The sequence below is a fragment of the Aphis gossypii genome, chromosome 2, assembly GCF_020184175.1.
Source record: "Aphis gossypii isolate Hap1 chromosome 2, ASM2018417v2, whole genome shotgun sequence".
Classification (NCBI taxonomy): domain Eukaryota; kingdom Metazoa; phylum Arthropoda; class Insecta; order Hemiptera; family Aphididae; genus Aphis; species Aphis gossypii.
In genome coordinates, this window is record NC_065531.1 from 20,328,536 (window position 1) to 20,571,326 (window position 242,791).

Consider the following 242,791-nt stretch of genomic DNA (forward strand, 5'->3'; position numbering starts at 1 on the left):
CATATAACCGGATGCTGCATACTACACAGTACCTATGTATAGTTTACGATCAGGCCAATCGGGACAGGTAATTATATACCCTTTTACTTATATTTAATACCTTTACAATAAAAAATCGCAGCATCTGCTGCTTGTATTATACCTACTTCTAAGTACACAATACGTACAAAATAATAACTAATAATATTAGTGAAAACTATATAATATGTACCTTTGTCGTATACTATAATGTGAGTCGAGAGTTTGAGTGTATAAAGTGTATTTAGATAAAATTGTATGTCGCGTGATTTAGTGATTGCGATTTCAATAATCAATATGAGCTTCTCATGTTGGGTATATATAATTGTTTTATTTAGGAGTAGATAACTACATTCCAAACGAGTACAATTATAACATGTTCGAACTAGCTTATATATTTATAGCAGATTTGGTCTCTAACAAGTGCCACTTTTATTGTTGATTATAATATAATATTTTATTTATTGCGTACAATATCATGTAGTTATTATATGTAAAGTACATATGTGTAATACGTATAATCATGCGTTTAGTATATTACTCTATATGGTTTAGTACGTTCAGTTTAAATATTTAAGTTGTCTTTGCAGTTTGACTTGTTCATAACTCTCTATTGAGTTCGCAGCGGAAGTGCATAACTGCATAAGGTTATATAGGTACAGCAACAATAATAGACAAATGTGTTTAATTTATGGCAGATATGATAATTGAACTAATATTAAATATAGGTAATTAGAGTTCTTAAATAAATTTAATGCATAAGACCTATATTTATATATTTTTAATAATATTATAATGTTATAGATAGCATTTCGTCCATAATTTACAGTACCTATACCTATATAGTAACCTATTATAAAAACGAATAACAAAAATTATTGACTTACTATTATTTTTTATTTTTATAAAACATCCTTGTCTTACACTAATTAGAAAAATTGACACTCAAATATAATATATAAATCAAGCTCAAATGATCTATTGATTCTAAGGTAAAAGTGTGAAACCACTGAAACCCGAGCTCATATGGGCTGAAAAGGTGAGTTCAGATGGCCTATGGTAGTTAGTTATAAAAGGTACCAACACTTAAACAGCCGACGCCCATGTACCTATACATTACATGTTCGTCAATAATAAGTCTCTAGATTCACTTACAAAATAATATAGACATCGATTGTTCTAAAAACAGTATTATACCCACATAACATTATATTTTAATACATAAAATACTGCTGCACAGTACACATACGTTGTATATTGACTATTGTGAATCAAGGATTTAAAAACTAATCTTTCGAACCTAACCTCTACGTCCCACCACCATCACCAAGAATATTGTTTTCCGGCACACCACTGGTTATTACGATATTGCAGTGGATTGGTTACCATGCCGGAATTGAATCTTAAATTACTATATAAACACCTATAATTTCGATGTACTTTGATGATTAATCAAGTAATTTTATTATTTTATATCAAATATTATCCAAACTCTAATATCTACTAAAATTGAAACTTTATTTTTCTCGTTTATTTTTATAATAATTAATAATTATTCGTGAAATTGCCAACGTTTGTATAGTGAGTGAGACCAATTGGATTATAGAATACGACAGAATCACTCAATAACGGTTAAGCACTTAAGCTATTAGCGAAAAAGAAATAGGGACCGCGATAGGTATAATAAAAAAAAAACTTAAAATTGAACAAATTATTTTCAAATTATTATGTTATTATAGTTGCTGTAGTTAAAATATACGATTTATATTATTTTATTACCCCTAAGTATGTATTTTGAACTTATAAGTATCTATAAATATTGTATACAACTAAAACCCGAATAAAAATTATTAAAAAAATATAAGTTATTATTCCTTGTTTGTATGGGTGCATTTTTTTGAATACTTTTCTAGAGACATTGCAGTTAAGTTTTCCTTTACCACTGCGAATATTTACTACACGCACAAATGATGAATACATTATATATTTATACAAAATGATTTATACTCGTGACGGTTTTCGATCTTCTACTACTGCAGGAGCAGAATATGTGTAAAGCTGCAGTTTAGCACAATTAATATAGTGTGTAAATACTAAATTTTTTGCGAATACTTATATAATATGTTTTCAAATATTATATAGCTTATATTATAGTTAAAAAATTATAGGTATGTTTTTATACTTAAATATTTAATATGTTTACAACGTACGTGGTGGTTAACTGTGTGTTGTTAAATAATTTATACAGTATATAAGGGCTTAAATAAGTAAAGAAAAATACCGCATAAATATAATAACACATAATATATTGTGCATATATAATAAATATTTAACAATTTGTTGTTGTATGGTTTGCGAAATTACTTAATACTTCTATCTATAGTAGGTATCTACCCTTAATACACATTAAATATTTGTCGTCATCTGACGCACTAACGTGCTTTTAATTGTATGTATTCACAACGTCATAACATAGCTGGTAAACAAGTAAAAAAATTAAATATCATTTATAATATACACATAATATCAAAATAATTGCAGATTTGATTATACTTAGGCTTGACATCTGACAAGGTCAATGAAAAATCAGCTACCGTTGGTATAGGTAGATGATATACGCGTTTAATAATAATCAAGGAACTCAGATGTATGTATATTATTGCCTTATATAGGTATAGATACCTACCGGCATAATAGTATCGTCGTTAAACGAGTATTAGGTGGCCTAAAAAAATAATTTAGAAACGTACTCGCGTCACAGTTTTTACGGTAGTCGAAAACAATGACTATGCGCTCAGATCGTTTCATTAGGTAAACAAAATGTCGTGTCGTATAGTTTATGTATGATGTATGACATTATTTAATATCGTTCGATATGACGTGCCCGTTGTGCGCGATGATTTAGGACGAAGAAATTAAATTAATCGCTCCGTTATGTATAGGATTTTAATCGTACATTTTTTATGCATATTTTTTTATTTTGAGTGAAAAATCTCTCCCCCCATCAAAAAAATAAAAAAAAATAATAAAACATACATTTAATAAACGTTTACGTACGATTCGATATTTTTAGGGAAAAAATGACACCACATTAAACGGTTTTGCGACGGCACCTTTTCGGGCGACGATGATGTGTCAATGTAAATAATGTACACGCCATATAATAATAATACACATTAAGCATAGGTGCCATACTTAAACTTATAAGTACGGCAAATACCGTATACCTATACTTAACTCTTGACCGTAATCACATACGTAATACGTCATGTTTTAAATATAAAACGGTAGCTTCAACAGACGTGACCGTACAAATAAGAACGGACAGAGAAAAAAAACCAATCGAATCATAATATTATGCAACACTTTAATAATATAACTAAAAAATATATATGAAAGGCTGGCAGGTGTCGCGATAATTATTGCTATACGACCGCGTCCATATTTCACGCGTTATCGAAATGGTATATAATAACGATTATGATAATAATATATTATAGTCCATTCGCTGCGCAGATGGAATCGTGTTTACCCACTTCGCAATTTATTTTTATTATTTTATCGATCTCGTGCCCGACGTAACACATTACACACATTTACATACAATGATTCTGACTGTATAGGTGTGCAAACATATACATAATATATACCTAATAAAAATAAAAAATAAACGATTAAGTTTATATTTTTTTAGTTTTTAGATTTTTTACACGCCGACCATGCGTAGATGAACGATTGACAAAGCAAAACTCACAAAAAATTAATTTGTCCTCAAAAAGTATAATAATAATTTCATTACGAGTACCTACATACATATTATGTAATATAAGTACAAATGTACAATATATAATGGATTTTTTAGTCGTACAATTTTATTTTTACGAGTTCATCTATTAGGTGCGTATAATAGAACTCAGAATATTGACAGTGTGAATATTATTTTTTACCTCCTGCCGAGGTATCCAAGTCGTATATTATACAGAAGGTATATACCTGCAAACGTGGTATAACACAATGACACACTCTCTGTACATACACAACACACACAATATAATACAACATATTATACCGAATTACTGACTATATGTACTGCAGGTGTATAATCGGACAAGTGAAGTTTTGGCGAATAAGTGGTATATACATATTGTTATTTTTATATTTCCATAGTATGTTATACGCATTATACTATGTATGGTAATTCTTTTTTTAACAACAATCATTCTCTTGGTATATAGGTATTATTTTTTAAATATTTATTCTTATCGTGTATACTTAATAAAGTGTTATGTAAATACATTTTACAGTCCATGAATTGGTTGAAAAAAAATAGAAATACGTGGTGCAATATTAAAAAACACAAAAAAATACACGGGACTCAAATATGCTAAAATGAAATACTTAAAAACAATTTATAGTCAAATATTCATAGATTATTTTGGGCCTACTATGGGTTAAATATGAATTAAATATTCATTGGATTTTGGCAAAAAATATAGAAATATCTAATTATATTATGAAAACAATAGAACCAAAAATATAGAATAATATACAAATGGTTATTGTGTGATTTACCAAAAACCTAATATTGTTATTACATTATATAGGTACTATATTTTCATATTATTTTTTTTTCGTATTTTAAGTTGATTATTCATATACCTATGTTTTTTATTATTTTGAATCGTTTTTATACTATACCTACCTACGCGTTTTTTTTATCATGCACTAGTACTAAATAATATTACTTAATTGTACTTGTTTATTAGTTATACATATATAATACGGTTATACTAGTTTAATGTAGTCCATACACGATGACTACGTATCATAATAATATATACGATTATTATGTGTTCCTGTACGCCTGCCCGTGCACGAAATAAACTCCAACCCGGTCGAGCTGATGACGACGCATCAGTGATTTTTCTCGTTTATAGGAATTTTTTAGGTAGACATTAATATTTTTAGCAATGCAGGCGGAACATTTTCCGAGCTCACACGTTTTATATGCCCACGTGTGTACACATAACTACGTGGCGTTCCATCGGTAGTACATTCGTCGCAGCTTCCGGGGATCGGCCGGGACGGAAAACAAATGAAATCGTAAATCGACCGCGCCATGCGACAAATACAGCATGAACACGACCGCATACCTAAATAGCACATCATATTATATTTTATAATGATATGTATTTGTGTGAATTTAACGGCGGAGCACAGGTGACTGAAGCCATATCCGTGGAAAGCAACACATATTTCGACGATTTAGCGCGCATGCGTGTCATCTCGTACGCGTTTGTCATATTATACGTATAATACGAGTGGCTAAAATAAGTTATAAAAAAAAAAAAAAACAGCTATCGCGATGTAGATATAATAATGCGACAATACTTGGAAAGCCGTGGTACGTGGGAGGAGCTTAAACGCAAACAAGTCGTTCGCCGGTGTTGCAGATGTCGACGAGTATATATAATGTATCTGCCAATAAGTTTTTTATATTTCGTTCAAAAACAATATTCCAAAGACAGATATACTATACGTCGTACTCGTGTAGGTATAATAAGATTTTTGCAATGCGCGAGTTTATACACGATTATACGCGAGCACGCTTTTTATCATTCGCCATGAATGCGGACGAATAATATTTTCTGTCTGTCGAAGATTTCAAAAAATAATAAATTCTATAAAACGCATAGGAAGCGCGTTCGATTAGGTACAACTGCACTGGATAGCGTGTCGCGCTGCTTATGGCATACGCCGCTGCACACGATATACGTCACGAATTTGATATAATATACTTGTCAGCGTTCGTATAATAATATTATTATATGGATATTAACACCGTGCTCCTGTGTCGTGTGTTTGGCTTTTCGTCGTCAAGGTTTTATTTTTCGTTGTAGAAAAACCACAATGGCTGCGGGCACGGAAAGGCGATAAAAAAAAAAAAAACCACCTACACACCAAAACACCCGCACGTATAAATGTACCTATATACATTTATTCATTATATAGTTCATATTATATATACAATAAAAGGGCAAGCATAATATATTGAAAGCACATAAGTAAGACGTAGTATCGCATACCACACATAACATATATATATATATATGTGTGTGTGTTCCTGCTGATGTGTAGAGGAAAGAGAAAAATAAATCCAATAATATTATGAGACAACAAAAAAATTATAATTTATTTCGTATAATTATCAATACGCATATAATATATATAATATATATATAGGTAATAAAAAATACAGTACTTATATATATAATATATTATAAATATCATATATTATTCTATATATATATATAATATGTAGAAACGTTGAACATTTTTTTATTTATTATCTATACACGGTTCTTACGCATATAAACAACCATATTTACAATATAATAATATTATGTATACCATTTTGTTGTACGCTGAGTAAATCGATAACGGCGATTATATATATTATTTTATTATTAATACATATATATAAGTACAAAAGCGGCTGCGATTCAACGGCACACTCGATAGTCGGCCATGTATTTATAGGTAAACCGCGGTGTATTTAATAATAATAATAAAAAAAAAAAAAGAAATTTGTTTTAATCGTTTAAAGATATATATAGGTATACACGATATATAAGATTTCTTTTTTACTTCGTTACCCTATATGCACTTGAAGCGGACAAAATACTTCGTCGGGTTTAACACTAATAAAAACGTTAATAATAATAATAATACGATTTTTTTTTTGGTTTTTTTTTTAAAGTTTTTTACAGTAAAACATTGAACTATGTACACAGATATAATATATTATATGTACACATAATATAGTAATGAATTATATATGATGATAATATATATTATGTACAAAAAGTGGCGACACGCAGTTATATATATTATATTTAGAAATCATATAAAATACGTTAAAAAAACACGCCGCGAGTGTTAAAAGAGTGGAAAATAAAACGTTTGTAATTTGTATATAATAATATATCGTTTCTATATAGGGATAGTACATATATATATATATATATATGAAAAAGATTTACCGGGCACAATCTTATCGCATTTTCCGTTATCATACCTACACGGTGTCAGTACGTGTAGAACGCGCTTCCGAGGGCCGCGTAATGCGTTACCAGGTTGCTACCGTGCTGGTGGTGCAGTTGATGGTGCTGCTGCAGGTACTGATGATGATGCTGATCTTGTTGCTGCTGATAGTGCAGATTATGATGATGTTGATTGTGCTGCTGTTGCATTTGGTCGTGCTGGAGTCCGTTTTTGTATTGCTGCTGGAGACTAGAAAACTGCAACTGTGATGGGCCGGTCGTAGCACCACCGCCGGTGCCGCGGTCGCCGCCGCCACCGAACGCTACTGCAGTCGGCGGGGGCGGCAGCTGCACCGGCGGGGGCGACGCTCATTCCAGTTTTTCCTGATACATTTTCGGCTCTTTGCCGACGGCCCCGGCGTTCGTCCAGCCGCAGAAACTCTTCTGTTCCTTGTTGTTGTTGTGCTGCTGCTGCTGCTGCTGTTGCACGGACAGGAACGGCGACGGTCCGATGGCGTGCGACGACGGCGGCGACAGTGGAACCACGGAACCCACGGAACTGACTACCGGGCTCCACCGGACCAGACCGGCCGGTCCGCCCAGCGGCAACGGCGGTTTCACGTCCACCATGTCGGCCATGTGCAACGGTTGCACGTGCTGCTGCTGCTGGTGTTGTTGCTGTTGCTGTTGCTGCTGCTGCTGCTGCTGCTGCTGCTGTTGCTGTTGCTGTTGTTGCTGCTGCTGTTGCTGCTGGTGGTGTTGGTTTTGCGGAGACGTGCCGTCGGCCGCGCTCTGGCTGTTCTCCGAGTCGGAACACGAGTCGCTGCTGCCCTTCTTGCTGCCGCCGTTGCCGTTGTGCGTCTTGACGTGCTTGGCCAGGTGGTCGGACCGCATGAACCGCTTGTTGCACACGGGACACGCGAAACGCTTCTCGCCGGTGTGTGTGCGCAAGTGCCGCTGCAGCTCGTCGGACCGGGTGAACCGCTTGCCGCAGAACAGCCAGTTGCACACGAAAGGCCGCTCGCCCGTGTGCCACCGGAGGTGAGCCTTCAGGTGGGACGTCTTGCCGTACACCTTGCCGCAGCCGGGTATGTGGCAGCTGTGCACGTTCTTCTTGAGGTGGCCGCCGGCCGGTCCCAGGCGCTCGGCCTCCTGGCAGTTGGGACAGTCGCACGTGGCCCGTCCCGTGTACCGGCGCTGCGTGCGCGGCGACGGCGTCTGCGGAGCCGCGCTGTACGCAGCCGACACGGCGGCCGCGGCGGCCGCGGCTGCGGCTGCGGCGGACGCCGAACCCGGCGACGTGGCCGACGACGAGGACGAGGACGACGTGACGACGGACGGGTGGTGGTGGTGGTGGTGGCCCAGGCCGAACGAGCCCTGCGCGCCCGGCAGTATGGACTTGTACGTGTCCTGCAAGAAGTGTTGGTTGGAGAACAGGTGGTGAGCGGCCGCCGTGTTGGACGCGGCCAGCGAGTGGCTGAGCGACGAGTAATCCGACTGGGCCGCGTAATTGGCCATCTGTGCGTGCATGCCTGCGTGAAAACCAAAAAACAAAAAAAAATGCCAAAATATAATCAAAACTCGTCGACACGATAAAATAACATATACAGTATAGACTACACGATAATAATAATATACACACTGCGACTTCAAAGTTATACCTACGCGAGTATGTTATGATATTATTATTATTGTCGTCATCAAATATAATATTGCATATCTTGGGTTGGTAAATAAGTCACGTTTCTAAACGTTCGGAGAAAAAAAATTACAAACGATTCGTGGTATCTCGCATACCGCGCGCAGGCATACGCGTATAAATAAGTCGCGTTTTAAACGTCCGGAATAAAAAATTACGATATTCAAATTATACCGTAATATACGTTGCAGTGTATATACGCGAGCGATTATGAAATGTGAAAGGAATCATTTAAACGTCGAAGTATCGTATATTATATTATATAGTATATACGCATTGCTGTGTATAATATACGTATACATAGTAGCGGATCACGATTCGCGCGCGTTTATAATCGACCTCGCGCGTGTTTGTGTGTGTGTGTGTGTATATATAATGTGTACGCGCCGTATTTCAAAAACAAATTACCTGTATACCTACGATTATTTTAATTTTGATTTTTAATTTTAATTTTTTAATCGCGGCCGTATTTTTATATTAATTATTTATCATTATTTTTTTTTTTTGTATCTTACGCGCGCGTTGCAATATATTATATACGACGACCGTTCGTACGTTATCATTATAATGCTATACATCGCGCAACGTCGTCGTCTACATAGATCGATATTATAATGATATTATATCGTTTAATAAAATATGATATTTACCTCCACTCATGTCCAGCCATCCGCTGCCGTGCACGTCCCACCAAGCGGGATTCACGGACTCCGTCTTGATGGCGGGCGCGTGGTGTCCGGCGGTCCCCATCGAATTGAACGGCCACTCGTACGGGTGGCGGCCGTACAGGGCGCTGTGGTTATCCACCTTGCCCAGCAGTGGGCTCTGGTGATGATGGTGGTGGCCGTTGTTGTCCGCGGCCAGCGTCTGATGGCCGCCGCCACCGCCGCCAAAGTATATGTTGCCGTGATGTGGCGGCGGAGGGGGCGGGTAACCCGCGCCCGCCGGCACCGGCGTGGACGGGGCCGACGACGTGGACGTGACCACGGGCCTGGGCGACTCGGCCGCGCTCGACGACGTCCGCTGTTGCTGCTGGCACTGTTGTTGCTGTTGCTGCTGCTGTTGTTGCTGTTGCTGCTGCTGTTGCTGTTGCAGCGGTGAACCGGACATGTCGTTGGACTGCTGTTGCGGGCTCTTCTTCCACGGGTAAAACCCTTTGCCCACGGCCGCGTCAGCCAGCGGCGGCGGAGATTTACTCTGCAACTTGTTGCACTGAGCCGCCAACATGGCCAGCGGTGTGTTCCTCAGACCGGGATGTTCCTGAAACAAATCCGTACGAGTTTCCGGTTAGTACACATCCGTACACGCGCGAGCGGAAACTATAATAATATAGACGGACACCGTATGGGCGACGTAATAATATATATATATGTATAAAAAGATTCGGTACCACAACTGTAATTAGACGAGACCTGCAGCGGTACACGTTTATTAATAATATATTTTATAATTGTGTTGACCGAAAACGGCGTTTTAAACTATTGATTTATACTTTCGACTTGTGCTAATCTACACGCGTTGATAAGTGTTAAATATTATATAGGTATGTGTATAACGATATAGCGTTAACGAAGCGCGTCGTCGACGGGTGACTAACGACGTTTCGTGCCAAATTTGTGAAACGGTCTCAGTACGATTTGTCGAACTGTGCATCGCAGTTGAGTTGCTATATTATAATGTTTTGTGCGGCGTGATGGTCGTTATGGCGGTAAACGGTTAAATAATATCATTAGATTCTCGAAAAAAAAATGTACAATAAAATAAATACAAGTACCCGAAACGATATATCGGTCGAAAAATAATCTCGTTAACGAGTCGTAGTCGCGATTCGAATATAATATGATAATATATCATATTATTTTCTATACAGTGGTACCTACTATATTATAATATCATACGGGCTCGTAAAATATATTATAATAATGCTGTAAGTCGAAATTCGTAAACGCGGTTCAGCAGTAGTTCGAAATTAATTACAATAAAACTATATTATAATATACGGTGCACGTGGCGTGCGAAGCAGAGTTCGTACTACCCATGTATCATAATAATATTATTCGAAACCAGTTTGTCCGACGAAACGAGATTTACATAGTTCAACTATTGCGCGCATTATTATCGTACGACCGGCTGCTGCGTAGTCTCCACAGTACCACATAATGTAAGTATACTACACATATAAATATAATCGAACCCTATCAGAGCAATCGGGAAAATAATATAATATCGTGCAAAATAAATGTCTATATATTTTTAAGTCATTTTTATATACTCGGCAAACATTTCGCGCGTTTCAAATATTAGATAATATATTAAATGAGAATGGAATGTTATTAGTTATTACTATCTATAATCACTAATTTTTAACAACGTACTAAATTTCGACTCGTTTAAAATCATATGTTATATATTATTTTATGCTGTACGCATATATAGTTGACCTATATATATATATAATATATGTATATGTATTTACTAATTTATTTCTATTTTTTCAACCGATGGGTACAAAACCCAGAAAATGTACGAGTGTACACGTTCGATGTACCGCGACGTTTAAGCGAATCTAAATGCAACTTGAGTCTTCTGACTTCACATCCGCAAATGACGGATCTCGTTTTTCGAACACTCGCGCGCGCTTATGATTAACATCGTACGCAAGTCGACCACCCCACACACTTCCTCATTTCAATTTCTATTTAACAGAACAGTTATGATGTTACATTATTACACACAACACATATATACGAATACGTATAATATGCACAATGCAGAGCGCGAATGCGCCCAACGGCTGTCTACGCGGTAACGTGTTTGGAAGTGTATGTGGACTACCTACATATATAATGTATATAATATGATGTTTACGTATTTATATTTTAGAAAAACCGTTTTAAATAAATTAGGTTTTTAAATTATTACAAAAAAAACAACATCTGAATCTGATCTCGATATTAGACAGCCAATGGCTAGGTAATAGTACCGACGACGTCTACAAACACATTTTAACCAGCACCGTCTTCGTTCTATGTGTGCCTATACTATAAATACGAGTATAAAACATAATATAAAAACATATCGAACGCACGACAGAAGAGTACCGTCGGGTACCTATTATTATTTTTGTGTATCGAGTCATTATCATTTTTTTTCCATAATAAGGTTCTGGAGAAATAATAAGTACTACCGTCTGACAAAACAAAAAAATACATTATATATATGTATCATATGTTTATATACCCATACGAGTTTTACCTTCTATAGATACATACCTACTGTACGTCTGTACATAAACATAACTGAAATAATGGACAAGACGACTGCTGCAGGATCAAATCTGAGCGGACATGCGGTGTAGACAATTATATTATAATACGCAGAGAAAGAGTCTTGCACCGAATATAATAAAGATGGTGAAATATCGATAATCGATTTGAATTCCTAAGTGTAGCAAATGGTCCTAATATCATCATGACGTATAAATGTATAATACAGCAAATATATAGGTTAAGTCAAAAATGTTATGATTTGATATTATGTTGGATTCGTTGACGGGCTATAATGATATATTACAAGAATATTATATAAGTACCTTAAAATCTAAAGGTAGCAAAGAATAAAATCATATACAATGAAATATAATAATAAAAAGCACCCATTGTAATTTTTAAAAATGACAAATGAATCAATTTTTTTTTAACAATTGTCTTAAATGTCAAAAATGTTTAACGATTTCAAAAATCTGTTCAATGGTTTTTAACGTATAGAAGATACGAGTATTATATTAAGACTACAGTTTTCGTCACGATCATTCATACATAAGTATTCTGAAATTATTATATTATATGTATGGGCAATTGACAATGTATGTATATAATAACATAGTTTCAATAGAATTTAACTATATATATAGGCTCTTATACACCATTGACATGCTTTTTTCTTCTGCAACATTGTATTTTATATTTTTATGCACACGATAATCACAACATATATTAATTAACTATCAGCAAATAAATATTATGTATAACATATAATATTATTGGGTAAAAAGATTGAAAAAAGACTTAAAAGATTACACAAATAAGCCAAAACCAGTTTTGAATATATAATATTATGGTAGGTATGTCATAACATGAGGTAACACTTAAAATTTTGTTAAATCAATATAAGTAGTTATACAGATAGATACCTATATATTTACCATTTACATATAATATACGTTGAAATTAACTAAATATTCTACGGATAATTATCGGTATAGAAAAAATAATTTATCGTTAATATCTGAAGGATAATAACATCGGCCGGAATAAACAAAAAATGTGTATATTAATTTAAATAATCTAATTAACATGCAATTAAATAAAAACGTTACGCAGTTCTACGGCACATATATTATAAAAATGAATAAAATATGTAAACAACATTAAATTACAATAATATTAATGATATTATTATTACATATTTATTCTGATTTGCTAGAATATCGAAAAAAAAATATGATTTTCAATGACAGTCATTATCGACGGACGTTGTCCAACCGTCACTTGTGAATTGTGATCGTTACAGACAAAGTGCTGTCATATTAGAACCCCAATAATACATTATACACTTCTACGCCGACGAATAAAAATAACCACTCAAGCGAATTTGACAACCCATTCATTCGTCCGGCGCCCTTATATGATTATATATTATATTATTGATCATCACGACTGTCATGCGAAACTCGTACGATTTCATAAACCACATATTTTTACCCTGCAGTGCATATTATAAGTACACAGAAATAACGTCTGCACATTACCGTAATCGTCGTTTTACGAAATTCGTAATTATTTTTGATGCATTGTCATCGTGAAGCAATGCTTGCTGTCTTTAATATGTGGCTACACTCACACACACAAACGTTTAAGTTGTATGAACGCACTGGTTTAGCCGGAAGACACTATACAGAAATATATTTATCGTCGTCATCTTTATGCTATTTATCGACTGGATCGCCAGGACAAGATTATAATATATAGGCAAAATCGATCAAAAATGATCATCGGGAAATCAGCAGGGTCAAAATGAATTTAACGAAGACGAAGAAAAAAGAAACGGCCGCGTAACCCAACACCGGATATTCGCGTTATTGTCACCACGGAAACGTAAACATTTCAATAAAATTCGGAACGAACAGCCGTCAACCGTCCAATAATAATGTCACATTGTCCGAGAGGTAAAATCCTGTACGTACGCACCTGTCGCGCTCTCAAAAATTATACAATGATGTTTTTCTTAATCGAATATATGCGATTCTCGACAAATTTGTTCCACGCGTTGTATTCAACTGGACTGTACGAGGTAAAAACGTATGTACAGGGTGTACACATGGATTTGATGCATTCGAGTCCAATTTCTATCAATACGATTGTCAAATGATTGTGATAAATTCTGTATCCAACGTATAAATAGTATAAATTATAAAAGCACATTATTGGTATACATAACCAAACCATAACCATTCATTTATATTTGATGTATAAAAGGGTTATTGAGTGTGTTTCAAAATGTATGCTGGTTTCAGGGCAATAACCGCCAGTGGTTAATTTCAGTTGTATATATTATATAGGTAGGTACATGAGTATGCGCAAGCATAGTATAATATATTAATATAATACAAAATTGTTTCACGTAAGCAACAATTGTATAGTATATATACTATAAATACACGCGGCTAATTACAATATTACATATTTACGTATTTTTAATAAGAATGTTTTTATACTAACCGCACAAAATTACTCGCACGTCATACGATGTACATGCAGCCCACGCAACTTATATGATAATTTTAGAATGTAACAAATTTACAGAAAAAAAAGAAACTAAAAAATGAACTCTAAGAATTGGTAAAAAAAATTCAATACAATCAACTCTCGTTTCCGTTCAAGAAATATAACATACATGTAGTATTTACATATATATGAATGTATATGTGTGCATGTGTACATATATAAATAGACTACAGTAGAGTAAAATATATACGAACAGGAACCCGTTAGTTCCTGAGGCCCATAGGTGCTAGAAGAAGAAGGCACACCTTGTTTATATTCTTTTAACTAACAAAAAGATCACGAGATAAGCCGCGCCATTAGTCAACGTTATATCTGACGACGTCATAAAATTAATTATATACACACTTTTTTTACTCTTTTTTTCTTTTTATCAATGTGTGCTCGTTTTAATGACGATGAGTGTGCGGTTTGTGGCGGCAAGCAAAAGTGTATAAAGAGTGAATAATGAAAATGATAAAAAAAAAAATGAAATTCAATGAGACGATTTTTTTTTATATTTACTATTGTGAATGTAACGAACGATATATATATAATATATATGTACCTATACCAACCGATAAAAAGTCAATCAGCACAAAATGTTTTTAATTGCCATATTATATAAGTCTTATCATAATATTATACAATATAATGATATTCCTCCCCAAAAATGGTCGTAAAAATTTCAAATTTTTAGGGATCGAATAATGCATGGCGTGTTTGAGATACATATATAATGGAAAACAAGAGAAATATTATAGGGACCTACACGCCTAACCGCTATAGTGAGAAGGGTTTTAATTATTATATGTATAAGAGTAATTATATTTAGTTTGTTTTTATTAATATTCTGTCACTATTTTACTAACCAGTGACTGTAACACGCAGTTCAAGGCAGAGTATTATTATGCACGATGATATAATAAGAATATATATATTATGTACTGCAATTATATTATTTAATGTACATTTTTAATCTTTACCGTGATGTTAACGAAACGAATATAAATAATAAATAATGTACATTGTACATAGAAGAATTTAAAAACAAATTAAATTTTTGCAAAATAAATAAACCTATACCTATACAACGAAAAAAATGGCATTGTGCGTATATTTTTAATCTAATCTACGACCAATCGTTTATATTATAATATTTCCTATATACGTCACCCATAACTTTTTATACCAACAAAATAACAATGTATGTTAGTATATATATATATTATATATGTTCACTGTTATAGTACTTTGTAGACGTGAAGGAGGAGATTCTATCGTCATTTTTTTTAAAGTTATTATTTACTTGTAGAATGGCTTCTTCCATTCTGTTATAACATCACCAGATTAGGTGGCGCCACATGTCATATAGGGTTCAAAGATTCGACACCGACAGTCCGTGATGAAGCGGTTTTTATAATTTTCTTTTTCTGTCTCTATACATCATATTATACATATTACATATATATATATATATATATGTATAATACTGTAATGCGCACAGAGTGTTTTACTACTCTCATTATACATGCCTGAGGCTTTTAGTGATGGGTATACGCGTTTAAAATCCATTTTCTACCGGCAGCCTAATCGAAAAACGGCGGCTAAATTAAAAACAAAAAAATCTACGAGGAAAGGCGGGCAACTCACCATTATCTCTTGTTCGGTGGGCCATCCTTCGTTGCAAGATTTGCCGGTTAAGGCGCTTTGGAAGTCGGGAACCTGTTAACAAACATTAAATAATAAAACGATTAGCGAAATACATAATATGAATGGGTAAAAATGATGGTACTACATAAACATAATATGGATAATATGGACATATAATCATTGTAATGTAGATATCTATATATTATTATATTATTAAAAAGTATTTGCGCATAATATGTCGACACGGCGGGAGTCTTAAAAAAATATATTATTGTGTCAATTAAACGATAACTTGACTGTGTTTTTGTATCGTGTGACAATTCGTGGTGAAACGTATTCATGTACATGTTTTGATATATACCTATAAATATTAAACTTAACATTTCACTATGATACGTAACAAAAATTTATTATTTCGTAACACATCATAATAAATAGTGTAAAATATTATTCAATCATTATTACCAGGAATATGAGTACCTATACATTTTTTTAAATTTTACTAAACTTTAATCCTGGCGTTTCAGTTATAATTATATTACACGCGTATGAGTATGTTATACAAAATTCAACGAGAGGTGACATTGGCGACAGCTAGGCATCTTTCGGAAACGCGACAACGACGATAAGTGCGGCGGTCGTGCCGTTAAACGAAGGTCGTTCCGAAAAAAACGGGTTCATTAATACATCCTCCGGGCGTAATATACATATTTTACACATGAATAATTTGACGGCACACCATCAAAGTTAACGCATATAAATATAAATGTACTCAATAATGGGGGCTCACAACTACTACTATCTCGACGATACCGCCTTTAGCTAAAAAACATGTGTTTCGGACAAAACGCATGTCATAAATCCTTTTGGTTCAGAATTAGTCGCTATCTCTTTCCGCCGAAGACGTATAGCGGTTAGGTTAGGTATGCATATAAATATAAATAATATTAATAAAAATGATATATATTACGCGTGGTGTGTGAGATCTGTAATATCGTAGGTCGATATTATACATAGAGTTTGTATCGATTGGTGTGTCGGCTACTTATTTTCTTTGGCCGGGCTACCGATTTACGCGGAGTCAAAAAAAATAATTTTTTTCCAAATTCTATTTTCAATCACTATCGCTTAAAATCTACCGCTCACGGGCTCAGACATGTACAACGCGTATAAATGTATATTTATTGAATCGAAACGTCTACTTAAAATGATCTGGGTTCTTGTGCACAGCTTGAGAATGTCAGATTTTTGTTGAATGCGTAGGTATATACGCTCTACAAGAGACCGGCACTATAATAACAACTGACCATCAAAAATAACAATTGCCAATTGAACATTTTCAACAATATAAAATATATTATATGTATATATAGTAATACAACGTTATATAACACATCATAATATGAATCATCCGCTACACCTCGTGAATAATATTATTATACCAGAACAGATGTACATATATAATAATATATTATATATATGTAATAATAATGCTCACGCGAGAATTGATGGCAAGGAGTGCAGAGAACTGGTATGGATAAGGATATTTATTTTTTAATTAGTTCTTCAACGTAGAAAAATAAAACAACGGTCGCTTAAGGATATATGCGGCCGCCGTGGAAACAATATTACAGTAGCATTTTATATATATTTTAATGGGTTGTAACAAGTGCAAATATTCATTGTGTACATATATTATATATATTATTATACAATATACATTTATATTAATATTTATCATTCACACACAATCGCTTGAAGCAATTTTTTAGTTTTTTCTAATTATATTTTGAGTTATTAATATTGGTTTCAATTCTAACGTGATGCACTTCTATATAGGTACATATAGTTATGACCAGCAGCATAAAAACATAAACGAAAAAAACTATATAAATGAGAAAACAGAAGCGACTGACGAAACATCCGTACAAGTCATTTGGTCATATATTATAAATAGGGTTAAACTTAAATATCGAGTTTTAATAAGAAAACGTGGTTAATTATGTCCTCGGGGCCGATTCAGTTGTTGTTTAAATATATATATATAACACTATATTATGAATGAAGTCCTACCGCACATACGCATCATCGAAATGATTAAGGTATATATTCTTCAATCGATTTATTAAAAAAAATTAATCCCCAGGCGATTTCCCACGGTATATAGCCAACAGACATACAAATAACACATGCAGAACGCGTGTAAATAGTCGATAGTCGTAACAACAAATAACAAAATACAAAACAAAATATTACGTATATCAATTGATCGACAGATTTAAAAACCAACAATAGCTGAATAGCACACATTATGTATATTACTGTAGCAAAAATGTACCTAAAAATAAAATATTTAAATAACAGTGCACGCGAGAACTGCAGCGCATGAAACATAACCTGCACAGTCAAGTATTAGACCTATTAAATGTGTTGGTATATAAGGTACCCGAGGTTTTATCTGAAATTTCGGAATTTACGAAATCACTTCAAAGAAAAGCAAGATGACCTTAATTCTATCAAATCTCCTTCGAATCTTTTTGCGGTTACATATTATTGTATTATTATTTCTTCTTCTTCTTTTTTTTTTTTTTTTTTTTTTGTTCAAAAGAGACGATTCCGCGTGCACTGCACCGTCACATTCAAGTGTCAAACGATTTGACGGGCGAAACGTCAACAGAATGAAAAGGGGCAGATTTCTTCTCTATACAAAGTGAATTAAAATCGCGTGCAGCCACCACCGTTTCCCGTGTTCCAGTCTTTATTGACCGCAATTTATTTTGATAGCGGTTCAAAACCCGTCTCTGTGAACGCGCACGTTCCATCAACAATGAGGCATGTAGAAAAAAATAAAAATATATGTATAATGTGTATATAATATTGTATAAGTAAGTGTGTTAAATAAAATAAAATGAAGAAGAAAGAAAGAAAAATCAAAGGTCTGAACAATAGGCAGGCGCGGGAATTAGCAGCCCCTCGAGGTTTGAAATCGTGTCGGCGTAATCAGCCCGCAATGGATAATAATATTATTGTGTCCGGAGGCCGCAACGATTTCTGACGGTTTACTTTTTTATATTATAGTATAATAATATTATATTATATATTAAATCAACGGCGCCGTCGATTGCGCGTAGAGATATAATACATATAAGAGTTCGATTATTTTTATATAATATACAAATAATAAAAATAAAAATAATGATAGATATTGTTTTATGATTTTTCTTCAAAATTTATTGTTGTATAGTTACCTATAAACAATTTAGTTATTAAATAAATAGAAAACAAAAAAATTACACCTATATATAATATTGTATAGTATTAACAACTAATAACTAGTTTCTCATATGAACAATTAACAATTTACATATTATAAGCTTATCTATATATTTGATAATTTATTGGAGCAAACAGAGTTCTTCGAATGCTATTTACTAAAAAAAAAAAAACCCCCATCTAATTACATTATACTATAATCATATTAAATCGTGTATAATACACAAATTATACTTCTCAATTATATTTGCTATGATTTTATCAACATTATACATAAGAAAATTAATTTTAAACTTAAATTTGTTATATACCTATATTATATTTAAAACTATTTTACAAAAAAAGTATGTAAGACTCTTTTTTGTTCGATACGATGAGAATGATTTGATTTTTTTCAAAAAATAATTATTAATTTAATATAATTTGGCATGATGGATGAAAAATATTTTATACAAGTATGCTGTAATATAGCTTAAAAAAAATAGAAACATGACCTTAAAATCATAAATATTATGTCCTATAAAAACTCAAAAAAATGACAAAATATGCAAATGCAATATGAACGCATGCAATGTCCTTGCTCTACTAATTATTTTTTAAATAATACAATTTGTAATTAAGCTTTTTGAAAATTATAAATAAATTTAAGTTTTATGAATAAAAGAATCAAATTATACTTTATAGGTAAGCTAATAGACTCATTAAATAAATAGTGCCTATTAATATATATATTATACGTTAATATTCACTTGTATAACTACTTATTAAATTATAGTAATATCTAATCAATTTTTAATGATTTTAGTATTTCGTGACATAAAAATGTATAATTGATCCGATTTATAATTCATATTCAATATCAAATTTACTATAAGTATTAAACATGCATTATTATTGTATGAACCTATTACTTAAAAAAATATTAATTATATTATTGTAATAAATTATTAAACTTTTTATAAATTCATATTAATATACCTATGCCCTATATGTATATTTTTCAAATGCATATTTTGTCAAATGTCAACAGTTCTTCAAACGTCTAGCATAGTATAATCTATATGTATCTATTGTAAACTATATTGTCATCACTCATCAATAACCTCGAATAAATAAAAATTTTACTATAGGTAATATGAATGTCGAATGATCTGATCTTAAAGTTATTTATGAATATTATTCGCTACACTGAGTAATACTTTAATAAGTTAACTTACAGTAACAATGACATGAGGTAATGTGTGAATACATTATTAATAATGTTAATCTAAATTGTTGGCTCATATGTATAATAGTCATTAGGCGCGTCAAGGATATAAAACGTAAATATATTTAAATTAAAAAAAAACATACACATATATTAATATTCTACTTGTAATGTGCTTATAATCATATAGTAGATATACGCAAGTTTTGTTTAATACTCACATAGTCAACGTTTGTATGTTATACTATAATACGTAGGTGTATATGTCGAACGTTGATATACTAATATAATAGTAGAAAATAATTCAACTGCATATGCAGTCATTCGTATTTATCCACTGCAATTGTAGTAAAGTAACAAACATCTTATCTATGCATGAAGGTTGTTTAACCACCGTAATAAACAATTTATACTTAATATACTTTATAATATATATATAGAACCCTCAATTTAAACCTGCAAACGTATATCAAATGAACTGAACGAATGATATATAAGTTTCGTATTATAATAAATAGTCCGTATAGATATACCTTATACCTATACTAACGTGCGGGCTTAAGAGTTAGTTATAAATTATATAAAAAATAGGTGTACTTAAAGTCTTATCTACTCGTATAGATATATCAAACTGTTTAAGTACCTACAGTGAAGAATATTATTGTGGCAAATTGAAAGTATTACCTATATAGGTACAATACATACAGTTTTATACGTCATGTTTTATATTTATACATAAGTGAAATATATTAAAGCGGCCTACAGGTATATAAAACCCAAACAATATGGTATTGTAGTTGCATTCAAAACTATATAAAATAATATATAGGTAAGGTATCTGCTATAACTACATGTTTATAATATAAACTTCACATAATATTTTAAATCATTCTAACTGATGACATTTTATTATAATATATTATACAACATGTATATTTATATTTACGGAAGTGCATTATATATATATTATATAATATATATGTACCTCATATACCTTTAGCCATTCTTTCCCGTTATAATGTACCTACCAGCTATATATTATATAGTCCATACCCACAAAAACAGGGTTAATGCGGTATAGGTTAAGATTTTTCTGGGTAAAAAAAATAATAATAATAATATAAAGGCCATAATACCAGTCAACGGTCGACACCCACTGCTTCCGAAAAACCCGTTACCTGCGTCTATATACTATTTATATGTATCTTTTTGCCGTTATATAACAACAGTATACCTTCATGTATATATATATTATATATAATGCATTATGTTTTTAAAACTTTTTTTCCATTCAATTTCACTGAAAATTTATGGTTGGTCGGTCTGACTACAGTAGCGATATTTTTTTCCGTCCTTTCCACACAAAAACCGTTTCTCGGACCCTTTCCCACGATGACACGTTGACCAGCGGCCGTACCGACGAAGAGTCCATATGTATATACACATATAAAAGGACAATCGCATACGCAGTGAATCTCGAAGAGGGTTAAGACCCGACGGCCGACACCCGCCGAGACAGAATATAGTATCAGCGGGATGCAATATCCTAAACACGTATATAAATACGCATGCTTGTGCGGTATGCACACAGGATTTTGTAGGTCTTTTGTAAAACCCCTTTTTGCGGTTTTGTACACTAGACTATATTCTTGCGTATACGTGTCACCACTAAATATTTATGTGGCCGCAATACTATACATAATATATATTTATATACGTAGCCATATGTGGGGTAAGTACCAATATGTTGTATCGAGTAAAATGGGAATAATGAAACACCAAGAAACCGAAAAATCATGATTTATAGCATTCCAGTTCTTTTCTGACGTAATATCTATAATATTGTAAAATCGAATATAATATGTAATAGGACTACAAGTATTAACAGAGTATTTCAAATATGAGGATTTTTTGAGACGATATATAGATAGGTACATGCATATTTCAATTTCTTAGCATATAGTTAACCCCTTTCCCATAAATTAATATAATATTATGCGATAGATATAAATTATATAAATATATAATATAGTTATATATTTAATATATTAATAAAAGTTGTATAGTGCAATGCACTTTAACAGATGTTTATTTCGGCAAATACTAAAAGTTATTTAATGAAACTATATAATATACCTACTATAATTTATTCTATAATATAAATGCATTAAATAAATAAGTATTATAAATTTATTGTTCAATGTAATTCTTCACTTTCTCTATAAAATATTACGTATTTACATCTATATATATTATACCTATATTAAAATATTCTCAGAAGTGAAAATGACACAGCATATATGCTACAGTAGTGTAAGGTTTTCATGTGCAAAAATCCTCGTTTATTTTATTATATATCAGACTACCCTTAAATATATAGTTGGGGTGAGAAAATCTATATATACGCATGTATATAATTGGAACCAATAAATAACATAAGACCCGATCCAAGATTTAAATGTGACAAAAACTCCAATTTCTCTCTCTTTTTCTGGTAATATAGTATATTGCGTATTTTTATACATACAATATATATAAATATAATAGAAATGAGAAGGCGGCTTCTTTGCAGACGACAATAATAATCATAATAATAATACGCACCGCGATTTTTTGGTTCCAGAAAATACAATAATTTTTAGAGACTCGTTTTACGATTCGCACCCCCGTCGAGTAGCCCTTTGAACCCGCGCCGACCCGGAATACATTACATGAATATATATAAAAACACATTATAAACGTCATATTTTCTGACACATATTTTACGAATCACCTATTGTTTTTCACTGGTGTATCGGTCGTGTTATAATACATTTACTTATTATTTTTTCAGAACATGCATATATATTATATATATAAATAATAATGTATACAATCGGGTTTAACTTATAATTATCGAATCAGAAAACCCCTATACAATCTCAAGTAAAAATTAAACCAGCATATTTATTATTATGTCTTATGGTGGTTTTAGTGCAGATATTATAAACTATAAACTAAACTATATTAAAAGGTACAATGTAATAGGTACATTGTGTACCGTGTGCACTTATAAATTATATACATAATGAAACTCCAGTATCATAATTCCTTATTAAGAATTTAAAATAAAATAAATAAACTTAAAAGTTTTAAAATGAGTTATCATTCTCTCGTTTAAATGGTATTCAATTAATTTAAAACGTATATATAAGTAGGTAATTATATTAAGTATTTATATATGTATCAATAAATTGTATATAAATAAATTTATGATTAGATAGGTACGTTATACAATTAAATTTATAGATAATACCTATATAATATTATATATACCCAAAAACTTAAACAAAACCGTTAGATTAACAATTCTGTGGTTTTCTTTTTTAATATTCATAAAGGTTTATGCATTATACATACCTACAACCCAGGTATAGCGTGTATACCTATATACAATAACTACTTATACATATATATTGGGGATACTAGATGCACATAAGAGTCATTTTAAATACGTGTTTGCATTTTTAAAGTATCTATTAATATATTGATGTTAAATTATAAAAAAAAAATTCATCTAAATTTGATACCCATCATACAGCATAGGTATTATATATATATAAGGTATCTATTATAAATTAAAATATATACATATGTTACTTGGAAAATATAGCTGCAGTATGGTCATTATAAGTAATTAATACCTATATATATATATAATATATATACCTAGTTTATATATCTATTATATAGGTATAAGTGCCTATTATACACTTAATAATAAACGTAGGTATTTATATATTTTAAGCCACATATTATTATATACTGCAAATTATATACCTATATCAAGTCGAGCTAGTAAAACTAGAATTTTAATAATGTATACTCTGCGTGTACCTATGTGTACCTACATGTGATGCATAATATACGATGTATATATATTTAAAATCGAAAAACATTATGATATTATTTATCACTTACAGAAAGTTTAGTGTAGGCATAATTATATTATAAATTCGTCGTGAACTTACCACAGACGTGTTATAGAGTGGTCCACCGGGTACGCGTGATATTGGATAGTCTGCCAACATGATGTTATTTTCGCGTGTGTTCCGTACTGTTTATAGGTATAATAATATACCTATGTTGTATAGAAAAAAATACGTCGTCACTCGCGATCGTCGTATAGATGCAAGTGGCGTAAGTGTGAGCGAGAGTGTACGCCGCGGCGGTCGACGTCCCGTCAGTAGAATAATATTAGTTTTGTGATGGCGATCATCACTCGGTATCAATAAAAAAATATAGTTTCAATGCGACGTTTAAAATAGGCGATACTCTACGACTTGTGTCATAATAATATCAATTATACGTATCAAATATGATGTATATATTACGCATGTATGTGTACAAGTATAAAACGGATGACTATTATTCGCTTAGCGGACAACGAAAATCGTGCATTTTTCAAACCGGCGCGTGTGACAAACGAAACCGAATGAAAAACATTATATAGAGTCAAAAAAAAAAACTGATAAGAAAAAAAACAACTGTGTGTGAATCGAATCGAAAACGACAATAATAACGCGTACAACGTTGCGCAAGACCGCGATGATTATACCGTAACGGGCAATGTGTGTAGACTGTTCGGGACCGCGATCGGAGCGACTGTACGCGGACGGAGGACCGTAGTCGGCGGCGGCGGCGTCTCGCTACAAGTGGGCGGAGCTTGACGGGGTCCCGGCGGCCAATGGACGGACACGCCCACGTTTGGCGTGCGTCGTCGTCGCGTTTCCCCGCCGCCCGACCGACCGACCGCGAGTAAACCGCAATTAAATAGGGGCGCCCGGGACACGCCCCACCGCGGCGGTGCTCCTTTGCCCCCACCGACGCCGCCGACGACACCGCCACCACCGGCGACGGCGTTGACGACGACGACGCTGGACCCGCCGCCGCCGCCGACACTATAGTATATAATATAATACGAGGAGGCGCGCGGCACCGAAAGTGGCGCCGCGCCGGTGTCGCCCGGTCGACGATCGATATTTTACATTTTACCGCGCTGGGCGGCGACGCTGTATTTTCATAACATTATAAGACATTACATTATATACCGCGGTATACGCGAACTCATTATATATAAGTGTAGGTAGATCGGTAGGTATATTATAATATGTGGATAAGTACTTTCATGGAAAAAATCTACCAAACGCTCGTAAACTTATACGTAGTAGTCATATATATATCGCGTTAATACTTCTAATATAATATCCTGGATATATTATAAAGTTATAGCCTTTTGGCTTTTGCAGGGTTCGCTTTTGACGGATGCCATCGCTTGTCAGTCGTTCAGGCAATCAGGCGGATCTGATGACGTGGTATATACTCGCATTATACATATATACGCGCGTCGTAGGTATATAAAAATATAAATAATATTTTTTACCTTTATATTTATCGTTTATATATCGACTGCTCACTGCCGATTTAACTCGGTTCCCATATCCTATCGGACGTTATTTGTTTCTAAATATTTTAATATAGGAACTTTTATTATATATAGGTAACCTCATTGCAGCTATTTATGCTAAAATTAAACTTACAAGCTGATCGTCATATACCTATTGGCGCAATTTCACACGACGAGCAAACTTAAATGTATATAGAAATAATAAATAAATATATTATCGACCGAACTCAAACGCGGGTTTTTTTCATAATTCTATATATTTAGGTATATCAATATAAATTGTTTGAAACAAATCATATAATATTATAGTTTAAATGTTTTATATATATATATATAACATGCTTAAATAAAATATATATATAGATTTTTTCAATGTACATTATACATATATACCTATATTGAAAATCCTACTGCAGATGTTTCCATCCCTGGAAATTACCCGATCAGCACCCTTAGTAGGTGGTCTGCACAATTGTTATAACCGATGTACGATATAATATCATATAATATTCTGGCCAGCAGTGTAGGTATTTATATCGTATATGCCAATATGCCATACGATCTTAATGTATAAATTCCGCTTTATATATAAACCACGCAATTTTGCAGCACGTGCTGTGAAACACGTGTATTATTATATTGCGTAATATGCACGCGCATTAGCGTGAACATTGTCGCTAATATACTCGTTTATATTATAATACATACATTATACATATTATAATACATTTAGTATATAATATACATTTATATACCTATAATATAAAAATAAGATACGATAAAAAGTTTAATAAAATTGTCTTTTTGTATTATTACTAATAATATAATAATTTTGATTTAAGTATTAATATAATAATTACTATAATATAAGTATATAATTACATATTATTATGTGTTCATCAGTTGATTTTTATAAAAGTGTGCAAAATGATTTAAATTATATACAGTGGTAATAGTACGCAGTATACCTACCTCTATATATAGGTATATATTGTAAACAAAAAATATATTTTTTAAGCAATATAAAAAACTGTCCGTGTCAAAGTGCAACGCAATATACAGATACAATCTATAGATACATCTATATAAAATAATTTATAAATATAATGTACTATTTTTGTAGTATTATGTTAATATGTATACAATAAGGGTAAGTTTATAAGCGTATATCATATGATTATACTTATATAAGTGAGCTAAATATAGTAAATATTATATTATATAATACATATGAGCATTGAGCATGTGTTGTATATATTCAATATACATATTATAATTTACGTATAATTTTTATGTAATATTATATAAAGACCTTTATCGTATACATATTATTGTGTTTTTCAGCAAATACAAACATATTATACGTACATGTATAGTAGCGCACCTATTATAGCAGAAAATCGCACTCACAAGTATAATTGAATATTCATGATTCATAAATTTATTTAATGTGATGCTCTGCTATAATTCACTTGCAATAGTCTTTATACAATATATAGTTGAAAACCATCATAGATTAAACTGCAGTACCTACCACAAACAATGCAATTTATACAAACCACAAACTATTAAATAGGTACATATACCTAAATATGTCTGATGAATTTTCGCATTAAATTAATTTAAAGTTATAGAAACGCTCATGCAAAGCATATATTATTTTCTTTGGGCGTAAACACAACACCATTAATCATTTGTAGTATTAACTATCTCAAAAATCTAAATGTTTAGTGTTTAATTATTATATCTATTATTATTTTTAGTTTACCAACCATATCATTAGTCATTACTCATTAGTCGTTAGAATATGAGAAATTTAAACGAATAATTAATGCTAATTTATTGGTTATATACTATACACCAGCTAATACTAATAGATAAGTACAACTTAGGTATATATACTATGTATAGTATAAATACTACCATACCTTATTTATAATGCCCAAATATATAAGTATAGATATATTTAGAAACTAATATGTCCCATTCTAAGTTTTTTATTCAAGTATACAAAGTATTTACAAATTGCTTGCATAGGTACAGTCCAAGTAAAGTATTATTATTCAAAGTTAGATTGACTTATTAAATTAAAATATATTGTTTTCTTGAGGTAATACTTTAATATACCTAAATAACTGAAATAGCTTATATTTAGCTTATAGTTATATATTTATAAGCTTCTATTTATTTATTTAACTGTTATGTATTTAAATATAGGTATAACTGTATAAGTATTAATAATATATAAGATGTTTTTTTCAAGTGTTTGTATCATGTTAGTTAAAAGTTTAACTTCAAAATTTAATCATTATAGGTACAGTGAATTTTTAAAATTTTTAAACGAATATTAGTCGTTGCGTGCCTGCAGACGTACCTATATACCGTTTTGTTTACTCTTATATGTATGTGACGTTAGAGTTATGTACGCTCTATGTGTTATTGTTATGGATAAGCTTGGCAAACTACTGAGGAAATCTCGATAAGCCGCTTATATGAGTATTTGGTCAATATTTTATTTTTTTTATAGCTATGATAAATTAGTAGAAACTTTAATAAAAAATATAATTGAATCGAATTACCTATATTTTTCCAAACAATAGTTGTAGCTGTAATCAAAAGTAAAAGATCTTAAAACTCGGTAGGCCAATATTACTTTGCTTTTCCGGCTCTGCAATTCATTTAGCCTGCTGCAGGAAGTATAAACATATACAATAAAAATGCATACTTATACTTCAATACTTGTACTACATAATGTTTTTTTATATTTTATTTCTACAACAATTATACTAATAATTAAGTATAAAACAATTCACTCATGAACTTTGTATTTGAATGGAACATTTGTTAAAAATATAGGTAGGTACATATTATATAATATATAATATACATAAATATACAATACCCGGGTATGTACGTAAAATTAAGGTGAATTTGTAAATATAGTTTCACATCCATTATTTACACCATTTATAATAGATAGGTATATAAGCTATTTCATCACAGGTATAACAAAAAATGTTGTTATGATACTGCAGATATAATGTAATGTAATTATTAAACAACACCTTCAATATAGTCAAAAATAATTAAAGGAGAAAAAACAATTACCGTTTTGTAAAAAATACATTTAGAAAATTAGTTTTTTAGTTTACCTATACTTCGTGAGAAAAGTCATATACATGTAATAAATTGCTTACAAATTACAATAATCACCTATACTGATATAAATTCGTATACATCCTATTTTTTATAGGTTCCTACCTATACATAGCTAATACGGAAATAGTGCAGTGCAATACATGATGAAAGTTAAAGTGCACATACGAGGAATTTATGTGTTTACGATAAACAATAGAAATAAGATTCGCTAGTTAAAATATGTGTTTTATTTCTTATAGACATTATATTTTATTTATTGAAGATGCACACCAAACGTAGAAAACTATATTTATATTATTCGAATAAAATATATATATATATATTATACACAATATACATAGATACAGCTATATAGTATGGTTGAAGATAAAAACCAAAAACTAGAAAAAGCTAATGATATAATGATGATGATATTATAACAAAAAAAAAAAAAAATGAAGACTCTATAATTGAGTATTTAATGACGAGACCGTGTGTTTAACGAGTTTTTGGCCAATTGAATTTTACAATGTATATAGTAGCTGGTACCTTTATGTATTATACATGTGACTGTGTATGTGTGTAGAACAGTGTGAGAGCGACGGACCAAATTTCTATTGCAATTTCCGCTACCCCTATATTTAAGGTACATTAAACCGGTTGGGTTTGTTCTTCTGTATAGTATTTCTGTTGTAATGGGTTCGATGCGCGTATAGATCAACCGGCACGTAGCACGCCGGACTCTGCAGTTTCTTATACACACGTACACATAAAGTGAATGAGAGGATGATAAACAGACGGACAGGCAGCCGGACGGAATGAACGCGAGAGAGGAGAGAGAATAATATGTATTAGATATAGATGGAAAAGAAAAAAAATACCGCCATCAAGGAGGAAATCATTTGTCCTCAGCAGCAGCGGTCGTGTCTGCATCAGAACCGATTTTTCAGCGATCTTTCGTCGTCGTCGGCTTAATGATACGACCCAAAGGCGCCACCGTCATAGCATTATATATATATGTTCGATGCACTCACACACACACACACAGATACAGACACAAGCTCGTTAACCAAACATTAGGCGCTTTCTGGTACCTCCCCTGTTATCTCCACCACTACACCCCACCACACGGCACCACCCACATTGTGTTTGTATATGCTATATATGTACACGGTACGCGCACACAAATGTACATGCGTGGCGTATATCAACACTTATACATACACTCTGCGCAGCATATTTAATTTTCGTGTTTTCATAATGTAAGTATAAATATAGATATATATTATATGCCGCGTGCCGACTAAATTAATTTCGTGTAATCAATTTCCCAGATCACGTACCGATATATATATATATGTGTACATACGCGATACGCAAGTCGCATATTTATATATAGGTACTGTATAGTGGTAACACACGCGCATTAGGTATAACGACGGAGACGTTTTAAATACATACATACATATATGTATAGGAAAAGCATGACTTGTTTGGACAAGTCAGAGAGTAAAATGAATAAACATGGGTAAAAAATATAAATAATATGGATAGGTAGGTACTGATAAATACACAACACCACAATAGTAATATATATATATATATATATATGTTCGATGCACTCACACACACACACACAGATACAGACACAAGCTCGTTAACCAAACATTAGGCGCTTTCTGGTACCTCCCCTGTTATCTCCACCACTACACCCCCCACACGGCACCACCCACATTGTGTTTGTATATGCTATATATGTACACGGTACGAGCACACAAATGTACATGCGTGGCGTATATCAACACTTATACATACACTCTGCGCAGCATATTTAATTTTCGTGTTTTCATAATGTAAGTATAAATATAGATATATATTATATGCCGCGTGCCGACTAAATTAATTTCGTGTAATCAATTTCCCAGATCACGTACCGATATATATATATATATGTGTACATACGCAAGTCGCATATTTATATATAGGTACTGTATAGTGGTAACACACGCGCATTAGGTATAACGACGGAGACGTTTTAAATACATACATACATATATGTATAGGAAAAGCATGACTTGTTTGGACAAGTCAGAGAGTAAAATGAATAAACATGGGTAAAAAATATAAATAATATGGATAGGTAGGTACTGATAAATACACAACACCACAATAGTAATATATAATATATATATATATACAATGTATATTATACATCTAGTGGTTTTCTACTTTTGGCCATTCGTGCACGTCCTGCAGCGGCTGGCTGGTGGGTGCTAAATACGAGACGTGGAAAAATCGACCGTCGTTAACAAACTAAATATATTAAAAACACCGATGTATATATATATATTATGTATAACATCGTAAACTAGCACGTCGCGTTTCAACCGGCCATTTCATTTGTTTTAAAAATGACGCCACTATACTTGTATTATATATAGGTACCTATTATTATATACGTATAATGTATACGTATATTTTAAATAGTGTACACAATTCACAAACTAGGTACAGTTAGATAATTATGTATTAATATATACCATAGGTATATATATGATCGACAAAGTCTGCTGATGTACCTATACCTAAAGCGTACAACACGTATATGATTCGACTTCTATACCCAAAAATAAAATTTTAATTTATAACCGCTCTATGCAACTAAATTCTACGTATACTATATACTATACCTAAATAAATTAAAAGTAGTTTGAAGCTTGGTAATCGGATAAAAATGTGTACATATAAGGACACATTATTAGAAGATTCGGCGAAATGTTGAATGTGGACACGTTATAATATATATAAACTATAACTAATAATATTATATTTTACCTCATAATTCCTATATTCTGTATAGTATAAATATGTATATTTATTTATTAAGTATACAACTATATAATATAAATACTATATCGAAATATAATTTGAAAATATATTTTAATAAATGTGATAGTACCATATAGAACAGCAATTAAAAACTTTAGATTTTAATCTTGAAAGATAAATTTTAATATGTTCTATATGTATGCATACCTACACAATAGTCCATCTTAGGTATATACAGTGTATCTAGTTTATATGTAATAAAGTTTTGTACATCTGATAAACAAGACTACCCACTTATTATTTCGTTGATAATATCACACGCTAGATGAAAAACGACAATTGAGATACTTATTATATCATGTATGAAAATATTTTCTTGGAGTATAAGAAGTTAAGGAGTAAAAACTTAAGAGTTTACTAATAATTATTTAAATTTCAAATTTATTTGTAGATACCATATCAAAAATAAAAAAGTTTTCTATGAAAAAAATCAAAATCAAAAATCTTTAATTTTCAAAAACAATTACCGATTCTGTCCCAATTATATTAATACCAAACGTTTTACGGGTTCAGTGGTTCTACTCGATAGGTATTTATTATAAAATATCGTACTTGCATTATGGCACCGACTATACCATCGCGATGATCACCACTGTACGGCCCATAAAGTATAGACTGTATACAGCCTACTATTTATACAGGTATAATATAGGTTTAGCAAGTACCTAGGTTAATATGTATATACACATACATAGTATAGGTACCTATGTGTATTGTAATTTATAATATTATTTTTGTTTCTATTATATTACTACTATTATCATCATTATTACAGTCGCGTAGACAATGGGCAATTTTTGACTGCTACAGGATTGCGGTAACGGATTGCTACCGGAGGTGACACGTGCGAGCGCGTTTAACTTGGCGAGGCGCGTAGAAATATCCGATTATTAGGGAAACGCGCGGACGGTTGCCGACGGGGCGCGACGATTTACCTATCCACATATTATATTTTGTGTTTATATATATATAACACACAAGCGGTCCGCGGCGATGTATGTGGGGCGGAGTACTTTTAAGCACCGAGTGTATATTTAAATGGGTGTGCGCTAACGCTTGTAAATATATACACATATACACGGTTATCGGATGTGTTCATATTATATAATAATATAGTATATATGTATATTATACGAGTGTGTATACGGAGCTAAAATAATAATACCGAGGAAGAGCGCATTGGACTCATTTGACAAGGTGCCCGATGTATAATATTAATACAACAATATGTGTATATTAAATATAATATTATATTATTGACTAATTGAAGGCATTTTAAACGCCACAGCACACACTCACACCTCCTGTGTATTATAATAACTAACCATTATTACATCATAATACACACGCTGCCGCACTAATGATAGACGAGTTTTATCTATACACGAGTATGTATAGGCTGGAATTAGGAGTTTTTTTTTTTTTGCCAAAAACAAAAAAAAAGTCCCGGGGCGTGAATCACGAGAGTTAATCTAATGACCGAACAAATTAGTATATGTGTGTGGTTTTTTATACATATATAATATTATATATACAACAATCGATAACAAATTATTTGTAGTAGGTATAAACTATATAGCCATTAATGCCATTATACATTTTAATCTTATATTATTCCTATACGACATTGCAGTATATGTACTTATAAAACGTTTTTACATTATCTATTATAATATAGTTTATAGGATTGTAATTACATTGTAGAAGTATACTATAGATAGTTACACTTAAATATATTTAAAATATAATATTATAGTATATACCTAATTGCGGCGGTATTCTGCAGTTTCAGCATGTGTAATAAAAATTTATAGCAGTGTTTATAAAGTTTATGGATATACCTACAACCAGCAGTTAATTAAAAAAATAACTAATTATGAGACGAACATGCTTTAATAGGTATATAGGTAAATATAATTATTATATCTGCATTACATATTTAGATGGATACATTAGTATGTTATTAAAAAAAAGGGAGATGTACCTACCTATTTTGACATTTTGTAGGTCACTGTAAAGCATGTGTTAAATTTGAATTTAATGATGAATTATTATTGTATACGAGAAATGATGGTCCGTCGACCTATATTTCAAAGCATATTTTTTTATATTATATTTATATTGTTATTGGTAATTTATTTTTCTATTACCTATTAATAATAGTTCAGTTAACTTGTTTTTTCTAAAAATAAATTGCATACGTTTTTTAATAAAAATGTTAATATAATTTCATACATTATATATTACAATCTATTATCTTGCTAAATAGTTGATATTATAACCTGTAGATCAATATAATGTATCGGCGTACCGTAGAACGGTGTGTATAAATTCGTAATATCAATAGCATAAAATTAATATTAATATTTTTTAAATTGAGTTATTTATAACAAATAATGATATAATATGCAACAGCAAAATGTTTCAAATTCATATCAATAACAATACTCATATTTTTTGAATTATATGATGAAATAACTAAAATTGATTTTTTATATTTAAATGTCTAATTTTGTCAACATTTAAACTTCAAGCGCTTATAAAAAAAGGCCTTTATTAAGTAGTTTCAAAATTTTTAATCTTGTTTTAAATTTATACACTTTTTTACTCGCAAACAAACATTTTATCAAACACGAATAAAAAAAAAAAATAAATATTTTCAAAACACCATAACCTCCATATCATCTAAACCCATTATCATGGACCTATATTATCCTTAATACATAAAATCAAAAACTATTCGTTCGAATTTAGATTGTTATACGTGCCAACATTTTCAAATAAATTATATACATTAAATAATTTACGGTTTAAAAAGAAAGGGAAAATATTCTCATTTTAAAAACAGATGTTTGTATTTCCATTTGACACTCCGTAAGTACCTATAATACAAAAAAATCTGAAGAACTTGAAAATATGGTTTTAAATAAGAAAACAATTGGTTATACCTTTAGAGATTCAAATTCGGAATTTTGTCACACGGGACACTAGTATATATACCTAATATCATCACTTCCCATTTTTGGAAGATTATCCATGCTGTTAAGATTGGACGCATAGGTGACGTTATCTTATATGTAATATATTTATTATATTCACTAGATTCTTATATGGATAAATAATTATTTTTATACTATACTATATACCTAAATTAAAACTAATTGTATTTGCACAATTATATGAAAGTTTGTAAAATTCCAATGAAACCTTGATAATCTTTGGTATGCCCATTATATGTAGTATATCTATAAATTCTACTTTGCAGATAGCCGAAAATACTCACAAGTCTGAAAAACTGTAACCCAAAGCTAATGCAACTCGAATTAACGATGCATTGAACCTCCCATCATAATCTATTTTTTTTCTAATTACAATTAACCATTTGTAGCATATGTTTATTATGTAGTGTACAATGTACATAATTTATATTATGTGTAATGTTTATGCGTATGGGTGTGTGTTAATATCCCGCAGTAAAAATTCGTCGAGTCGACTGCAGCAAAAATCAACATCATACACATGCTGCGGTTGATAGGGTGCATCAAACGTGATCTGAAACGTTTCACCCACGTTAGATGAAGCCCAAATATATTATATGATGACAATTTGTAGTAATAGTATATATACATACTTCCAAAACGGAAATGAACAAAGTAACCGTCATTATCATATTATACTGAGCTACATATAGTAAAGTATTTATATCATATATTTTATTAAGTATTTAAAATGTCTAACCGGATGAAGGGCTCGAAATATAATCAAAGAATTTAATATTTGTCATCGTCTTGTCAAAACATTTATAAATAATTAGGTATATTTACCTATTTATACTCCAGTGTCAAGTAGTTAATAAACTTATTAAAATAAATTATAGGGTATTTTATAGGGTTTTTAGGAAATAACTAATTTATGCGATTTAATAAAATATACATTTTCAAGGGAATAAAAATATATGTGTAGGTATAGCTAATATTTTAATAGATATATAAATATTAAATATATCATATTAAATAATATCTCTTTTTATCATTAAGTTTAAATATTAATTGAACTTTTAAAATAAAAGTAGTTGAATTTATATTTTATTTATACTTTTATAATGGCGTGTTCAATGTAGACAGTAAAGCAAAAAAAGCTAGTGTATAAATAAACTTTCAACATAACGTACCGAATAATTTATATTTTATAATTTAAAACTCTATATTACATAACATTATTATAAATCGTATTTTTAACTTGATAAAAATAAAATTACTTACAAGTTGTTTCAAAAACAGCATTTTAACTTCTATTTTGTTGCTCATTTAAAAAATACAATATTACTAAAAACTTAATAATAACAGTTTCGTGAAAATATCATAAATCAAAATGCATAATAAACTTTAATTTGTATTTATTTAAAGTTAGGTAAAAATAAGATAATTTGTATCGCTATTATTTTTTAATGAATTAAAAATATTTTAAAACAAAAATTTAATCTTTTACAAGGATAATGAACATAATATTATACAAATCACAAAATTATCTGAGAAAAAACCATAAAATATTTTTATATCATTACTTTAAAAATACAATTATTACATTGTTTAAGATACCTATACATGATATAATAACCTTCAGTTTTCGATTAGAGTAATTTTAAAATGCTCTTATATCTATATATACAACTTATTGTGGTTTAGGAAAATTATAGACTTATACAAGTTACAAAAGATTATAAAATATTGCCATCATCCTAAACCTAATTAAATAGATGAGCGTTTATATATGTTTGCACAACTACAGAATTGTGCTTAAATAGTATAGGTACATAGACATTTTTTATATAAAAAAAAAAAAAACTAAAATATACCTATAAGGAAACTGAAGTATTAACTTTATTGAGGATACGTTTATACATTACATTATGTTATAGAATTTTGATAAATGTATCTAGTTAATCAAATTATATGGTTTTGCAAATAGATTTCGTTTAATAATTCATTTATTTACATTCATTATGTATATAAAAAAAGCTTTGACGTAATGTACTATCTGGTGCACGCGTGTTGATTTATATTCTATCAAAACTTAAGAGGATACGAGAGAATTTAGGGAGCTCAATGGTTGTGTGTAAGGGTGGAGGAGAGGGGGTTAATGAGCTAACGTCATAAATTTCATCGGTGCATAAACAAGGCCGCGACTGATTTCAGTTTTATGAGCCCATAAATATAATTTAGTATGCTCGTTTAGTTCACGCATATACTGCACGCGGCGCGATGTAGGTATAATAATATGCACGTATATATATGGCCTGAGAACGTTCAACTTTAATATTTCAATCGATCATTTGCAAATATAGAGTAATAACTATTATACACACACACACATATATATATATATATAATTATTTATGTGCACATGGACGATTTTTAGATAAAAAAAATTTGATATTATAAATTATTACGAAAAAAAAGATTATAAATTTATAGTTTATATTATGTACCTATCCTAGTAAATATCGTATAATAACATGGCGCCACAATGTACTTATACTATAATACGGTAAGTAAGGCAAGTGTAGGAGTATTATTTTTTTTTAATAAATACGTTATATAGATATATTATATACACGATCGATTTTTGCACTGATTCTTGCCCGTGAGCCAAACGCAGAACATTGTTCACAAATCACAATAACAGGTTGTATTATTTTATACATTAAAGTATTGTACACATTATACGTTTATCTACATAGTATAAAGTACGTCCGTCGTTTAATCGTTGTATTGTTTAAGCACTTGTTGAAAAACGATTCAGTAACAAAATTATTTTCCAAAAAAATTAACGAAAAATTAATTAAAATATAAACAAATATGAAATAGTATTATAATATGTATGTATATTAATATTATTGGAATAAAAAAAGTTATCAATAAAATAAATATTTATAAAATACTTAAGGTATATTATACCTACATAGATTTAGAAATCTGCACGTTTAGTGTTTATTATAAAAAAATATTCTATACATAATAATATGTAGATAAGTATGACTAATATATATACTGCAATAGAGATACACACACATAAGTTACATATATACATACTAATATTATGATATAATGATCGTTATAATAGATATATGTATACCGAATACAGTAATAATAGACGAACAAATATTCGATTAAAAATTCAATTAATGTTAATATTATGTTATAATAGTTGTTGAAAATAAAATAAAAAAGATTTAATGAGTTATTAAATTTGCAAATATTTTACTTTTTATTTAATATCTCTAAAGTCTATACAAATAACCTATAATAACCAATAATAGTAATAATAGCTAAAAAAAAACGAGTTTTTTTTCAATTATATTGCTGATTTTTAAATTATCTTTTTAATTCTGAATTTTGTTTTAATTATTAAAAAGTTTATAATATGAGTTTAAAAATATCTATAGTTATTTAATAATTTTTTAGAGATTTATCTTAAATTAATATTTAAATATAATTTATTATTGGTACCTATTCAATATGACTATAGGGAATCTTAGGAGTTTAATACAACAACAAATCTGACTAAATTCATGAAAATAAATACATTTCGATGATTTAAAAGTTATTACTATAAGACTTACACATCAATATTTTTAGTTTTGTAAACTATGGGTTTAATAACAGTATCACAAAATATTCCACACAATAAAAAAAAAATTATTTTGATGCATCTATAATTTATGAAAAATGTAATATTCTTTTAACAAATTTAAGATTTTTATTTAATATTTTACTTAAATATTAAAATATATACCTAATAGTTAGTTTACCAGCTATTTACCTGTATATAATATATATTAGCAGTTCAAATTTAGTGAGTTAATTTATACACAAGTTAACAAGCAATTTTCACTTCTATATAATATCATATACATACCTATGTATTGCATACACTTAACAACAGTTAGCAAGGATCATTTGAATCAAATATATAATATATATACATTTAATGTAGCTATTATTAGTACTTGATTTAAGAGAAATTTATCAACTTTCTATACATTTATTTTTTCTTTATACATATCACAATGAATTAACTTTTTCAAATTTAAATATTAAGATAAATAACCATAATATGCAAAAAATGATTGTTTATAAAATATAGATACTAAATAATTATTTAGAGTACCTAAGATTTTAAATTACCATTTAGGACAAACATATGTCCTATAGTATAGTATATAAGTACTATTTATAATATTTAAAAACCTATATTAATGTGTATGGTTGTACACATGCAGATGCACAATTACCTACAGAATACAATTATTACTGATTATGTAAATATTATGATAAGTCTTACTTTTTCACAGTACAATGCGTTGCAATTTTCGGCTTGAAAATGGTAACTGCTATACGGATACGACATGTCAAGTGTGGTCATTTCGATAATTGGTTATACGCACTATAGTAATTTAATATATGTGTATGTGTGTATTATATAATACTAAAACTAAAACTATAATATGATATGAATATTTGGAGGAAAAAAACAATCACGTAACACCCGCGAACTTGTAGACTTGTCGAGATATCGTTTAAGACTGGTGCAGTATAACTAAAGAAAATCTGGCTTATGAAAAAAAAAATGTATCTATACCCGTGTTAAAAAAAAAATATAAAATAAAGACGGTTTAAACGAGTCTTGCCGTTTCATTGGCTCAACAATAATTAGTCGTTTACTACACCCACACTATATAACCACCACTTTGATTAGTCCCACAAACCGGCGTTCTACGCACCTTTAAAAAAAAATTATTAATTAATTTTTGAAAAACAAAAGCGAAATCATCTCGATACCGCACTTACAAGGTTTATAACAATTAAACCTACCGCATGATTTTAAGCTGTTATACCGTAGAATAAATAGCTTGCTGTATAGCTTTATTAAAATATATTAGGTATTTATATATGCAATGAATACTATTTTATGTAATTTATTGCACATAGTCTTTGGTCAAAAAAATATTAAAATTAAAATCAACACATATACTATACAAGTAAATGCATAACGAGTATATATATATATATATATTATAAATTGTAAAAATAATATAATATTAGTATACAAATATAAAAAATAATAATTAACACAGTTCGCTATATATATCCATTATAGCTATTTTAAATTTAATAACTATATATTTACATAACATATACTATATTATATTAAAACAATATTCAAAAATATTTTTGTCAACTACATATTTAAATGTTTGATTCGAGCACAACATTTAAAATTAGAAATGTCTAATTCATATATATAGGTACCAGAAATAGCGAACCTATACACAATAACACCAACAACTATTCTAAATAGATCATTAGTCGTAAAAAAAGTCATCAAAAATTACTGAAATCATTTAAAAAATAAAATATCATATTTATTATGTGCCAACAAGTCTTAATTGAATATCTATACACTACGGAACAATTAAAAATTTCTCGTTCAAAATACATATAAATATATATTATATATACCTACATAAAAAATATTTTCAAAATTAAATTTTTAAAATTAGAATAACTCATTTTTTATAAATTTAGAATTTGTTTACCTATGTGCTATTTATACTTTTAGTATAATGTAATACATTTAAATTATTTTATCCAAAAGTTTTAACACCTACCTAGCTCTAAATTGTTTTTCAGCGGTCTATCGTAATTTTTAAACACTAATTATGTCGAGTTGAATAAAAGATTTATTAATTTAATGATTCACTTATTTTGAATGGATCAATCATGATGAGCCACTAAATCATATAGTCATATAGAAACAGAGGTCATTAAATGTAAAATTATCTTACAGTTGCAACTTGCAAGTGAATTTCACTCCGCGAATAATTATTCTGTATTTCTGTGTCGTTGATGATACGGTAGATGATAGATCGAACGCATATCGTTATAATATATTAATATTATTGCATACATTATGATCTTTAGGATCAATGCATAATTTATTGTATAATATAATACACGTATAACCGAGTAACATGTCGTCGATTCATTGAAACTGTTCGACGAGTGAATTTCCATGAGAAAAAAAATCGATAAGAAGAAAAAAATACAAAAGTCTACAAAACGATTTTGACCGAAAAACAAATTTCAATGTTTAGTGGATGGTTAAAAGATTTAAGGTTACGACTGTAAGTTGTTATATTTCCGATTAATTCCTTATAGGTATAATGTATATACATTTATTATAGGTATAACTGATAATTCATAAATCATAACTATCATGACAAAGTGCCTCCACTGCTACAGGTAGAACTCTATTCACTTTAATTTTTTATATCATAATTATTTTGATTATTAAGATAATTATCCAGATACTGTTACAGATGACTTAAGTACAAAATTGTCTTTGAAAAAAAAGATTAAAATATGCATGTCATATAATAGACTTTCTTTCCAATATTGTATTAATTGCTTTACTAGGACGATTACGTCTTAAAACTTTTGCAATACAACTCTATATTTTAAATTATGAATAGTGAGATTTGATAATATTTGCGTAATTTTTATCATTTTCTTGTATTATTATTATAAAATATATAGCTGCGTTATTTTTTAAGTACTAATAATTTATTTATATTCTATTATTTTTTAGGTAATTGAAAATATTTTAAAAATATTAAGAAAAAACATATTTTACTAGTCGTCCGCACGTTTAATATTGACTTTTCATTAAAAAAAAAAAGTAATGGAAATTATTAAGTGATTGCAAAAAGCAGTGGCGTTAAGGGGGTGGCATAGGCCAACGCCCGAAACACAGGTCGGCATCATGGGCGTGTATATTTATAGAGAACACACAATAGACAAATTGTATCGTCACAGGTAGGTATATAGCTAGAAATCATATATATTATATCTAATTTCTTTCATAAAATCAAAAAGGATTGTTTTTTTTTGTATATGTATACATGAAAAAAAATAAAATGTGTTAAAATTGTGTAGTGCTACTATATATTTTATAGTCGATAAAAAAACACAACTAAATTAGATGGCGCAAAAATCGTTTATAGGCGCCAGAGGCGGTATCCTCCGTGTGCCGTTCTAATCTCACGGATATTGGATTTATTGGTCCGCAGTTACGCATTAAATATATAGGTGTATAGATAAACCTACGCATTACTCACCGGGAACATCAAAATCACTATTTTTGTCCCAAACAATCAAAATCATTTTAATTTAAATCGAAAAATTCAAGTATCTAGCATAACAGTTGATTAACTTTTAAAATGTATACACTATAAGTGTACATTTAAATGCCTAATTAAATTATTTGAATTAATTGAAATTATAATAACTATTACAATAGTATAAAATAAACACAAACATATATATAGTGTCTTTAAACATACAATGATACGTAATACTTGGAATAATGAACGCATGATCATAATGACATCTTATGACTAACACAGATTATAGAATAATATTTTGTTACAAGCCCTGCTGTGGATATCATAAGAGAGAGAATATATTATTATTATTATTAAAAATATTATCCTCGATGTTTTGAAGATCGTTATTATTAAAGTGCCTATAAGAGATAATGTTTTTGATATTTATAACAAAAAATTGTTTTTTTTTAATTTATATCCTCGTGTACGTACATTGTAAATATTGTAAAGTTGACCTTAATCCCTTTTTGTCGGTAAAATGTGTCGCTGGAACCCGATTTTTTTATCGTACAACACTTTAAAAGGGTTTCGTTAACATAATTTTTAAGCTATTAAAAGGGAGTGATAATGACCGTCATTTAACACTACCCGCGTATACGTCGACGATATCCAATTTTTTTGTTCGTTAAAGTGTGATTTATTTATATTAATTATTATTACGCATTTTTGTATGGTTATGCGATACGATACGGTACTGCAGGCACAACACTTACGTTATATGTACCTACTACTGCTTCACAAAAATGATCTTCATCATTAGCAATACCTTATTGGCATGAAAATCCTAAGTTATTCCTCACCAATATATTATAGTGTGCGTACTTTTTTTCCATAACAATAACTGAATGTTTTAACACTGCTGCGCGCAAGTATCATTAATATATTACAAATTTCACGTAGGTAGGATAATGCGTATCCATTATAATGCCTACGTGAAATGAAAAAAAAACACGATGGTAATAATATTATCGTTTAACGTACGACGATGCAGGAACACGACTACGATAAATCGTCGCGTGAAGGGATCGGCGAGGGGAGAGGACTGCGAAGGAAACGGTAAATATTATTATAACGCCGTTTATGTATAGGTGAAATCAAATAAAAAAAAAAATCGTTCGATTAAATTTCCCACGAGCGCGTTTCCTATTAATATAATAAAATATTATAAAATATGACGTACATAACACACACTCGTCGCACGACGTTTCCGCGGCGGGGGCGGTTGTCGATTCGTGCTGTATATAGTGCGATGAAATTAACTTTGCGAACTCGTTACATATACTGCCGCGGCGGCGTAACAATAACCGCGATGATAACTACGATATATAACGTGCGCGATGACCCGCGCACACACCGCGCGTAATATCGCGTAGTAGTTAAATAATTTCGCGCTCGATCCCTTGTAATATTATTATTGTGATAATATTGTATTGTCGCGCCGGGACCGTCGAGATCATATCGCCGAAACACCCTGCGCCCGGAGCGGGCGGAATAAATTATCGCCGGTGCCCCGGACAGATCGAGCGCGAACGGCGCGCGTGCACGTCGCCGCAGCACGGGGCGCGAAGCGAGCGGCCGCGGGCCACGCCGTCTTGAGAGCGCGTCGTGAAATATTCGTAAATTATTATTATTATTTTATAGTGACGACGGTCGCGTGCACAGTTCTATAAAACAGCAATATCACAATAAATATCATCCTTGCCGTCGAGGTTACCACGTGTGCGCGTTGCTACTCTGCTTCTGTCGTCGTCGTGGTCGTACGCACGCGAACGAGTGTGCGTAAGGAGAGATGCGTTTGAATAATTACCGAGCGGTCTTTCTGTCCGTTCCACTGGCCACCGCCGCCGTTAAATTGGCCGAACGCGCGCCCGCTAAATAATACGATAATATTATTATTATTATTATATTATATTCTCTGTGTGTGTTTGTTTGTCTATACCGTTCGTTTGTCGTCCGCACTTGTTAACGGACAATAATATAATTATTTCGCGTCTGTAATGTTTGGTCGTTTGTCATACATTATATTGTGCCGCGCCGCGCGTTATTGCCGATGACATATCATGTCATTATATTATTCCCCTGCTGCACGCGCCGTGGCCCTATGACCGCGTATATAGTCGACGACACGACCGCTGCAGCCATACTATACGTATATAATATTGAATATTCGATATAATGACCGTACCGCGTTCGCGGTTATTACCGCGGTGGTCGTGACGCGCCCCGTGTACATATAACGGAATACCGCGGTGGGCGTTCTATATATATATAATATTATTATAAGTATACGTTTTTAAAGCCACGTCAAGTCGATTTTTCCGATTTTTTTTTATATTGCGAGACGGCGAAAACGAGATGTGCATAATCATAATGTACGAGACGCGCTTTATCGTTTCTATAAACGAGTATATAGATAATTTTGTGTTGATTGATTGTGCGTTATACATACAAGTACCTACTTATATATTATGTAATGTCGTATTATACACATGTAGTGTACTATTTAATTAATATTCCGCACGACATGCTAATACTACGGGCTTGTCGAGCAGGTACCTGCCTACATACATGAGTGTGTGTGTATACATAACCATTTTGATAATCCGCGTAACTTTAGTAGTGCTTTTATTGAATATGCTCGCGTACGAGTATACTGCACTTACACGCAATTAAACAAGAATCGTTTTTTAATCGCAACGTGACACGAAGCGTGATATTTGTACTGCAGTATAATAGGTATGCACAGTATTAAATAATTATGTGTATCGTAAAAACTTTTACGTTTTAAACGCACCACAACTGCAGCTGTAATACCGCCGACCGCCGTATAGTATCGTATATTAGGTAGGTACCTGCTGATTATACTGACGCATAATACGCTATTTGTCTATATTCCTACATATACTCGAGTATAATATACTTTAGCAGTATAGCATATTATGATATTATAGATGTTTTTAAGTACCAAACTGATCTGATTTTTAGTTTATCTATACTTTATTAGCTACTGAGCTATGGTATATATATATATATACATACGATGATAATCACGCTATACCCATGGACGTTTTAAGTAATTATTATATCGTTGGATAAATATCCTATAGTGTGAGAATTGGTTCAATGAAAAATAAATGTATAAAATATAATATGCTATAGAGATCAACGATATAGTAGGTGTATATTGTTATTATATGATGCCATGATGGTGCCTATAATACGTCATTTAACCGTCAAATCACGAACAAAATAATAATTATAAAACATGTGTAAGACCTCTAGTCCTCTACTTCATTTCATACATCAGGTATTGTTTTGTTTTAAGTATATTATAATTTATAATTTAAGTATTTAATTATCTAAAAATAATGATCTTTGGTTTATTACTACAATTTAAATTGCATTAATACTGATTTTAATAATACATATTTTATAGCAATATTTGTTTTAATATAATTTTAGTATCACATTGTTATACGATGGAAAACTCTAATATAAACAATAATAGTATCAGATGGCTGCAACCACACACCTGGTTTTTAAGAGTTTAAAATATAACAGAAAAATACATAATCTGTATAAAAGAAGTGAAATCAATAAATCATTCAATCAATAAATCATCAACTTAAATAACAATATAATATTATACACGTATACTTATAGCCTATAGTTGAATTACAGGTCATTTGAGGTACCTAAAGACCTTATACTTCAGTAAAAATCTCTACATTGTTTTCATTTTTCTCTTGTATAATTGTTTTTTTTATAACAGCACTGACATAATATACTTGTTAGGATTTTTAAATGAAGTGTTTGATAAATACCATAATACATCTCACTTCACGTTTACGGAGAAACTAAAATCTATACTATTTATATACAATTTGTCGAATAAAAAGCTTATAGATACTTCCAAATTATTGTTTCAAAAGCCCTGCGGGTAAATAATAATTAGTAAACTGCAATTAGAGTGAATTGTAGTTTATAAGTTCATATTTCTTTTTACTTTTTACTAAACAAAAATAATTTAAAATAATATTATAGAAGTTATTGTTACTGATTCCCTAGAAAAAACACTACAACAACCAGCAGGTGTACACGACCCTTATAAATCAATTATATTTACACCAAATTACCATAGACAGGGATCTATCTTTTTTCAGTTTTTAAATTTATGGATCAAGAATTTTATAATTTACTTTATACCTGACGTGTCTTGTGCAATACACGTCTACACAGAGGCGCATGTACCTATTATGTTAGACCCTTCCGGGAGGGTTAGCCGGAAATGAGAATTATGATTTTAATTTTTTTCATACAATACATATACGCACCGCGAGTTTGAACATAACTTTTTTTCATTATCCATTTTTAAACTTATTTCTGAGTTTTATATTGATTTTGTTTTATTTTAAGAACACTAAAACATAAAAAATTACTCTTTTTACGACTGCTTTGAAAATTATATAATATATTCAAAGGTTGTACAATACGAATATAATACACACGCGACGATTGATTCAAGTAATTTTCACACTAAATAATACAAAAACCCATGAAATATTCACCGCGCGTGACCTCAGGGTTAAGACCGTGCGTTATTGATTGGCCGCGGGAACACACTCACACAAGCACGCGTTATATACATCACACGGGAGTACACGACACACACAAAATACATGCACGAGTGCAGTGTGCATATTATTATAATATACCCAATATCTACAGTAATACTGTTTAGATTATGACACGTTATAAGGCCCAAAGCTGTTCCTGTACACGTATAATCTCTTGCTCGTCCGTATACTTTACCTATAGGTACGTCTTACTTATGGAATTATATAGAGAGACACAACACATACACACATACCTATTTCATACCTATTTATATAATATGTTTGTATACAAGCACACATGCACACACTCGAGCACGTACTTGTGCAGTGTATACAGCCACACATAATGCTGCAGGTACCTGGTACCTAGGTGTATAAAAAAAGTGCATGAAAAAAAATCACAAATAATATTATTTTATACTGTATGCAGCCTGCTGCAATGTTTGTGCAGTAATTTACGACTTGTAACAAAACGTTTTGTATAATATTACGCGCACTGCATTATACGTATATAAGTACACATAATATTATATACGCGAATGTCTTATTGCGTTGTGAAGCGTATAGGTAACCTACCTACCTACCTATATCACATTTTATACTCATGTATGTACGTGTGATGTATATATATATATATAACAACCAGCTGTATGAAATATGAGACGTGCCACACAGCCTCATCGCGAGTACAACGTAGGTAGGTACCGATAGGTGTACATAATAATAATAATATGTAGTGCGAGTGAGAAAGAGTTGGACGAAGATTCTCCGTGAGATAACCCGGGCGAGTGGACCCTCGTGCGTATGCGTTTGTGTGCGTATGCGTTTGTGTGCGTATGCGTTTGTGTGTGTGCGTGTGCGTGCGCGCGTATATATACAATCCGTCCGGATGGACGGGACGAAAATTTACAGGCTATAATTACAGGGGAAGCGACCGTATTTAATTATAGGCTTAGGGGGATTATCCTCTGCGACCAGACTACGGCGGCGGCGGCGGCGGCGGCGGTCGAATTTTAACCGAACCGCCGCCGCCGCCAATATGATTCATTGCCGCTGCCGCAGCGCGTTAAAAAACTGACAAAGCGGAAAAAGCGCGCATCGAATCGTATTTATATATATATATTATGAATACCGGTACACATGTATCGAGGTATACGCGCGTGTGTATGTGTATCTATATTTATTTAATTTTTATTTTTTTACAACTGTTTGTAATAAATTATAATTCACTTGTGTATATCTTTTTTATATAACGAAATAATCATATTGTCTTATAATATAAAAACGATTAAAAAAGAAGGTGGGACGAACGAGTTATTACGTATTATTATTGTGCTGATGCGATAATATACGTTTGAAAAACAAGTGCTTTATCTTGCAGTGATATATATATATATATAGATACGTAACTGTTGTAGCCCTGTTTCATCGACTGTAGGAAAGTCGTTAACGTTGAATCTTTCGACTTTGTGCAATTTAAATAGTCATCACCTCTAAAAAAAATTGACCTATTTCGTATGTAGTTTACATTTTTTTGGTAGGATCAATTACGAGTGTATACCATTATATTACCATACTGTCGCTTTAGGATTGGTCGTTATAATCGTTGTATTAACATAGGTATTATTAGTTATTTTCTAAATTCTAACTTTCCACTCTCCCATTAGATACCCACTCATTAGCTTCTTTTAAATGTATTATATAGTTAATACTATATTATATAAAATTAGGTATAGATATGTGAAATGCAGTTATACTCTCACTAAAAATACATACAACTTTAAACGTCTATTCAAAACCGTTTTAAGCTTTCTTTTGAATTCATTTTAATTATTGACTTCGAATTGAATTTTACCACAGTTCTGTGTAGTTAAGTTAAGTTATTTAATCTATTATCATAGATTATAAAATAGTCCATTCTATAATCAATGTTATTATTATATAAAAATTCACATTTTTATCCTTATATTTTATTCATACGCTTTGACCCCTAATTTACCTCTACCGAATTATTTATTATTAGATAATATTTTTTACTATATATTATGTTATCTATTTCAAAACAATTGAGTATAATTTCTATGTATATAGATATACATACATTTATGATATTGCCATCATTAAGTATCCATATATATTATGTACTATAGATAGGTACTCCATACGACCATACCCAATACCCATGTGTACAAATATAGAATCAACATTACATTATTTTAATTTTTTAATACATATTATATCATCTAAATATTCAATATTCAACATGGGTAATGCGCTTGGTATATATTTCCGATTCTCTAATTTAACAGATTTAATAAGCGTGTTTATTTTAATATATTAATATATAGAGAAATTCTGCATATAATATATCTTTTTATATTTGTATAGTAAAAACATAAACATAAGCGTTTAAGACTAATAACACGCAAAATCCTGCACTACATTTTACGAGTACAATAGATATCAAATATTACTATAATACGTACTAACTATTTTTTACTTGGGGAATTCAATTTTTATCACAAAAAAATTAATAAAAATACTTTGACCACAACATATAAATTCAACATGATATATATATAGATTTCCTAAAATAATTTCAAATGTTTTATATAATAATATTATTTCTTTTTTTTTTTTTGGCTTCGTCCCGAACCGTCTTTGGAGCTCTGAGGAAAAAGCAAGCTGTCTTCGTGAATCATTAATTAATGTCACGAGGGCCCGACGGCGACGGCAGCGGCCAATGGTCGGAAGTCGTGTTGCCACGGGAGACGCGAGTGGGCGTTAACCGCGTGCCCTCGAGGAAAACTCTGCTGCGGTGGCGATGCGGCAGCGGTGGCAGAAAGGGTAGGGAAATGGTGAAAAACTATTTTCCCGTGGCAACAATCCGCAGAACAAGGGCAATAAAATATTTTACACGAACTCGAAATAGTTCTGTGCGATACGAGAAACCGAAAACGCGCAAACAATACATATAATAATATTATGTATATGTGGGTACTTCACCAAACGAAATATGTACACCTATATTTATATCAAAACTTATGTTTCTGATAATATCATAACAATGTTGTATAAACATATAATCCGTAGTCTATCATATTATAATATATTTTACATTAAAATATTAAATATCATATTAACGTATAGATATAATCATTTCAATGCTAACAATATGTCCACTAAATTACCACCATTATAATATGATGCGATCAACAAAATTTTAATTAATAAAGTTGACTCAAACTGCGCATCATAATAATTAATAATATAGTTTATGTACACCTACTACGTATTATATTTTATTATCAGAACAATGATAAAATAATAATACTATTGTGAACTGTTGCAATATTTTGTAAAATACCGTTGGTCGAGAATGTTTCCATTTTCCCAAAAATAATATATAAAATACATAATACGTATTTATTTACCTAGATAATAATTCCATTTATACGTATATAATATAATATACTATACGGGATCTAATTTTGATAGAAGGTAACCGTAATAACTAATAAGGATTAAACTTATTAAAAAATTAATTTTCAATACATTATTCTTATGAGGTAGGTATACATAAATATCGTCTAATTACAGGGTCTACAGAGTTTCGGGAAATTCTGTATTATCTATATACTCGATCTAAGATCATCAAATTAACCCACATAAGGTGTATTGTATATTGTACACCATATAGGTATATATATATAGGAAAAAATAAATATTAATACGATCAAAGTGTGATCTAAAATAATTTCCTTTATAATCTAATACAAGTAGGTTGTATATATAGACTATAATGTACCTATCTGTAGTCTATACTAATATAAAATAAAATAATTCCCAAATACTTACATAACACGATAATTTTATTTTCACCGACTATATAATACTATGTACCTAATACCTATACATCTCCTATAGTATAGTCACAGAATAATATATTTTGAATGATTGTATAAAGATACAATATTACATTATGCCTTATGGTTGTTGTTTATCGTAGTCGAATACTATAGGATATGGAAAAAGCCCAATCTTTCTTGCCGGTCACGTAACATGTTCTCATCCACATCGTGATAGACATTAGTCGGCTCGGGTTAATTTTTTTCGTTCGCTACTCGGACCACCGTTATGAAAAATACAATCCGGTTTAGAATACAATTTGGTGGTTAATCGGTTTACAAAATGAAAATTCAGTTTTAATTAATCTTTGGAAGAGGATCGAAGATTTTTATTTTCCTATTTAGGTACATCGGAAATTGGTTATTGAAAAGGTCCTCGCACCTGTCGTACCTACTATTGTTATTACCCGTGAACGAGTTGATGAACTGTCTCATAACTGGAGAGTTAGTAAAATATTAAGTGGCTAATGTTTTTTTATGAAAATATTTGAATAATATTCATAAGAAATTACAAATTATCTTTAAAATTATATTACATTAACTATACGTCGAACAGAGTAATTATTATAATTATTTTATCCATTAATATTTTTTTTTTTTAAAGCAAACTAATTATAAGTATTTTCTCACTAAATTATTTAATTTTAATTGATTCAGACATAATTTAAATTTAAAATACGTAAATAAATACACGTAAACATAATTATGTAAATATCATGAGTATATATTATCTATGCTACTTTTGAATTATATGCTTATATTTTATTCTTAAAAGAATAAATATATATTTTAAAATTGTCTTAAAAAATAATTATCTGCTTACATGTTATTATGAAACTATTTAACATTAAAATAGATGAAAATTATTAATAATCTATTAGATATTTAATGATTTTAGCTGTTTATTATAAAGTATAAATAGGTTAGGTACTTAAGTATTAATTTATATCTTGTATTTCTCATTATTTATTCGTATTACATACTAGCAATACTTTTACTTAGCGTTAGACACTTGCAAGGCTATGAATAATTTTTATTTTTAGTGGCGTTTTCATCCAATCCCTAATTTGGACAACCAACGATTTTTAAAGCCGTATATGAACTTTCAATTGTTCTCTCTGTCACCGTGCGGTGTAACTTTCTTCTCCATCACACACACACACACCACACACACACACACACACACACACACACACATATTCACTATTCATAAACAAATGTCATTCACACACACGCACACTCGCACACACTCTGAGTTTTTATTTATACGCTTAAAATATTGTAATAATATTACGATACGATATGTGTGTACTGAAAAGTTGACGTATTATACCTCCCTTATTATTTGTAGAGCGTGGCATTTTCTTCAAGAGCGCCGCCGCGATCACCGTCCCTCCGCGTCGTCCACCCTCTAATCATGGGTCTTATATATTATACCAAACGTCGGCAGGGTCTGCTAGAAGTGCCGTTTCCGCCCATTATCAATCGCTGGCTCGTCTGAAATCGGCGGCACCGCTTATTTTTCACAAAAACCCCCGACCGGCGTTACGCTCGCGCACGATGGGCGTGCCGCACTAACGATAAATCAACCTGAGCCACCACCGCCGCTGCTACCACCGACGCCGCCAGAAAGTCACTTTCTACTATACATAAACTACCCCGACTCCACTCAGACTTCGTGCACAAATTCACATACATATACTATATATATTATATGGTATACAGTTCTATGTGTATGTGTGTGCGTGCGTGTGTAAAACGCCATGAATAACAAATTTCTATATCATACATGACCCTCGGCGCATGATGATAGCCCTATGAATTTTTATGTTACACGCGCACCACCACACTATATTATATATATTTATATATATAAAATATGTGTTCTCTAGTGAAAAACTATTTTTATACCGTCCGTATATTATGTATGTATAGGTATAATATGTTGTATAAAGTCCGTCGATAAATCTCAAAGTACGAATGAAAAATAATAAATAAAATTTTCCATCTCACAGATTTTTATATAAAATACCCTACTGCAAGCATATAATATATTATAGTACAAACATAATATTTCTATGATGTATTTCTGCTAAAACAGCGAAATGCCCCGGCTATAGGTCAAATTCCTCAATTTTCTTTATGCGTATAACATTTAAATCATCTTGTTTGTTTCGGGGTATACTTCCGATGTATAATCGTATAATAATATAAATATTATATAAAATATTATGTATACTACTAGTTTTTCATTATTTTTAGCACGCTTGGCATCAACTATTAGAATAATAAAAAAATGGTATTCATACTACCTATATAGTTACAATGAAATATATGGGACACACATTTATTACTTGAAATTAAAACAATAATACAACAATTTTTAAATAATTCATATAGTTTAAAGCATCGTTAGGTTAAGGTAATAAATATATCTAGTAAATAAAAATGTAGGTACATTTTTTACATTGTTGACATTTGGAATAACAAGATATTTTATTATTATACTTTAAAAACAGACAATAAATATTTGAAAATTAAAAGTATATAACTTTATCATAGCATTATAACCAAAAATTCTACAATATTGAATGTTAATTCTACTTAAAAGTTTATAATGAAAATAGCAATTTATCTTTATGCCTTTTACTGGTATTTAGCTCTAATTCTGGTAATATATTGATAAGTCATGATGTATTACATTAAGATTGTAATATCAAACATGACTTTGTATGTAATCATAGTGTATAATTGTACGATACACAATCATTTATGATTTTGCTTTCTTTTGAATTTATAATAACTATTATTATTACATAGTCTACACATAATGTATAAATTGATAATTAATGTATACAGATAAATATCATAATATTATAATCACTAATCGGCTATTTAAATTATAAGCGAACTAAACTTGTAACTTTTCATTCAAAAAATGCGCACACTTATAATCTATGTTTATATTTTCAAAATAATCGTTACAGCACGCATGTACCTACATCTTTAAAGTTTTACTACAAATTTTACACGCATAATTATAACATGTTAGAAGTAACTATTTTTTTTTTTAATGAAATAATCACGTTATCGTCATATCACTTATGTTTTACAGAAGATTTAAAAAACAACTTTGCAATTATTTCTAATCAACTTTAAACTATTCGTCGAAAGCAGAAAAAAACAAGATATTATCGTATGACTGACGATTAAATATAATTTTGTTTGTGGTTCTTTAAAAATAAACGTTCTGTTTTGAAAACACGATACAACCATACATAAAAACGTACACTATAATAATTTGTTCATTTCAGATTAAATCAATATTGTTTCCAAATTATAATTCGACACCGCACATTGGCCATTGAGATATTCAAGCCGCCCCCATAACACTATTAAAATTAAAAATCCAAGTTTAATATCGATAGAATACTACCTATATATGTATATATATATATATAAGAGGTCAATGGTTAATTGCTTACGCGTATTAATTACATTTCAAATGACAGGTGCAACAGTGGTATATAAAAAAAAAATCTAAGAAAAACGACGACGAACGTGAATTGTTTATTCATAAAAAAAAAAGTTTAAAAAAACTATACAGTCGCCTTTCGTGAGAATATCGGTTTGATGATGTCCAATCGTTATTATTATATTATTATATTTTTTTTTTCACTGGATTCGAAAACGATTATTTATTAGTTTTGATTATATCTGCGGTCCGGTTTAACTGCCGGTTTAACTATATATATATAGTTATATATCATGTATCGTATATGAACGTACATGCGGAACAATGTATATTGTACCTACGTCGTGTAAAAAAAAAAATAAAAACACAAACCGACTGTATACAACTTGTGAGTATATATTCTCGATACAATAACATATAAAATCGTGTATATACGTGTGTGTAATAACACAAACGCCGTGTACAAAATATATACGGAATATATATATCGGGGGGCTCATATTATTATTATTATTATTAAATCGTGGGGATGCGATGTGTGACGAGTGGCGACGACGTATAGTGGCGAAAACAGAATGTATATATAGTATTACGAGGATTCGTCGTCGGGTTGACGTTTAAATTGCAGGTTTCGATTAAATTACTACACACAATATGCTAAACTACGCCGCCTGCTCGCGGAGTAGTGCGAGCTCTGTTTAGTAATAACAATAATAATAATATATATTTATATAAAATACGTGCTCGCGCGAGTGTGTGTGTGCGCGTACCTACGTCGTATACGCGGTGGCTGGCGTGGCAGATTCTATATATCCTCTTCGGCGGCGGCGAAGACGACCTGTACCCCCCTACCGCCGCCGCGCCGGGGCCGGAGAGCAGCAGTCGAAAAAACACACACACCGCTAAAAAAAAAAAAAAAAACCACCGGCCCCGCGCGAAAGTAGTAATTTATCGGTGGAGTTAATTTTAATTGTATACCAGCTGGCGTTCGAAATTACAATGTATATATAATATTATTATATTATAATGTATCGCTGGCTCGCGCGCTCGGCCTGTGTGTTTCGAGCCCGTCAGGCATTGTAATCTTTTCGGTGTAGCCACTGTGCGCGCGGCGAGTCGCCTTATACATTCGTGGATTTATGGCTGCTGCTAAACGCTCGCGCGCGCCCGCTCACACGATCGGCCGCCCGCGATAACCCGGTATAATTTCTGATTGATGGGCGTCGATTACCGGATTACCGGACTGTCATCGAGCGGCGTGTCGGAAACGCAGAGCGTATATAATAATAATCGACCGATACGCCGCACACGCGGTATACATATTTTTATAGCGGTCGTATACGCGTTTATTACAATACGTTAATCCGTATAAATCCATATTATATTATTCGCGGAGTTATAGTAAAACGCGATGTACCTGTGTGATACTTATTATTTCATTATAATCTAATTCGAGTAGGCAGGTAAATGTCATCGCGGCCGGCGTAGGCGAGTAGCCAGGATTTTTTATTTTTTTATTTTTTTTTTTTAGGTGGGCAGGAGGTGTTTCGATTTCGTATTTAATCATCATCACTTGGCCGCCGAGGGAGTGGTTCACACACTCTGTGCGTCTTTTCATACAAGTAGGTACCTATACCTATAATAGTAATCGATCTTTATGATAATACTTTCTGTATAAAAACGGCTGACGCGGGGTGTAACAACGCCAAAAACACTCCCTTACAGGTTACGCTACGCCACTATGTATTCTCGTCACAGTCGACGTGAGTATTGATGACTGTACAATGTACATATTATATGAGTATAATCGCATCGTCCTGAAATGATTATTAGTGAAATCGTGATGCTTTCTCATCGATCACAATGTGTCTTGTTGATATAGTTATGAAATCCTTCCGGATTACGAAATACAAAGTAAACTTCACACATCATTTTGTTTATACGTTCTATGATTCGTGTTATATATTGATTATAAGTTATATATGTTTTGAATGACAAGAATATATAATTTTTACATTTCTATAATAACAAGTAAACAATTATTTGCAATTAAGTATTTATCGTTATTTATAATTACATAACGGTCAAGGGGCCAAAACCAAAACGTTTTAAACAAATTGATCATTTACGTATATAATAACTTTTTTTCCTCATGGTCGTCAAACTATTATTAAATCTTCTTGAGTTTCAGTAAAGGTTAAATTTCAAAAATTAGCCAAATTTCACAATTAGTCAGATACATGTCAAAGTAGGTTCACTTGTTGAGTTTGCCATTATACAGGTCACAAATTTCAAATGTTTTCGACCATCCACTATCCTGCAATACTACCTTACTAACAACTATATTATATTATATAATATGGAAAAATATTTATGCCACTCAAAGTATTGTTTCATATTATTTACTTTAATAATATAGAATATAATATATATATATATATTCTGTAGTTGAATATAGGAGATTCTTTTTGTGGATCAGCAAACCTGCAGGTCAAAAGATTTTTTTAACATAAAAAAAATGGACCATAATAATCTTTAAAATATATAAATAATGTTGTGTCCGCTGACTTATACGTCTTCTATTCGTTGTAGTTATTATTGTAAATTGTAAAACAATGCAGTTATTTTAAAATATATGTGTAGTGTATGGCACATAATTTTAAGTTGAATTATTCCGAATGAAAGATATACCTAAATATAAGGTATACATATATATTGTGACGTATACGTAAGAATATACGTGAACAGTATATTATACAAACACGCAGGACTCATATAATAATCGTTAATCATTTTTGCATCATTAATCCGTTTCGCCATCATCGAATAACGTAGGTTGTTGTTATATAATATATATATATTAACTACTTTTAAACCTCCCCGTGCAACAGAAATACGTCACGCTGGGGGGAGGAGGAGCTGGAAAAAAACGCTTTAAGCGAGTCTTGACAAATTATTATCATCCACTCAACTACCGGAGTTTTGGATTAATGATTTTACGAGCGCGAGACGAAGTAAAAATATTGTTTTGTTTGGGTTCATGCGCCAGACAGGTATGAAGCTAATCGATGTTTAACGAGTTCATCAAGGGATTCGACATTAGGTAACACAGTATAAAAATTTTTTTAGTACCGTATAAATTGTGTTGATGCACAATAATTAGGTCAGGTAAAAATGCCCATTCTATTTATCATTTTTTTTCCCCCCAAATCGTGGTTCTAACGACCCTATAGTAAAAGTTATACAATTATAAACGCTTTTTATACTATATGTATATAATGCGAACCCTTATTATACTTTGTGCAGCTTACAAAAAGAAAATATTTACTCTTAAGAAACTTTGAATTACATTTCATAAATTTATGAAATAAATTACAAAAGTAACTTCAGTTTTTAGTTCTATTTAATAAATGCATTTTTGTGGGACTATATTATAATGACTTAATAAATATTTAAATAAATTATAAGTAATAAGAGGTAAATTAATGGGAAACAAGCAGTAGTTAAATTAATAAACGCTTTGGTACAAATATAAAACATTTTTCTGATTATATATTCTATTCATAAACGCTGGTTAATATACAATATAATTAAATTTTAAATTTTAAAGAATTCAATTTTTTTTTCTGTTATTTTCTCAATAACTAATAAATAATAATGAATTATTTATCAAGGTATAAAACATAAATTTCAAAATAATTATATATTTTTTATAAGTGGATATAAAATTAAATTTCATATTATTTTTGTGAATAACTCTAAAAACCACTCTATTATATCTAGAGAATAGTAAATAGAAGTTGTTGCTATAATTTTTTTTTCTGATCATATGTTTTTATTACAAGGACATATTTATTATTTTTTCCATTAATTTTTAAGTAAAGTTGCAGTGCTATATTTGATAAAACTTGATACATACAAAATTTAACAGCTACCTACAGAGTTTGTGTATGCATAAACGACCCGGCTACAATATAGACTTTATATTTTACCCTTTCAAGTGCATAACCTATAATTATCATTATCACATGGACATGTATTTAAAAAGAAAATACTTTATTTACAACAACAAAAAACACTTGTTTATTTTGAAATCGTTAAAGAAATAAAAATTAAAAAATTAAATAACTGTATAATAATTATCGAATTTATCAATAAAAAATCTACGATTAAAAAAAAAACTTAATATAAAACAACTATATTTAATTTAATTCTATTTATTTACCTATTACCTATCTACCTATTTCACTTTCAGTTTTATAAATAAATTTTATAAATTACCTAGAAATATAGACATCGTTTTTACCAGAACCTCAGTTTAATACAGCTAGTTATAGGATTACATAGTAGAAAACGCAAAAGAAAATTCGAATGGTCTAAATTCTTTTTGAAACTCTTAATGATCTGTTTTTGTTTTTTTATAAACATGCACAATTAAGATGACGGAAAAATAATTCACTTTCTTAGAATTTGAATAATTTCAATAGTTACGTTAAAAACTATTTAGGTTTCTCAACCCTTTGATATTTCATATGAACTAAAATAATAACAATCATTTTATATTGAGTAATATTACATCATAGGAAGTAATTTAGTATCATAATATACATTAACAAAATGTTATTCACGGATATTATCAATCATAGTTATATAGTATTAAAAAAGAATAGCATCATACTCAATATCAAAAAGGTAAACAAATGGATACCAAACTACTGTTAATCATGTGTTAAGTGGAACTCGTAATTGAGTAAATCATTTTCTTAAATTTGAATTCAATATACACCTAATTATATGACGAAAAACGATTCTGAACGAAGACTATTTAAATTTTGGTAACCATGATGATGACAAAACGATTATTTTAGTAATAATATTGGATTCAAGTAAAAATATATTTTTCCTTAGTTGTTAAGTAAAAACTGAAACACTAATTATCGTGTACATAGACACAAAAACAGTTTTGGTTAAATTGCTTTTGACAACTATTAAAATTACGTTACTCGTAATATTAAATATTTAATTAAATCACATTTGCGTTACCCAATGTTGTTTTTATCAAATTATATTATTTTTCATTCAAAAAGTAAGGCGTTACAATTAACGTTAATTAAAAAAAAAGAATGTAAATAATTTAAAATAATAATATTTAATTGTTATTTTAGACTTTAGGATTACTCACTAGTCATAATTAATTTGAATTCAAATTAATTATTGAATCTAAACTCTTTTTTTTCACAAATAACATTAATTCTTAAGCTCTTTAAAAGTATTGTTAATTATTAACTAAAAGTCTGAAACTTTCAGATTTGTTAGTAAATTAAATTAATTTTCAATTTTTTTCGAATATTCTGCCTTTAGGTTTTGACGTTTTATCATTCATTACTTATTTTAATAACGTCAAAAATAATGCGTTATACCATATAAACTACGCTTAAAAAATAAAAAGTAATTTCGTTACACTAATTTGTAATTTGTATTACGTTACTACCCAACACTGCATAAAACATACATCATTGAAAAATCAATACATATTCATCTCTCCACTCTGAGTCTAATAAAAAATAAAACAAATAAATATTATTTATTACTTTTTGTAATTTATGTCCATTTTTAATGACTGATTTTAGGTATCTACGTCCATAATTATTGAATTGGATGTGCGTAAAATACGATTTATTTATTTTCCATAACATTTATTAGAAAAAAGACAAAGCAATCAATCAAAATTATGTTTGATATCAAATCAATGAAATAAAATAATAATAAACGGGCAAATAGCCGTACTTCAAAACAGATGACATCAATCAACATTAACCCATTGCATTCTAACCCTTCGATTTACCATTATGTTTTTTACCTTAGGCCATCAGTCACCAAACACTCGTAAATGACAACACCTTTTTAAACTCCAGTATTATTGTGTATGCTTATTTTTTTAAGGGGATAATTTATTATAACACTATAATAGCTTTATAGCATTATCAAAAAAAAAATTATATTTTATACTGAATTTTTTAACAATATAGCGTATCGACGCAATTTAAAACCTTCAAGCAAATTTTCCATTTTTTTTCATTATTATAAAATATAGATAGATAGATTCTTGAAATAATGGTTTAATTTCTTCGAGCGACGCATTGTTTATCCATGATACTCCGATTCTGATAAACATAATATATAATATACATATATATTATATGATTGGTACACTGTCCGACTACAAACATATTCTTCACTATCAAAAGAGTTGAAAGCGGTTTTTTATTCCCAGAAACTCCACCCACTTGTATTATATTCGATACGACACCAGAATCAACGTAAAACCTTTATTAAGATCGTATCCAACAAACATTATTGTATTAGTTGGTCGTTGTTCAATTTACGTTTCTTTTAATTAAATGTTTTTTCTCGTTTATTACTATTACTATATTATTATTATTATTATTATTATCCAATTAAGATCTCACAACTCGTTTATGTATTCGTAAGGTATAAGACTATAAAGTATACATAAACATTGTTCATAATATTATACATACGGCATGAAAGCTTATTAGTGTGATAAATCTTTGGATACATTATATTTAAAATTATACGTATATAATATATATCTATACATAGTACAATGTATAATAGTGACATAAAATGTAATTATGTCTGAAATTTATTTATCTAATATATAAGAATATGTTATATAACTTTTGATAGGAACTGTAAAAATAAGTATTTCTTAAAAAAAAATAAAAAGATTTACTATATATACTATATAGCTGCATAACTAACATATATAAAACACCATTTCAACCACTAGCTATATGGTTTTAAAATATATTTCAAAAACTCTGTGACCATTATAAAGTCTGTGATAAAATATTTTTATATATATACATATTTATAACGTATATGATCAAATACAAAAAAATAAGTCTCCTCTCTCTTCTCACGGCCAAAGATTGGGTGAACATTTTCTGTGGCCGCATACAACCTATAATTATCTGACGGAGCACGTCTACATGAAGAAAACTATATATAATATATTAATATATATACGTATATATATGTAATATGTATGTATGTATGTATGTATAATGTATAATGTATATATAATACATGTACCTTTATGTATATATATATTTTCTGGGTCTTAATTCATAGTGAAACAATTAGCAGTACGGGTTTAATCTTAAAATAATAATAAAAATAATAATCGTATATAAGTCTCGAAACCTTTGTGAACTATTATTATAACACGCTAAGAATTAAATTTTAAGACTCATAAATTATTACACCATCTAGTTCTTAATAATTAATTCTGGAGACAGTAATAAAAAAAGGGATAACATTTAAAAACTATATTGAAACCATACATCAATTATTAATATATTGACAGTATTGTAAGACAAACATATATAATATCTTAAAATCAACTCAATAAATAATAATTAAAATTCAGAAGAAAAAAATAAACAGACAAGGTTAGACATTTAAGACAATAGCTCATAAAAGATCATCACGTTGGCAGCTATTTTTTTCCTTGACAAATTTTGTTGTCTGATATTTTTGATTTACAATATAGGTTTTCACAAAAACGCTATTTACCCATCGCCTAAAGCCTGGAATTATAATAATAAAACATATTGCCGGTGAATAATAAAATAAAACCATGTTTAGATTCTTGTCTGTAGTAATATTTGCTTCGGGTGAATCACCCAGATTGTTAACTCTTTCAGCGCGAAGTTTAAACTAAATTTACTAAAAACATTCTGGTCAATAACATTCTTCCACTTCCATTTTTCGAAGAAGAAAAATAGTAATCTTAAATGGTTATTCCAAATAATTGTCCAATTTAAAAAAGTATAACAGAGAAATAATACAATAAATTATAACTAATAATTGATTATTATTCTAGGTCGATGAACTTGTAATATTTGTTTTTGTTTTTTTTATTTAACACAATCACAAAAACAGCAGCATAAGAAACAAACACGTTTTATACGATGGCAAAAATAGATCCATGTAATTTAATTTTGAATATGAATAAATATTTTTCAGGGTTATTATGCATTAAAGGCATATTTCTCCTTTTTTAAAATTTTTTGTTGCATATTTCAAGAATATCAGTTATAAAGCTGATATTTTCTTAACCAATACTTTTTTTATTTTACCAATTAATGTTTAAACACAGTATTTTTTGCTATAATAATACAAATAATCTAAACAGTTATTAATTATAGTTCTGTATTTTTGTTATATTTAGGTTTGTTTTAACATCCTATGATTTCTATGAAGCTATTCCATAGTAGTTATGTATGCTATTATAATTTGACTGGATTTAATTAATTAGCGCATATTATAATAAATTCATAAAAATTGTTTAAAATTAATTTTAAGTGCATATTTTTAAGTTTTGCAGTACTACAATGCAGTATTGTGATTTTTTTTAAATCTAAGATCGTATGCCCTATTATTGAGTGCAGCCTCGTTCTGCCCTATCTAAGTCATATTATATTAACATGTATTTATATTATTATTTCATAGATAGGTACCTAATACATAGTCATAATATTGTAACTACATATAAAATATACATTGATTTAGACATGGATCGTGTGTACTGTATACCACTTGACAGCCGTCAAAAAGAAGAATATAATAGTTTAAGCTCCATTTTATAGATCACACAAAAAATATTCAGAGGGACTAAAGAAAAATGGAGCTAGAGTTGATGGGAACTGGTTATCCTCGACCCCTTCAAGGTCAACGGATGTAAAAAGAGAAGAAAATATTTTTGAAAACAAACATGCAACACGAAGGTAATTACGATATCTTGTTTCAATTATTTTTTTTTTAACAGATTAGATTAATTTGTATTTTTTTATTCATTTTTTGTACAAACCATTAAATGTTAAGAAAGACCTTGTATAAGTTATTTAAAAAGATTGATATTATTAAAAAAATTTAGATATCGTGTAAGCCAAAGTGAAGGATAATTGCTGTCATTTATGTTTGTATACTCTTTTTTACAATTTTTGTTTACTATAGCACCTGTAATATTTTGAAGCTACTTAAAACCAAACTCTGTATTATATACATATTATTATTAAACACGTGATACGCGTACATCACACGCAAATGCTACTGTGTCTTGCAGACGTCGTGTTATGTAGTGCCTCTTGTAAATGTTTTTTTTTATTATTATTATTAATCTTAAATTATCTATCTATTATTACAATCAGAACTGCGCGTAATAATATTATGTTATTCTTGTAACATAATCTATTTGTTTATTTGTGAAATACAATAGTTGAATAGTTATACGGCGTATAACGATGTAAAAAATCTCCAAAGTCCGGAACACATTTTATGTCGGGAAAAAGTCGTAATGTGTTCGCTTAAATTACTACAGAAAAAAGTCCCTCACCCCAACGAGTATTAAGTAAATATAATAACACTAAAATGCGTTCTGGTTTATTTCACACCGTTTAACATGGCGGAAGAGCATTTTCGAGGGTTCATACAAAATCTTTAAAAATATATATATGGGCATAAAAAAATGTGACTTCTTCTGTTTAATGCATTTACAGTTTCATAAAATGTAATGTTGAAGTAATAAAAAGTCTGTCTATACATAATACATAAAGCTTCATATCAACGCCCAAAAATATATTATTATGGCATGTTTATATTATGATGTATAATAATATCAAATATAAGCATGTATATTGTATAAATACATGGAAAATGTAAGCTTTTTAATTTAAAAATTTAAATTTTTATATTGATGAAATTAAAAATGTTTAGTTTTTCATTTCATTACTTATAAAATCTAAACACGTGAAAATCAGCAATCGGATACTATGGTTTTTATTACATTCTCTTGTACCTACTTCTTCATCCAAGGTCGAAATTAAAAGGATTATTATTACAATTATTTCTGTTACATGAATTCATTAAGTTTTTATGTTCATAACCATTATGTTGCACTTTTATAATTGCATATTTGGTTATGTTCCAGCATTACGGTAAAATTGTATATTACATTAGGTATGTGTAATTCATTTTCATACAATTATTTGCATACGACAATATACCGTTAAGGCGTTAACATCCACTAAAACAAATATTTTAGTTAATTACATTTCATATTCACAGCGTACACAAAATTACAAATTAATCAAGAGGTAATAGAACTACTATATAATATAGTATATACATACTTTATCACATGCATTCTTAAAATATGGTTTAAAAGTATTGCCTTATTAAATTCGATTAATGAAGCTATAATATATATTATATATTATAACGATGGAAAAAAAATTATTCTAAACGAAAATCATCTGAAATTAAACTTGAAACCGTTGGATGATTAGATCGACTCACGTATATTAAAATATACAAATTGATCTTTTTTTTCGAAAAAGGAAATAATTTTCGTTGCATAATGGTTCTAGTTATTAAGTATAAGCAATTGAGGGAACATGCGCGCGGTTATGCGGTCTAGACAATTTAATATGGCCGTCGCCGTATCATGAACACTAACCGTGATGTTCGTGTAATAATAATTAAAGACGGTAGATTAGACTTTTTAAACGAGAAAAAAATCGATTTGCTGTTAATTTAAATTTGTAATGAAATATTTCATACGCACGCGCGTGTGTGCGTACATCGCGCGTAGTATAATATAGTATGGTCATATAATACGCGCATTGCTATAACGGACGCGTGTGTATACTTTTATATCGGTATCATTATTTTTTTTTTTTCAAATTAAATTCGACGTATTTTATTGAACACAAAATTCAAACATTATTTACAACATGTATATTATGAAATATATATATGCATAAAAGAATAATTATACCGCGACTTTAGGCATTAACATGTAATATTATATTATATATATATTACCTATACCTAACACCTAAATATATTATAAGCTAGAGAATAAGAAATACAAAATTAATAATGAGACACAAAATAAAAAATTATTTATAATACAAAAATATACGTGAACATATATTATCAGCATAAAATGTGCACTAAAGGTATATTATATATTATTAGGTATACAATAATACGAGGACGCACGATCAATACACTTGATTTTGCAGTGCTCCTCGTATTGTGTATAAGTGTATATATATACGTATATGCAGTACTCGGCGAGCGCGGGGGAATTCGGTTGGTCCGGTCGCAATGTGTGTGTGTGCAGTGCAGGAGGACAACGGTTGTCCTGGTAGGTTTGTTATGTGTGCACTGCAAGAGGGCGTGGGTGGTGTGGAGAAACAGAGTGGGTTAAAATGTTGTGAGTTTCAATGGTCCATTAGGGGGATATAAAGTTTTGTGTATGTGTGTTTGTGTGCGTGTGTACGGGAAAAACGGTTGACCTCCGGATGTTATTATCAGCAAAAGCTCTCTTGGGAAAAGTGCCGAGTCTTTCCTGCGTTACAGAAACGCCGGTCGCCGTTTAATACATCCGGCACTCCTTATTTTTCTTATTTATTTTTATTTTTTTTTCTGTTTCCTTTGTCCGGCTACTGTAAGGGTCAGAATAAGTCCCTTTAATTTTTGCGAACGTTGTAAATTGTGTAAATCAAATAATATCAAATACTCTCCCGTGTATAAACGGATATCAATATATTATACAATAGCACGTTCTGTTTTAAACAAGTCTTGAATACTTAGGGTAATATTTAGTAGATACTTAGGAATTATACTTCTATAATTGACTCTATTTATAGTTAAAAATGTACTTTCTTCTTTTAATCTAAGCCCAGTTGTTACCTAGAGCAAAAAAAATGTTTATTTATTTATAAATCAATTATAAATGTTAAAATGTACCTGTATACCTATGTCTAACCGCATTTATATTTAATTAATTTTTTTATTTTAAATCTAGAAATCTAAATTAATTTTATTGTATTAAAGAATAAAATTAAATATTAACTGAAGTTTACCGAATTCTCGATTTACAGTCTTAGGTACAAACAATTCTCGTCAATTCCTCATCTCGTGAGTGTTCACTTTACTATAAACATTAAATGTGTACCTATATTAATAAAATATATTCACATATATTACCGTACACATTATACATGAATTGTATTTTAAATAACCAATCCATTTTTTAATTTTTAACTCAATTATATTGCTTATCAGCATTGTAACAAGACCTTGAGATATTAATATGAAATTGCAAGCCACAACTTTATAGATAATGCATTTATTATACTGTAAATACCAGGTAAATTAATTGTCTCATAAACTCCTATACTGACTCACTGTAGTTTAAAAAAAACCCTATCTAATATGAATCAGTTACAATTCTAGGATATAGTTTTTTATAATACCTACCTGCAGCTGGTATGATGAACAAGAATAAATTATAATGAACTTTTAAAATATAATTATCTTATAGAATTTAATATAATATAATCATAATTCAACATAGAACATATACCTACCTAATTGGATTTAATTTATTTCATAGGGAAGTAGAGTATTAAAAAATAAAATAAATTACAATTATATAGTGATTTTCGACACAACAATAATAATTATTGCATTGCTTTATTTACACTCTAATATCGCGTTATTACTTCTTATAATGAATGCAATTATAAAATACGGATGGACAAGAACCTTCGCTGATAAGTTGATACTAATATTTCAATTAATTTTAAATAAAAATATTCCATATTTAAATAATTATTTATTTAAATATGATCGATATTATTCAACTATAGTCTCATTAGACATTAATAGAAAATCAAATTAACTCTATAAAGACTTCGTATAATACTATTTGCACCAAAACCGAATGGCGAATACCAATCATATATGTTCTACACGTGTATACAATATAGAAATATAGATATACACTACTACTGCAGGTATTATAGGTAGCAGTGATTCAGTACCTGTATAATTTACCAAATTTTTTTGAGTAAAATTATAATAGGTATAACTTTAAACTACTGAAATTTTTCAATATATTTCTTCAATAAAATAATATATGTAAAAATTATAGCAAAAAGCTAAAAAATATGTTTTAATGAGAAAATTAGTTTATTATCGAAATATTTTTATTGAATAATTATTTTATAACTATACATTTTTGTAATGTTATTCTCACATTATTATTTTGTAATTTTTCTACCCTTGTTGTATTATACACTTAACATTTATTTAGTAATTGATTTTGTTTTAATATAATTCCAATATTTCAGAACAATGCTTAACTATCATCATCAAAAACACCATTTTTTTTTTAAAGATAAATTAGATATTTTATATATATATATATATAATATATGTTGTAAATAATTAAAAGTAATAAATTTGGTACGTATCGAAATGCATTTTTTCTTGACTTCTGCACGAATCCAAATTTAAAACTATTTAGTTCTTATACAATCTTATACTGTATTCTTACTACGGTGCCCTTTGTAGCAAAAACACCGCTTTTATGGTATTACGAACCATATAAATCTTTTCGCTGCCAAATTTATGGCTTCAAGTGGAAACGCGATTCAGTTTCATTGTCTACCTTTCTAATTTGAAATAGTATTGAAAAGAACTGGCGGTATAATACTCCACATAATATTGTTTTCTTACTTTATTACGTTGTGTACATAAATCTTTAATCTCCATTACAAAGATAAAAAATGTGTAAACGATAAATGTCTAGAAACTCTAATATTATATTTTTGTAGTGACTTATGTACACGCTATAAAATAAAATATTTTTTTATTCTCTCCACTTTATATATTATTAAATGAACGAAGATACTAGTTTCCATAATAATATAATACTATCATGATAATTATACAATATACATTTAAACATTTTTTAAACATTAATTCGCGTTTTGATAAGATTTTAATAAACTCTTATCGCGTATTACCTCAAGGTTATTTTGTTTTTAATAATCTTGTCTTGGTTATCTTTATATCTATATACATTTGTAATTTATTAATTTATATACAATCAAAATGAATCCTGAATATACGTTATTTTTATTTATCGTACCTAACTTTAAACTTACCGTTTCAATTAGCTCAGACAGTGTGAAAATTAAACATACTTAATTTAATTATTAAATTTTTTTACCTAAGTATTAATATACATACTAATACATACTAATATACTTATATACATACCACTTGCTTTATGTTATAGTAAGTATACAACTTTTTTTAATTAATGTTAAATTTAAATACCTACTTACTATATTGTCTATTTTATTGATCAATTATGAAATATTGAAATATATAATACTCAAAGCGTAGGTATTTATCCTAAAAAGTAACTGTATGGAACAATATATGTATACCTGTTTTAAAACTGAATATAATATATAATTTATAAATGTTTTCAATATTTAATTGCCAGAAATTTGTATAAACTCGAATTGACAATAAACTCGTTATATTATAATTATAGACTATAGTTTGAATTGCATACGCATATTATAGTGATTTTATTATATGCCTAATATTCATACCTGCGTATTTTTAATGTGGACCAGACTATTTTATTGTTTCCTTTGTATATATAATGTATATTATGTAATTTACGGAATCATCTGTATTATCAACGAGATCCCGAATAAATATTAGATAATATGAGATAATATGATTTGATGATGAAACTATAAGTAGAAGACCCTTTGAACCAAATAGTCAATAAATAATATGATTATATATAATTAGAATTATTTATAGTAAAATTAGTCTATTCACTGGCGATATTACTTTAAAATGTAAATAATATTTTTGCACATGGAAAATTGAAATTAATTTATACAATAAATTATACCTACTGCAGTTAGACATATTTTTATGTTGTGTGGATTGGCATTCTCAAAACCAGACTAAAGTTTTTTTTTTTCATGACTTTACACCTGTTACAATACGTTATTACGTTTATTTGACAAGCCGCTCACACAAATTAGACCGGCCTTCTGTAGCGGCAGAGGCGATCTTTTTTTCATTTTTAATTTCGTTGGTTACCTGTGCGTTTACCCATCCAGCGGCGCCAGTCGGCGCCCCTTTTAAAACTAATAAAACAAAACAGAATAAAAAAAAAATAACGTAATAAAAATATAAAAGACATTTCGCGGTCGATGTTATACACACGTGTGTGCGAGTCGGCCGAACGCCTTTATGTGTATTTCACCGACCCGACTGCCCCTTTCAAAACGCTAAACAATATAGCGTTATTTATATGACGGTTTTCCGGGGTAGAATACTCTTACTCTTTAATTGAAACATATTTTAATTAAACTGCCTTTTTGTCGGAAAAATAAACTGTTTTTTTTTCGCTTTACTACGTCTTATATTAATTATTATTATTATACCTACTTTTAATTGGATACTGCACGGCGAGTGTTTGTAAATCGTACTCGGGTTATACCGCGCGATAATATACAAATGGATATAAATTATCATTATATTATTGTAAATTATTTATCAGTTTATAAAAATGAAAACGTTTTTATATTTAATAATATGCAATAAATCTATCACAGTTATTTGTCGTACCTATTCAATATTCGATTATTATAGGTTCTGCGGCGATCTGTCTACTGCAGGCATATTGCAGGTAAATCGCAGACGTTTATAACGTGTCGCGTTCACGTGATATATTACATGCATAATAATACGTGCGTGGTGTATATAATATAATATATAGGTAGAAATTACCATTTACAATATATTATCTTCGTTAAAGTCGCCGCGGTGTCGTGAAATAAAATAATTAATAAACATATTGTATTTTAGTCATTTGAAAAAAAAACTACAACCTTGGCGCACTCGATTGTTGTAAATTAATATATTGCTCAAAACACTAGCGCAGACCCACGTAGATGACGCATATTATAATGTACACAATGTATACAATTTAATATCGTGTATCGCATACAAACATGATATTATATTATTGTTCATTTGTTTCGACGAATAAGAACAACATTATAAACGTTATGACGTATAATAATATTATGTGCTTTCATTTACGTACGGTTATCACGTGATATATGACATATACTTAATACAATCGTGTACATAAATATTATAATAATATAAGCCCGGCTATACAGTCTGTATATCGAAGCTTTGGCGACGACGTGCGAGAAAATCGTCCATTGTATTCATAATTCAGCCTCATTATTTTCGAGATTTTCTCTACGCACACACACACACACACACACACACTCACACGAATAATATTTAACGGACGCATAAGACTTATGTATTTGTGTGTGTTAGTAAATTTATAATATACACTATAGGTACGTGTACGCGACGATATTTTATGTACACTCGGGTCCCTGTGCGATAATTATAGTCGTGACAAAAATACAAACCAATTTCTATTGTTCTTATGTGAAATTAGGATAATTTTATGATAAAAACGTCGGGGCTGGCTCACGACCGCCATATAGTTTGTGTGAACAGACTTATATAGGTATAAATGTATAGGTATACCGCATATACGATGCCCAAACGGTAAGGGTTCCCCTCTCATGCCTATATCGTAATATTATTATTAGGTATATACGACGGTACAACATATTATAATATTGATGTATATGTATCTTATACTATATATACTCGTGTATATAGATACCTACGGTTTAAAACCATGGGAATGGATGAGGTTAGTCATATTATCTTATTGCCGATAAATCAGTGATACATAGAAATAGAATAATAAAAAAAAAAAAAAAATGTGTATAGGTACCTTATATTATATTGTATATTATTGAACCGATCCATCGGCTGAGGCCAATCGTGACCCGCGACGGGACGTGTTCTACGCGCGATCACGTCCGCCGGTGTTGTTTGAGTAAAAAATACATTATATTATTATATTATATGTGCACATATATATATATATTATAATACATGTTATACCGTTCGTTTTACAGTATCTATACGTGTATGTACGTCGGATACTTCCAGGTAAACACATATATGCGGCGTATACCATATTGGGTATGTATATATATACTTATAAATACTCGAGCGGCGGGAAATGTTGAATAATTATTTTTATGCGTAATTTTAGTCTAGAATGAAAATCATTAACACTTAACATATTATAAAAATTTTCATTATTATTTTTGTTGTTGATGAATAGTTACGTACATTTTTACACGTTGTAGTAGTAATACACTACCTATAATATAATATATAACATATAAGTATGTAACAGTAAATAACTGCGTGCAGCAGACGAATGAGAAGCACTGTTGTATATGTAAGATAAAACGCTCAGCCGAATTTCCGGAAAATATTTTAATAACATAAATACGAAATTGTTTTCGCGGCGGTGTGATGTTATTATTTTCTAGTGGAAAAAAAACTCAAAATATAGCGATTTAAGCGTAGATTCCCACTGCTGTTGCGGTCGACATTTCGCCAGGTCAACATACCCGCACACGATGGTGTGTGGCTTTTGTGTGTGGCTCGAGTTTACGAGTTTGGTCGTATACATACACTGTATATATAAGTAGGCACAATAGGTGTGTATACATTTTCATGTATATATATATACCGACTTATATATGTATACATTATGCGGCGTCAACACGAGAACCAGCCATTTGTTTGTGGTGATGTCGGACAGCTCCGATTATTCCGTCAAGGAGATCACGCAATGCGGTTGCGACCTGATATATATAATACGCACAGACTGTTGCTCGTCGAAAACATTTATACACGGGTACGTAATTATGTATAGGTACCTACGTATATCATAGTGCTGAAGAATCACGTGGCTTAAAAAAGATACCCGATTCCGCTATAATATAAATACGTGTGTATTTATTATGCCTCTAAAGATTTCAATATGGATCTATATATTATACCTATAGGTAATACTAGTATTACAAGGTAAATTATGGTAAAGCCATTTTTTCTTTTAATAAAGAATAATTTATTCAAATTTAGATTTTTGGATTTTTTTAAGTAGATATACCTACCTGATGTATAAAGACCGTATTTTCATTGACTTATTTTTTTAAATATAAAAATCGACGTTTTTCTTGTTAATAATTGTTATTTTTAAAATAATCATATAGGTACTTAACAATTTAAATTTTACAGGTAAAAAGGATAATTTATTATTCTCATTTTAAAAACAGAAGTTATATTATTACAGCAACTAAACATACTCCTAAAATTGAATCAAAAAATCCAAGTACATACTTGTAAATATGATTTTTTAAAGACTTAAAGTACACACAAAAATTTAAAAATCCACTAGCAAAAGAAATAATGCAGATTAACATATTATTGGTGAATTTCTCTGTATAGGTAATATACATCTTACCTATATATAATCAAATAAGTGACGCAACTTTGATGTATAATATTAACAAACTATAATAGCTGCAGCAGTATGTGTATATTTGATACCTATATATTTTTCACACGTTATATATATATATATATACCTAATGTTACTGTATTATATAGGTAGGTACTTAGTATTAACTTAACACATCAAAATAAAATTGTTGCCATTTTTTTTCTTTTTAGTTTTAGTGCCACTTAAGTCACAGCGTGTGTCATAACCATTATCGTATATACATTAAACGTATATTGTGTAATAGCAATATACTAGATAGTAAATAGTTTTATTTTATTATATTCAACTATTGTAGATTAGTATAAATATATATGATATTATATAAATGCACATGATTTATAAATTTTGGCAGACATTTACGATTTTTCTTATTGTATATGATACATATTAAATTCTATTTAGGAACTTCGTGGTCATTATACTATTATAGACCATATACTATGCTCGTATATACCTATATATATTATATATGTATATAAATTGTACAATTTAATCGGTATACATCAGGTAATTGTACAGACACTTTATTGTGTATTAATATTATTTTATTTTTTAATCATTTTCACAAAGTCAAGCAATAAGTGTGTTATGTATGTATTTGAAAAGTACCTGATTAGATATTATTTTTAAAAATTAATAAAAATTATGACATAAGACATTCAAATCCAAATCCAATTGCAAAACAATATATATTTTCTGATATACTTTTGTTTTCTATTTAATTAATAAGATTTTAACATACATTTCATAACTGTATCCAAATAATATACAACTATCATAAGTATCATGATATTATGGCAAAAGCAAACATTAAACTTTTAAGTCCATACAATTTTATTTTTAAGCCAGTATGAATTAAATTAAGTATGGCTTTTATTATGAATACATTTTTGAAGAAAAAATCATTATTTTGTAAGAACAGTTGAGATTGTATATGATAAAAAAAAAAAATTTAAATTAAAGTATATTTCGTTAAGTAGGTACAGATAGTTATAATGAATGGATACTAACCTAACCTCTCCTCCACAGTTGCAACTATATAGGTAAAGGGAACAGTAAAATTATACTTGCGTACATAAACCATTATACCATAACCTCAAAAGTTAAATAATTACAGTTAATAAATTTGATTAGGTACACGCAGTAATGTAACAATAACTAATAATGTAATACGTCACCCTAACCGTAGATATATAATATGCACATAGATACATATTTAATTATCATATTGTTCACTTATTTTTTAACATACTTTAATACAGCGTTATAAAATGGGAATCGGAATAATTACTCGTTATGTATGTTTATAAATAACACAAATCAAGTGTAATGTCAGCCCTTAACTAAGTTAAGTTATGACATTAGTTTCTGACATAATTTTTAACGCCCAAACGTGTAGAACCCACGCGGTTGCAGCGGGGAGAGATCGCAAAATGTACGGAGAGGTCCCAAATATTATTTGATTACGGGAATATAATCTGGTTGAACGCACATGCACACGAAGTGGGTGGTATTTTCTGATCGAAAAACGCCCCGAGATTTGTCATGGTTTTATAATACGAAGACACAAATTAGAAAATACGGCATGTTCGATTTATTCAATTGACTGAATGTGTAACGTATTACGTGTATAATATACGCATATAATACCCAGAAACCTTAATCCAATTTAAATTATTATTATTATTATTGTTATTTATTTATTGAAGTTGTATACTTAACTATCAAACGAGAAAACAACACGAAGTCAATTAGAAAAAACCTGATGTAATATTCATCGAACGCTGATCAATTATATGTGTATAGTCATGAAATATATGTAACTTGATATTCAACAGTCTCAAATCTCAATAGAGATATTATATCGTGTATGTTTTTGTATAAAACTTGATGAATAATTTTCAAGTATCTATCTATATTATAATATGTAATTTTTAAAATTAGTTATTTTTATGATATTATATAATTATACGAAGGTTTGTATCAACTATCAACAATGAATAATTTCTTTATTTTTAATAACTTATAAATCATAATTTTCATGATGATGATTTTGATAACCGCTCTTATAATCGCGCTAACATCTAATTTTATAATTGAACATAAGTTTAATTAAAACCGTAGGTACTTAATTTAATATAATTTAAACAAGATTTTTTGTACAAAATTATGTTATGTGTAAATATATTCATATTATACTTAGAAGTAGTTTAAAGTTGTAAGTTAAGAATAATATTTTATTTTTTTTATTACAATTGTACATATTTTTTATTTGAAATATTACAATTCTATTCTATTTATTGTCCTATATATTTTAAAAATGTTTTTTAAATGTTTTATAAAAAAAAAATAGTGTCATAGTCAAACTATAAGTCGGAAAAGGCATTTTCTTATATAAAATAAATATAAGTTAACCTAACCTAATATTAAACTAAATAGAAAAACTATGACAATAAACCTACGTAGTTTACCACCAACATTTTTGTTTGTTTTTCAAAGTGAATATATTTCTATAAATTGAAAATTGTAATAAAAATAAATTTATCACTATTAACTAATATTTAATTTTGAAACAAAAATAGGTTAAAAAATGCAAACAAATTAAACATACGAGTACTTTCCTGTAGGTTTATAAATTATAAAATTCAATAAATTAAAAAAAACACACGTATTATTTATCTTATAGTTAACGGATTATAAAATAAAAAAACATATTTTAAATCTTATTTTGTTCTAAAAATATATTCAGTTAATAAATTATAATCTGCAGGTAGTTATAATTTATAAGTATTTAGTATAATATTCGCACTTTTGTGTAAGTATATAATATGCATTATGTTATTATATTAAACCTAGTGTCCTGGTATATTCATTCATTTTAATTAATTTGTTGTAACAAAATCAAAAACTTAATATTATATTTATTACAGGTGTACTCTTAAATGATATTAATTCAATCTCCATTTTTTATGGAACATACCTAGTGAATATTTTTAGACATCTTTGAACTAATTATTTGTATTAATAATTTATTTAATTGTTATTATTATTATTATTATTATTATTACCATTGTCTTCAATATAAATACATTTCTATAATATTTTATATTGATTAGAAACTATTTTAAATGGTTATTATAAGAATATAATAGAATAAATTTATAATAATTTATTTATAGTATACCAGAAAAAAAATGGTACAAATTATTTTACATAATTATTTCAAAATATTTATCATTTTTTGAATATTGCATTAAATATTTACACACTTCGAAGAATATAAATTATAATATAATATATATTTATATAATAATATAAATAGGTGCTTAAAAAAACTATCATATCACACTTATAAGTGTACCTTATTACCTAGTGCCTACCCCACATATTAGTATACTTATACTATATATTATATATTATATTTAAAAACATGTGTCTACGATAAATAATGATTCAATTATATTTGTATTACTGCAGGTACAATATAGGAGGTACCTACATATTATATACGATTATTGTTATGGTCTATCGTACCTAAATATAAATCTACACAGATACGCCAAAGAGTCCGACAATGAAGATGTTATTATTATCGAGTTTGTTAACCAGATGACTCGACACCTTTGATATACGTCCAAGTTACGCGCTTGTTATGAGCGAACGGGCGTCTAATCATTATACGGCTGCTCTTTCTATTATACGCACCGTTATTGTCGATCAATCAATTTATTTCTGATGTTGTGAAAAATAAAAAACAACCCCGGGATTCATAACGATTTCACACACCTGCGATATCCTTTCCGTGCTCGTCCCCGCTTGCTAGACAACGCACACGCATTCGTCTCAATTCAAACACGCGCGACGTGACAAAACATCTGTTTTTCTCAACGGACATCATCCTAGCGTATGTACAATAACATAATATTAAACATAAATGGTGACATGGTAATATATCATCGCAATAAATTTGTATACCGTCTGTGCATATCGTGTGTAATGTGTATACTAGGAAAATACAAGCCGAAACAAAACGAACTTCCGACGAACGCGCATCACCGTGAATCTCAATTATTTTGACATACGATGCCGTTGCAGGATAGGTAAGTATTCGACGTCATCCGTCAAAAATGACGAGATTTAAGACTTTTTGCAGCTTGGCAGACTTGGCTTAAATATAAGTTTTCGGCGCAGGCCACACGGAGAAACCGTAGAAGTATAACCGCGGTAAACATTTTTTTTTTTTTTTTTTGAATATGAACGAGAGAAACTAAGAACTTTGGTCGAAAATCCAAAAAAAATTGTAACCAATTTAACGAGAAGACACACGCGTTTGGCGTATTGCCGTTGTACTGTACATAACTAATACGTGACGAGCGCCTATACAATATGTATTATGATAATATTATATTATATCATAAAAATAATAATATTACAATAGCGTATATGTCGGACTTACGCTCATGATGGTCGCTCCGTCGCAATCGTCGTTCTTGTGATGCCCGAGTTCTGCAGTCCTTTCTTGCTGCTGCTGCAGTTGACTATCCGCTCGGTTCCGCCGGTCATTTTCTTCCATAACCTACACGCGCACTCTGCTGCGACTCGTCACTCGCCCACGCGCACATGTGTATATTATTTATACATAATATTATAATATAATATAATACGAACGAATGAGTGTGAGTGCGTGTGTGTGTGTGTGTGAGAGAGAGAGAGAGAGATGCGTACAAAGATTAATATATTGCTCGTGTGTGTGTGTGTGTGTGTGTGTGTGTGTGTGTGTGTGTGTATGGATTATGATATATGTGTATTGTATAATATTTAAATGATGGTACCTAATATATGCATATACGGCCGACGACGGCAGCGAAACGAAAATGCGCGAACGACGTTGAATTATTTTTTTTTATTTATTTATCACATTTCCGCGCTTTTTCCCGCATCCACCGCGGCCGGACGAAACACGAGCAAACCATGTTCGCACTCATGAAAATATTATTAGCTTTACTATTTTTTCTTCCGTTTTTCGTTTTTATTATTATTATTTTTTTTTCCTTTCTTCCCTACTCGCGTTCGTGCGGCGTACAGCGCGTGTATCCCACCACCGGCACAACGCTGCGACGACTTGTCAGGTTTTTCTGTGCTACGGCGGCAGTGGCGGCGGCGGCGGTGGTTTCCGCCGGGCGACAATTATCTTCCCCTCGATAATTTCAGCGTTATTACGTATACGATATACGTACGTGGGTTCATTTCGGGCGCGCGTGTGTTTGTGTGTTTGTGTTTTTCTGTGCTGGTGTATGCGTATTTTTTCTCTCTCTACTATTTTTTTTTTTTTGTTCATTATTATTATTATTTTATTTGACTCGAGTGTATATGTGTGTGTGTGTGTGTGTGTGTGTGTGTGTGTGTGTGTGTGTGTGTGTGTGTGTATACGTGGAAGGTGTATGGAAATGGCCATAATATGGCGCCTCCCACTTAATGAGACCGACCGTCTCGGCCATCATGACATACGCACATACACGAGCGCGCGCGCGCCAGCGACGTTACACTATATATATAATATGTACATTATAATACACCTATACGTCAACCGGAGACGAAGGCACGTCGTCAGATGCCGCCACCTGTCAGTCCAACAAACTTTATAACCCGTTCCCCTTTCGAAATCGTTAATTTACTTTTCTGATGGATGTGTATTAAGATATATAGGTACAACACACACACACACATATAGAATGCATTTATAGAATATAATATATATAATACCTATACCTATTATTATTATTATTATATTTTTAATTTTATACAACATGCGTTTGTTAATTTTTTACTCTTTATAATATGTCATATATATATATATTGTAAGTACCTACCCTAATAATGCTGTGCAGTTATATAAGTATAGCGCGTTTAGACGCGTATAATATATTATATATATTATATTATACTACATTATTGCGGTACTATATTTTCGACTACGATATAAAATTCATTATCTTCGATTTTTTTTTTTTTTTTTTTTTTTTTTTACTTTGTAATATTTTTGTTTGTTCGGGAGGATTCCATTTGTTACACAGACTATAAAATGACTTATACACGACATATTATACAGATTTAGGTATATAATATTACTACATATATTATGTTTGTAAACGAAGTACATAATATTTATTTTATACATTTAAGTGGTCTATAGACTTTCGTATATATAAATATATACTAAAAGTTGTGAAGAATTATTGTTGTATGCGTATGAATGAATACGCGTATACACCTCTCTATGTATAATACATATTAAATTTTATTACATTGTGAAAAATATTCACTTATTGAAAAGTTCACCATTTATACGTGATTTATTTAATTCAATAATATTAAACCTGCCTTTTTAATTTTTGAACACTAAATTATAGACACGTTATCACTTTTAGATAAATGATATTATTTTAATACCTATGTAAAAGTATTAAATCGATTGTGAGTATATATAGTCATACTGGTGGCTTTTACAATGTCATATATACTTATATAGTTATCTACTAATATTAAAAAACATTTATTCGACTATTAATTATAATCTGCAATGTAATTTTGTAAAGTTTTATTCTTTTTACAAAAAATATTTAATAATCACACTATATTACATAGGGTTATATCTTATGTATATATATATATATATATATATAATGTGTGTGTGTAATGTGTATGTATGACTCAGACCTATTATAAGAACGCTGCACTATATACAGACTTAAAACACCTATTACGTAACATGCATTTTACGATCTTATTTTGTAATAGATAAAAGCAATTTAAGAGTATTTATATATACTTAGGTATAATATATCTTTTTAATTATTACCTACTCTTAAGTGTTAAGAGCTTTTAACTCAACAGTATAACTATTATTACGCAAAAAGAAGAACATTACACTTAAATCTAGCTATTATAGATATATAAGTATAATAGACATTTTTCTCTCTATTCCCTTCTTAAATATTAGATCTTTTAGCGATCCTGTTATTTAGGGAAATTCATAACACTTCCTTTTTCTTGAACATTTCAAAATGTTCACCAATCGTCACCTTAGAAATTCTTAAGCAATAAACATAGTTTCAAATAAATTTCAAATTTTTAACCCTTTTTGGCACATGCGTGTGTCAATAATACTTACTTTTTTTTTTAAATAGTAACACCGATTTTTTTCTACAGATTCAGGTAAGATGTTATTTTTTAAACAATTTTTGTGTAAAAAGTTTTTTTCTAATTACATAATTGGCAAAGTGATAGTATGTTGACATTTTACTTATACTACAGTAACTACTATTATATACTAAATACTATACCTATAACTTATGTATATATTTTTTTATTGTTTTTCGTTAAGAATATTTTACACTTACACATTTTTACTATCCACAAGACCTAAACAATTTTTCTTATAATGTATTATTACATTTATAATACCTCATGGCTTGCTATATTTGAAAATACGTGTACAAATATGATGTATGAATGAATCAATTAATATATTATGTTATTATTCGATTTAATTGTAAACTAATATTATAATATATAGAAACCTACAGCATAAGTGCATAACTATAGAATGGAGAAGCTCAATTTTTGAAAACTATAACACAAAATACAGTTATATTTATATTTATATAAATAACACATTTCCATGTACCTACATATGATGTATATAATAATAAATAATAATACCATATAAATGATTATAAAGCTATGCGTACTAAAAATATAATAATTATACTTATAAAAATGTTATACGATTAAAAACCATTTTAACCTGTTAAAAAATAAAAAAGATTTAGTTAAATATTAAAGACGATAATAATTTTACAACACGTAGATTAATTGGAATACAGTAACTCGTATTACGTATTATATATTCCAATTTCCAGGTACATGTAGATATATCTACAGTAAAAGAAAATTAATTTGAGTAATTATACCCGGTGAAAAAAAATACATTTACAAAATTTAGAACTGTGTTTAAAATAATTTTCAGAATAGATACCTATATTCAAATGTCAAATACACACTAACTATATAATTTGCAGTAAAATATAGGATATAGTGTTTTATCTCTCTGTATGTATATATCCTGCAATATCCACGTATAAAATAAATTGAATAGTTATATTAACAGCATTAATAAATTTAATTTAATTCTGAAATTCACGAAATAAATTATATCGAAAATATCTATAAGTAGAACTATAATATGTGAAATAATATATCATACCTATATAGACATTTTTGACAATTTTCAATTGTCCCTTATATTAGGTGACAATATATGGGTTTAATATAGGACATAGGTGAATGTAACATTGTAACATGTTTAATTGTTTACAGTAACTACATATTATGATGTATACACGTGCGTTGTCGTATAGGCAGGTACCACCTATATTTGTCTTGGGGATTACTTACATCCAATGGGTCTCTCAAGTCGCAGGTGCAATTGCAATCCGGAAGCGATTACCTACCACCAAATAATTATACATGCATGACGCAGTGCACATATATTACACAAAATAACGAATAATATATGAATTGTATAGATAGTAAGTAGGCACATTATGTATATATACCCTTAATTGATTGCGAAGTCAATTTGTGGTAAGTATATATACATTATATAATAGAAAAAACGTAATGCCTGAAACTGCAACAACCTACAACGATGTCCTTCGAAATGTATATAGGTACAATATACATATAGGTTATAGGTATCATATATATTATTTTATATATAGATATACAAGTATAAGGTACAAACATGAAAACGTGAAGTATAATAATAATTTTGCACGCGTCCTATGAGGTATTATAACACAATTATATTACTGAGTTACGTCGAGGTCGATCCCAACTCTGCTATTGAGAGGGTTATATTATACGCATATAATTATATATATATATATCCGTTATAAACTTATAGTCGTTACTTTAAACGCTGATCGAGACGCGTTGTAAAGCCAAAGTAATTTTCAATCAAACAACCTATATATACCTACGTGAACGCCGTGAACCAAATTTTGTAATTAATAAACCAATATAATATAATAAATATATATGTTTGGCAACGGTATTCGATATAGGTATAGATAAGTATGAAACTATATGAACTTTCAGATTTTAAGTATACGTTTTATACATAATGTATCAAGTATGTATTATTAAGTCACATATTAAGTGTATAAACTTATGCAAGATAATATTGACACATCTGACGTATTATAAGTATGTATCTGTACATTATATCATAAAATTATTCAAATTTGTAAATACATATATAATCTATATCGTCGCAACAATTTGATTTGATTTGGTTTTTTTTTTATATATATATTTTTATTTATTCTTTAAGAAGATAATGGGTCTCACTGAACATATACATATATTTACCAATTTACTTTATTTGAGCTTTGAAGTGTATACCGTGTATATTATATACACATATGATATATGTACTTAAAGTTATAAAAATATTATAATATTATAGCACGTATGGGTATTTTATACATTTCAAGAATAATGTTATTAAGTTTTATGAAATGAAAATATGTATTATAAATAAATTATAGTTTAAAACTCGAATGACCCTGGTGGAAATCTACAGTGAAAACTAGGGTACAGATTAAAACACAAAATTAATTTGGTTTACTAATGAATTAAAAAAGTTTTAAAAAATTGTACGTTTGTCTATGTTACATTTATTAGAGTTTTACTTTAATAAAATGTAGCATTTCTTATTTAACGTTATCGAGATTTCTACCACGATTTTTATTTTATATTCAATTTTTTTATAACAAATTAAAAATCATATAAAAACCTAACCGCGGTCTTACCAATGAAATGACAGAATATTTTGTGGAGCATGTCTTATCATTCACACATATATACCTATTATACAACACATTTCATATAATAAAAAAAAAATATAGGTACATAAAAACATAATTTTTAAGATAAGGTTAGGAAACCGAGATTTAAGGAATTACCTAAGTGTTAATACAGACTACGAGTACGACTCAAGTCGGAAAGCCGTGCGCATGCCTATAAACTCTATCTATTCTCTTTTTCAATATTCGTCATCGCGATATATTGAGTCTTCGCGGTTCAATCGACGCGTCCAGACAATAACGGCAGCGCCATCTACCTCTGGCATTTCGCACTTTTCTCGACAAAAAATCACTTGTAATATATTATTATGATCCTGCAATTTTATTATTATTTTGAAATCTCATCTCGTCGGATCCAATTCATAGTGTGCTGTCCGCACATAACTCGAAAACCAACTCGTAGACGTCTTAGATCGTCCGTTCGTAGATATACCAAAAACACCAAATTGTGGAACACAGGAAAAATCAGTTATAGAGTGTTTGGAACAATAAGCGTTTTAGTAAAATAGCAAACAACTTTTACATAATATAATTGCCAAAACGATGTATAGTACCTATACCGTTTGTTATCAGTACCTCTACGAAAATTCGGTTACTGATACACACACTCTTAGCGTTTAAGCCCGACGCGATGATGGAGAGATTAACGATGGTTCTCGATCGCACAGAAGCTTTTGATCGATAAAACGTTTAAATATGACCGAAAATAGATGGGACGGTGTTGTCTTGTCTTAACAACCCGGCATCAATTGTGTTGGTTGACAGATTTTTTTACAATTCAGCCACAGCATCGTTGCGGATGGACGGTGCGTAGATAGAACATCCGCCCAAAGCCCCAGCATGAACTTTGGATGCCCCGCGCTACAGAGGGTTATAAATAAAAAAATTTAAAAATGACGATAATATGACTGTATGATAGAACCTTAAGTAAGAGAATAGTTTTTAAAATTTATTTGTGTTCAATCTACTACAATGTGGATTACTGCAACTGGCAAGTATCGTAATAACTATAATACAGACAAACTAAAGAGTTATAGCATTGAAATATCTATATAATCGCATAAGTCAAGGTTACGCGATAACATTACGCAATAATACGATTGATCGGTATCGAAGAGTTCCCTTATATGACTTATTCTTCAACCGAATTCTCGAGCTATTTATCGTACAGCATTATACCACGTCCGTCAATCACGACAAAATAAATAAACATGATCACGATTTAATGATACACAATATCGATGAAAAGAAGGTAGTATATAGTCTTACACTGCCAAATTTAATTGATTGTTGATATTATATACTATGATATTGTTAAATTATTATAAGTTGATCAAAAGACACGGAAGACGTCCATGCCCTCGTATGCGCTTGACTAAACGAAATTCAATTTTTTTTTTTTTTCATCAAACCTATTTATTTTGTCTGCATGAGTTAAATGTCCAATGCCTGCTCCAGCACACTCGAATCGCTACTGCTACTGCCACTGCCGAATACAATTTATGTACCTACTTTATTTGATAATTTTGTAAATACCACTCCGACTTGTGTGATTTACTACGATGTTTATTCTTTTGTCTTTGGATAGTACGATTAAGTCGATTAAGACCATCGACCACTATTTAGTGAATAAAATATATAACAAATCAGCATTTTTTTTCCTTCAAATAAATCCATTATTGTTCGACGGAAGTCGGAATACCCATCATTCGTTGTGAGTAATGATCGTGTAGCAATCGTGGCCCGAGACATATATATTGTGTGTGAAACTGATCAAAAGAAACCATTTAAAAATTAGTACAATGATAAATTAATAATATAATACGTTGATGTCGGAACGTGTAATAAGAATAAAACTTTTATTGTTGTTCGAGAAATAAATTGTTCATATGTAAAAAAATATGATTTTTCTGATATTTTTCCCTCATATTCCTAAGTTAAATTAGAAAATTTTACGAAAAACTTTTGTTTTTAAATATTCAAGACTTGAGTCATATTATAGGCAATAACTGTAGACAAATGATACTGGATAAAATCAAAAAGCGTTTGAGTTTATTTTATACGTTTTTGATCTCTCTGAAAAACGTGTACAGTTAACTAGACTACTTGTGCGACATTCAGTAATTACTATAGTTTTACGTATGGTTTATCAAATTAATTCTTTACTAGTTGATAATTGATATATTTTAAAATGTTATATTACGCCATTATGGTCTTATGAACGAATAATGTCCAAAAAATTAATACATATTTTATAACGGTACGTTTTGAATAGGCAACCAATAGTACAACGACTACAAACCACGTTATTCAACGGACGTCAAAGATTCGATTTTTTGGTACCAGGATCCCATGAGGTATCGTCGCCGGCCGCGGCGCGCGACGACGACCGATTCGAGCGTGACGTGGTCTGTACGTTCGGTTGCCAGTGATCGCGCAAATACGGCGTAGATAGTATTGTTATTAACCAGAAAATGTGTGCTTGTCAGATAAAAATTAAAAACTAATGATGATCGTACGTAGACAATGTTGAGAAATAGACACCGGACAAGAAGAGAAAAAATCCCACAACTTATATTTTATAAATAATTTAGGTGTATAGCCGTATAGGTATGTATGAATATTGAATATTTGATTATGTACCTATATTATGAATGTTTTTAGGACTTACATAATCATATTATTATGTGTGTATTTTCGTTCATGTTGTAACTTACCATTAAATCAATGTAACCATTTATTTTCCCTTTTATAAGTTGGAATTTACCAAGCCCTAATTTTAACTATCAATAAACCATGCCAATTTTTAATACCTATACGGCTAAACCTATTTTAATTTATAACCTATTTTCTTGTTGAAAATTAATAAATTCGTATTTGAGAACGGCCATGGGAGATGATAATTTAAATTAACATTATTAAATATTCATTGTGAAATTAATGCAAAACGAGAAGACGCAATAGATTTGTTTACGATACATTCTGTGTGTTTATAATATCATTATTATACTGTTTACCTGATACTTGTAGGTTTTAGATGAATACAATTTTTTTTTATGTACAATGTACAAATATTTTTAATTTTATACTAAACATCTTACAATGAGTTACAACTATCTATACAATTTTAATCATTTTAGTTAGTATTATGTACTTACACTTATCGTTAATAACCAATTTATTGATTTATAATATTGTTTTAAAAAATATTGCCACCATCCCCCATAAACAAAATTCTAGTTTCATCACTATATAAAAATTTAAAATAGATTTCTCTGATAGTCTGATTAATATTACTAATTACACATAACATAATATGGTTCTATGAAGTTATTACACTGTAAAATGTATGACCGTGAATATAAAATTGAACGTACATAATAATTAATAATTAGCAGTTTTAACGATGAAACGTTTTTGTATTTTGGTACTATACGAAAGTGTCAAAGTGCAAAAATGACGTCGTGGATGACGAGTCATGCAACAAAAATAATAACAACACAAAACATTGATTTTATTATTAATAGTAACTCACAAGTTGTGAGTCACAACTATGAGCGTCCACCGTTCAATGTTTTACGAGTGTTCAGACGCTAGTCGCGTTATCACTTATCACTGATTGGAGCGAACATTTAAAAATTTCGATTTTCAGCGTTTTTCGTCCGAGCGAGGTCAAAGAACGCTGACTGAATCATAAAGAAACATTTCACAATATTTATTTGATCTGCTGAAATAACTCTACTTTCATTTCTCATCGTCAGTCGGAAAACACAGTCGTCTTGAATATTATTTACCGCAAATTTACATTATTCATTTTTAGTCGCATTCGACGTCGATTTTTTTGAATTTTGTTTTGTGCTTCGTTTTACAGTTAAATTCTTGTAGATATGGCGATGGCCAGTCAAACTATTCAGAGCGATACTGCCGACTTGTACAGTCGTGTGAAATCTTCAACAGACAAGTTTTTTGCTACTCTGCGCGAAGCCAAAAGTTTTGAGACCCAAGGCAAAACAAATCTGGTGAGTCCGTCATTATTTTAATATTATTGAACTATACTTACTGTTATCGTACATTCGTAGGCTTTGTTGGAGTATGAACAGTGTCTCAATATTATTGATGATGTCTTCTCAGTTCCACTGACACGTCCGACCGACCTAAGTCTTGAGTGGACGGAGGTTGAAAACATACTACAGTATTTAAAAACGGAAAAGTAAGTGTTCACTATTATTTTAATTTATATTATACTATAATTTTATAACATCATGTTTGTTTCAGAAAAGAAATTTTAGACCGTATTCTTCAGTTGCAAAGGGATAGTGGTTCGAATATGGCAGTAGATTGTAGACCTGTTCAAAGTCCGCCATCGTATCAGGAAGCTACACGTTCTGACGAAGAACAATCATGTGCTTCTGAAACATTAGAACCTCCAGTTTCATACAACCAGTTATCAGCAATGCTTAATGATTTACGTATCGACATCGAACGGAGTTCAATGGCAACCCTATTAGTTAGCTGTGATAACTCACAAGTATTTTTCATTGCTGATGATGGTCAAGTAACATCGCCATCAGAGAAATCAAATGTTAAAATCTTTATGCTCGAAGGTAACTACATAATTAAATGTTAATTAAATTTATAAAAATTATAATTACTTGAGAATACTTTTTGTTCAGGTACAAATTCAGAGAGCCCACAACGGTATTTCCTCTGTATTGAAGATATTTATTATCCCCTTGTTGCCAATAGTTCGCCGTGTCTTCGAACTGAGTATGGGGCATTTGTGTTTCCTGATATTGAAAACAGAAACTCAGCTATTGGTGTATTAGTTCCTCCGGAACATTTGGAACTTTTCACAGATGTATTAGAAAGTGTACTTAAAAAATCATTGAGAAAACAGTCTGGAGAGGCCAGAGAAAAAGGTCACAAAATTTCAGCTCACATTGTTAAAGGAGCTACATTTTTATCAAATGGATTAGTGAAGGGTGCTGAAAAAACATCAAATTTTATGAACAACTCTACTCCTGGTTTATTAAACTATATTAACCCTTCTCAAAATGATACACATGTTTGCACTTCCATGAAAAAAGGAGTTAAAGTTGCTAAAAACGTGACGTCTACTGCTGCTGATGTAACGTGCTTTGTTGGTAAGATATAAAATAAAATCAAGTTATTCAATTTAAATCAATATAAACATGTTTTTATTCAGCTGGAAAAATAGGTACAGCATCATGTGCTGTTGGAAAATTCCTTGCTCCACATGTTCATAAGGGCGGAACTAAGATCTTGACAGGTGTTACTAATATGGACAAAAATGAAGCTTCTGAAAAAATGACAAATGTATTTGATATAGCAGCAGGTGCCATTGAAGGTTTTAGCATAGTTTATGATGGACTTGAAAAATCTGGGATGATTCTGGGTAGCAGTATTTCAAACAATACAGTACTTATAGTTCATCATAAGTAAGCTAAATGTTAATTTATTATATATTATTATAAGTGTTAGAAATGTTATAATTTGAAAAAATATTTGATAGATTCGGCAATCATGTTAGTGAAGTGACTCAAGACACATTTGAAACAGTTGGCCATGGATTACGATTCACTAGAAGCGTGAAAGAGTTTGGTCCAAAAAATATCATCAAATCTACTGTTAAAGAAACTGGTCGTGCCATGATGGTACCAGATAATGATTAAAATATTTTCCGTGACTTTCGCCTAACTTATAAGTATGAAGCCTTGTTGTGATAAGCATTTTTATAGCAAATATAGTTTACTTCTTACAAAAAGAATAGATAATTTTAATAGGTATATTATTATAATTGTTATTTTTAATGTTATATCTTAAACAACAAAGTTTGGGTTAAACTTGGTTATATATTGCATTTTAATCAAATTAGCATATTATACACTATGAATTAAATTATTAATACTTTATAGTTTATAAACAATGTTATACTGGATTTATATTGTTAAAGATATTATTGTTGGTTATTGGTGTATTATATTTTTATAAAATAAATTTGTATTTATTTTTCCTTCAAATCATTTTTTTTTTTTTTTTTTGAGTAACAATAGTTAAACCAAGGAATAAATGTTTTATATTATAATTAATAAATACATACTATTACTTTTATAATATGGAAGACCAAATTTCAAATTATCTTGTAACTTAAAAGTTACAAAGAATTTATGATAATCATATTACAAGTAATTTTTTTTTTTTGATAATTTTTATTATTTTATATACATTACTTATCAATGTTATCATATTATATTTAATAGTTAAATTAAATAACTAAATAATTTAGAAAGTAACAAAATTTATTTCAGTTTCATCTAAAACATACTACCGATATTTAAATTTGAAAATATTTTAATGTGTTGAACCTTTGTCTTCTTTTAAAAGAAAATAAATATTAACATCTCCTTTAGGTGTCTTCACTATTTCTTTATATGAAATCAAAAAAACAGCAGATAAACCATACATAAGCAATGGTATACCTGAAAAAATTACATTATTTAATAACAAAGTGTCTAAAAAACCAACAAATTGATAACATTATAGCTACATAAGCCAATACTATACATTATTTTTCAAATAATAAATTTCTAGAATACACCTGTGTTGCTCATTACTAGTCAACATTTTGAATATATCAGTTGAGTATAATGTATATGTATATATAAATGCATGGCTAGTTGCTGGAAAAACTAAAAATCATGACTCATCTTTAGATAGTTAAATTTATTAAATAAGTAAATTAAAAAATATATGTAAGAAATTAAAATGATGTATGGTATTATTTGTTGCAAGTTCAGTAGAATAATTTAATGACTTAAGGTCAATTGATAAATCTAATCTTCGTAATAAAAATAAATTTAATTTCAATTTTAAATCAAGGCAATTTATTAGAGAACAATGGGTAAACATTAATTCACATAAAACTTACTCATAAGACCATAACCAATGACTGTTACTAAATCATTTATCATAATCCACAATATTGTATCATGCTTACAATGAATAATTTCATGAAAGTAAAGTTTGAATTGGATAAAAACCTATTGAACTTTTGATTTTTTTCTTTAATAAATTTAAATTCTTAAACTATAACATTGATATTGATTTATCACGTAATTATTATGGTGTGAATATTCAAACTGTTAATAGAATCGAGAATCGACGAGAAATAACGTAGGTATTAGATTTTATGCAACCGACTATTCCTAATCATAAATCATAAATCGCAAAAACACAGTAAGTACCGTTAGGACCTAAACCGTTAGTTCCTTATGTTGTCGGTTGCTCACCCAAGTTGACGATTTTTAAAATATTAAACAACTGGTCATCTAATCGCAGATCTTCGTACGGCCTTTTGGTGCAATGGTACTTTATGTACGGGAAACAGCCGGAACGTAAAACGTGATAGTTCGAGTCACCAATTTTCCAATTGAAGTGCGACCTGCCTCGTTGGTCGTCAATCACCGAAGAATATTTGACGAAAAACGACGTCCACGGTGGTTCATTAGTTTGTCGCAAATAAGTCGTGAGAACAGTCGAGGCAAGGGGGAGCCGGTGCCGACCAAAAAGATTTCGCAAAGTATTCGACATTTCGACATCGTCTGTCGACTCGAATGAACCTAAGATGAATGATAACGATGATAAACTGATGAGTGTGATAGTGTATTACACGAAACACGATGTAGATAAAATTAATAATAATAACAATAAAATAACATTGATAATAAAATAAAAATATAAGTATACACATTACACTCTACATAGACTCAAATCTGTTTATAATTATTAATTTATATGCCATATGCATTTGAATTTTGAATTAGACATTAAGATTTGTGTTAAAAATTCATAGAAACATTAGAAATTTTTATTTTTGAATCTAACTTTTGAACGTTGAATACAAGATTATATCCTCATAATCATAAATAGTTCATACTGAATACATAAAATCTAAAAAAATTGTAGACACAATATTATTTGTTATAGACATTAAGTAACAATTTGGACGAAAACCGAAATTACTTATTATGTTATTTGTATGATAAATAAGAATATGTTAATTATTTTGTTTTAATTGAAATACATTAGTAGAAACTTTTATGTATTTTATATTATGAATTTTACTATACACCGTAAAGTTTTTGATTTATTTTTAAACTAACATGACAATGAGTTAATGGCACAGATATATAAACATGTATTTATGTATTTTTTTTAATGTATTTTATTTTTTTTATTTTTTTATTTGTATTTTTTTTTTATGTAATTTTTTTTTTTTAAACTAGCCTCCGCCGAAAAACACACGCGTCAAGTCGTACTTCGCTTTTTATTTGTTGTTGTGTTTTTCAGCGGCGGTGAAGGCGCACAGCGAAAACGCACAACAACAAATAAAAAGCGAAGTACGACTACGACTTGGTTTTCGGCGGAGGTTAGTTTTTAAAATATCATTACATATTATTATTTTTGATGTTATTATGGTATTCTTACATATTGAAAGGTTGAAAAAATTGAATCATCATTAAAAACTAACTAACTAATGAACATCAGAACATAGATAATACTCTTACCATAAAATTTCTTATTAGGTTGATTCTCTATAATTTTTGAAGTAATAAAGCTAAACATGAATAACTAAACACAAATTTATTGTGATACGCACTTGTACGATGAAAACCACAAATAAATCCTCCTAAAAAATAGAATAAACTTGTTTATTTACAAAGTATACATTTTGTAATTTATTATTCAAATAAGACCATCATAAATGAATATTTTAACTATTAATTATATAATGATTGTTGATTGTTGATACAAATTGAAAATTGAATGCTTATCATTATAATTATTTAAGTTGATTTGGGTAATTTACTAACACTTTATTTCCATTTTTATTCTTTAAAATATATAGGCTGGTAAACCAGTTATTTGTGCTACTCAAATGTTCGAGTCTATGATCAAAAAACCCCGTGCAACTCAAGCAGAGTATTCTGATGTGGCAAATGCCATCCTCGATGGAGCAGATAGTGTGATGCTATCAGGGGAAACTGCCAAAGGGGCATACCCTGTTAAGTGTGTACGTACTATGGCTACCATCTGTAAAGAAGCAGAGACAGCCGTTTGGCAGAGACAATTATTTGCTGACTTAACGTCTGCTGTAAGTTTATTACTAGAAGAAGAAACAAATAATAATTACCATCTTCTAATTGTACATTTTCAAATGCTTAAGGTCAATTTGCCTTTGGATGCTTCACACACAATTGCTATTTCTGCTGTAGATGCAGCTAATAAAAGTAAAGCTGCTGCCATTGTTGTTCTTACATCTTCTGGCCATTCTGCACATCGCATTTCTAAATATCGCCCACGTTGTCCAATCATAGCTCTGACCAGAAATGCCAAAGTCGCCCGCCAATGTCATATTTATCGTGGTATTCTACCTTTATACTATAATGGTAAATACATAGATCTATACTCTGTCTAGGGAAAATAATAAACCATACCATTGCTTAACAAATTGTGTACTTCTGTTTTCCCGTGTGGCATCCAGCCATAATATAAAAAGTCTCAATGACAGTTTGTCGCGTGGATAAATGCATGATTACCATATTATACATACCTACTTAAATATATGAATAGTGACTACATATTAATTTCAATAATTTGATGTGATTCTTACAGTTAATATTTATTAGTATCATATCATATTATTTTGTTAACAAAATTGTATTATTTCAGTACAACCATTAAGCGACTGGTTGAAAGATGTGGACACCCGTGTAGAGCACGCCATTAAGTTTGGTAAGTCCTGAGGTATCATTAAGTTGTGCGTTTTCACCGTGCGCCTTCGTATAACAGTGTCCTCAAAAAATATAGATTTCTACAGAGTATAGATTATAAAAATAAATGTAACAATTTAACTTGGTTTTATTAAATAATTATGTTGTTTTAATTTTTGTTACGTTATTATAATTTATTTAATGTGCTAGTTTTTAAGGTGGGCGATATTTAGAAATGCGATGTGCAGAATGGCCAGAAGATGTAAGAACAACAATGGCAGCAGCTTTACTTTTATTAGCTGCATCTACAGCAGAAATAGCAATTGTGTGTGAAGCATCCAAAGGCAAATTGACCTTAAGCATTTGAAAATGTACAATTAGAAGATGGTAATTATTATTTGTTTCTTCTTCTAGTAATAAACTTACAGCAGACGTTAAGTCAGCAAATAATTGTCTCTGCCAAACGGCTGTCTCTGCTTCTTTACAGATGGTAGCCATAGTACGTACACACTTAACAGGGTATGCCCCTTTGGCAGTTTCCCCTGATAGCATCACACTATCTGCTCCATCGAGGATGGCATTTGCCACATCAGAATACTCTGCTTGAGTTGCACGGGGTTTTTTGATCATAGACTCGAACATTTGAGTAGCACAAATAACTGGTTTACCAGCCTATATATTTTAAAGAATAAAAATGGAAATAAAGTGTTAGTAAATTACCCAAATCAACTTAAATAATTATAATGATAAGCATTCAATTTTCAATTTGTATCAACAATCAACAATCATTATATAATTAATAGTTAAAATATTCATTTATGATGGTCTTATTTGAATAATAAATTACAAAATGTATACTTTGTAAATAAACAAGTTTATTCTATTTTTTAGGAGGATTTATTTGTGGTTTTCATCGTACAAGTGCGTATCACAATAAATTTGTGTTTAGTTATTCATGTTTAGCTTTATTACTTCAAAAATTATAGAGAATCAACCTAATAAGAAATTTTATGGTAAGAGTATTATCTATGTTCTGATGTTCTTAGTTAGTTTTTAATGATGATTCAATTTTTTCAACCTTTCTATATGTAAGAATACCATAATAACATTAAAAATAATATGTAATGATATTTTAAAAACTAACACATTATTAAATAAATATAACAACGCAACAAAAATTAAAACAATATAATTATTTAATAAAATCATTGAAGTTAAATTTTTTCATTTATTTTTATAATCTACACTCTGTAGAAACCTAAATTTTTTGGGAACACTGTTATATAGTCAAAAGTTCACTGTTATGAATGGCAACTTTATCTATAACTTATAAATTATTATGATAGGGTGGTTAGTTTTTGTTAATTAATAATTAGGTACTTTATTACAACATGCAATTATGGCTTTCTGAGTCAAAAGACCTTTTCAGGTGAGATTTCAATTTCCAGATCACCACGAGCAACTATAGTACAATCAGAAGCTTCAATGATTTCTTGTAAGTTTTTCATGCCTTGGTGGTGTTCAATTTTTGAAATAATCAATGACGTGTTCAAAACCGTTCCAATAATAGCATTGGCCATTGATTATAAATAGTACAATGTACAATATTATTATTTTTTTATTATCGAGATTTAACCAATGAAATATAAAACTAAATTAAGATAGGTACCAAACACAAGTTTTATTACTATATTATATTGATAACAGTGGTGGATTCAGGGGAGGGACACAGGGGCACATGCCCCCTGTCAATTTTCTATCGACAATTTTTTTTATGTTACTACGAGATACGAGTATAATATAAATGAAAAATATAATAAATTAGAATAATACTATCTACCTACTAGTGTAATCATTAATTATATTTATATTTAAACTGATAAAATGAGTTACATGTACAGGTTAAAATATGAAAATCTATAAAAAATATTTGTATTTATTAAAACTACATAAAAGTATAATAACTTGCTATAGATAAATTATTATTTTGGTGTGGGATATTATGGAATCAACATTGTATTGAATATATTACCAAATACCAATTTTGTTTAAAAATAAAGAGTATGTATTATTAATTATGATTAAAGAATCATCATACAATTTATATGTGCCCCCCCCCCTCTCAAAAATATCCAAGATCTGCCATTGATTGATAGTTCCAATCTTAATAATCTGTACAGATTATACAACAATACATCAGCGTATAACAGAAGCACAAATGGAAATAACGTGTTATTATTATTCAATATTTATTGATGGCATTTTAGAAATTAAATACAAAATTCAAAATATGTAAATAGCTTCTTTAATTATTGACGCATAAATGCATAATTATGAACGAAACGTCAAAATTCATTAAAAATAAATCTTTAAAATTCGTACTAAAGTATTCTTAATATAATTTTATAAATGTTCTTTATAATAAAAAATAAAAAGTCAATCCTACCAAATTTAAATGATGAAAGTAATCTCTGTACATTGTGGCATTGTGTAACATCAAATATTTTTAATAGAGCGCCAATTCATATGCATTAAAAACCAACCAAATATGTACTAAAAATCTTAAATATGCAAATCCATACAAATCCGCGTTTTAATTATTATGTATCTACGATTTATTATTTAAAATAATATTATGTAGCTATATAAGTACTTACTACTTAAGCACTTCGAGATGCGTATGTACGCAATACTTAGTGAAACTATGAAGCACTAACTATAATTGTATAATATTAAAATTTATAAAAATACTTACCTGCTTTAAGACGATGGTGTTATTTCGGTGACAAAAAATGGAGTGTGGACTGTTACTGTTGACCACAAAAAATTACAATACCTACATCATTCATGCGTGATCCATAATCGATCTTTCATTTCATAGATGCACGCACAACATTCTCAAAGATATTATAGCGTCAGTATGTGCGAGTGCTACGTGCCAACGTATAGAGTAAAACTTACTCTATGGTACAACGGCGATTGCGGAGTCGTCGGTCATAACTGATGGGTTTGAGGGATCTCCCAATTTCTAGTTAAAGTAGTATCGTGTATACCGCCGGTATACCACGTAAGAATAATATATTAATACACATTACATTTATAAAAGTTTATCAAAACATCAACGGAAATTCAACCCAGTATCGAGGCAAGCTATGTTTAACATAATAAAAGCAAAGATTTTAGTTTATACCACGGTATATTATAATGTACCTAATATAATATAATATAAGTACCGTGGTTTATACTTACCACTAGTAACATTCGATATTTTATTTAAAAAAATTGATCGACCACTTCACAAACACTGGTTCGATCATAAAAAAAAATGTGGACTGACCGTTCTCAAATTTTAAACTAGACGTAAAATATACGTAAATCCTTACCTACCTATGTTTCGACGTAATTTCAAGTTTCGACTGACCAATAAATATTTTATTCTATGGTAATTAATTAATATTTAACGTAGAATAAAACCTTAGATTATACACATTAATATAGTAATCTACGTATTATCTAAGAATAAAACAAACGTAATTTTATCACGAAAAATTTATACCTACCTACGTATCGTAAATGTAAAATATACGTAAATCCTTACCTGTATATTTTGACGTAAAGTCGACCAACCAATAATCAACGTAGAATAAACATAGAATAGGTATATCTTAAGTTAAACCACATACTTCACCCAGATTCACATTCCTAAAATCACTAAAACAGACAAACTCGAAATTTATAATCACCTTCAAAATCCCACTAACTTTCACGTCAAAAAGATATTATCTATCTTCATTCATGGAACTCCCCAGCCTTTCAAAAGACTCAAATGACAATGACTCTAGGACCTTATAAATTTAACATATAAATACCTAAATAAATTTAAATTCTCGTTGAAGTGGCTATTGGTTGGTCCTTGAGTGAGTTACTCAAGTTGCTACATTACAATATAATTTAAGAATAAACATCCATTATGTTTATTTTACTTCATTTTTATATGTACAGATTGTATAAGTTCTAAATAAAAAATAAAAAATATATATTTATTTAATATATTTAATTTATTCTAAAAAAATATATATATACTTAAATACAATATTTTCAAATTATTGAGATTTCTTATACTACCTACATAATGAGTTATAATTGTCTTATGGGCTATATCAGTGTTTCTCAACCTTTTTAGTGTCATGACCCCCAAAATAGGTATAAAATATAGTAATAATAATTACTTAAAATTTTAAGAATAATTTTACAAAAATGATAAAATAGATCAAATAAAAAAATTATTAAAAATAATATTGAATAAAATTGAATCTTTATACAATTCCTAAACATTATAATATTTAATAGATTATAGGTAAATAGATTTAATTCATAATTCACATTTAAAAATGTCATCGCATTCCCCATATTTTCCAAACCCATACCTAATAAGAGACCTAATTATTCTCATAGTAAACAAATTACAAAAAATATAGATTATAAATTTCATATAAAAATAAAAATAAAAAAATTTAATGCTAAGTCAAAATACTTAGAAGTTGGAAATTTAATACAAAGTTCTCGTGAGTCTTATATAGCGATTAAAAAATGATAAGAATACATAGGCACAATTTTTTTTATAAGCATTTGAAATTCAAATATTTACAAAAGTCGAAAATTCGTCAAAATTATGAATATCTGTAAATTATTTTGTAGTTGAAAATGTATAAAAAAATTGTTATAAGTAGCCATTAATTGAAAATTTAATACAAGATTTTCCATAAGTTTGGCTTACAATTTACAATAATTATGAAAGTAGTTGAGCGGTCTAATAAAAAAAAAATATCTTTAGTTTAAAATTCTCGTGTAGAACAACAATTTACTATCAAATAATTTTAGAATCTTTTATTTTTTTAAGTATAAGATTCCTATATTGTACATTAAAATACACCCACCACTGAAATAACATAAATCTGCTAATAGGGGCGCAGCGCCATAGCAACGAATAGTAACAACAAATATTTTATTATCTTCCCTCAGAAGCACATATTATAGCCTAGCTAATTAACAACTAGGTAGTATTGTAGTACCTACTTATAGGCAATAAATACATAACTATAGTAATTTTAATATGTCATACAGGGATTTATTTAGTAAGTATTTGATTAAAATGTTAATTCTAAGTAGTAACTAAAAATGATATGATATTGAAGGTACCTACTTTTTCAAAACATTAGTCAAAACTCATAACTACTCATAACAATATATTTTTACAGAATTCACTGAAGTCATGAGATCATTAGGATATCATCAACAGATATCTATGGATAGCTTTCATAGTCCCAATTTTAGTTTAGTGTCTGAAATTTTATTTTGGCTAGCTCTGCGTTTTGAACCTGACACTAATTTACCACAAGAAATTGAAACATCTGAACAACGAGTTTATTTCATTCGCTCGATTGTAGAATTTTTTGTAAATATAGATTTAATTCAATGAATAATTAAGACGGCTAACAAAATAAAATATTATTTTCATAGGTTCTTAAGACCAATATTAAATTAAATGTAAAGAAACTGTATCAAGCTGATCGAAATGCAGTGGGTGAACTATTAAAAATAACTGATTTACTTAATGATGCATTAAATACAAAACAAGTTTACGAGGATGAAAGTTTTGCAAAATTGGAAACTAACTTAACCTACAAAGTACTTAGTCTATTTCAAATTAAATTTGAATTATTCAATTCATTTTTGATTAATTAAATTATTATTATTTTTTTTTTTATTTTTTTTTAATTATATTTTAAATGGACGTTTGTATTAATCGATAAAGTTAATCATTAATATTATGTTAGGCTAATGAACTAAAAACGACAAGAGATTTGGCATCTAAAATTACTCAAAAAGGTGCTGAATTATTTCGTTCCTTAGAAGAAGAGAGCGAACTACGGCCAATCAGAGATAGTCGAGTTAATGCTGCATTAGACATTAATGAAGTTGAACAAAGCCTTAAGACACTAATTCAAAAAACAAAAAAAGAAACTGAACATACAAGAGATTTGATAAAAAATATTTCAGCAACCGAAGCTAATCTGGATGCAAAAATTACAAAACGACGAGAAGATTTAGAAAGAAATTCAAAGAGACTTCAAACTTTGAAACAAGTGAGGTAAGTCGTAAATAGATACTTAGAAAATATAATATATACCTACAAAATCAATTATATTAAGTATAAATACCTACTTATTCAATATCCTTTAAGATTAATTATGGATTATAGTACATTATAGTGTATCTAACACCATACATACTATAATACATCTATATACTTATTTTTAAATATTTTGTTTAAAGGCCAGCATTCTTAGAAGAATTTGAAGATTTAGAATCTGAACTCAGAAACTTATATCAAGAATATATTACAAGACAAAGATGTATAAGTTACTTAGAACATCAACAAGAACAGGTCGCTCAGGCAGAATTAATACACATACAAGAACAACAAGTAAATTATAGTTAATGGTGTTAATGGTACCTATGAGGTTTTTAAATATAATTTGATGTTTTTTTTATTATTATAAGGAATTAGCAAAAAAAATTATTGAAAATAATAAACAAGATAACGATTTAAAACTATTGGAAGAAGTTAATAATGAACCATACAATAACCAATTTTTAGAAAACACACCAGATATTAGTATTAAAGGAAGAGGTAAGTATAGTAAAATATTAAACTCAATATTAGTTAATATATTCAAAACATACAAACCGTATACAATAAGTAGTAACATCTAATAATACTTATAACCACAGCTGTATTTAGGAGGGAAGGCTATAAGATACTGTTACTCCAGGCAACATGAGAGGGCAGCTATATTTTAATATTTTAATTATATTAAATTTTTACTTGTTAAAATGAGGAGTTTTTTTTTATTATTATTATTATTGCCTCGGGGTGAAAAATTCTAGTATATGACCCTATTTGTTACAAATTAAAATTAAATTAAATTCTAAAACATCTATATAATATATTTTACTAAATTCAAATTAAGAAGAAATAATGATATTTTAATGTTTTGAGCAATTTTAAAAAATATATATAATTGATGAACTAATAAAATGTTTAAGATAAATTTTTATTTATATTTTTTAGTAAGTAGTGCAGCTACAAGTAGAAATCGTGGTATGTTTGGCCGCTTATCAGATAGTGAAACTGATTCTGATTTAATGTTAGACGATGAAGAAGATTCCAATTTAATGGCATCTGATGGAGAACTATCTACTTCTAGAGCTGAAAAACTAGGAAGTATTCATAGTGATAGTGCCGATAGTAACAACTAATAAGATTGATGATTTAAAAAAATATATTATATTTTAATTCTAAAATGTATAACATACATAATACATATTTACATATTTTTTACAATCAGCATAATTCCACAATGTTTTCATCTACTAGTTCATAGTTTTTACTCTTTGAGTAAATGTTGACTGTAGTGGGGCTCATTATACATACTCTATACTGCAGGGGTCACCAAATGGCGGCCCGTGAGCCACATTCGGCCCGCGGATGAATTTTAACCGGCCCGTAGACAAGGAGAGAAAAAGCCGATAATTTAATACGTGAACTAACCTTATCAGCATATTATAATAAATATTCTGTACTTCAAATTTTTATGGCCCGCAAGAATTTCCGAATTCTTAATGTGGCAAACGGAAAGTATTAATTGGTGACCCCGGGTCTACAGTATACCAATAAGACATGATGTATACTTATCTCTAACAACTGCTTGTTGTCTAACATTTGTTATACAATTATTGTTATACATAGTTATTACTCACTTTGGCTTCAATTAATTAAAATAAAGTAGTAAAAAATATTTTGTTCTGTGTATACATTTTTCTATTATGCACTTATTAAATACCAATAAGTATATAAATGCGGCAGATAACAGGATTAAAAGTATTAAGTTCAATTTTTATTGAAAAGGGATATTGATTAAAAGTCACAATCTTGTTACAAACTAATGAATGATAATTCTAAATTATCATTTACATTAACATTTAATATTGTTAAACCTGATTTATTGGTATCCCACAAAGTATAGAAAAAATATAATATATTACAATGTTAATGATTCTATAAATTATTTTTTATACTTATAAATGGATGTATTTACTGAAAATAAGTACAGACATACTTCTATAAAAAATAAATAAATATCAAATATTTCGCAGTTAAAATGGAATAATAATTTATTTAATCAATTGATATTTTTCAAAATCACTGTTTAAATATTTGATAAACCATAATGCCGCATTTATCAAACTATCCATATCAGCGGCAACAGTACTTAACGGATGACAATCATTGTACATCAACACTCTGTAATAAAAAATATAATAATAAACAAGAATACTAAAATAAAAAATAAATTAAATTAAATAATTGATAGTTAAACCTAAATATAAGTTAACCAATAAAAATTAGTAAAATTAATTTACCTAGTCGTAACACCATGCTTTTTAAGAAGATGATAATATGTTAGACTCAAGCATGGAAGAACACGGCGATCTTTTTCACCAAGTAATAAAAGTGTAGGAGCTTGAACTTTATGAACGTTTTTGCATGGTGAACAATCTGTTAATTTCATTAAAATATCTTTGGAATTCGCCAAGCTATCTACTTCAGAGAAATTATAACCAGTTTCTGTAATAACCCTGCAAAAAAATAAAAATAAATAATCATTTACCATTATTAAAACTTAAAAAATACTGTTAACATAAAAAACTCTGCTATAAGTCAATAAACATGAAAATTCAACATACCAATCAGGAACATCAGTTGTCCCAAACATAGTGATCAAATCAGTAACAGGATTCAGTGCACATACAGCTTTAAACACAGACTGCAATTAAATTTTTCAATAAATTAAAATATAATAAGAAATGTTTTCTACACAATCTGTGAAACACGAATCTTTTTTTTTTAGATGCATTAATAATATTAAGTTCAATGATCACTGTACAAATCAATACTTACTGGATATTGTCCACTTAAATGTGTAACCAAAAACCCACCATGTGAACCACCAAATAATACCAATTCTCTATTAAACCATGACGGATTAGACTGAAGTGCATTATAAACATCTTTGACATCAGCATCACCTATATTACCAATTAATGATTCAACATAATCTTTACCTAAGCCTATCGAACCTCTAAAATTGACGAATAACACAGCAAATCCTAGTAACAACAATCACAACTTACAATTAGTAACCATAAAAAAAAAAAACTATAATCAAAATATTTTTATAAGCAGTCATTACCTATCTGAACAAAGAATGCAATATCTGCTCTAAAGGAGTCTGAAGATGATAAATGAGGGCCACCATGAGGCCATACAATCAAGGGACAATTACTATTTTTTGGTCCATAGAAAATTGTAGTAGGTTTATCTATAAATTAGATCAAATATTTATTTCAGGTCTTTATAATTTATTTAGTTATTTAAACCTTACTGTAAAGAGTATAACCATGTTCAACAACAAAGTTGTCACTATTCGGAAGACTACGAGATGGAGAAATTTCATGAATGGAAATTTTTGTAAAATCATATCCTTCAGATATAGAAGGTATTTTGATAGCAAATAATTGTCCAGGTTTATTAAGCGATGATTTATGACAAACTAAAACATCATTGCAAACATCAAATACACTAACGCATTCATGGAATGGTTTTGTAATTGGAAGATAATGGATATCTTTTGATTCTGGAAAATTATTAAAATTTGGAATTTTAAAAATATTTATAAATTTACTAATAAGTCAGTGAAACTATTACCAGTGTCAATAGCGAAAGTATGTATAGAACCACCTTGAGGAGTGCTCAATACAATGGTTTTATCATCATTTAACCAACAGTTTTTTGGTATTGGTTGATCATAAAGGCCATAGAATGGTATTTGTTCATTATTGACTTGAAGAATTTTATTATTAAAATCAACAACTGTAGTAACCTAAATTTATAATAAATAATTAAAAATGTTAAACACAATTTTCATAAAATTAGAAAATAAAATATCAACAAAATAACCTCTTTTGTAGACCAATCGTAAGAGATCAATTTAAAACATGAACTATGTGGTCCACCACCAAGACGTTCTAACCATACAAGCTTTGTGCCATTCAAATTAAACCTAGGATATCTCACACACAATTGTTCTGAACTGGAACTCAACACATCTATACAATAAAATGATAACTAAGTATAATTATCAGTAATATATATATACATATATATGTATATATGCTTATGCTTATGTAAAAATGCCTATAAATGGGGTTCAATAACACTTTTTAATTTAAAGCAACAAGTAAAGAAATTTATACTGCCCAAACCAAACAAGAATTAACTATGTACTTAAAATTACATTATCAAAGAATAGCATTTATAAATATTTCATAACCATTAAATTAACTAAATATTATAATGTTTTATTATTTTAAATTGATTATTGAAAACTATGCAGGGGCTTCATTAATTAAAAGATTTGGCTCGCAACATATTAAGTAAAAAAAAAAAAAAAAATGCATTCATCAGTCTAGTAAAACTATAGCTACTCAAATGTAATTACCTAATTTAAAAATAATACATTTTTTTTATTTTTTTAATGAAATTTAACAAAAAATTATTTTATCTTAACAATTATTGATGATAGTTAATAATTATTTTTAAAAATGTAATTCATAATATGACAAAATACATTATAATAATTTACTAACCATATTGTCCATTTAATGTGAGAGAAAATACATGACTAGGACTATTATTACAGTAAGTTAGACCCAATTTTTAAGGTGTAATTGAATGTCCAATTGCCACAACTCCTTTTCCATCAGGTATCCAAGTTGCAGTTGCAGGATTTATATCATTTGGAATATTTGGAAGAACATCTATACTATCTGTTTTTATATCACACACAACCAAAACTGGAGTAATCTTTCCAACCAATTGTTCACCCCAATCTTGGCTCCAATCATATTCTTTACCCTGCATATTCATCATTAAAGTTACATAATATAAAAATCTTAGACAATTGTACAATTAACATTAGGTATACCGGTACAATGTCATTATTAACACCATCTTTCTGAGCCGATGCTTTTGATTTTTGTTTATAAAACGGTTCAGACTTTGGTATTTTTTTTTCAGCAATATAAACAATTTTTGTTTCATCAGGAGACCACTCTAAAGTTCCAAATTCACCTATAAAATAATAATCACTAATCAGAATTTAAAAAGAACATTGAATTTAATGTATAATAACAAATTACCATCAGCATAAATTTTTCCATGAACATCTAAAGCACTCAAGTCATAATTTTTCACCAGAGAACAATCAGTCCATACTTCTAAATATTGTTTGATTTCCTTTCCAGATTCCACTTCTCTGACTACACAAAAATACTTGTTCGACTTTGAGTGTGCGCTTATCAACCTAAATGGAAAATACATACAATTTGTTTTTATTTTTAATTTATTAGTTTTTCGTGTATTATTAGGTATCACTTAGGTATAATTATCACTGTGGTTTATTTTTAATTTATACCTACTCGTTTGTTATATCAGTTGGTGGTGATGTTAAACTGTAAGTCTTATAATCTGAAAAAACGGTTTGCCGGAATATGGTTTTGGATTGCCTTTCCAAGACCTTTTGCGTCCAAACAGAACTAACACTAACAGCAGCTTTTGAGCAATCATGTATTCTAGCAGATATTAATTCCGGATATTGTGCGGTAATGCGATATGCTGCCACAATTTTATCTAACTGAAATGTTATTAATTTAAATTTTTACAATGGTATTACCTACTTAAAATTTTACATTAATTTTCTTTAGATTATTATTTATATTTTATTCTTACTTGAGCCATTTAGAAAAATTATATTTATTCTTATATACCTATTATAAGTTATAACTTATAAGCCTATACTAAAAGTCGTACTCATTGGATATGTACCTATTTCACTGAACAATAAATTAATCTCAAATCTCAATAAATTGTTCTACTAGGTACCTAACTGATAAATGTTTATAAACAATGATACAGCTTATTTTGGCCTCTGAACTTCGCAGTTTAATATATTTGTACTTTGATCTTTGGATTTCGTATTCATTTTGTATTAGGTGAGTCTTCAGTTTTTCTATATCTTATATTCTTATCAAACATCTAATGACGAAAGCTCAAAGCAATAACTTTTACTATAAATAGCGGATTTCCACAGACCAAACGGTGTAAGGCCTTGAGTTTGAGATTCCGAGATCAGATTAAAATATTAATATATATAATAATTCCATTGTTTTAAATGTGTTCATCATGAACTACGATTTTAATTTGTGGTTTTAATGCTATAAAATAACGTAGGTACCTACCGACATTTTATTGCTATTTCTTATTAAAATGATATCACACTCACTCATGTGTTGTTATTGAGTTATAACGACTCATAAACGTACAAATGTAGAGCAGCAAATAATTTTTTTTAATAGAACCGATTTTGTTAGCTTTCAATACCTACTTAAATATTATCTACGTTGAATTTACCAATTATTATCAAATTTAAAGGTAAAATAGGCTAAAACCATTAAGTATGTAATAATTACAATTTTAACTGCTTTGTTGTAAATTGTAATTCGGTGTCGAGTGGGTCACTATTATTAATGAGTTAAAAATTAATTCAATGATATTATAAATTTATAGCATACCTTTATGAAAAACAAAATACATTTGAGAGAAATCATAGAGTAATATACTCTATGTCAGCGGTTCCCAACCCATGGGCCGCGGCCCACTTGTGGGCCGCGAGCAGCACGGTACTAGGCCGTGAACAATATAATATTATTATATATTTTTGTTTCATACTTGTAATATTTCTAGTTATTATAATATTCGATCAATATTACCTACAGTGTAAAATAAGTGTACGATATCGAACGTTTGAGGTTTGAATGTAGTTTTATCTCATATAATATATTATATTTTATAATTATAATACGTATATAGGTGTGGTATTATAATGGGCCTTAAAGATTTTTTTACAAAATTGGTGGTCCGCACAACTAGAAAGGTTGGGAACCGCTGCTCTATGTCCTATGAGAGAATGCAGTTTCTGTTTTTAAGGAGTTTAATGTAGGCAAAATTAAGCAAAGCCAATCGGAGTATAGTGTCGTGGTCAGATATGTATGACGTTTAATATTTGTCTATTAACCACGAATTAAGATATACCTATATCTTCGTATATCTTAATTCGTGCTATTAACCTATGTATTATCATTGATTTTATAATATGTATACTATAAAATCAATGGTATTATGTATAGAAAACGTTTTAAAATTTTCAACAATTAATGTTTTCAAACAGGTTATTTATACCATATAACATTGTATTTATTTCATAATCAACTACTAAACTATTTGCGACCAAAATTGTCATTGAATCCACAAATAAAAACCCCCGACGAAGAACTACGGAAAAAATTAAAAAATTCCCAACCCTAGGAAAAAAATCTCTACACATTAATGTTAGGTACTCACCTAACCACCCTGATTTTGGCTGGTACCGAATTGGTTCCCGAGCTCTAACCCCACGTATCGAATTGGTTCCCGTTTGAAAAAGGTATTTTATTAAGTTGAGCCGAACTGGTTCCCGTTTAGTTACACACATTTTCCTTCTCAATTTTACAGAGACAAGACTGTCAACTTAAAAGTAGGTTTAGTTAATGTGCGTTAATGTGTGTTAAAAAAAAATGATATATTATAATATACAATTTTAAACTCAGTCATACAATTTTCAAAGTGTTTGTTATTTTTTTCTTGTTTGCTAGTAAGTTTCCTGATATTATTACTTCGAAATTTAATTTAATTAATGTATGAATGCTGTTTAAAATCTCCATAAAATAAAATATATCAAGATGAACATTTTGCTTAACTTCCAGTGTATAAATGTATTGCCATTTTATTTTATGTTATACTATAGAGTGTAGCTATGTAGGTACATTAATATTTTGTACCAACTATTAAAAGCTAAAAATTAAAAGTACATAAACGGGAACCAATTCGGCTCAACCTAATAAAATACCTTTTTCAAACGGGAACTAATTCGGCCAAACGGGAACCAATTCGGTTACTCCCCTGATTTTCACTCTTGAGTCTAGATTTGTCTCGCCAGATTTAGATGTATAAAGATGTAAGATTAATGATTATTAATTAGATTTATATTTTAGGACAAAAATTTGAAATATGAATGTTTTTTATTAACAAAACTAACATAAGGAATTGATAAAAAAAGTTATTGAAAATAATAAAATAAGATCATTATTTAAAATTATTGGGAAAAGTTAATAATAAATAATTAAACAACCAATATTTAGAAAATATTTTAGATACAATAGTATTTAAGGAAGCAGTGCAGAGTATAATAAAACATTAAATTAAATTAATAATATTCATGATTATGTATTTTTTTTTTCAATGTTTTGAGCAATTTTAAAAATATAATATATTATATATGATTGGTGGATTAATAAAATATTTATTTATACTTTTAATTAGAAGAGCAGCTGTTAGTAGAAATTGTGGTATGTTATGTCAATTAACAGACAGTAAAACAGATTTTGATTTACTGTTAAACAATGAAAAATATGTTTTTATTATCTGATGGAGAACTATAACTTCTAAAGCTATAAACCTAGGAAGTATTTAAAGGCAGTTATAATACAAATGATTACAAAAAAATAACGTATTTTATTATTTTTAAATTTAAAATATGTATTAGACATATTAATTTTATATTTTTTTCACAATTTGTACGACATCTTCATCTTCAAGTACATGATCTTTTCCAACTTTTTGAGGCACGTGTTTAACAGATGATCCCCAAACCAGAGCACTAAACATATAATTAAATAATTAATTAATAGAAAAATAATTTTTAATAGTGTTGTCTCACTATTTAAATTCTTTGGCGATAGTACGATGAAGTTTATTACAAAAATCTTCAATACTTTTCCTTTCATTATGCAAAACAATTGGAGATCCATAATCCGGTAACTGTCCTTTAGGCTTGGTGTAACTATATAATTATATACATAACAAATTGTTGTTAGTTATTGAAGTATATATACATAATTTTATAAGAGTACTGTTTTTAAAGTGAATGAAATATATTATATTATTTATTTTAGTTAAATAATATATTTTCTCAATCAATGTTTATGTTTTAATATAAATTTAATTTCTAAAATAATATTTTATGCAAACTTATGTTTTTATATATTGTAAATGGCAAGCTAAAATGTATACTTAGGAATAGAATATTTTCATTTAGTTACACTAATTGTATAAACTTATGAGTTATAACTATTACTTACATCCTAACTAATTTCAAGTATTCCCACATTTTTTCTAAAAGGTCATCAAAATTCCATTTATGGTGAGCACTTATAGGTACCGTATGTGGTATTTTATAAATAATATCCAATTCTTCTATGCTTATTTGATCTACAACCAAACAATAACAAAAAATAATTATCTAAAAAATCTAATATTGTTTCAGTGATTTCACTGTAAATAAATTAATATTGAAGGAATAAAATACAAACCAATTTTGTTAAGTATATAGATACAAGGTAAATAAATGCGGTTTCCTTCAACAACATCAATAAGATCATCAGATGTGGCGTCATACCTAAGAGTAATGTCAGCATTGTGAATCCTATACTCAGATAATATAGTTCTTACAGTATCTAAATCCAATTCACTTTGTGGTACCTGTTATACAAAATACAAAATTTGAAAACTAAGTATAAATTGTTTTTAAAAATATCTATTACCATAGTTTGTAAATTTATTCCACCCTTATCTTTTCGCCGATACACTATATTTGGTGGTGATTTATTTAGTCTTAATCCAAATCCTTCCAATTCATGTTCAATTAATTTTTTATGTTTTAATGGTTTAAGAACATCCAAAACAATAAAAATCAATGAACATGTGCGAGCTACTGCAATTACTTGTCGTCCACGACCTTTACCATCTTTTGCACCTTCAATGATACCAGGTAAATCTAAAAGCTATCAATAAATATACAATAGAAACCAATATTTTTCAAAACAGGATTATATAGAGTATTATTAAACACAATTATTTAAATGTTACATGTTACACATGTGTAGCATATGGATTTTGCTATGTAGCTGGGACAGTTAAAGTATAGTTTTCAAATATATTCATTAATAATAACTGTAAAAACTGTTTTTAAACGCGCTTAGTAGAGTACTAAGATTTAAGAGTTATACATATATAATATAGTAATAGTTATATTCAAAAATATAAATATTAAAATATTATCTGGTCAATGCAAAGGAAATATTCTTTTTTATAAATTAAATAATAGGCGTCTTTGCCTTAAACTGAACCAGAGATGTAATTGTGGAAATACAGAATATTCCTATATTATGTGGGAGATAGACAGAGGTGTGGCGGCCCTTTAAGAATATATTACAGCAAACTTTTGTTTTTGGATAAAATATAAATGTAATACACTTATAAAGCTATCTATAATAGATACTTATATATACATATATATATTAATAATTAAAATGGAATGTAAGATAAAACATTTTTTGTTAAGTATTTACATAAATTGACTTCTGAATGCATACAAATTTGTGCTCTATTTATAAAATACTTATGAAATAAGCATAACAAGTAGATTTCCTCTTTTCTGCTCACATTAAGTTTATTCTATAATAAAAATAAGTTTAAATTATTAATTACCTGAATTTTAGCTCCTTTGTATTTAATACATCCAGGAACAGTGGTCAAAGTAGTAAACTCATATGCAGCAACTTCTGAATAAACACCAGCTAGATTACTCAACAATGTTGATTTACCAACAGAAGGAAAACCTAAAGAAATGAATGTAATAAAATCTTCATCGTTTGTGAAATAGTTATTTAATCTTACCTACAAAACCAATTCTAGCATCTCCAGTTTTAGCTACATCGAAACCTTCTCCAGTACCTCCACCACCACCTTTGGGCGTGATGAGTTCTCGTCGAAGTTTAGCAATACGAGCTTTTAGCAAACCTAAATGTCCAGCTGTAGCTTTGTTTTTTTGAGTTCTGGCCATCTAAATACAAATTTTGTTAAGTTCTGTTAATGTAAATTTAAGAAATTAGTTACTTACCTCTGCCTCGATGGCCGAGATCCTTTCTAGTATCGTCGACATGTTTAAGAACTATTTAAATTTAGAGCGTATTAAATATTTTTAAAATTAAATGAAATACAGATGAATACTAATGCTCAATGATTCAAATGAATCAATAACTTATCCTGAAAAGGACTACTCCAGGACCATGATTTCCGAGTAATGAGTATCACAAATCACAATCAGATTCAACTATTCAAGTATCAAGTATCTTATTACCCGTCCCGTCTACCAGCTTAGTGGCCGTGTATATTATAATCTAAGCATCGTACAATAACCTCAAAACATAATACATGGAAAATGCAATGGTTATGGTAAAATCACGGACTAAGATATCTTAGTCCGTGGGTAAAATGGATCACTACCTTTTGTTCCACAATATATTTGTTCCGCGGCAGTTTAATACCGCCGGGTACAGGGTAGTTGTCAGAAAATTGATAAGGATTGAGATACAATAATTTTGGTATTAGTAGTGTGACCAACGTAAAAATAAAATAATGTGTTTGTGCAATTATTTAACGTTTACTGCTTGTAAACACTGTATAATAAATTATGTATTCACGTATTCCGCTTTTTTTTAAAAATATTATTAATAATAAGTGTATAATAATAATCAGTAAAGTTTTTAATTGAATACCTACAATCTACTAGGTACTAAAAATTAATTAATTTTCATAAGAAATAAATTAATAAACACTAAAGTTTAAACAAATAGATACTATAAATATTTATTAATACCTTTTTAATTTTTTTAATAATTTAAACTGATATTGAATGATATTAGTAAATTAAATAATATTACCCTTAAGTTCGATAATAGGTAAATTAACTTTAATATTAGTAATATTAGAGGTAACCTTAACAGCATAAAATTATCTGCTGAACGTAAATAATTTGCTTTGTCTTTCCATTTATTATAAATAAGTTCGTAGACATGCGGGTATGATGTCCTCTAGTTTATTTTCAAGCAATATAATATTAAATATTAATATCATACAAATTATTAATGTCATTGACAGCTTAGTGCCCGTCCGGACGTCGGTGGTCGGTACGTCGTGCCGGCAGACCATATCTACTATAATTATGCAATACACGCCTCCTTATCTCCGCCGACCTTGAAAATTATAACGTCCAACCGGCGTACAAATAGTATATAGGTATTTTACAACGTATAGGTATGTAAAACGACGTACCTCTACCTGTTACTATTAATGTACGTAAATATACTTAATAAAATATATAATATATAATATTATAATGAGGAGTACCAGCTAAAGTATATACAGCTACCTCAACACCTGGTGCAATGTAGGTATAACTGCATTCGTGTTTAAAGAGCACAAGACGTTTATTTTTTTTTCATGTACCGTTATTCGTTTTGAGAAACGAAACCTTGTTGTTGTAGTATTTTTTTATAATTTACAAAAGTTAATCGCAAACGCGCGGTGTATTTTTAAATATTTTTTGACACTCCTAAACGATGGCCAACCGGTAATTTCAACGTTACCAACTCACACCAATGAGACAATGAATATTATTTTGTTATTTGTATAAATAACTATAACACGGGTATAAATCATAAAAACAAAAAAACTAGGTGGGTACTGTGATTTTAACAATGCTTTGTTTTAATTCTTCCCTAAATAAAAATCAAATAAAGCTATATGTGCTGGTGCTTAGGTATGTGTTAAGTATGTGTAGGTACATATAATTATTTATTACCTACTTTTAAAGTCTATAAGTAGGTACACAATATGTGTTTAATATTTAATTTTGTCCAATCATACATACATCAATATTCACCCCTGATAAACAACAGGTCGTAGTCCATTCGGCTCCCGTTTTCCTAAACGGCTCCTGTCATACAAAAAGGTCAATTTCCAAACTCCTCCGATGTTTTACAACACAAATTAATTTTCATTTATTCATCATGTAGACTTAAAACTGTCTCAAAAGAGGTATGGTTAAACATGTGTTGGCAGAGCCGTGTCCAGTAATTCAGCGCCCCGGGGCAATTGCCCCCTTTGACCCCCCCCCCTTTAACACGGCTTTGTGTGTTAGTGTTAGTAAATTATAAAAATTATATAGAAAAATCATAAATTGGGCTATTTTAGGCATAATTTTTTTGTATAATCTATACGTGTTATTTCACTCAAAAATTTATCAATGATATTCCTTATGAACTTTTTTTTAAATATGTATGTGTATTGACATGACCGAGCTTTAATTTAATATTTTTCTACGGGAGCCGTCGAAACTTCAATATACCTACATACAAATTGCATTTTTTATTTTTTTTATTAAATAAATGTGTTTTGTTTAGTTTAAAAATGTATAGTTTAATGATAGGAATGACATTAAACTTGAAATATTTGTTATTCTACTAATATCAGTTACCTACATAATAAAAATCTTACAATAGAAAATACACAGCAGTATTAGCTATATTAGCAGTATTAGCACTCCTATTGCAGCAGTGTTTACTTCAGAATGGTTTCCAGTGTGAGGGGTTATACTCCTCCCCCCAGAGAAAAATTTATAAAATATTTTTAATTCTCTTCATTATTTATTTCCATTGGCATGCCCCCTTGAAAATATATGATACCCCCCCCCCCCGAGTTGAAGGTCTGAAATAAACATTGTATGGTAGTAATCAAGTGGTTATTTATCAACAATTGTAAAACAGATTTTTTAAACAAAATTTTTATTATTTAAAAAAATTTTAAACATTAACATTTGATTATAGTCAGCTACTTATTATTAATACCCTATTTATAAAAATAAATTATTTCATCAATTTTGTCAAATAATTCTTGGTATAACTATAATACGATGTTCGATGTAAACATTACTGATTACAAAAATATACAATTGTAACAATATTGTATTATTTATAAAAATTATGGCTATAAAATATAAATACATTTTTTAAAAATAAAATAACTATTATTTTAGGGTATACACTGTATAATACACTTTCAATTAAAATTGTCTGTTATTATATTTTTTTAAGATCTAATACTAAACAACAATAAAAGAATCTTGTAAATTGTAATTTTTGTGATATTTTAAGGAACTAATCAAATAAGTACCAATAAATTTCTCAAAAAATTAGTGTGTTATTCACTATTCAATTAATATAAGAATAACAATACATTATTAGGTAGTAGGTACACTCCATACAAAAATACATTAACATTAATTAATATCACAGATTGAACACAATAATTTAACAAATAATTTCGTCAATGACAAGTATGTTAGGTATTCTTCATTGAATCATTGCCAATAACACCCTTTTTCATGAAGTTCTGCATCATCAAATACAAATGTTTGCTTTGGAAAATCTGTAGTTTTGTTTTTGGTCTTAAACATTAAACGTTAAGGAATAATTTTTATAAATAAATATATTAAACGCTAGATATAACGATCATTCATAATTAGTAATAAAATTACAATTTTAGCGATTGATAAATACAGAGATCCACCAACATCACTATCCATGAGAAAAATGAACAACCCTTATTAATAGCATACAAATATTTAACTCTCTGTAGTATTCATAGTAGATATTTTACATTTATGACATTAGGTAACCAATAAATAATATTAATAAACAATTGATTAATTAATTAAATTTTTCAAAAGGATATTTGTAAATCAATTTGAAGAATCCTGTACCCAAGTTGATTGGTATACCCATAATAATACTCTCAGACACACCATTTATTGTATCAGTCTGTCCATAATATGCCGCATCAAATAAATGATCAGAAGTTTTTTCAAACTAAAATTGTTGTTAAAATAATAATTATTCATACTAAGTACACACTTTGTAAGATTATAAAACACACATATAACATTTTAAAATAAATTAACTATCATACCGATGCAAGATTGAGCACAGATTCTTTCATTTTTGACAAACCAAAACGTGTTATACCCAATAATTCACCTCGACTTGTCATCAAATCAGCAATCAACATAGGATGTCTAGGATCAATAGATATTCCATGATTACCCATTACACTATCAATTTCTGATATTATTGTTGACCTGTAATTTAAAGTTAATTATCAAATTTAATATAACACATATTATTGTAATAAAAGTTTAATAGAGATTCTACATCAAAAATTCTTAAAACAAATTACAATCTAAAACTTGATTATATGGATTTTAAATAAGAATAAATCACTTTGTGTAGGAAAAAATGACTCATGAACGATGGCATTTAAACCATTCGATTTTCTCATAAAAGCAATATTTAAGCTCACAAGATATAATTTAACATAATTTCCTGTATTTCTAAATTGTCTAAAAACTAGATTATTAATTATTGATAAAAAAAATTAAGTGTTTCACACAATCACACTTATATAGTACATATTAATAAATGCTGAAATTCAACTGTCAATTCCTAGAATCCTTAAGTTGACTTGTTGTAGATGACAAGGTATATAGAATACCTTTTTGACAAAAATTGTTGTACGTTACATTGTTACATTATAAAATTCACTATATTAAATTTTACCTAGATGCTTCTATGCCGAGTGCATTCCACACTTGAAAAGTATTATTGCTAGTACATCGTTTTCCTATTACTCCAGGTGTAGCCATAACTTCTCGTAAATTATCACCTTCGACAAGTAATTTATAACGCACTTCACCATTATCATCTTCTTCGTGGATTACAGCACGTGAGACTGCACTTATACCCTTTGTTATAAAATTACAATTAATTAAAATATTTTATAAAATTAAACATCAAATAATTTTAAAATAGTAATTACTTTAATAACAACTTTTTGTAAATTTTGTGAATAAATGTTTATCAAGTTGTTTAACGATTGAGCGCCTTTTGAAGGCAAAGATATACTAACACAAGATTCATTATCAATGTTTACTTGATTAGCTTTAATTCCAATTCGTGGAGTTGAAAGTATACTACAAAATTTAATTAAAAACACAGAATAATAACAGACATACAATTATTAATAATTCAAACATTTTTAATAATATATCTCTTACCTATCTCTTATTGTCTCAATTGTTACTTCTAACTGTAATAATTTAATACGGTTCATATCTATGTGAATCAATAAATAGCATTCAGAGCTATCAAGTACTACATCAATATAACTACAAACCTAAAATAATATACAAAATTGAATAATATAATAACTAATATGTAATAAATAACATTTTTTTTTACTTCGGTAAGTGTAGTTTGTTCAATACGAGCTTTGACAATTCTTGCAAATTCTTTGTCTTTATCATTTTCTAAATAAGCTGTGATTATAGGAGTACTTATATTTTTACTAGAATTAATTATTTCTTTGATTCTAAAAAATATTACATAATTTGTAATTATTAAACTAACTAAACATTTTTGAAATAAGTTGAATAAAAAAATTAAAAGGTCAAGTAGAGTGCTAGTTAGAACTAAAAAACTATTAGATGTCTGCAAAAACTAAAGTTAGGATGATTAACTATTTAATTATTTTTTACCTCGGAACACCTTGAGTAATATTCATTGAAGCAACACCAGCGAAGTGAAATGTTTTTAATGTCATTTGTGTACCAGGCTCACCAATACTTTGAGCTGCTATAGCTCCAACAGGAGTTCCTATAAAAAATAATAATTTATTTTAAACTTTTCATAAATCAATTTCAAGTATTATTAATTATTATAATTATACCTGGTTCAATAACAGCAGCCATATACTTGGTAAGACAAGTCACATAAAATTTTATTAGCTGTGTAGAAGTAATTCGCTGTAGTTTTGAAACCTCTAAATTTAACCATTTTTTTCTAACTTCTGCCATATTTATTGATAAATTTTTTCCAAAATTTCTGTTGAAAACATAAATAAAATATATGTGATAAACTAATAAATTGATATATATAAATTATATATATAGGCTATTTATTATCTTATACTTTTAATATTACCTCAACTCTTCTATAAATATGGAATTCACATTTTGAAAATCTTCAGATGATAACACATCTTCAGTAATCTTTAGTATTTCTTCAGACTCTAATGTACATTCATCACGGCAAGGGTAATTAGCAGTTACATTGAAATATACACGTTTAAAATCAACTGGGACACCATCGCCTAAAATTGTAATATTGTTTATAAAACTAAATCAATTAGTTATACAAATTTAAAATATTTCTATTTAGGTAAGTGATTCAGAAAATTCAATACACTTAGATTTAGTGCATATTAATTTATATTAAAAGTACTAATTTAAAAAGAAACCAAAATTAGTGAAATTGTGTGAAAAGTGAAATTAATATAAATTCTTATCTTATTATACAATATCCATAGACAATAGATAAAAAGAAAATATATGAATTGCTAAGTTTTGTTACAATTAATAAAGTAGAAAAAAAAAGTTGGAAGTCTTTTTAATGTGGTTGAATGGTTCTATTGTAACTGAATTTGCAAATTTACAATGAAAAAATATTGACAGGAAAAAAATAAAGCCGTCAAATTAAACACAATACATTTAAAAACTATGAAATATTAAATTTTTTACCTTCTGTGTAAGTAGGATCTAAGCTGTCACCTCCAAATTCAAATTGTATAACATCTCCAAAAGCATTTCGTACAGTGTTGTCATAATGAACACATAAATCTTCTAAAGACTAATAATCAAAAATATTTATAATGTGTAAGAAATAAAAAATGTTATATTATTATTATTATTATTTTATATTAGAAATATAAAATATATTAATTTTACTTTGACAAGACGCCGTTGCATGTATCCAGTTTCAGCTGTTTTTACAGCAGTATCAACAAGACCTTCACGACCACCCATTGTGTGAAAGAAGAATTCTGTTGGTGTTAGACCTGAATAAAAACTGTTCTCTACGAAACCTTTTGCTTCTGGAGTTTTTGCTAAAAATAATTATTAATATATTTTTTTAAAGTCTATACAAATAAAAATATAAATTAGAAGAACCACACTTACAAAATCTTTTAAAATGTGGCAATGACCTAGACTCAAATCCATCTGGAACACGATGTCCACTCAAGGCTTGTTGGCCTACACATGCAATCATCTGAGATATGTTAATATTGGACCCTAAATGACAAATAGTAAACAGTAATTTAATTTTCTATTTTAATATATATAAATATTGATTTTTACCTTTAGAACCCGAGAGTGCCATGATTAATGGGCCATTGGTTGAATGAAGTTCTGATAAGCAAGCTTTACCAACAGAATCTCGAATACCAGACAGTTGCTTTAAAATATTTGCTTCTAAAGTTTCATCCATATTGCAACCAGGTTGACATTTTAATTCTTTTGCATTTCTCAAACGGATATTTTCTTCACATAATGCATTTCTATTTAATAAAATAAATATATTTATATTACTTTCTGATTTGAGAGAAAAAAAAATTAATATTTAATTCTTTACCCATTTATAACCAATTCATTTTTGGATTGAAGCAAATCATTACTAGGTGTAACATCACCAATTCCAATTGAAAATCCTCGTAGCATTAAAAAGTATGATGTAAGACGTGTTAAACGCCACATTACTTTACAACATACATCAGAACCCCAATCAGCCAACAACACATAAAATATGTTTGATTTACTACCTGACCCTAATGTTGCCTTGTCCATAGTACCAGACAACAACTCAGAATTCCTTATGTAAACATCTATAAAATAAATAATAAATGTAAAATGTTTTAAATATGTTTAAATTTTGTTTGACTTGCATGAATCTTTAAAGCAAAGTTCTTCATCACGAGTATATGATTTCCCTTTACAACGCAAATTAGCTTTTACTGAACATTTTTTACTTGGTCTCATAATTATACTAAATATTTGTTTTCCAGTCCAAAGTTTGTGAGGCTATATTATAAACAGTTTACAAATAATATATATTTTTTTAATTACGAATGATAATTGTAATAAACCTTTAGAATAGCAGGACGTGGTAGTGTTAAATCAATATTAATATCATCTCCTGACATTAACCAACCAATTAGTCTACTAGCATCTCTTTGATTAAGAAATGTATTTTTATGTGTTAATAAATATGCTCCTGTAATAAAGTCTTGGGTAGCAGCAATGAGAATGTCTCCATTTCTAGGAGTGACAAGATTTGATTTGTTCTGCAACAATATTTAAGTAAATTAATTTTAATTTTAAAAATAATAACAATAAAATATAACAAATGTATTGATTTAATACTAACAATCATTAACAAAGCAGCTTCAGCTCTAGCTTCTTCAGTTTGTGGCAAATGTAAATTCATTTCATCACCATCAAAATCGGCATTATAAGGTGTACATACACATTCATTGAATCTAAAAATTTATATTTACAGTCCAGTATAAAATATGAGCTAATTACTTAAACAAACCTCAATGTATTATGCTCTAATACTTTTGCACGATGACACATTATACTTAATCTATGAAGACTAGGTTGTCGATTGAATAACACAATATCTCCATCAGATAAATGTCTTTCAACAATATCTCCAATCTACATAAGATATTAGTTTATTAATTTATAATTTACACTATGTGATAAAATAAAGTGTACAAGTATAACAAAAAAAAAAAAATCAAAGTTAGGTGATTATTTACTTATTTTAAACAAAGCAAAATGAAATTGAGGATGAATTTAAAGTAGATAGTTGGTAACATTATAATTATACACAAATATAAATATTAACAAATGGTCAATTTTTGTCAATGCTAAACTAGTTCTAATGTTATTTTTTAATAAATACACTTTATTTGTTTTATTTTTAATTTAGTAAAATAAAAATATAGGTATATTATATAATATAAAAAAACACTTACTTTTAAATCTTTTGCTATAGCTGGTCTATTTCCAAATCTCAAGTATTTTTTTAATTTAGAACCTTGAAGCTCAACAAAATTAGCACCCGGATGAATTTCCGGTCCATTCATCACTAGCTTACGCATTAATTCAATATTAGCTGGACATACTTTTTGAGGAAATGTTAAAATTTTGGCCATTCGAACTGGAACACCAACCTAAAAGATTAATAAGGAAATACAATTAGTATTGAAAAATAGTTTTTGTGTAATTTTTAATTTTTACTTCTTCTATTCGAAGATTTGGATCTGGAGAAATGACAGACCGTGCTGTAAAGTCAACTCGTTTACCAGATAAATTACCACGAAACCGTCCATGTTTTCCTTTCAAACGCTGAACACAACCCCTAGCAATTTTTTTCGGCTAAACAAATAATATTATAGTAGATATTGTGTAAAATAATTTAACTAAGATATTTTTTGTTTATATCGCTTAATATTTACCATCATTGTACGTGAAACACCAGATAAATCACTATTAATATACAAGGCACAATGTAATTGCAAGTATTCCCAATCCTCGTGCAATAACTGGGGTTTCGCTCCAGACTGTTTATGTTTTACAATTACATCATTTATAAATAAAACTTCAGATAATTTCAATGTTAAGTCATCTTCATTTCTAAACATAAATTACATAAACAATATGTCAATTTCGAGCATAAATATTAAGTTTCACTATAATAATAATACACTTACGTTCCGGAACGTATATCAGACACTGCAGATGGACGAATACAATTTGGAGGTACTAACATTCTTGTCATTAACAACCATCCAGGATTTGATACCTCAGGATTCATGCCCAATAAAATAATGTCTTCATAAGGTATAGATAACAATAGACGCAGTACTTCTTGAGGATTGAGGTTCTCATTAAATAGATAATTCCTCATGGATTCGACTTCTTTGTTATATTTTACCACATCATTCAAAGCGCCTAATTTAATTTTACGACTCGTATTAAGATAATTATAAATATTAAATTGATAATATTTAATAATACTTACATAATTTACTTTCAGCTTCTGTGCCAGGTTTTTTGTATCTGTAACGATCATATGATATTTTTAATATACCATTTTTTTTCACTTGTCCAACAATGTCACTACAAAACGGACATATCTGAATCTTTTTTGCTTTTGCATGAACTTCTTTGAAGACTTTTTTACGCATTGTGTATGTTAAATTCTTGTTTCTCAATTTTGTATAAAAAAACATTCGATCTTCTTCATTTAATAACACTTTAGCACAAAAAGGATTCTGAAATTAATTTATGACATTATACTAAAAAGTAATTATTAATAATACAATAAAAATATAAATATACCTAATAATATAATAATAATATATAACAGCGGTTTTCAAACTTTTTTTTTGCGTACCACTTAGGTGTATTATTAATCAATTGAGTACCACTAATGATGACTAAAAATAGAACAATCCAAATTGTACAATTATAGATACTTTACTTTTTTGTTAAATACATTTATTTTAAACAATGAGGCAGTAAAATACTACAATATAATCGTTTTTATTTATTAGTTTTTTTAAAATAAGATATGAATTAAATAAGAAATTTTCAATGAGTTCAGAATCGAATATTTATTTTTAATTTTCTGTTTTACCACTATGTAGTCTTTTACGTACCACAGTTTAAGAACCGCTGATATATAATATTATTATGATTAATTATATGAAGAAATGAAAAGAAATATATATCGATGGATTAACTTACTTTGCAGATTGTTTGTAATATTGTTATAACTGAACTGAAAAATCCAACATGAAAAACTGGCAATTGTAGGTCTATGAAGCCCAAATGTCCTGGACAATCATTCAAACCCTTATTGCAAGTTGTACATATTGCGTCCTTTTGGTTGACTCCCTGTCAATAGCAAAGATTAGATACTACTTAAAAAAACCAAATATTATTATTTATTAGATGTAGTAACAGCTTAATCTACATTTGTTTTTCCAACATAAAATATTTAAAATAAATGACAAAGTTAACAACAGTTGATTTGATTTATTGTTGCTTGAGGTATATTATACCAAGTTATTCCACTAGTATTATTTATTTATAGATTACTAGCTATATAATCTGAATTTACCTAGGAAAATATGAACAAACATAAAATATGACACTTAATAAGTATCTTATTCCACAGGCAGATCGGCATCAGTACACTTCACTTTGTGAACGAAATTAATAGGACTATTTTCTAACTTTCCTAATACCACCAAAAAGAAATTATAATAAAAATCTGTCAAGTATGTTTTAAGTATATAGTTACAAAATATATAAGGGCTATTTGTTAAATATTTGAAAAGCAAAAAAAATTAAACATTATTTTCTTTTATTTAAAAAAACTTCATAGAAATGCATGACGGGATAGCTAATCTATGCGACTTTATTTTTTCTGTTTCCAATTGCAACTATTTAAATCAACAAAAAAAAAATATTCAGTTTTCAATTTTCATGAGTCAAATTTAAATGCATGTTAAATTTACCTATAAAGGTGGAAAAATAAACTATAAACACCCAAAGTCTCAAAAGATCTAATGATATAACTTTTATTGAATACAATAGAGCAGTTTTTAAGCACATAAAGGACAAACAAAGAAAATTTAATTTTATAAAATTATTTTATAATCTATTCATAGCTTCAAAGTCATAACAGATAATGTTTTTATTTTATCTTGATTACTTAATTTTAATTTATTTCATGAAAAATCAATTAAATTCAATACAATTTGTATTGTAACCCAGTAGACTACATACTATAACTATAGTTTTATTATTACTAGGTATTGGTATATTCTGTGGTATGGTAAACCTAAGTTCATTGCTTGATTATATAATTGGACTTGGGAGATCGTTTATTAATTAATGATAAACTCACCAATTTATGATCAAGTACTCCATATGGATGTGGTGTACGTGTCGCACTGTTATTGTTTATGGCATATAGATTTCTAGTATTTATGCATAAATGGGATTTCCTCTGGATATCTTGAGGATTGTCAACTGTAAAGCTAATCTTTGATCTAAAACACAGAACCGATTATTAAGGATGTTATGAGTAGGTAATTTAAATCTATCGTTAAACCAATAATCTCAGTTATAAATTACTCACATGATACGTGACCCATCAGTGTCCCTGTATTGTTCCTTAACCATGTTTATTACCACTAAAGAATTTCTGTTTCAAACGGATTGATTGATTTTTGAATTTTGAATCAGGTTAGTAGCTAAATTCATGGACATTATAATTAATATGCAGTCAAATTTTAATACAACGCCATTATATTAAGAGGTGTAATCGTGTGCAAGTGCGAAGTGCCAAAAATGGCAAGAGTTTAGTACTTTAGTGTGCCCACATACCCCACATGACAGCATAGACACCACGATTTAAATATTAGTCTATAGTATGGTTTTATAACTAACCGATAAATAAACGTTATCATTCGGAAAACGATATGATGATAAAAAATGAAATTAAGTCACGTGATCCAGTGACCGTCTAGAACTATAGCGTTACCGGTAGTGAAATATATTTTGTAGATTCGCTAAAGTATAAAAAAAAAAATAGATCGGTTTAAAATTATCTCACTTTATACCACACAGGGATATTTACGTAATTTTAATCATGTAAATTATATGGACATAATATTATGGTCCAAACATCCCGATATATTATTTTTCATCCCGGTTTGGTCTAGCGAATTTGCAATTTGTTAATGTATTATAGGTATATTATTTATTATTTATACAACTTATATTATTTATTTTGGTCTAAAAAATATCGTAACTATATTTTCGATTTTTTTAACTGGTTGATCTTGTGTTAAATTTACAAAGTTTTTGAACGAGCGAAAATTTGTTTAACAAATTATAATATATATTATTATAAGAGGATGCCACACTTGCATGTGCTGTATTCATCTTATACATGTACGATATGGACAAGACGCGTTTACGCAGTCTGAGTAAAATAAAAAGTATAGAAAAGAATAAATAGAATAAAAACACCTATTATAAAATTAAAAGACAAAAATATTTTGAAGGGCAAGACAATGAGGTTTTTTTTAAAAAAATTAAATTTTTAAAAGTTAAAGATCATTTTAAAATGTTGATATTTTCGCTATTTCTAAACGGTATAATAATGAACGTTATATTAAGAATAATGAGAAACGCACAGTTTTACTTTTTAAAATATTATCATGTACTTATTTTTTTAATAGGTTTTTTTTCTAACACCATAATTGAGGAATATTCATATTCAGTCTATGTAAACTCATCTTGTCTATATCGCATACTTGTACCTACATGATGTATAAGACGAAGACAACAAATGCGAGTGTGGCGTCCTTTTAAATTTATACCTATATATATTTAGTACCTATATTTATTTTAAAATAAATACAAAATGTCAATTATCTATATAATTCAAAATATTCCAGTATAAACGTTTGGTAGAAATTTCAAGTACCTACCTATCTAATGTTATTTTAGATTCAAAGTGGAGCGATGAGTACATTGAAAATTTCAAAATTGCAGCCCCCCTAGCCCCCCCCCCTAAGGTGGGCTCTGATTGAAATATTTGAAATATTAAATAATGATTAGGTATAGCCTAATTAGGTACAATGTGTTTTTATTTATTTATTTATTTTTGTTTATATCTTTGTACACAATAAGTAGGTAGTCGATAAAATAGTAAATTGGATCGAGTTTGTACTTTATAGAGAGTTTAAAATTAAATTAAATTCGTAAAAACAAAACATATAAGGACAGGGGCGTACTCACGGGGGGGAGTTTATGGGGTTTATTGGCCGTATATTTTAGATTCTGAACGAAGTTATAGATGTATATTTTAACTTTGGGGGAAGTTTCCGATGGCAAAGTGAATACCTTCGTGCATTATAGAGGTCAAAGGTAAACATTTTCCAACAGTTTTCATATTTATATATTTTTCATATGGTTGTAACTCAAAAACTAATCATTGTAAATACTTGAAATTTTCACCAAATCTTTATATTAGTGTCATCTATATACAGTAAAATTTTCAAAATATTTTGAATTTTTTTGAGCTATTTAAAAATAACTGATATTTTCGATTTTTCTGAAAGGTTGGTAAGTGTTAATAAAAAAATTTTGGTCGTTCAAAAAAAACTTAAAAATTTAATACAAGGTTCCTTATTAAAAATCAAAAATCGTTGGTCATGATTTTTTTTATAAGCGTTTATAGTTTACAATTTTATAATGTATGTCAAAATCGCGAACATTTGCAAGTAAATTTGTAGTTGTAAAAATCAAAAAATTGTTTGTGTTCGTTTCTAAGATTCAAATATTCAATACCGAGTTGTCCATAAGTTTTCCTTTAAATAGCTATAGAGAAAACTCGAAACATCATTATAGAAAAAATATTATGAACGTTTGAATTTAAAATTTTTTCGAAATCGAGCAACGATAACGATTTATTCTCAAACGATTTTAAATATTTGTTATTACTTATTATTCAAGAAGTATAAGTCGTAGATACTTGAAAATTTCATCAGTTATATAGATTGGCATTTTCTTTACATAATATAATTTTCAAAATATTTAACTTATTTTAATGCTATTTATAGGCATTTATAATTGTTATAAGTAATATTTAATTACACTAAATATTAAGAACACTTGTGTGTGGGATGCAGAATCCTTCACTTTTGTATTTTAGTAAATTTTCAAAGCCCCCCCCCCCATTGAAAAGTCCTGAGAACACCATTGCAAGTGGGTAACGCAGGTATCGAATAGACGGCAGACAAATTTGAATTCAATGATAGGTGTTATGATTTGTCAGCTTAGGATATATTTTCCACTGGGTGCGGTGAAAAAGGTAGTTTATTTTTTAATGACCCGAATACCCCAAAATTAAAATAATTAAATCATGTAACTTGTAAAAAAAACCTTAAATTATTTGGACTTTTAAATCTTGTATTAAATTTTCAACTCTTAGCTACTTATAACATTTTTTTTATACATTTTTAACTACAAAATAATTTGAAAATATTCATGAGTTTGACGAATTATGTAAATATTTGCACTTCAGAATCTAATGAAAAAAAATGTGCCTATGGGCTATGAATTCTTATAATCTTTTAATCATTATAAGATCGAATAACTTGTGAAGAAATTTGTATTCAATTTTCAAGTATTTTGATTAATGCAAAAAAATTGTTTTGTCATTTATAAAAAATAACAAAAATAAGCGAAATGTTTTGAAAATTAAATTATGACGTACCTAGGTGGCTAGGTATAGGAAATTCCAATCTAAATAATTGGTGAAATTTTTAAGTATCTACTATCATTGATTTTAGAAAATAACTCAATTCTATTCTATACTTCAATAGATTTTCAATATTTTTTAATTTAAAAATTATCAACTTATGAGAAGCATTGTATTAAACTTTCAAGTATTTTTACCCAGCAAATAATTAATAATATTTTTATTTGCACAAGATATATACCATTTCGTCAATTTGTGCCCAAGATCCTAAAGTAAAATAAGAATACGTACTAATAAATAATAGTATAATATAAATATTTGACAGAAGCTACCCATGCCCAGGGGTAACACTATCAGTTGATTTGTTTTTTTTCTATTTAAGTTATAAAAGAACTGCACTACCTTATTATTTTTAAACGTAAAAAAAATAAAAATGTCTATATAATTGAAATATTTTTAAATTTTATTATATAAAAATCGATAATATAAACAATTAGTGAAAATTTCAAGTATTTACAGTTTTATTCGTTTACAAATTTTGCAAAAAAACTTTGTGGTATGTAGTTACGTTTTAAACGTTCAATTTTGTCAACAAATGGATTTACGTAAAAATTGCAGTTTTTTTCTAATAATAAAAACAAGTATTTTCGAAGTTTAACATTTTTAAATTACAAACTAGATCGAATTTATGATTCAAAAACGCTTCCATTATTAGAAATCGAAACATTCGAAACACACCATCCTTACCTACATAAAAGAATTAATCAAAGTATAAAATTGTTTTACATTATGGGTTTTAATACTGTAAAAAATACTAAAATGTTAAAATTAAGTTATATGAGTTACTTTTTTTTTTTTGGTAACTTCTAACATAATGACTTTAATTGTTTTCAATGTTAAGTAGTCACTTATTACGAGCTAATTTATTTTAATGCCATGTTAAGTTAATTTTTTCATAAAACAGCAGATTTAAAATATATTGTCTAGTAAAATTAAATTGTATAGAAAATAATAATAATAATTGGAACTATCAAATATTATATTTATATTAAAATTAACTATAGAATATTTTTATTTTCTTTACTTAAAATTCTAAAAAGTAGAATTGAGTACTTGTATATTGTCATACATATAGAATAAAATATGCTAAAAAATAAAATTAGAGAGACAATTAAACACCATATTTTCTACCCAATACACCACGGCACAACAGTTTTAATAATAACAATGGTTCCAGTGTTGTAAAATATTTTTTAAGTATAAAATAGACAAAATGTAAGTTTAAGGTACATCATTTTCAATTAATATGTAGTACAAAATGTTAGTAACTTTTAGATTAATTTTGGTACACTGTACAAAACATGAACATACAACAATTGAACAATAATACTAGTATTTTGCATAGTTAATTTATCAAACTGTGAAAAGAACAATCTGAAACTGTTCTTGAAATGAGCTTGACTAACTATTGTTAATTTTTTATACATTAAGCAGACATTACTCTATTCAATTGAACACATTATTTGAGTTGATATCTTTGATCATTTTGTACACAAATTAAAATCATGAAGTTTATTAAGAAGTATTCAAAAGTACTTATTATCATTGCAATAATATTCAACAATTGAACTTCATATTCACAGAAATTATTATCAACAATACTTCCTCAAGTTTTTCAACAAAATAATATAATTTCCTAAAAGAGTCAAGTAAGGTAGGGTATTATTTTTTTAAATAAATCAATTTAAGAACAAATAATAGTTTTCCTTGTTTTAATCGCTGATGTTTTTAATTTTTTTAATTTTTTTGTTTGACACAACTAATGATTTTCTTTTAACAGGTGTTTTCCCAGTAGGTGTTTTTGGGCCGACATTTTCATCCAAGTGGTTATTTCTAACACTAAAATGTAGAAAAACAATACAATAATTATTGAGAACTTAATGTATATATATTTTATTTAAAAATTACTTTATTTTGGCAGTATTGATTTTTTGAACAGCCTGTCGCAGTTTATTCCAGTTTTTACGACCTACTTGATTGAATCTACTGGTAGAGCTCTCTAAAAGCTCCACAAGTCGAACCCAATCACAACAATGATGTGAGAATTTGTTACCACAAATTATACACAAAATGTTCAACAATTCATTTATGTACCTCTGGCGTCCAGACACATCTGGTTGACTGTCATCCAATGAAGTGAAGAACTAAAATTGAGATTTTTTTTAACAAAAATATAAAAATAATCACGGCATTAATGAATCATACTTTTATAATAAAGTCAGACAAATTCTTTTCTATCTCATCAAGTTGAGTATCATCCTTTAATTGTTCCAAGAGTCTTGTGTTTTGATAAAATGATACTAACATACATATAGCTTGTGATCGTCTGAACCATCTAATTGAATCATTAAAGGCGTATGGCAGAATACTCTCAACTAAATTAATATTTCGTTTCCATAATACTTTGGACAGCAACGACTCAAATAAAGATACGGGTAACAAACAGTCTCTATTTTAAGTAAACAACACACATCAATGAAGTTATGTTAAGCTAAAATTTTTAGTCAATTACCTTTTAGTAAAGAAATCTTTAAGTGAATCCTCCAAAATACTAATTACTTTAGTTGTTTTTTGTTTTTTTTTTTTTGGCAACCCAGAAATTATGTGGACATATGATTTTACAAGGAATGTGCAGCACTGTGTTATGTGTGTACTAATATCCAAAAATACAGGTGCAGCTAATAAAGATATACATCAGTTTTTAATTTCATATACAAATGAAATATGAATAAATCATAAAAAATTGTCTAGTAAACTTACTTCGTACACCTTTATCCATTAAAACTTTTAAGACCATTGAGATTAATTCATCGTCAACAGCATCTGTATTATTAATTTTTTTGATCTGACTGATTTTTTTTAAAGCTGATCGAACTCGAGTCTCCAAAGGTCACTGTTGAATATCCTTAATACAATATTCCAATAATGCAAACAATGTTGGAATAGTATCTAATATGAGACACAAAGATGGATTATTATCCAAATAGACATCCACCAAATCCATAACCCTATAAAAATTAGATATTTGAAATATTTAATTAAATCCTTTTTAACCATTGAAATAAATAGGTACCTCAATCTAAAATTAATTTTCTCTTTAATGTGTTTAGGATTTTTGTTAGAACTTTTCTTATAGTTCTTAAATGCTTCTGATAATAAATCATCCATCATTTTACCATCTTCCTCAGTCATATCATCAATATCAACAGATTCCTAAATAAATGATATATTTAACAAATTTTATCTGGTAATTTAAAGTATTTAAATAATAGTTACATCATCTGAATGCTGATTAGCCGACATCATTGCTTTGTGTAAAGCTAATTTTAACTGTTCAGTATTATCTTGATCGTCATCACTAGATTGTTCATCAGTTTCTGAACCATCAGTTTCTTCATCATCTTCGTTATCTAAATCATGACCATTAATTCCATTGCCATTAACTTTTGTTTCATTATCAGCATTTTCTTCATCATCATCATCTTCTTCTTCTTTATCACTTTCAGACTCTTCATCACTATCATCCATTGAATTTGATGCAGTATCATATTGAGGATTTAAAACCTATATAAATTGTACAATATACATATACAAATATATAAATAAAGATGAATAATTTACTTGTAAAATTTGATGAGAAGCTTGAGGTGTTAATTCTGAACATAAATGTGAAAATATACGTGAAATTAATTGTCTTAATAAATAAGACTCTCTAGCTAATAATGATAACATCAGCTCTACTACAACTTCGACCCAATTGAGTTCGTCTTTTTTTTCGTTTTCGATATCGTTAGTATGGTGTTCATAACAATTTTGTAACTCCTGAAAATATAAAAACAGTATGTTTTATTTCCTATATTGTCTATAAATAACCATACAAAAATATTGAAATTATTTAGCCTTACTTGTAATGTGTCAATAGCCACTGATGGTTCAACAAACAAATATATTCCCATTTGCAAAAACAAAGTGTGGAAAACAAAAAGAATTGACTGCTCTTTAGATTTTGTTTCACATTTCTTTAATTTTTTTTCTATGTCTTTGGTTGTTTTAACCATTTTTTTCCAACTAGTCATATCCTATAAAACGACAAAAAAAAATTATTGTAAAAAATTTTTACAATGTTTAAATATTAACCACTTTTGTATTCATACCTATAATATTTAATAGAGTAATAGAGTATATTTAATCTATAACATACATACAAAGATAATAATATTCTTAACTTTAAACTTGACAATCTGGCATATCAAATAAATTTTATTTTAAAATTAACAACATGAAATTGGTCTAGCTAAATGTAAATTTGCTGTTGCATGTGTGTCTCAAATGATTATAAAAGAAAAAATAATGTCTGATATTATTGTAAATTATTTATATTTATAAGTACATACATCATTTGAAGTTTTAGACCAAGTTGACGCCCATCTTTTAATAATTCATTAGTATGATGAACAAGTGTAGATAGGGTTATTCTAAGTGTTTCCATGTTTGGTTGTTTGTGGCTGAGTGCTTTCATAAAAGAGTCTCTTATGATGGCTACAAAAATGAGTTGAATTATTTAAGAATAATTTAATTATTACTATTAATAATTGATTATGTAACATAAATTGATTCATTCATTATACATAAAAAAGCTCACCTGCTAACTCATGACTTATATGATATTTATCAGTTGCATTTGTGAAAAATGCATGTTCCAACATAAATTTTAATTGCTCTATTTTCCAAGTAACATCAGTACAAATTTGAAGCCCTAATAGTCTAAAAAATAAAAAATATATATAAAAGTGATATACATAATAACACATTGATTTTTAAATGTGTACCTAGCAAGAAGTTGAGCTGCGTATCCACGATCTTGTATCTTCCAGAAATGTGTCTTTTCATTGTGTGTATTATCTAAGACTTAAAGTGATTATTTCTTATCAATATATTTATCTAGAACCAAAGAACAGAATATGTCTACAAAATCTTGGTCTTAAAAAGGTCTTCACTCTTCATCCAGTTTGCATCAGCAGTTGAAATAATGAAAGAAAAACATTAAAAACTATTTTAAATACTCCAATAAAAATATAAAACAAATACATAAAATTCATAATTTATACTATTTTGTATAACTTAAAAAAAATATATCAAATTATTTATTTATATATGTTTTGTGGTTACAGTGGTTAGTTATGGTTAATTATGTTTAATAACAATAGAATTGAAAATATCGATCCTTATAGTTTATATAGATATCAAAAATATTCCAATATCTAGACATATTAAATGTTATGTTTACGAATCCAAATTCGTTCCTGTTGCTTCGATATTTCTATTTTCAATCGTTCATCGTTTTATCATAGATCATAGTAAATTATTGTAAGCCTTAAGGCAATAAAAGTTATTACGTCTTTATTGTTTATAATTATTTAGTGACAAATTACGCCGACTTGTCTATTTGTATACTTAATCGTGGCCGTTAGTGTTCCTGTGTATACGTTTTAACTCATCTGAAAGTTACAAAATGGTATTAAATATTTATTTCTTACTTTTATTAAACGTGAAGTATTAATATCATTTTCATATTTTATGTTATTACAGTCGCACACCATACTGTTGATCCAACCTGGTAGCAAACCAGAAACAAGAACATATTCCGATTATGAGTCCGTTAATGATTGCATGGAAGGTAAAAAAATGCCCTTACTTTGGTGAATAAACATTTAATATTTTATTATTTTAGGGGTTTGTAAGATCTATGAAGAGCATTTGAAGAAATTAAATCCTAAGTCTGTATCTATTACATATGACATAACTCAGCTGTTTGAATTTGTTGACCATTTAGCAGATCTTTCATGTCTTGTGTATGTTAATTATATTATATTACATCATAAGTCAAGTACTTCCATTTTTATAAATTATAAATTATGTTTAGGTATCAAAAAAGTACCATGACATATGCCCCATACAACAAAGACTGGATTAAAGAAAAGATATATGTCCTACTCAGATGTCAAGCTAATCAGCGTCAATAAACCGTATGAACTTAATGGAATGTTTTATTAAAAGATTATGAGGCTGTTTTTTTCCCTGTTGACAATTTAGTAGGTTTAATTAAAAAAACACACCAATTATGATGTAATAATGTAGGTTGACCATAAGCAGTATACAAGTTATTCTTAGTGATTTGACAAATATTCATGATCCTCAGAACTTCCTTTACTTAATAAAAATAATATTTAAATATGTAATTTAATTTTTATTATTTGTGGCTATTTGTGTTGACTAACTTTGTTTTACTTCAATCTCATTATAATGACAGCTTTGGAATATACCAAGAAATTGTTGTATATACTGTGTACCTAAATTGCTCCAAGTTTTTTTAATATTAAACAAAAAAATATTATAAAATTATTGTTTTCCCATTTTAAAACCTTGTATTTAATTTATTATAAACAGTGGTTTGTACTTATAATTTGATGGCATATAATTGACATTAACTAAGTCATAATTATGGATAAGCAATAGCATATCTTATTGCTATTTCTAATACTATTATATGATGTACTATGTATAAGAGTATGGTTGGTTTAAGTGGATGCTTCATTCACATATGTTATCTCTGTCTTACGTACAACATAGTAACTAATAGATTTTGAAACAATTAGAACTTTTTTTGTAGTTCTGACATCACAAAAATAAAAACAATGTTGCACAGTCAAACATTTCTTTCTAATGTGAAATTTTGGTTGATTAACTTGGATTACAGCCCGAATATTTCTTGCCCGTGTTAAAGAGTTAAATGGTTTTTATTACGTTGTACGTTTGTAAGATGGAGACAATGCATGCGGGTAAAGTATCCTCTTAATAATAATTAAAGATACAATTTTAAATATTATAATCCTTTTAATTAGTGATGTTGATGTCAGTTACAAATAATATTGCATTAAAATAATATCTGAGTTGAAAGGTTGCTGTAAACACTGAATTTGTTACAAGAAGATACATGACAAATTTTATGTTTTTATATACTTATTTCAATAACTTGTATAGGTACCTATATTCTACAGTCCGCTAGTTGTCCGTTAGTTAAATTAGGTAATGCACATGCAATACTAATACATAGTGTTTAGAGCCACTGCCTTAATTTAATATTATAGATTTTTTTTTATGTTAATATTACTGTATCGTCTGTATTGTGTAACCTTATTATTATTTATATAATATTATGTATACTAATTCAAGTTAATTTACACTCACAAAGTTAATTCATAAACATTGCATACATTTTATGGGAAAATAGGTGGGCAATTCTTGAAATCCATTATTTTTATTTCTAATTTGCCTGTACGTGCCATTTGTCATTTGTCTATTTTTGTATATATTTTATTGGTTATAGACATTAAACACTGTTATATTTATTATTGTAAGTATAGTTACTTTTTATATGTAAATTATTTTTGCACATTTTCTTGTGCCTAATGCAAAGTTATTCTACATACAAACACACAAACCAATAAAAAAGAAACTAAGTTTTCCCAATATGAAACACTACTCTTAAAACTCAGAAAGAAATATAAAATAATATTAATAAAAATAAATGTATATAAAATAAAAATTTTACATTTTTTAATGAAATTGTAGATAATTATAAATGTTATTGATTTCTCAAATACTTAAGACAGAATTGTATGTAAACTGTATATATTTAAAATAGAAGACTATAATTTTATTAAAATTATGAAAAAATTTATCTGATTATTAAATATTGTTTTTTTATAAGGTAAAATGATTATTATTATTTTAATTTATAAATAAATTTATCGAGTGTTTCTTAAAAAATTTTATTTTATAGAGCAATTATTAGAGATAATAAAATAAACTATAAATAGTTTTGATATTCATTAAATATGTGACCTACCAAAACGATTATTTATATCATAGGTACAAATATGCATAGTCCTATGCTTGTTAATCTTTATAATTTTATTATACTATTATTATATTCACTAGATTTTACATATAGATATTTTGAATGCAATCCATTACCTGCAATAATCAAATAACCTAATTTTATGATTTTTAATTTGACTATTTTTAAATTAATTATCGGTCTGGTAGCAAAATTTTCCGTTTCCTCAATATTTTATATTATACCTACAAATTGGGGGGGGGATTGTAGTCTGGACATAGCTAAGATATTGCCTTCCCTGCCAAGAAGACCTGCACACGCTTATTCTGGTAGATCACATACTAAATAAATACAATAGTTTTCTTTTATTCATAATAATTATTCTATTATACAATTTATTGAATATTGTTGGTTTGTGAAAAACTGTTTTTATAAATAGTTTTGTGATTGTACAACTAACTATTATCATAACTGACAAGAGTAATTACTACTAATTGGACATATTTTTAATTACTAAAATACTTTAACACAAGATTTCAATTTTGAAATATTTTGTAACTCATAAGCTTGTTGAAAATAATTATAATTTAAAATCTTTTTTAAAAAAAAATCATAATTTCTTAAATTATGCTTTACTGTTCATAAAACCATATTATAATTAAAAAATCATTTTTAAAACACAATATTTAATTATAACTTTAATAACCAGTTAAAAATAAATAATGTTCATATTTATTAATATATGTATAATATTTTTAGAGCTGAACTTGTGATTAGATTAATATTCTTCTTGGCGTGTAATTAACTTGTAATAATACTTCTTTTTAGCTTTTAATTCTTCGTGATTACCTTGCTCAACAATTTTACCATTATGAACTACAGCAATAGAATCAGCTGATTGAATTGTAGAAAGATTATGAGCAATAATAATGCAAGTGCGATCTTTACGAGCTGCCTCTAATACTCCTTTCACAATCTTGAAACATTAAATTGTGATAAAAACTAATATACTCAGTGTTTACTTCACATGATATATCAACTTACTTTTTCACTCTCAGTATCCAATGCTGTTGTAACTTCATCTAATAAAAGTATTTTAGGATCTCTTATTAATGCACGTGCAATTGCTACTTGTTGTTTTTGTCCATCAGACAGTTGACTTTCATTATCTCCAACCAATGTATTATAACCCTAGAAACAGGAATTCAATTTAAAATTTCTTTCTAACTTTATTTAAAGTTTCTTTAAAATATTGACTATAGTTTACTTCAGGTAAAGTTGTTATAAAATCATGAATATTTGCTTTTTTTGCCACATCAATTATTTCATTCATGGGAACCTCTCTGTTGACTACACCATATGCTATGTTATCTTTTATAGAACTGTTAAACAATATTGGCACTTGAGTAACAATTCCAATATTTTTCCTTAAATGGCATAAATTCATTACTCGTATATTATGATTATCAACTTCCTAAATAAAATGTATACTTCAATACATGGTGCATTTACCATAACTATTTTAATATTGATAATAATTTAGAATAAATTAAATAAAGTATTTAAATTATTATATGCCTATTAAACAACATACAATCACTCCATTTGATGGATCATAGAACCGTTCAAGTAAAGATACTATAGTGCTTTTGCCACATCCAGATTCACCAACTATTGCTAATGTCTTCCCAGGTTCAACTATAAAGTTAATACCTTGCAATACTTGTACATTTGATTTGGAAGGATACTGGAATTTCACATCTTTAAACTGGACTTTGCCTCTGATTGTCTGTATAGTAAATTAAATACATTAAATGTAATATTGATAGATGATAATCATATTATGTAATTTGGTTTTACTGGTTTAGATCCTGAATTTGATAAAGGGTCGATTTCTGATTGTCTCCAAATTAGTTGAAAAATGAGCGATGCTGCATTCTTAGCTCTAGAAGAACCTTGCAGATAAGCTGATGTTTGACCAACAGAAGCAGCACAAAATGCCAATGCAAAGAACACCCTAAAAAATAAATTTAAGTAGAGAATGCAATAATATAAATTATACGTATCTGTTCCAGTATTACCTATAAATATCTGTGGCTGACATATCTCCAGTTTCTACAAGATATGCTCCATATCTAAATGAAACTGAATACATTCCATATATAACTGCCTGAGAGACAGCATACATAATTGCAAATGAAAATGTTTGTTTTTTAGCAGTTTTAAATGGATCTTTCAAATTATTTTCATACTGTTGAACAAACATTAGCTCCTGTGCTAAACCTTGAACTGTTTTTATATTTGAAATAGTTTCAAATGAAATCTAAAATTAATTTATGAACTTTGCATATAAGTCAGAAAAATATTAATTATATTATTCAGTTACTATATATTATATAATTTGCATATTAGTTTACTCATCTTACTATCTTAGTATGCAAAATATTTTATTTAACTATTAAGTTAGTAGTTAAATTAAAGTAGTAATAAATTGCTTATTTTTTTACCCGGTTAGCTTTATCCATGTATTCAAAATCTCGTTTTTGACTTTTTGGAACTATCATTAATTGTTTATAAGCAGCACCAGCAATTATTGGTACACCAATGACTAATACTATAGCAAATTTCCAGCCAAAAGTGAAAGCGATTATAATTGCAGCTAACAGTGTTACAAATGCTGATATTACTTGAGCCACTCTTAAACTACCAGCCTAAAATAACAAAAATCTTAGACATTTTTAAATTTTTATGTTTGAAACTATACTTGCAGATTTCACAAGTGGAACTTCTCTAGCTAATCTGTTGATAATAATACTGGGTGATGAACTTTTAAAATCAAACCAATATACAGGTTGACGTAACACATTTTCAAACGCATATATTCTCATGCGCATAATAAGCTTTTCACAAGCATAGGTAAATCCAAAGGTCTTTAAAAAATAATTTATTAAAAATTATATTGTACTATTGTAATTTTAACTATTTTTACCTGCATCCACCATGCTAATCCAGATAGTAAAGCCAATATAATAAACATTTTAGACCAGAAAGCTGCTTCTTGTAATAGCTCATCTCCTTTAAGTATGAATGTCTAAAAAAATAATAAATAATAATATATTTGGACTATTGATTAGTTACCTAATTTTATACTAACAGCAAACACTTGACCATAAAAAACAGAAAACACTGGTATTATGGCACCGGTTAAAACACAGCCTACAAACCCCATCACTAACCATGGCCATTCTGGACAATTAAATTTAAGTATATCCTTCATACTGACATTTTCAATTTCAGTCTGAAATATTTATGAAATATATGTACATGTAATATTTATTTAATAAATTCTAAAAATGTTTAAGTACAAAGTTGGGCATTAATGTATTGAAAAGTTAAAGTTATTAATAATTTTTACAAAATATAGATAATTTTGTATAAATTTCCATAGAAAATTTCAACTTCTCTAATCAATATAAAAATTTCAAACCTCTTAACAATAACATTAATAGATAACTCAATATAAATATAAAGAAATAATATTGCTATGATCCTTTAAAAAGTTACTTTCTTTATATTTAACTTGTTATTTACAGGTTACAACAAGATTAACTTAAGAGTTAAAAAAGTTAACAAACTTACCCAACCTTGTACAATGGTAACAAAAAGTATATACAGTAGAAATATATGTAAAAATTACCAAAGTATTTTGTTTGTTTATGTATTGATAACCTTTTTTATAAATCGTAGAAAATTCTGTATTTTGATTAAATTCTACGTCTGAAGTTTCCCATCTAACATAATATTTAGAATAAAAGATTGGTTAATAAAATCTTAAAACTTGTAACTGCCCAATGGACTCTTACTGAGAATAATCATCAGGTTGACTCATTGATCTTATTGAGGTATTTCCTCTGTAACTGTTTAGACGATTATCAATTGACCCTAACTCACTGTCTGTACTTCCCTACACATTAAAAACGGTTAGAATTTAATATTTTATCTTAAATTTTGATAAAAATTACTGACTTGTTCTAAATAAATGATTCGTTTTACTTTTCGTGAAGATATTTTTCTAGTAACATTTACTTTACGGCCATCATTATCTTCAGTGATAAAACTATCCGTGAATACATTTTCAGGTTCAATAAATCTTTCTAGAACTGATACCTTTTTTGTTGGTGTGATTTCACTATCAATTATACCTTGGTTCCTAAAATAAATAAATTTAAAATTGAAATACAGCAGTAAACAGTTTAAATTACTACTAATATCTTTATATTTATCACATACTCAATATTTTTATTGGCTTCAACATCAGTTACATTTTCTTTTAAATTAGTTTGTTTATTCTTAGGTTGACTTGTTGATGGTGTAGTGAATTCTATATTCATATTTTTATTATCGGATGTGGACTCATCTATTATATCTTCATCAGATTCTAAAGAGTCCTCTCCATTATTTTTATTATTTTCCTGTTTCACTTGGGCATTAAATAAATTTGAATATAGGCCATTCTTTGACATCAAAAAGTTGTGAGTTCCAGATTCTACTATATGTCCATCCTACAAAATAAAGTTTAAAATGGTATTCTATCAAAAAATTATAGAAATATGTAGGTATGTAATTTAGAGTTATACTTTTAAAACAAAAATAATATCAATATTTCTTAATGTTGACAGTCTATGAGTAAGAATAATAGTGCTTCTATCTTGTTGAGCTTTATCCAAGGCGTCTTGTACAATGCCTTCACTTTGTATGTCTAGTCCTGAAGTAGTTTCGTCCAATAATAATATTTTTGGATCTTTGACTAAAGCTCTTGCAATGACAATTCTCTGTTTTTGATCATCGGAAAGTTGAAAACCTTTGTCTCCAACTAATGTATCATAACCCTGTATAAGTTTTATTTATATTATGTCAAAATTGTTTAGAAAGTAAATTAGTAGATTAATATAATCACTATTTAACCTTAGGTAATTTTATGATAAAACTATGGGCATTTGCTGTCATTGCAGCAGCTATAATATCCTGTTGAGTACAATTTGATTGACCATATCTGATGTTTTCAGAAATGGAAACACTAAATAATATTGGTGCTTGGGATACAACTCCAATGTTTTGACGAAGCCAATGTAAGTTTAAATATTTTAAATCAAAATTATCTAAAAATACCTAAAGAAAATAATTTATCATTATTACTTTATTACTATATTTAAAGAAATACAATTTTACTTACTTGACCTTCTGTAGGATCATAGAAACGCAATAACAAACTTCCAATTGTGCTTTTACCACTTCCACTAGAACCTACCAATGCTACAGTTTGCCCAGGCTCAATTGTTAATGATAAGTTATTCAAAACCTTTATTTTAACAATTAAAAAATTAATTTTTATTACTTTAAAAATGATATCTGTGATAATATAGCTTACTGATGTAGAACTTTTTGTTGGATATGTAAAGTTAACATTTTTAAATTCAATTTTTCCTTGAATTTTATTAATTTTTTTTCCTTGTGATGAATAAGGATCAATTTTAGGTTTATTATCAATTATATTAAATATATTTGATGCTGCTTTAATAGCTATGCTTACTGAATTTATAAATGGTAAAGCATTTCCAACAGAAAAAGCTCCAGCCATTACACTAAAGAATACCTGGTGTACATTAATTATAATATTAAAATTTAAAATATGCAATAATTGATTCATTTTTAAATAAGGTACCGTGAAAATGCTCCCAGGCGATGAAATTTCATTAACAATCAAATTAGATCCATACCAGAATGCTATTCCATATGCTGAATACATGATAACAAATACAGAACCCAACAACAATGAGAATACATGGTATTTTTTCATAACTAATTTTCGACCTTCTTCTACAGCTACTTTATATCTATAACATTGGTTTGGTTTGTATTTATATTTTTAAAAGAATATTTCTTTAACATTATATTTCATCTACCTTTTAGATTCTCTAAGTTCTCCTCCGAATGCTGCTACTGTCCGAATATTTAATAAGACCTCTTCAGCTATATTTCCAGCTAAGCCATATTTGATTTGCTCTCTAGAAGCTGTACTTGCTGAAATCTATAAAAAAATAAAATAAAATTCCATAACGCTTTTTTGGATTAAACACTTAACTATAGCTAGAGCTCCAGAAACTGCAACTAAAAATGGTATAGCACAAAGTATGATCAAAGTTAATCTCCAATTGACACAGAGTCCAATTAGTATACCAGTGAAAAGAGTACTTATGTATTGAGTAACCATACTGAATTTACTGCTAATACCTTCACGAACTCTTTCCAAATCACTAAAAAAATAAAAATGCATTTTTATAAAACTAAATTATGAATAAATTAGCTATTAATTATAATTTAATACTCTGATAATTTTGTTATTAAGTCCCCATCATCACTTAAGTCATACCAACTACTTTCTTGTCTAAGGATTTGACTATAAAATACTTTACGCAATCGATGAATTTGTCTTTCACAAGCAATCTCCCAACAAAAAGTCTAAAAAAGATTATTATAATAGTTCATGATTTAATGATGAATAATGGATAATATTAATTAAAAATGTATAATTATTTTCAGTACTTATTTAGTATTTATGAATAAATAGGTAGGTACCTAATCAATTACACTATAGGTAGGTACTTATAATTGTTGAAATTTGTCTTACTTGTATGAATGCAGCAATTAATACTACGCATCCAATATATAAGTAATATAATGAATACTTAGTCATATAGTTATGAAATTCTTCAGGACTCAATACATCATAACTGTATTGAGTTGGGCTATCTGTTGTTTGTCTAAATTTAAAAAGTTTGTTGAAATAATATAAATAATAAAATTGAGAAATAAATAATAAGTTATTATACCTTATTCACTCACCCCAAATTCATATCTGTAATAGTTTTTACAGTGCTCAGTCTTTCCATTTCAGACATAAAGAATGCACCAAGTGTAGAACTTTCAACATTTAAGGGTGATTGAGTATCAACATCACTCGAAGGAAGAATATTTGTATAATTATATGTTGAATTAAATGGGTTAGTGTGTATGAGATCCAAAGCATTTCCAACCATTGTCAAATGGTTCTGAAAGTTATTTTCTGTAGAAGTAACCTGTAGGTACATATCGATAATATAAGTAAAACATATAGATTACCCATATCAAGTAAAATGTATCTATACAGTAGGTATATATAGAACCTATAGAATAGAAAATGGTCTTAGCCAATTTCTTTCAAACATGAGATATGGCGATACCGTACTTCTCCAATGTTTTCTACCATCAAAAAAAAAAAATAAATAACAAATCTTAACCATTTTCCTCCATTATAAAAATAAGAGATCATCACACTATTACCACTATTAATTTAAATAAGTACTTATGATTTATTGACCAAAAGTATTGATTAATATAATTATTGTTTTGCATAGGTAAACATCAAATATCAAATATCTAGGTATATAAATTAAAAATAAAAATCATTGAGATAAAATATAGAAAATTATTTTTTTTATTTATATATTAATAGTATAAGAGGTTTTATATAATCATGTGTGTATATATATAATATAAGATTAAAAAAACAACTAATTTATGTAAAAATTTTATTTATACAACTAATAAAAAAAAATCCATTGTATGATTTTGATATTTGGAAAAAATAGACATGATTCTAATTAATGTGTGAGAAAAATAGAAAGTATCTAACTTGTTATTTTTAGGGGACGGATGGGGATGAATAGTAGTAAAAAACGATATCTTTTTTTTAACTATATAATTGTCTAGTCTAAAAAAAATATATTTTAAACGTTTATGGCCATATTATGGGATTGGATAGAATCTCTTAGGTAACCATATTGTAGTATTCTTAATCAAATATAAAACTGTTTTTTAATAATATAAAATATTAATAATGATTATAAAAATTACGTTATACCTGCATAATATGCTACCGTCATCTTACGAACATATAACAGCAAATTTGTGTTTAGTGAAATCAATTTTGCAATGCGAGTCAATATTACTTACTACAGTGAAACTTCCATACAACGAACTTCCATTTTACGAAATTTTCTATTAAACGAATTATTTTTGAGAACCATAGCCTTCATTGTTAATAATTCTATTTAACGAATGACTCTATAATACGATTTTTTTTTTTCCCCATGAGACTTCGTTGAATAGAAGTTTCACTGTATAATATCCTCATTAAATACCTAGGTACCTACTTAAATTATGTACCTATTCGAATAACTACCTAATTATTACTTTTTATGTTAATTAAATAATTAAACAACTTTACTGTGGTTTTTTATTTATATAACTTTTAGTGTAAACTGTAGAGTGTAATATTCTCATTTCTCAATTATTTTAAACAAAATATGGGTACAAAAAAAAAAAAAATTAACTGTTAAAGCATACTTATACAATACCTAAATAATACTATTTCTCAATTTATATTATATTTATACAAAAAAATACATCCGCTATTTCAGAATTTCAGATGCTTTACTAATTGTATGTGTATCAAGCATCAACAAATTAATTTTATACATTACATACCGATGATGCTTGCTTGATAAATACATTGGTCATTTGACCAAATACCAATGCCAGGACAGGAAAGCTTGATCCATGAATGACCGAGCATACAACACCAATGGACATAAGTACCACTTCTGCTTTGCTAGCATATCGGAACTAAAAATTAACTTGAATTAGTTAGGTTATGAATAAATATTTAAATTTAATAATTAATAAACGAAAAATATTTAAATTTATAAAAGTTCAAAATTAAGATGGATTTATTAGTACACCGTATTTGTGGGTGCGAATAGAAACAGGTTTGCACCTTTCAGGTGTTATATCTCTGGATCTAAAATATGTATAATACTGTGAATTACATCAAAATTTGGGCCTCACCGTGTACAACATGATAGAAATTTCAATGATTAGCCTACTATAAAATTTGATTTTATAAATTTTTTTAAGTACCTACGATGTTTTTATTTACCCGCAGCTGTGGGTGAAAAAAAACAGCTGCTTAATTTTCATAGAATTTGTTATTCAACAATAATATGCGGTTGAATAGAAACAAAATTTTGATTTTTAAAATTAAGAACCGTTCAAATTCCATAATTACAGCTTTTATTATATAAAAAAACATTTTGCATTGCCGCAGGAATCTGGTTTGTATACATTTAACATGTTTCTATACACCCGAAAAACAAAATGTTTAGATTAAAAAATATATAAAAAAAAGCAATTTATTAAACAGGATTGATAATTACGTTACTTAATTTTCAAAATCCATCTCGAAAATTGAAAAAAAAAATTTGGAGTTATTACATTTTGTTTACGAGAACCATAATGACAAAGTTGATACACATTTTTTGGAGGTAAAATAAATTTTGCTCTTATCAATTTTTTCATCAGCGATTAATATGGATGTAAAAAATTTTCAATTGAATTTTATTCTTCATAACATAACTAATTTAATACATCAACAAATAACAATAAAAGTTATACTTAAATTGTAGTTAAAAACTACAAGTATAAAACTTATTTCGAAATTTTGTTTCTACTCACCCGCAATTACGGTATATATTATTTATTCATGCATATATTAGGTAGGTTACCTATATAAACAGTTATTTAAAAGTTTATATTTGAACTTTGAAGAATAATTTATGATATTTGTAACATATTATGTTACTATTATAGATTCTTAATTTTTGAGTAAAAACACATCATCATATAACTTTACTGTGTGAAGGTTCATAGTATAAATTATAAATAGATAATATCTATTTTGAAATTATCATTGCATATTTGCATATATATTGCTGAATAATAAATTTATAATATAAATAAAAGTTTTGAATTCCAACGATATTTGAATTATAACAAATATAAATAATATTATTTTTCATAATTAAAATATGTTACTTTGTACAAATTTAGATTTCAAATATTTATAATAAAAAATTGTGATTGTATATTTTTTTCCCCATTATGAAAATATAAACTTCTTAAGAAGAACATTGAATTAAAATTGTCAAACTTGAGCTATAAAAATCGAAAATGTTATAAATTTTTTTCATTTTTTACAAAATACTTTTATAGTTCGTAAATGTTTATGATTTTAACGAATTTTGTGAAAAAAAATTTACTTGATTGGCATATTATTATAAAAAAAAACCGGTCAAGTGCGAGTTGGACTAGCGCACCGAGGGTTCCGTACAAACCTGTAGGTATATAAGCAAAAGTTCAACCAACACGACAATCGAGTCATAGTTATGGTATTTTTATTGCAAAATGAAATTTATAACATTAAAATATGAAAAGCTGGAGGATCATAAATTAATGACAAAGGTATCTTTATCGTTCCAGTAATCCTTCATATTATATTAAAATCTATCATTTATTTTATAATATAACAAGGGCAAGCTTTTTTATCAAAGTTATTTATTTATATTTGAAAATATTATCAAATTTACTGAATTATTATTAATGTTTTTATACTTTAACCCGGCAACGACGGGTAATTCAGCGTGTTATATTTTATTGTAACAAGCTAATTGAAAAATGTTGTCTCCTCTCAATACATAGAGGTAAGTTGCGGCCATTGCGGTAACTACAATTATATTTATCAACGCGTTCATGAGATAAGAAGTAGTAACTTTGAAATTTTCAAAATTGTCAAAAATATTTTTCAAAAATATTTTATTTTTATATGATGAAACTAACAATTTATGGTTTTCGTAATTTTTCCTATATCTGTACTATAAGACATGACTTCGTACGAAATTTCAAGATTCTAAGTTCACGGGAAGTACCCTGTAGGTTTTGATTCCCGTGCGAGTTTCGAAAATTTGTGGCCTAAATGGCTGTATATTTTGATTGCGTTGGCTTAGATGGTTGATTTCTACAGCTTCTAGGGACAGTAGACCTGAGTATCATATAGAAATTTCAGTTTGATACCTCCACGCGTTCCTGAGAAAAACGGTCTTGACAGACGGACGGAAAGAAGGACCTAAGATTTAGTGTTAGTTGCGCCACTGGGCCTCCCTTTAAGTATGTTTTTTTTTTTAAATAAGGTTTTAGATAAATATAAAATAGATAATGTTCTTACTTATTTTTAAGGTTAGAAATAATCAATTCAATCCAGTATAAAAAATATCGGATTTAAATTGATTATTCTAAATGTAAAAAGTAAAATGTATGATGTTGTAGGACGTAGGAATGTTTGTAAAATTGAGACAATACAAGTGTCTACTATATAGGTATAACATCTTCATAGCTCTTCACTGATTTACCGATAACATTTTAATTTTTAACCCAAAAATTGAACAATTAAATTAGTTATTAATAACTAAGCTAACTGGCAACTGGAAAGTAAGTTAATATTACTTAATAATTGTTAGTATTATTATTAACAACAATATAAGATGATCTATTATTATTGCTGTTATTATTATTATTATTTTTTAATTAATAGATACCTATATCCTAGGTCTATAATTTGATTTTTCTTAAAAATATAAATGTAAGTTAAGATATAATTTATAAATGTATTAAATTATATTAATACATATTAAATTATATTAATTATATTAATACACTATCTAACATCCAAAATTCGATTATTTGGTTAGGTACAGTATATTAATATAATATGTACCTATATATTCATTATTCATGCCTCATGATCTCGTGGATATCATTGATAGCATAGGCGCCTGCAGAAATTTTTTAGGAAGGGGCAATTTTAGGATTTGTTATAATGTAATAAACAGTAATTTATCTGTAAACATACAATTTAAAACATATTTTTGAAAAGCCAGGGGGGGGGCAAATGCCCCAGCTTGCCCCCTACCTTCCGGGCGCCTATGGTTGATAGGTCTATTAGGTCTATATGCGTACCTATGTAACAAAATTAACTTGATGCTTGTATTTATGATGTCGAGGTTAGGAAGGTCAAGTCGCATTCATAATATTGTGGCGACAGGCAATGTTTGTGTGGTTAGGTAATATTATATAAATTGTAATAAAAACAGATTCCACTGAAACCAGTTTTTTAAATTCTATAATAATACTCGTGCATGATACTAGTAGGTAAATGTTCACAATGGTCAGTAAGTGTCTAACGCCATAGCCCATACCTGCCTACTGCCTTGAGAGGCTGAGAGTTGAGACCCAATTCGGGAGACTAAAAATCTGACAGTCTATACATAGATGATAATTACTGCAATAATTTTTTTTAAACTTTTATTTAGATTGATTAGTACTTACCAGGCTACTGATGGTAGGTTTTTTCTTTTCATTTTTTTCCACAGTTCTAAAACAATACATTAAAAAAAATACATAAATAATACACGTTATATCATATATTTAAAAAATTATTAGTTGAGATTAGTTATAAATATTATGATAGATTTGTGATACAAATAATTATGATCTACAAATTAAACTATATATTTCTAAAATTGCATTGAGGAAAATAAAATTCATAGTAGGTACTTACATAAATACATACATACTATAAATACAATAAATACATACAATTTATGTACAATACATAAAAGTTAAGTCACACTAAGAACAATGTTTTTAAATTTTATAGAAAAAATTGACATTTACAATTCATACAAATTTAAAATTAAAATGTCTATAAAGACAAATTATGCATATATTTTATATTTTTGGTTTCAGTATAAATTACTTATGAGTTCAACAACCTTGTGTTAAACTGTCAAGCCTTAGCTATAAAAATTCAGCATTTTATACATTTTCAACTGTATAATTTTGTCAAAATTTAAAAATTTAAACACACGCGTTACGCATCATAGTAAAATCAATATGGTATGTATTCATCGCTCCGCTCAGAATCAAAAATATCAAATTAAATTATTATTCCTCAATACTTAGTTTAGGTATTTATTTTAAGAAAAATTTACCCACAAATATAAAAAACAATATGAATGCCACTAATATCAGCTAAGTGCAAACGAAATTTAATCAAGCTATGACAGCTGTGTTATTTATTCAGTACGACGTTACAGATTTTAAAATATAAAATATGTGTGTATAATTTATCAGAATCTTCAAATGTTTAAGGTATAACGATTAACACATACGATTCTCAAATCTCAACTATCTTAAGAGTCTAGAAAAAGAAAACGAATGCCTAAACCCTGCAGCGCACAGTCCTGTCCATTCTTTTATTTTTTTTTATTTTTTTAAGTTTAAATACATATATATATATATATTTATATTTTATAATATTATTATTTTCACATATTCACATTTAAAGGTTTATTCGATAAAAAATTGTATAATACCTATAAATTAGCTATTGTAAAATATGCTTATTCTACTGATAGCAAATATAGGTACCAAAATATAAAATATTTGTATACAGTATACACATACATAAATATATCACTTATTATTATGATTTATACACAAAAATCTTAGATAATATTTTTAACCTTATACTTTAAAGGTTATCATTTATTAGCTTTATTCTAAAGATTAAATTATAAATTATACACATTGAAATTATTACTGATATATGCTACGGTTAAGCAGTTGAATTATTTATCTGAATTAAACATTATTTAAGATTTTTAAAACGAAATTTTTATTATTATAAATACATAAAATAACAGTATAATACGCGTTACGAATTATGAATTATGATACTTAGATTTTATAATGGTACTACACGTAGGGGAGTAGAAATATAGAATCAATCAATCAACATAATATTTTGGCTTAATTGAGGTCTTAATTATTTAAGTAATAGTCTAATAACTTATTCGTCAATAATATGGTCGTCATAATTATTCAGAAAATTTCTGAGTAAAAGATTAAATTATAATTAAATGTTATTTCATTTATTGGTTGTACAAAATATTGTCTTGTTTAATTTTTTCATAATTCGATTAGTTGATTAGGTACTATATAATATGTATACTTGCACATAATATTTATACTAACTAAGTATATGATTATTTTTAAAATAAAATTAAAAAATACAATAAACATTTACACATATACATGATACTGAATAAATTAATGAACAAGAGAAAAGAAAAACAAAACAATAAGTGAAATGTATTGGTGGTGAAATTAATATAGGGCACTAGGGCAGGGTTCTTATTGGCAATCCATATCGTGCATTTGAGAAGAAAATTTTAAAGATACGAGAAAATAATGCATAGGTATAATATAGCCACATTACGCCATATTACGGCATAGTTAAGAAGACCTCGCATTCATAAATATTTTCTCCATCATACAAACATACTATGACATAACAAATTAATGTTTAACATTTCCAATTTTGTTTGGTAACTGTTAGTGATACATTATAAATAGGTACCTTACTACCAATTTTAAAGTTAAGAATATTATCTATGTTTTATGTTTTTATTTAAACTTTTAAGTAAGTTATTATATACATTTATAAGATAATTCAATTTATTTTTATTTAAAACTTCCTATACCATGCTTAAAAATCGGATACATTAGTAGGTAAGGTGTATAGTTTTAATAAAACAGGTAATAAAAATTATCACCTATATTAATAATATTGATTAAAAATAAAATAAATAGTAAGTACTTAATAGGATTGTCTTCTCAAAAATATAGTGTTACTTTACTGCTACACAAATATCTACATAAGATCGAACTACCCATAAGTAATCGATCTAAAAATAAAAGGTAGATACCAGGTAATTCATAATTAGAATTTAGATACTTAGAAAAATATGTTATATTTTTAACATAATCGTTATTCATACAAATACTCATGGGTGTCTAGTTGTAGTTCTTATTATAGATAATAAAATATTATAATTAAGTAGGTAGTCTAACTTACCCGTATTTTGTATTGCCGTCTAGTTTAGTGGCTGAAACTTTTAATAATCCAACAGTTTCTTCATTTTTTTTACCGAACATGACAACTGAACAAAATTAAGATTTAACCAAAAAAATATATATACACCCTTTTTTACACATTTAACACTTAAAGTATATTACTTGTAATAAAAATTAAATTATATAAGTATGTAGGCCAATAGTCTAATAAATGTTAAGTTTAACTAAAATAATTTACCATGGCTTAATACAAATAACAAGAATTTATTGAACGTTCAACTGTGAACAGTGAAGATGCAAACGACAAAACGTACGTCTGTATCATTTTCAGGTGATAAACTGAGTTGATAATTGATGTTTGAATTTCGATTAGTCCGAGGTTTCAGCACATGTGTTATATGTAGGTGTAACTATGATATTGTGAACGTACGTTCAGCTTATAGCGTGATTGGTTACATTTACTTCCACAGTTCCACTACCTATGACCTACTGAATACTTGTTTTTTTACTTAAAACTACAGTATTCTATTTAGTATATATATATATTATATATATATATATATATATATATATATATAATATTATTAATTTATTCAACAATTCACTCAAAATTTCTTTAAATGTATATATATATGTCTATTGTCTGTAGTCTATATTCTATATATTATAACAATCCCATATTCGGATATTCCCATGTTACATACTGATATAATTTACTAACTAGATAATATATAGATTATAGGTATACCTATTGTTTGTTTAAAATGTCAGATTGTTAATAACGCTAATTAAATTTTGAATAACTATTGATAATTATAAATTATGATAAATTAGTGGTTATAAATTCATTACCTAGTAACTTTTCCTTTCAATAGTTTCAAAGAAAGTATACAAAGATGAAAAAATACCTATAACGAATAATGATAGTTATTAATAATTATCATCAATAATTTATGGTTTATATACAATTATTATAAAAACCCTTATCCTTATAATATATAAGTCTTTTTTTGTACTACCTTTTCCAATAATATTAAACTTCTTTATGTACACGAGTTTCTCTAGTGACTAGTTCCCTACGGCAGTGTCCTTTTTTATATTTTCATCCAGAGGAGTACATAGTACCACTAGTTAGGTGCCTAGCAGTGGGGATGAAGTAAAATTTCGTTTTTCGTTTTTATTTCACCTTTCAGACAAAAATTTAAATAATTAAATTTAAAATTATTAATTTTTGGCATAGCAAAACCGGGTTATTTACCTAGTTAACTTAATTATATAATAATGTATTACATAAATATGTTACAAAAAACTTACTATTTATAATGTTTACATATTTTTAGATTTTTATACTGTATGATGTTTTTGATAATTAAATTTATAATTTATTAAAAATAAATGCAATTTTTGATATAATTTTTTTTGCTTTATTATAGGGGATGAAATAAGTGTTCAAAATAATTTGTCGTTTTTTTTTTAATATATCCCTCTTAAATCTTAATATGATTCAAAAATATTTTTGGTCTAATTTAATTTGATATTTTAGTTATCTATACCAGATTTGATTGTTGAAATTATGGCAACCCTAATTTATAATAATTAATAGGACTAGAATTTTAAAGCGTTAATGAATAATAAAAAAAGCACACGATTAAAAAAGAAGCATATTTATTTTTTAAAAAATTGACCAAAAACTAAAAAAAAGAAATAACAACCGTGTATTTTCCTAGATTTGCAGTAGTGAAACCGACTCTAATGTCCGACTGAATGTTTTTAATGTTTTTATGCATAGAAAACGAACGTTCTACGTCCACTGAAGTGATAGGTTATACTGTAGGTACCTGTTTATAAGTATATAATTCATATAAAAGATTTCAAATTACACTAAATCTTAAATTTCAAAACTATCAATATTGATATTATAATTTATAGGTGTACTAACATTTAATAATCAAGCCGTTAACGAATACAATAATAGTTCAATAAAAATATTTAGTCCGTATTCCGGGTTTTTTACGTTTCTTATTAACTACATTTTTTTTATTTCTATAAGATAATAAACATATAAAAATCCACAGCTGGAATAACCAAAAAAGCAAAAACAGTATTTTCATAAAATAAAGCAGAAAAAAGTAAAAATAAAATGGTTTATTTGGAATCTAAAATGATGTAAAATGAATTTATGTAGGTTTACAAATTAGATTTCTATCTCATTTATAAAAAAAGAAGCATGTGCTTTAAAATTCAAGCCCTAATAATTAATAATAGTAATAATAATACTCATTCTATATATTATAATAATTTTAAGTATATTTTTTTAATAGTTGTAATTTTTATTGGGTACTGGGCAGTGGCGAAGACATGAATTCTGAAAGAGGGGGATAAAAAATATAAAACGACGTAGATAATAGGAGAGGGAAATCGGAAAATCTTTTTGAAGAATATGAAAAAAAAAACTAAAAATATCTTATATAATTATTAGTAATAATAATTCAAATAACATTATTCATAAGGATTTTTCGCAATTGTGTAAATTATATTTTTTTAATTTTTTATACTGTGCAATAAAATTTTCAAAATATTTAGATTAATTTTAAGCCATAATTTATACTACGAACCTATTAATACAATTCTATGTTATTTAGGTATTGACCATAAACTTATAAATTGATTACCTATGTCTATGGTATTTATACTTGTAATAAGTGCTATTAATAAGCTAATTAGTGAGTACCTAATAACAGTAATAGGTAAGTAAACAGTAATAAGTAATTACTATTTATTAATAATTAATATTATAATAATTATTAGAGGTTTATTTTTATTATTAATAATAAAATTGTATATTATTATTATTATTAAAACCTACACGACAAATAACAAAGTAGGTATAAATGTATAATATAGTACACACAAATGTTCCTAAAAAGTAGTTTGACCTATACCGCGAATTATAGGTACTAAAAGAAAATGAAATTTTTAATAGCAATTAAAATATCCTTTGAAATATTATAGGTGGACCGTGGACTAAACGGACTGTTTCATACGCTCAGAACCGTTTTTTGAATTGTCATATGCATGAAATGATATTAAATATTATTGATGAATGATTAAATTTATAGTTAATAAATCTTCAGTACAATCACCTACTAACAACGATAGTTAAAATTGACACTTTTACAGAGCTATTAGTTATACATAGGTATATGTTATACGTAGACTTCTCCAAGACGTGTTCATATTATATTTGCAGTTTTATTTATTTAATAAATTGAATTTTTAATATTAAATTAAATAACTAATAATTAAGAACTGATTTTTTTTAAATTTTCCAACTGTATCTTGGATCTTAAAAAAGTTATATGTAAATGACGCGTAGTGAATATGCTACTAATATTCTATGAGATATTATATAATATAACCAACTTACCCACTCAAAACTTATTAAATGTGTTTTTATTTCTATTTTTATTTGAAATACCTACCTTATACTTATTGTAGTAAAATACTAGTTGATATTAAAATTTTATCCATTGGCTAATGCCAATTAATAATTAATTAATAATTAATCCGCTCACTCTCTCGCTAGCACTATAAAAACTAAGAGTTGGTTGCCTCTGATTATCCCTTCACCACGCAATCGAGTATAATTATAGTATATTACATACGGTATATATTATACCAAGGTATAGACTCCAATAAAATTTTTTGACTAAATAAATTCATTACCTAACATATTCCGGTATCACACTTATATATAGTATAGCCATATAGGTCATTGTATTAGTTTATAAATGTTACATTTCTGTAGTAATAATCTTATTATATAAAATTGCATATAAATTATTATTCCCCGTCGTTTAAATTTGGCGGGATATTCGAACAAATAATATCTAAGACCTCTTTGCTATCAGATGTTTATCACATCTTTGGTTTGTCCGTTACATTTTGTCACAACGGTGATTAAACGATATGACCAATGACAACACGGTAATTCAACAATCGATTGCATTCGGGAATTCGGAATAATATTAATATGCGTAAGCGTAATGCGATTTCTTTTTCCTAGTTCTTAAAATATATATACGTTTGGTGTTTACTGCTCTTACTTTAACTAGCAAGTAGCAACTGCCGACTACTTTTATTGTTGCATTAAACGGTATAGGTACCTATTGTTAATTTGAATTCTAATACGATATTCGACTAGAGTGAATTCACGTATTGTAGTATTTATTTATATTTTCTGTGATATTTTTAGTAAATTATTATTTATAAACGTGTTTGTTTTTCTTTTGAAATCCCAACATAACTGACCGTTTTACACCATATATTGCATTATTGTTCTGCAGCCTGTAAGTTTCATATTCTTTTTAAATAATGGCTCAGAACGTTAATCCAAGGCTCGAAGGTAGTTCGTCGAACTCTCCAAAACGCAGTGAAGATATGAATGACAGAATAGAATCGAATAAAGTTGTTCAAAGGTAATATTTATGTTTATAAAAATGAATATTTGTACATGTTACACTTCCATTGATTTGATTTTTATGAATGTATTATACTTATTTTTTTTAGATTGCAAAAAGAGTTGATGAGTTTAATGGTAAGTTAAATGATAGATTTTATTATTATTGTTTCTTATTGGCTTTGTAGCTTGGTAAATAATGCTTTTACTAGTAATTAAAAAAGATAACTCAAACTAAACATGTGTTGTATCAGAATTTTGTACACATTTTAAAGTTAGGAAACATAAAAAAAGTTGGTATAATTTATCTTGAAATAAGAATTGTATGAAATTTAGATTGAAAATAAGTACATACTAAATTTGAAATAAAAAAAAATATTTTAACTGTCCAAATTTAAAATTCGTGATATTTCCTAATCCACCATAATTCATATAGGTAAAATATTAAACAACAATTAATGGGGTAAAGAAATTTATTTGTCTATTTTAAAAAACAAAACTATAGGATAAATGGAATTATACCTTTGTATAGTTTAGGAAATAAGCTATTTCTAGTATTTATACTTGTTACACATATGCCCTAGTAGAATAGAGTATAAACCATTAGTTTAATGAACTTTTTATAATTAGTTATGCTTTATTATAATATATTAATAACTAATAAGTAAATAACTAGACAAAAGTAACAGAATTCCTTAACATTAATATTTTTAAACTTATATTAGGTATGAATGTATGACACAGTGAGTTATAAATTGTTATTTAATTTATAGCACTCATGAATTTTAAAGAATAAAACCTACCTGTTTAACTTTGTAGTCTTAATAAAATTGTAATTATGAATATTAAATACTTAACTGTTAATAAAATATGTTTAATTTTAATTTTGGTAGAATATATTATTACGTATGTATTAGGAATATATGGCTAAATATCAAGCCAAGCTAAAATATATTAGTCTTATGATCTATTATTATTTGTTAATTATAATTTATAATATACATTTATGATGGGATAATGGGTTTTCCACAGTTCTTATTTAAAAATATCTTATTATTATTAATGTATTCATATATGTTAAATATTTGTATTGTTGATTACTTGGTAAATATTAAATAATCAGTTCTGAAGCCTTATTAGTTATTTTATATAATTTAAATTACAATGTTGTAGATGTCATGTGATGGATCAGTATCAGCTTTCCCAGATGGTGATAATCTTTTTAGATGGGTCGCTACAATTGTTGGACCTAAAGATACTGTAAGTTTTTATTCATTGTTAAAAATGTAAAAAAAGAAAATAATCTTCAATATATTATGTTCTTAATGTTTTTAGGTATATGAAAATTTAAAATATAAATTAAGTATGGAATTTCCACGTGGCTATCCGTATAAACCACCAACTGTTACATTTTTAACTCCTTGTTTTCACCCTAATGTGGACTTTGCAACTGGCTCCATATGCTTAGATATTTTAAAAGAAAAATGGTCTGCTATGTATGATGTCAAAGCAATACTTATATCATTACAGTCTCTTCTTGGAGGTAAAAATATATTTTATTAATTATTAAGAAGATACCTAATGTTTAATTTGCATGTGTATAAAAATGTGATATTCATTAAAGAAGAATCTTAAGAGAACATTTTATCCTTGTGTGTTGTGCTCCGTCTTGGATAGAATATAGTAAAAATCGTTTCATGGGGGTTGAAAATCACTTGGCTGTAGTGAACATTGTTATTATTTTTTTGAAACCAGAAGTCCAGAACTACATAAAAAGTTATTTGTTTAAAAAAAAAAAAAATTAACAAATTTTGAAACAATAAGATCTTTGTTTTTTGTATTAGTAATATCAACAAATTAAAAACGATATTGCACGTTCAATGTTCTCCTTTTTATAGTGTACAAATATGGTTGGTTGGTTGTTGCTTAACTTCAACTACAGCCATAGACACATTGAAGTGTCCTCTTATGTATAATGAGATGCGTTTCAGAATAAAACATTAGAAATTATTGGTAGTGACACATAAAGTTGTTGGCAATCTAATAGCTAGCACATTAATTATTCTACCTTATTTTACAATATTACTTAACTTAAACTATTTTTGTTATAACCTTAGAATCTAACTAAGAAATTACTGAAATTGAATTATTGGAAATAATAAATTTATTTTAATTATATTTTTAAGTAATATCAGAAAGTGACATAGTTGCACTGTGTCTGTTGTATGCTATTAGAAATATTTTCATGTATATTTTGCTTCATATAATTTTTAATGTTCTAATAAATTCTATAATTTTTTAGCTTTAAAGAACAACAATCTCATTAATTATATAGTAATTTATAGTAAATATTATATTTAAAATGTCTTATACTTTTCCGTATTATTTTCAGTTCAATGTGGGCAAGATTAATTAAAAAATGCTGAAGTTTTAATATTATATTTTATTTGTTTATATGAATCATAATGGGGTAGAAACTAATATTTACACCCTCTCTGATTGTTTTTAACTTATAATTTGTAGAGTGAAGTTAGTTATCGTATTTTATTGTTGGTCTTTTGACTTTTCTGACTTTCAAAACTAATAATACATTTGTTTTAATTGCATTTAACTATTTTACAGAGCCAAATAATGAAAGTCCTTTAAACGTTAAAGCAGCCCAACTATGGCCAAGACAAGAAGTTTTTAAAGCTACATTGTTAAGCACATACAAAGAATCTGAATCATCCCAATAAATTGTGTAATATAGAACTAATTTCAATGACTAAATTGTTTATTGTTCAACTTATTTTTTTTTTAGTTTTCCTTAAGTCTGCAGTTATCTTTAGGATTATTACTGTAAGCTACTTTAATCAGACGTCAGAGAAATTTAATAATTTTCTGTAGTTTATTATACTATTTTATTCTTATATTATATTTACGCTTTGGTTTATAAGAAAATATGTACTTTTTACTTATCCTTTTTCTTACTATATTAGATGTATAATCATATTTCTGCTTATTTAGCTGTGAAATTAAAACTACTTTATATTTAATTTATGACATGTACATGGGATTTAAATTATTATTATTATTCATACTCCTACTTTTATCTGTTACAAATATGTGTAATATGTATTGTTTTTCTGGGTTCAATAAAACTAATTATGAAATATAATATTCAATATACATGTCCCGATAAGTATATTTTTTTATCTAAATTATATAAAAGACATTAATTGGTTTAAAATGTTTATTAATGTTCACTTCAAAATTGGAATGAATGAAAGCTATTTCTTTGAAATGAGCTTTGTAGGGTAGTCATATTGAACTATTTTTAAATCATTAAAAATATACATTTTTGCTTAAAAAAAATCATTAAATATTCTTTAGTTTTAAATAACTAAAAAAATTTCAACTAACAATATATAAAAATGAGTCATGTATTAAAAGATAAATTATTTATTAGTTGTATCCAAAATTATACAGTTTTGGCCTTCTAAATGATAAATTAGTACTACCTTGTCAGAAAACAAATTATTTTATTATTGCTTAGCCGTTTTAAAGTGATTCAGCTGTCCATTTCCGATTGACAATATAATAAAACTTACTACAATTGATTGAAAAACATCTTACAAGAAAAATTGTTGCTTTGATTCTTTTAATTATATAGAAACATTTATAATTTTACGATTATGAATTGGTAGAATTAGATATTTATTGTATAGTTCATCAGATTTTATTTAAATTATTTTTCATAGTGATAAAATTAAAACTTATAACTTGCATAGAACCTGGTCTATAACATATTTTTTAGATATTTAAAAAGTATATAATATGTCAATATGCAATATAAAACGTAATAATCAACATCATTTTTTTCCCGGTTTTTAAGAAGTACATTTTTGATAACTTCTAGAATGTGAAAAAAACTCTTAAAAAGAGGGATTTATCGCTTAAAACGTTTATTTTAGCACATCGATTGTGATTTCATGTACGCTATCACACGCATAACGTGTTTCGGTTTAACTCAACAGCCATCAGGTGTTTTGAAATCTTGTGTGAGCTGTGAGGCGGCCTCACACAAGGCCTGGATAAACCGTTAAATATATTTTACAACGAAATCGTTATCGCTCTGGAAAATACTGGAAACGGTACAACGTATTCTAAATTATTATACTTACAATTCCTCGGAAACTCAAAAAACGTCCAAGGACGTTAAACAGCTCGGCGATCTCATACAAGGTCCCTGGATGTGGCTGTGGGTAATGATTTTTACAGATGATACTGGGAACTCGGCCCGGCGCGGCGCCTTGGTTGAGTGGGGGTCCCGGTGTAATGTGTGAACCCATCATACAGGCCACAGACCCGAGGATTGCCGAGACCACAGTTAATTGAGCCGTTCGCGTCGTTGCCCGTCGGCTGATATTCGACGTTTTTTACTCTCGCGTCTCGAATCCCGACTCAGTCGACTCTTTTCGTTACCGGAGCCAAAGACGCAACATGTGCTTTTCGGCATTGTCGATCGAATATTTATTACGTTGTACATTATAGTGTTTTTTTTTTTGGAAATAATAAAATCCACTTTAACCCCAGCGAAGTAAGTACCTAATTAGATTTGACCAATATAATATATTTTATCGGTGTACCTTTGCCTATACTTGCGACGTTGTATGTATGTTTATGTATTGGACTTTTTATACTTTTATTAGTAGTACACTATAAAGTTGTCGCTATAGCTGAACTATGTGTGATATTATTATTGAGCTCGTCGCTTTTATTACCGTCATTTAAATGTTATTTGTATTCTGTATTTACACTAGGTATCAACTATCAAGCTTGAGTTTTTCTAATATACCCTATACATATTATATACGTAAATTTTGCCAAAAAATGGAAAACAACAACAAACACTCGCAGACCAACGGCTGCTTGCCAAGTATGTATTAACACATTATTCATAATTTAATTATTGTTTATTTGTTACTAAAAAAGAATAATAAACAAATAGAATGATATTTTTATAGGATAATTTCTTGCCTGTGGCGACAAAATTATATAATAGTAGTGTAGGTAGTTTTTTTTCTGTATTACTAATTGGAATCAAAAATAAACAATACAACAATTTTGACATAATTTAATGAGTATTGAATTCTGGGATAAAATTTACCAAGTTTGGATCATTCTCTGTCAAATCCTCTATCGACTATTTGTCTATGAAACATCTTGTCAATATTTGTTTTGCTGTTTTAAAGGTGTTTGGAACAAACAGACACTTAAATTTTATTTATTTGTAAAAATAGGCAGATATATAAATAATTAAGATTATAAATTGATACAAATTTAAATTTGATACTTGATAAAAATTATATTTAACAAGTATACCTATTACATAAAGGATTAAAATTGTGTGTGGGTAATAATGTATGTATCTAGTTTAATGTATATCATATTTTACGGTTATAAATTATTTCCAAGTTAGGGTACCTATTGATGGTTAAATATATGTCTTTAATATTTTCAAAGTTATAACAAATACAAAATACATATATTTCAATTACCTAAACTACATAGGTAGTATAATATATTTTAAATGTAATAATAGTATTGATAAGTAGCTACTAAAAATTAATCATTTTATATATTATGTGCTTAAACAAAAACTTTATTTTTTATTATTAATTAATGTATACTGTTTTAAATTTACTTGTATGTTTTTAACTGTCTAAAGAGCTTTCATATTTTTAACATGAACAATTACAAAGATTATATGTATTATATTAGCTTAACATTTATAAAATTTATTTTTGGTTATTATGTAGGTATTAAATTTCAAAGTAATTTTTCTATCCTTTTGTTAAAAATACTTCTGTAAGTAGATAAATTTTAGTTGAAAATCCATTTATTTATAACTATCAAGCAATTATTTTTAAAAATTGTATAGTAGTGTTAGATACTTGCTCCCTATGGTATATTTTTGATTTTATCCTTCATAAAGATTAAAATATCAAACCAGTTGTCAGTTTTATTTTAATCCACTATAAAATATTCTACTTCCAAATACTCCAATATCCAAACTCTTTAATCACAAATTAGCACTCTGTCTCAATTCTTACCAATTTTCCATCACATTTGTAAAATTACTAAGATCTTTTTTTTTATTATCATTATACCTAAATAGGTACAACAAGCAAATATGAGAATAATTATAAACTTAACTTTAAGACATTGGTCAGGAAAGCTATCCAATGATAAGGCCCTTTTGTCAAGTTTCGTTAGCAAACAGACGGTGACTTTAATCTTGAAAATCGTGATACAAACGTCTTTAAAGAGAACAAGAAAATTGGCAAAAATTGAGACAGAGTGCTAATTTATTTGTGATTAGAGAGTTTGGGTATTGGAATATTTTATTGTACCTATTTATGTTTAATGATAGTAAAAAAAAATATATATTTTGGTAATATTACAATTTTTAGGTCAGGGGTTGCCAACGAGAAGAGACTCGCGAGCCACCAAATATCTTAATACATTTGGAAGAGCCAAAATTTAAAAAAAAAAGGCCATATTATTATAATATATAATACATAAATTCATAAAAAAACTTTTTAAGTTCTTAGATATAATGTAATAGTTTTAACAGTAGAATATAAAAGTAAATATTTTCCCTTATAAATAAAGGTTTAGTTAGTAACTATATATATACAACTTTGCATTGTACAAACATCAGTATACTTTAAAGTTGTAGGCGGTGTGGAAATATAGGCTTTTTTTGAGGCGATTGTCTTAAAACCCAAATGAGCGGGTTGATACCGAGCAATAGATTTAGTGCAAATAAAAGTATTATACAGTATACTCCTACTGTTTCTGATATCACATTTACTTGCATGATATAAACATTTATCCCACAATTGTTTATTATTATTTTAATTTATAATATTTGAGTATTTTTCTTGTTCAAAATTTAGTTAATTAATAATTTATTGTTCTATTTATATATATATATTTTTTTTTTTTAGAAACAATTTTTATAGTTAGCTATATTATTTTAAGCTATTGTGACGGAAATAATAGATTTTAAAAATAATGATATTTTTTTATATCAAACAAATATGTCTTCGAAAATATAATAATTTTTAAGATTTTAAGTTATTGCTTTGCAAAGTTAAGTAACATTATTGGTTCTAAAATTATGTGGTTTTATTAGTTTAATATTTAAAAAACACCAAAGTTCACACCTACTAAAGATAGAAATAATATCATGGACCTTATTTAATGATCTTAAGTAATTTATATTATTATTTTTTAAGAAATTTAATTTTACTGAAAAAGGTTAGACAATATTAGTAATTACCAATGAGTTTCATTAAAAAAAAATCAATTTTATCTCAAAACGATACATTTATGATACATTTAATGATTTCTACCTAAAACAAATGATTGGGTGTAGCAGCATTATCAACTTTTTGTCAACAATTTAATCACACTACATTAATGTTAAAAATAATAAAATATAAGACTTGAAAAAACCGCATAAGTGTTAGGTATAATTGTATAGATCAAATATTCACCAATATTTAATGTTCAGTCTGTAACCATTATATTTTCATATTTGTAATTTTAATCAGATTTGTATTATAAATCATATCAGTAACACAAAATAGACTAATAATTAACAACTAATAATTATTTCTGAATATAATTTAGTAATGTACATAATGATTCAATTCATTGCTTTATATTTAAAATATTGTTTTATTCTTGATACATTTTAAGTTATTACCTAATGACATGAGTTATATTTTATTGTTTTTTACTCGTAAAAATATAATATAAACAATAATCTATAACATTTTATAATATGTTTAGCGGTACCTAGCACTTAGATAATAAGATTCTGAATTACATACGTCATATAATACTTTTAGAAGTAACAAATAATGCAAACTTATTATTTGGTAATAAATCTTATAAATTATAATGGTATGTACTATGTACAAAAACATATTTCAATAAAAATACACTCTATAATTAATTTCTATTGTAATTTATAATAATCTTGAATTGTTAGGATTGTGATTTTGCTGTGTTGGTTGAATAAGCATATAAATTAATTTAAAATACTACTTTGACCTTAATAATATTTCTAATTATTATTACGCGAGACTATTCTCTGATGTTGTGTTATCGTATACCACCAATTATAACTTGTTCCTATTAATTTGAACCTTGACTAGTAAATATGAACACTATTTCATAATTTGGTTAAGGTGTCTTAACAATTTGCTACGTAATTCGTTGAAACTAATCAATTTGTAACCTGCTCTTGTATTACATTTAAACTAGATGGTTACATATTATAGTAAGAAGTTACTAAAGTTACTTATACTACAGCAGGTCTCAGGTATTCATTTAAAATTTAGGTATATTTAGGCATGCCCACAGTTTTTCGTTAAGATCCAACACGAAAAATTAAAATAACATAATTTACACAATATTGTGATGAATCACGATCATCAAATCTATTTCTACGTGGTTATACCCTTATTCCTCAGTTTCTATACTGTATGGCACATATATATTAATAGTTAATATTTTAAATCGTGTATTTAAAAGTTCCACCAAAATAGTAAAACAGAAACCAGTTTTCACTGAACAGTGGACACCTACTTCGTTACGTTAAAAATAGACAGGAATCCTAGAGCCTTTCTTTAATAATTATTATTAACATTTTTTTTATTCTTTTAAGAATTTGCAAGCATATCAATTTCCTGTCCAGCAAAATTTTCCTTCTCGAAATTTTATCGTGTCTGTCATTACCCTTTAATATATGTAGGTATTATTATGTATTCCCAATATGTAGTGTGTACCCACTATAATAGCAACTGCGTGGAATTTTTGTATGATAATTATATTAATCCGGATCCGCGATATTCGTGTTTTGAGCATATTTTGAATTGTAGAATTCTTGATTCTTTTGACATAATATGTAAAAATATCAACTATGTCTGGGCAAATACCAAATGTAAATGTACAAGTATAATTGATAAATATTACCGATTTTATTTTAATATCTAATGTTGTGTTTATAGAATTATTCTTAGAATAAATTATTCAACTATTAATTTTATGGTGATGAATAACAATAATATTTTTTTATTGTTTTCGTTCATTTTTATCAATATAAAACTTTAAACTACTGTCGCTTAACATTTTGAACTTTTGAATGTGTTGGTATATAAGTAGTTACTACGATTATAGTATTATTTATTATCTTAAACGGTATAGTAGATACTAAACGTCTAAACTAGGTTACTTACATTATTTTTATACACGACTTTTTTAATTATATTATGGCTTAGCACAGAAATGTTCTTTTGTTTTTTAATGTTTATGATGTGTTCGTGTACTTTTGACTGTGAAGTTAGGATTCCTCGTATATTATCATCGTCTACTATGCGATGCAACATTAAAAATGTAGTTTTCGTTGTGTTTAATATTGTAGTTACGTGTATTTACGATTGACCTGTAGACTATTATTCTAGTGTTATCTAACAATTTAAAATTGAGAATATTATATCTGTTAAGCCTTATATATTTTAATGTTATACATAATTAGTTGTCAATATTTAAAATATTATATTATAATATTAATTAAATGTAATTAATATTGGTTGATGACTGATGTACGACATTTATATTTATCCAATATTAGTAACATATTATAAATATTATAAGTATGTTTGGTTTTGTATATTTCATTAGAATAATAACATCTCGTTGTACAATATTAGGATGTTACTAATTTTTATTAACCCGTATTTCTTTTAAGAAGTCTAAAAATATACAGCCGATATTTCGATAGTAATCTTATTATTCTTGAATACCTACCTATTAAGTATTTTGTTAAGACAGTACATGTTTAATAGATAATATGTTAAAAGTTGCAGGTAAATTCGTTTTGTTTGAGTGCGTCATTTGAAAATCAATATTACGTTTATACACATAAACATAAAATAAATATATGTAATATTAATTTAAACTAGTCACGATATTTAGGTACAAGGTCAATATCGAATAAGTAGATAAATAGTAAATAAGTAAATCCAATATATTATATATTACGTCAGGGTCTAAAACTTAAAGGAAAAGGGACAACTTGGACAAGTCAATTTGTACACCTTATCTATCGTTTAAATCAAGGTTATTCTCTTTACCCCACTACTATTTTTTTTTTATTGTAGCGCTTCTATTAAATCAATTCATCAACCCTTATATTGTCGTGTTTTGGCGTCATCAAAGTAGAGTTAACATTTTAAAATAAATAGTGATCAGGTCGTTATGGTATCATCCTTTTAGATCAATAAACTTATGTAATAATTTGTTGTTGTTGCTTATGATATATTATAAAATGTCATTTTATCATGTTCAGAAATTAATTTTTGATATTTATCAATTCTTGTTTAAAAGTAGATTTCTTTGTTATATTTTAATCGTTTAAAAACTATATAATTATTGAGTTAGGTTTGTAGTAGTTATCTTAAAAGTTTTCAAGAGTCCTTGATATTTGTTTTTCGACTTATGATACCTATCTTTTAGTTTATAATAGCTAATTCATGATCTATCATATAATTTTTTTTTTTAATGTAATTTTATAGTATATCTAACATAGGTACAATATAATATAAACAATTACTATCAATTAATATGCACATTATATTTTTATGACTAAAATAATTTAATGTTTATTTAAATATTAATGGGTGAATATTTATTTTAAATATGTAGAAAATTTAATTGAGTATTAATTTATTATTTTAATTTGTTTAAATAAGTTTCAAAAAAAATTAAATCTATAAAATAGTTATTTTAAAAATAAGTTACTATTTATATTAGTTTTATATTGAAATTAATTACAATTATTGTATTGAATAATTAAACTGATTTGAATTGTTTGAATTTCAGATGGTCATAATAACATAGACAAAGTTGCAGCAGACAAAAATATGAGTCCTGATTTAAATGGCTGTGATACAGGAGCTATGTTTGTAATGGAAGATGAAGATCATCAAACGGTATTACTTAATACACTTAACATGATGCGCAAAAGTCGAACATTTTGTGATGTTATATTAAATGTAAGTTGAATCATTAATTACGATTATTTAACTTATCGGGCCTTGTTTAGTTTATTATATATTTAATTAAAATTTGAGTATTTTAGTTTGAAATAATTTACGCAATTAAGAATAAATTATAAAATTAGAATGGTTAAAATTAAAAAAGTGAATTACTAAAAATTTGACATGGGAATTTTTAATTTTAATTTTTATTGAATAAATTATTTTGTTAATTTGTGGGTTGGACGGGAAGTGTTGACTATTTTGAAACGTAGACCGACCACCATGAGTGTGTGTAGGTGGGCAATTGCGAGTTACACGGTCACCGTGCTGTGTTGGCCAGCTCGAGTCGGTTTCTGATGGAGATGTTTAGCACTGATGATGAAGAAAAGAAAGGTTCACAGCGAGAAGCAATAACAACATATACACTGAATGCCACTGGTCCACTCAGCGATTGTTCTGCTGTTGAGAAGCTCATCGAATACACCTACACATCTCGGTAACGCATTGTCGCTACCATTTATTTATCTTACTAACAGCATTACTTTCTTGACGTCTTAGTAGAAACATAAAAAAAAACTTACAAACTTATAGTGTTTACAATTTTGCTGTATCAAAATAGAATTATCAGTACCTATGTTTTCCATATAATAACTTACACTATTTTAATTCTTGGCACAAATAATTATTAGATAGTATAAATATATATTCCATAAAGTATAGTATTCCTATAAACATTTTTTAACCCTTCAGTATGAATATTAAATAGTTTAAATATTATGTTACCGAATAATAATAAATTGTGTGTAATACACACAATTAATGTTCGACTAAGATTTCTATAATCAGACTACTAATGTGAATAGCAAACATTTTTTTGGTTTAATCTGAAATAAATTGTTTTATTTATATATTATCTTACTAAAATAAAAATAAAGTATCAACAATTTAAATTCTTTGTGTTATTTTATTTTAAGCTTAAAATTATGTATAAACTTTTTCTTTTATTCATTCAAAAAATAATATATTACTTATATATTATAATATATAACCATTTGCAATAAGAGACTTTGGGATGGGTGATGCATGTTTCAATTAATTAATTAAATTATTACTCCCATTTAAAATTATTTTAATGTTTTTATTTAATAACATAACTTTCTAATGCTATAAACAAATCTGTGCTTGGGTATCTTTTCACATTTAAAATTATGGTCGGTGTTAATTTTTTTTTTTTTTCACTTAACTTTTAAAGTATTAAAAATAATATTTGGATTATATTTTTATTTGATTCATTTTTTGTTTTTTAGTCTGGAAGCAAATGTTTATCAAGTAAAATCAATATTTCAAGCAGCCTGTTATTTAAAAATGGACCGTATTGCAAAAGAATTAGCTCGTTTTATGTTGAAATACTTAAATGTCGATAATTGTATTGAGATACGTTCTCTTCCTTGTATATCAACAAGCATATCTTTTATAAACCAAGTTAACTCATTTATATCAGCACATGTAAGCTTATTACTAATAAAGAAAACATTAGAATTACTTTTATATCTAACTTAAAATTTTAGATGAAAGAAATTGCTGAAACTTCAACTTTCCTTTCATTACCATGCATACAAATAGAAATTTTAAGTCAAACAAAACAAGAGATGTCTCTGAGTACAGGTGATTCTGTATCTCAGCTAGTATTAGATTGGATTAAACGTTGTTATGATGAGAATGAACCAGCAACATTCTTTAATGGTCTCATGGAAAAAGTAATATATTATAAACAAGTATTTGTATTAATTTTAAATCAATGATTTGTTTTTTAGACATATATGTTATACTTGGCATTAGATAACATATTGCAGGATTGTTCAGAACTTCCATCTGGAGAGTTAAGTGATACTGAAATTGTACAAGATTATAAAAAATTATCCAAGAAATCAACATCTATTCCAAAGGTACATATAAATACTAAATATGTAATTTTTAAAAATAATTATTATATTTTTATGTTATTTGTATACTTTAGACTAGACGTAAGGGTCAACTACAACCAGCTAAATCTAGAGTATTGATTTGTAACCGTGAAATGCATGAACGGAGAGAAAGTTTTATTGATAGTGATTGGACTATACTTGGTGTTACTTGTGTTGGAGGTACTCTATTTATTCTTATTCTATCATTAATAAATCTTATTGTTATTTATTTTGTGTTTAGAACATACTTTTTCTGCTTTGGCTTCACTAAAAGGTCAACTGTGTTCTTTGAGTATAAAGTTAAAACTTAATGTGTCAATGTTATCAAATCCACCTTCTACTCAACCATCACCATTGCATAGCCGAGCTGAGTCTCAAGAATCATTGCCTGATCTTTATTGTGCTCTAGCTCACATGACATCTGGGAAATGTGCTATTGGTTGTGCAAATCTTAACAACAATTTATTAGTATGTGGAGGTTATGATCGAATTGAATGTATAAAAAATGTAGAGTCTTATGATCCTGAACAAAATGTTTGGGAAACTTTTGAACCCATGTGTGAAGCACGTGGGCGGTTTAATATAGCAGTATTGAATAACAAGGTTTATGCAGTTGGAGGATGCAATGGAACAACTGAATTATCTACAGTTGAATGTTATGATATGATTAAAAAAAAGTGGATTCCTGTGACTTCTTTACCACTTGCTAGATCAAACACTGGTAAATAACATATTGAATGAAAAACTTAAATAAAGAATGTTAGAAGTTATCCTTTATGTTTTTAATTTTTTAGGTGTTTGTGAGCTGAATGGTAAAATATATTGCATTGGTGGATGGAACGGTCAAGTTGGAATTAAACAAAGTGATGTGTATGATCCAAACACAAATAAATGGACTAGTATTGCTCCATTGCAAACAGGTATGATTGAATAAGATACAGAAATAAATTTAAAAAAAAACTAAAATGCGAATTTATAAACCAATTAGGAAGAAACCAAGCAGGTGTATGTGCAATGAATGGTAAAGTGTACGTGGTGGGTGGTTGTGATACTTGGAATTGTTTAAACACTGTCGAGTGTTATGATCCTGAGACAAATTCATGGTCATTTATTAAACCAATTATTACTCCTCGACGTGGTTGTGGATTGGCGCATATCAAAGGTTTACATATAGTTTTTTTTATAAAGTCTACAAACATCACCAAAATTAATATAATAACATATTTATAATGTTTTTTTTAGGAAAATTATATGTTGTGGGTGGTTCTGACGGAACTCAATCACTAGATACAACTGAAGTATATGATCCAAATGAAAGAATGTGGAGTCCAGGTCCAAACATGACTACTCCACGTGCAAATGTAGGAGTTGCTGTGGTTGGGAATAGATTGTATGCTGTAGGGGGATTTTCAGGTAATTATCAACACATTTTTAAAACATTTATATAAAGTTACATTATCCATAATTTATTTAATTAATAATAATTATTAAATATAAATGTTATTTTTTTTAAAAAAGGTAAAAAATTCTTAAATAGTATTGAATTTTTGGATGAATCCATGGATGAATGGACCCGATTTAGTCCAAGAAATAATTGTTCAAAATCAGCATCTCCACTTCCCATACCTGATGCAGTCTGTAATTTTAATGATTGTGAATTATTAAATGGTGTCTCAGAGTAAAAAAAGAAAATCATTTCTTTTTATACATACATATATATTATTATTTTTTTTGAATATTTTGTATTTAAATAATATTTATTTTAACAGAGTCGTTATTTTACAACACTCGCAATAAATTCCCTATCTGACCCACAATTTGGGATAATTGGAAAAATTATATATTATAATACCTATAACTTCAGACCAAGCACACACTATCAATATTTTCTATTAAAAAAAATTATTTTCTTAATTTTTTTACAGAATAAATAATGAATAATCTTTTGATTATACTTAATAAATCTATAAAATATATTATTTAAAAAATTATTTCTATAAATAATTATATAAGTGGGAAAGAATTCAAGAAGTACTTCAATATTAATTAATTAAAAATATTTTAACCTATGAAAGTTTTTTTTAAATCCCATTCCTGTGTCTCATTACATAATAATACTATGTATTAACATATGGATAATGCAATAATCTATAATTTCAGGTTTAATTATTGTCAATTTGTTGTAAAAAAAAAATTAAATTAAATTTTTAAACATGGTATTTATGAACGGTAATTAATATATATGTGTGAATATGATTAATTATGGATGTTTAGTTGTTAGTAATTAATATATTTACAAATCCAGTTTCAACTGAATTCGCTATTTACCAAATAATTAATAACAAATCAACAATTTATTTAAATAATGAATTTATTTATATTACAGTAGAACCTTGATCATCTGAACTAATTTAGACCACTCCGAGTTCTGATAATAGAAATTAAAGAAAAATATTACTTGTACAATAAATATAGAATTATTTACATAATATTATTGACTTATTATTATACATTACGTATTATGTTATTATGGATAAAAGAATGTTCAGATAATAGAGGGTTTGTGTAATCGAGGTTCTAATGTTCTTGTGGTCAAGTACTTATTTAAATTAACAAGTGTTTGATGATTTAATTTTTAATATTGAAATCAATTTCTTAGGTGACAACCCTTATTTTCAAGAATAAAGTATCTTAAAAACCGTAAATCCTAAAATATTAAAATAAATTTTAAAATACTTGTGGTTTAAGAGAATTTACTGGGTATTTTATAATTTATTGTAATAAATTTAGAAAATACATTTAATATAAATTAAATACAAATATTGTTACTTACTAAGAAACAAAAAAAACTTGATTTATTAATTATAGAAAAACATCACTTGGTTTAGTTCCTGAATGTATTTTATTATTTAAAAAATAGATCATTATAAGCAATAATTTTAAAACTGAATTTATTATGTTTAATGATTGTCAAACAATTGTATATTTTTATTTATTTGATTGGTTTTAAAAACCATTGAAGTTGAAAATAAAGTGAAATGTGTTTAATTATTATTCATTTGTCTTATTATGAAATAAAATAATGTCATTTGTATCTTAATACTTTTTTTTATATAGTTCTTTGGGCTAGGGAATAGCAAGTATGTCGTAAGTGTCATTAATGTATTAAATTTAAATTAAATGATTGATCATTGCATATAAATACGTTTCTGGGCTCTTTTGACATAACTTATTTTCATTTACAAATTAATAGTATTGTGATAAACTTTACTAATTTGCCGACATAGATGGGCATATAAATACTAAAATGGAAGAGAGAAAGAATATACTTATGCTCGTGGGAGATTTATTTTTTCTGGTTTGATGCATGTATTAAATTAATACATCCAATTATATTGATAAAAATTACGTGTTATTGCAAAATACCAGGTTTCATTGTGTAGTGATTGTTTATTTTAAATATAGATAACACATTGAGAGCTCAGCTATTTGAATTTATACTAAATTACTTGAAACATCTCAATTGGTGTTAATAAAAGTAATAATTTTATACTCTACGGATAAAGATGTTTACTTTTGGAGAATTTGATATATTTCATTAGGAACATCACTATTGTTTTTAAACCTCTTTCGTTGATATTATGTAGATAACGTTAAAATATTACTTTATGAAGTTATCTAATCCCTTACTTAGAATTTTTATTTCTACAATGGTATCTGATACTACAAATGTAAAAGATAATTCCATCTAAATAATACTGCTGATTGTTTACAAAAGACAAATTAATGCAATAAGTTAATAAAAATTTAATAACATAACATATGTTGTATTAACATCAAAAATACTCTGTATTATGGTAACGGATTCTGGAATAGTTCATATTTTAAGTCTTACAAAACGTTTTACTAATAACTTATAAATTTAAAAATAATATACTATTTGATGAAAAATAAATAAAATATATACTTAAATATAGTAAATTTAAAGTTATAAAGTTGAATTACAAGTACTATATTGCTGTTACAATATGTAGATACATTAAGAGATTTTGGGACCATGGGTATAGATACACAAGTGTTATCTAAATTCAAATACAATGAATAATTTGGGACATTTAAAATATATTAATGTCTATAAAAGATGTAGATCACTAAATTAGTTTATTTGTACACGAGTCAAAATATGGGGCTTGTTGTACTTAACTAATAAAAAATATTTTCATGTGACATTTTGTTTGAGATCATACATCGCATTTTTTAAAATTTATGTTAAATTATCTAATTAAGTAGTTACAACTAAATTAATAAATTAATAGATAGAAAATAATTATTAACTAAGTAAATTAGACAGTGGTAATTAAAATTGTCAAGTTTCTATATAAATAAATAAATAAATAAATATGTTTAAATACATTAAAATAACTGCGCAATATGTAAACATGTTAAAATAGATAAAATATTAAGAACGCCTTAGACAAAGAATTATAGCAAGAAAAATATATTGCTATGTATATACATAAAATAATATTTAAAATTAATATCTACATGAACACGATTTTTATCCCCAAAGAATTTGGAAAAACTTAACATTTTTTTTTTTTTTTTTATGAAACTTGACTTTATACTTAATAACTATTTGTATAGAATCATACAAATTATGTTTTAGTCAAAAACTAAATATACCATATGTATACACATATTACATGTTATAGGTATAATGCATATTTAAATGAATTTTTTTTTTTGTACATTGATAAGGTATGTAATATTTTTTTTTCATTTTTAAATACTGTTAGTCATGGTACGAGACTGATTGATTATAAAAACACATTAAGGCCACTGGGTAGGATGTGGCGACTAATTTTCGTCATACATCATCTTCAATGTCATTTTTATAAAATGTTATGGAAGCAATATGTTGATTTTGCATAACTTCAAACACCATATCTTGGTAACCATAGCAAAATGTTGATCCAAAAGGATTAGTAGAGTTTTCAGATGATCCACGATTTAATACAACAGGCCTTTCACTATGTTTAAGTCTTTCAGATATCTCGTCCCATTTAGTAAATGTATTCACAATAATTGGCTTTGATTTTTTATCATACTTTTTACTATCATTTGATAGATTGTATTTTGATTTCTCTGAAGTTAGAGCAATGGAGAATTCGCATCTATGATATCTATATAAAAAAAAATTACTAGTAGTTTTGTCATGAGATACAAATAAAATATTTTAAAATTTAAATACTAACATATTGAAATTATAATGACCAGGAAAATTGGTATGAACTATAAATTTTTTTATCTTGTGCGTTTTGGCATCAAAAAGAATATCCTGTAAATCATTTTCAAAAATATTTAATTAATCTTTTAAATTAAAAATATTATGGTAAAAAAATACTAACAAAACCCAAGGTAAAATAATTGAAAAAGTAATCCGATCTTCTGGGAACAGATATGTGTCTATGAACATTAGGTGAATGTATTTTCATTTTGTCCTCAGATTTATAGAAAACCTGTGATGGGGTACCTAGCATAGAGGTAACATCTTGACATGACATTCCAAAATTAATTTCACGATTATAAGTGACTTTACGACCACGGTTTGAACCTAGATAAATTAAATAATTTCAAATTAATGATTATTCAAATTCAAATTTTTTTTTAACATTACCAGAGCCTTCTAAGTATAATTGTATCAAAAATCCTTTAGTATTTTTAAGATCTCTTTGTACCTCTAATCGTTCTAAATAAGATAACCCTTTGTAGCAAGACAAAGGATGTGATGGAATATTTAGAATATCTTGACCAGGAAGCGGACTCCCAGAGAATATAATAACACGACTGACATTTGGGGATGTTCCACTAGCAAATTGCAAAGATCCAAGTCCACACTGAGCGCTTCCAGCCTGAAAAATAAAATAACTATGTTAATAATACTATAATAGTATAGGCATTTGTTAAAATAGTTAAAAAATATTAGTTATACCTGAAATTTAGAATCCACATTAAAACAAAATGAAATTCCTCGAAAGTTTAATGTAAATGTTTGTTTTTCAGCATCAAAAACACCAGGATGAGTAGCACCAAAAGTATGTTCAACTTGTTGAATGGTGGGCATCACTTCTGGAGCGTTAAACATCATACCACTACAAAATAATAAAAATGAAACTAATATAATGAAAGGGAATTACTTATGGTGTTTATAAGTAGAACATAAACATTTATGATTATGGATGGTATTGAATACTTGCCAATATTTTAGTTTAATATTTTTCAGGTTAACAATTTCAATCATCTGAAAAAATGATAACGTTAAATTGGCTAGTGTTATATTATTAAGACACAACAGATTAGTTTACCTTTAAACGTTGATATACAGGATGAAATATAAATCGAATACCATCTTGAGGAAGGTCTAATATGAGATCAATATCTAAAGGGTTCTGTAAAATTTTAAGAATATATTATAAAAGTTAAATTATAAAATTAATAGAAATTAGTTACCTTATCACTATACAAAACTTGAACCCCTTTTATAATGCCAACTTGAGACTGAATTATTGCTACAGCTTGACAAAAATGCATACCTAATATCAAAAACATATTATTGAGATATTTATTTTATTATCACATTTTCTAAATCTAAATTTTTTTTTATGATTGTTTAATTATAAATAAAATTAAAATTAAACCAGAGTTTTATTTATAAAAAATAATAAATTTAAACAAAATATATTAATTTAGAACGACAAAAACAATTAACTTTGGCCTTTGGGCAGTTGTATCACTTGTTATAACTTAAATACCAATATTTAATAACTTAAATATTAAATAAATATAAATCAGTTGATAATTAAAATATTATATATTAATAATATATAATATCTATTATTGTATATACAAATATCTGTTTTCTAGAAATTATTGAACAACTTAGTTTACTACTAGTAGTAAATATAATATTGTTTGACCAAATAATTTATGGTTTGATCGTTTGATGTAATAATAAATATTTCTTTGTCAACAAGTTGTAATGTAATAGGTACTATGTATAATATCTACACGGTCTTTTGTTCAATTATCAACTTCTAAATGGTATGCTGTTTTAAGACTTCATAATTTTTAAAAACGAAACGCAACTGCAGATATTAATGTTATTTTTAAAAGTTATAATAAACAAACTAAATAAATCATAAACTCTTTAACTAATTGATTGTTCAACATCTGTGTGTATCACATAAAACCTCCTTGGGTTTTAGATGACATTGTAGTGAGTAATAAACTGGACAAAACTAATACTACCATCATTATGAATAGGTACTTACCCAGGACGAACTCCCATTGTTCACATCCCAGAGACCTTTCGGGCACGACGTCTAACGTTAACATTTTTCTTTCGCACCTAAATTACCTAATACTGTAGGTAAACAAAAAAAATCATAAACGCCAACACTAAACAATATCGAACTAAAACGACTGTGCTAAAGAGACGTCCGTCTCCGGGAAAGAGAGTTATGGCAATGGCATTGGCATAGGCGCATAGCCATCAACGTCCGTTTGTGGCCAACAACAAAAACTAATTGTGAAAAAAAAAAAAAAAAATTGTGCAAATCTCGATTGGCCTTTAAACGGCGGAACGATTATAAATTAAAATTGCAACAGCGCGAGAATTAATGATCAAAAACCGAGCGTATTTCATACGATTCTATCAAGTATAAATAAATCAGCTGCTGCTAACTGCGAAATAGCCTAATGAAGAACACCACTGTACTACGGCGGGCACACAATATACGTATATAATATTATACAACTCGGTCGCGTAATCACTCTACGGTTGTCGGTAATCAGCTGACCGAACATAAACACGACGTAGACGTGCGGGCGGTGGACGTTGTCGTGGAGGAGAGGGCAACGGTTGTTTTTGTTGCTTTGTTGTTGTTTGCAATCAAGGTGTACTACTGTACTACTAACAAGTAACAGTTAGTATAGTAACTACTATAACTAGTGCTGTAGTAGATACTCGTACAGTTGCTGTACTATATTTATTAGTTATTATGAATTGTAATATTATGGTAAATATATATATGTTATATTATTATTTATTATAATATCCATTTTGTCGCAACTTGCATTTCATTAATTATTATTATCTAGTTATTACGTAACATTACGCTTATTATCTCGTTGCCGAACTGGAACCGTCGTCGTCCGAATTGGCCAGTGGTGCACTGTGAATTATGATGCAGTCACAACGAAGTAGGTACCCTATACTGCTCAGTGCCCGTATATAATATACTTTACACTTTTAAAGTTCAATCATATTTCGTCATGGACGCAGACCTGCGCAGTCATCAATCGGAATAGAGTTGCTGTGATTCTGTTAACAAGGTTGTCCGTCATTATATAATATATCATAATATTGTATATACATATTACATAATAATATATCGGTCGCCACTCGTCAGTTAGAGTTTCTATGGGTTTCAAGTCGTCCGACGTAATATAAGCGTGATTTGGCGGAAGGGTTTTATTATAAGTGTCACCTATTTATAGCATCCCCAGTTTTAAGATTAATACCTGCATAATTTATCCCACTTGTGGTAAATTTATTCTTATTTTATGTCATCAGTATTGATATACACAGAGCGCCTACAATATACCTACCTATTAAATATGTGATTATATTAAACGGTATGAGGGAGTGAGTAAATTAGCTCATTGTTGGTTCGTTTTGATCACAAGATTACTAAAAAAAAGTTGGTAAGTACACTGCTGCACATCGGGTGGATCACTATTAATGATATTATTAATATCATGGCATTGATTAGTTGATTAGTTGATAATAATTTATAAGAATAGTCTATTGACTATTACATGAATTATAATAAAATTATTAATGATCATAAACTATATAAAAACAATTCTGAAATCTGAGGGAAAATAATCTACAGACTTAGATAGAAATTAAAGATCTTAGTTCCTGAAAGTCTTGACTCTTGATGTCTATCAAGCATTAGCGCATCAGCCTACATTACCCATACCAAGTGACTAGTGTATTGTATATATTATAAAAATACTTACATATCACATATGTAAGTATGATATGAATTGTTGAGTATTTCAAGTATACACTGCTTTGAAAAACATTAACAGTGTATTTTGTAATTGGATTTATATGTCTTAAATATTTTAAATAAGGAATAAGGAATTAATTAATTAAATAAGGAATTATCTTTACTTAATTAATGATGAATTAAATATTTAATGAATTGTGGTCTTCCTACATATACCTATATGAATATGAATAACATTTTATGTTTTAATTATGCAAATGCTATTGAACATTAATAATTCTGCTGTCATCGTTGGGATATTTTTCTTTTGATATTATGCAACATTTAAGTATTAATTAACGTCATGTAACTCATGTAAGGAGATAAATTTAGTAAACTTAAGTATTGTATTGTAATAATGCAAAAAGAAAAGAAAAGAAAAAAAGATTAAAAATAATACTAATAATAATATTAATATATTATTTAATATTATAATGTATTATTTATGTATAAGAGATTAAGTGGTCTAAATAAATTGTAAGGCAATCACAAGGGACACAAGCCTTGAATGAATGACTTGTATATATTTATAAGTAGTTAGAAGTTGTTGGTTATTTTAACTTATGACTTATTATTTTAAATTTGCGCGATCACTTTCCTCCTGATCGTCGGAGGGCTCTCGAGGTCGTGATTCGAGAACGATTAAGTATACCTACCGTTGATAAAATATTAAGTGAATTATTAATTTATTAAATTCTAATAAATTAATAAATAAAATATGATACCTATATAAATATCGATGCGCATGCACCTTACCTTATCCGTAGCTGTCTGAAAACGCAGTCTACGTAATAAGGAGAGAAAGGATTATTTTAAATACTCAAAAAGAAATGACTGAACAGTGAACACTGATTAAATTTCGTTTAAAAAAATGAAACGGCACAGTTGTCGCTCGCAGGATCTTTTGAGTAGGTATGTGTTGGCTGTCTATGATGTGCTCCTGCACTTGTTTGATCGAATAGTGCTCGTACACTGATGAGAGGAGACGATTTAGGTCAAGCTCGCCAGAACCATCGGCGGCCCGGTCAAAAGTGTCGGTGTCTCCAAAGAAAATTGTCTCAATCCTTGGCGACAGAGACCCCGACAGGTCCATCCCCTATCCCCGGCGGCCATGAAAAAATTGCATGTGTTGCGCCGTACCGTTATAATCCCGTAGTATCCTGTATGTGACTAAATAATGGGAATCGTTCGAATCATCAGTGACTTGATTTATTGGGTTTTTAGGGTATATTACATGCGTGCGTAAACTTTACCGTTATTTATTTTATTGCATGAAAATAACGAATTTACAATTATGATATGTAAAAGCGAGCATAATATCATTACAGAATATTTCACCAATTATATTTCTGTATTTGATTTATAGTGAATATAAGTTATTGAGTATAATTCTACAATTTTAATTTTAATTTAATTTAATTATATTTTTATATTGTTAAAAAAAAAAATAGGTAACTTCCTAATGAAACACAATATAATATTATGTATATAAATATTGTATGTATTAATATTAAGAAAATAATACCTACTGGCTACTACTATATTATAATACTTGACTAATATTTTAATTAAGTTTAAATCGATTTTTCCCAATGATAACTAACAACTTAACTTGAATTCACATGTTATTCGACTTTAACTTATCTTACAATACCTACAACATTAGACTTATGACGTCAGGAGGTATGACAATCCGCCGTAGGCGGATTGCTATTTCGGGTATCGATTTACATTTTACATTATATGATGACTGATAGCTAGACACTCATATTATTATTTTCACTAAATACATTTTTTATATACAAAAAGAACCGGGCTTGCAACGGGACACGGTATTACATCGGTTTAGTACTGTTAACTAGAAACTCCAGAATTACTATTTATTTTTTATATTTAATTTAAAAAGTTAAAAAAGAACCGGCAAAGCGTAGAGACAAACTTTTACATTCCTTTACATTTACATAAAATGATAATATGTTTTATAAAATAAAAATAATAATAATTGAATGTGCACAAGCACGACAATCGACTTTAGTACTTTTCCTACTTTTTTAATGCATGATTTTTTTTCTAGACACCCGATTACCATTTCTGACCGAATTTCCGGTGAAACAATTTTCACTCCAACACCTCGAAGGCGGCTTCCAAAGTTCCAAACACCCGCAATCGAGTTTCACCGATCCCTAGTTTTTAATTATTTCGGTAAATTCATATGTCATCAGCTCCTAGACATTATTATTCTAATCATATTAATTATTATGAACTGCAGTACTAATTATTAATTAATAATATAAATGTTAGCATTTTTTATAATTACAAGTATTTAATCATATTATTTCCAAGGTAACTATATTCTACAATAAATAATCAAATATTAATTTATTGTTCTCAGTAATTATTCATCACAGTTTTTGATTGTATTGTATATTGATGAGATTTATGAATATTTATTATTACAAGTAATAATTATAAACGTAAGTGAAAATGGCTATTCGAAGATTAGCTTTAAACAAACTGTTCAATTTGAAGTTTGACGGGTACGTAAACAATATTATACTTTTGTTCTGTAGTGTAGGTACCTGTATTTTTCAGAACTTCTTGAGTCTAATAATAAAATAATACAGGATTATTTTATAATTGTAGCTCTACTCACGTACAATCCCCTAAAAATTAACTAATAAAAAAAAAATAATAATTATTAAGTAATTTATAATTTGCTTTAATGGCGTATTATTACCATAATCTTATAACTGGATAAAAAAAAACCCTCATTTTTGTTTCATATTAATTTATAATTATGAATTGCTGTATAATAATCATATTATTTTATCTTTAATATCTTTATCTATTAAACTTTTATAGTAATAAACTAATAACTTACTTTTTGTAAAATTTAAATTTAATAATATGAACATATTCAAATCTTGTTACTCATAAGTATTTAAAATAGGGAATAAAATATTTATGTTTGCTTTTAAGATTTAAAGTTCGCGGTATCGTCAAATACTTTCAAAGTGATAATGGTAATGGAGAAGATTCTAAAACACCAGAAAATAGGCCAGATGATCAAACTAATAATAAACCTGTTTTGAAAAGAATCATTGAAGATTTATCCAGGTGTGTGTATACGATTATAAATGTAAAATCACTACTCACCAGTGTATTTAAAGGTCCTACCTATTATAAATGTATAGTAGACTATATATTTATGATTTTAATTCGAATATATAGTGTACAGTGTACAGTGTACATACTAGCTAATACACTATATTGTACATAATACATATTTCCTTGTGTATTTACGCTTATCAAATTGTAATTGAGTTTTAAATATTTAATATATAAGATTATATTATATAAATATATAATACATTTTCAAATAAAATGTAAATAATTTAATAAACTATTTTTACCACCCAATAATTTTAGTTGAAACCGTAAAAAAAAGTTAATGTTTGTAGTTAATCATATTCGCATTCAATTTAACATTGTTTAGTATATTACGGAGTTAAATAATAACGTACCTACCTATAAAAATTATTACATAGACCGTCGAAACCAGAAAATCTATCGTTTTTCGGATGTCGCCAATACATGGACCTGGCAGGAAAAGTACCTGTAAACACCGGTGGTACCAAAGGCATTGGGCTGGCCGTGGCCAAGAATCTGATCCAAAACGAGTCATCGCGAGTGATTATCAGTGGCCGGGATGTCCAGGAAAGGGGGAAAGCGCTTAAAATCCTAACGGACATGTACAACTACAACAGAAAGCCCATAGACGTACCGATAGACGTCGCCTCTGAGGAAGGGTTGAAAGGTACTTTTAGAAATATATCTGCAATATGTTAGATGTATTCGGACATGTGGTTATGGTATATACACAACACACCATAATATAGGACAGTGTTTCCCAACCTTTTTTTACTCAACACCCCTTTTAGATTTTTAAAATCTCATACCTCCCCTCTCAATCAATTTTTTCAAAAGATTAACATTTTAGTTTTTAATGAGCTAAATAGCTAAATTTAATTAAAGAAAAAATATAATTTAACATTTTAATGCTTCAGTTCAGTTAATTTTATATTTAAATACCTTCTAATAATATGAATATAATAATAATAATAATAATAATATAATATGAGTCCCCCCCTTAGCGCCCCCTTCAAAATAAAAAATGCCCTCAAGGGGGCGATACATGGGCATAATTAGGATTTAATAATTACAGGGGCTAGAGTCCTAAAAAACCAAAGTTTAAAATAACTTGTGGGGGGAGGCAAAGCCCCCCCCTGTAACTATCCCTAGCATTTAGTAATCACAAATCACCTAAAATTAAAAATAAACCATAGAGATAGAATCAAAGTATAACATATTACCTAGTCAATAAAAACAAATTTACATTATAATTTATAACTGTATACGCCTATATTTTAATGAAAATAGTTTTAAAATATCATCATTATTTATCTTATTAGATAGTTCTCTTTCTATATTAAGTATAGCCAGATCACTAAATCTGTTTTGGGTCATAGTTGACCTAATGTATGACTTAATTCTCCTCATATATGAAAAAAATCGCTCGCACGTAGCTGATTATGGGTATAGATAATGCAGTCTTTAATAATAAATAAACATTTGGATAAACTTCTTGTTGAACAACTGATTTTAAAAGTTGAGATTGTGTTTTTGCTTAAAAATGCATACCATTTATGGTCTATGGAATCATCTGAATTTTGAGCATTAATTAAACACCTTTTTGCTACTTTTAGTTCACACTTTAATGCATTTTCATCTATATTAAATAATGACAAAAATTAAAAGAACTATGTTTAGGTCAAAGTATTATTTAAATGTAAAAATATGAAAAATACTCCACGATTATGTGTCAAATTATTTTAATATTAGTTGGCTGCTATTTAATTACCTTATAACTATTATAAAGTAAAAACTTTTTTCATAATCAAGTTCAAAAAAGCTTTCAACTGACTGGGCTAATTCTAAGCTTTGTGTTGAAAATCTAGATTTCATATTGACAATTAAATTATCAAGTATAGGGAAAAATGCATGAACTTTCCAAAAATCCATAAAAGTAATATTTCACTATCTTGTTGAAAGTTCTGATCAATAGTACTTGTTGTGGTGCTCACCATAAAATCATTTAGTCGTGTACCTCTCTTCTCTTTCTCTTGGGCACTGAAAAAATTAAATAGGTTATATAGTATTTATAATTGCATAACTTTTCAACTTTAGAATTAGTGATACGTGGTAAACAATAACATACGTCTAGCAGGAATTTGCAAATCTATACAGTTTTCTATTGAAAAGTTGGAACTTTTCTACTTTACGGGTCACCCTTTTTTGAGGGGGACTTAGTCATATTTTTGACGCAAAAATAATGGTGAAATCAGAATTTGGCGCTCGAACTTACTTTCAAAGTTATAGCTAATTGAAGTTTTCTGTTTATATTGTAATCCTTAAACACCCATTTTGCATTATAACTTTCTGATGAACTGTGGTGCTGTGGTAACTTCGCTGTCAAACTAAACCAGGGGATTAGCGTTCGACCCCCCCCCCCCCGGGTCTAGACAGACTTTTTTTTGCACTTTTTTAAAAAAAATATATTATTTATTTTGTGTGACATCATTAAACAGAATGATTTTTAATGTTAAAATTTTGTAGTATTAAATAATGGCGAGTTATTGCTCCCTACGCCTACAGGCTTCGGTCGCCGGAATGTAAAATGTAAAATGCATAAAACTTGACTGCGCGTGTTTCGGCACTCGTCGCTACGCTCCTCGGCGACGTCGCTCCGCACAAATCAAAAATATCCCTCGACTTGCTATGTAACGCCACCTTAATAGAGATTGGATTAAAATACATTTTAGGGTATTACTTAAAAAGATTTTAATGATAAATTTGTTTGAATTTTTAAATTAATTTTACACCTAATACCTATGCAAATAATCGAAACTCGAAAGTCGGTAGGATCACGGTTATTCTCTAATAATTAGATAATTAATCATAATAAATAATAATGATGAAAATAACACAGTACTATCAACATAATAATAATCGTACAGTCCTAAAAACCACAAATAAATAAAATAATAACATTTATTAATTATTAAGTACCATTTATACAATGGGAAAAAGTGAGAAAAATTAATAGACTGGTCTCGGGATAGAATTCGGGTTAATGAGCATTACAACGTGTACAAATAAAACTAGGCCACAATAATCCAATTAAATGTCTAGATATTTTCAAAGTTATTTAACATCATAACTACTAACTTTGGAGTGCCATAACTTCGTAACTATGTCCGAGCGCCAAATCTGACTTCACCATCGTTTTCAGTGTACTTAACTACCTACCTTAAGTTTCAATAATAAAAATTGCAAAAAAAAAAGGTGTCCCGTAAAGTAGAAATATACCTCAGTTTCAATAATTTATATGATAGATATTTTCATTAACTAGATAAGTAGGTACCTTGATTAGGTGAGTTAGTGTCTTCTTTGTGTCCACGAAACGCAATTCCTTGGCGAGCCAAAAACAGTACAATGTTAATAAGTTTTTTTAAATAATTTCTATTATTTTCAACAAATTGTTGATGAGCAATTGATATTTGAGAACTAACACACCCAGCAACCACACTATTTTTGTAACCTGACATTCTAGAAATATTTAACATATTATGCTCTTTAGTAGCAGCATGTGCTTTTAGTTTTGAAATTTTTGAATTTGCACGTAACCTAACCTAACCTCCTAGTTAGACCGATGGGGCGATAGCGCCCACATTGGAAACCCCTGATATAGGGGTATAATTATACTACTTATTTATGTAGTTATTTATCTATATTCTGATCGCCGTTTGAAATTGCTACATACCCTTGATATAATATTAGCTATTAGCAAATCTATTGTTGTGGAATAAGACAAATAGTTGTAACTATTTAGTAATAGGAAACGCGCATTAAAAAAGCGATTAATATATTCATCGATGTTTTTTTCCCTTTTTTTTTGAAAACATTAATTTAATTAGTGTATTGTGTTTTTGGTGGTCGCTGTTCCAATGTAACATATACAGACATATAGTGCAAAAAAATATATTGAAAGATATTAAATAACTTCTATATCTTTTAGGACCTCTGTCGGTTGCTGTGGAACCGGTGGAGGACACGATTGACAAGAATGATTGCAAGAAATTTGGTGTTTACAGTCAAGATGTTACTACTTACTTAGAGTATATTAGTACTTTGGACATCAATGTCGAAGCGAAACATGTGCGTTTGTCTGGTATCATTTGTACCATTGGTAAGTTTTAAAATTTCAAAGATATTAAAATATTGAAAGACATTAAATAACTTCTTTATCTTTTAGGACCGGCTTCGGTTGCTGTGGAAACACTTGAGGAAATGATTGATGCTGGCATGAATGTAGGCCGCTTGAACTTCTCTCATGGTTCACATGAATACCATGCAAACACAATTAAAAACTTAAGACAAGCTGCTAAAAATTATAGCAAAAAAATTGGTGTTTACAGCCCATTAGCTATTGCTCTAGATACCAAGGGACCTGAAATAAGAACTGGCTTGTTAGAAGGCGTATGTTAACTTAATTATTAGATACTTTTTAGTAGGTACCTTTTTATTTTTATTTGATAAAATTTTAGGGTGGATCAGCTGAAGTTGAACTAAAAAATGGTGAACAAATCAGTTTATCTACAGACAAGGCATTTGAAAATAGCGGTAATGCCACTAAAGTGTATGTTGACTATCCCAACATAACCAAAGTGGTAAAACCAGGCAACCGAGTATATGTTGATGATGGTCTTATTTCCTTGATTGTCAAAGAAATTGGTAAAAAGATATATAATAATTTTTAATTATAACTCAAATTTAACCATGATAATTTAATTTTTTAGGCAGCAATTCTATTGTGTGCAATATTGAAAATGGTGGTTTATTAGGAAGTCGTAAAGGTGTTAACTTACCTGGTGTACCTGTAGAATTACCAGCAGTATCCGAAAAGGATAAGAAAGATCTACTATTCGGTGTTGAAAATCATGTAGATATGATATTTGCTTCTTTCATAAGAGAAGCAGCTGCTGTTAAAGAAATCAGGGAGATATTAGGTAAATACTAACAATGATGAATACTTATAGCAATTAAATCATTAAAAAATAATTTAATTTATATTTTTAAGGTGAAAAAGGTAAAAACATATTGATTATTTCAAAAATTGAAAACCACCAAGGCATGAAAAACTTACAAGAAATAATTGAAGCTTCGGATGGTATTATGGTTGCTCGTGGTGATCTGGGAATTGAAATCTCACCTGAAAAAGTCTTTTTAGCTCAGAAAGCCATGATTGCACGTTGTAATAAGGTAATAATTAATTAACAAAAACTAACTTCCCTATCATAATAATTTATAAGTTATAGATAAAGTTGCCATTCATAACAGTAAACTTTTGACTATATAACAGTGTCCCCAAAAAATGTAGGTTTCTACAGAGTGTAGATTATAAAAATAAATGAAAAAATTTAACTTAAATGATTTTATTAAATAATTATGTTGTTTTAATTTTTGTTGCGTTGTTATATTTATTTAATAATGTGCTAGTTTTTAAAATATCATTACATATTATTTTCCATTAATCTTACCATAAAATTTCTTATTAGGTTGATTCTCTATAATTTTTGAAGTAATAAAGCTAAATATGAATTACTAAACACAAACTTATTGTGATATGCACTTGTAAAATGAAGACCACAAAATATAAATCCTCCTAAAAAATAGAATAAACTTGTTTATTTACAAAGTATACATTTTGTAATTTATTATTGAAATAAGACCATCATAAATGAATATTTTAACTATTAATTATATTATGATTGTTGATACAAATTGAAAATTGAATGCTTATCATTATAATTATTTAAGTTGTTTTGGGTAATTTACTAACATTTTATTTTCATTTTTATTCTTGAAAAATGTATAGGCTGGTAAACCAGTTATTTGTGCTACTCAAATGTTGGAGTCTATGATTAAAAAACCCCGTGGTACTCGAGCAGAGTATTCTGATGTGGCAAATGCCATTCTCGATGGAGCAGATAGTGTGATGCTATCAGGGGAAACTGCCAAAGGGGCATACCCTGTTAAGTGTGTACATACTATGGCTACCATCTGTAAAGAAGCAGAGACAGCTGTTTGGCAGAGACAATTATTTGCTGACTTAACGTCTGCTGTAAGTTAATTACTAGAAGAAGAAACAAATAATAATTACCATCTTCTAACTGTACGTTTTCAAATGCTTAAGGTTAATTTGCCTTTGGATGCTTCACACACAATTGCAATTGCTGCTGTAGATGCAGCTAATAAAAGTAAAGCTGCTGCCATTGTTGTTCTTACATCTTCTGGCCATTCTGCACATCGCATTTCTAAATATCGCCCACGTTGTCCAATCATAGCTCTGACCAGAAATGCCAAAGTCGCCCGCCAATGTCATATTTATCGTGGTATTCTACCTTTATACTATAATGGTAAGTACATAGATCTATACTTTGTCTAGGGAAAATAATAAACCATGCCACTGCTTAACAAATTGTGTACTTCTGTTTTCCCGTGTGGCATCCAGCCATAATATAAAAAGTCTCAATGACAGTTTGTCGCGTGGATAAATGCATGATTAACATATTGTACATACTTAAATATATGAATAAGTGACTACATATTAATTTCAATAATTTGATGTGATTCTTACAGTTAATATTTATTAGTATCATATCATATTATTTTGTTAACAAAATTGTATTATTTCAGTACAACCATTAAGCGACTGGTTGAACGATGTGGACACCCGTGTAGAGCACGCCATTAAGTTTGGTAAGTCCAGCGGTATCATTAACTCTGGAGATTCAGTAGTAGTCGTCACTGGATGGAAAAAAGGTTCTGGATACACTAACTCATTACGCATTGTGTATGTACCCCAACAAGAAGATTTTTATTTTTTTTTGATTTTTGGTGAACCATTTTGCAATATAAATTATGCTAACTTTAAACCCTACATAAAATAATACGTTTTAACATTATAAGTTATAACCATGTATTGTTATTGAAAAACATTTTGTTTACTTTCTTTTATAATACCCTTGTAGACAATATTATATTCTTTATAGACGATTATATTACAATAAAGCTTTTTGCATTAAATAATATTATAGAATATACTTGGCTATACATTTAAATATTATGATAAAGTTTTGGAATTTAAAAATAACAAATATTAATTAAGGAAGAATTGTAATATAAAGGAATCACTCATATATATGATATAATTTAGTGATGTTAATTAATTACTGTTTTTTTTGTTTTCAGTATCGTGGAATGAGGATCTCCAATGGCTTCCGCCGAAAAACACACGTGTCAAGTCATAACTTCGCTTTTTATTTGTTGTTGTGCATTTCACCGTGCGCCTTCGTCGCCGCTGAAAAACACACGCGTCAAGTCATATTTCGTTTTTTATTTGTTGTTGTGCGTTTTCCCTTTGTGTCCCTTCGTCGATGCTGAAAAACACACGCGTCAAGTCATACTTCGTTTTTTATTTGTTGTTGTGTTTTTTCTCCGTGCGTCTTCGTCGCCGCCGAAAAACACACGCGTCAAGTCATACTTCGCTTTTTATTTGTTGTTGTGCATTTCACCGTGCGCCTTCGTCGCCGCTGAAAAACACACGCGTCAAGTCATATTTCGTTTTTTATTTGTTGATGTGCGTTTTCCCTTTGTCCCTTCGCCGATGCTGAAAAACACACGCGTCAAGTCATACTTCGCTTTTTATTTGTTGTTGTGCGCTTTCGCCGTGCGTCTTCGTCGCCGCCGAAAAACACACGTGTCAAGTCATACTTTTGATTTTTATTTGTTGTTGTGCGTTTTCCCCTTGTCCCTTCGCCGCCGCTGAAAAACACACGCGTCAAATCGTACTTCAAATTTTATTTGTTGTTGTGCATTTTCGTTGTGCGCCTTCAACACCGCCAAAAAACACAACAACAAATAAAATTTGAAGTACGACTTGACGTGTGTGTTTTTCGGTGGAGGTGAAGGGACAAAGGGAAAACGCACAACAACAAATAAAAAACGAATTATGACTTGACGCGTGTGTTTTTCAGCGGCGACGAAGGCGCACGGTGAAATGCACAACAACAAATAAAAAACGAAGTATGACTTGACGCGTGTGTTTTTCAGCATCGGCGAAGGGACAAAGGGAAAACGCACATCAACAAATAAAAAACGAAATATGACTTGACGCGTGTGTTTTTCGGTGGAGGCTAGTTTTTAAAATATCATTACATATTATTATTTTTGATGTTATTATGGTATTTTTACATATAGAAAGGTTGAAAAAATTGAATCATCATTAAAAACTAACTAATGAACGCATCAGAACATAGATAATACTCTTACCATAAAATTTCTTATTAGATTGATTCTCTATAATTTTTAAAGTAAATCATTAAGGTTAGTTAATTCATTTAGGTTAATCATTAAGTTGTGCGTTTTCACCGTGCGCCTTCGCCGCCGCTGAAAAACAAACGCGTCAAGTCGTACTTCATATTTTATTTGTTGTTGTACGTTTTCGCTGTGTGCCTTCGCCGCCACGGAAACACACACACGTATCGATGTAATACTGTCGACGTCCATTACCTGTTCCCGAAGCCGCTCCTCACTCGTATCATCAGGTCAGACCATTTATTACATCTATATTTATCGTATTTTAAGTATCAATATCACCTTGTAAACCGTAGCAAATAAGGTTCCCCACTTCCCGTAAAATAAGAACATTATTGTATCACATGCTATACTATACATAAGTCATTACAGTCCGCTAGTCAATTATTCATAAATTGAGCTGTTATTTATTTTTGCTAACTCACTCACCCTGGTTCCAACTAATTCATGCTCTCTCGCCCCCCACTCGTTTTGAATAACTCCCGGCAACATTTATCGATGAGAATTCGAGTGTACATTTTGGTCCTTCTAGTCGGATCTAAGTACACTCTGCAATCCTTTTGTTACAACCATGTCCCTGAGTGGAGACAAAACGGAGCGCGTGGAGCGACTTCTTAAACGTGCAATCGCAAAATGCGATTCGTTTTTGTCACAAATGCAATTTTTTTCTGAGTTAGCTCTAAAGCTGGAAGTGAATAAAGAGGTAACTTTTCAAGAGTACATCGCTGCAATCAAAGCTCTCGGTGTAAATGATCTTGCAGGATTTATGTTATTTTTTATTGGTTGACTCACTCGCCGTGGTTCCAAATAATTCCTACTCTCCCGCCCTCACTCGTTTTGAATAACTCCTGGCAACTTTCACCGACGGGAATTCGAGCGTACAGATCCTGAGGTTCATATAAAAGTGGGTGGTAGTTTGCGCCCTTCACTATTTTCCTATGAGTGTAAGCACCCCATCTTGTTAGCTAAATGTTTGTAACAACTCGGCGTTTTCATGTATTCGTATTTATGCACCGGAATGTCATGTGGTCGCCTCTGGACGGTGTAGGTCGTACCTCATACTGGTCAATTAAGACTAAATAATAATGCGTAATACGGTATGAGGTAAAAAGAATAATATATTGAATTAAAAAAGTTTATAAATTTAAGTTGACGCCGAGAAAGCCAACAGGCATAAAACTCAGACAAAATGAGTAAAACAATAAATAAATAGTATAATTTTTGTTAAAACATCGTATAAAAGACAACATTATGTATATTATCAATATTGAATATATCGACTGCAATACTAAAAAAAATAATTAAGTCGTAGAACTAGCTGATGATTTAGAAATTAAATTGAGTTTAAATAAACAAAACAATCTCCTAAAGACGATAACTTATGGATATTAATAAAATTGTTAACCAACTACTATACCGTTCCCGCCGATTGTTAGATTTATTGTATTTATCTAAAATTAATTTTCTTCAGCATTGTTTAATATTATTATAAATTCTTAATTTTATAACTTTTAATTGATATAGTCAAATCATACCATTTTCATCTTTGGACGTATCCAAAGGCTAAGGCATAATAAGCTTATATCAACTTGTTGAATATCAAAGATTATTATTCAAATGGATCATTTCGTCATTTTATACTATATGGATTGTTTTTTTTTTGAACATAGTTATAAAAATAACAAATTCTGTCGATTTAATAATTTCTGAACTGAATGATGTATCTGTATTAGCTAAAATGTATCATTATTTAAATGAAATTTTATGTATCAAATTCGACGATCCGTTTTAAAAGTACGTTATTGGTACTATTAGCGTAATTTATAACATGCACGATTCGGATATTTAAATCTTTGAATTGATTTATTTGTTCTAAAAATAGTCATGGTTAAACAAATGGAAAGTTTTTATGTGGTCGATTTAATTGATTTAGACAAATCTATGAAAGGTCTGGAAAACTTGATTCAAAATGGACTTATAACTATAATGTGAATTTTGATGTAATATTGGCTCAATGTATTTCTAATTTAAAAATATACATCAATACTCTTACAAAACACTTAATGTTTTTGAAATAAAATTTAATTGAAATGTACATACAGTTAAATTTTTCATATTTGTTCATTTATAATTATATATTTATATTCTTTTGTATTTATACGTTTACTATACTTTGGTAGGTTGTTTATTATTATGAGTAAATGAGTATTTTGATAATTTAATAACAATTTTTAAAAGTCATTATCTAAAATCTAAATTGACACTCCTATATTTTGTTATTTAAATACCAGTTATTACTTACCATACATGTAGGTAACTAGTATTGTTTAAAATAATATATTAATATAAATAAATTCACACTTCTAACTTCTATATAGGTAACAATTTCAAATAAATGATTAAAAGTTATAATAGTGTATTAAGCATTATTGCGCTATTACTTATTGTTTAGATATATTATAATTTATGAGTAATTATAACAAATCTATAAAAATAGTTTTTATACAAAACTCTTAGGTATACTAAAATTCTTCAATATATTATAATATAGATATATCATATATACTGATAGATACGAGATACCTACATCATTTTACAAGATTTAAACTTTAAATGGTGTCTATAAAAAAATGATATACTTTTATGTATTTTAGACTGTGGAGCAATAAATGTAAGTACCTACTTATTAATTACAATGACGAATAACACTAATACACAATAAATTCTTGAAATATTTGTATTATTATCATTTTCTGTGTTTGTTGTAATTTTTAATACATATTTTACTCTGAGTTATTTATAGATAATTGAACATTTTTTTTAGTTTATTTTAAAAAAATTTGATTAACAACTTGAAAGTTAATAGAAAGTTATATGTATAATATATATTATTTATAAATTAAAATATTTCGAAAATCTTTAGTTATAATATATTTTTATATAAGATTTTAAAGTTAGAATTTTAATAAAATTTTTCAAATAATCTCAAAAATGTATTAAATATTTTTAAGTTAAAACATTTTTAAAAACTTTTGTTGATATGTAATCTACAGATCTAAGATCAAAAAATTGAATACAAAGTTTTTAGTTTTTGTCGTTCTTGATATATTTTCAAAAAAATATTTAACGGAATTCAAAATTAAATTAAAATTAAAAAACACGAAAGGATAAACGTTGCAACTCGTATCAGTCGTACTGCGATTGCACGAAAAATAGTCACTTGGGACTTTGGCCTGTTTACTTAGGCTTCATAATCATTATCATTGCGTCATCTCATGGTTTGTGGACGTTAAGTAAAGGTTATAAACGTTTTGCGCCTATTTTACATTGAAACGCAACTCAGTACACGGTGTTTCTTATCACTAATCGTCCGAAAAATGGTCCCCTAACTTTACTCACCCAACTTCATATACGTTATTCACGAAATTATTACGAATAGGTAGATAGAAATATATATTTAAGTACGACTTAAAAATGTCTCAAGTAAGAAATTAAATTATTATGAAAAGCTAATGTATAAATATGCTATTAATATCATTGTTAATTTTGTAACATTGTAGTTGGATAAAATTGTAGCAGCGTATCGTGTAGCTACTCAATATCCAGCATTATTATCTGCTAGAATATTTGATGGATCAAAATCTTCTGTTAGTGTTCATTCTGTTTGGGTTCAAAGGGTCTTGGAAAGGCAAGCCAAAACCAGGTTCCGGCAAACAGTTTTTTCAGATTATAAGACTTACAGTTTAACATCACCGCCAACTGATATAACAAACGAGTAAGTATAAATTACACATAAACACAGTGATACTAATACCCAAGTGATACCTAATAATACATGAAAAACTAATAAATTAAAAATAAAAACAAATTGTATGCATTTTCCATTTAGGTTGATAAGCGCACACTCAAAGTCGAACAAGTATTTTTGTGTAGTCAGAGAAGTGGAATCTGGAAAGGAAATCAAACAATATTTAGAAGTATGGGCTGATTGTTCTCTGGTGAAAAATTATGACTTGAGTGCTTTAGATGTTCATGGAAAAATTTATGCTGATGGTAATTTGTTATTATACATTAAACTCAATGTTCTTTTTAAATTCTGATTAGTGATTATTATTTTATAGGTGAATTTGGAACTTTAGAGTGGTCTCCTGATGAAACAAAAATTGTTTATATTGCTGAAAAAAAAATACCAAAGTCTGAACCGTTTTATAAACAAAAATCAAAAGCATCGGCTCAGAAAGATGGTGTTAATAATGACATTGTACCGGTATACCTAATATTAATTGTACAACTGTCTAAGATTTTTATATGTAATTTTAATGATGAATATGCAGGGTAAAGAATATGATTGGAGCCAAGATTGGGGTGAACAATTGGTTGGAAAGATTACTCCAGTTTTGGTTGTGTGTGATATAAAAACAGATAGTATAGATGTTCTTCCAAATATTCCAAATGATATAAATCCTGCAACTGCAACTTGGATACCTGATGGAAAAGGAGTTGTGGCAATCGGATATACAATTACACCTCGTAAATTGGGTCTAATTTACTGTACTAATCGTCCTAGCCATGTATTTTCTCTTACATTAAGTGGCGAATATAGTAAGTTTTTATTATTTTTATTTAAAAAAATATAACCATCTAAATCTATTATAGGTACTTCTAATTTTCTGATGAATATTAGTTAAGATCTTTTTTATTACATTTTATGACTTAAAAGTTTTACTTTAAATATTTTGAAATACTGGCTTTTCTTATGTAGTAATGTAGGTAGGTATATCAATGGTTGCCATAAGATGAGTCATGTATTTTAGTTATTACTTGTTATTTTATATTGTTTAATATTTTAGCTGTGTTGAGTAAAAATTCAGAACAATTGTCTATGAAAAGTCCCACATTCAATTTGAGTGGCACAAAACTTTTATGGTTAGAACGCTTAGCAGATGGACCACATCATTCATGTTTTAAATTGATGTGTTGTAATTGGTCTACAAAAGAGGTTATTTTGTTAACATTTTATTTTCCAGTTCTATTGTAATAATGCTTAATATTAGGAATTAATATAATTATTTATTATAAATTTAGATTACTACAGTTGTTGATTTTGATAATAAAATTCTTCAAGTCAACAATGAACAATTGCCATTCTATGGTCTGTATAATCAAGCCATACCAAAAAGAAGTTGGCTGAATGATGATAAAACCATTGTATTGAGCACTCCTCAAGGTGGTTCTATACATACTTTCGCTATTGATACTGGTAATAGTTTCTCTGATTTATTAGTAAATTTATAAAACATTTTGAAATTCTAAATTTTATTAATTTTTCAGAGTCAAAAGATATCCATTATCTTCCAATTACAAAACCATTCCATGAATGTGTTAGTGTATTAGATGTTTTCAATGATATTTTAGTTTGTCATAAATCATCGCTTAATAAACCTGGACAATTATTTGCTATCAAAATACCTTCTATATCTGAAGGATATGATTTTACAAATATTTCCATTCATGAAATTTCTCCATCTCGTAGTCTTCCAAATAGTGATAACTTTATTGTTGAACATGGTTATACTCTTCATGGTAAGATTCAAATAACTAAATCATTCATATAGACTTGAAATAAGTATTTAATTTAATTTATAGATAAACCTACTACAATTTTCTATGGACCAAAAAATAGTAATTGTCCTTTAATTGTATGGCCTCATGGGGGTCCTCATTCGGCATCTTTGGATTCATTTATAGCGGATGCTGCATTCTTTGTTCAAATAGGTAAAAAAAGTTAAAATAATATTTTGATTAGAGTTATTAATTATTAGTTATTTTTTATATGTTATTATTAGGTTTTGCTGTGTTATTTATCAATTACAGAGGATCGATAGGTCTCGGTAAAGATTATGTTGAATCATTGCTTGGTAACATAGGTGACGCTGATGTTAAAGATGTTTATAATGCAGTGCAATCTAATCCTTTGTGGTCAAATAGAAAATTGTTGTTGTATGGTGGTTCACATGGTGGTTTTCTAGTTACACATTTAAGTGGACAGTATCCAGTGAGTATTTATTTCTACCGAAATACTAAATAGTTCATTGTATATTTATATTCTATTCTAATGAAACAATTAGTAGGTACTCAATTTGAATATTTGGTGTTTCCTGTGTTTTGAAAGCCTCTTTCAGTAATAATTTTTTTTAAATAATATAATTTCAGTCTTTATTTAAAGCAGTGTGTGCTCTGAATCCTGTTACTGATCTCATTACTATGTTTGGGACAACAGATATTCCTGATTGGTATGTTATATGTATAGCAGATGTTTTTCATGTTGTCTGTTTTATTTTAGAATATTTTTAAAGCTGTATCAACTAGAAATCCTTGTGTTGATTTACTATCGCTTTTTGTTACTTCTGATATACCAGATTGGTAAGAATAATTCAGTTGACAATTGTAGGAATTCATCTGCTATACACTTCTAACTTTTAAAAAAACAGTTATTTATTATCACTTATTTGTAGGGATATTGCAGAAGGTGGTTATAATTACTCTGAAGTAGATAGTTTGGCAAATTCCAAAGAAGTTTTAATGAAATTAGCCGATTGTTCGCCATGCAAAAATGTTCACAAAGTTCAAGCTCCTACACTTTTATTGCTTGGTGATAAAGACTTACGTGTTCCCTCGTCTCAAGGTCTGTCATATTACCATCTTCTTAAGAAGCACGGTGTTACAGCTAGGTAAACATTTTACTTATTCTTAACTGTATAGTTAAAATCTTATTTAACTTAAGTTCACTATCTTTTTTTTTATAATTGCAGAGTATTGATGTACAATGATTGCCATCCATTAAGTACTGTTTCTGCAGACATGGATAGTTCAATTAACACTGCACTATGGTTTGAAAAGTATTCAAGTGATGTTTCTGAATAATAATCTAAACTATTATTATTATAATATAGCTATAAATATATATTATTCATGGGTTTGAATTCTATTTATTTATATATTATCTATGAATATTTCTTATCAGTAGTAAAATTAAAACACTAAATTATTTTATTGTACAATTTTTAATACTTCGATGAAAGTGTTATTTAATTCAAATTTATAAATAAAGTGTTCTATATATTTTTTAAATCTTAGAAGCATACATTTTTATTTGTAAAGTGAAATATTACATTTTAAATTACTTACAGTGTTATTAACATTAAAGTGAATGATAATTATTAAAGTCAATCTCAAATTATTACACCATTATTTTATAGATCAAGTATAAATCTAACTGAAAATCATACTTAAATTTATTAATTTAACTCACCAATATTAAAAAAAAAATCGCACTGTGCCTCAGTTATTAAAAAAGTCTAATAACTTAGCCTACAAACACATAAAGTATTTAATCAATTATTAGGATGTGGATTTTAATGAACTAAAAAAATACCTAAAAATAATTTTTTCATCATTTGATTCATCATAGTTTTCTATTTAAATACATACGCTATTAATTATTAATGTGTAAGTTGGCCACTCTTTGTGGACTGTAATACTGAATTATTATTAATAATAGTTATATTTTTTAAGTAGGTACCTATTTAATTTTTATAGTGTATCGATAATTAATGAGAACAAGGTCAATAAAAATAAATAATATATTACGTTAAGCCATAAAGTAATATTTCAACGATAATGGTCATCTTTAAATGAGCACAATTGTGTACAAAAATTAACAAAACATCACAGTAACGGGCAACGGTAATATACAAAATCACGTTAAAATTAATAGTAAAATGAGGAGTATCGCGTATAATAATTAATATTTACATATAAATTATTATCTATCTGAGCACTTCCCTTTGCTTGGACCTATGCACGACGCATACGACATGATCAGAGGTAGTACGTTCTGTTCAAAACTCCCAACGAATAGATGGGCCCACGGTCCTCGAGCCCACACGGCCACGTCTTCACCGCCGTGTGTTTCCAGGGACATGGGTACCAACGATGGGTATAGATCGAATTTATCACCTACATAGTTCGAATATGCCGAGTGGCAAAAGAAAAACATTATGTACATTATTAGTATTAGATAAAGTGCGCCGAGTGTGTACATTATATAGGCTGCGGGGTGTACCGAAATTAATTTTTCACTTACCGTACTTGGACGGCTGTTTCTGGTACTTGTGGAACTTGGCAGATGGGCCGTTGGCGTAACTCAAAATCGAATAACTTTCGCCGCCGCGTTCCACGCGCTCGACGATCTTGTCAACCCTAGATGGATATCCGTTTATGGTCATTGTGTGTGAATGGTCCGACGTAACCACTACCAAAGTGTCTTCTGGGTCGGTGACGGTGTCAGCTACATCCACAGCCCGAGAAAAAGCAATCGTCTCGCTTAACGCCATGTGTGCCTAGTATTAAGTATACAGTATTATTAGATAATATTCTTCTTGTTGGCAGTTTCAGCAAACAAAAATTGATAGAGACAATAAAAATAATTATAATAGTTTAACGTGATACATATATACAAATAAAACTATTCTATTTAATAATATGTAATACATCAATCTTTGATGATGCATTATTTTGTGTAGGGTACTAGGGTACAAAATCTTAAAATCTATCGGTATGATTTTTTTCTGTGTTTTTTATTGACAATCTTTCGAAGGATACTTTTCATCCTAGAGTTCAACTTGTGAATTTTGTTTTAACTCATGAAAATCGAATATTTTTTTGTTTTTATACAAAGTGATTCTTTTATCAAATAATACTTATTTTTTCAAATTAGTGTTATTTGATAAAAGAGTCAAAAAAAATTTACCATGATTGAATATGATCTTATATTTTATATAAAGAAAAACAATATGTATATGTAAACTAACTGTTAATTGATCGTTCAAAGTGCATTCGTGTTAAATTTGGTTTCCTAATGCTAACATTTAGCTTTACGCGTGCGTATAAATAATATTTTTGGTTTTCTGATTTATTTTGTAGATGATATTTCTGACTTGCCGATCTTATATAGCTATCATGCCAGTGTTGCACTTTCAAATATTTTTGACCACTTAAAAGCAGAATTTTTCAAAAATTATTCTTTTCTCAGGCATCAAGACTAAATATATTTTTTTAAATATTTTTCTAAGTTTTTATCGATTTTCTAATAATTCCCTTTAAACTATATTATTCGTTTTTACGATTAGGGGCATAGATGTATAAATTGTTTTCTGATTTTATGTACGGTATCCAGCAACATAGGTAGTTGTTACCATCGTACACTTAGTTGTCCATTAATGATTAAATTAACTAAAACTTTGTTCAATTCGTTATTTATACTTTTTGTTCACAGACAATATGGCGTTATCCTTATACGTTTAATCTTTATATACGATTAATTGTAATATTGCATGAAACACATATACAAACGAATTTTGCTTCTGTCTTCTGTTTTATTGTCAGGAAAAGCTTTCGAAATGGATGAACCGACCTTGACTAGGTTTTTACAGGCATATCGGTATTGGAGTATGGTGATAAAATATATTGGAGAAGGACTGAAGACCCATTTTAAATTTCCAATGTATCATTTATAATAGGTATAGTATCAATATAATGAGAATAATTTATCAGAATGAAATAATGCTGTGGGGAGCTAAGCTCCCCCAAGCTCCCTCTACATACGCCTATGATGGGCATAGGCGAGCGCAGACTCTTTCGCAGGGGAAGTTTGTATAGGTTAGGTTTTTAAATTGATTACGATTTATTGCAAGGTTTATTAACTATACCAATCAAAAACTTAAAAAAAAAACTAAAAAATTTAAAAATTTAACTTCAGAGAAGAGCAAAGAAAACAAGTTGGCTCCACAGACCATAGAGTAATACTCTATGCCACAGACCGCACGGCATATACCCGGCGTCCCGGCTAGGGTTAGGTTAGCGTACACCCATGTGGTCATTTTCACAGGTATTATTTTATAATACGCAAGACAATTGTATGGATTAATTTTAACTTGAGCAGAGTGGGCTAATATATTTATAGTATTTTATATTAAGCTAAGGCAATTTAGGCGTTGTTAATACTGTGTATTTTGAACAAATATATCAACTGTACTCGCGTGAAATTCCGAATGCGCTTACCAAATTCTGATGATGTGCGTGATCGATTCGACCGCCCTCAACGAATAGTACATATCCGTTTTCGTTCTTCCGCAATACTTCGATAGCCGCCATAGTCATTTCGCTAAGTGATGGTTCGTCTCTTTCCACTTCTTTGGTGCCCGTATAAGACATATGGCTCATGGAAAATAGACCTTAAATTATAATATAATTAAATTTCAATAATTTATGTTGTATTGGTGACCAAGTATTATAAATGATATGATATGCATATCGATATTTTTTTAATGTCTTTCAATTATTTATTGTCATCAATGAAAGTGTTCTACAGGTTATTCAAGTTGTTGTTTTGAAAACAAACACGAAGAAATGGGATTGAAAAAAAATAAAGGCAAGTAATACCTAGTCAATTTTAAAATTGTAAAAAATAAACGATTTTTTCGATATATTGAACGCATTACTGCTAAATTTACATTTAATGTGGAAATGTGTTATATACGTACAAAATATATATATGCATGTACTATATAATATTATTAATCACCTAATAGTTTATCCACGTCTTTTAGATTCACGTCCGACAGTTCCGTTTTGTTTTTCACATACTCGTACATTCGGTGGTTCTTCATCATGTTCACTTTCCACTCGGCGATCAGGTCTCGGCCATCCTCTCGATTACCGTTCATATTTTTTGGCAAGAATTCTTGTCGACCTCCTCCCAAAATTACCTGAAAATTGTATCATACATTGTTATAACTGAAAGTATCGGAAAATCCTTATTCCGACTAAAAATCGTCTTGTTTTTGTACATCTAACTCAATTCCGGGCGATTGAGTCATCAACTGTTGAGCAATATCCAAACAATCGTCCGGTGCGCTGCTTTCCCAACCTCTGTTTGCAGAATGAGCGTAACCGCCAGCCGGCGACGCGTGCGTTACTCTATAGACGACAAAACAAGATATATCGTGAATCGATGGTATTAAATTTAAATCAGAATAATTATAATTAAGTCTTTTGCCCATTCGTGTTGAAATAAATGATTACCGAGTACGTTGAATGTATTGAATACAACTCTAAATATCAATATTATATTAATATGACGTAATGTACGTCAACGTCGTCAACCACTGATCATTCATAATATATAATATTATATACATTATATTCACTGAAAGCTTGTTCATCCCCATGTTTGTTTTAATAATTATTAATTGATTTGTTTAAATTTAGATTTTTGAAAATGTTAAGTAAGAACTTTTATACGGAAAGACTAAAGACCATACTTTTAATTATTTAAAATGTTTATATAATTTAAGGTGTGTCTTGTGGCGATATTAGCTTTTTTTTCAACTGTCAACCAATTTTTTGAATTCAATAGGTAACTACAAGTTTGAATAAAGATTTAAAAGCATAAGAACATTAAAAAAAAAAAAAATTATTTCATTAAAATGTTTGTATAGAAAGGGAGAGATTCTTATTTGAAAAAAATAAGTATAGGTACACACTATACAGGGCACATGTAAATTTTAAGTCCTTATAAAATATATTAGGTACTAGGTACTTACTAAAAAATTCCAAAAATCAGAATTTGAGTAAATTAATTACTATAAAAGATGCGGGTGGCCATGTGTGGTGAATCGCTATAGTACATTGCCTTAGGGCTTAGAGGTAAACAGCTGATGTTTATAATATATATACTATGTAATATTACCCATAAGTCATAAGACTACTGATGAAGTCTTTGGGTTGTGTTTTCTTTAAATTGTTAAGGGATAACGTAGAAACTGTCATAATTGTAATTTATAACTTCCTGCTGTTATCTAACTTAATGTTTTGATATTTTAATAGGTATAATATACCTAAATAGCAACATACCTAATGTATAATGTACCTGTATCAGGTATAAATCTGTTTTTTTCGCTTTTTCAACTTAATAAAAATGAGCTAATTACTCAAAATTTAGAAATTGCAAGATCAGACAGCTTCTGGTAATAATTATTGTTGATATAAGTATATGCGATACATGCGGGTAGTCTTAGGGCGTGTATATCGCGTGTATACACGTACTATTATAATACCCATCCATTATTATGTTGCATTGTTGAAGTATTATTAAATAATAAACTTTTTATATAGATGTATCTTGAATGGGTCAATAATAAAGAGTTTATATATTATCTCATTAATGGACCACTAATATATTATATAATGAAGGTAATAGAATAATACGTATTATAACCTTAGAATAATAACGGTTATAATAGTAGAGTAGATCGTATAATTATAGTAATAATTGTACTTTTTCCTGGTGGGTGGTCTTATATATCTGGTTCTATAATCAAGAAATGTTCATCCCACCTTTATTTTAAAATGTAGTCATCTTGAAACCGGTCTGGGTCTTGTATTAGCAAAAAAAATTCAATTAAATAAGGAAAACTTATAATAAATTATAAAAAATTACCAATAAATAATTAAAGTATAATGTATTTATGTTTTCGTCAAAAGTGTTTGTCATGACTTCATGAGCTCAATTATTATTTTATTTTATTACCGCAAAAATATAATCTCTACTGTAAAGTTAAAATTGGATAAAAATATTAATTGATTTATAAAAATTTGTCCATTATTATTACTATCAGGATTTATTGGCAATGGCGTATTACATTCTGCATACATGTCACACCTATTTATAGCCTTATAGTAACATAAATTTCAATTGGTATTAGGTACTATAGATATATACTCGTAATTCACTGGGATTAAACACTTTAGATCAATATACGCTATTAAATTGGTATAAAACTTAATGCCCATAAAAAGTACTTACTTTTTTCACATCACAAATATTTTATAAAACTCTAAAAAAGTCGATCCCAAAGTAAATATTCCTAGGAAATTTAAATCAATTTGATGTGGTTTTATTGTTGTGCTCTTTATGATAACTTTTTCAATGTTTTTCATAGAATCAAATCGTATAATATATACTTAATAGCTGTATGTTGGCATTTATACAATGATGTATAGCACGTACGTATATTTACCTACTTACTCAGAACACGGCTGACATCCGATTTACTCACCTTGTAGTAGTGACAATCCCAGTAGACTTGCCAGCCATCTGAGCCCACCGCAATATCGAGTCGACTTGGTTCTTGGATTCTAACGACGCTTTGCAATCGTTTTCTCTGACGGCGCCCGACACGCCTACCGTGCCCGAGTTCGCCTTGACGCCGGTCATGTAAGCAGTCGACGAGCAAGCCGAATCGGCTACTTGTTTGTCAACACAGTATGTCTATATATATATATGTATGTATATACACAAACACACACGGATACGTATGTATGGAAAAAATAGAAATGTTAACGTGTAAACGTGCAAAATATATTATATTAAAAATCCTCATCAGATGGAATTCGTCACAATATAGAGTATATATTATATGACGTACAACATAAGGTATATAATATAATCTATATCATACAAATGAAATGTATATATTTAATGATTTTGGAACCTATTATTATTATTTTTTTTTTATTTGTTGAATGTCGACTAGCTAGGTACCCAATCATATGGAAGAATGTCGTTCATAACAGCCTCCGCGTACCTACAAAACAGTTTCACATACAGCCATAGGCGTAATAATCGCATCAACAAGACCACTAAGACTTGAGGCGAAACAGCGAGCAAACAGATACGAGGTATGTGACACACAAGCCAACAGAAGACAAATAGAGGAGGAGTGGCAGGAAGATTGGTCAAGAGCAATCACCGGAGAGTGGACGAGAAAATTGATACCGGATATCGCAATATGGACAGACCGCCGATACGGGAACGTGAATTATCACCTTACTCAATTTCTATCAGGGCATGGATCCTTTGGTGAATACCTACACCGATTCAAAAGAAGAGACACAGACTAGTGCCAACTGTGCATGCACGGAGTGGATAAAACGTCGAGCACGCAGTGTTCAAATGTGATGTGGTACGTAATACGGAGAGAATTGGAAGCGTACATAGGGAAGGAAATAACACCGGAAAAGGTTGTTGGGTTAATGCTCAGTCCAAAGGAGTACTGGGACAAAATCGAAGCAACTGTCATAAAGATCCTGAAGACCAGAGAAGAGGTGGAATGGGAGAAAGAAAAAGCCAGAAGAGCCAGAGAACGACTGGTTAAGTTAAGATAGAATGTGAACCGAAGGCTAAAATGTAGGTGGTAGAGCCCCTCGTTACTTGTATTATATTTATTGCATTGTCATTTTTATAGTTAAAACAATAAAAGATGTAACACGGGAGGCAATAGTGCTCACGCGATTTCCTCCCGTGTTACGATTCAAAAAAAAAAAAAAAAAAGGTGCCCAATCATAAGGTATAACCGTTATACTCGTTAGTATAATAATTACGATGTAAAACGTTTGCAGGGTTGTACTATTTTTGCCTCGTTTTAACTATCGACACTACGGAGTCTAGAACACATAGCTTTAGGGCGAAACATAATTTGGTATCCATGATGTATTCTTGTACAGTTAAAACCAAAGACCTGCAGTTCTATACTTCTATAGACTTGCTGATCGTGTTCAAAAAAGATTCTTCTCTCATGTATATTATTATATACGTATCTAATTTTAAATACCGCCTTTATTGCCCGTGACTCGTGTGTCCTCAAAATTCCTGTTATATTCACACTTCTTAAAATTCCCTCGGGGGTTCGTAGACGAACAAATAATAATAATATACACATAGTACATATAACATAGCGTATAATATACCGTACCCTGACCAATCCGGTGTACGGGAAGTTTTCAAACGTCAGCGAAGCATTACCGTCGGGAAACGCGCTGCCGGATAACTGTTCCATGTGCACTCTGGCCGCGGTCACTGTTGCTATAGACATGCCATCGCCTAAGAAGAACACTATGTTCTTGGCCCGACCGACGATCGGTTTCTCTAAGTCTTTGAGCCGACGCCTCAGGTCGGACATGCCCCGGTTCATCCAAAAGCTTGCATCTATTTATAGGTTATAGGTATTAGGTATATTACACGAATCGAGTAAAATAATTATTTAAAATCGAAGGGATATCTTTATGAATCTTTAGCATAATAATGAACATAAGCGATATAAAAATATAACTAATATATAAGATTTATTCTATACTAATAGTAATAGGTATAGTTTTCTACAGTAAAATTTTATATGTGTACAATGCAAGGCCGTAAAAGGGGGGTCAGAAATCCGGACCCCCTCCCAAAATTTATAAAAGTAGAAATATTTAATGTAAACTATAGATAAAAATGACAAGTGTTCAGTAAATATTTCAGAATATTTAAAAAAATGTTGGACCCCCCCCCCAAATTTTTTTTCAGTTAGGACCTTGGTACAATGCACCAATGCATATACTATATTATTTGTGTATTGTGAATTTTTATGCGATGTGAACGTAGATAAATCTAAATATACAGTAATATCCTATACTTAGTAAGTACATATATAGATATTAGATATATGTTTCAGGAGCATCGTTCCAGTTTTTATACAGTCAAATTTTATGAAACGTCTTTAAAAACAAAATTCGAAATATGCCTGCAATAATTTGTTGTATCATCAATTTTCATTAAATTTAAGTCACACTGTAGGAATGGCTGTACGAAATGTGTATATTATATTATTAGATATAATATTATTCTTAAACGAAATTTATAAAATTAATTTAAACACAACATATACGTAAATAATAATAAATAATATTTTTTTAATATTTATACGAGCTTCTATAATATCATCCAGATGACCAGACCAGTGCGCTATAGTTTTTTATTATAATCATATATTTTACTGCATAAACATTAAACAAAGGTATGTGTTTGAAAATATGATGATCGTCAATAGACGTTTATATAACATGATTGATGTATTAATAAACGTAACATTTGGCACATATTATATACAAGAAAACAGAGAGGCACAACTGTAAAAGTATAATTGAATAAGTCTAGTCAAGGTTACAACTTAATGGAATAACGCTCTTGCGGCCTCCAGCTGTGTTATAAATAGATATATTAATTCATGAAAATATTTTTAATTTGTATGCTTATAGTAGTTGCTGACATAATATTTTAAGATTAATCACGACCAGGACCAGTTAATTTTTTTATATAGCTATCAAATTTTCTTTTGGAGTAGGTATTCACACTTACCATATTCTCGTGTCTGCTGTAGAGGCCGTCCCTTGTCTGCAAAATAATCATCTGGAAAATCAAATAGAACCAATTGATGCGAAACGCCCATCAATGCCGATGTGGGTAGTTACCTACGTATGGCTATGTCGTAATCGTATGCCAATCGATATGTAACGATTGACCCCTAATGCAGTCATGGGTGCAAAATCATAGACGATATCATAAGACCGTGTCAAGAAATGTAAATGACTAGGTAGACTTTGATTCTGACGACCTCGCTGCCGTCAAAATGTGATAATCACACGGGAAACAGAATTAAGGGGAACCCACTGATCACTATAGGAATGTTTCGAGTTCAAAGAACTGCAGCGTATTTAATATATTCAATATTGTATAGGTAAGTATTTAAATTTGTAGTTATATATTAACAGAAAGATTACTTATGAACAATTTTCTTAAATTAAAAATATTTTTTTTTTTAGATTTCATCTGTACAAATGTTTTTAGCATTTACAGCAATATGCTGGCATACATTCAATACTATACTATTTTATATTTCAAAGAAACAAATAACGAATATCTAAAGCCCATTTAGATGAGTAAAAATTAAAATTATCTTTTCATATAAATGGAAAAATTATAAAGTTTGATAATAATTGCAATGTGTTAATATTAAGAGGACACAACACCCGTATAGGTCTATCGTCTATGTTGTCTGCTTGTCTCCATCTTACAAATGTACAATAACATAGCAAATTTATGTTCAACATTTCCAATTTTGTGTCATACGGTTTAATAATATGGAGTTAATTGACCTATTATTAAACTTAAAAGTGAAAATATTATCGGCGTTTTTAAGAATTTTTAAATCGTAATAGTTTACATACTTTAATAATCATATCATGCTTAAAAATTCAAATACCGCCAAATGATAATTAATCAAGATGTTCTTACCTTTAGGCTTTAAGTATGACAGTAATTCAATTCCCTCTATTAATTAAGCTAACGACATAGCATTGGGACTGTTGAACATTAATTTTGGTGTATTATGCATTAGTAAGACGGAGACAACACACATGTAGAGTATACACACGGCATAGTCCTCTTAGTAAATACGTGAAAATAACATAAATTATCTAAAAACTGTAATGCGATATTTTTAAGTTATAATTTAGAACTGTAAATAGGTAGCTATTATGATTTAACTAAAATCACGGACCAAGAACGATTAGATATTAAACACCATATTACATAATGTAATATGGAACTTATCAATAAGTAGTATGAAAACTAAGTTGGCTTATTATATGTATCATATAAATACAAATGTGAGAATTTAACCACGATAGTTTATTGTAAAAATAATTAATTCAATAGGCATGCATAGACACATCGCACATAAATACATTATATTCATGATTTAAAAAAATAAATAAATGTTTCATTTCATTTATAGCAAAATAATAATCTTGACTAATGTTGTTTTTTTTAATTTAATTTTTAAATAATATATAAAATAATGTGAAATGTGTAAAATATAATGTATTGAACTCATCTATGACTGGAATTCGAAACGAATATGATAATTCTCAATACTCAAATGTATATTATAGTAAAACATAGATAATATAACGTCATATTGAACGATAAATAAAACATTATCACACGAGTGTACCTAAATACACATTAAAAAACATTAAATATTTACATTTAAATTGTAATAAATGAATTCACTAAAAATCCTCAAAGTCTTAATAAGATTTATGTTTTTTAAAAATAAAATATTAAAATAAGAAATAATAAAAGTAAGTTTGTTTTACTTTGACTACAATGGCGTAGGAGTTTTTATATAAAACCTATGTACATTTTCCTTACAAAAATATTTATAACAAAATATGGACTTCGTACATTTTAAAAAAATTTAACAAATTTAAAAATATCGAAGAAAATTTAATTTATAATATCAACTCGGAATAAAAAAAAAAATAATAAACACATAAGTATACACAAAGACAATTGTAGATTTATCGTATAATATCTATAACAATGTGATAAAATCGGAATTTGAATTCCTGTGTGTATATTATAAATTATAATATATTATGGCATAGGTGTAAAATAATTTTCAGTATAATATACTCATATATATATATGTAAATATGTAAATATTTTTTAACTTATTATTAACCGTTTAAGTAAGTACTACATTATGTCATTGTATAATTATTGTATTAATATAAAAATAGAGAATCTGTATAGCTATATTTTATTTTCTATGTTTTGTGTATATTTTTTAATAAAATATGTAATATAAATGGCTAATTGCAAATCACAATACATTTTTGAAATAATAGGTACTTGTATGGACTATCTATGAATAACATTTAAGTTAAAAGAGAGTTTACTCAGTTTATTGGTGCCAAAAGTATAGTAGAAAATCAGTATTATCCCACAATCATAAAATTATTATAAGCATTTTAATTTTAACGAGGAAATCTTCAATAATAATATTAATATAGTAGGTAGTTATATATATTTTTTTAAATAAATAAAACTTACCAATCGATGACCTGGGCTTTGAATATGGTTTCGACCGAGCAATTGTGTTTCTGGCGTAAACAAAAATGATTAATATTTTGATTAACAACCTAAAGTGAGAGGAAATCATGTTAACGTCTCTACGGAGACTTATGACAGTTTCTTGAAACTAATCTGTCTGGCGTGTCCGGTGTAAACCGAATGACTGGGAAAACTCAAAACAGTATCGTACGTTCATACCATGTTGTCATATTATCTGCAAATAGTAAACGGTTGTGAATGTATAATCGAAGGATTCATGATGTAAAATTGGACACAAGGACTAGTTCACTGCAGGTTTTATATTATTATTATTATTATTATTATTATGAATTTTTTATAACAATATTTTTAATATTATCTTGTAGGTGTCAATTAATAATTTCAATTAATCTTACATTAACATTTTATGTTGCTAGGTTAATAATTTTTTTTTAGTAACATTATACAAACCACATTTATCACAATAATTGTTTACCTACAAATAATTTTCATGGTGATTAATCTTGTATTATACAGCTCAATTATTATGAATATTATTTAATTGAAGAGCTTATAATACTGAAGTGTTTTAATTAAGTAGGTAATTAAAAAAAAATATGTTTTGTGGTTGTTTTTACTAGTAAGCTGTAAGTCTATAAATGATTTGGTTTTACCAATAGACAACACCTATAGGTATTTAAACCTAGGTCGAGTAATAACATAATAATAATAATTTATTCTACATTTCTATGGCTATTTAAATTCGACGATACTTTTTTTTCATACATACTTATATTATATTTGCTTCTATAAGTTTTTTATAGGCTTTGGAGGCATCGATCATAGACGATAGTGTAATGAATCAAAAAATAAGCCTGCGCGTTGCTTTTGATGAATCTTCACCTTATAATAATGTATTGACTTAAGGTGTGTATAGTCAGGTATTTATAAATATAAATTATGGGGCTGAGAGTGTCGATGTTCTTTAAACTAACCGTTTATTGTTTATTAATGCCTATATTATATTATTACGATTTGTTCGGGATCGTGAATACAGATCTATAAAATATATAAGTTATTCTTTTGACACACCTGGGTCTACGTGTTCTGTTCAACTTTAATTAATGATAATCTTACTACTCTTGAAGTGTTAACGCATATCAATATAACTTCTTACCTTATAAGCGTTGATTACAAAATAGAATCAAGACGAGAATTTTTGTATGAGTATATGAAATGAATTAAAACTATTGTAAACGTGTATTTTTAACTTATAACTTTGCAATAAGTAAGTAAGATCAATTATTCAAGCTAAGTTGTTACTGTTAGAATAAAACGGTGTGATGGACAGGGTGGTAGCTGAAAGCAGACTGGTCATAATATGAAAATGAGGGTTCTACTTATAGTGTTGATCTTTGGACTTATTGTTCCGTTTTAAGTAGTTATTATTTATTTAGTGTAAGTACATAATGTGAATATCATTAGAATAGTTATTCGCTGAATCACCTTAGGTTCAATCGTTATAAGGAATTATTTGATGTGTCTATACTTATTACTTACCACCTATTGACAATAGGCAATCATATATATTATATATATATATATATATATATATATATATATATTATATATATATATATATATATATAATATATATATATATATAATTATAAACATAAATATTATGATATATTAAGTATAAGGTAAAACCTAAAGATTTATATAAAATAAATTTGTGCCATCCAATATTAATCTTAGTAAAACATACATCATTATTTTAGCTCATTATTCATACTTCGTGTGTAGATGGTCAGTTAAGGCATAACATACTTATATAGTTCATACAACAACGTGTCATTTAGATTGTAGACTGTGGTTTGCGCTTCTGTGGACCCCCAGTGAAGTGCGATACTGCGAGTTGATGTCCGGTGATGACCGGTCGAAATACGAGGTAAAACATTTTTACTTCATTTACATATTTAAATAACGTTAAAATTTTAAATTATACATGTGCAGAAAATAGGTGGCCTCTGTTCAATTTAAATTTTAGCTAGTTTTAGAACCACTGGTGTAGAGTTTGATACAATCAAATTGTAGGCCTAAATCATTTACATAATATATACTGCAGCAGATTCTTTTTATGTCAAACGCCGCTATCTCGAATTTTCCGTTATCTAGAACTATACATTTAAATCCTCCTGAAACTATCATTACACCCAATAGCGGTTTACTCTCGATAACTAACTCGTTATAATTTAACCTTTTATTGTAATCTTGAGTGAATAATTATTATTTTTATTACGATAAGAACATATGGACAGATAACGAAATGTAATCGGAAACCATCGAAAATCCCAGCTTAAGTGAAATCAAACCATATAAAATGAAAAGGATATTACTGTAGTTACAGTTCAACAAGCTAAATACGATTCAAAAACATTTTGTTGAGATTATTACAATAGGTATGGAAAATGGCGCTTTTTCTGCATTGTCAAATTTGGAAAACATAGTTGATAAAAAAATAAACTTAAATGTTAAGTTTTTTCCATTTTATTATTTGTATATAAAATTTTGTAAATACTCGATTTTTCGAATTTTTTGATATCTCAATTTTTTTCCTGTTTTCCTTGAAAGTCTATGTAACAAAAATCTGCAGTACTATAGTACCTACATAGTACATATATGATTTAAGCTTTTAGGTGACAATGTCAATATGTACATATACTTCATATACTTCGTTTTCAACATTTTGTTTATTGCCTTGTGTATTGTACTATAGATGCATGAAAAATATATGGTATAATATGCACCATGAACTCATTGACAAGACCGTTCTATGAGACGTCGCCATGTCAGTAGCCGCTGCCCACTAAATATTGACTTATAAACTTACCTTGTATGAGTTATTAAAATCCATAAACATAATTATATAATTAATATTCGATTTTTTTTTTTTTTTGCAAAAATATACTTCCACTGTATTAGATACTTATAGAAAAATTAATTATTAATATCTAAAAATCAAAATTACAGGTGGATGTGTGGATGTTACTTAGATACGGGAAACAGAGTCATATATGGAGATATAGGACAAGGATGGTCATCCCCATGTTGGACGAAGAGAAAGGAAAAAGATAGAGGTAAAGGATCTAAAATATATCAAAATAACCAGGATTCAATTACAGTTTTATTATTATTATATCGCCTACTAAATACTTATGACAATTAATACTTACAAATATTTAACTTAAGTTTTACAAATTACAACAATAGGTGGCTTTATTGTAGTCTTACTAGTATTTTTGCGGAGTTCGGCAGTCGATATAGTGTGTTAAATGTTGACGTCTAATGTGTACAACATTCAACAAACTATCGTTCTTATATGGCTTGTATTAAAAAAAAAGGCCTTACAGTTAATATTGTGTGTGATTATGTTATTGTATAGGCTTACACTCTGCAGCAGTTAGTTATGTAGAGTCAGGTTATATAATTGTTACAATATGATTAAAATACACAATAAAATATCATTATTCATTGGATATTAAAATTGTTGTATAGACTGTCAGATCGCTCAGAATCATTATTTTTACACAATGATTTATCATCTCGCCACTTAAAATCTAAATGTATTTGAATACTTAACTCGACAACTCGAGTACTGTATAAGACTGGTTATAGTTTATTGACAGTGCCACCTACTTTGCTATTATATAGCAGTGTATTTATATACCTTTTATAGTTATAAGAACAGAATTCTGCACATTATAATACAGATAGAACGAATTTTTTAAAGAAGCATATTTTATTACCATTACGCAGGAGCGAGTTCGTTTGGACGAATCGAACTTAAATATTATGTATGTATCGTTTTGTATGCATCTACAGTTTGGACAATATTTTACAGATGGTCGTATACCTACCGTTTCCTAGGTGAAAACTGCAAATCTAAGCAATCTGTGTATAGGATCATTAGGATCCATCAGTATTAGAATATTTAAAAAAAAGTTTATTTGATTCGCTAAACTTAATAAGTTGTCGATTACGACTAAACGCTTTCCGATATTATCAACTTAATGTCTATTATTAAATTTGATTAAACTAATTTAAATTTAATAATATACACAGTAAACATTTATAAAGTGATATTCAAAATTAAATTATTATAATTATTATAATTTAAACGTTTTAAAAACGTTAAACTACGTACCTATAATTTATTATAACGTTAGTTAAACGGTTTATTTTATTTGCTTAAACATCGAGTACGAGACTTGTCCAAACGGTACATCCGTTTTTAGTTAAAAACAAAAACAAAACGTTCGGTGCCCTTTCTATTTATTTTTATGCAGTCCATTATTGATAATGGATGACGGATATTAATATTTCATCTTGTTAATTATAATAAAAAATGTACACGTTTTTATAATTTAATAACATAATTGTATTACTTAAACATCAAGTAATTACTTACAATATATTTCATATAATTGAATAACACAATATTAAAATAAAGTAACATGTAAATAACAGGTAAGCCCATTAAGATACAATTAAATGGAAGACAATGTAATTATTGCTGTAAAGGTACTTTTTTAAATTCAAGATTTATAATATATAATACAACATTACAATTTTACATAATTTAACAAAAACAAATAGATTATGCATTTTAAGTCATTTAAATCAAAATCTTTACACTTCTATAAATATCTTACATTCTTAGTTCTTACTATTAAAGTTTTAAGCTAAATATTTAATTTATGTATAGAAGATGATTAAATCAAATACAAATTAAATGCACATTTAATTCAATTGATTAAATAAATCGTATGTAATTATAGGTACAAGGTAGGTATGTAAATTAAATAGAACATAAAAAATAAAAATATCATTATTATAATATGTATTAACCATGCACGATAATTGGATAAGAATTAACCGTTAACACTGATAACATAATATGTTGCACTGATGCCCGGCAATTTTAATATTTGATCTTGAAATTATAATAACATAATATTTGCACGAACCCTGTTTTGTTTCAATAACTTTGTAAGTAGAGGTACATACTGTTATACATCTTAGCGTTAAAAAAAAAATAATAATTCTAACAAAATAATTTCAATTGTTTATTGGATTTTTCGAACTATGACGTAAAAATAAAAATATAAATGTCAGTTGTCTTATGAAATAGTTATGAGCTACCAGCCTTTTACTTCTAATAAACAATTTTTACGATTTCAAACGTATGGCACAAAGAAATAATTTAATGTAAGTCAATGAATAAAAATAGCATGCATCATACACATGTTTTGAAGATAAAAGTAAAAACGCTTAATTAATGAGAGGGTCCTGTTTAACTAGAAAATCAATTATTGCTACCACGGCCGCCAGGGCTGTTCTAGGTCTGACTGTTCGTCGTCTCGTCTGTGTTTGGTAACCAACGCCAAGGGAAGTTCTGGTTGACTATATGTATCTGTACTATCGGTGCTACCCATTGAATAGCACGATAAAGGCCTGTCGGGCATAGGCGACTCGGTATCAGACGAATCGGATTGAGTGGACGGCGGCGTTGGTGCAATCATGGAGAGTGGCGGAGGCGGTGATGTTTCGGTAGATCTAGAGGGCAAAACTAGAGCGATATCACCATTGGAAAGTCTTGTAGGAACCAGTTGAACTCCACAAGCTGAACCAGTGCCCAATAGTATGGCGTTCTGGTTAGAGTCCAAGTGTAATTGGAGGTTTGATTTTTCTGGAGGTGTAGGAAGGATTTTTGGGTTGTTATTACCACTTTCTTTATTGAAGTACGTATTCAAGTGCTGCATGAGACGTTTGCGAACGTGAGGTTCAAGTCCGGGGAATCGGTTTACTTCATTGGTACACTCTGTAAACCCAGCCTTGAATTTGTTGGCTACTGTAGACTCCGTGGCAGCAGATAAAGCCACATTGTGCCTTTGCATAGATTCCAAGTGTTTTACGGTCATTTCTAATATATCTGCTTTTTCCAATTTCGAATGTCTAGCTGGCTATAAAATAAAATACAATTTATACAATTTTATATGTTTATACATTTTTATAATTTTTTTTTATTTAATAATACTTACGTCTTTTTTAGTTGCATCTAAGATCAAAGTCTTTAGTTCATTTAAACAGTTATTTATTCTTGCTCTTCTTTTCTTCTCCATTATTGGTTTGTTACTCTGGAAAAAAAATTATTACATTAAATTTATTATTATTCTACGAATGACAGTTCTGAGTGATTATAGTTTATTTAGAATTATACTAAAAACATATTAAACCCTCTATCACTCGGTTAAAAAAACCAGTAAAAATAAGTTTATTACTTTATTTCTCAATGGCTATCAGTTAATTTTTTTTCTGATTGCGATCTACAAGTGAGCCGTAACCACAACACGAATGACACGTGTATGTATAAGAAGCTGCCTATACCTAACTAATTTTTACGTTTTAAAAAATAAACTATGAAAATCAAAACTTATATTTCTTATTATAGTTATTACAGTATTTATTAAATATTTATTAACTTATCTCACTCTAGCAGTTTAGTCATTCTAAAATAATTTAATAAGTTAAGTTATTAAATTTAATATAAATTAAAATTGTATTGAGTAAATATTTTTAATTTTAAATAATATGTTAGCCGTTAGGTAATACAATATTTGTTCTTTAGTGAACTATTGTCTAATAAAGTATTTATACTTTACATCATTTTTTATAGTGATTTATTTTAATTAAATGAATATAAAACGCACATTTAAATTTTAAAAGAGATAATAACAATATAAGTATAATATAGATATTAAAACCTTAGTATTTAACGACACAATTTAATTGGTTACACTTACATTTATTGTTATGCTATAAATTAAAATAAAATACAATGATATTTTTAAATTTTTCTTTGAATGTAAGATCGTTAAATTATTTAAATATTAAGTAACAGTGTAACGTATGACATAATATGCATTTTTGATTATTAGATTTGATCTGAATTTATATAATTAATTATCATTGAACATGTTAGATAATTTATCGTAAAAAAAAAAAGTGTGTAATATGGTTTATAACTGCATATAGGTAGTAAGACGTAATAGGCATAAGTACAAACGTAAATGAAGTAAAGTAAATATCAAAATAAAAAAGTAATAAAATAGTAAAATAGTTTTATAATTTTCATTAAAACATACCTAATTAAATAACAAAAAAAAAAAAAAATGCGTTTTTAACAATTAAAACTTGAGAGTGTTGTAGTAATTACTATAGACTATAACAATTATTGTTATTACTCGTTATTAACATTACTATTATTGAAGGTTGTTCAAATACCTAATGTAATATTTATTTTATTCCGACAACTTTGCAGTTAATTGTAGTAAAATCGTACATATCGCACACATATATTAATTTTGTATTCGTCGAAATTATTTTTTTTCAATCTTTGAATTCGCCGATTATTTTTATAAATTTTAAAATATTTTAAGTACGAGTACCGATAGCCCATCACTGCAGTCAATAGCGGGGTTTGTTCGCGAAACGCACCGAGTAGGTACACGACGCGTTCATACCTACCAGCTAATCGTCATTTCTGTATGACACATATTATTATTTTCGAATCGTTCAACTCACCCGACGATTGTTTTCGTTTATCTTCTTTTGGCTGCACGCGTCCGCGGCCAAAGGCGAGCGCTGCGTGTGCAGCGGATCCGCGTCGTCCGCCACTCCGGAAGTCATGACGACGGGTCTTTTTCGTTGTCTTCAAAAAAAAAAAATTAAAAAAAAAAAAAAAAAGCGAGCGATATCTGAGGTCGTACGCGCGGACGACGAGTAAAAAACGGGGACGAAAAAAAAAATCACAACGATAAAAAAGCACGGCCGACCGGTCGCGATACGCGAAAAGTTCGTAGGCGCGTGCACACGCGGAGACGGACGAGCGCGGAAGACCCACCGGGTGGCGACGCGTGTCGGTGCGAGCTGCTGCCGAAGAGCGGTGAGAGAGGCGTCGTCGTGTCACTTGGCGCTTCCGTGCCGAAAACCAGCGGAATGAAGAGAGAGACGGTCGCGCGCGCGTTCGAACACGCTCGCACACGCGCACGCGCACGCGCGGCGGCGGCGCAACACATGCACGCGCGCACACCACGCGCATCACACATCAAACGCGCGCGCGAGCCACGGGGCGGGCACACGCGCACAGGTGCCGTCGGCGGGCCGCCGTGGTGGGGGACCTGTTGCTCGTGACGGTCGCGCGCGACCCCGTCTCGGCGGCGGCCGACGGACGACTCGCCACCCACCCGCCGGAGCGGCTCGCTTCGGTCTGCAGTTATTTACCTACTCGTTATTATTGTTTATTTATTATCATTATTATCGTTTATCGTTATTATTATTATTATTAAACAGTTGGGTATATATTGTTGCTTGTTGTTATATACTATTTTGCCACTATCGCCGCGCGTGAATACGCGCGACGGGCGTAAAGGCGAAACGCAAATATTTAGCGCGGCCGCAGATAATAACGATATTATAATAATATTATTATTACTACGGACGTCGTTGTTTGCTTAGGATTTCCGTTTGTCGTCCGGTCCCCCGTCCAAACAAGCGGTCCATCGCCGCGGCGTGTCGTTTCGTTCGTAATGTTCGTTTGATATTATATATTGTAGGTATTTGATTGTTATTTTTTAATTATATATTATTTTGCCAGGCGGAAGGACACTACGTTTTCGCATTGGCAACAGTAGATTTATAATTAGATTTTAACTAGCTGCGAATAATATTCATAATTTCCTCCCCCTCACAACGTTTTTTTTTTTTTTTAACAAAATATTTATGCTTATAGCTTCCACAAATACCTACCTTAAATATTAGCAGTAGATACATTAAGTGTGTAGTTTAAAATCTTTATAATATTAATTATAATAGGTAGGTAATGATATAGGATCATTAATGGAGATTTTGGTGCTGTGTCTCTTTCAATTCCTCTTTCAGTCTCGTGTTTGGAAAATAGAGTTGTAGATAATTATTGAAAATTATCGTTATAATTTATCAAATGATAAAACGTCTAATTTTTGTATAAAAATCACATTTTTAAAATAAGGGACACCGGAAATTTTGTTATTTTGTTACACTGCCCACATGCGCTTGAACCGCCACTGATATTGTTGCATTAATATTGCTGTTCGCTCGAACACCAGACCTGAACAATACTGGAGTTACGGCTACGAGAGACGCGTCTGAACACGATGACTATAAATTAATATTATACTACATTAACCTTTCCGTTTTTTTTTAATTTCCATATACCTACTGGGGTACTGCTCACAACCGTTTTTTCACCCCTTTATTTTGCTACGCGTTATCGGCTCATATCGTTCGTATACGGGATACGGGTATAATGTGTACACGTAATTATTATTATTTTTTTTACTTCCTACACGTACCTCGTTCGATTTGTTTACCGACGCGTCCTGCCTACGTAGATTCCTTGTATCGCGTACGTGACTGGTGTCGGATAGATACTCAATCCGACCGTTCGAGTGTATGTACGGAGTAACAAGACGTGTTCGTCACTCGGTTAATTTAATAGACACTATATGTACCAGATTATGTATTAAACGGCTAACCCCTACGGGCCAACACCTGCATTTGGACCGCGAGTACCTCACTCCTTATAAAAATAGTGATGCTCGTTGTCGTAATGCGCGTGTATTTCGAGATAAAAGTTTGAAAAAAAACCTACCGGCACAGTATTACCTGCATTTTATAACGTGAATAATAGGATTAAGGGCCACCCCAATATGTTATAGTCGTAAAATAAACATTTGGCTTTAGAATATTATGTAATAATATTATAACCTATACGTAATAAATAGGACATAGAAATTGATTATTATCAATTCCAGATTTATTTACGATTTCGAAATAATAATATTTGTCACGTCTTCTTTAGGTATTTCCTCGGCCAAAACCGTATGAAAACGTTAGCTGCTGGTGTACCTACAATTACAATACTTATACTGGTAATATATTACTTATACTGCTAACCTATAGGTATAAATTATATTTAAACACGGTACTCATTGTTTTAATCTTGTAATTTATAAATAATCAGCACTATAGCTATATAGTAGTAACATATATATAGTATTGTAACTGGAAGCTATATTGTGTACAACAATAGAACATAGAAAATAAAAGAAAACAGTAGGTATCTATTGCCGTATTGACAAAGTGGTATACTATTTAATATGACTATTCTTCTAGAATACTATTATTAATTATAATAATACCTAACATAATTTTTAGTGTTTAAAATCAATAGTTACAACCTGAACTGATTCAATATTTCAATGATTACCTATTGTTATAATTAATACAAAATTACTTTCGGAGTGTCCTTTTTGCCTTAGTTGCAGGGTTTCACATGTCTGTACCGATTGCTCTGTCGGCTGATTCATGAATTATTATTAGTTGTTCATATAATCATAGAAAACTATGTCAAGGAAATTTTACGCAAATTTGATTTCGCCAAAATCGATTTCGATATTTTGTTGTATCAAATTCAAAAACTGATAAAATAACAATATAATTGTAGACCATGATTTTTCAGCAATATTAATTATATTGATAGAATATGATGATAATTTTAAGACTTCAGTAACAACGAAATGTTCATTTTTCAATATGTTTTAAATTACAATAGAATTTAAACAGTTTAGAACTATCGAAGATGACGCATGGTCACATTTTATTTACTGCGACATTCGGAAAGTTCTACAGTTTTGATAAAATCGAATATTGAAATGAAAAATATAACATTTTTTTCCCTGTAGCGACAATGTTGTTGTCCTCGTATAAAAATTATAATAATACCACCTATTCTACGTTACATTTTATTTAAAAGTCAAAAAAACATTTAGGACACTGCAGCTGTGCTATATAGGCAGCGTATTACGACGTGGAAATGATATCGAAACGCATCGACGACAACGGGGACACATATGCTATAACAAATCAATTCCTCGATTTTATACACTATATATATAATACTGCAACTACCTCAACAACGTCATCGCACACAATATACGCCGGTCGTATTATTATTATTATTCAGACACACACACACACTGCATATTTCTTTGCACACACATATATATATAAATAAACATTAGACAATGTCAAATGCGCTGCGTGTGATAGGCCGGGCGACTTGTCGGGCTCGGGCGACGACGGACACGACCCGTGTGAGACGAGACAATGATTTCACGCAGCATCTGCAAAACCGTCGCCGCCGCCGCCGTCGCTGACGCCGAACCGCCACCACGGTCGCGTGTTCCAGTCGGTCGGTTCCAGCACGGCAGCAGCCTCTGTGCGCGCACCCGCCGCCGCGACTGAACCGCATATTTTATTATAATAATATTATATACGACGGAGCCGCAGTCGTGCGTGTTGTATATGGGTAAAGAGATTTTCTTCTCTTCTTAACGAGCCCGCGGGTTACCAATACGCCACCGGCGGCCGAGTCGTCGATCCGGTGCCGATGGACCGTTTTGGACACCACTAGCTTCTTCGGACTCGTGAGTATAGTCTTCGCCGGCGGTGGGGGCGTCCGTGAACACAAAAGGACGACCGAGCTGAGGTCTCGTCTTCGCCGGGCTACCTTAAATAACGCGCGAGCGCGCGCGCATCCATCCCCTTGATACGTCGCCGCTCGAGATGTATTTTTCTCGTGAGCGCGTGTGTATTATACTCTATTATATAGGTATGTATAATATTATGTGTGCCTACTCACAATAATATATAATAATAATACAATATAACGTCGACGATGATAATAATATAAATATAATACCTGTAGCAGTGGTAATATATAATGTATCGGTCGACAAATCCGAGGGTAAATCCATTATGCGTGTTTTGTATTGGGTTTTTAAAAACGTACCCCCCCGCGACCGAGTATAAAAAAGAAAATATAAATAAAACGGCTACGGCGGAGGGGCCCGCTGATGAAATTATATATATTATACTGTCGTCCCATTATAACTGGCTCGCGGTGTGTGTATAAAATATTTTGCGGATAACCTCCGTCGACACAATGGGGTTTGGTTACATCTCCGGTTACTCGGCGTGTGCATAAGACGGTGAGCCATTATGCGCGTCCGTCCGAGTGTAAAAACCGTCCGCACCGATGTGCGTCCAAACGTGTTAATTCCGTGTGTTTCGCCATAAAAATAGCTATATACATGTATATAATGTTATTATGGTCGTCGCCACTGCAGCGGCTGCAGCAGTTCGCGGGGTTCGTCGGGCGAGGGGGTGCGCGAGTGGGGTAGAAGTGTCTGCCGGCATGTGTTATCCGGGGCCACCCTTAACGCGATAAAGTGGCCGAGTGTACGTCCGTCCGTGTATGTATAATAATATATCATAATGTTGTTATTATATATTATATGCACACAGGATGTTCGACGGTCTCTTCCAAGAACTCGCGATCCCCGACAAGGAACGATCTGCAGAATTAATGTATATATGCGCTGCACAATCGCGCGGCGACAACGTCGGTTTGCCGCCAAAGCTGTTGTTACATCGTCACCTGTATGGCCTCTGTACGTGTCTATCTGTATATTATACTTGAGTACCTTGTGGTTTCGAGTTTTTGGTCGACGTATTTTGGCCCCGATTTGAATAAAGTTGCAAAACGGAAACTAACTTTCCGTTCGGCAGGTGTATATGTCTCTTATTTGCTGCAGTCAAATTACAACGACCTGACTTAAACTTTGTGATTTTTTATTATGCATTTGGTTTTTTTTTTCAAAAATAGTCATAAAGTTAAGAAAATAAACATTTTATACGGGGAATTGTGTAAAATAGATTTCGAATTCCATAAAAACAATGTTGGTTTTATGTGTTATGTTTATATTTACCAATTTATTTTAAATAAACAATTTTTATAGATATGCATATAATAACTAATAAGTAATAAATACCATAAATGTTTTAAGTAATTGTATTAAAATTTGCATAAATAATTCTACGGATACATAAATAGTGTATAGTATTTTTATGTTAAATGATAAACAATACTTTTTTTAAAATTAAATCTGTTAATTTTAAACTTATAAAATACATCACTCGTCTGTCGACATATGCATCGGTGTTCATAAATATATATATACAGAACTCATATTTATTTAAGTTATAATATCATAATATATAACACATAGTTCATATATAATCATTAAAATCCTCAATTTTTGTTACACAGAATATAATATTTAATTATGCATTGTTTTGTGTATGATAAACAAAGACAATAGCATATATTACGGAATATAGTATAAGTGTATTAGATCAACTGATCAAACAAGTTTCAATAAATAATTTTTATATTTTACCCATATGGAAATAGGGATTACCAAATTGTTTATTGTTTTGTTCTTGTAAAGTTAAGATAATATGAATAGTTTTTTTTTTTGTATTACTGTTCTATATGTACGAATCATTCATCCTGCATCCACTATAATCATTTTTGCGGCTTTGGAGAACCAAAAATCCATGAATTCTGTTGTTTCTTTTTATCTTAGGTACTATAAAAAAAGGCGTAGTTGTAGAACGGAAATACTGACGCGTTAATGATCACATGGAAGAGGTAGGCTTCTGATAATGACTACGATAATCATTATAAACAACAATCGAAAGACGACTACAATGTGACGTGTAATCACGGGCCAATTTTTCCGGTTCTCTTATATTTTATTATTATATACATTTTTTTTCTTTAACCATGCGTTGTTATCAAGGTGCCGAATGTACACACTATAATATACAGGTTGGCCGAGATTGTTAGCCAGGTGTAAAGATGGCCCATTAACTTGTTGCACCTTGCTCACTTGCCCGTTTTGCTGAGGTGACGCCTACTTATTCACGGGGTGGTAGAATTTCGGACTTACTGGCCTCCGGCCAAATTTAATGTTAGACCAACGATGCACGCATGTATTTATTTTTAATCGAGCACATATGATGAGAACATTTTTGAAGCAACCCTGCAGGTATAAAAAAAAATTGTTTGTTCTTCGGGCTATGTAAACACCTTAAGTGTCGGAAATTAATTTTAATTTAATTTTTTTTTTTTTTTTGCTACGAACGTGGTATTTTGTACAACCATACTAATAATTAAACTAGCAGACTAATTTATGGTTTTTTCAATTTTGCACCTGAAGTGCCTGAACTAGTTGTATTATAATTTCGAGTGTATACGTATAGGTAGATAGGTACTTACTGAAATCAAATAAGTTATAAATTGATGAGTCACTGACTCGTTAAATTTACTGAAATAAATTACCATACATACTCATTAGATGATAATAGATTTTAACCATAAATTTAAATTTGTCCATATGTAGTATTATCATTATGTAGGCTTAGATAATGTACAGGGCATTATTATACTTATAAATTATAATACATAATATTCAAGGGTAAAAATGTAATATGAGAATAGATTTAGTGTCAATTTAGAGTTATTTCCTGTTTCCAATGAAATAAATTAATTCTAATGAATTCAGACTAACAATGAGTGTATAATACGCCATATTCAATGCATGTCTATTTGATAATTTTTAAATTGAATTTTAAAATACTGAGATCATACAATTTCAGTGTTGATATTTTAGTTGGGTATGTTATTATGCATTTTGAATATACTGGTAGTGTTCGAAAAATAGTTTTTAAATTTATATTATATATACACGTATGTATAAAAAATATTTAAGTACTTATCTCTACTAGATTCTATAATAATAAATTTTTAATTGAAATGATATTATGTAAATTTATTATACTCGTAATATTATTTTTTAATGATAACAAGAAATACATATAAAGTGATTAAATATAACTGAAAAATAGATACTGAAAATTTGGGTTAACTAAATCTGTATTCTGTATTCGTATAGCTTCGCATATGGCAGTTATCTCTATACATATTTTTTTTATCACCCTCGACTTTACCGATCTCAACTGATAAGCATCTCTTGAGTTCTTGTTTAAAATAAGCCATGGCATTATCAAAGATACTGAATCGTATATAATTTTTCAAAATGCCACTTCAAAAATGTTCACCTGCTCGGGATATCTGAACTCTGAAGTTATTAACTCCGTTCTTGGGTTATTCACGGGTTTCAACTCCAGCAGCGATTCTAATTATACCTGCAGTCACGGTGGGGTTGGCGTTTTGTCTAAAGATATAGTGTGGATACTGAAATGACAGGCTATTCATATATAGCATAGTACATATGTATGTATACACTAGTCGGTGTTTTTCTTTTTTGCACCAGGTAAAAATACACCTTTTACATGTAGGTACGGTACACGCCTTACAAATAACTACAAATAACGGGGCGTTTATCCAATAACCAGTGTACCAGAAACTGAATATTTAGCGTACAAGGGGAGGCTTATCAACCCGAAACCGGGTAACAAAAATACCCTTACAGGATTATTTTTTTACGATCCAACTAATACATCAATGTCTTGTTCAATATTGATATTTTGATGTACTAACATTTTCTAAGGCAGCTGTTAAATATACATCTATAAAATCTTTATAACGATCTTTGTTATTCTTTATACGAATACCTGTGGATTTTATTTAAAACATTTCTTTTTATATTGAAGCGGCGCTTAGCGGGAACATTATTTGTACTTGGTTTTTTTTGTACAATAATTCGAACAACAAGTACGTTTTTTTAATTAATTTATTTTTTATTTTTTTATCAAACAATTTATTTAATATAATTTTAAATTTGAGTATTTGAAATTTAAAACAGTTGGACGACGTTTTCCGGCATACATTTTACAAAGCGGCAAAACGTAGACAGACTATAATGACGGCTTGATGCGGCAATGCCGATCGTATAATCGCCTTTATAAAATATGATATTGAACATAATATTCTTTTTTTTAAATTATCATAACCTGAAGAATCGGTTTTAGGCCTTTTTCTAGATTTCACAGTATAGAATGTAGAATGTATGACACGAATCATTTTACATATTTATATACTAAATACTTAAATTACTAAATTTTACGTTGTTACATTAGGAACTTATATGGATAATTTAATAATATCAAGACAAATGCTTCAAATTTTCAACTAATAAAAATCATCTTAATATTCGTAACAAAGAATGTCATTTGAGAAATAAACCAATACTCAGTATTTTACCATACATCCTTGTTTTAAAATCTGGTTTTAGGGTGAATGGGTAGAAGGTTGTATTGAAATGTGATAAACAGGTGCTATTTAGGGTGTTAAGCAAAACACATGCCGACCTTACTCGCCCTTGTGGTAAAATCACAAGTCGATGAAATTTTAAAAACAAGTAATAATCCATTAAGTATTTGAAACAGGAAATGCTGTTTATGTTTCATGGTTTAATTTTAAACAGACATTTTCAAAATATGAACCCAAAAAGATAGAATAACAAATTTATGCATTAACTAAAATTATAAAATAATTAGTATATATTATGAATTCATAAATATAGATAAACTATTACTTATTTTACTAAATATATTTATTTATAAATAGAAAAAAAATGCCCGAATTATGCGTTTTTTTTTTAATAAAAATACGTTTGCGCTTCAAAATATAAATTAAAAAAAATTTTTTTTTATTAACATTCAATGAAATAAATTTATACTTACACACCGTCATACATATGTAAATAAGAAACTATGAGTTAGGGTATATCCTATGTATTGTACAGTTTTCATTAAATAAATATTATTATTAAGGTATAATAGGTATATGATATTATTATCTCAAAACAAATACAATATACCTAATGACTTAAAGTAAGTTACAATATGCTTCCAAATTATTATACATATTACGTATACCATATAACCTTCAGTCAACAAGCTACCTAAAGATACCTATTACACATAAGAATAAAATTAAAAAGGGTTCAACCTTCAACAATAATATACCAGAGTCCTCCCAATCGGTATCTATATAGACGCACCGGTATATTATATCGTATACACGGTATCGACGACGTGTTATGATTAGTATGGCAACTACATAGTTATCATGGTGTTGGCGGTCTCTAAGACTTCAGCGAAAGAGTTGTAATCAGGTGTTAAGGGCGCGTTGGGCCCGCCTTTGGGGTTGCATCGCACGTCTTGTCGATGATTACGAATAATAATAATGGTGGCAATAATGTTGGGCGCATATATAAGAAGATGAATACACAGGCAGGCAGGAATAAAGAATACTTATTACAGCCGAGTGCGGACGACAGGATAGGGTGTGTATCTATATTGTGTGATGCGTAATGAGGGTAGGCAATAATAATTGTAATTATAGAACAGACGAGTATCGATTAATAACAAAACACGACAGTCGTATAAGATGGTGTAAATCAGCCATCGGTCGATAATCGATATACATGCTTATAAATAGACATATTATATAGAAAAACTTGTTTCTTTTTTTTTTCGGTCTTTACGGCGAACGAGAGGACATAAAAGAAAAAAGAAAAATCGTTGGTATCCTTTTGCAGTCGATCATTAAATGCACACGGCAGAGGCTCAGATGGAATTCGGGTGTACCAGATCTCGGATTCAGATAGTATTGTCATTTCATAGCATCTTGGACTGGGTTTCGGAGAGAGGAAAATGTATATAAAAAAAAACCATCGTGAAGATAATGTGCGTGCGTACGCTGCTGCGACGAGATTGCACCTGCCACCTGCCACCGCGGTAAGGCGGCGCGGCGGTGTGCTTATACGGTTTTCTTTAAAAACTCGTTTTCTTTTGATTTTGTGTGCACAGGAATTATAACGCTCAGACCTACACATTTATTATACGTATACGATAAAACAACTATACGACAACGGTCAATTTTTTGGCTGCAACAATAATCATTACGGACCGTAACTCGCTTTTATATATATTATCCGAGTAGGTACAAGGTACATATACTAACATATACATACACTATATTATTATAATGGTCTTTGAAAATTATACACTTTTTTTTTTGTAAGACGAGATAGACAAACACATAGTATGTTACCTGGACATAATACATGCTGTTACAAACTTAACTATTACTGAGTATTGACGTCTGACGCATTTCAACATATTCTGTGGTTTGCACAATGCACGCATGAAGTAACAATCTATGTTATCTATGAAAAACCTAGTCATTTTATTTATTTTGAATAAATATTTTTTCATGTAATTTTATTAATAATTGCCATTATTATATCACACGTGAACCTCCTACGAATTGTTAATCAGAATCTAATATCAGTCGCAATATCTGCTAGTTATAAACTTTTAAATAATATTTATAAATTATATATTATGTAATAAGATGTATAGATAATCATAATAATATGAGTTATAGCTTATATAAGTCATAATTATAATATAAAAATATTAAAAAACAAAGTTCATTATTAAAATCTTCATTTTTTTATTCATTATTATAATTTTTTCAACAATATCAGCAAGTAAACTTATTAAGATATACTTAATTGTATTTAAAATGAATTTATTTTTAGTATTAAATATTTATACAGTTTATTTATATAGTTCATTGAACTCATTCTAAGGTGCAGCGATAATACAGTTACATATATTTAACAACTTTTTATGTAATCTAAACTTTGATCGAAAGGTTATTAAATGAATGTAAAATTATGATGGGTAAAATCTAAAATATTTTATATTTTAATAATCATATTTAACACATCATAAACATAGAACATACACTCAACCACTACACATAATTGAACCTTATTGTTTTTAATACCAAGGAAATGACTTCCGGTGGCTGCAACCAAAGCACCTTATTTAAATGACGATGTCTATAGTCTATACTACTACAAAAAAGTCAATTGATACTGTCTAGACTCTAGAGCAGTAAAGCTGCAGTATTGGTTTCTATAACCTTTTATGAGCGTTACCCTAACATTATAAAATTTAATTTTTTGTATTAAACGAATTGTTCTCGTATTTTTTTAAAAATAATAATAATTCAAAAGTAATTCTTATTTAAGAATACCAAAATATATTGTGCTGAAAATCTAGAGTGAATGTAAATTTTGGAAAATGAGCACACTTTATACACACTTTATGTAAGAAAACTATGGTATATACTATATAGCCGGTATTGGTATGGAAAAAAAGTTTTCGATTATTTATTTATTTTTTTGTTTTATCTAGTATAATATTAAAATTTCAGCTAGAACCTATTAAAAAATAAAGCTCGATGAAAAATATCTTATTACAGTTATTACTCTATTAGCCATGATAATATTTAGCGATCATTTGATTGCATCTTATAAAATGCAACACATAAGTATCTGCGTCATATCATGACCATACTATATTATATGCGTATAATATAGCCTATGTACGAATAAGCGCTTACCTGCTGTTTTTGCGTTTTAATATTTTACCGCCGAACGAGATCGTAAAATTATTGCTATGTTTTCTGACCATGATTATGAAAATAATGATTTAATGGATGACCGTGCTTCGGTACAAAAGCGATTACAAAGACACAATAAAAAATAAAAGGGAGTTGGGGATACATGGCCCTTAATGCACATAATTCGTGCCCATAAAGTGTTAGCAAAATAATATACGAATTATAATACAATATTATAACTAATAATTTAAGGTTTGTAGATACCATTCAAGGCGAAATAAATTAAAATGATAATCAAAAATACCATCAAAGCGGTAGATCTTCGTGCGAATAAATCACGCGTCATATCCATTATTATTATTACCGACTTAGCATTGCTGTCGTCATCATCGTCTTAAACTCGTAATAATAATATAACATTAGGTTTACCTATATTACAATAAAGTTGTATAGGTGCTAGCGAGGGGCCTTTTTTATTGCTTACTGTGGCACCATTATAACCGATTACAAAGAAATGTATTTTTGCGGCAAAACGAATGTTTTGTGTCATATATGTATAGCGTGTGTATATACAAAGAATAATAGCAACGAAATAGTATGATTATTCTTGAAATCAAGAGATTCTACTTAAAAAATGTAATAACATTTTAAATCTAAATATGTATGATGATTATAGTAATGAAATACTAATAAGTGTAATAAAAAACGTAAATTTCTTTTACTGGATTTAACTATGTTTAAGCTATAAAACTATATATGTATTTATTAAAGATATCGATACACTTTTTATGTGGACTTAATGAATACATATTTTTCTCCGAAGTAGTAGGTAGTTCCAATCCAGTGGTGTTTAATAAAGTTCTATTGAATTTTTATGGAATTATATTTTATAGATACTATAACCTTAAATTTTTATAAATAAAAATATCGTTGTTTATTTTATTTTATTATTTTAATAATTGTTTAATACTCGTATTTATATAATTATACCACACGTATTTGCTTTAAATTTCACATATTATTTTGATAAAATATTATTAAAATTGGTTTAAACTATATACTATATTTCAATTTAATTATAACTATAACATACATAATATTGTAATATGTATATGTAATACATTAACTACCTATGAATGTTTAACTTGTTTGCGTAATTAATAAATGTTAAGATTGTTGCTTGATCTTTATTCTTTATAAACGTTTTAAAGGTTAATTAAAATCTTAAATTAATCATTTTTAAATGAGTATCTGTGTTCTGTGTTAGAAATAGCAATTACTAATTATTAATAGCTAAGGGCTATAAAGTATTAAAGTATAATAAATTATAAACGATTTTAAATACTTTGGTTTAGTAATTTCTGTGCAACAAGAATATTAAACTTTGTATTACTTTTAAAGTAAAAACAGTTGTTCATTAATAATTCATTAGCTATTCTAAAAAATCAAAATAATATTTTTTATAGAATTTAGACCAATATTTTAATTTACATTTTTACTCACGTTTTATTATTTTAATATTATCTATATAGTCTATACTATAGGTAAATTAATTTATTATTATTATTCATATCGAGACACCATCAAACATTTACTTTTAAGATTTAATTGATATTATGTTAATAAATATAAAGATACAATAATTTATTACATTTTAAAAACAATAATATCTTTGATTAGGTTTTTAGCCATTTTGATATATAATAAGATATGATATAAAAAGGTAGGCACAAAATTACAACGCCGGTTTATAATGTAATAGCATTATTTTGTTTCATAGATTGATGTGAGCTGGTAGTAAACAACATGAACGGAAATCATCATGTCAAATGTACGTTACATCCCTTATTTATTTTTTATTACAAAGAACTACCGCCACGTACCGGAAGGTATCGTACCTACAGGTAATTGTAGGTTAATAATAAGGTTTATAAATTGATTGTACGAAAAAAATCTTATTAAAAAAAATAAAACTGTTTTTCGTTTTTCAGATGACTCATTGATGATTGACTACTGTAGAAAAAAAGGTTTTTTTTACGAAGTTTGAGTATCATTTTAACAAATACATTTCGATTACAATCATAATTCCACTGATAGACACTGCGTATAATATAATATTGCATTTGGTATATTAAACTCGCGCTGCTTGTAAACAATTTCTTTAAATTTAGTGAGTATGTCAGAGCCCAGAGGTAATAATTAAACTTAGTATATTTATTATAGCCGAGTTAAAATTATGCGCTCAGAATTGCCCTCAAACCTTCAAGGGGCGACAAGAATATATTTGTTAAAGAAGCTGAGGCACCGGATGGTGAGGAAACAAATATATAATAATGATGATGTCAATCTAATTGTATAGGTACCTATTATTTTATTCTATAGACGCAAAACATTTAAGTTAATAACTGACCTAACTAGTTTTTGAATTTCAGTAATTTATTTTTTACACATTATTATTGTACTGCATATTTTGGGAATATTTTTTTCGTTTCGACGGGGAAAAATGCCCCGCACGTTCCGCTGCAGTTATTGACCTACGGTATACAAAGACTGCAGAGTATACGATATAATTATCAAGCGGCTTATATTATATGCGCACCGATACAAAAATATAACATCACATTTTTATTATTATCATCATCCTAGATGTGTTTCAAAACGACGTCTCGTCTCGTCTCCCCCCTAAAACGTCACTCGTAGAACTCGATGCGGTGGCGGCGGCGTACCCCTCGAGATACACATTATATTATTATTATTATGTATAGGAACCGCGGTGGCGGCAGCCTCACCCCTTCGGGCATTATGTGACGGAGGGGGGAGGGAAACCCGTCGAACTCAACTCACGCACACACTAACACTCGTCTGGGCTGTTTGTTTCTTTCTGTTATAATATACAATACACATATTATGTGTAATGTATAATAATAAAATACATATATATATTATGGATATGCCGTGTCGGCGGCGGCACAGAACAACGAAAAGAAGATTGGATTCGTATACGCACACACACACGCACACCGTGTATTATGCGCTTACGTATATCATTATATGGCGTGCGGAGCCGGTCCGTTTGGTTCGTGATCGCGTGGAAGACCGGTCGTCGGCGACCACTGACTGTGTACGGTCGGACGGGGGTGGCGGCATTATAATATGACGGCGCGCGTACACCTGCCGTTTCGACTTTCGGATCTCCTCCTCGCCGCCCACCCCCGCCAACGAGACCCTTCTCCGCGCGCGCCGCCGCCGCCGCCGTCGTCTCATCCGTCGCCCGTGACCGACCGACCGACCACCGCCGCCGCCGCCGACCGTCTTCGTGGTCGGTTCGACGAGCGCGCGCGCTGCGTGTATCCAGTTTCATTGTCACACACACGCGCGCGCGCGCATCACTTGGTGTGACCGCCGCCGGTTTTTTTTTTTTTTTTTACTTTATTTATTTTTTTAATGGTTGTGTAAACACAGGAAACGCGTGATTTCACCGCCACCGCACAGTGTATATGTATATAGATAAGGACGGCCGCGACGGCGGCACTTCGAATATAATAATATATAATGTTATATATGGTTTTTTTATTATTATACCTATACGTTTTTTTTATACGATAGTCGTATTTTTCCAAAAACCGTTGGACAAAATTACGAAGACACCGGCCCCCGCGCGGACGAACCCGCACGTCGCAAAAACACACAATTAATGTCATTCGTACATCTGCATAGTATTACGCGAGTGACCGCGATTACTGCAGTTAACTCTCGTAGTTTATATGTATCCGCACCATATAGCCTCGATTAATTCGTGCGGTTAATATGTGATTTGCATTTAAAATTTTTTTTTGAAAAAATCATACCGTTTAACAAGCAACTCGCCCCCAGATGGACTCTTTATATAATTGCTCGGGAATCGGGATAAACAATATTCCATAAATGTGTAATGAACTTTTAAAATTTTAGGATACGTAAACTAAGTACTATTTTTTTCCCAACGAAAATGAAGCATAGATTTAATTTCAAATTTTTAAAATCGTATATTTATATAATATTAGCTAAATAGATTTAGATTTTGAGCGCTTTAAAGTGCTATATTTATAAAACAAAAAAGTTTTTCATATGAATGAATGCGGTATCATTAAAACCATTTATACTATTTTAAACACTCTAATGCAACTGATAATGTCTCGTGTGATTATATGAATAGAAGTAGTATAGACCCCTGGACTATTTAAGTGAATAAACGGATGAATCATTAATCGCATCCGTTGTCCATTAATTATATTTAGTCTTTTGTCGTCTATAGATTGGGATGTGAGAAAGAAAAACACACCATAAAATATGAATATCTATTTATATAAAAATGGATATCTGTCTGTCTGTCTATCCCGATTGTTTCCATGAACCATGGCAATAAATAATAATTAATAATTATTACAATAATTTCTTTCGCATTAATTATTATTGCCATGAAAACAAATAATAAAAAAACAACAGTGGATTGTATTTCCTGAATTGAATACGCCGGGAGGCACAGGCAAAACTTTTCTCATTTCAATAATTTTGGTAACCATACGATCACGAAATGATACTGCTGCACTGGCAATCGCATCATTTGAGATTGCAAAAACTCTGCTGGACGATGGTCAAATGAACAGCGCATTCAGCACTAAAATTGCCGTTGAACGTGCAAATCACAGAAAGACCGACATGCGATATCACAAAAACATCCAGAATGTGCACGGGTTCAGTTAGTAATAGTATATTTTTGTATGTACATAAAATTTAAAAATATATAGATTTTGGTTCATTTTTAAGCAGGTATAAAGTATACGCAAAACAATATAAATATATAAATATCTATACACGTAATATTATAATATATTTTATGATAAATTTTTATACAAAGTATATAATTATTATTATATTACTCAAGTAACATTTTTAAAATACAAAATATCATACAACTATTTGCGAGATATGTTAAATTAGTTATGAACTTCACTTTAAGATTAAAACGAAATCATGAATGTATTGATTTTACAATGATGTGTATGTGTTTTATTTTTGACTATGTACAGTATAATGTAATAATGTGTACCGAATAAGAAATATATTTTATACTTTATAAATTTGGCATTTTTTACGTTTTTATGCATGTACATTAATTAGGCGACGCATTAGATCATATATATGTGTAGTTTTGAATCTGAAAACTTACTCCTTCACCAAATATTGTACATAATGTGACTTTTTCAAAAAAACGGTAATTTGTGTTTTTTGACATTTAAATCGGAGATATTTCAAATTATTATTGTTCTATACGATACTATGACATTTTTTCAATGTGTATAGTGCATTTGTGAAATGATGGCATGAATTTTACACTGTGAAAAATACGAAAAACTAGTTTTTTGGGGGAAAACTGACAAGTGGGTATGGACCTAATAAGAAAAAAAAATTTGACATTTTTCACGTTATTATACATGTACTTTAATGAGGTAACGCATTAGATCATATATGTGTAATTTTGTATCTAAAAACTTACTCCTTCACCAAATATTGTACATAATGTGACTTTTTCAAAAAAAACGGTAATTCGTATTTTTTGACATTAAATTCGAAAATATTCCGTATTATTATTCTTCCATACGATACTGTGACGTTCCCTTAATGTATATAGTGCATTTGTGAAATGATGGCTTGAATTTTACTCTGTGAAAAATACGAAAAACTAGTTTTTTTGAAAAAAACCGACAACAAGTGGCTATATGGACCTAATAAGAAAAAAAATTGACATTTTTCACGTTATTATGCATGTATATTAATAAGTTAACGCATTAGATCATATATGTAGAAATTTGAATCAGAAAACTTACTCATACACCACAAATTGTACTTAATGTGATTTTTTCAAAAAAACGGTAATTTGTATTTTTTGACATTTAAATCGGAGATATTCCATATCATTATTGTTCCATACGATACTACGACGTTTTTCCAATGTGTATAGTGCGTTTGTGAAATGATGGCATGAATTTTACTCTGTGAAAAATAGGAAAAACTAGTTTTTTTAGAATAAACTGACAACAATAGTGGCTGTGGGCCGATTAAAAAATATAAGTCTGGCATTTTTTACGTTTTTACGCGTGTACATTAATTTGGAAACGTATTAGAATACATATATGTGTAATTTTGAATCTGAAAACTTACTCTTTCACCAAGTGGCTGCATCGGTCACTATATATTATTATATAGTCCGACGCGTGCCAGAAAACCCATTATTTAGCGATCAGCTCTGTTCGCCATACCTGACACTTAGCATATTAGCAATACCCTATCTAAGGAGTAATGTGTACGATTTCGATAGACAGCAATCGTTACAGCAGGTGCTTATACTGAGACAGGTACGGAAGATCATATATTGATTTACATAAATAAATGTTTTTGTTATGTTATTTAATTGGTTTTTTTATTATTAAAAATTAATGTTTTTAACCAGTTTACTATAAAAATGAATTTAAAAGCCACACACATAGAAACAACATAAATGGCTATCTATTAAACAAAACGTGTAGCTGTGTATAGGTGCTTAAATGTTTAGGGTCTGGTATATAATTCATAGAAATGTCGGGTGTTAGGGTTGCATTTGCACCGTAAACGTTTAAGTATAGTTATAATTGCCGCCTCTGGCTGCTTCGATTTTATTGCCTGTCAAGGGTGTTTTTCCCTTTGATATAACTTATTATCCATATAAATTGTGTAATTAAAAGTAATATTACCTATATTATAACACGAGTTTATACACTTTCGACTATGTTTATGAGGATAACTGTAATAGGTACCTATTAATTTTTATTTTTATTTAGACACGTTCGCATGTTACCAACATCCCACAGCATAAATTATACAGAAGCAGAGTTCGTATAAATGCATGAAATGCATGAAATGCATAATTTATGTTCAATAAATATGCAATTAATTATTAGGCATACATACAAAAAGATTTAAGCTATAAACTAATAAAAAGCGAACAATAGTGACAAAGCCTTTTCGTAGGAAAAAAAACAAATGTTGTTGAAAATAAAAAATTCTGTATTAGTTTAACGCGTGTCGCAATGATGACGCGTATATAATACCACTGATCGCGAGATCGGTGTATAATGCATAACCATCGTAGCGACCAACGTTTAAAATTGATCGTTTGCACCGATGGATAAAATTTTATTAGATTGCGGTGTCAACAGCGGTTCGACTTTCAATTATTGTACATATTATTATGTACACTATACGTATGTATCCATATGGATAACCATTGTGTTCATTATATAACAGTTTAAATTTAAAAAATATCCATCATGTTCCAAGAGTTTCCTAAATAATAGAAAATTTTTTTTTATAGTTTTAAATATATTTAAATCTTACACAAAATAGTATATTGTTTAATTTTAAAATGTTTTAGATTCTGAATGAAGTGATGAATGTATTGATTTTACAATGATATGTTTTTTTTTATTATTTTGTGTGTGTACCAGGCATAACTTGTCGAAATAATGCTTCAATTTCAAACTTAAGGGGTGGTTTCCAATGGTAAATTAAGTGAATATCCTTGGTGCATAGTATAGGTCAAAAGTAAGAATTTTCCAATAGTTTTCAAAAAAATCGAGAAAAACAAAAAAGTAACGGAAAACCAATAATAAATTGTAACTCAAAAACTTATCACTGTAAATACTTGAAATTTTCACCAAATGTTAATACAATTAGTATTATCTATACATGATTAGATTTAAAAAATATTATATCGGAGTGACGATAAAAAAATTTTGGATCCACAAAAAAACATGATAATTTAATACAAAGTTTTTCATAAATCGTTCTTATTGTAGTTAAAAAAAAATCAAAAGTCGTTTGTCACAATTTTTTTTATAAGCGTTCAAAGATAACATTTTTACGAAATATATCAAAATCGTGAAAATTTACAAGTAGCTAATTTTGTAGTTGAAAATTCATAAAATGTTTTGTATTTATATTTAAGATTGAAAAAATTCCTCACCAAGTTTTAAATAACTTTTCCTTCAAATAGCTAAAGAGAAAACTCGAAGCTTCATTATATAGGGGAAAATGTCGTGAGCGTTTGAATTTAAATTTTTTACGAAATCGCTTAACTATAACGATTTTAAATATATTTTGTTGCTATTCAAAAAGTATAAGTCGTAGATACTTTCGAAAAGTAAAATCGCAAAATAATATCATACGTAGGTATATTGCAAATATATTTTGTATTAAGGAGCACATAATAATATTCTACGCCGATTGTCGGCGCTTTTTTTCGTTTATCGTCGACCGTATCAAACGGAAACGGCGAACGTCCGTCCGGCGCGTCTAAAATTAAAAAAAACTCCGGTGGCGATGTCACATACTGATACAATGCATATTACGCGAATCAAACAGTTTCGTCGCGGCGTTCGTGTCGTAAAAAAAAAATATTATACATATAATATATTATAATATACGGTCGCATAACGATGTAAACGTATTACGCGCCGTCGTATATATTATTATTATTATTTTATATATATACATATATTTATGGCGAACGTAACGTGGGCACAACAGGTCGGCGGCGGCGGCGGTGATTGCCGTTCGCGTACTCGTGTCGACGAGAAGCTCCGGTTCGGGTTCCCACGGCCTCGCCGATGATCATGAGCGGTGGCGGGCCCGACGCTTGGTCACGCGCCCACAGAGCATGCCGCCGCAGCGTTCCACTCGACTGTCGTGTACCTACTCACCGCCGCCGTTTTCTCGCGTATATCAGCCGCGTACCTACACGTACGCGCGCTCCGAAACGCAATAATATTATTATTATTATTATTGTAATATCTCTGTTCCGCGTGCACGCTCGCTCGCGCGTACTGCTCACGCGGCGCGCGCGCCACCGACCGAACGGACGGCTCGGGCGCGCGCGCGCACTCACACACACATCGCATCACACGATACTTTTTTATTCTTTAAAAAACGTATATCTACGGCGGCGACGACGACGATAATAATAATATTTATTAATAATATATACACGAACACAGCCACTGGCGACGAAGACGCGCCGCCGACCGACGTACGTAGGTATATATATATAAATTCCTACGCGCGCCCGACGACCGCCCCTTTCGTATATAATAATAATAATATTATAAGCGTGCACGCCGTGCCTACAGCTGAGCACAATATACCGTAAATACCATATATACCTCGTGTGTGCGTAGGTATAATATTTTATTAATTATTAGGGTTGCCATCGCGTCCCCATTAACCCGGGACAGTACCGGTTTTTGGTGTGTGTATACCCACATTATTATAATATATTAGGTACGCGTATATAAGGCCATGCGATGGGGTCTCGAAGACGATTTCGCCATTTTTTCGGGTTAAAAATAATAATATAGTAACGACGTCACAATGTGTCTATAAAAAAAAAAAAAATCATAAAGCCATTTGAATTTATATATTGTATAACGTGCGTCTGTCCGATCGGCTGATATACCGTTTTGAGCTGTATATGAGCGACGAGAACAGCGTACATCATCACAGGCGTTTTTATTTTATAGTCTGTTATATTATTATTATTACGGTCGTAATCATTTTACCCGAATAGGCGGCGTATGAGGCGCTTCAAAAGTCTCACGCGTGACTCTAATCTTTCGATTAGAAATGTTATCTCGTTTTGTATTTTAATGAGGTGATTTGTTGGAATTCTCATTAGTTTTACAAAGCGTAGTAATAATAGGATATTATAATAAATGCACGTGCGATTTTGTGTATTTATCGCAAGACTCGACAACGTTCGAGAGTGATTATAGTTACTTATAATCTTAAAAATTATTTGATTTCGTAAAGTAACATCTATATGTAAACAAATCAATACGTTGTATTGATAATTTTTTTAAAACAATACAACCCAAATACTTATGATTTATTGTACTACTTATTTTTTACCACTGTGACAATGTAGCTGGTTTAAGTGTATGAAATATTAAGAGTTCATGATGGATCTTTTATGCAAAACAAGTATTTGTTTTTTTTTTTTATACACTGTTACCAATATTATTTAATGTTCAACTGAAAATAAACTATATTTTTTTATGGAAATCGTTTTTAACTTTTCTTGTGTTATTTTAATTGTATTGTATTGTTTAGAACGCGTGTAAAACAATTGACTTACTTCCTCGATGACTATAATATATGAAGACGACTATCTTTCAGCTTTATAGGTTGCCCCAAACTCCCCCTTATTAACTCCGTCAAGAAATCGATTTTCCTGCGGTGAATAGTACACGGTTCAGGCATAATTTGTTGTAAACTTGTTTAAGTTGTTTTTGTAAATAAAAAAGTATGAAGTCGAATGTCTATTGTCTAACTATCAGTCAACACCTGCGTGTACAATATATAGCTATCACTATTGTGTATATCTGACAAAGAAATTGTTAGCTTCGTCAACAAATTGATTTTCGTCTTTGCAACTCATACTTATAGTATTCACTGTACTATATATAGATAAAACTTACAAATTTAAATATTATTTTTATTTATTTATAGAAATATTCTTTTCCTCGCTTTTGTATAATATTATCACCACAGCACCGTCGCTGATTTGCTACCACATAGCAAGGTATTAATACCAATGTTAATTTGACACTCAAACCTGCGAAAAATATTTTTTAAGACTCCTGAAGATTAATTTTACAATCGATTATTAAAGTTATAACTTAAAGTTTATAAATAAAAATTAAAAAAATAGGCTTATCATAACAAACTATAGTATTAATTATCTACACTTACCTTACGATAGCCATAGCAATGCATGCCGTATATTATCAAATATGAATCAACTTTACACCACTCTTTTTCATAAAATATATCTTTATATATTTAAGCTTTTAAATTTAAACCAATTATTTTATACAATAACTGATTGTACATTTTAGTTTTTTAATTTATTCAAATTTATTTAAAATACCATATTTTTATTTTTTTTGTTATTATTTCAGTACCTACATGTCAGAAAAACGTTTAAATAGCTATTAAACGCTCTACATCTAAATATGTGTACTTTTATTTTATATGGTATGTATTATAAGGGCCTATAATAGAATATATTGGCAAAAAATCGAATGACGTGTTTATTGACGTGAGAACTTGACATACGCTCGAAGGTGAATTGTCTGTATATTGTCGGCACCCAGTTGGAAGATTGCCCAAACCGATTAATTATAAATAATGGCAGACGTGCCAACAAATTGATACACTGTTCCGTCTGGCGGCTTAGGTTTTGATTTTGAAACGTTCGAATACTTTATAAAGTCTTGATTGACCTAATATTAGGAAATTTTAATTTTTAATTGTATACTTAATACATACATATATGGTATATTTTTTATAATATAGGTAGATTAATTTGATTGAAATTTCATCTGTAATTTATCAAAATAAAAATAAATAATAATTTATTATATAAAATAATAAAAAAGAAAATAGACTAAGTATAGCTAATAAATTAAAACTATTGTTATAACAAGTTTAGTTATATTTATAAAATAACTAGTATAATAGTATAATTTGAAAAAGATTTGAGATTTTAATCCAATGTATGTAATAAAATTGTTAAGTTTTAAGTACTTATAAAGTTATAACTAGTATAATAGACTACAGTATTAACTTTTATTTCATAAATCACTAATACGCATAATCATTGAAACGAAACTCTTGTACATAATACATTTGCAGCGATCAATGTATCAACATTTATTTCTCAGACATTACATCTTGAGCTCTACACAGAATGGTTTTTAGAATGTGGTAAATAAAATTATCATTGTTTTTAAATTTATTTAGTAATTACACAACAAACACTATATCTGTTTAGTGTCTTATAGTTCGAGTAAATACATTCTATACATTTTTGGTTTTAGATTTAAAATCAGATTCATATACATTTAAAACTAATATTATACATATCATACAACCAATAAATATAAACGACATAATCATAATATTGTATCACAATAATGTATTATATTATATTATGGCATCATTATGCGACGGTATAACATTTTCAAACACATTGAATATTTTATCGTGTCGTATTTGTGCTACTATTTGTCTTATGAAAAGAAATTTCGTAATCTCATACTTATTTGAGTTATTCTCATTTTTCATTTCATATTAGACATGTTAGACTGTCAAGAGTTTAAAGTAGTTATATTCATATACTTATATTTATATTACCTATGGTGATACAATGTATACGCCACATGTGCGCAAATGCATATTTTTCTTTGGCAATATTGTATATTAGCATCCCAAAGATTACTGAGGATTCCTTCTTTAATTGGCTATGTTTTTTCACCCTAATTGAGAGCGAAGAAAAATAAATAGCCAAGACGTGACATCTTTTTATGCATATTTATGAATAGGACACGTCCTAAAACTGTAACTACAGAAATACTATTCAACTGATTACATATTTATATGCGCGCTAGGGTATGGGTCTAGTGGTCTACCGTCTACACATAGCTATATTATAAATATAATAAGTATAATAAATCATTTTCTATATTTTATTATAAACGTTGACAGTTTTCAAGGCTTATTTTTAATTTTTTTCCTTTTAAGAACAATAATAGTGGATCCTGTTATAAGTCATTTTTATGGCTGAACATTTTTGTAAAAAAAAAAAATGGAATAGCTATGTAATATACAGTATATATAGTTCTTTAACCTATCGATTACTATATATATATATATAAGATGTATATATATAGAGTCTTTGTTGATTTATATGATGTCTAGTAATATACTATTACTGTTATAGCTATATTAGGTATATTTAAACATTTTATATATTATTTCAATTAAGTTTTATATTTTTAAGTTAAAATAGATTATGTTAACTAGAATCTATAGCCCTATTGGTATATAATATCATAATCATATTAATAACACTATAGGAGGTCGACTAGAGGATGTTATATACGTTTATCTGTTTAAGTTTACTGACTTTGAGATTTATTTTATTCTCGTATAGGTTCCACCTATACTATTCAAGCTTTAGTGCTATACTATTTCCTGCGTATAGGGTATGTTATAAGTTTGATTTTGATGACTTCTAAAGTCATTCAACCTACAGAAAGATAACCATGGTCAAAGCCTAAGCATTACTTATTGATTTTTTTTATAAATTTTAACTAAGTTCTCGTTGTTTATAATGTTGGGTATCCATATGAAATTTAAATTCTTAAAAATATTACAATACATATAAAACTTTAATTAGATTACGAAATTTCATGTTTTATTGGTTCTACATTTTTACATCTTTTTATGTATGCAGTTAGTTAAAATAAACATTATTTTTATATTACATATATAGAATTGTTATTAATTTGTTTATAAATTACAATTTAATATCAGTTTAAATCAATCTATGAATGTATACAAAATACAAATACACAACAAATGTGGAAATTAGTATACTTAGTATACATTTTTTTTTTTTTTTATTGACAACTGCAGCAGTTACATATAACTATAAAGATAAATACTTCAGCGTATAGTAAGTATAGTCACTAACAGACAACTGTCAATATGACGATTAAGCGGTGTGCATAACTATACAAATCATTATGATAATTTGTTTTTCGTCAAAATGTTTACCACCATAGATGCATGGTATATATAATATCATTCGATTATCGGCATATTTTAACAATGTACCTATCAACATTTATAATGTATACTACTATATATATCGATGACTCGCCTATGTTGTGTTGAATATATTATATTATATTATATATAGCAATATTTTTTATATTTATTATGCTCGTATATTATAATCGTATTCATATCAAAACGTGTGTCGTGCCTTTAAAATGTGTACGCACGTGGATCCAGTGAGTTTATATAAATCGATTGAACCATAAACTTTTGCCTATACTTTGCCAAACATCGTTATCTCGTCCTCGCCGACAACAATAATGATAATAATTAGATGCACATTATATTGATTAACACGTAGGCATTGATCGTTTGCACGGGGTCACCGTGTTTAGTATTGTTGATGTTTAGAATAGTTTGTACAGAATGATAATGATATAATGTAACATATATTATATATTTATACTGTGATTTAATCCTTCCACAAACTACGCGTTTTTATTATAGTAAGGTTGTATATTTGTATAAAATACTTCAATATTTTTCACAAAACTGCATGCTCATTATTTAATATAGAATTATGTGCTTTTTTTATATTTTATACGTTTTTTACTAGCAGTTTAGTCGTATAATTTTCTTTCCATAAGCTTCTTTCCACGTAAACATTATTTTAGGTACCTTTTGTGGTGTTGAACTGGTTTTGGAAACCATTTTTGGAAGTCAAATATCATTATATTTTATTTATCGAGTACAACATTGTGTTTTTACTAACACATATTAAATATCAAAAAAATTAAAGAACGATTTCATCAGAAATGTTTAAAGATATTATATTATATTGTACAGCACCCGATTGATTGATTACGCAATAGGTATACGTTAATAAGAAACATATTATATAATATAATCACTAATCATAGTCGTCAGAAAAAAATATAATTATGTTCGTTAAATTAAAGTCTATGAAAATTATGTCCAAACTGTATGCTATAATGCATTTTCCGATCGTACAATATCTTAAGACTAAACTAAATCGATAAGAGCCAATTATTATAGAACCCTGTCGATGATAATAAATAATAATAATTAATATTAAATATGATAGCTCATCTACGACGCTATCCTAGTGTCCAACAGAGATCAAGAGAGACACCTTCTAGAGAAGAACTGGTATATTTTAACACCGCAAATGATAGTACGAGCCGCCAACACATGATAAATGAACCTCCTGAAATCGTTTAGTGCGTTTAGTGCTGATTAAATAATAATTAAACATCACTTGTTTAATGAGTATTTAATAAAGCCTACGATAGCCATTGTTAAAATTAAAAAAAAAAAAATAGGTACCAAAATAAAAAGGTTGGTAATTCTTTTTTTTAAATTGTATATGTATAGAACTGTATTATAGTTTATACTTTCGTGCGTTGTATAGAAATACATTTAGAAACCGGAAATTGCGTTCGCTGCGAGCTTTCTTAACTAGTTCGATATAATATTATACCTAATATAATATTGTGATCTCAGTATTATACTGCAGACTGTAATGATATGACTATAATAGTCGTATAATATTAACATCAATGTGTCGACGAATCGTGCACAATTGCATCATCGTTGTAGCCGTGTGAGTTACACGTAAGGGGAATACCTATACCTACGCGTAGTATTAATTCTCGCGAATGTACGTTGAAAAATTCATAAACGCGCAATGTTTTGTTATGAACTTATATATATAGGTATAGCGTTACAAAGACCCCCCCAGAAATGCGATAATCGATGTGGCGTAAGGGTAAAAATAAGAGGCCACGAAGAAAATCGAAAAAAAAATATAATATTTAAAAATCATCTCGATAATAATAACAACATGACGCGCATATTATTATAATATTATACGACGCGCACTACTCGTAATATAAAATATACGTGAAACGTACGCACACACACTCGCTCGTATTATAACACACGTCCTATATCATTAAGCGCGCGTGTAACAAGTGAGCGGCGGACGCCGCGGGCGGCGTATAATATTGGGAGTTTTATTTTCCTCTCTTCGTGTGTGCGCCGCCGCCGCACGCAGACTCTCGATAACCGAGTCACGACCGTCGCCGCCGCCGCCGCCGCCGTCGTGGTGGTGTAGTCACACGGCCCGCGCGCGTGCGTGCACGAGACGCTTACCGCACGGCGCGCGCGCGACCGACACGGCGGCGGCGGCCACGACGAAAATAATGACGATGACGATAATAATATTATTATTGTAAACCGGTCGCACGCCCTCGCAGCGGCGGCGCGCACGAAAAACGGAATCTCCAGACTATAAAATACGCATTGTTATTGTACAATATTATTTTATATCGAACGCGTTCGCAAACGATACGTGAGCCTGCTCAGCAGCATACCGCGGTCGTAGTATTGACCGCGCGGTCGAGGTTTTAAAGGCCTCTGCGGGTTGATAATACGTATTATCATGTCTTGGACTTGTGCATCGGTGAAACTTTGCGAGTAAAACGGTTTAAAAAGTAATTACACGCACTCTTTTTAGACTGCTGTATATGATAATACTACGTATTCCTTTGTTTCGGTCATCGTGAGTCGACTTAAACGATCACGCGATGGACCGCGAAGAGGTACCTTGTAATAAAAAATGTTCTTCTTTAAATCCATCTCTACTTTTATAATCGTGTCGAACATCGAAAAATACACGACAATTCTGCATAATATGTATACTTGTGAAAAAAAAAACTTTTTTTTTTAAGTTCAATATATCAGTAATAGTCGCATCCCGGATTCCTGAAACTTAGGTATAGATCCGGCCGGCTCCATATAGGATAATAGTGTACCGCATAAAAAACGGCGCGTTACGCGCACGACTAGGATTTTTCCACGCCAAATCGCTAACGTCTCGGAAAATATGAGGAGTTCTTGCTATTCTTTTTGTCAAAAAGACTTGGGTGGAAAAATACTATATACTGTCGATGTTATGTAGTGTATAAAAAAAAATCCGTCGTGAATTCGCCCGTGGGTTCGCGTATATTATAACCGCCCTGTACGTTCAAAGCGATCGGTCGTTAAAAATAAAAAAAAAAAAAAAACGGAGAGAAAAAAATTTAATACTATTTTATAATATAATTCACGACCGGCCTCATCCGCGCGCGCACGGCGGCACACGCGCGGTTGATAGTGCCGCGCGATAATAACGATATATTACGTACGCGTATGACGCCGCCGTCTTCCCGCGCGCGCGTGACGATCAGCGTGTGTGTGTGTGAAATAATATAATATATTAAAATAATATGTATATAAACGAGTGTGTACAAACGTAGATTTTCGTCCATCCGTCCATGTGTGTGTGTGTGTACGTACATGTGTATATAACGCGCGACGGCCTCCGGCCCGCCGAGACCGGTTTTTAATAACAATATAAAATACGTATATATAATAAGGGGAAAAAAAAGTTCACAGCCACCGCTTTTTAGCGAGACGGTCGGCGGAGAGAGAGAGAGAGAGACGTGTGTGTAGAACGAGCGGATGACGATTAATAACGAGAGCCCTCGGGGGCGCCAACGTATATTTAGAGAGAGAGGACTAGATAGATAGCAGGAGGACGTGTGTAAATGTGTCGTGCCCGTCTTATAAACGCCGTACAACAAATTATATTAAACTTACGGAGAGTCTATTTTGTGCCGCAGTTAACTATACATACGTCTAATGCTTATAACTTGTTTAAAAATTAAACGTCTCGTAAAAATTCAACGTTCAAACACAGATAATATTCTTATAATATATACCAGCTATTTGATGAGTTCGATAATAGGTCAATTATTACTGTGTGTGTATACAGTATTAAAGCGCCATTATAACAACACGCAAAATAGGTTCTGCTTTCTGCTGATCGTAATAATTTGCTGTGTTGTTTTTTTTTTTTTTGTATAATAAAACAAAAATAACACGTGCAGTGTGGGTGTAGCAATAATAGGTATATAATAAGTATACATAATGATGCTATATACCTACACGAATTACGACTTTGAGCGTGCCGGCGGAGCCGTGAATTTTGTTTTTCGATTTACTTATACTCTCGCGAAATCTATACGCGCTGGACGGAGGGTTCTGGGGTAATATACGCTATTCCTATAATCTTTGCTATTTGCACGATGTATATATTGTATAGTCCTGCACCGACCGTACAACGTCGGTATCATAACTAATAATAAACCGTTTCGTGTTTTTCTAAAAAAAAAAAAATAAAATAAGCGTTTCAATAATTATCATAATATACCTATTATGTACGAGCCGGCAGAATAATATTCCTAATAATTTATGATTCAAGTGCTTGCGAACCCGTGACGCCATGATTGCTGTTTATACCTATTATTATTATTTTTAAAAACAATTTATCTTCAATTTTATTTCTCTGAAACTCGTTAAGTTCGGCTATTATTCTATCTTTCATTTTTTATGTTCAATTGTAGACGTTTTAAAGACATGGATATTTTATTGACTGCATTATTATAAAAAAAAATCATTTCAGAAGCTTTATACCTATAAAAACGATCGTGTGCATTTTTTACAACATTTTACATTATGCACTGAAAATAAATATGTATATTTTTTTAACACCATCAGTTTTATTTTATTTTTTAAATGTTGAATTATCATTTTTATTTAATATAGATACTATAGTATACTCTATAGATAATTAATATTAGAGGTATATTTATTAGAAATGAAAAATGATGTTTTAAAAAAATGAAAAATCATAAGCTTTTGAAATATTGTAGATATTGTTAGAGACTAAGTATATAGTAAATATAATAACTAATAAGTATAATA

At 28.9% G+C, this 242,791-nt stretch overlaps 17 protein-coding genes and 2 long non-coding RNA genes across 35 annotated transcripts; 8 read left to right on the forward strand and 11 right to left on the reverse strand.

Moving 5' to 3' along the window:
- Positions 1-6,287: 6,287 nt before the first annotated feature.
- On the reverse strand, positions 6,288-78,036 carry LOC114131094 (transcription factor Sp9). 3 transcript variants are annotated; one of them, XM_050199361.1, is made up of 4 exons: positions 77,260-78,036; positions 16,236-16,307; positions 9,411-10,020; positions 6,288-8,593 (listed from the first exon to the last, which is right to left on the reverse strand). In XM_050199361.1, the coding sequence occupies exons 1-4, from the start codon at positions 77,374-77,376 to the stop codon at positions 7,431-7,433; spliced, it is 1,962 nt and encodes a 653-aa protein (XP_050055318.1). In that variant the 5' UTR covers positions 77,377-78,036; the 3' UTR covers positions 6,288-7,430. The 3 variants fall into 3 exon arrangements, with proteins under 3 accessions (XP_050055318.1, XP_050055319.1, XP_050055320.1); XM_050199362.1 differs by lacking the exon at positions 77,260-78,036 and adding an exon at positions 39,533-39,779; XM_050199363.1 differs by lacking the exon at positions 77,260-78,036 and adding an exon at positions 24,726-25,419.
- An 8,236-nt stretch (positions 78,037-86,272) lies between these two features.
- LOC114119279 (protein spartin) lies at positions 86,273-88,776 on the forward strand. Its single transcript, XM_027980786.2, has 6 exons — positions 86,273-86,754; positions 86,815-86,945; positions 87,011-87,339; positions 87,409-87,879; positions 87,942-88,194; positions 88,269-88,776. Exons 1-6 carry the CDS (start codon positions 86,623-86,625, stop codon positions 88,426-88,428), a joined length of 1,476 nt encoding a protein of 491 aa, XP_027836587.2. The 5' UTR covers positions 86,273-86,622; the 3' UTR covers positions 88,429-88,776.
- Positions 88,777-88,945: 169 nt separating this feature from the next.
- Positions 88,946-95,665, reverse strand: LOC114119278 (pyruvate kinase). 2 transcript variants are annotated; one of them, XM_050200782.1, is made up of 3 exons: positions 95,285-95,391; positions 90,046-90,375; positions 88,946-89,235 (listed from the first exon to the last, which is right to left on the reverse strand). In XM_050200782.1, the coding sequence occupies exons 2-3, from the start codon at positions 90,344-90,346 to the stop codon at positions 89,108-89,110; spliced, it is 429 nt and encodes a 142-aa protein (XP_050056739.1). In that variant the 5' UTR covers positions 90,347-90,375; positions 95,285-95,391; the 3' UTR covers positions 88,946-89,107. The 2 variants fall into 2 exon arrangements, with proteins under 2 accessions (XP_050056739.1, XP_050056740.1); XM_050200783.1 differs by lacking the exons at positions 88,946-89,235; positions 90,046-90,375 and adding exons at positions 92,741-92,883; positions 92,956-93,201 and having other exon boundaries at positions 95,285-95,665.
- Positions 90,943-92,092, reverse strand: LOC126550021 (uncharacterized). Its single transcript, XR_007604043.1, has 3 exons — positions 91,950-92,092; positions 91,630-91,849; positions 90,943-91,445 (listed from the first exon to the last, which is right to left on the reverse strand). It is a non-coding gene; the product is annotated as an uncharacterized LOC126550021 (long non-coding RNA).
- Positions 91,695-99,857, forward strand: LOC126550020 (clusterin-associated protein 1-like). Of its 2 annotated transcripts, XM_050200781.1 has the most exons (9): positions 91,695-91,910; positions 91,983-92,205; positions 92,489-92,551; positions 97,788-97,984; positions 98,050-98,217; positions 98,367-98,680; positions 98,866-99,016; positions 99,094-99,223; positions 99,665-99,857. In XM_050200781.1, the coding sequence occupies exons 1-9, from the start codon at positions 91,695-91,697 to the stop codon at positions 99,850-99,852; spliced, it is 1,650 nt and encodes a 549-aa protein (XP_050056738.1). In that variant the 3' UTR covers positions 99,853-99,857. The 2 variants fall into 2 exon arrangements, with proteins under 2 accessions (XP_050056738.1, XP_050056737.1); XM_050200780.1 differs by having other exon boundaries at positions 91,695-92,205.
- Positions 99,858-100,749: 892 nt separating this feature from the next.
- LOC114130068 (acylamino-acid-releasing enzyme-like) lies at positions 100,750-104,610 on the reverse strand. The gene is given in 13 exon segments (XM_050200778.1): positions 100,750-100,897; positions 101,017-101,232; positions 101,341-101,420; positions 101,555-101,763; positions 101,847-101,975; positions 102,039-102,290; positions 102,362-102,536; positions 102,614-102,762; positions 103,303-103,570; positions 103,641-103,786; positions 103,855-104,018; positions 104,134-104,348; positions 104,444-104,610. Coding segments are annotated over 13 exon segments (2,142 nt in total). The 5' UTR covers positions 104,453-104,610; the 3' UTR covers positions 100,750-100,767.
- Positions 104,611-107,303: 2,693 nt separating this feature from the next.
- On the reverse strand, positions 107,304-110,028 carry LOC114130086 (GTP-binding protein 128up). The gene is made up of 8 exons (XM_027994981.2): positions 109,770-110,028; positions 109,547-109,712; positions 109,358-109,488; positions 108,412-108,651; positions 108,181-108,349; positions 107,950-108,079; positions 107,529-107,651; positions 107,304-107,468 (listed from the first exon to the last, which is right to left on the reverse strand). The coding sequence occupies exons 1-8, from the start codon at positions 109,809-109,811 to the stop codon at positions 107,366-107,368; spliced, it is 1,104 nt and encodes a 367-aa protein (XP_027850782.2). The 5' UTR covers positions 109,812-110,028; the 3' UTR covers positions 107,304-107,365.
- A 2,861-nt stretch (positions 110,029-112,889) lies between these two features.
- On the reverse strand, positions 112,890-122,128 carry LOC126550069 (DNA-directed RNA polymerase III subunit RPC1-like). The gene is made up of 27 exons (XM_050200914.1): positions 121,822-122,128; positions 121,588-121,732; positions 120,420-120,569; positions 119,692-119,944; positions 119,381-119,621; positions 119,126-119,303; positions 118,908-119,045; positions 118,643-118,840; positions 118,195-118,319; positions 118,027-118,138; positions 117,746-117,943; positions 117,545-117,680; positions 117,235-117,484; positions 116,961-117,160; positions 116,781-116,894; positions 116,550-116,707; positions 116,343-116,451; positions 115,747-115,915; positions 115,493-115,647; positions 115,302-115,419; positions 115,006-115,135; positions 114,822-114,940; positions 114,584-114,737; positions 114,325-114,509; positions 113,678-113,846; positions 113,444-113,577; positions 112,890-113,157 (listed from the first exon to the last, which is right to left on the reverse strand). Exons 1-27 carry the CDS (start codon positions 121,863-121,865, stop codon positions 113,070-113,072), a joined length of 4,170 nt encoding a protein of 1,389 aa, XP_050056871.1. The 5' UTR covers positions 121,866-122,128; the 3' UTR covers positions 112,890-113,069.
- Positions 122,129-126,711: 4,583 nt separating this feature from the next.
- Positions 126,712-130,020, reverse strand: LOC114121975 (myb-binding protein 1A-like protein). Its single transcript, XM_050199044.1, is given in 14 exon segments — positions 126,712-126,855; positions 126,925-127,160; positions 127,222-127,465; positions 127,529-127,694; positions 127,777-128,024; positions 128,090-128,229; positions 128,293-128,580; positions 128,638-128,838; positions 128,922-129,095; positions 129,411-129,430; positions 129,433-129,555; positions 129,659-129,780; positions 129,846-129,924; positions 130,014-130,020. Coding segments are annotated over 14 exon segments (2,175 nt in total). The 3' UTR covers positions 126,712-126,728.
- Positions 130,021-130,267: 247 nt separating this feature from the next.
- Positions 130,268-131,354, forward strand: LOC114130958 (enhancer of rudimentary homolog). The gene is made up of 4 exons (XM_027996064.2): positions 130,268-130,531; positions 130,606-130,693; positions 130,748-130,868; positions 130,940-131,354. Exons 1-4 carry the CDS (start codon positions 130,529-130,531, stop codon positions 131,037-131,039), a joined length of 312 nt encoding a protein of 103 aa, XP_027851865.1. The 5' UTR covers positions 130,268-130,528; the 3' UTR covers positions 131,040-131,354.
- A 2,178-nt stretch (positions 131,355-133,532) lies between these two features.
- Positions 133,533-148,213, reverse strand: LOC114130957 (ATP-dependent translocase ABCB1-like). 3 transcript variants are annotated; one of them, XM_027996062.2, is made up of 28 exons: positions 148,065-148,213; positions 147,828-147,912; positions 145,235-145,280; positions 141,503-141,640; positions 139,820-140,052; positions 139,605-139,737; positions 139,302-139,435; positions 139,059-139,230; positions 138,880-139,004; positions 138,639-138,810; positions 138,345-138,569; positions 138,150-138,275; positions 137,882-138,085; positions 137,554-137,805; positions 137,207-137,478; positions 136,943-137,126; positions 136,780-136,880; positions 136,614-136,707; positions 136,071-136,214; positions 135,906-136,007; positions 135,685-135,846; positions 135,424-135,627; positions 134,998-135,239; positions 134,777-134,933; positions 134,511-134,705; positions 134,184-134,390; positions 133,961-134,107; positions 133,533-133,892 (listed from the first exon to the last, which is right to left on the reverse strand). In XM_027996062.2, exons 2-28 carry the CDS (start codon positions 147,905-147,907, stop codon positions 133,695-133,697), a joined length of 4,449 nt encoding a protein of 1,482 aa, XP_027851863.2. In that variant the 5' UTR covers positions 147,908-147,912; positions 148,065-148,213; the 3' UTR covers positions 133,533-133,694. The 3 variants fall into 3 exon arrangements, with proteins under 3 accessions (XP_027851863.2, XP_050055504.1, XP_027851864.2); XM_050199547.1 differs by having other exon boundaries at positions 147,989-148,200; XM_027996063.2 differs by lacking the exons at positions 141,503-141,640; positions 145,235-145,280; positions 147,828-147,912; positions 148,065-148,213 and having other exon boundaries at positions 139,807-139,951.
- Positions 148,214-151,844: 3,631 nt separating this feature from the next.
- On the forward strand, positions 151,845-155,333 carry LOC114130961 (probable ubiquitin-conjugating enzyme E2 C). Of its 3 annotated transcripts, none has more exons than XM_027996066.2 (6): positions 151,845-151,982; positions 152,173-152,304; positions 152,396-152,423; positions 153,459-153,545; positions 153,621-153,828; positions 154,908-155,333. In XM_027996066.2, the coding sequence occupies exons 2-6, from the start codon at positions 152,201-152,203 to the stop codon at positions 155,018-155,020; spliced, it is 540 nt and encodes a 179-aa protein (XP_027851867.2). In that variant the 5' UTR covers positions 151,845-151,982; positions 152,173-152,200; the 3' UTR covers positions 155,021-155,333. The 3 variants fall into 3 exon arrangements, with proteins under 3 accessions (XP_027851867.2, XP_027851868.2, XP_050057291.1); XM_027996067.2 differs by having other exon boundaries at positions 151,871-152,304; positions 154,908-155,025; positions 155,086-155,333; XM_050201334.1 differs by having other exon boundaries at positions 151,871-152,304.
- Positions 155,334-156,595: 1,262 nt separating this feature from the next.
- On the forward strand, positions 156,596-167,133 carry LOC114130956 (influenza virus NS1A-binding protein-like). Of its 4 annotated transcripts, XM_027996057.2 has the most exons (13): positions 156,596-156,864; positions 157,088-157,203; positions 163,227-163,399; positions 163,681-163,880; positions 164,692-164,890; positions 164,953-165,141; positions 165,199-165,330; positions 165,402-165,528; positions 165,590-166,069; positions 166,143-166,268; positions 166,337-166,510; positions 166,591-166,761; positions 166,867-167,133. In XM_027996057.2, the coding sequence occupies exons 2-13, from the start codon at positions 157,158-157,160 to the stop codon at positions 167,028-167,030; spliced, it is 2,181 nt and encodes a 726-aa protein (XP_027851858.2). In that variant the 5' UTR covers positions 156,596-156,864; positions 157,088-157,157; the 3' UTR covers positions 167,031-167,133. The 4 variants fall into 4 exon arrangements, with proteins under 4 accessions (XP_027851858.2, XP_050057280.1, XP_027851859.2 ...); XM_050201323.1 differs by lacking the exons at positions 156,596-156,864; positions 157,088-157,203 and adding an exon at positions 162,617-162,634; XM_027996058.2 differs by lacking the exons at positions 156,596-156,864; positions 157,088-157,203 and adding an exon at positions 163,006-163,024.
- Positions 167,134-169,688: 2,555 nt separating this feature from the next.
- Positions 169,689-173,151, reverse strand: LOC114130959 (PHAF1 protein CG7083). The gene is made up of 9 exons (XM_027996065.2): positions 172,680-173,151; positions 171,859-171,941; positions 171,714-171,797; positions 171,606-171,649; positions 171,341-171,500; positions 171,026-171,260; positions 170,757-170,962; positions 170,604-170,686; positions 169,689-170,531 (listed from the first exon to the last, which is right to left on the reverse strand). Exons 1-9 carry the CDS (start codon positions 172,741-172,743, stop codon positions 170,216-170,218), a joined length of 1,275 nt encoding a protein of 424 aa, XP_027851866.1. The 5' UTR covers positions 172,744-173,151; the 3' UTR covers positions 169,689-170,215.
- A 125-nt stretch (positions 173,152-173,276) lies between these two features.
- On the forward strand, positions 173,277-185,828 carry LOC114130960 (pyruvate kinase-like). Of its 5 annotated transcripts, XM_050201326.1 has the most exons (16): positions 173,277-173,426; positions 173,509-173,610; positions 176,542-176,669; positions 176,860-177,004; positions 177,447-177,584; positions 178,016-178,284; positions 181,606-181,776; positions 181,843-182,066; positions 182,135-182,321; positions 182,387-182,596; positions 182,668-182,849; positions 183,466-183,711; positions 183,784-184,006; positions 184,287-184,443; positions 184,842-184,888; positions 185,198-185,828. In XM_050201326.1, exons 4-15 carry the CDS (start codon positions 176,952-176,954, stop codon positions 184,852-184,854), a joined length of 2,073 nt encoding a protein of 690 aa, XP_050057283.1. In that variant the 5' UTR covers positions 173,277-173,426; positions 173,509-173,610; positions 176,542-176,669; positions 176,860-176,951; the 3' UTR covers positions 184,855-184,888; positions 185,198-185,828. The 5 variants fall into 5 exon arrangements, with proteins under 5 accessions (XP_050057283.1, XP_050057286.1, XP_050057284.1 ...); XM_050201329.1 differs by lacking the exons at positions 176,542-176,669; positions 176,860-177,004 and adding an exon at positions 173,666-173,742; XM_050201327.1 differs by lacking the exon at positions 176,860-177,004.
- A 3,329-nt stretch (positions 185,829-189,157) lies between these two features.
- Positions 189,158-192,949, forward strand: LOC114132610 (acylamino-acid-releasing enzyme-like). 2 transcript variants are annotated; one of them, XM_050201325.1, is made up of 13 exons: positions 189,158-189,449; positions 189,527-189,741; positions 189,856-190,019; positions 190,088-190,233; positions 190,301-190,568; positions 190,817-190,965; positions 191,052-191,226; positions 191,298-191,549; positions 191,613-191,741; positions 191,813-192,021; positions 192,310-192,389; positions 192,482-192,697; positions 192,779-192,949. In XM_050201325.1, the coding sequence occupies exons 1-13, from the start codon at positions 189,441-189,443 to the stop codon at positions 192,888-192,890; spliced, it is 2,124 nt and encodes a 707-aa protein (XP_050057282.1). In that variant the 5' UTR covers positions 189,158-189,440; the 3' UTR covers positions 192,891-192,949. The 2 variants fall into 2 exon arrangements, with proteins under 2 accessions (XP_050057282.1, XP_050057281.1); XM_050201324.1 differs by lacking the exon at positions 192,310-192,389 and adding an exon at positions 192,180-192,259 and having other exon boundaries at positions 189,195-189,449.
- A 642-nt stretch (positions 192,950-193,591) lies between these two features.
- On the reverse strand, positions 193,592-204,947 carry LOC114132612 (membrane-bound alkaline phosphatase-like). Its single transcript, XM_050201331.1, has 9 exons — positions 204,805-204,947; positions 202,264-202,314; positions 200,843-201,075; positions 199,148-199,359; positions 196,877-197,006; positions 196,612-196,795; positions 196,089-196,261; positions 194,113-194,368; positions 193,592-193,985 (listed from the first exon to the last, which is right to left on the reverse strand). Exons 1-9 carry the CDS (start codon positions 204,911-204,913, stop codon positions 193,792-193,794), a joined length of 1,542 nt encoding a protein of 513 aa, XP_050057288.1. The 5' UTR covers positions 204,914-204,947; the 3' UTR covers positions 193,592-193,791.
- A 79-nt stretch (positions 204,948-205,026) lies between these two features.
- On the forward strand, positions 205,027-207,293 carry LOC126550222 (uncharacterized). Its single transcript, XR_007604264.1, has 3 exons — positions 205,027-205,119; positions 206,586-206,755; positions 207,113-207,293. It is a non-coding gene; the product is annotated as an uncharacterized LOC126550222 (long non-coding RNA).
- Positions 207,294-209,221: 1,928 nt separating this feature from the next.
- LOC114132619 (protein hairy) lies at positions 209,222-212,954 on the reverse strand. Its single transcript, XM_050201333.1, has 3 exons — positions 212,452-212,954; positions 210,909-211,004; positions 209,222-210,830 (listed from the first exon to the last, which is right to left on the reverse strand). The coding sequence occupies exons 1-3, from the start codon at positions 212,554-212,556 to the stop codon at positions 210,183-210,185; spliced, it is 849 nt and encodes a 282-aa protein (XP_050057290.1). The 5' UTR covers positions 212,557-212,954; the 3' UTR covers positions 209,222-210,182.
- Between the last annotated feature and the right edge of the window lie 29,837 nt (positions 212,955-242,791).

Bases quoted from the DNA above. Each gene is read 5' to 3' on its own strand.
- LOC114130958 (XM_027996064.2), top strand. The intron at 130,694-130,747 runs GTAAAAAAATGC...TTATTATTTTAG, and splicing joins CGTTAATGATTGCATGGAAG to GGGTTTGTAAGATCTATGAA. The intron at 130,869-130,939 runs GTATGTTAATTA...AATTATGTTTAG, and splicing joins GCAGATCTTTCATGTCTTGT to GTATCAAAAAAGTACCATGA.
- LOC114130956 (XM_027996057.2), top strand. From the start codon at position 157,158: ATGGAAAACAACAACAAACACTCGCAGACCAACGGCTGCTTGCCAA. The intron at 163,400-163,680 runs GTAAGTTGAATC...GAGTGTGTGTAG, and splicing joins TTTGTGATGTTATATTAAAT to GTGGGCAATTGCGAGTTACA. The intron at 165,331-165,401 runs GTACATATAAAT...TGTATACTTTAG, and splicing joins AATCAACATCTATTCCAAAG to ACTAGACGTAAGGGTCAACT.
- LOC114131094 (XM_050199361.1), bottom strand. From the start codon at position 77,376: ATGGAAGAAAATGACCGGCGGAACCGAGCGGATAGTCAACTGCAGCAG. The intron at 16,308-77,259 runs GTAAGTCCGACA...GTTTGTTAACAG, and splicing joins ACGGAGCGACCATCATGAGC to GTTCCCGACTTCCAAAGCGC. The intron at 8,594-9,410 runs GTAAATATCATA...GTTTTCACGCAG, and splicing joins ATGGCTGGACATGAGTGGAG to GCATGCACGCACAGATGGCC.
- LOC114132612 (XM_050201331.1), bottom strand. From the start codon at position 204,913: ATGATTTCCTCTCACTTTAGGTTGTTAATCAAAATATTAATCATTTTT. The intron at 197,007-199,147 runs GTGAGTAAATCG...TGTCGTCTATAG, and splicing joins GGGATTGTCACTACTACAAG to AGTAACGCACGCGTCGCCGG. The intron at 196,796-196,876 runs GTACAAAAACAA...TACAATTTTCAG, and splicing joins CGCCCGGAATTGAGTTAGAT to GTAATTTTGGGAGGAGGTCG.
- LOC114130957 (XM_027996062.2), bottom strand. From the start codon at position 147,907: ATGTTCGGTAAAAAAAATGAAGAAACTGTTGGATTATTAAAAGTTTCA. The intron at 137,806-137,881 runs GTTAAATAGTGA...AAACTTATACAG, and splicing joins TTATCATAAAATTACCTAAG to GGTTATGATACATTAGTTGG. The intron at 135,628-135,684 runs GCAAGTATAGTT...TTGTTATTTTAG, and splicing joins AAGTTCCACTTGTGAAATCT to GCTGGTAGTTTAAGAGTGGC.
- LOC114132619 (XM_050201333.1), bottom strand. From the start codon at position 212,556: ATGACTTCCGGAGTGGCGGACGACGCGGATCCGCTGCACACGCAGCGC. The intron at 211,005-212,451 runs GTGAGTTGAACG...TTTTTTTTCCAG, and splicing joins TAAACGAAAACAATCGTCGG to AGTAACAAACCAATAATGGA. The intron at 210,831-210,908 runs GTAAGTATTATT...TTTATTTTATAG, and splicing joins TAGATGCAACTAAAAAAGAC to CCAGCTAGACATTCGAAATT.
- LOC114130959 (XM_027996065.2), bottom strand. From the start codon at position 172,743: ATGTTAACGTTAGACGTCGTGCCCGAAAGGTCTCTGGGATGTGAACAA. The intron at 171,650-171,713 runs GTAAACTAATCT...TCATTTTTTCAG, and splicing joins CTGTATATCAACGTTTAAAG to ATGATTGAAATTGTTAACCT. The intron at 170,963-171,025 runs GTAATGTTAAAA...TAATTTATCTAG, and splicing joins ATTATACTTAGAAGGCTCTG to GTTCAAACCGTGGTCGTAAA.
- LOC114130961 (XM_027996066.2), top strand. From the start codon at position 152,201: ATGGCTCAGAACGTTAATCCAAGGCTCGAAGGTAGTTCGTCGAACTCT. The intron at 152,305-152,395 runs GTAATATTTATG...TATTTTTTTTAG, and splicing joins TCGAATAAAGTTGTTCAAAG to ATTGCAAAAAGAGTTGATGA. The intron at 152,424-153,458 runs GTAAGTTAAATG...ACAATGTTGTAG, and splicing joins AAGAGTTGATGAGTTTAATG to ATGTCATGTGATGGATCAGT.
- LOC114119278 (XM_050200782.1), bottom strand. From the start codon at position 90,346: ATGTCGAATACTTTGCGAAATCTTTTTGGTCGGCACCGGCTCCCCCTT. The intron at 89,236-90,045 runs GTGAGCAACCGA...TAATTTTTTCAG, and splicing joins TTTAAAAATCGTCAACTTGG to GTATACCATTGCTTATGTAT.
- LOC126550020 (XM_050200780.1), top strand. From the start codon at position 91,695: ATGTTCGAGTCTATGATCAAAAAACCCCGTGCAACTCAAGCAGAGTAT. The intron at 92,206-92,488 runs GTAAATACATAG...GTATTATTTCAG, and splicing joins TCTACCTTTATACTATAATG to TACAACCATTAAGCGACTGG. The intron at 99,224-99,664 runs GTAAGTATAGTA...TATATTTTTTAG, and splicing joins TATTAGTATTAAAGGAAGAG to TAAGTAGTGCAGCTACAAGT.
- LOC126550069 (XM_050200914.1), bottom strand. From the start codon at position 121,865: ATGGTTAAGGAACAATACAGGGACACTGATGGGTCACGTATCAT. The intron at 115,136-115,301 runs GTAAAAAATAAT...AATATTTTTTAG, and splicing joins ATTACTCAAGGTGTTCCGAG to AATCAAAGAAATAATTAATT. The intron at 114,738-114,821 runs GTAAGAGATATA...TAAATTTTGTAG, and splicing joins ATTGAGACAATAAGAGATAG to TATACTTTCAACTCCACGAA.
- LOC114119279 (XM_027980786.2), top strand. From the start codon at position 86,623: ATGGCGATGGCCAGTCAAACTATTCAGAGCGATACTGCCGACTTGTAC. The intron at 87,340-87,408 runs GTAACTACATAA...CTTTTTGTTCAG, and splicing joins TAAAATCTTTATGCTCGAAG to GTACAAATTCAGAGAGCCCA. The intron at 87,880-87,941 runs GTAAGATATAAA...GTTTTTATTCAG, and splicing joins TGATGTAACGTGCTTTGTTG to CTGGAAAAATAGGTACAGCA.
- LOC114132610 (XM_050201325.1), top strand. The intron at 189,742-189,855 runs GTAAGTATAAAT...TTTTCCATTTAG, and splicing joins CCAACTGATATAACAAACGA to GTTGATAAGCGCACACTCAA. The intron at 190,020-190,087 runs GTAATTTGTTAT...ATTATTTTATAG, and splicing joins TGGAAAAATTTATGCTGATG to GTGAATTTGGAACTTTAGAG.
- LOC114130086 (XM_027994981.2), bottom strand. From the start codon at position 109,811: ATGTCGACGATACTAGAAAGGATCTCGGCCATCGAGGCAGAG. The intron at 109,713-109,769 runs GTAAGTAACTAA...ATTTGTATTTAG, and splicing joins TCTCGGCCATCGAGGCAGAG to ATGGCCAGAACTCAAAAAAA. The intron at 109,489-109,546 runs GTAAGATTAAAT...TCATTTCTTTAG, and splicing joins TGCTAGAATTGGTTTTGTAG to GTTTTCCTTCTGTTGGTAAA.
- LOC114130960 (XM_050201326.1), top strand. From the start codon at position 176,952: ATGGCTATTCGAAGATTAGCTTTAAACAAACTGTTCAATTTGAAGTTT. The intron at 182,850-183,465 runs GTAATAATTAAT...AAAAATGTATAG, and splicing joins TGATTGCACGTTGTAATAAG to GCTGGTAAACCAGTTATTTG. The intron at 184,007-184,286 runs GTAAGTACATAG...GTATTATTTCAG, and splicing joins TCTACCTTTATACTATAATG to TACAACCATTAAGCGACTGG.